At 37.2% G+C, this 222258-nt stretch overlaps 29 protein-coding genes, 2 long non-coding RNA genes and 2 pseudogenes across 43 annotated transcripts; 16 read left to right on the top strand and 17 right to left on the bottom strand.

The window, feature by feature from the left end:
- Positions 1-7748: 7748 nt before the first annotated feature.
- Positions 7749-9438, bottom strand: LOC110768894 (triosephosphate isomerase, cytosolic-like). Its single transcript, XM_088255142.1, has 5 exons — positions 9397-9438; positions 9224-9299; positions 9016-9048; positions 7888-7974; positions 7749-7795 (listed from the first exon to the last, which is right to left on the bottom strand). The coding sequence occupies exons 1-5, from the start codon at positions 9433-9435 to the stop codon at positions 7749-7751; spliced, it is 282 nt and encodes a 93-aa protein (XP_088111268.1). The 5' UTR covers positions 9436-9438.
- Positions 9439-10463: 1025 nt separating this feature from the next.
- Positions 10464-13008, bottom strand: LOC110769092 (uncharacterized). Its single transcript, XM_088254000.1, has 3 exons — positions 12873-13008; positions 10921-11303; positions 10464-10790 (listed from the first exon to the last, which is right to left on the bottom strand). The coding sequence occupies exons 1-3, from the start codon at positions 12919-12921 to the stop codon at positions 10698-10700; spliced, it is 525 nt and encodes a 174-aa protein (XP_088110126.1). The 5' UTR covers positions 12922-13008; the 3' UTR covers positions 10464-10697.
- Positions 13009-19293: 6285 nt separating this feature from the next.
- On the top strand, positions 19294-22799 carry LOC110768780 (methyl-CpG-binding domain-containing protein 5-like). Its single transcript, XM_021972636.2, has 3 exons — positions 19294-19724; positions 21868-21987; positions 22086-22799. The coding sequence occupies exons 1-3, from the start codon at positions 19335-19337 to the stop codon at positions 22305-22307; spliced, it is 732 nt and encodes a 243-aa protein (XP_021828328.1). The 5' UTR covers positions 19294-19334; the 3' UTR covers positions 22308-22799.
- Positions 22800-25006: 2207 nt separating this feature from the next.
- LOC110768762 (Pentatricopeptide repeat (PPR-like) superfamily protein) lies at positions 25007-28004 on the bottom strand. The gene is made up of 2 exons (XM_021972614.2): positions 26084-28004; positions 25007-25304 (listed from the first exon to the last, which is right to left on the bottom strand). Exon 1 carries the CDS (start codon positions 27978-27980, stop codon positions 26277-26279), a length of 1704 nt encoding a protein of 567 aa, XP_021828306.1. The 5' UTR covers positions 27981-28004; the 3' UTR covers positions 25007-25304; positions 26084-26276.
- Positions 28005-29181: 1177 nt separating this feature from the next.
- On the top strand, positions 29182-31600 carry LOC110768773 (glucan endo-1,3-beta-glucosidase). The gene is made up of 3 exons (XM_021972625.2): positions 29182-30408; positions 30653-31034; positions 31144-31600. The coding sequence occupies exons 1-3, from the start codon at positions 29347-29349 to the stop codon at positions 31278-31280; spliced, it is 1581 nt and encodes a 526-aa protein (XP_021828317.2). The 5' UTR covers positions 29182-29346; the 3' UTR covers positions 31281-31600.
- An 11129-nt stretch (positions 31601-42729) lies between these two features.
- CXIP4 (CAX interacting protein 4) lies at positions 42730-44584 on the top strand. The gene is made up of 2 exons (XM_021972776.2): positions 42730-42887; positions 43308-44584. Exon 2 carries the CDS (start codon positions 43330-43332, stop codon positions 44299-44301), a length of 972 nt encoding a protein of 323 aa, XP_021828468.1. The 5' UTR covers positions 42730-42887; positions 43308-43329; the 3' UTR covers positions 44302-44584.
- A 539-nt stretch (positions 44585-45123) lies between these two features.
- Positions 45124-47165, bottom strand: TIM9 (Tim10/DDP family zinc finger protein). The gene is made up of 2 exons (XM_021972786.2): positions 46919-47165; positions 45124-45597 (listed from the first exon to the last, which is right to left on the bottom strand). Exons 1-2 carry the CDS (start codon positions 47011-47013, stop codon positions 45411-45413), a joined length of 282 nt encoding a protein of 93 aa, XP_021828478.2. The 5' UTR covers positions 47014-47165; the 3' UTR covers positions 45124-45410.
- Positions 47166-50820: 3655 nt separating this feature from the next.
- Positions 50821-52822, top strand: LOC110768922 (uncharacterized). The gene is made up of 2 exons (XM_021972798.2): positions 50821-51466; positions 52014-52822. The coding sequence occupies exons 1-2, from the start codon at positions 50944-50946 to the stop codon at positions 52646-52648; spliced, it is 1158 nt and encodes a 385-aa protein (XP_021828490.2). The 5' UTR covers positions 50821-50943; the 3' UTR covers positions 52649-52822.
- Positions 52823-53511: 689 nt separating this feature from the next.
- OEP16-1 (outer plastid envelope protein 16-1) lies at positions 53512-55703 on the top strand. Its single transcript, XM_021972810.2, has 6 exons — positions 53512-53735; positions 53892-53943; positions 54206-54237; positions 54521-54554; positions 54697-54764; positions 55381-55703. The coding sequence occupies exons 1-6, from the start codon at positions 53622-53624 to the stop codon at positions 55519-55521; spliced, it is 441 nt and encodes a 146-aa protein (XP_021828502.1). The 5' UTR covers positions 53512-53621; the 3' UTR covers positions 55522-55703.
- A 672-nt stretch (positions 55704-56375) lies between these two features.
- Positions 56376-58901, bottom strand: LOC110768706 (Tetratricopeptide repeat (TPR)-like superfamily protein). The gene is made up of 2 exons (XM_021972552.2): positions 58281-58901; positions 56376-57797 (listed from the first exon to the last, which is right to left on the bottom strand). The coding sequence occupies exons 1-2, from the start codon at positions 58614-58616 to the stop codon at positions 56547-56549; spliced, it is 1587 nt and encodes a 528-aa protein (XP_021828244.2). The 5' UTR covers positions 58617-58901; the 3' UTR covers positions 56376-56546.
- A 517-nt stretch (positions 58902-59418) lies between these two features.
- On the bottom strand, positions 59419-60192 carry LOC110768849 (metallothionein-like protein 2). Its single transcript, XM_021972716.2, has 3 exons — positions 60031-60192; positions 59835-59912; positions 59419-59752 (listed from the first exon to the last, which is right to left on the bottom strand). The coding sequence occupies exons 1-3, from the start codon at positions 60090-60092 to the stop codon at positions 59659-59661; spliced, it is 234 nt and encodes a 77-aa protein (XP_021828408.1). The 5' UTR covers positions 60093-60192; the 3' UTR covers positions 59419-59658.
- Positions 60193-61583: 1391 nt separating this feature from the next.
- On the bottom strand, positions 61584-62444 carry LOC110768859 (metallothionein-like protein 1). Its single transcript, XM_021972726.2, has 3 exons — positions 62284-62444; positions 62072-62155; positions 61584-61915 (listed from the first exon to the last, which is right to left on the bottom strand). The coding sequence occupies exons 1-3, from the start codon at positions 62328-62330 to the stop codon at positions 61822-61824; spliced, it is 225 nt and encodes a 74-aa protein (XP_021828418.1). The 5' UTR covers positions 62331-62444; the 3' UTR covers positions 61584-61821.
- A 3308-nt stretch (positions 62445-65752) lies between these two features.
- Positions 65753-68882, bottom strand: LOC110768870 (GTP-binding protein Obg/CgtA). Of its 2 annotated transcripts, none has more exons than XM_021972737.2 (6): positions 68726-68882; positions 67882-68091; positions 67652-67760; positions 67393-67475; positions 67241-67303; positions 65753-67115 (listed from the first exon to the last, which is right to left on the bottom strand). In XM_021972737.2, exons 2-6 carry the CDS (start codon positions 68011-68013, stop codon positions 66048-66050), a joined length of 1455 nt encoding a protein of 484 aa, XP_021828429.1. In that variant the 5' UTR covers positions 68014-68091; positions 68726-68882; the 3' UTR covers positions 65753-66047. The 2 variants fall into 2 exon arrangements, with proteins under 2 accessions (XP_021828429.1, XP_021828439.1); XM_021972747.2 differs by having other exon boundaries at positions 67882-68051; positions 68726-68865.
- Positions 68883-69074: 192 nt separating this feature from the next.
- Positions 69075-73576, bottom strand: LOC110768884 (protein TRM32). Its single transcript, XM_088255487.1, has 5 exons — positions 73308-73576; positions 72534-72779; positions 71842-71930; positions 70089-71673; positions 69075-69929 (listed from the first exon to the last, which is right to left on the bottom strand). The coding sequence occupies exons 2-5, from the start codon at positions 72685-72687 to the stop codon at positions 69283-69285; spliced, it is 2475 nt and encodes an 824-aa protein (XP_088111613.1). The 5' UTR covers positions 72688-72779; positions 73308-73576; the 3' UTR covers positions 69075-69282.
- A 5208-nt stretch (positions 73577-78784) lies between these two features.
- SOS5 (Fasciclin-like arabinogalactan family protein) lies at positions 78785-81440 on the top strand. Of its 3 annotated transcripts, none has more exons than XM_021973030.2 (2): positions 78785-80143; positions 81045-81440. In XM_021973030.2, exons 1-2 carry the CDS (start codon positions 78884-78886, stop codon positions 81060-81062), a joined length of 1278 nt encoding a protein of 425 aa, XP_021828722.2. In that variant the 5' UTR covers positions 78785-78883; the 3' UTR covers positions 81063-81440. The 3 variants fall into 3 exon arrangements, with proteins under 3 accessions (XP_021828722.2, XP_021828732.2, XP_088111784.1); XM_021973040.2 differs by having other exon boundaries at positions 78786-80143; positions 81040-81440; XM_088255658.1 differs by lacking the exon at positions 81045-81440 and having other exon boundaries at positions 78788-80360.
- Positions 81441-87888: 6448 nt separating this feature from the next.
- LOC110768997 (putative protein phosphatase 2C 4) lies at positions 87889-91275 on the top strand. Of its 2 annotated transcripts, XM_021972894.2 has the most exons (4): positions 87892-89788; positions 89871-89984; positions 90506-90770; positions 90873-91275. In XM_021972894.2, the coding sequence occupies exons 1-4, from the start codon at positions 88082-88084 to the stop codon at positions 90992-90994; spliced, it is 2208 nt and encodes a 735-aa protein (XP_021828586.1). In that variant the 5' UTR covers positions 87892-88081; the 3' UTR covers positions 90995-91275. The 2 variants fall into 2 exon arrangements, with proteins under 2 accessions (XP_021828593.1, XP_021828586.1); XM_021972901.2 differs by lacking the exons at positions 90506-90770; positions 90873-91275 and adding an exon at positions 90200-90496 and having other exon boundaries at positions 87889-89788.
- Positions 91276-97606: 6331 nt separating this feature from the next.
- Positions 97607-99292, top strand: LOC110768842 (ENTH/VHS family protein). The gene is made up of 4 exons (XM_021972705.2): positions 97607-97856; positions 98015-98137; positions 98233-98394; positions 98500-99292. Exons 1-4 carry the CDS (start codon positions 97720-97722, stop codon positions 99104-99106), a joined length of 1029 nt encoding a protein of 342 aa, XP_021828397.1. The 5' UTR covers positions 97607-97719; the 3' UTR covers positions 99107-99292.
- A 79-nt stretch (positions 99293-99371) lies between these two features.
- LOC110768832 (U-box domain-containing protein 33) lies at positions 99372-105540 on the bottom strand. Its single transcript, XM_021972697.2, has 7 exons — positions 105037-105540; positions 104466-104584; positions 103992-104101; positions 102673-103147; positions 101053-101604; positions 100165-100887; positions 99372-99694 (listed from the first exon to the last, which is right to left on the bottom strand). The coding sequence occupies exons 1-7, from the start codon at positions 105329-105331 to the stop codon at positions 99512-99514; spliced, it is 2457 nt and encodes an 818-aa protein (XP_021828389.2). The 5' UTR covers positions 105332-105540; the 3' UTR covers positions 99372-99511.
- Positions 105541-107424: 1884 nt separating this feature from the next.
- On the bottom strand, positions 107425-110907 carry LOC110768814 (actin). The gene is made up of 5 exons (XM_021972676.2): positions 110716-110907; positions 109751-109841; positions 109210-109603; positions 108030-108643; positions 107425-107828 (listed from the first exon to the last, which is right to left on the bottom strand). The coding sequence occupies exons 2-5, from the start codon at positions 109808-109810 to the stop codon at positions 107763-107765; spliced, it is 1134 nt and encodes a 377-aa protein (XP_021828368.1). The 5' UTR covers positions 109811-109841; positions 110716-110907; the 3' UTR covers positions 107425-107762.
- A 6660-nt stretch (positions 110908-117567) lies between these two features.
- On the top strand, positions 117568-118815 carry LOC110768716 (uncharacterized). Its single transcript, XM_021972562.2, has one exon. The coding sequence runs from the start codon at positions 117900-117902 to the stop codon at positions 118479-118481; it is 582 nt and encodes a 193-aa protein (XP_021828254.1). The 5' UTR covers positions 117568-117899; the 3' UTR covers positions 118482-118815.
- Positions 118816-123371: 4556 nt separating this feature from the next.
- LOC110768752 (uncharacterized protein At3g17950) lies at positions 123372-125550 on the top strand. The gene is made up of 3 exons (XM_021972602.2): positions 123372-123745; positions 123987-124136; positions 124877-125550. Exons 1-3 carry the CDS (start codon positions 123734-123736, stop codon positions 125348-125350), a joined length of 636 nt encoding a protein of 211 aa, XP_021828294.1. The 5' UTR covers positions 123372-123733; the 3' UTR covers positions 125351-125550.
- Positions 125551-126859: 1309 nt separating this feature from the next.
- LOC110768789 (putative E3 ubiquitin-protein ligase XBAT31) lies at positions 126860-130705 on the bottom strand. Its single transcript, XM_021972646.2, has 8 exons — positions 130320-130705; positions 130085-130144; positions 129889-129960; positions 129674-129795; positions 129435-129575; positions 129244-129351; positions 128612-128870; positions 126860-127776 (listed from the first exon to the last, which is right to left on the bottom strand). The coding sequence occupies exons 1-8, from the start codon at positions 130497-130499 to the stop codon at positions 127381-127383; spliced, it is 1338 nt and encodes a 445-aa protein (XP_021828338.2). The 5' UTR covers positions 130500-130705; the 3' UTR covers positions 126860-127380.
- Positions 130706-137807: 7102 nt separating this feature from the next.
- Positions 137808-140770, bottom strand: LOC110768688 (putative protein S-acyltransferase 3). 3 transcript variants are annotated; one of them, XM_021972533.2, is made up of 12 exons: positions 140709-140770; positions 140328-140422; positions 140175-140241; positions 139984-140080; positions 139811-139843; positions 139437-139533; positions 139171-139254; positions 138992-139032; positions 138785-138850; positions 138617-138676; positions 138357-138408; positions 137808-138267 (listed from the first exon to the last, which is right to left on the bottom strand). In XM_021972533.2, exons 1-12 carry the CDS (start codon positions 140735-140737, stop codon positions 138179-138181), a joined length of 810 nt encoding a protein of 269 aa, XP_021828225.2. In that variant the 5' UTR covers positions 140738-140770; the 3' UTR covers positions 137808-138178. The 3 variants fall into 3 exon arrangements, with proteins under 3 accessions (XP_021828225.2, XP_021828215.2, XP_088110289.1); XM_021972523.2 differs by lacking the exon at positions 140709-140770 and having other exon boundaries at positions 140328-140702; XM_088254163.1 differs by lacking the exon at positions 140709-140770 and having other exon boundaries at positions 138992-139254; positions 140328-140702.
- A 7021-nt stretch (positions 140771-147791) lies between these two features.
- On the top strand, positions 147792-153697 carry LOC110768798 (U-box domain-containing protein 13). 2 transcript variants are annotated; one of them, XM_021972657.2, is made up of 4 exons: positions 147792-148240; positions 150692-150808; positions 151209-151664; positions 152100-153697. In XM_021972657.2, the coding sequence occupies exons 1-4, from the start codon at positions 147971-147973 to the stop codon at positions 153252-153254; spliced, it is 1998 nt and encodes a 665-aa protein (XP_021828349.1). In that variant the 5' UTR covers positions 147792-147970; the 3' UTR covers positions 153255-153697. The 2 variants fall into 2 exon arrangements, with proteins under 2 accessions (XP_021828349.1, XP_021828357.1); XM_021972665.2 differs by having other exon boundaries at positions 148105-148244.
- A 4971-nt stretch (positions 153698-158668) lies between these two features.
- LOC110768741 (dof zinc finger protein DOF3.6-like) lies at positions 158669-160456 on the bottom strand. The gene is made up of 2 exons (XM_021972591.2): positions 160219-160456; positions 158669-160017 (listed from the first exon to the last, which is right to left on the bottom strand). The coding sequence occupies exons 1-2, from the start codon at positions 160267-160269 to the stop codon at positions 158980-158982; spliced, it is 1089 nt and encodes a 362-aa protein (XP_021828283.1). The 5' UTR covers positions 160270-160456; the 3' UTR covers positions 158669-158979.
- An 11904-nt stretch (positions 160457-172360) lies between these two features.
- Positions 172361-176496, bottom strand: LOC110769031 (uncharacterized). 2 transcript variants are annotated; one of them, XR_015836396.1, is made up of 5 exons: positions 176328-176496; positions 176114-176194; positions 174531-174940; positions 173347-174452; positions 172361-172759 (listed from the first exon to the last, which is right to left on the bottom strand). It is a non-coding gene; the product is annotated as an uncharacterized LOC110769031 (long non-coding RNA). The 2 variants fall into 2 exon arrangements; XR_002528521.2 differs by having other exon boundaries at positions 174259-174452.
- Positions 176497-180453: 3957 nt separating this feature from the next.
- On the top strand, positions 180454-183319 carry LOC110769102 (heat shock cognate 70 kDa protein pseudogene; annotated as a pseudogene).
- Positions 183320-191673: 8354 nt separating this feature from the next.
- LOC148294076 (uncharacterized) lies at positions 191674-193053 on the top strand. Its single transcript, XR_015836338.1, has 4 exons — positions 191674-192058; positions 192240-192384; positions 192601-192662; positions 192939-193053. It is a non-coding gene; the product is annotated as an uncharacterized LOC148294076 (long non-coding RNA).
- A 110-nt stretch (positions 193054-193163) lies between these two features.
- On the top strand, positions 193164-195422 carry LOC148294075 (uncharacterized; annotated as a pseudogene). Its single transcript, XR_015836337.1, has 7 exons — positions 193164-193390; positions 193659-193781; positions 193938-194101; positions 194238-194287; positions 194390-194487; positions 194571-194855; positions 194965-195422. The product of XR_015836337.1 is annotated as an uncharacterized LOC148294075 (transcript).
- A 6352-nt stretch (positions 195423-201774) lies between these two features.
- On the top strand, positions 201775-204611 carry LOC110768940 (heat shock cognate 70 kDa protein 2-like). Its single transcript, XM_021972822.2, has 2 exons — positions 201775-202160; positions 202694-204611. Exons 1-2 carry the CDS (start codon positions 201947-201949, stop codon positions 204427-204429), a joined length of 1950 nt encoding a protein of 649 aa, XP_021828514.1. The 5' UTR covers positions 201775-201946; the 3' UTR covers positions 204430-204611.
- A 711-nt stretch (positions 204612-205322) lies between these two features.
- On the bottom strand, positions 205323-207616 carry LOC110768726 (uncharacterized). 2 transcript variants are annotated; one of them, XM_021972571.2, is made up of 3 exons: positions 207459-207616; positions 205808-206003; positions 205323-205658 (listed from the first exon to the last, which is right to left on the bottom strand). In XM_021972571.2, the coding sequence occupies exons 2-3, from the start codon at positions 205976-205978 to the stop codon at positions 205587-205589; spliced, it is 243 nt and encodes an 80-aa protein (XP_021828263.1). In that variant the 5' UTR covers positions 205979-206003; positions 207459-207616; the 3' UTR covers positions 205323-205586. The 2 variants fall into 2 exon arrangements, with proteins under 2 accessions (XP_021828263.1, XP_021828271.1); XM_021972579.2 differs by having other exon boundaries at positions 205808-206013; positions 207459-207559.
- Positions 207617-211309: 3693 nt separating this feature from the next.
- On the bottom strand, positions 211310-213380 carry LOC110768659 (uncharacterized). 3 transcript variants are annotated; one of them, XM_021972502.2, is made up of 3 exons: positions 213224-213380; positions 212064-213031; positions 211310-211853 (listed from the first exon to the last, which is right to left on the bottom strand). In XM_021972502.2, the coding sequence occupies exons 2-3, from the start codon at positions 212946-212948 to the stop codon at positions 211848-211850; spliced, it is 891 nt and encodes a 296-aa protein (XP_021828194.1). In that variant the 5' UTR covers positions 212949-213031; positions 213224-213380; the 3' UTR covers positions 211310-211847. The 3 variants fall into 3 exon arrangements, with proteins under 3 accessions (XP_021828194.1, XP_021828185.1, XP_021828177.1); XM_021972493.2 differs by having other exon boundaries at positions 211312-211847; XM_021972485.2 differs by lacking the exon at positions 211310-211853 and having other exon boundaries at positions 211898-213031.
- Positions 213381-220003: 6623 nt separating this feature from the next.
- LOC110769109 (WUSCHEL-related homeobox 2-like) lies at positions 220004-221332 on the top strand. The gene is made up of 2 exons (XM_021973018.2): positions 220004-220364; positions 220908-221332. Exons 1-2 carry the CDS (start codon positions 220004-220006, stop codon positions 221330-221332), a joined length of 786 nt encoding a protein of 261 aa, XP_021828710.2.
- The last annotated feature ends 926 nt before the right edge of the window (positions 221333-222258 follow it).

Below are 222258 nucleotides of genomic sequence, written 5' to 3'. Positions count from 1 at the left end.
ACTTATATTATATTGTGTTTATTTATTGAAAACTATTAAAGATTTAACAAAAAGGCTCAGTCTTGACTCACGCAGCCATATATAAGGGATAGGGAGATTGAACGACAACCCTACAAGTAACAATATCGGAATCCACCAACAAACTGGAATCCACCAGAGAAATTGAGTAAATGTCAAAAATATTGATTGAAAATAAGATGATAAACTACTAAATACAACACCATGAGTTGCCTTAAATAAAAAATAAAGAAACCCTAAAACAGTAGGAAACCCTAGGTTCTAAAATATTCATAAACTTAGCTAACAAGAAAATAATAAAAATCATAGCTAAAATCATATTAGGAAAATAATATCCTAATAAATAACTTATTCTTCAAAATATAAAATAAAACATTAAATTAAATACAAATCTTGACAGACTAATAATTGCTTCAAACTTCCTCAATCAATTAGAAAATCCCAATAATATGCCTTTCTTCTTTCCTAGCACCATAATTGACATTTAATTGGAATTTTCCTTTATTGCACGGTTTCCTTCCAACTTTGAGCCACTGTATTTTAATTACTTTGGAGTAAAAGGCACATCACCCTCTCTCTGTTGGTCGATGTGAGATGTTACAAAAGGCATAAAAGAAGAGTCATAAAAAGTTTTATCTAACCCAAAAAATGAAAGCTCACCCTCAGAAGGAATATTATGTGGGTCAAAGATGATCTTGAAAATGATGAGAGTAGGGTTTGATTGTCGAGCATCAGACCCTTTAATATTAATATTTTGTATGGCAGCCTATATTTTTTTAATTTTCTTTTGGGTGGCATACTGGCAACAGTATATTATTACATTATATGGCTCAACAATCTAACTTCATCTAAATGATGAAATATGCTAGGTATAGTTGCCCACGAAGGCGCGGGTGACTGTCAACTATTAATATGCAAGTGCAGTTTCTACTACATCAATCGTTGAATGTCATCTGCGTTTCGGCGATGACTATTCCGAGCACTTCTCATAGCTCGGCCGACATTCTTCTTCACTACTGTAGCTGACTTGATAATGTGGATGAACTCCGGCTAATCAAAGAAAAATGAGCATAAAAGAATCAGTGATCGAAGTTGAAGGGAAACCAGACAGGTAACTGAGACAAGACAGAAAGAAAAAAGACCATTTATCACCTTATAGAAGAATGCAAGGCGCATGAAATAACTATTTAACCGAGCTTAGGAAAGGAGACAATGTTATAGCAGTAACTTTCTCTATTGTAAGATTGCTCTATGCATATACCTTTACCATAAATTTCAAATTTAAGCATAAGAGTCACACATCTCTTCTAAAGAGGAAGTCCCAAGTTCGAATTCACTTTCCTAAAAGTCGTAACTATTCAGAAAAAAAAATAACTGCACAAGACCCAGGCTACAGCTTACTCGCAAGGACAAACAAGGATAACTTTCATTGAAACAAGAAACCATATATAAGACATAACAATGCTTCACCCATCCCACACTTACTTCCTGAGTCTGAGCAGGGCTTGCAACCTTCCCAGTTCCAATTGCCCAAACTGATTCATAAGCCAAAACAATGTTCTCCCAGCTTGATACTCTTTCTGAAAGAAAAGAGAGGGTTAGTCAGCTAGTACACATACCAATCAGGAAAAAGCAAAAAAGGAAAATTCAGACAATGTAAATTTTGCAAACTTTAAACCCAGACAGAAGTATAAACTAGAGATCCTAGAACCAAATCATCACAAAAGGAATGCCTGGGCACATCACCAAAAAATAAAAAAACTACGTACTACTAAAACAAAGAACATATGAGAATCTTGCTTTGTCAGTGTCAAACAAGTACCTGCGATTGCTTTTGTTTGTGCTGTTGAGAACACTCAGAAGAAACTATAACACACAAGCTTTAATGAAAAGTCCTTAATTCATTGATAACAAACTGCAGGCTTATAAAGCCTTTTACAAAGAGATAAAATCAAAATAACAGCCCACGTTTGCAACACACTAAGAGGAATTCGTCAAAAACACAAACAACTAGTCCCTAAAGAATAGGACTTATTAACAGACTGATTAACTAAAAGATCGGGATAAAAAATTGTTGAATTTTTCAATGAATGTTTGTATATTCTATCATGAGTTCATTACAGATGTTCAGCAATATATAAGGAGGTTGACTCCTTGATTTACGCCACAACTTGTGGCTTAGGGAATACAAATAACAGCTCCTTGAATTAAGGAGTAGACAACACAATATCAATACCCCACCTGTCCCCTTATTGTCTAGTGTTACCGTAAACCATCCTAATATTCAGGAAATCCTGATAACCACTGGACAACCACTGGACAGCTTCCAATACTCCCCCTCAAGCTGGATCCAGAAGGTTTATGGATCCAAGCTTGGACAGAAGTCATTGAAATTGATGAGAAGCCAAGGGCTTGGTGAAGATGTCGGCCAGTTGGTCAAAGCTTCTTGTATAATGTGTCTGAATCACTTGCGACTGAACTTGTTCTCGAACGTAATGACAGTCAACTTCAATGTGCTTTGTCCTCTCGTGAAACACGGAGTTTGATGCTATATGCATGGCTGCCTGATTGTCACAAAACAAGGACATAGGAAGAGTTGTAGGAACACCTAAATCACACAAAAGACCCTTGAGCCATATTAATTCACACGCAGTTGAAGGCATTGCACGATACTCAGCTTCGGCACTTGATCTGGCGATAACAGTTTGCTTCTTACTCTTCCATGTGACCAAGTTTCCACCGACAAATGTACAGTAGCCAGTGGTGGACTTACGATCGATTGCGTTCCCTGCCCAATCAGCATCGCAATACCCCATGATTTGTGTGTTGTCATTCTTCTTCATGATGATACCACGACCCACTAATCCTTTTAAATAGCGTAAGATCCTTTTAACAAGGGTCAAATGCTCAAATGTCGGAGAGTGCATGAATTGGCTCACAATACTTACAGAATATGTGATGTCGGGTCTGGTGATTGTTAGGTATATCAACTTACCAACCAGTCGCTGATAATAGCTTATATCAGTGAGTGGTGTGCCCTCCAAACTAGGTTTGAGCTTACTGTCAAGAGGGGTAATGGCCGGTTTAGCATCGCTCATGTTAGCTTCCTTGGGCAAATCCAGGACGTATTTCCTTTGGTTAAGAAATAGTCCCCTGTGTGAGGTTGCCATTTCTATACCAAGAAAGTAGTTTAATATCCCAAGGTCTTTAATTGCAAACCTTTGACTGAGAGACTGTTTGAGGTTGAAGATCTCGTCAGCATTATCACCTGTAATTATCAGATCATCTACATAGATCAGCACAAACCAATTTGCCCACAGCTCCTGTGCGAACGAAAAGTGAGGAATCGGCATTGCTGCTTTTGAAACCAACACTAGTGAGAACTGAGCTTAGCTTGGCATACCAAGCTCGTGGGGACTGTTTCAAGCCATAAATGGATTTGTGCAATTTGCACACTAAATCTGGTTCATTGCTTTGAGGATGCCCGGGTGGCAATTTCATATAGACTTCTTCTTTGAGATCACCGTGCAAGAATGCATTCTTCACGTCCATTTGGTACATGGACCACCCTTTGTTTACAGCCACGGACAGTAGAACTCTCACTGTATTCATTTTGGCAACAGGTGCAAAAGTTTCTTTGTAATCCACATCGAATGTTTGAGTGAATCCTCGAGCCACCAATCTTGCTTTATGCCTCTCAATTGATCCATCTGACTTGAATTTGAGTTTATAAATCCATTTGCAACCCACAACTTTCTTGCCTTTTGGAAGTTTGGTGATGCTCCACGTGTTGTGTTGATCTAGAGCTTTAAGTTCTTCTTGCATGGCTTTCTTCCATATCTCTTGGCTGTTGGCCTCATGGAAATTATGAGGCTCACTGTAACTTGATATGGTGCTGAGGAATGTGGCATGGGCTGGTGTCACTCTCTTGTACGACACACAATTGGAGATGGGATGTGTGGGTTTGTAGATGACAAAGTCCTGAAGTCTTGTGGGAGGTTGCCTAACACGCATTGGATTGCGTCGTGGGGCAGGAGGAGTTGCCTCACACTCGTTCACATCTTGTACCATATTGTGAGGATCATCTTGTTCCTCATTTTGAGGTGAAATATCATTGTCTCCAGCCACATTATGTGAGATAGAATTTCTGAAATCAACACCATCTCCATCCGTATTTGATGGATAAAATCCTTCAATTGTGTCAATAATTGGTAAAGGAACTTGATCAAATGGACTCTCCCTCTGAAACTCAGCCCCTGATTTCTCCTTAAAGAAAGCTTCTGTTTCAACAAAGTGAACATCACGAGAAATAACCATTTTCCTTGCTTTAGGATCATAACATTTATATCCTTTTTGTGTTGAAGAATATCCAAGGAAAACACTTCTTGCAGCTCGAGGATCAAATTTATCTCGTTGAGTAGCTTGAACGTGAACAAAACATAAGCACCCAAACACTCGTAGATGAGAAAGATCAATTTTTCGATTCTTGAGAATTTCAAGTGGCGACTTGGAGCCAAGGATACGGCTGGGAAGTCTATTTATCAAGTATGCAGCAGTAAGAACTGCTTGTGACCAGAACCTTTTTGGAACATTCATTTGAAACATGAGAGATCTGGTTTTCTCAAGAAGATCACGATTTTTCCTCTCGGCTACTCCGTTTTGTTGAGGAGTACCAACACAACTCGTCTCATGAATGATGCCTTCACCAGTCAAGAATTCTGACATAGAACTTGTCATAAACTCTGTACCATTGTAAGATCGCAATACCTTAATTTGAGAATTGAATTGATTCACAATCAGTTTATGAAAATCTTTAAAGCACGAAACAACTTCCTTTTTTGATTTCAACAAGTATAACCATGTGGCTCTGGAAAAATCATCAACAAATGTGACAAAATACTTATAACCATCATGTGATTCTACAGGAGCAGGACCCCATAAGTCAGAGTGGATAAGCTCAAATGGTTTATCAACTTTAGACAACGAAGAAGCAAAAGGCTTACGAGTTTGTTTAGAAAACTGACAAACTTCACAGACATTTGAGTCCACAACAAAAGAAGGAAACAAGCATGACAACACCTGATTAGAAGGATGCCCCAGGCGTTGATGCCACAACAAACTATTTTGGGGGGAATTGGCTTGAAAAGCTCTTGAATTATCTAGAGATTGATGCAAGAGATATAGGCCATTGGAATAAACTCCCTCACCAATCGTCTTCTTGGTGATTCGGTCCTGAAAAATCACAGAATGAGGAGAGAAAATTGCATCACAGTTTAAGGAATTAGTTAACTTCCCTACTGATAACAGTTGAACAGGGAAAGAAGGAACATAAAGAGCAGTAGATTTAACTTCTGAGTTGAAGAAATTGATTTCCCCATGTCCAAGGACAGGTACAGAAGTTCCATTTGCCACCGAAACTGATTGACTTTTTTCTGGGATTTGAAGATTAAAAAGACAATTTTTATTGTTTGTCATGTGGTCTGTTGCTCCAGTATCCACAACCCAAATACTCGATAAGCAATTATGAGATAAGGCCGATAGAAAAGCTTGGAAGATATGTGATGCAAGTGCTGCATTTTCCAATTTACCAAACTGTTGAAGCAATTTAGTAAGCTCACCAAACAGGGTAGGAGAATTTAAAGAACCATGATTTGCAGAAGTCTCATTAGAGGTGACTTGATTGGAATTAGAACCTGGTGCAGACGTTTCCTTGATATGTTGACGTTGTCCAGAGTCACAGGTAGCAGAACTTTTCTTTCCTCTGAAATTCATTTTTGTTCTCCTATTGTCAACAAAAAAATTGAGATCTTGCAGAAGCTTTGATCAGTAAGACTCCTGCTCTGATACCATGTTGAATTTTTCAATGAATGTTTGTATATTCTATCATGAGTTCATTACAGATGTTCAGCAATATATAAGGAGGTTGACTTCTTGATTTACGCCACAACTTGTGGCTTAGGGAATACAAATAACAGCTCCTTGAATTAAGGAGTAGACAACACAATATCAATACCCCACTTGTCCCCTTATTGTCTAGTGTTACCGTAAACCATCCTAATATTCAGGAAATCCTGATAACCACTGGACAACCACTGGACAGCTTCCAATAAAAATTCTTTCAGAGTAAGGGAGTCAAGCAGAATAGCGGAGAGCAATTGTAGTGGTTTTGTGCAGCCGGCCATTCCCAAATTTGACGGACATTACGATCATTGGGCGATGTTGATGGAGAACTTTCTCCGTTCCAAGGAATATTGGGATCTCATAGAAAATGGGATTTCGGTGGTCGTGACACAATCTGTCTCTATGGTGGTGGCAACAAAAGCACAACACAAATCGATCGAGGACCAGGCAGAAGCACAAAGCAAATTGATCGAGGGGCAGAAGCTAAAGGACTTAAAGGTAAAGAATTACCTTTTTCAAGCTATAGATCGGAATATCATGGAGACTATACTCAACAGAGACACATCAAAGAGTATTTGGGACTCCATGAAACAGAAATACCAAGGCTCTACCAAGGTGAAGAGGGCACAGTTGCAAGCACTTCGGAGGGACTTTAAGACTCTCCAGATGAAGGAGGGCGAGACTGTTGATAATTTCTTTGCTCGTACTCTCACTATAGCCAACAAAATGAAGGCTCATGGTGAGACAATGAGCCAAACCATCATCAATGAGAAAGTTTTGAGGTCCATGACTTCAAAATTTGATTATGTGGTTTGCTCCATTGAAGAATTCAATGATTTGAACACACTGACCATTGCAGAGCAATTTGCTGGTCCATGAACAAAGAATGAATGGCCATCAAGGAGAGGAGCAGGCTCTCAAGGTCACTCATGAAGACAACACTAGCAGAGGTGTTCAGAGGAAGAGGAAGAGGTCGTGGCAGACAACCTTTCAACAAGGCCACTATCGAGTGCTTTAAGTGTCACAAATTAGGACACTTCAGTATGAGTGTCCCAATTGGGACATGGGAGCCAACTACGCAAAACTAGATGAAGGAGAAGAGATGATATTAATGTCCTATGTAGAGCTTAACCATGCTAAGAGAGAAGAGGTCTGGTTCCTCGATTCAGGATGTAGTAATCATATGAGTGTGGGAAATCCCGTAGAGACAGATTGTGTCACCACCACCGAAATCCCATTTTCTATGAGATCCCAATATTCCTTGGAACGGAGAAAGTTCTCCATCAACATCGCCCAATGATCGTAATGTCCGTCAAATTTGGGAATGGCCGGCTGCACAAAACCACTACTATTGATCTCCACCATTCTGCTTGACTCACAATCAGGCCCCCTGTGATGGAGCTCTTATAAAGCCTTTTACAAAGAGATAAAATCAAAATAATAGCCCACGTTTGCAACACCCTAAAACGTGGTAATAGACTAAGAGGAATTCGTCAAAAACACAAACAACTAGTCCCTAAAGAATAGGACTTATTAACAGACTGATTAACTAAAAGATCGGAAACCTCTAACAGTCTATCATGTGCAGCAACAACAGCCACTGTCGATCCTGATTCTCGTTGCTCAAGTGTCTCCCAACACAAGCAATAACTTTTAAGCCTTGAGAAAGTGCATAAGCAACCTTGTCACCAACAAACTGAGTGGACAAAGAGAACCGCAAGAACGATAATTAATTGTGTAAAGATGTATTCAACCACAGAAAGTGAAGAACTAAAGATAAAATTTGATCACTTGTTACCTCATTGGACTCATTTAGAATAAGTCTTCTTTCAGAATGACCAACAATGACCCATGGAATGCCCAAATTCACCAGCATCTCCGCACGGAGCAAACAAGAAACTGGCCATTTTGTGAACAATTACTCGTTCGCTAAACTTCATCAAGCCTAGCAGTTTAATACAAACATACCTAACCTCTCCGTAAACGCACCACCTTTGCGAACCCAGTTCTGTGCCGCAACATGGAAATCAGACCGCAGTAAAATTTTCACAAAAGTGTTAGTTTTTAGCGGGCGAAGTGTGTTGCTCTGATACCATGTAGGAATTTAGGGGAAACAAAGTGATTTTATTAGATTGGAGGAGAATAGTACATAGGTGAGGTATAGGCTAATTGGCCTTCTTCATAGCTTATTGGCTTATTGGCCATCACACTTCACTTAGATTAGTTTGGGCTATTTGGCCCTTACACTTTGATTGGTGAGCTTATTGGCTCTCAACATGGCTTCCTTTGGGTAGCTCTTGGCTCCCTAATAGTTTGGGAGTTCTATTAGTTGGACTCCACATTTCATTGTGATTGCATGCCTATTTATAGGCATCCTCTTGTTCTAGAAAGTTCTTCCAACTTCAATTGCTTTTTGTTCCACCTCCTTATTCTTTTCTCCACAACTCTAGATTCTTCCACCAACTTGATCTCTTTACTCCATAAGTGTGTGGCTTTCACTAGATAATTCTCCAATAATTTAGGCTCATCTCAAAGCTTCTAGATTTTTCCACACATTTCTTTAGCATAAAGTGAACAAGACTCTTTCATGACTAAGGGTACAAAGCACTGTTAGTTTAAAAGAGAAGAGGGTTGGAAAATAGTTGGTAGTGTTTTAGGATAATAGCTTGACTTAGAAAGGAAAACTTTTTTAAGAGTAACAAAGTAATTTTATTTGATTGAAATAGGAAAGTACAAGACTTAACTGGAGTTGGATACAAGCTTGTTGGCTGGCTGTAGCTTTTCTCACTTGATTGATGCATATGGGCAGCTAATAGCATATATATAGACTAGCTGAACCGACTTAAACTTGGCAAATATCTAGTGAAGTCGGTTATTGCATAGTAACCGACTTCTCAAACTGATTTCCAGCCACTAGTTATACTATAAGTCTAGAATAGTCTAGTTACAATACATTAAATAATTAATAGGATGTTTCAGTGTAGAGCTCAAATTTGTCTTGTTCTTCTTTCACTCAATTGTTCTAGATTTTTCTAGATTATTCAAGACATTTCTATATTATTCTAGTACAAATATGCATTACTTTTTAACAAAAAGCAAGAAACACAAATGGAGGGCTCTCAACAACCTCTGCAATAAAAGGAAAGCACAACAAAATCAAACATTGAAATACTTGCACAACACTATGAGCTTAAAAAACAACAATATATACAACTAAAAAAGCTATCCCTTGTTTAGAAAGTACAATTACTTTATGTGAAGAAATGTAAATGATTACAGGAACAAGTTAAAGTCTAAAACTTACCCACAATATCTTCTGAAGGGACTTCAGCTTCATTCAAAGTGGTGACAATCTTCTTCACCTCTGCAGTTGTTCCATTCTGCAACAAAAGAAAAAAGGAAAAAAAAAACCAAAAATCACTGCTTAATGACAGAATCAAATCCAACAGTAGGAATCATAAAATAACAGAGACATACGCATTTCCAGTAGCCACCGACGAAGAATTTTCTGCCCATCTTCTCTTTAACCGTGATTAACAGCTAAAATTGAAAATCAGGGCTCTTGGTTTTGGTTTTTTTGGACTGACAAATTAATATTTCTTTTTGGTCAATCGACTGACAAGGCTCTTACATTATATATTTGTTGTACGATTGTGACAATCCATTAGTTTTTTATTATAAAAATAATTTTGATGAAGAAAAGAAGGCTGCAGGAGGAGCTTTTTTTGTTATTCTTATCATTAGGCATGCCTATGTGTGTCTATTCCACTTCCCTAGGCCTCTTCACTACCCTAGGCATGTCTCTCTGTGTCTATTCCACTTCCCTTTCTTTGGGTCGAAATTCCACTTCCCTAGACAACCACCAATCATTCTCATTGGACCCAGTCTTCAAGTCACATGAGTTTTTCCTCCTGAAGTGGGGTTCTTTCTTCAAAGGACACAACTCTCAACTCAAAAACAAACCTACCCAACATGCTGCCAAAGCATTCCTTGAAATTTTTCATGTATTTTTCTTAGTCCTTTCAAGTAGTGATATCACCCATCTTTGTTCTTCGAAGATCATGTGCATCATCCAATTTTATCCGCTCATTTAGTATATCACCCAAGTTCTTGTTTCTCTAGCAAGATTCTTGGAGCACCATTTTGACCACCATAACTCTGCAAGAGCCTCCTAATTTATTCGCCGAATTTGTTTTTGTTATGATTAACACCCAGAAGGTCTCGTTCCTGAGGTAGGAGAACCTATGGCCGTGATTTGTTCTTTCTTCAGCCACAATCGCTTTGAAGAAGTCTAGATCTAAGCGCACCACTCACCATCCACATCACCGTATCACTCACTTGCATGACCATCTGTACTCAGTGACTCAGTGTAAAAATTCTAGCAAATAGAAAAATAATTGTGATACTTTGCTCACAAGCACAAAGTATATATTAAGACAGGTGAGAAGCTTTCTTCAGCCGTATTAATAGCCACACACTTTGAATTCATATTAAAAATATTTATTTTTTCTGTGAGAATCACAGAAGTATATTAAGATCACAGGTGGAAAGAAATTGAAAAGCCTTGTTATGTAAGTGAAAGAGAAAATCTAAGATACAAGGGTACAATTTCAACAACAAAATATACAAGGGTACAAGATCAGTCTGAGTAAAAGCTATAAAGGGAGCACCAACAAAAGAAAACAATTACATCCCAACATAAGGAGTTAACTCAGATCAAGAGATGAACACTGCATTAATCTGAAAATAGTCTGTTTCTAAAGGTATACACCCTCTGATTACAAGTTATCATTTTCAACATTACTTCTTCTAATCCAATCGAGAACTTGCTTCTTGGACCGAAACTGGTGTCCTTCCGGGCTTATATACAGCTGCAAGAGAAGTTCAGGCATGAACGATGTTAGTTTTGGTCCATGTATGGAAGCAATTACATATATTGAAGAGTAACACATGTTAATTAATTATAAAATATCACAAGAGTACTAGTACTTGTTTCATTACCGTGTCAATCATATTCTTAGTCCTACCACGTTTGCGTTTTGTGGCAATGAACTTCCACGTAGAAGGCAACCAGTCAGGCCACTCAACCTCGATTGGTCTCGAACCAGAGTTTCTAAATCTTCCCCGATGGCGTTTCAGTCTTGGTTGATCTTGATCTGCCACAACTGGTGGCTGTTGTTGATCAACCACAGTTGGTGGTTGACGTTCGTCAGTCGCAGGTGGTGGTTGATCTTGATAAAAAGCCACCGCCATTAGTTGGTCATCTCGTTCCTCAGGCAATGAATTTAGGTCAAAGCGACCAACTACAATTTGAGCTTCTATTGGCTGCGGTATAGCTTGTTGAGTTGATTGAGCTCGGTTGGGAGATGATACGCCACTGCACACTGGAGTTCAGCAATCACAAACATCATAGTCAGTAAGATTATCATCATCATCATCCTTCATTTTCTTACCAGGGTATGGACTTCAATTTGCTCAAGAAAAAACTTAGAAAAGTGAAGGAAAGTGATAGAAAAGTTTCTAATGTGTGTGTTAGTGAAGGTAGTGCTATACCTTTTATACAAGAAAAATGTAGGTCTATACGTTTTCATTAGCCACATCACGTTAGGTTGGTTCAAAGACTATGGACAATTTACACAATTGGCAGAAAAATATGTGATAAATAATTACCTTAAAAATCAAAATTCTCTTCCATGTATGGCACGTTATACATACAATGTAACAAGTATAACAAGTAATGGAATAATGAAAAAGGAAAAAATGGTTAAGTCTTTTGCTTACTTGTCATATAATCTTGGGTTGTCCAAGTCCTATGGACGGTTTACACTATTGACATGAAAATATGTGGTGTTATGTGATAGATAATTACGTAAAAAAAAGTTTCTATCTTTTTGTGCCTTCTATGTATGGACTGTTATATTCTTTTGCATATAAACTGCTAATGTGTACTAATGTAGATACGGTAAGGCTACAGACAATGTATCAAGTACAACAAATCACATAATATATATATACTTCTTTATAAACAAGTATTGGAAAAATAAAATAAGAGAAAATTATAAAATAATAATTTTTTTTTGGGTATGGTATAAAGAAAAAAAAGAGTACTATTCATTAAGGGCCCGTTTGATAACCAATTCAATTTTAGTTTTTCATTTTCATTTTTTATAGTAGAGTATAGAGGAAAATGAGAGTGAAGATGAGATTGAGAGAGATGATAAAAGGAGAGGATGGGAGGGAGAGTAGTAAAAGTGAAAACAATTTCAAATAGATTTCAGTTTTTAGTTTTTGTTTTCACTTTTGTTACTTCTTCCTCCCTCCTCCCCTCTCATCTTTCCTCTCAATCTCATCTTCACTCTCATTCTCACTATCATTCTTCCTGTTTTTCCTTTATACTATGCACAAAAAATAAAAACTACAAACTAAAATTGAAATGGTTATCAAACGGGTCCTAAAAAAACTACATTTCTTTAATTTCCTTTCAATTTTACTCATTTTAACTTTTGGCACACCCCACTCTCACTATGTATAAGAATTATACAAATCCTCAATTTGAAGTGCCATAAGACAATTTGGGTGTGTCAAACTTACTACCATTTTCAAATTAATTTGTAGGCATGTAGATTATGTCCTAACTCATGGCTGTCCATCCTATCAATTTGTGGGCTTTTGAAAAACATGCACAAGCAAAGAAATCATATGAAATATACCTTGGGCTTAAGAAATGAAAAAAATGTACCCTATGATTTTCTAATAAACAAACACATCAATATATATATTCAATCATTTCCTTAATTAAGACAATATGAAAAGAAAAGATCAAGATGCTTCATCATGATTTACATAGGACAATACATTAAAGAGAAATCTATCGATTAACGATATCGAAGCTCGAAATTAAGTAAGAAATAATTACAAAAATTATCAAAATCTAGGGTTATTGATAATCATACCTCCTTCGTTCATCTTATGGCCTTCAGATGCATTTGATGAGTTCACCATTTTCTCTCTCTCTCTCTCAATGGAAGCAAATACCTAATTGGTAATTAGAAATGCCCTAGAAAACTCTACAGTAATTAGCTTATGGCGAGTTTGCACTCATACTAGCAAATAGCTTAGGTCAGTTTTATAGATACAACCGAGGATTCTAGAAGGTCAATTTGGTAAAAGTAGGGGGTACATGTCATATGGTATTTGGTGTTTTGATAAATCTTATCTGGTGTTTTGTTCTGGACTTTACCTACCACTCTTGGGTCCACCCTTAGCGGTATATAATGATGTGTCATGGAAGCGTTGTGGGCCGTTAACCATGTTGAATCGTTGTGTTCCTCTGGGCATAACCCAAAGATATGACTAGGGTTCATGATCAATTCATGGAGACATGTGAGTATACAACAAAGGATCTATACCTTCAATAAAGGAGGATAATGCTCAGAAGATGTGATTCAGAAGTCTTTTGCCAAAGTAACGAGCTAGATCAATAATAGAGATTGAGATCATGCTTTAATGAATCACATGAGACTGTAGATCACACTAAGAGCTTGACATGAATTACATGCTCCAATAGCATGATCAAGAGCATTGTTTTAGAGAAGGACCGTACTACATGGTAATTTCAACTAAATAGGTTCACAACCCCATTCTATATTGGCTTGGGCAACCGTGACATGTTGCTAGAAATCACTCATGGTTTGTGGAAGCCCTGAAAACAAGATATAATCTAGTTATCATAAAGAGAGAATTAAAAGGGAGTTTTAATTCACAATCGATCAATAAAGAGTTTTGAATCACCAATTACCTTGCCGATTAGAACCTAATGGATCGTACATTGATAAGGATAGATGAAAGGAAATAAATATGATGTGCATATATAGACTTATTAATTTAATAAGGATTGAATTAATTAAGAGAATGCGGGAAAATGGTACTTTTGGGCCTAAATTATAAAATCCAGTTCAAGGCCCATTGGGTTAGTTAAGACATGTGGGCATAGTTGGATGGCCACATAAGCCCAAGAGGCCCAATAGAGACCCCATGCCTGGTTTTACATAGAGGGAATTCGGTCTACTTCTTATGGGTCTATATAAGTGAATTTTTTCTCTTGAGAAAAGTTAGGGTTTTTAAACTAATTTTAAGAGAGGAGATAGAACACCATCAAGCTCCTCCCACCTAGCCAAAATCGGTGACCCTAGGAAGTGAGCACTAGCATCCTCTCCTTCCTAGGTTGCATCATATTCTCCATCTTTCTTGGTGTGGAAAAACTAGAGATCACCTCCATTGGTGATTTGGTGAATAAAGAAGGTCTTCCATAAGGTGATCAATTCAAAGGATGTCAACCTTGAGTATTGCTTCAAGGGTAAAACTTCTACTATCTCTTTATCTTACTCTAGAATGTCTAGGAGAGGAACAATCTAAACCAAGCCTCAAGATACTCCGGGTTAATTATGTTAAAGCTCAAAGATTTCATTTTAAAGCTTTCGTTGCCTAGAGGTTATTTGTAACCTCATCTTTGTGGCTAAATATAACTAGGATTTTAATGTTTCCTTCAACACTTGCAGTGGCGGAGCCAGAAAATTTTCATAGATGGGGCACCTTATATATTGAAATATACTTTTTACTTGATACAAAATTCCTAATTTAAATTTGTTATACTATATTATTTTACATGTAACATTACTATCTACTTTCATCGATACTAGCAAAAAATCAAACGAAATGTTCTTTATTAAAGATACACACTAAGGTTTTAGTAAGACCATTGTCGCAAAGAAAATTTGAGAGCACATGCCCACCCCCTGGGCCTTAGCTCCCTACGTACTTCCTAGCAAGAAGCCTTTTGGGCAAGATAGCATAAGCTTGAGCCGGGGAACAAAACCATGAGGCCCATACCCAAAACAGACAATATCTCACTAGTGAAGAAGGGTCGTGACAAAATGGTACCAAAGCTAGACCCAATAGGAAGTGTGCCAGCAAAAACACTGGACGCTGGTCCCTATGTAGGATGGATCGTAAGACCTGTGAGCCCTGAAAGATGCAAGACGAGAAATGGCAAGATCAGTATGAAATCCCACAACACTTGGGGAGGGAAATGTGAAGTGTCTTATATGTGTGGGTATTTGACTTCCTAGCAAGATAATATAAGCTTGAGCCCATGAACAAAACCATGAGGGCTTAGACCCAAAGTAGACAATATCTTGCTAGTGACGTAGGGTTGTGATAGTTTTGCAATTTAGTGGGTAAAAATCTCATGCCTAATTTCATGTGGTGGTTCCCGTTACACAATGAAACTACTTGTTATGCAATACTTATTTACTAGCCTCTCCGCACGCGCTTCCGCGCTTGTGAGAGGCTTTTTTTAAAAAAATTTAAATTTATTTTAGAATTTAAAAAGATAATGAGTAGTTGTATTTCACAAAAATAGGATTCATTATCTGATTTTTCTTTTAATTTAATTTTATTTTAAATGAAAAAGGGTGAATTTACCATATTATCCTCATTTAATTAATAATTTCAATTCTTAATGTTTGTATTAACCAAGGGAATTTTCTGGTATTTTGAATGTTTTATCATTCTCTGCCTTTTACTATATATATATATATATATATATATATATATATATATATATATAGGGCTACCTGAGCTAGTCTCAGTATCTGATTGACAGGCGCACTCTTTAAATTGACAGGCGCACTCTTCCTCGCTACCTGAGCTAGTCTCAGTATCTGATTCAAACAATTCTTCATTCTCTAGTTGGGCTAGTTCGTCATCACTATCTTGTTCAGAACCAGATGAATTAAGCATTATTTGGCAAAGCTGTTGCTTAAGGTCTTCACTAATGCTTAGGTTACGGATTTTATCCTTCATTTTGCACTCAGATTTATAATGTCCCACTTTTCCACACTTATAGCATGTTGGGACAGCTCATTTCTTTCCTTTACTAGCCTTTTTGCTAGTATCTCCTGTGTATTTCCTTTTTCTGAAAGTTCTATATGGCTTCTTAGGTTCAGACTTATATTTCTCGTATTTTTTAGTCTTACGCCCCCCAAATTTCTTTCCCTTTTTGTATGTTCTATGTGAATATGATTTTATTGGTTCAAAACCAAATTGTTCACAAAAGTCACCTAATTCCTTTTTTCCTAGGGCCTTTTGCTTATCAAGCTGCTTTCTTAATTTCATATCTGTGCAAAGAGCTAATCCTTCTGTGCAGATTTCAGAGGACAATTCCCCATAGGTGTAAGACCCATAAGGAATGACACCACCATTTTTCTCTTTAATTCTATTCCTAACCTTTTCAGCGAATAGAAGTGGCAATCCTGAAAGAAATTTCTCTTTCCAAAAGTCAGCATTACAGTCTTGCCTAGTGAATACCTTGGAGTAAAACACGTCCTTATACCACCTAAAATGGGACAAAGTTGGACACTTAAGGTTCATTAAGAGTTCTCTAGACCTGTCGTGCTGTAATTCTGTAGTTCCTACAAAATGTAGAGTAATTGTGTAAATTAGTGAATTTACTGCATCTTCCTGGTAAATGTTTTCACTTTTGATTAACCCAGTTACTGGATCTTGTACATTTTGCTGACCAATAGCCACCTGGGCATTCAGGATTTGGGCTCTTGCTGGGTCGCTTAGGTGGAAATCCCACCATCCTTTTAATTGACCTACAAAGCCTGCGATGATAGCTTCAGCCACCCTCTTATCTCCATTTCCTTTTATCTTAGAAGCTGTAGCATACATCATCATATGTTTCATTGCATTAATGATCTGATATTCCGTTAGACCATCAATATTCCATTCTACTATGGAGCTTCCATCATACTGAGCGGAATTCCACATTCCATCTTCCTCAAACTGTAAATCTACCGGAGTGGGTCTGGGGTAGTAATTTCTTGTTTTAGCAGTTTGAGTGAATTTCTTTTCATTTGTTATCCTATTAATTTCAGGTTGTTCTTCCTTAAACATCGTTTCAAGATCTTCTATTTCTCCTTCAGTGAGAACCGACACTTGAGGACCTTTTCCTTTGTCTGACAATTTTACTTCTGATAATTTCTTCGCCAGGATGTCAACAAAATTTTCATCTTCTGACAATGTTCTTCCCATCTTAAAGTTTTTATTATCTAAAGGGGGAGGTGGTTTGAAGAACACCTGATTACTCATTTCCTTGATCCTTTTAGTTTCTGAGGGACCGGGGTCGGATTTCTGCTCCTTTGCAGAAACAGACGTTTCAATCCTAGTGACTTGCTTTCCTAGAGACTGCAGAAACAGGTTGGTGTAATTATTCTGCTGAATAACTGCGCCTATATCCTCTTTACTAGCTGTGCGAAAATTATTGGCGCTATCATCAAGGAAAGTGGTTTCTTTGTAGGGAGCAGCTATCATATCTTTCTATTTAATTACCATCTCGGGTGGATGTACGGCTTTTACTGATTTCCCATCTCTGGAAGTGTAAGTCGAGAACGGGCTTCCTATCATTTCTATATGGCTCCTATATTCAGGAATGTCATATTTCTGAGCACACCAATCTAACCACGTAAAGAAGAAACAATTGAATTTCTTTTCTTTCATAAAGGCGGTATGGGCTTTCTAGAGATGATTTTGCCTATGCTCCTGAAAGGCTGTTTCAAACCAGATTCTTTTATTAATATTTTCAATACTCAGATAATTCCTTTTTATCTTTTTGTGTTCTATTTCAAAGGATTTTAACATATTTATTTCAAATTCTACATCCGAGAAGGAAGGCTCGGGTTGAGGTGGATTTATCCTAATTCCTGGGTTTGGAAGGGTTTGTTCAAACCTGTAGGCTGGCCTTTGTATCTGTTCCTGGGTTCTCCTAAGACCTGCCAAGATCATTCTGTCATGGTCTAGATCGTAAGCTATATCAGAGGAGGTGCTCGACCTATGGGGTTCTAGGTTGGATCTAGAGGGTGCTAGATCAATCCTAGAGGTACTCGACCTATGTGGTTCTAGGTTAGATCCAAAGGGTGCTAGATCAATCCTAGTTTTTCTAGCGTTGGAGAATTGTATTTCTACCTCTCCATCAGCGAATTGGGAGATCCGAGTAGGTTCTTGATTTTCAAGGGGCTTCTCTGGGACTACTTCATCCAAAATCCACTTTTCTGGTAGGGTTATATCACTCCACTTTATCATTTTTGGGACTGCTACGTTTGATTTTTCAAGGTTGGTTTGGAACAAGGTAGTTTCACCTTTGCTGTCTAAATCTTTAGCTTTGGGACAGACAGTGTTCATAACCTTATATGAAACCCTATAAATGATCGCTAGATTTTGGGATCCTGGGTCCATATCATAACCCTGAGTTTGAATATTCAATGTTAAAGCTTTTAAGATATTTACGTCGGAAAGTGCAACAGAAAAGTTTGGGAAACAGTTAAAGTATATCGGACCTTCCCCTAAGGTTGACTCAATTATTCCTAATAAGGAATCCGTGAACTTTCTATGTCTTTCATCTCTTACACAAAGCAAGATTGAACTGGGCAATCCTGTTCTGGTAAGTGGTTTCACCGCTACCTGCACCAATCCTATGTGCAAATAGTTATAATTTCTCTCCAGATGCTGGTCGATTTGACTCTGGGTGAATAGCTGAAAACTATCTTTTTTATCAATGACAGATATCGTTTTTTCAACAGTTTTTATTACGTAATCAGATCTGAACTTGAAAGATCCCTTATAGTATATATCAGTGATGGGTACTCTGGGTATATCCCAGTTGCACAACTCCTTTTCTACGTCCCGCATGATTATTTCTTGAGAGTTTTTAACTCGTAGGGTTCTATGGCTAGGACTGTTACTAGAGCTTGCTTCTCCAGAAGAACGGATAGACAAGATTCTCCTAAGGCTTGCCATTTTAAAATTCTGGATTTTATGCTTTCCTTCTGTTCTCCTCCTAATTCAAGGTTGCTAGTCCCTGCCTAGGTCTCTCAACGCCTTAGCTTATCGGGCAACGGCTAATGAGCCTATCTGACAGCTAGACAACTCGATGACTAGTGAGTAAAGGAAACTTGACAGAAAAACCAGAAGATCAAACCAACAACTTAGTTTGAACTTTAAACTTAACAACTCTTCTAGGGACTTTTGGCTCTGATACCAGGTACTGGCCCAGACTCTTAATATATATAGATAAATTTAGGTCAAACTTAACAGAAAAAGCATAAAATAATAAAAAGAAAAAGAAAAGTGTTAGGTGCGAAAGCCTCGGCCCAAATTTGACCGGGAACCGAGGGATTCGGCCCGACTCTCCTTTTTCAGTCCGTTTGAATTCGAAATGATTAAAACTCCCCACGAACTTAGCCCGACTTGATTTGAAACTTGACCCGGCCCAGCATACAATCCGAACTTCTGTCCCATTATACCAACACAGAGCTAACAGTCCAACCGAGTAGGACCTCAGATACAGACACTCGATGTCAGTCCGCGAATCGTCGGGTCAAAATCTGAACCCCACTCGGAGCACGCCCGATCGGCGCCCAAACTATCCTGACTATCTCGCTGGAACCCTAAACTCCGATATACCCCCTGATCCTCTCCTCCGACCGGGCTCCTTCATCGACGCCACCACCAGAACCTCCAATGGTCAAAACGTAAAAGAAGCGCAAAAGCCCCGAAGAGCGCCTGAGCAATCGAAATGTGCGGAGCCAGCTACGTCCGGGTCGGGTATGGAGAATCCAGATGGTGGGGCCGGGCGAGTCAAGCGAAAAGGGTTTGTGGAGCCTCTGGAGAACTGGTTGCCGCAAGGTTGGTCCGTGGAAGAAAGAGTTCGGGCCTCTGGTGCAACAGCTGGGAGTACAGATAGGGTAAGTTTCGGTCTTACAGATTATTGTTAGATTTTCTATGAGCTCAGAAATAGAAATTTCTTATGTTAGTAAGTGTTGGTTTGTTGATGATTAATGCTCCTTTTGGTAACTCTGTGAAAGAAATGAAGGAAGAGAAGGAACCATAAGATTTGATTAGATTCTCTGTTTTAAACCCATTTTTGTCTCCCATTATGAGAAAAAAAAGTATTAAATAACGTATTGGCAAACAAAATAAATAGGATCCACTTATTTATTTTTGAGCTGATATTGTGTAAATAACCAAAACGACTTCAGTTTAGGGTGTAGGGTCTGGTGTTTATGGTTTATATATATTTTGTTTATAGGAGTTGGTATTTAAACTTCATATTAGATAGCTAATTATTTTTGTGTTAAAGATGATATGCTTTTAGCATATTGTTGCAAGGGTTAATAGTTGACGACCTTTCATCCTATTTTGCACACACACTAAAGTGTTTATTCTGAAAATCTGCTCCAGCGTACACAATGTAGTTTGTAGCTGTAAATTAACAGTAAATTGGTGAAGAAAATCTTCATATCCACTATCTTTAAGCTTAGTGTTGTTCTTTCAAGTTCGTCTACAACTCCTAAGAAGTTATAAACATTAGTGTTATCCTATTTTGGGTATCATTTATGTGATGTTTGCACTGCCAAGAATGCTTCTCACACACTTTGGACTCTTTGGTGGTTTGCTTTCCGAAAACCAACTGTTTTTGGACAAATTCTTTGTTTTGGAATTCAACCCAGTTGCATAATGCTATTATGTTTTATCCTAAGGAAACACTTTTCTCTGTTTTTTCAATTTGGTTAGGGGTAAAATAATCACCTACTGGTTCAAGCTACTAATTAGCATTTCTGACACAATCAGAGCTTTCAAAACATTATTTCCGTTCTGTTCACAAGGTCTTCTTTCAATCAGTCCCAGTGACACTGTTTTTAATGGTTGGAAAAAAAAAAAAAATGCTGTATAGAGGGGTCCATGCATTCTGTTGAATAAGAGTGAGTGAAAATGATGCCCTGCACTTGTTATAGCATTTGGAATGAATATTTTGTATAAGGTCAGAATCATGTCTTAGTAATTACTGACATTAAAAGTCTAATAGTTTTTCTTCCGCAAGGTGTTTTGGTGCTATTTTAGTAATTGATAAGTATATCAATACCCACTGCCCAAAAAAGTCACATCCTGTTACTTGTGGCGCTGATATAGGAGGTGGTGTACTACTCCTTGCAAAAACAAATACATATTAATAAAAGTGGGAGGGGGGAAGATCAGTTAACTAGTGTAAAATATATAGAATTTTGCACCAGTTATTAGCATGTGATAGGATCTTGGTTCCCCAATTTAACCTGTAAATATAATTTTCTTATCACGCACATATTGTGTACTAAAATTTTGTTCGATGCAATATCGGCAACCATTCCATGAAGGTTAAAGTTTTAGTATAGATGAACTGTTTGACATACATGGTGGGTACTCTTACAACGGTTGGATCGGGAAAATAAAGTCCAACAAAAAGTTATTAAGTGGTGCAGAACACGTTAATTATGCAAAAGTGTAATTGATCCTGCTTCTAAAGAGTTAACTGATGTATCACAACATTAGGACTCCCCCATTGATTTCCCTAATCTGCATCTTTTTAGGTAAGTATGATTAGAAGGGAGAAAATTCCCAAGTTTGTGTCCCTGTAGTTCAAATTTCGCCAGTCACTAGCTCATGAACAAAAACAAGTGTCCAATGCATGTACAACATCTTTTCAAGAAAACCTTCAAGGTATAGCTACATGTTAGATTTACCAGGAAAGACAAAAGGTAGGGAAACCAAAAAGGAAGAAGACTTATGCCCTGTGGATTAGTTTTCCCTGTGTGCAAGTTTTGTTCCAACAACTAAATGGAATGGTAGAGTTCAACAATTGATTTTATACAAAGAAACTGCACTTATTTTTTGCAAGTGGCATAAGATGCTTGTATTTTTAATTGCTACTTGATCTTTAAATTTTTTTTTTACAGTTCCGTTCTTTGCATCAGTTCAGTTTAAATGAATAAAATCCCAAAAATATAAGAACATTGAAGATTGCTTTTGCAGCAATCAAGTCTGAGCAAGGTTTAAATCCTCTGTTTTGCCCAGTATTACGTTGATCCAGTCTCAGGCCGCCGGTTTCGGTCAAAGGTAGAAGTTCTTTACTTTCTGGAAACTGGAACAATTAAAAAGAAGAAAACAACAGAGAATGCCAGTGGTGACAAAACAGTGAGTAAAAAATGACTTCTTATTTGGCTGACAGTGGTTAAAGGTTTTCTTCTATTTTTCTTACTGATATTTTTTTAAATTTACCTTATTTCTGTCAGTCTGTAGATGGTTCTGGAAGCCATAAACAAAAGAAGTCTAGCACAAAGCCGAAGAGTTCTGCTTTGAACTTTGATTTTGTCAATGTGCCTGAGAACGTTGTATGGGTTCTTACAGACGCTTCTGCAGGGTCCTGGACACCCTTTATTGGTAACAAAGAGGTGCCTGAATCTACTACACAAGAATGGGCTGCTGCATTCACATCTATCACATCCCGAAAATAGTGATCATTCTCATTGAAAATATTTTGAACCCTCTTTCCATATCACGAGGATGCACCACGAAAAATGGTTATTCTTTTTGCCAACAGACTACACTGACCAAAATTACATCATCTTTCTCCATATTTCCTCCCTACTGAACTTTTTGGAATCTTTTGGATCATACGGACTCATATCATATGACAGCGGATCTAGTCTACATTGCTTTTTGGTATGTAGTCATTTTGGGTACAGAGTCATTCAAAACTGTCTTATATTTGCTCTTGATCAAGTTTTTCTTTCTTTCTAAGTAATGTTATTGGCACTCCAAAATAGTCATTAAGCTAGTTGCGCTCGTTTGCAAGTTTATGGAGGTGTAAGCATATTTTGGAGTACATATAACATCTCTACGTTAATTCTCTCTTTACATGTAACTCATGTCTCTGTATACCTGTTCCCTTCAGAATTTTGTGTTTGACAGTTCATTCAATAGGCATATGTGAATTTTATGTTTTAGTGAGCACTCTCTTTCATCCTTGTAAAGAAGTGGGCAACGCTAAAGAACACTATTTTTTTCCCCAAAAAATGAAGGTCCTTGTGAATGCCTTTTTGGGCCGATGCCGTTTAATTTCCGAAGGTGATCTACAACTCAATTCTGTGAGAAATTATGAACTTATGATGTACTCGGTTATATTCGCCTTGTTATTGGCACTCTGAAAAAAGTCATCCGCTAATAAACGTAAGTAAGAATTTGTATATGGACAAGTGTATATGATGGCTTTTTTGATGTCTCAATAACAATCTACTCACCTGCAAAGTTCTCAAATTTCCATAGTAATCAACAAAATATTGATACTTCATTTATGCAAAGCAAAACTATGTCGGACTAGTTGTCATCGAAATATAAAATCATATCTATAATGGGACTATTTGTTAAAATAATAATAGTATTTATTTATTTATTTTTTCCAAAATAGTTGTAGTATTTCCCATTTTTCTTCCACGTGCAGAAGATTTACAAACAAGTTACCCTGAATTTTGAACTCTTCTTGCACCCAAGTTCGATTCCCCATTTTCATAAATTGGATTAATGTAAAATAATTTAGACTATCGCTTATATTTTAAAAAAACAAAAATATCTTAAAATAACTAACTTTTGGGTAAAGAGTTATATTAAATTATATATGTTTTTAATTAAGGACGGGCAAACAACCCCCACCGTTATAAAGGTGATATGTCTTTATCCATACAAACCCTGTCCAATTTTGGTTTTGGAAACTTCTTGCCGACGCTTCTTCTTCTTCTTCGAAATTAGAAACCCTCTTTTATTTAGAAACCCTGTATGAATAGTACGGGGGGACTAGCTAAGCCTCTCCCAATTCCTATTCTAATTTGGTTTTAAAACTTCTTGTAAATATATTGTCGCCGGTAGTAGCTTATAGCCTCCTCAAATTAAAAGAACCTCATTCTTGTTTCTGAAATCTTATACATAATAACCTAGTTGATTAAGCTAAACAAGCTTTTCAATTCTTCTTTCTCTCTCTCGTATAGACATCATGTCTGCTTTTGATTTTCCAATGCAATTTTCTATAGTCTTATCTTATGTTACCCAAAAACTCGATAATTAAAATTTAAATAACTTGACAATTAAATCCTAAAATTTAAAATATGTGGATTAGGCTAGTTGGTCAGGTTAGTGAGCCCGCCCCCTTGCACCCAGGGTTGATTTTCTCTCCCCGTAAATTAGATAAAATAACCTGATTTTGGGTGAAAAGTGAAATTATATGTTTATAATTAATAGCATAGATTATGGACGGGCAAACAACCCCGCCATTGTTTTCGGTTACAGTTAGAAACCTCTACAATTCCAATTCTAATTGGATTTAAAAACTTCTTGTTTCTGAAATTAAAAAAAAAGATTTTCTATTTAAATCACGCACTTCTCTTTGTTCACCCCAATACTTAAATCATTAAGCTGTAAGTTTTATTATTGTGTAAAAAGACAAAAAAGGTCATCCAACTTAATAATTAATCCTAGTACATCTATACACACACCCCCACCACTTTTCATATAAAGTTTTAGAAAAATACAAACTCCTCTACATCATATTGCCAGATTACTCTTCTCTTTTAAAGACATAGAAAATTGACGAGCTTACCTCTTTAAATATGCGTGGGAGTTGATGGAAAGACTTGTTGATTATCAACTCAACAATACCCAAGTGTTGAAATTCCAGTTACAGTTATTGGAGAGAGGTAAAGTTATTCTCTTTCTCTAGAAAGTATTAAATTTCGAGTTTAGGGTTCTATTTGTTTGTGTTTTTTTTGCTGGGAACAAAGAAAATTGTGGGGTTTAAATAGAAAATCTATTTTATTTCTTATTTTTTCAATTTGGGGTGTATTTAAGGGTAGTTTGGGAAGATAGTGGGGTTTTCTTAGAAATTGTGAAATTTTAACTTAGAACATGGGGTGAACTAAGAGAAGTGTGGGGTTTAAATAGAAAATCTCTAAAAGAAACTCTTTCTTGTTTCTGAAAGCTTATACATAATAAGCTAATTAATTAAGCTAAACAAGCTCTTCAATTTTCTCTCTCTCTCTCTCTCTCTCTCTCTCTCTCTCCTCGTATAGACATCATGCCTGCTTTTGATGATGTCTTATCAACCCTTGCCCTCATCATGGGAGGCCCCCTCACACTCACGATCTTCTATTTTTGCAAAGACCGCACGCCCAATGATCATTTTCCGAGTGATGATGCACGGCACGATGATCTCAAAGCAGGTCGACTGCCGTCAAATCTTGGTCGTCAAGCTCGTAATATTGCTGCAGTACAGCTGCCGCGGCAGGCCTCAATCGTCTTCACATATACTGTTACTACTAGTCCTGAGTGTGTTATTTGTTTGGAGGAGTTTAGGGAGGGGCAAGAGTGTCGGTTGCTTGCTATTTGTAACCATTCGTATCACAAGTCCTGCACTGATCAGTGGCTAGCCGTAACGGAAAGCAACTGTCCCCTTTGCCGTGCTCCTGCTCAAAATGTATCTTAATTAGAGGGCTTTCTGTAATTCTCAGTTGATTACTTTTGATGTTACAAACACAGAGCATGTAACTACCAATTTTACTTGTAACTTTAGAAGTAAGTCCCCTCTTGCATTATGTTAGTAGCCAACGAGAAATATGAAATTGCATTCCAAGTATTCAAGTTCTGATTTTCTTGCACAAGGCCTATGGCGTTCATCCAACTACAATTTTTAACTGACATCAATTCCCAAATAGGAAGAATTTTAGCTTCGATTCGTCCTGAATTACAATGTATATTTCTACTACATACACTTGAGCAATAATAAAATGGATAAAAAATGTATTACGACAGAAAAAAATGACGGATATGTATCTTTGAATGTATATTATGCAAAAACAAACTTGAGCAATACAGAGAGGGCAAACAATGTGTATTACTGACATATATTTCCATTAACTTTTATCCTTTTGGAATTACAACTGCCTAGAGAGAGAAACCTATGTTAACTGAGAGAGTGCACCTAAAGCCCAAACTCTGAAGAAAAATGCAAACCCGTAAAAAGAAGGGGTTGTAACAATCCTGGAAAGTTCAACAAATGGGTTCCTTCTATGAAATCAACTTCCTAATAAAACATTGAAAGCAACAAAAAAAAGTTCCATTACGAAAGAATTGAATAGAATGTTGTATAGATATACAGAACCTCATGAACAACAATGTAATTGCCCAGCCAAAAAAAAAAAAAAACAGAATATATAAGAAGACATTTTGAGACTGAGATCCTTACTGGGTGAGGCAAGATATTGGAGTATGAAGCTGTACAGCCGTGAGACTTCTTGTACCTCAAAAGAGCTCTTTAGTCAATACATATGGGTGTTGTCCGGGAAACCAAACAAGGTGTCCGGGTCTTATGAATGAGACATATGATTCCATCTTATGGACAGTTTCAGAAATTGGGATTCTCATTTGCATTCAAACATTCATAACTTCACCAGTGTACTATCACCTTTCGCTTTAGAAAGTATGTTATACAAAGAAACTGATGGTCTTAAATCTGACTCCATCATCTCTTTAAGCAGAAACTCGGCCTCCTCCCACTTGCCATCATTACAAAGCACTCCAATGGTGGAATTGTAGCTAGCCACATTTGGAATCATTCGATTCTTTCTCATTTCTTTGAGCAACCTCAGTGCCCTGTAAGAGCTACCCTCTTTGCAGTAACCATGAATCATCATATTATATATGACATCATTTGGCTCCAAATGAGTGTCACTCATTGATTTGAACAGCTTCGATGCTTCCTTCATATCGCCTTTCATGCATAATCCATGGATTAAGACACCATAGGTGTGAGTATCGGGCACCATACCGGCCTTCTCCATGGAAAAGAACATCTGAAATGCTCTTTCCATGTCACCAGATCGAACTAAGGCATCGATTAAAATTGTATATGTCACTTTAGAAGGAGAAACACCTCTGTCGTTCATCTCTCTCACTAAATCAGCAACTCCTGCAGAATTTTGGGCTCTAGCAAAGGCTTGAATCAAAACATTATAAGTCACCAAAGATGGTGATTGTCCATTTGACTTTAACTGATCAAATAAACTCAAAGCGTTGTCCAACTTTCCTAGGTTACAAAACCCATCAATTAGTGTGTTAAAAGTAACTGTGTTTGGACTAATACCTTCCCTTATCATCTGATTAAAAAACTTCTCAGCTTCCCACATCCTGATTTCCCTGCACAATCCGCAAATTACGGTGTTGTATGCTACAACATTGCAGGCCACTCCTCTCTCACGCATTTCATCAAACAGTTCCAAAGCTCTGCTCATTTTCCCATCATTGCAACACTCATTAATCAAACAATTATAAGTGCAGACATTAGGAACAACCCCATTACTTTTCATCTTCTCATAGAGCTCAAACCCATCTTTTTTATGGCCTTTCTTGAAAAGCCCATCAATCAACGCAGTATATGTATACTGGTTAGCAACCAGACCAAGCTCCTCCATTTTACCAAACATCTTCTTTGCCCTCTCTAAATCACCATTCTTGCAACACCCATCAATCAAAGTAGAGTATATAACAACATTCGGAGACAGACCCATTTCCTCCAATTGAACCAATAGCTCGAAACCTCTATCCAAATCACCAGCCTCGCAGCAACTTTTTATCATTATCCCAAAACTATACACATCCAACTCAACCCTACCCTTAAACTCATTGAAAACCCACCAAGCTTTTCCAAAATCTTTTGACTTAACAAGAAAACCCAACAGATTATTAAAAGTGTTTGATCTGGGAACGAGGCCCTGGTCAACCATCTGCTTCAAAAAGCAAAGGGCTTGCTCTGGCAACTGAGATTGAACATGGGCATTGATGATAGTTTCAAACAGATGACTACAGAGAGGGTTAGAGCTCAAGTGGGGTTGAGTTAAATGGTGGAGGAGAGAAGAGGGAGTGAAGAAACGGGAAGAAAGTCGACCAGAGAGCACTTGAAGAATGAGAGACTGGGCGTGTGTTGGCATGTTGGAGGAGAGAAGGCGGTGGAGAATGAAGGATATGGATTGGTGGGTGTGTTGGAAGCCTTGGAGAATGGAGGAGTTGAAAATTGAGAAGGCTTTTAGTGGCGGGCTCTTCACTATTTTTTGAATGAGGAGCAGAGCTTCGTTCGCTAGAGACATTATTGTCCTGCGTTTTCTAGTTGCCTCGCCTCTCTTCGGAAATAGAATTAGCTGAACATTTTAGGAACTCGGAAGTTAGTTTTGCCCACCCATGATGAAATGGGCCGGGTCAAACTTTTTCGGATCAGCCTAGTTTATATTTTTAACCGCTTGAGTTATAAGGGCACTTCCATCCATTTGACAGACAAAAGGCAAGGAGAGGTAATGGCTGTTACTATTCACGTGAATAATGCATGTCCTTGCAATTTTTCTGTTAGTTTTCCACACGTGAATAATGCATGTCCTCGCAATTTTTCTGTTAGTTTTCCACCCATTGTCATGGCAATCCAATGATAACCACTACTCACATGAGATATGAAGAGAGGAATTTATATAGAGTTTTGGTGTAGGAAGTGAAGAATATGGCTAGGTATTTATTAAAAAAACTTCTAAAATTTTTGGTTTTTTTAAATATATATTTTTTGTTATTTAAATTGACTATTGAAGTCAGCATTAGGTCAGCTTGCCCAGGCAAGTCTTGCCTTTGGGCTATCCCAAGCTGATGGTGGAGCACACTCCTTGCTCGGGCTGGCCTTCACCACTGGACTTCATTTTTGAGAGTTGGAGGGCCTTTTGCCTGTGCTGGCCTACACGGGTGGAAGTGCTCTAAGCCCCTTACGAAACGGGTTGAAACTTAATTCAAAGTTTTAGTGTATAAGCAGAAGAAGAAATGAGAAACAAATACCAAGATTTTTGTCTGTGATGAACATGTGAATTACACAGATTTTTGTTAGCAAACTCAATAGAAAATTCCTAAGATATGCTGTAAATTGATCACGTTTGTAATCTCCCCCATGTGAATTAATCAGGCACTTATGGTGCCATTTGTAGCTGTAAAGGCTTTTTGTGGTATAAACTAACATGTTGTTCATTTACCAAAGATTTAACCTTTAAAATCTTGTACGTTACAATTCATTATTCCCTAATTTAATATTTCCCTTAACAAGAAAAATCCTTTTTTCTTTTTTTGTTAAAATAAGAAAATTATCCAAAAGATCTAATTATAACCTTTTTCTTTTCTTTTGGGGCTAAAATGATAATCACAACCTTTCGTGACTGGAGAGTCTAGAAGCAGCTAAATAGTTAATGGAATACAGATGGACCTTTACCAAAACTGACAAGATCCGCAAACAAAAACCAAAAATACATATGCATTTGTGAATTGACCCCACTACCCCCACGTCTCTCCCTCTTGAGTCTTGACCAGATTGTGGAAAATCGATAAGTGGGCCCCACACACAGACCTTTCTTCCGAGTTTCAACTTTCAACATATGCTCTCTGGTGTTCTCTAGCTCTCGCTCCTTTCAGCTTCTCTACACCAGAGACATGGAGCCGAAATCCTCTGCAACCGCACCGCCCAAGCTCCTCCTCCTCCTCTTCCTCCTCGTCTCCACCTGTCACGTCATGGGAGCTGCCGCTTCCTCCATCGGCGTCAACTACGGCACCATAGCTGATAACCTCCCACCGCCCTCCCAGGTCGCGACCTTCCTCAAGACCAAAACCACCATCGACCGCGTCAAAATCTTCGATGCCAACCCCGACATGCTCCACGCCTTCGCCGACACCAAGATTGCCGTCACCATCACAGTCGGAAACGGTGACGTTCCGGCCCTCGCCAAGCTCTCCGCTGCTCAGGCTTGGGTGTCCGCTAACATTCTGCCGTTCCACCCCCGCACGATCATCAACCGGATCGCCGTCGGCAACGAAATCCTCGCCACGTCGGACAAGGACCTCATCGCGCATCTGCTTCCCGCCATGAAGTCTCTCCACGAGGCTCTCCAGCTGGCTAATATCTCCACCGTCCAGGTCGGGACACCTCACTCTCTGGGCATACTAGCGCCCAACACGGGCCCACCGAGTCAGGGCCGATTCCGAACCGGCTACGACCGAGTCGTCTTCACTCCGATGCTCGAGTTTCACCGCCAGACCAAATCCCCGTTTTTGATCAACCCGTACCCGTTTTTCGGATTCGTACCCGAGACTTTAAACTACGCGCTCTTCAAGCCAAACGCGGGCGTTTTCGACAACGCCACGGGGATGAACTACACCAACATGTTCGACGCGCAGATGGACGCGGTTTTCTCGGCGATGAAGCAGGTCGGGTACGAGGACGTGGACATCGTGGTGGCGGAAACCGGGTGGCCCTCCGCGGGCGACCCGACCCAGCCCGATGTCAATGTGGACAATGCGGCGTCGTATAACGGGAACCTCGTGCGGCACGTTAGCTCGGGAAAAGGCACGCCGTTGATGCCGAACCGGACGTTCGAGACTTACATCTTCGCGCTGTTCAATGAGAATCTGAAACCCACGACTTCGGAGCGGAATTACGGGTTGTTCAAGCCCGACTTGAACCCGGTTTACGACGTGGGCATTTTGCGGAACCAACAGGTAATTCGGTAATTTTAGTAATGTTTTTGGTTTTTTTGCGCGTAAGAATCGAAGAGTTATTCTGATTCTTCATGTGCTGCCAATAGTCTTTTGACACCTGGTGGAGGTCGTATGCTCTGTCTTAACTCAATGGATCACTCGGCTTCCGCGTTTGTGCTTCTGAGCTCTGACAATGCCTACGACAAAAGCTCACCTGTCGTTGCTGTTTATGCATAATGACTGTTCGTTTAATTATTTATTTTAGGCAGCGGGTCCTACATCTGGCGTGGCATCCGGACCCACCTCTGGCGGGGCGGCCGGACCCACATCTGGCGGGGCGGCCGGACCCACATCTGGCGGGGCGTCGGGTCCCGCGTCCGGTGGAGCAACAGCACCGTCATCGTCGGAGAAGAGGTGGTGCGTGCCCAGATCGAACGCTTCTGATGCGGCGCTGCAGGCGAACATAGATTACGTGTGCAGCAGCGGAGTGGACTGCAAGGCGATACAAAAAGGTGGGCCCTGCTTTCAACCCGATACCGTGAGGTCGCACGCAGCTTACGTCATGAACGCTTATTACCAGTCGGTGGGGCCGCAGGATTACAATTGTGACTTCAAACACACTGGATTCGTCACCACCACTGATCCCAGTAAGCTTTCCCTGATTTTTAATTTATTTATCGACATATTGAAACTAGCAAAATTAGTTTTTTTTCTTCCTTTTTTTAATAATAAAAAAGTGGAAAAATTGGGTGGCAGGTTACGATGCGTGCACGTATCCATACAAGTCGGAGAAGTTGGAAAAGTCGGTGGAGGGAGGCTCGATGAAAATGAAAAGTAGCAGAGTGGCGGAGATATTTATGATGGTGGTAGCTTCTTGTATTATGTTCTTTTAGAAAAATTAGAATTAAGATTATCTTTTGTAATTTTAAAAAGAGTTAATTTAATTTCGTCATTAACTTAGGATAGCTACTCTGGCTGCTGCTATTGTAGGGGGGTTTAATTATTGGTTGGGTGTCAAGAAGTGGCCGTGTTTTGGACAGACCTTCATGTAAACGGGGATATAGGCTTTTTCGCTATTTGGGCTAATAGCGGAATGGCATGTCATATTATTAATCGGAATAGCAAAATAGTGTTATTTCTAACTAGGACTCTCGGATGTATTAAATTTGAAGTTAGTACTTATCAACTGCTTATGGAACATTATTATTTATTTTACCGGGGGAAATATTTGGCAATGCCCCCTGAGTTATGGATCGCGTTTTACTTTTTTTTTTTTTTTTGGTCTGAATCATGAGGTGGTCCTGGATGGGCCCCAATTATGGGTGGCACCTTTAAGCCTTAACCACAACCCAGACTAATCCTCATTCACACCGGGTCGGCCCGTAAGGGGTAAAGTGATGGCCAAAATGGTGACTCCGTACGAGAGCAGGGATCGAATCCCTGACCTCTCTTAAGGAATGAGAGTGCCGAACCACTCACACCAACCACCTTGGTTGATCGCGTTTTACTTTACTATCTGAATTTTAACAATTTCGTGAAATATAGGTTCATTTCCATCTGTGCGAGCTGGGACTTGTTTTGATTCACCTTCACCATATCCCATATCTTAAAATCTTCCCTTCAGCATTTTCTACTTAACAAGATTTCCAATGGCCAAAATCGGGGACAATGCTTGGTAGTGATAAAACTTAATGTACATGCTCTCAAAAATTAGTCGTGTGTGTTGCCCGTGATGGAATCAAACAGGAAAATTATGACATAATTGATGCATCGTGGCACAACTGCATGAACTAAAAGTTTAATGTAGACACAAAATCAAATTGAAAGTTCAGAAGAGTAAATTATAACAAAGTCCAAAATTCATGGAGGGTGCTAAAATATTCCCTACCTGATAATCTCACATGAATTATATGCATCAACGTTTTGCGTTTGATTTTTGACGTCAATAGATCCTCTTGTCATCAATTGAAATGTCTCCTAAACCCTATGTTACGAAAGGAAGATGCTTAGCTATAACTTACGATAGAATCTAATTCCTCTTAACTTTCTAAGAGAGTTTTATAGCAATTTCTTTGGAGTAAAGCAATATTATGCTTGTCGTTTTCAGTACATCAATCATACTCTATGGATATGTATGTATGTATAAAGAGGTTGTGGTTTGAATCCTATTGTGACTGCAAATACCACTTCCCAAAGACCAATATCATTCTATGCCCACGAGAACAAACATACTATTACAAACTATATCTAGTGACAAGGGCTATATGTGATGTGAGCAATGTTATGAATTCTCGCATGCATCCAACCACTCTTATCCAAAATTGATCATGAAACTAATATTTGTACATGATTTCTTGTTATATAATATGTCAAATAGTGGCGAGACTCATTTGTTTAAGTGAGATCTACTACTAATAGAGATGTGGTATGAGATAATCAGTATTTAACTCGTTTTTATGATAGTTAAACCATTAAATTAAGGTTTCTTCCTACGCTTTGCCTCGAATCTCAATTTTCTCATTGAATTTGCAACAGGGTCAATGTGCTCTTGCGCTTGCATTCCATTAATTTTGTCAATAAAGTCGTTTAATTGCTGACGTGGTATGAATATTTAGTAATTTTAGTTATAAACAAAATTTTAAAGGAAATCCAAATTAATCTTCGAAATGTACAATATCATAACAAAAAAAGCTTTAAAAAAACACGGTAGTTTTCTACCCATCTTTAACTACACATTATACAGATTCAAGTATGGGTAGCGCGGATATTGATCCCCTTGCAAGACATAAACAGAATCACGACAAAGCGGACAACTAGTAGCCCTACCTAGCCACTTCTCAATGCATCCTCTGTGAAACGTATGCTCACACTTAAGAACCCTGCACTTATCTTCTTCCTCAAACTCCTCCATGCAAATAACACACTCGTCACTGTGAAATCCTACTCTCTTGTCCACTCGATACTTGAAAGGTATACCACGGCAGATTAGCCGTGGCCGCAGCGGCGGTCTTCTGGCTGATCTTCTCGTTCTCGGTGGTGCGGTTAATGGTGTTGTTATTGTTGGTTCCCCAGATTCAATGTCGTGGGTTGGATGCGCTGTTTGATCAGCAGCATTTTCCCTGATGATCCCATATACGATGGCGGCTACTATTAGAATGCATAATAGTATCAGCACGACAGTGCGTACATAACCAAGCTCTGGTGGCGGTGAAGGCGGTAGCGAAAGAGGAAGAGGCGGAGGAGCTGCCGATACCATGGCGGGCGGACTGCGTGTGTGAGGTGAGAGTAAGCCAGTGTGGTTGTTTGTACAAGGATTGCTTGCAATTAATATGTACTTGAGGAAAGCCTAAGTCCTAATGGCATAAGGAAAAGAAGAAAAAAGAAAAGAAAAGAAAAGGAAAGTTTCTAGCTAGTTTAGGATTTTGGCGGTACGAAGTACGCACGGGAGGTTTGGGTGTGAGTAAGTGCAATAGTCTATATGCTTGAGTGGCAAGTTAAACCCCTATACTTAGAGAAAACAAAAAGATTCAAATATTTTACACACACTACAAGAAAGGAAGGCAATAGTCACGTTTTTTAGTCAACAAATTGATTTTGGTGATATCAGGTGGCTGGTCAATGGTTTTGGTGACAGCAAGCAAATAATGGTTTAACTCTCTCACATTTCAATTTAATTTATTGATTACATATAATTTAAATATAATAAATACAAACCACTTTATTGTTCTTTACAGCTAAAAGTAACTTTCCAATTTTCTCCAGTAATTAAACCCAATAAAATATTTATGAAATGTATTTTACTTTCCAATACACATTTAAACTGTATCTTTTCTCTCTCCCTCTGAAATGTCCCACGTATGTTTTCATCTTCCAAGCGTATGATATGACCAGTATGGCCATGGCCCACACTCAACATTTTTTTATTCTTCCTTTTTCTTTCCTTTCCTTCTCTCTTTTCTCTCTTTCCTTAAAAAAAAAAATTTCTTGCGTCTATCCTTCCTCCCTCTCTCTCCCTCCCCCCTCATTTTTTTTTACTTCTTCCTCTTTAATTATTTCCTTTATCTCCTCTCTATTTATATTTTTATCTGCGTTCATCCTCTCTCTCTCTCTCTCTCTCTCTCTCTCTCTTCTTTATTTTTATTTTGTCTTCCTATATTTACTTGAGCAAATTACTTATGTCTTTTCTTTCTTCTTATTGTTAGGTTTTGGATTTGGAAGGGGCTGCATGGATTTTCCTAAGCTTTTATCCGCTCACATCACAACTGAACTTAGATATGAATTTCTAAGACTTTCTTACTCACATGTATCTCATATCTACTTTTTGTTTGGGAAATGATTTATTTTTTGTTTGGTTACTGAGAAAATGAAGAAAAATGTTGAGTTTTAAATTCAATGTTTTGTTGTTATATATTCTTTGCTATTGTCTGATGCAGGAAGACATGAGATGAGACTGGAGAAAGAAATAATATGGATGTACAGACATGTGGCTATTGCTGGATTCGAAGGTTAAGTTATTTTTGTTCTTGATTTTGTTTTTCCTAGCCTTCAATGTATAACAAGCTGAAAATACTGATATCAGTAGCCGGTGAATAAAATCTCTTTAAGGATCTATTAAAGATTCAGTTGTGGGAAGGAAGGATGGAATTGCTCAATACTTGCTCGCAATTAAAGACTTATAATTACCTTTGCAAGGCCTTGCCTTATGTATTTACATAGAAACAGAGCTTGGATTTGGATTCAGGAATGGAAATACTGTTGACTTTGAACAATATGTTGTAAAATTGGCTAATTTAATCTTTTAAATGATTTTTTGGAAAATGAAAGGCAATTAGAAATTGTTATTTTTTTTCAAAGGAATATAATACACAAGCTATACACTCACTTATTATACAAATACAAATATAAATACGAGAATTAATATCTGTCAGTTAAATCAAACAAAATAATAAAATATTATGATTTGACATGATGTTCAGCTTTTAATTGCAGCTATAGAAAGTCAATAATTTGTGTCACCAAACTCTCTCTTTCGTAACAAAGAGCAAAAGTCACGGAGGCATATGTAACACACACTCGAATTGTAATTGCATCGTGACTATTGGCTTTTGTCACTAAAAATCGTGACTAATGGGAACAATAGTCACGAAAAATATAGTAACTACTTCCCTCTTTTTTTTTGTAGTGACAAATCCTCAATTAACTATACATAATAGATATTGACGGTTGTGTGAACCTGATTTTGATCTCCTTGCACAACCCAAACACAATCTCGACAAACTGGACAATGGCTAGCCGTAGCAAGCCAATCATCTATGCATTTTTGGTGAAATGCATGCCTACAATTGCTAAGAAATCTGCAATATTCTCCTTCCTTAAACTCCTCCATGCAAATAACACACTCATCACTGCAAATTCCTATTCTTTTGCCCACTCGATGCATGAAAGGTACACCATAAGAGATTAGCCGCGATGGTCTTCGTGTTCGCCGTAGATTTGTCGTTGTTGGTGCCCCGAATTCGATGTCCAAGAGGGTTAAAGTTTGATCAGCCCTTTGATTAGCATGCAAGTTTCTGATGAGCAGGTATATGTTGATGGCTACTAAAGTCATCAGTAGAATGACATGGTATGATTCTACAATAGCGTGCCCCAAGGAATAGTACCTATCAAGAGGGCTATGTAGCAATGATAGAATTAGGTTTGTCGCCGTTGATACCTGTGAATGTGGTGGAGGAGGAGGAAGAGTGAGAGGCGCCGCGGATAGCATGGCGGAGTGTGTATGTGTGTGAGAGGGAGAGGGAGAGGGAAAAAGTCTAGAAATATACTTATCCAATATCATTCTAGCCCACATATTAAAAACAATTAAAGTACAACCGCTTGTTAAAAAGACACAATTCCTAATATTGCTCACAATATATATATACATCCCATCTCATATATATGTGATGTTGATATATTTTGCGTTTTTTTAAAGGCGGTTGTACTTTAATTGTTTTTTATATGTGGATTGCATCTCAATCCAACAAATTATTTGTATGGTAGATTGCATCTCAGATTGATCAGTGAGACTCCTTAACAAAAGAGCAAAGAATAAATCCTAAACCCAAAAAAAGAGAAATTAAATGAACGCTTCAAATTTGTTTACTAACTCTCAACATACTCTTCAAATTATATAATAAATTGCTCGTATCAATTTTTTTTTTTGGAATATAGCGATATGGGGGAGGGGGAAATCGAACATAAGACCTTGGGTGGGTAAATGCTCTTAAACACTCGAACTACAAGCCCCTTGCATTTGTATCACAGTTATTAGTTAGCCTCTTCACATGCATAGAACATGCCTTTTATAAATCAAATGTGCTAAGCGCAACTTACAAAATTTAACCATGCCCGTATGAACCGCATCAATGAGTAAAATATTGAATATTAAAACATTAATTTGATAGGTAAAGTTTAGGGTTAGGGTTTGGAGGAAAAGAAAACATCTTCAACTTTGCTGAGATTGAGATGCAGAGTGGAATTGAACATAAAACTTTAAGCACAGGGTAGAGGAGAGATAGAAGAAAAATAAAACCCACATTGAGATATAATATTAAGATATAAAGAAAATTCAAAAGTGGACGAATTAGCAAATAACCTTTAATGTAAAGAAAAACTATTTGTATTATTGCCAAAACTCCAGGAAACTAACCAACACAAATGCTTTCAAAAGAACTCAAAAAATTATTGATTTAGTTTTCACACTGTTAGTTATATAGCAGTTACAAAAATGAATAACAACCACCAATGTACTTTCCAAAACGAAAAAAAATAACATTTATGCAATTGTTTCCAAAATGTAGAAAACTACTTAACAATTGCACAAAACCCTTGAAGAAACTGCAAAATAAATACCATATATATATATATATATATATAGTCCCCTTCTATTGAGGGATCCCTCAAATGATTTTATTTGAGGGACACCCTTTAGGGTACCCTAGGAATTTTTTTCCAACAATCCAAACCATATATTTTTTAAGTCTACATTCATAGATCATCCTTGTAAAAAATTAGACAAATTGGAAACCGTTTTGACATCCAATTGTATCATACAAAATCAATGAACTCGGTGCTTCAAGAAAGTATTAAAATTTCAGTAACACAATTGAGTGGTCAAACGATATCGAATTCAAGTGATTTTTTGTAGGGATGATTTTTGAATGATTATCTAAAATGTAGACGGTTTGGATTAGTGAAATACAATGCGGAGTGAGCCCTACAAAGGTGTTCTTCAAATAAGCTAATTTGATTTGAAAGATCTCTCAATTGAAGCTCTCTGTATATATATAGTACTGTGTGCCTTTGAATATTAACTAGCTAGACTTGATTCCCATTTGTGGTAACGCACACTTCGAAACGAAGCACGGCAGAGAGGACAGTGCTTGTTCCTTTGTAGCCATTTATCGATGCATTTCTGGTGATAGGTGTGGTTACATGTCGTCAGCCAACACAGGTCCCCATCCTTAAACTCCTCGAAGCAAATTGCACACTCGTCACTGCTAAATATTTCTGTTCCTTGGCAAGTCTCTGTGTGTGTGAAGACCCTTAAGGCTTGTTGCGGTTTTTGGGATTCAAGATCGCAGGTTTGGTCATTCGTTGGATTATTATTTCTCCCTTTGCACCAGTACAAGAAGAGGACATACATGACGGTTATAGGCAAGATTACTCGAAATATTAGTTGCATTAAGTGTGCTGTCGGTGATGGTGGTTGAGGTGGAGGCGACGGTGGAGGAGGTAGAAGAGTCCGAGCCTCAGCCACGGCTACCATGGTGAGCTACTAGTTGTGTATTAGAGAGCGAGATCCAGTGTTAGGTACCCTGTACTGTTTTTTTATATACAATACTTTTCCATTAGGAGCCTAAATTTTTAAGGGCAATGGTCAATTAAGGACAATCTAAAAATTGACTGGAGGTTTTGGGTGTTTTGGTAGCAAGAATCCACCACTATTGTAAATTGACTGGTTTCCCCTTGCAAAAGTACTTAATGGAAAAACTTCCCGGCGTTAGTATATAGGACGTCGGGGCACGAATTTACTGAAAACACCATGACGATCAAGGTTTGGGTTTACGTAAAGGGAAGGATATTTTGCTAGGCTTTGGAATTGGCTATAGCTTCGTCTTTCTCTTGTTTGGTCTTGTGTTCAAGTGTTTTCATGTGGTCCTCTCTGATCACTTGGCTGTAATGTTTACTGTTTTGAATGATATTCACAATTTCGGCCCAAAAATGAAATAAAATGGCCCCATACATATCTACACACACCACAAATAGAAAAGTTATTCCCCAAAGTTATTGGTGGTAACAATACAATGCACAAACTTACAACAACAAAAAATTCCCAATTAACAAGTAATTTTGAAGAAAGAAACCACAACATTAAAAACATTATTATTATTTTTCTTCTGTCTTTGAAATTTGAATATTGACTAGGCAGTACTGTCGATTTGATTCTCTTGTTCGGTTTGTATGCTTTGAACAGAAGCACGACAAAGAGGACATGGTGGTTTGCTTTCCTTGTTGGTTAGCCACTTATCAACGCACTGTTTGTGAAACGAATGCTTGCACTTAGCAAGCAACCGACACTCTTCCCCATCCTTAAACTCCTCTAAGCAAATTGAACACTGATGAAGATCCTCATCATCAGTATTAAGATTGCTGCTGTTATTGTTGCTGCTTTTGATTCGATACGTGAAGACCATTGAGGTCTGCGGGGGATCCGTTTGTGCTGGGGGATCCGTTTGTGCTTCGGGATCAACAACGTTATCATTGTGCCTATTACAAAATTTGAGGAAACAAAAGGCCGCAAAGAGGCCAAACCATGCTAGCATTAAACCTAAACCAAACATATCAGCAAGCCTAGGATTATCAATAATTGAAGGTGATGAGGGAGGCACAGGAGGGGGAGGCATCACGCAGTCTTCGCTGGTCGAAATAAGAGGAAAACAAGGTTTTGACATGATATCTGTAAGCGTGTGAAGAGAGAGGAGATGAATTAAAGAGCTATTTAGCTTATTATATCTGGCCAATATATATAAGAAGTAGTTTCTAAACCAAATTGGCTTCGGAGATTGAAAGTCCACTTCTTCTTCTACTTCCTAAGAAGAAAGTGTGTGAGCAAGAGAAGTACTTATTTAAACCAAATTTGGCAGGTTTTATATCAAATAAAATACGTATCATCTTTTGTTTCTGCTTCTCAAGTCGGTTTCCAAAACCAACATATATATGTAAACGTCCCATATCCTTAAAACTCCTCGAAACAAATTGCAGACTCTTTTCACTGCTACATGTATATTTTTCTTTTCTTTTAGGGTCCGTTTGATATCCTACTTAGATCCAATTTTATAAACTCAAAAACAAATTTTAAGTCCAAAATTTAAACCTATTTGGTAGGCCCATTTTTAAAAACCCAAACCCAAAACAAAATAAAAAACACCCCCATTATTAAAAACAAAAAAGTGAAATTTTATAGTTCTCTCTCTCTCTCTCCGGTCAATTGGTGGTTCTAGATCGATGTCGTCGTAGCGCCATGACGGCTGTCATTTGCAACTCTGTCAAGGCCATCAAGGTCTCCTTTGTCCACTACCTAACCCAAAATTGATCAATCTCTTTTCATGTTTTGGGTTTCTATTGAAAGCTCACAGATTTTCCTTTTCTTTTGTTAATTTCAATTTGGGAATCTAGGGTTTCTGATTTTAATTTCAATTTTTTTTAGATCTTAAAAATAGTTTGGAGTTCAATGCCAAACAAGTTTTTAGATCTTAAAATCACTATTTGAAAACTCATATTTTTAAAAAGAATTATAATTTTTGAGTTTATTTTTTTTAGTAGGATACCAAACAAGGTCTTAGCAGTTCCTTATATATATATATATATGTGAAGACCCTGGATGTACCTCTATTTCCACTCATTTGCCATGAACCAATCTCATTCTGACACATGTCCTCTTTTTGAAGAGAAAAAAAATAGTATACCATAAAAAAAAATCCAAAAGATTTAGATTCTTTGTGTTAGGAAATAAATCCCAACCTTTATTTTTTGCAAGAATTATATACTTGTTAGAAAACAGAACAAAAGGAATTTCCTGTTAGAAAAACCAAAAAAAATAAAGAGAGAGAGAGAGAGAGAGAGAGAGAGAGGGAAAAGTAAAAGTCTAATCCTGAAAAAAATTTACAATAAAAGCACCTGACATTGAATTGCTACTGGTTTCTATGCCTATATCCAGGATTCTCTTTTATGATTCAATAAAAAAACTGAATGTGGCATTTTAAGGGCTTTATCACATACCAATATATCTTTGTTTCCTGGCAAACGATAACAAACATAGATAACAAAATAAACCATGTATATATTAATCAATGTCTTTTGCCCTGCTTACAGTTGTACACTAGAGACTGTAGCGCGACAAAGGGGACACTGGTTCATCTTGAGTAGCCATTGATCAATGCATTCTTCGTGAAACGCATGTTCACACTCAAGCTGCCGACATTTTTCCCCGTCCTTAAACTCGCCCAAGCAAATTGAACACTCCGAGTCAGTGTTAGTAGCAATTGCTTGGTTCTTTGTATATCGGAAACTTGACGCCTTCTTCTCCGCCGCCGGCGGTGGTGTTTTTGCAGCAGTGGCTTGGTTAGGATTATAGTTAGGAGGAGGGTGAGGCTGTTGTGGATGATTTCTTTGTGCTTCGACATCATCAATTGGAATATTTAGCTCCCGTATTCTTAAATACAAGCAGCGCATAATGAAAGACCAGAAGATGAAACAGGTTAGGAAAGCTGGGAAAAAAAAGGGGTTGTCCGTCAACGAAGGAGGAGGAGGTGCTGCTGGAGAAGGAGGAGGAGGAGGCATGGTTGTTGCTTTTTAGAGTTGAGAAAAATACAAATGATATTTTAAACTATAAGGAGGGAGGTGGGAAAGATATCCGCGTTAGTCAACTTGACTAAGTTCATATGGGCGAGAAAGATGTTTATGAAAGAGGAAGATGGAGACTTGGTATATATATGAGATTGTTGTATACCTTCGTTTGTTCAGGAAGATAATATTTATATTAGTATAGAGGAGTCCTAGTCCTAGACAAGGAATTGTAAACTTAGCCGTTTGTAATTAATGTAAAGAAAGAGAGAAACTACTAAACAAGAAACAAAAAAAGAAAATCTACTAGATACCACAAAATAATTTCACGATACGATGATACAGAAAAAAGAGAAAGCAAGACAGACATTATATTTTGAAGACCACAATACGAGCCCCAGATAGATTTTCTTTCAAGTGGGTCGGGCCTCATGAAATATTCAAGTGTGGCCCAAAAAGCTACTAACTAGATTATTATTATTATTTTTTAAAGGGAAAGCTCCTACTAGAGTCTAGAATTAATAAGAAGGAAAATGCTAGAGGCACCAACTTTGGGCACCAACTTGCTCATCAACTCTCTAATAGAGGTGGAGCCCGCTTAATAAGAAATAAAAACATGAAAAGTTCCTTCTAGAAGGTACAAGTAAAACTAAAATTCCAAAAACTGATATCTAAAAATATGAATTGCAGAAGAAAGAGAATACCAGGTTAGGTTATGACTTGTATATTTTTATTTTCTATATACAATGGGGAGGGAAATCAAAAATGAAACTTTTGTTGCATGAGTTATTCTCAACTACTATAAAACTCATTGTAACAACTTAATTTGTTGCATAGATTAATTGTTTTGGATGCTGAAAAAAGCCTAAAACATAATTTAAATTAGGCAATTATTTGACCATTCTATGGTGTAGTGAGAATCCTTAGTGGGGTATAGCTCAGTTAGTTGAGCTCTCTCACTTCCACTCATGTGGGCAAAGGTTCGAAACCTTTAAACACCCAATGAATATTTGTGTAAACCACCCCCCTCCCCCCTTCCTCCAATCGCTCGTACTAAAAAATAAATATAGTGAGAATCATGGACAAATAGTGCGAGGGTGTGACACGTATACTCTTTTATGTTCACAAGTCTTGGACATTAGTCTCATTTACTTTACCTTATTAATTACTTGATTGTTTGATAGAGTTTGAATTTCCTACCATTTTGTTATCAACCATCCCACCAAGTGAAATATTAGGCTACCACCTCAACATTGTTTGTGAAACGAATGTTTTAATGTTTACAATCATCATCATAAAGTGGTGGTGCTGCTCCTGCAGGAGGAGGAAGAGGAGGCGTGATTGAGAAAACAATAGTTACCTTATTTATATATAGAACCCTAATCACTAATTAATTAAGCAATAGGCCCAATTCCTATCTTATTAGGATAAATATTTGCCTTGTTCGAAACGACATCGTCTCGACCTATAGACGAAAAACGGTTTACCCAATTGAATTATATTTGTTGATAACTTGATATATTGAGTCGGGTTAACTTTCCCCAATCACAAAGTCCTTTCATTGACGCTTTTGCTCTTCGAGAAGCTCCGCTTCGCCTCCGATCAGGGTTTCACAGGTAAAGCTTCAATCTTTCCATGTCGAATTTCGCTCTCTTTCAATTCGTCTCTATCAATTGCAATATATAAAAAAGAACCCTTTATTTTGCATCCCACCGTACGGACAATTTTCGATTTTCTGTTTGAGAAATGCTCAATTTTTTGAAGAGAGTTATTCGGTTGTGCTCTCTTCTCATCGGAGTCCGTTTCTGTTGCATAAATTTCTGCACGCAATTTTGTAATTAGACAATTGAATAGGAGTTCAAAGAAACTCTAGAATTTAAATTTCAAAATTTTCGACTTATTAGGGTTCTTGTTTGATCGCGAATGAACTCGAAGAGTTCTTAACTTTTGATTTCATTTAAATTCAAGTAGTTGTTGCGTTTTTCTTTTTTGTGGGTATAATTTCTGAGAATTCTGATTAGCTTGTTTCTCTCTAGGGTTTGATCTTCGAATTTCAAAATGCCTGCCACAGCAGGAAGGGTTCGCATGCCCGCGAACAATCGGGTGCATAGTAGTGCCGCCCTTCAAACCCATGGTATATGGCAGAGTGCAATTGGGTATGACCCCTATGCACCCAATAAAGAGGACAACAAGACTTCTGCGCAACCCAATTTGTCGAACTCTGAACCAGACGCTGAGAATGCGTATGCGAGCTTCCAGGGCCTCCTTGCGCTTGCCCGTATAACTGGGTCCAATGCTGATGAGGCTCGTGGGGCTTGCAAGAGGTGTGGCCGTGTTGGGCACCTCAACTTTCAATGCAGGAACTTTCTGAGTGTTAAGGAAGACAAGGAGAAAGATCCAGACACGATTCAGGCTGATGTTGCGTCTGAATTGGGTAAGTTGAAGAGGAAGCTGGGTAGGACGAATGGGAAAAACGTGGCTGAGAGTGAAGAGAGTGAGGATGAGGATGAAGACAGTGAGAGTTCAGATTCAGATTATGATTCAGAGATTGAGAAGATCATTGCTCAAAGAAATGGGAAAAAGGCCGGTAGAAAGGATTCTAAAAAGAAGAATGAAGACTCAGATGTTGATGGGTCGGATACGGATTCCGGGGAAAGGAAGAAGAGAGGAAGGTCGAAGAAGAGGAGTAGCAAGAGGAAATACAATGATGATTCAGATGATTCAGATGAAGGTAGGAAGAAAAGAAGGAAGGAAAAGCGGAGGAAGAGGGATGAGTCCTCAGACGAGGATGGTGAGCGCCGGCGGAGGCATAGGAAGAGTAGGAAGGAGAAGAGGAGGAGGAGAAGTCATCGGTATTCGGATGACTCTGAATCTGATTCGTCTGAAGATTCTCATTCTCATAAACACCGCAGTCGGAGGAGCAGAAAGGCAGTCACACCATCTGATTCTGATGATGATTCACGGATCGGTAGGGGCAGGAAGCGATCTGAGAAGAAGAGCCGGAAGCGCCATCATGAGGATGATGAATAAATCGATCTAGGAATGGTCTCAAACTGTGTACCCCAGGAAGCCAGCTTGAATCTATGTAGTTTGCAACAATATGCTATTGCAACCTTTGTATTGGTTCTGTTCATTTGCCTGCACATGATTCTGTAGTATTTGGCTGTTTTGCTTTATGAGATGTAACTATCACTTTGCTCATCGGAAGTTTGAACATTTCTGGTATTAGTTCATTCGATCTTGTGCTGTTTTCTTGTATGAACTATTATTTCATCCTACTCCTTGAATGACATTTACAGAGCATATTGTGCTATATGTTTATAAGATCATATATTTCGCCCTAGATTTGTTTTCTGCAAGCTTTTGAATATATCCCAAGTGTTGCTAATTAGTAAAGTATCAAGGAGTATTGTAATTAGTTTTGTTCTGTTGATTTCCTCGAAGCTTTGGTTAGATTTGGTTGTTTTGCACGAATAAACTTGTTACTAATTATCTACTAAGAAGCTTAATAGCTCTTTTGATTTTCAGTTTCTGATGTCACTTGTGTTGTAGGTTTCTTGCTTGTGGTGATTTCTGGTGTCACGAGTGCTTTGCTGCAATTTTTTATTATTTAGAATTGGTCTTCCACTGGCATTTTTGTTAGCTCTAATGACTAATGCGATGTCAAGTGAATACAAGCAAACATTTTGTGGGTTTTCATCTCCTTGTGCGTATTCTTGTGGATTTTCATAATTACTTCATATTCTTGAGTAGAAGCTTTAGTTTAATGGAATAGACTCATGTTTCACAAGTGGCCAAGTTTTTGTTTGAAGGGCCAAAACTAAGCAAAGCTCATATGCCACTCTGTCACAATAAATATAAGGACAACGCACTTTATTCATCACATTAAGGAAGTCATGGATGGCTACATTGCTTGGATTAGTAACAGTAAAAACTCTTATCTGACAGCAACTTCAGATCCCATGTATCTACAGAATACAATTTGCTGTTTTCCCTTGACAAGTGAAATCCTGAAAAATGGGTACAACCACTATTTGTCCATTTTTTTTTCAAATAAGAAAAAGGGGGAGATTCTCCAAGAAAAAACAAAGAAAGGAAAGGCCAAGATAGCGTGACCGCACCCTCTCGTGATTTGATGACTAATCTTGTGTTGCAGCTCCCTGGTTGAGCTCTGCAAACCTCATGCCAACACGCATTGAATGCTTTAGGAACTTCTCAGCACATCGCCTGACACAGGTTTCCTCTTGCTTCTGCAACGATTTGTGCTTGAAGGTATCAACGCAATCAGTGAAGCATCTCTCGACAAGTGAGTTATACATCCTCAAACTGCAAGGAAATTCATACTGTTAGCAGATTTGTTCCATCCTTCAGAATGGAAATGGCATCAGACAAAGCCTATCAAATTTACCTCCACCAATACATCCTACACAGAACTAGGCAAAGAACTAGTTCAAAGCTATGATAACAGTTCTTTTACATGCAAATAAGCATCCAACTTAGAAGCCAGGTACTAAGAATACCTTAACTTTAGTCTTGGTTACTAATAATAATGACTCTGATGTTCTCTTAAGCACTTTGCCTAAAATACTTTGGGTATATTAACATTGCTTAATGTACATGGTTGGATTAGCATGTCAAAAGGCGAAAACAAGTAAATGTAATACAAAATGGGGCAACACAGTTCTCTTATGGATGATATATTTCTCTCTGAACCTGAACATGACAAAGTCTGCAGGAATCATGAAATTTGTACTAGAAATGTCTACATGAAAAACAAGATTGAAGGTACAAGATCATTCTTCTCCCTAGTAACACAAATGCTTGAAAGAAACAAATTCAGGTGATCAAATAGTATCTCATATATTCTTTATCGTTTTATTTGTTACTTGGGTAAAATTCATATACTCAGGAATAAACAACATTTGCATTAACACATAACTAGTGTAGTTCCCAAAACGTCCAGAAGCAACACAAATGTTGCCATGGTTTTAAGGAGAACTTTTATATGGCTTCACAAAAAAAGAGTTTTCACAAAATTAAACCATGTGACCCAAATAAAAGAGGAATTGTGAAGCAACAAATCTCAGTCAATCAAATGACTTGGATCTTCCATCTTCCATGCTCTTCACAAAATTACTAAATCTTCAGAGGCTTAGCAAAAAAGTTTTTACCCTTTGATTCCGACTTCATCAAAGATACAACGCGATAATAAACAAACATTTGAGTAGCAATTCAACTGGAAATAAAAGCACAATACATTGCGCTACAGAGAACAGATTGAAGCAGACCAAACGATCAAAACATTCCCCACTACAAAATACATTAGAAATGCAAGAACAAATTAAATAATGCAATACCCAAAATTCTATTTTAGAATCACAAGCTTCTATCCTTACATTAACATAACCGTTCTCAAATCAAATAACAGAGACTCAATGCAGCAAAGACCAAAATTCTCTCTTTATTCAAGTGAAACATTACAAATTTACAAACTTGGATGAACATTTCATGCCTGTGCCAAATTTCGAGTTTTTTTTTCTTCATATTATCAAGCAGAAATTCAGAATTTGAGAACCCACAAGACATATGAGGAAATGTAGAAACTCGAAGGGAAAAATTGGGAAATTAATTAGATAAAAATAAAAACCTATCGCGGATCTGGAGCTGATCGATCATAGTGGCCATTCTGAGCTTGTCTTCCTCGGGAAGGGAATCCAGATCTCCTATCATGCTCTTGTCCATACTTAGATTTATCAAATATTTCAGGATTTTTGCTAAATTAGTTACTCTCTCTGGAAAATCACGAAGTTGGGGTTTATGGACCAAGCTCGTGTAACAGATCGCTTCCCCTTTATACCCAGTTAAAACCCTAGATTTCGAGGAGACGAATGTCATCATATGCTCGTAACGGCGCCGTTTGTTAGCTCTGTCTTCTGAGTCGTATTAAGATGATAGTGGCCGTTGGATTTGAGCATGCTATGAAAATTCAGAAATTGGCTTTAGGTGCCTTAACTTTCTTTTTCTTTTTTAAAAGAACTAATATGAAATAATAGTCCTTTTCATTTTTACAAGAAAACAGAATAACTACACTAAGATAATTGGAGGATAATTCGAACTCGGGTGGAAGAGCTCCGGCACACTATTATTGCTAACTGAACCAACCTATAGATTTACCTTTTTTTCTAACTAAGCATTTGTATTTTGTGGGATTTCATTTGCTACTTTGCTTTTTTCCTTTGCCCTTTTCTTTACTAGCTAAATGAAGAAAACAAAAAAGGTCTTTATTTTGTGGGTTTACGTCATAATTGAAAAGTACAACATAATGGCGTTTTATTAATTGGCCAATTTAGTCCCTGTGTTTGTATCTGTTAACAAATTTGATCATTTTTGTCAAAATTATGTTTTTTTTTATAATAAAAAAAGATATTTAAAATTAATTAAAAATCTGTAATTAATTATAAAGATTTAAACTCAAATAATAATAATGCTAAAATGATTAAAACCCACACAACCTCAACCTCCACTCCTCTAATGGCCTCGATTCCTGTAGAGAAAAAAAAAAAAGGTTCTTAGTTGAATTGATGCCTACTATTTTCTTACTGCAATTTTTCTTCTGTCTTCTGTCTTGAATTTTCTCATACTCTTACCCTTCATCTTTATCTCCTCTCCGATCCATCGGCCTGAATGTCGTCGACTTTTGCTGCAGCGAGGATGATCAATTGGCGGTAGAGCCATCAAGGTTACGGTGACCGGCTACGAAGATCTTCGTGATTTGTTAGAGAGGAAGCCGCAAGAGAGAGAGCCTGGTTGTGGTTTCGGTTGGGTTGGAATGGTGGTGAGGGTGGCTATGGGTTTGGGGTTAGAGTGGTGGTGGTGAGGGTGGTTGGGTTTAGGAAGTGGTTGAGGTGTGAGTGTGAAATTGGGGAAGGTGAAATTTAAAAAAAATATAAATTCCATTTTCAAATTGAATTTAAAATTTTATAATCAATTACATTTTTTTAAATTAATTTTAAATATTTTGTATATACATTTTTAAGAGAATGGACCACATTGACTAACATATACAAACACAAGGACCAAATTTGCCAAATTAATAACACAGAGACTAAATTAGGATGAAACACAGGGACCATTTTAACATTTAAGCCTTTATTTTAACCCCCAAAAAAATATTTCCTAGTTTTAACCGAACAAGATGCGGATTGGACTGAATTGATTAGAATATTATTTTGAATTGTAGGCAGTATGAGATTGGAGTAATTCAGTTGTTATGGTTTAGTTTATAAAATTTAGTCTCATGTTTGTATTAGATCATTGCTTCATATAAACTTTATTTTTTTATTTACATCATATTATTTTAAGCTATTGTTCAATTTAATTGTATTAGAAATGGTATTGGTAGCTTGCATATGAAGTTAGTTCTATAGAGCTCTTAACTTATAGGACAATTTGTTAAGAACTAGTCAAGGATTTGGATTTGCACTACAATCCCGTTTTTAAATGAAGGAGCTTTGACCTTTTTTCTTGTGTTCAGAATCTCTTAAGAAGTTGTCTGGTCCTCAATTTGGTGGGGTAACACCAATTGGCCGCCAAAACTCTGGACCTCTTCCTCTTATTCTCCGTGCAACAGGTCTCATTACATCTAGACCCATTTCTTATGGCCTACTAAATGCTTTTGAGGCTCCTCGTAAGAGTACTTCCACCTATTTGCCATGGCAAAGGGTAAGGGGAGGCAAGGGCTATTACTATTCATGTGAATAGTGACAACCCTTGCAAAAGGCTTGTGGTGTTTCCACCCATTGCCATAACAACCATTATTCACATGAGATATGAGGAGAGGAATTTGTATAGAGTTTTGGTGTGGGAAGTGAAAAACATGACTAAGTATTTATTTAAAAAAAATTCTAAAATTTTTAGTATTTTTTAGATTTTTTATAATTTTTTTTGGTTGCTGACGTCAGCAAACCCAAGCTAGAGCAAGGGCTAGTTTTGCCTGAGGGCTAGCCCAAGCTTGTGGAGCCCACCAACAGCCCTGGCAGCATTTGTCCCCTGGAAGCCCTTTTTGGGCCTAGGCCCCCCTTTGCCCTGGGCCGCTGGAATCGCTCTAAGGTATGTGGTGAAAGTACAAGGTTCCTCCATTGTTCACAACCAGGCCATTACTACTCTTAGCCAGGACGACGAGTTTTCGTTTAGGAAGAGCTTCCCAAAGCTAATATTATGGTCTTTGATTCTACTTTTCGTGATGGGGTTCATAGCTGGTGGTTTTATTCTAAGTGCAGTCCACAATGCATATCGTCTCATTATGGTTGTATCCTTTTTGGTGCAGTTGCTACATTATTCACACGGAATACTTGTTAAAAGTATGCCTTGAAAGCCAATTATTAGATGAAATCTTTCATGGAAACTTCAAATAAACCAATTATTTAGGTTTACACAAAAGGGTAATTATGTCAACAGAGGTGACGGTCCATGCATGACCATTGACCTATTTGACAAGTCCATGGATTTACGAGATAAGGAAAGTGATCTTAATGAGGTTAGATGCAAAGGGACCTTTCCCTATAACTCAAACAAAAAATGTTCCCGGTCATAGGATCGTTTAATTGGGCATTGACGAACCACAAAGATCGGTACACACTCTATCTACTTAAACATAAGGGTGACTAGTCTTGAGTCATTCGTGTGAGGATACAGAGATAAGTGCATAGGTGCTTGCAAGGGAGTGAGTTCATTGAATGCGATCAAACTAAGGAAACTTGTATGAAAGTTCTACTTGCATATCAAACAAGATTTCTTCAGTTGCAATGACGCAAGGTTAATTTTTAGACCTGAAGCACCACTGTTGTCTTATGGATAAATAGTCGATCTCTAATTAATCCTTAGACCTGAGACCCATCCCCCCCCCCCCCCCCCCCCCCGGCAAACACGAACCCAAAACCCCAGCCCGCAACTACCCATTTTCTTCTCCCCTATTCCCCATGACCACCACCACAAACCACCCATCTCTCTCTCTCTCTCTCTCTCTCTCTCTCTCTCTCTCTCTCTCTCTCTCTCTCTCTCTCTCTCTCTCTCTCTCTCTCTCTCTCTCTCTCTCTCTCTCTCTCTCTCTCTCTCTCTCTCTCTCTCTCTCTCTCTCTCTCCCTGTGTTTTTAATTACAACAAAAGGGAAAGAGGTGAAATGGGAGGGCCCTTTGTTTATTAAAATGATTTTTTTATTTATTTTATATTTTATATTATTTTAACATATAAAATGTCCAATTTGCTCTCATATTTAACAACAAATTAAATGAATGTTGAGATTTAGATAATAAGGGGGAATTGACAATAAAAATTAGTTTGTGTACTTAATTTTTCAACCAAGAAAAAAAAAGGATTGAGAGTATAAATTAAAAGTAACATACAAGTTTATGGGGTAAATTTACAGTTAACCCAAAAAGAAAGTTTAAGAAGTTGACTGAGTTTAGTGCTCAATTCCCACACATCACAGACCTTTAATTACAGAGCCCACCACATAACACTGTAACAGTAGATCCAATTAATGCCCAAAACTAGGAGATTCAGGCAAAATAAACCCAACAAACCTTCCTAATTCCAATCCTATAATCTCTCTGTCATTTCCATCCAATACCTCTCTCTCAGTCAAAGAAACCTGAGAGCCTCAGCCACCTCCCGATGTCGTGGTACCTTAGCAGAACACCTTCTTCAGCTTCAAATGCCAAACCCAATGATCAATATTCCACCATTACTTTACACAATTCCATCTTCCCAGTTTCTGATTCTGGCCTTTTCAATGATATTTGCATTGTTGAAATCCCAAACAAACCCCTCATTGATCACAAAAAAGACAACAACAAAAGCAACAGCAAACAAGTAGAGACCTTTCCATGTTCATCATGGGAATGGTTTGCCTATCAATGCTCTCCAACCCAATTCCATTCTGTTGTTGTCCCTCGGGCTCTGTCGCCGGTGTTCAGAATCCAAGTTATTGGGGTCCTGCCTGAACATTTCTTGTGTGCCAAGCTGGTGCAGAGTCCTCATCAGCCTCATGCCACCCTGTGTACCTATTCATGCAGTGGAAATTCGCTTCATGATGTGCCTAAAATGAATTGTGAGGATCGGAACCCGTTCGGTGCTGCCTGTGCCCTTCGTGATGGCTGGCTTTATGTTGCAGGAGGCTATAAGGGCAAATCTTCCAGTAAGTACTGCTATAATGTTCATCCAGTTTCCTTCTTTTGTGTATGCCTTGGTCTTGGAAAATATATTAAAATTAGGTTCACACTCAAATATAACCAATTACCCAATTAGGTTTGCTGATTGGGTACTCAAGCAAGCAATTTTCAATTTTAATTTTAGCCCTGGGTCACACTAAGAATAACTAGGTATATCTGCCACATTGATAATGCTTTTGTAGATGACTGTATACTGAGTTTTTTTACATGGATTCAAAGCCAGGATTCAAGTGCTTTTGTAACAGATATTTGCAGAAACTTCAGACACAATTTCATATAAATTGGTAACAATCTCCTAACATGGATGCTGATCAACTACTTATGTTTGAGCCCCTTTGGACCACATTTGATGTGTAGTAAGGAACCACCAGTGAAAATTAGATGACCAAAGACTTGATTTTGATAAACTAGTCTTTGAGGCTAATAAGAATCATAATCATATTTCTCTGATCATACTTAGATTCTCTCCCAACCACACCACTTACCATGTGGAACTTGATGTGTGATATGCAGATATTGATCCTTCATCTTACTTGAATTTGGTTGAACGATTGAACCTGAAGACATGGGAATGGCAATCACTGCAAAACATGCAAGAACCGCGAGCATTTGCAGACGGCTTTACTCACAAGGGCAGGTTTTTCGTGGTCGGTGGTAGCGCAACTCTCAAGCACTCGGCCGAAATCTACAACCCCAGCACCAACTCCTGGGTGTGCTTGAAGTCATTTGTCCCCAAGGAGGCAGATGGGTTCACTGCAGCATCACTCAACGGGCGCTTAATGTTACTTACTTGGTCAGATCAGTTAGGTGTGAAGCTGTGGCTTTGGACTGTATTGGTTAATCCAAATTTGATATGCAGGTGCAGATTGATCAGTTTCTTTCCAAACCAAATAGTTGAGAGGCCAAGACTAAAATCACATGGAGCAAAAATGGTTCAAGTTGGGGGAAAGGAGGTGTGGGTTTTGGTGGGAGAGAGTGATAGATTTTGCCTGCAGGTTGATGGATCAAATGCCTGGCCAGTTTTCCCAGCACCAATGTTTAGGCCTGGTGATGGGCATGAAGCTGTGCAAAAGGGTCATATCTATGCCTTTTCTTTCACGGATGGAGTTAGATTGAGTTGGAGAAAAATCCCTGTTTACTCGATTTGAGTTCTATCAGTTTTTCTGTTATTCATTTTCCCGCTAAGTAGATTGTAGAACAATGACTGTATTGCATATTTTCTGCTAATGCATGCAAAACAGAGTTATGCTACGAAGATACAAACTTTGCTGTCTGTAAGTTAAGCAAAACTGCATAAGTGAGCCCAACTTTCATCTTTGTCATTCTTGTCCTGTGTTTCCTTCTTTATTAAACAGTTCAGTGCAATAAAATCCCCCTACCTCTTTTTGCATTTTAGGATTCAAATCAAACAAGATGGTTCTATTTCTCAATCTTTCTGACTTGCTACTACGAAACCAAGGTGGAAAGAGATTCAGAAAAATCAGTCATTCACAACCGTTGACGAAGGATTCCTCGAAAAGTTAAGGATTGGTAATCCTTTTTTAGCAACATTGTAATCATATCCAATTCTAATAATAATACAAGTTGGGTTACGATCTATATCAATGGAAAATTCTGAATCAAAACATTGAAATGAGCAAGTGATGGACAAGCAATTAAAAGTTCAAACCTTAACCATCTCCATAAGTTAAGATCTCACATGGAGTAACTAATGGACTAAGCACATGAATATTTTTTTTCTTTGGTTTGGGGATTGAGACTTGCAATTATAGCTAGATAACAAAGTTCTAACCAAAGCTTATACCTTTGCCTAAAAATTAAAGAAAAATTGATGGCAAGATTAAAAATTTTGGCTTGCAATCAAGGCAAATGCCATTTCGAATATTGACACATTCACATGCACTTGATCCACAGGCACCGCCTGATACAAATGAGGTTGGATGGAGCTTCCGATGGCATTTCGGTAAAACTGCCCATTACTGAAAAAGATCATAAATACAAAGACCAATCTCTCCCCAAATGTCACCATAGTGTTACAGTCTCACACACATACAAACACAGAGAGAGAGAGAGAGAGATAGAGAGAGTGTGTGAAAGTGGTGAAAGAAGAAGAAGAAGAAGATGCCAAGAAGCAGTTTCTCAGGGATGATATCAGGGCCAAAGGTTGACGTGATAATCGACTTGGGGAACCCCTTGCTCAACCATACCGTCGATGGCTTCTTGAAGATCGGAACCGTACGTGTTTTTTTATGTAATTTTTTATTTATCCTTAACATTTTTGTTTCTTTTCTTAATTAATTTATTTTGCTTCTGGGTTTTGATCTTTGGGATCAATGCTTCAGTTCAGAACTTGAAAGGCGTCGTTTTTTTTTTTTTCCTGGTTTTGTTCAGGTCGCTGCTACAAGAGCTGCTGCAGAGGATGCTTACCATGTGGTCAAGAAAGGTATTTTTTTATTTTCATTATTGCCAGTCCAACTGTTTGGTTCCCGAGAAACACTGAGGAGAATGAAAGAGAGGAAAAGCTTTAATCTTGAGTCTCTTATGAAAAATCACTCTTATTATGTGTCGGTTTCTTGTCTCATTTGGTTAAAGTGTTCATCATTTCCTGTTTTAGTCTGATGGTGTTAATGGTGTAATCGTTGTAGAATAAGATTTTTGTTTTTGTTTTTGTGACATTTACTGATAATTTCAAGTGATGTTTACAGGGAGCATTTCCACTCACGATGCTGAGCACACTGTGAGTTACTAACCAGGACCCTCCCTTGTTTAATCCTCTGGTTTACAATTTTGTTACTTGTATGATCTAAGAGTTGTAACTAGTACCTACTTTAAATTAATTTCAGCGTCATCAGTTTTTTTTCTCAATTGGTTTTATTTAGTTGATCTATTGCTTCTCGGGGGTCTTACTCCTACTGTGCTAATTTGTTAAAAGAGGTGTGTTGTTTATCAGTACACGTCAGAAAAAATCGGGATATTATACAATTTCCTAATCCTACTAATTGGAAATGTTGTTTGTGCAGTTGAAGAAGATGTGTAAAGAAGGTGCATATTGGGGTAAGTAGAGTCATGTCATTGAAAGTTAGATGTATCATGTATGTATGCATGAGATTATGTAAATCTTCTGGGAAAATGTTTCCACTTCCTTACTTTTGAACTTGGTGAACCGCATCAACAATTTCTTCTATTACACTGACAGGAACTGTAGCCGGAGTGTATGTGGGAGCAGAGTATGGTTTAGAAAGGGTCCGTGGCACCAGAGACTGGGTATGTCTGTTCTAGTTCTAGATAGCTAGTTCTACTATACATGGGCTTTTAGGAAAGAGCTAAAGAATGTGGTTCTTGGTTGAAAAGTTAGAACTCTTATGTTCCTCAGATACCTTACTTGATAAATAATTTTCCTACTTATTCATTTTGAGTTTGCGCATGTAGCTTCTGATATATATTTTGTTTCAGATATCTCCACTTACTAATTTATCAAACTCTAACTTCTATGTTCCTCAGATCCTCCCGTTGCCTTGCTTTTCGTAATTGTTCATTTTAAGCATGCACAGGTAGCTTATGAAATTATATTTAGGAGATTGCATGGTATTTTTCTTGTGAAAGAAGCTCACGTTAAATCTTTGCAGTCTTTTTTTCTCCTTTTGATTTTAATCCCATATGCATACCAATTTCAACCACAAATTCATCCCAGGACTAAATTCTAATCATTGAGACATGACCGAAGAACTATCAAAGAGTTCTTGTTTCAGACTTGACTATCAGTTTTTCACAAAGCTTCAATCATGCCATTTCAAGTTCATGTTTATTTAATAAAGAAAATTTTCGGACTTCAACTAATACTGCTGCCTCTGCTCATTCTTTTTCTTTTGATTTCTTGCAGAAGAATGCCATGATCGGGGGTGCTGTGACAGGGGCTCTAGTATCTGCAGCCACCAATAAGGGCAGGGATAAAGTTGTGGTGGATGCAATTACAGGAGGTGCCATTGCAACTGCTGTGGAGTTCATCAACTATCTCACCTGAACATGGAAGTATTAAATATTCTACCCGATCTCTCTGCAGATCCTGAAGAACTATGTAGTAGGTTTCTTGTGTCATTTTTCCCATGAAGTTGTTGCATTGTAAAACGAATGTTCGAGTCTTCTTCAACTAAACTACTGAAGGTTGATACAATGGATTATGAATCCCATCTTCAAATATTATCATTCTTGAGCAATATGTTAGATGCTAACAGATATTGGTGCAGGCTAAAATTATACGTTTATCGTTGTTGGGGGTCAATTCATCCTTTTTTCACTTGATAAAGTGAATTTATAATCTGGATGCGAATCCTTCAAGAACTGTGTATGCAACAGCCTAAACTGGTTGATTGCATATTAATTGATTATTGGCGGTATGAACTTCTATTACAATTTGATGATGTACAAAAGTGGCCAAAAGATTCGTTCAGCAGTCAACATTTATATAATGATGAATACTGAGAGATCAAACCTCCTAGAAGTTGCATAGCTGATGAAAAAACAACATTGAATTTTGGGGCAATCATTTTATTCTCCAGTTGATATGTCGTCAACCATAAGGATCTAGAGAGTAGATGCTTGCCTAAAAGCAATTCTCAAAGTAAACTGCAATCTGTCTCCCGATCCCTATCAGTGTTATCATTTGTCTATCTCTCTCATTATGTGACTAAATATTGTTCTAAGCATGTGACTAAATGTTGTGTGAGAAATAGACACATGCTCACGTGATGTACAGATAGACACATGCTAGTATACTGGTTGCACCTTTGTTGAATTCACTGAAGGAAGGACTGAGCATTGGCAGCACTTACAATGAATTGAGTTGTAAAGGCTAGTCACAAATGGGTCCATTACGCATAAGAAAAGCAACTAATATTACATTACATTTACATTCAACGAGCAACTTATGCATTATCTTCCAATTACAACATTGATAAACATTTTGTGTAAGAGGAATCAACGGTTCAATATTAATTTATTAAATGTATCAGACCACCTTACAAGTTACAACTATATTACAACTCAGAATCAGGTTCGAAACTGCTCCGCAAGTTTCATCAGACTATAGGTTTCGGCGTCTGGCCTTGCACCTCCTAGAATCATCCTCTTCAAAAGATTCGAATCATAAATTTTGGCCTTCACATAAGCCTTAATTAAAGTGTTGTATACAAAAGTATGTCTTGCATACTTGGCTTTCGTAAGTTCTTCAAACAACTTCTCAACGTTCCCTACATCACCATTCTCAGCGAAAGCCTCAATTATTGAAAGAGTGGTCTCCAACCATGGGGTAGAATTCCTGACACCATTGCTCATTGTCGAACTCATCCCCAACTCTAGAGTCTTAATGGCTTCCTCTACCAATCCTGCTTTTAAGCAACCCAAAGCAAGATGGCGAAAGGTTATGGCATTTGGTTTGCACCCATCCGCCTTTATTTCCCTGAAAAGCTTAGATGCTTTATCGATAAGCCCATGCTTGCAATACACAGATATCATAGAATTGAACTGCTCAGTAGTTTTCAACCCTTTTGCTGCCTTCATCTCTAACCAAAGTTCTTCAGCTCGGCTCAGTTGGCTGATTCTACCAAATGCTTCAATTGCCACCACATAACTTTTTGACCGAACATGGGGGAGTTCCTTCACTAAACCCCAAGTTCTCTCTAACTCCTTCTCCTTCCCTAAATAACCATACAACATAATTAGAACATCAAGTGTTGACCAGTTACTACCTGTAACTGACTTCTCTAAGGCCTCAACATACGCTTCAGCTGCGGTATACAACCTTGCCACTGCATGGGCAGTAGCTACGATGCAGTGAGATATTTCATTCGGCTCAACTTTTGCTCGCTTCATATCGGAGTATACCTTCATCAATCCTTCGATATTGTGTTCGTTGGTTTCTATTTTCATGAGAATGTTGAATGTGGAGGCATGTAGAACCACCTTATCAGCCCTCATTTGTGCAAGGATTTTCACAATCAACTTTTTACGCCTTGAAGAGGAATGGAGAATAATGAGTCGATTAAATACCAAGTGTGAAATGGGATGACCCAATTCCCTCATTTTCTTCATACACTCGAGTGGAAGCCTTATTGCACCCTTATCCAAGCAAGCAATCACAAGATTGTTGTAAAGCAGCTCATTTTGAAACTCAAGAGGAACGCGTGTAAAGAGTTCTTTACCTTGAGATATCCCATGAAACTTGGTTGTAAATTCCAACAGATAAGAGTAGTCTAGTTCCTTTGGCCTGTAGGGCCTTTCTCTGATCACCCATTCCATTACCTGTCAAAAGCAATAGCTTTAGCTTTAAAATCCATCAACCCTCCACCAAATTGGTTCAAATTTCAAAAGGGTAGTAAGATTGGTGGTCCTGCTGCAGTATGGCTAGTGGGAATTGAGCTGCTAGTCATCAGAATGTACTTTTGCAGGATCAATATTACCACTAATTTAAAGTTTATCACACATGGAATGGAATCTTAAAAAGCAATACCTCCTTATTTATCCCAGAAAAGAAAAACAGCCAGACCTCCCTTTACCTGAGGCTAATTGCTTTGGCTGTCTACAAGAGCTTGTATAATATTCCCATTGTAATTTGAGAACCCAGAAACAACATAAAACGCAATGCTTAATGTTCTACCAAAAAAATATTCACATTTTTCTTTTCCTCAATTTTCTCAGCAACTAAAAGGCAGGCAACTAAACAAAGACAACCAGTTAAATCTACCTATGATCAAAATGAAAGCAGAGAGAGAGAGAGAGAGAGACCTCAAGAGCGCGTTTATTCAACTTGAGCTTCCTAAGACGGTTAATGGCGTGAAAGATGTCACCTCTATGAATGGGAAAGCCATCACCCATCCAGCCCTGGAAAGCAGACCCAACTGGTTCTCCATTAGGCAGCTTCTCAATCCTATAAGATAAGCAGGACCTGGATTCTTCTCGTTTTGACTCGGAGACCTTCTCGGTAAAATCATTTGGTGTTTGGGTGCAAAGAAAAAATTTGAAGCTAGACGAGATTTTATTGGCAGAAAAATATGGGACATAAACTGTTCGAGGTTTTGCCTGAACGAACCTGCGCTGTATCACAAGGTACAGCGTTTGCATGCTTTACTCGGAAGCAGCAAACACTGAAAGCAATTTGCATCAGGTGGCTGCTAAGTGCTAAAATTCCCAACCCATTTACTTAAGCCCAAAATCTGAAATTCAAGCGAAGGCCCTACCTAGAAGCCCAAATTGACTAACCCAAGTTTATAAATCTCTGATCTGTACAGCAACAGGGAACTTTTAATTTTCTAATTGCACCCTAAAATCAGATAAGGAGCTACATTGATAAGATTTTAGATTTTTCGTTTTGGGTGCTGGTTATACTACAGAAAAATTTGTGTGAAACAGGAATAACATTGTTTTGCAATCACAGACTATTATCACGCGTGACATATTGTAATTGTCTATTTCACACAACTGTTTCTTGGTATGCTAATCAAATTATTAAAATGGTTGCTTCTTCTTGATTCTAAAAATTTTATAAGCAAACCAAAGAGAAGTATGAGCTTATTATAATGGACAAATATTTTATACACCTGTAATTAACCAGTAGTTCACTTCAAATACACAAATAAATGGCTCTTTAACTAATCTATTATATGACAAATATCTTTTGTGTGGTTGAAGACTTTGAATCCAATTCCAGTCGCATCAGAAGAAATTTTTTAAAAAAAGATATGGATCATGACCAATACTTATGCTGGTGTCATGCAGACAGCTGTATAGTTTGTGTCTTATAAATTAATGGCTCAAACCAAAAGTCAATAAGAGCTCTCAGTTCATCTTCAGCACAATTTGATCTCTCATTTCCAACCCCAAGCATGCAATATGATAAATATGCCTCAAAATCAAATCCAGAAGAAAGCAGACCAAGAAACACATATATAATTAAGAAAGATGTAACATACAGATGTAGCCACAACCCACAAAGCAAATCACAAACCCTAGCTAGCTAGCTAGGAGATCATGGATTTGCAGATCAAATGGCAATCTTATTTTACAAAAAGCACTAAAACCCAACTTGGAAATTCAACTTTAACACTCCTTTTCTTATTTATAGAGATCATGGCAGCTTTTTTTCTTGGCCTTGTCTTAGCTTTGATCATTTGTGGCAGCCACATGAGCTGCAGCTGCAGTTTGATCCACACTTGCAGCCATTCTCTGCTCCATAGCTCATCTCAGAACCCTCATAGTACCTGCAATCATATCATGAAATTAAAACAGAGTTCATGTGCATGGAAAATTTGATGAGAGTTCTTTTTTTTTTTAAGAACTTACATCTTCGCAGGTGCAACCCCAGCAATGATGGTCTCAGTAGAAGTGGTCTCTGAGTAACTCAAGTCAGGGTAGGCACAACTACACACATATATACATACGAGAAAAGAATATTAGGCAAAACGAAAGAACAAATTAAATAATTCCTAAATGTTCTAGAGAATGATAACATGCATGGTTAGAGGAATAGAAGAGTTACTTGCAGCCACTGCCGCAACTGCAGCTTGAGCCACAGCTGCAATTACCGTTGCCGCAAGACATTTTTGTTAAAAGATTTGGTGAATGAAAAGGAGAAGGTGGTTTGTTAAAATGCCTGGGAATTGAATTCACTCAAAGTCTGGGATGAGTTTTCTTGTGAGGGCCTTGGCAGCTTTATAGGGAGTTGAAGGTTGAACTGGGGGAGATCCACCGTACACGTGGAGAAATCCTGGACGGCTATATATCTAGTAGAATTAATTAAGTTGTCTGTCCTACAAGGAAAAAAAAGAACCCACCACTCCAATTGAATTGATTGATATCCATCCACCTAGTTTTTTGTGCTATTATTATATACTTACATTTCGTGACGAAAGAATATAAGGGGAGGGGAGACGATCTATCAGGGGTAACGGTTCCTGTGATCGCTTTGCCCAAGTAAAGATGAAAAAACTTGGCTCCTTAAAATTGAGAAGTTATCTCTTAAAATCAATGTAGTTTGGACGCCTGTTAAATTCCTTCACCCCCTTTTTTTTTTATAAGAAGTTTGTCAATTTTGCTAGAATTTGACAACTGTCAAACCCACATAATTTTAGGGGCTTTACTATAAAAATATGAGGGTACGAAATGCCTCCAGATAAGAACAAGTCATACCAGTTATTATGACTATGCCATTCTTCGACAATGACATTAACCACTGGTGCATCTTTTTTATTAAAATGATTGGTCTTTAATGTAATTTTTTATTTACTTGGGTGCACTTAACATAAATATAAATAAAAAAAATTACTAGAAAAAACATAAAATAAAATGAAGCAACGAGACAGTTAACAATTAAAGTTTCTAGGACTTTAAAATCATTTTCTCCGAAACCTTATGAGCACTTGTGTTCTTTTTCTAAATAATATAGTTTCTTTCATAGCTTTATTTACTTGCGTTTGTAATATAATTCTTAAATACTAAACTTTCAACTCTAGAGATATCCTTTTCAAAACTTAAATACAGTACTGCCAATGATGGGATCTTATTTCGTGCCATTCATGTTCGCCACTCAAATTTGTGATCTTATATGCGGAGGAGTTGGTTCTTTTTAATAGTCAAATAGGTTTTTCATTTTTCCTATCCCACTTTATGCTTTAAGTTGATAACAGTCCCATCTTTCCATCAAAGAGTTACCAAAGTGGTTGCTTTTTATTATACATGTAAGACTTATTTAGAAGAACTTATTTAGATGAAGCTAGTAAGTGCAAATTAAATGCCTTAAGTCAACAACTAATCAATGTTATGACAGAGTGTTCATTTTTTTCTGTGGTTAAATTTCTAAGAGAAATACAGTATCAGTCTACTTTTCTAGCTTTTGCTTGATCATATGACGGGTATCTTTTGGGTTTTTCAATTGCATATGTATGAGTGGTTGAATACTTGAAATCCGATTCCAGTCACATCCAGAAAAAATATAAATATATGGATCATCATGACCAGTACTTGTGCTGGTGTCATGCATACTTCCATATAGTGAAAACGCCAAACAAACATGCATCAAAGTCAAATCCAGAAGAACCCAGAACAACAAACACATATACTTAAGAAAGATGTAACATACAAAGGTAGCCACAAAGCAAATCACAAACCCTAGCTAGCTAGCTAGGAGAGATCATGGATTTGCAGATCAATATGGCAATCTTATTATTTTACAATAAGCACTAAAACCCAACTTGCAAATTCAACTTTTACAGTCTTTTCTTATTTATAGAAACCACCATCACAGCAAATTCTTGACCTCGTCTTGCTTTGATCATTTGTTGCAGCTGCAAGAGCTGCAGCTGCAGCTTGAGCCACACTTGCAGTCATTCTCTGCTCCATAGCTCATCTCAGAACCCTCATAGTACCTGCAATTATAATACAAATCAATTTAATTTATTTAAATTAACCTATTTTTAGCAGATATGTCTTGAAATTAAGGACTCGTTTGGGAGTGATTCTAGAGAGGCCAATAATTACTTGCATGGAAAATTTGATGAGAGTTTATTCCTAGAATTACTTACATCTTCACTGGTGCAACCCCAGCAATGATGGTCTGAGTAGAAGTGGTCTCTGAGTATTCAAGGTCAGGGTATCTTTTTCCACATCTACACATATATCATAAGACAAAAGAATATTAGGCAAAAAATATATATAATTAATTCCTAATTAAGAATATTAGGAATTATATTATAGAGAATGATCACATATATGGTTAGGGGAACAGAACAGTTACTTGCAGTCACTGCCGCAGGAGCAGTTTGAGCCGCAGCTGCAAGACATTTTTGTTCAAAAATAGGTGAAGGAGAAGGAGATGATTGTTATACTGCTAGGGAATTGAATTCACTCAAAGTCTGGGATGAGTTTTCTTGTGAGTTCCTTAGCTGTCATTTTATAGAGCAGTTGAAGGTTGAAGTGGTAGACATCCACCGTACACTTGGAGCAATCCTGGACGTCTAGATATCTAGGTAGAATGAATCAAGTTTTAAAGAGATTACTTGCACCGGCCAACGAGGCAGCAACGCAATACTCCAATGGAGATCCATCCACCTTGTCTTTTCTGTGTTGATTTTGGGCTATATAGCTCATGGAACTTGTTTTTTTTTTTTACTAAATTAATACCCTAGCCTAGGCAATTCTTATCAACCCACCCCACTTTTTTTTACTAAATTAATACCCTAGCCTAGGCAATTCTTATCAACCCACCCCACTAGACTGACTTTCCTCTCTCTCTATCTCATCATTAAAATAAAAATGAAGAGGCCTCACCATCTCCGCTCTGTGCTGGAATTATCAACACAATGGAAATCCAAGTCAAGCCTACCTTTTAGACTATGTAGCAAATTGGCAAATCACTATGAACTGAAGTAGCTAATCTAATCCGGTTTACCACCTACAGTTCTTTACTCTTTTCAGAATGCATTTACGTGAGAACATCATATTTCCTGAAACCTTCTTGACAAGGGTGATGTTTATGCAAATCAGTTGTGTTATATATGTAAAAGTCAGAAACTGGAATTTTTGGATTCTCTCTCTCTCTCTCTCTCTCTCTCTCTCTCATGATGGCAAAATAGGAATTGAAATTGACTTTGATGTTCTTGCTTGTATGAATTATTAATTAGGGATTTTGATAAATTGATTAGTTGTTGACACGTTAAATAAAGATGCGATAAAGGCCTAGTTTCTTATTTACAATTGAGGACATTTTCTGGATTTTAATTAAATACTTAATTTTTTAACTATTTAAGTATGTTTTAATCTACATGTACTAGCATTTTGAGGGGTAAGGCTCATTATGTCCACAGTATATTTTTTTGTCATTAATAAAATTCACTAGTACTGTCAAGTTTTCAATAGGTTCGAACTTGAGACCTCTGATATGTAAGTCAATGCTCTTTTTTACTAGGCTAGACCAAATACTCTAAAACTTTAATAGAGCATCAATGTTGAAAATGGAAGTTTGGGATCTTATTTCTTATCATTCATGTGCACCACCCAAATGAATTCCCCCAACTACTTATTTATTTGTGGAAGGGTTCTTCCTTTTCATGGTGAAATGGGTTTTTCATTTTCTTTTCCACTTACCCTTTCCATCAAAAAGGTTCCTTTGCATAAAATTTTGATGAAAGAGTCACATGCGCATCCACCAAGTGGCTGCTTTTTATTATACATGTAGAAACCAATGTTATGAACCAGAGAGCTATGATTATGGTTTTAAAAAAACTTGATTAGATGAAGCTAGTCATGGTTAATTGCTAGATTCAATGGCTTGTCTTTTTATTATTATATACATGAAGCTCTCTGCCTCAAGACAACTAACCTAGGCCTTGTTGCAGTAAACAAGATAAAGATTCACTAAAATATGGGCAAAGCTTCGGACTAATAACTCCATAGAAGTATCAGTCCTGGGATGGACAGATCGACCAAACATACATGAACTGACAAAATGGTCATTTTCTGTGGTAAATTTCTGAGAATATTATGGTATGGTATCAAGTTATCAATCAACTTTGGGCTTATCGAACACCCCATATCACTCTTATTGAATATAATATAAAAAATAATAATAATTGCACTTGTTTTGGATAAATTAAACAATTGTCAGTTTTATTTAAATCAATTTTAATTGACCTAAGTTTTGTTTTGGCCGGCAATTAATGTTCTTGGTAAATGACAGGCGTGAAGTCTGCTGCTTGCTTAGCAGACTTATTAAACGTACACATCAAAGAGATGAAAGAAAATTTGAGATGTTCTTGTCTGGGGTCCCAGAACAATTAGTCTAAAATATTTTCTTATAGACAAACTTTGGTGGCCCCTTTGGAATCCAACCCACTATGATCTCTTAATGTCTAGGAAGGTTGATGCTAAAAGACAGTCTAAAAAGGGGTTTTGGAATGCGATAAAGTTTTTCAAAAACATCACCAATCGAAGTGATAACATTTTTAAGGAATGTTATGATAACTCATTTGTGTGCACATTACCGGTGATTTCTAACTGGAAATGCATGTAGTTTCTATAATGGAGTCCATATATCCATTGACGTAGACCGACATTTTTTTGGTTAACTTACCTTATCCAATTATTGACACAAACTTGTTAATTTCTTTTGGTATGAAAGAGGCCTAAAGATTCAGGAGAAAGAAAGGGTGGAGGACATGATTTCGACTCTAGATATGAAGATCAGTGCTCTCTCTGCACTTTGTGCTATGCCATATCTCTATCCATCCTCACTTTTCTTGTTTGATTTATGTCGTTGTAGTTTAGTTCTCCTCACATGTGTTTTGGAATAGAGACACAGAAAAGAGATGAAAGGAGCCTCTCTCATTATTATCGACCAACCATTTCATATGGTGGGCCTTCAAGGCCTTCTATCCCCTGATTGTGGAGCATTCTTAATTCGTGAATCCAAAAGTGAGATGATATTCTTCAAATCTCTTCATCACTTGTGGCCTACTTTTCTTTTTCTTTTCCCCCCACGTTCTTCTCCAGTTCCCTTCCCTTCCCTTCTTTTTTTATTTTTTATTTTTTATTTTATTTTTTATAAATTTAATAATTAATTTTAAAACAAAAACAAGAAATAAATTCCTCCAAAGTTATTCTAACTTGCTGATATCCTGTGGAGTACTAAAATATTAAACTTGTTGGCAAAGTTATTATCTTCTGAAATCCAAACGCAATTGTTTTATGTCGCTTGTCATCTTCCTTGCATTATTATACCTGACATTGACATGTATAAAATAGATTACATCAATGATCCAATGTCCATATACTGTATTTCAATACTGTGTGTGCTTAGCGTCAAAACTTAGAATTAAAAGTTTATGGTTAATCGTTTTATTAGTCCTTGAACTTAGACCCGATTTGTATTTGAGTCCCACATTTTCCAAAATCGTTCCCTTGGTCCTTTAACTTCACTTTCGTTAAAACAAACGGTCTTGACGTCAATTTTGTTAACTTTTTCTCTTAAATGCAGGGGCAAAATGATATTTTTATATTAAAACAAAAAAAATGAATAAAAAATCATATCTTTAAAATAACAATAAAAGAAAATCAAATAAAAAACCAACCAAAAAAAGAAAAGAAAAATCAAGTTTGGGGGAGCAGGACCAAGGATCTTGCAAATCAAATCACATTAGTGAGCTTGATCTTCATTTCAATCTGGTGATTCAAACATATTTGCTAACATGATGAGTCTGTCTGACCACTAAAAGAAAATCATTTGTTCATATTTTGAAATTTCATTTTTGGGTTACAATACATACATGGGTATACTGAAACTGAAAAGAAATGATTGCCTTACAGAAGTATAATTCTCAACTGAGAGTGTGATGTTCATGTGCAAAATTTAGTATGGATACTGCAAAACAATGTAAATCTACAACTCACGTTGGCTTTGAAATACCTACAATCTGAATTGAAACTCTACAACTCAAACAAATGATCATTGTGCTAAGCCGGCAAAACGATATTCTTTTCTGCAGAGATATCACTAACCTTTAGTCAACCAACCATAATTTTATCTAAATGGAGTCTGTCTGAAATTTCACCATTCACAAGCATCCTAAGACCAGTTTTTAGCTCTGGCACTCCTTCCTCCAAAACAGCACAGACAGGGAATATAGAAACATCTTGCACCCTTCTTTTCAATTCTTCATACACTTCTTCAGCACCGTCTTCATCTATTTTATTTGCTACTATCAAGGATGGCCGATTTGATAAACCCTCTAGATGGTACTCAAGCTCTAAAACTAAATCCCTAAGCTGTTCCCAAGGCGGGGTTCCCTTTCTACCATCCAATGCAGAAGCCAAGTCTACCACATAAGCTATAACTTTTGTTCGTTCTATGTGCCGCAGGAATGCATGTCCAAGTCCGCGATTCTCATGTGCACCCTTGATGAGTCCTGGAACATCCGCAACTGTGAGTGAAAAGTCCTCAAAGTTCAGATTCCCCAAATTGGGTCTAAGAGTTGTGAAGGCATAATGGCCCACTGCAGGCTTAGCCCTCGATATAGCCCCTAATAGAGTGCTTTTACCGGCATTTGGCATTCCCACCAGGCTCACATCAGCAATGCTCTTTAGCTCTAATATAAGAACAGCTTCAGAACCAGGCAAACCAACACGAATGGACGACTCCTCATCATCAAATACTTTCACAGAGGACACATTACCCAAACCACCTTCCCCTCCACGAGCAATAGTTATTCGTTGACCTTGTACAGTCAATTCAGCAACATTCAACTTAAGTTCTTCTTTTTTCTCTGTCTCATCTTCTGTGCAACTCTCAGATGAAGAAGATGAAGATTGAGAATGAATATCAGTTGATCCAACTTGGGTGGTTTTGCCAGCTGATTCCTCAACGGTTCTTTGAGGTTGAGATGATGAGCTGCCAGTATCCTCTTCTGTATTTAGGCTAGTAAGGGCAGAGTGCTGGTCAGATCCAGTTGCATCACCAGTAGGCATACCTGGAATCTCCCATGGATCCAAATCTTCAGAAAAATGGCTTACAACTACAGAAGGAATTTCACCCTTCATAAGATGAATCACAGTGCCAATGGGCACTTGGGCAACCTAACCAAAAAAATAAAAGAGGAAAAAAATTTACAATCAATTCTGCTTTCTGATTTGGATAGGTGGCATACGACAGACTATATGACACAATCATGCAGGTAAGTAGGACTGCTAAACACAGATACCTTATCTGCTCCTCTGGTGCCAATTTTATTCTTTGAGGATCCATGTCCCCCTCTCTGTGCAATCTGGAATGACATAACTAATACTCAATATCAATGGTGGATCATAAAGCTAAACATAGTTCAGAAAGATGGGAAAGATAAGAGGTACATACAAGGTGAGGTTGCAAACCGCTGAAGTCCCAAACTCTTGGGGAACATTCCAAAATCACATCACCACCTCTTCCACCATTCCCACCTACATTAGCTCCCGGGTTAGATGGAAATTTCAGGAATGCCACAGCGAAGAAATGTTCACAATTTCCAAAAAGAAAAATCAGAAAACTGTTGAAGTAGCTTGATTTGAAGTAAATATATAACACGCTGCTCAATCAAAAGTTGATTATAGTCATTGAACTATTATAGAGAACCAACCATCAGGTCTTCCACGGCGATCATGCCGACTACGGCGAGTGCTGGTGCAACCACTGCCACCACCACCCCCTTTAGCATAAAGCCTGAACCTGTCTATCATTCTCCTTTCCTACAAAGAAAGAAAGAAAAATCCCAAATATCCGAAGATACTTTGCTATAGAAAAAGACAATCAAATGAAGAAAACTGGGAAGAATAAGGCCTGATGAGAGAGAGGCAGGAATGTAGCAACCTGTAGAGGGGCAAGCTTCGACTTCTTGTGAGGAGCATCACAGTAGGAAGAACACAAAAAAAGCCATGGAGACTTCGAAGCCTGCCTCAAGGCCTTTATGTGCGAAAGCGATTTTGTAAGGTGCGCCCGCATCTGTTTCCTTTTTCTTACCCCTCAAACTCTTCTTATGCCTTCAATGTAAACCAGCTATCAGCTTGCTATCATGTGATGCTAGAGACACAGAAAACAAAAACGGAATATGATATACCAGTGAGAAAGATGTTTTCTTTCTGAAATTTTTTAGTCCATTGCATAAATTGAGACGGCCTTTCAAATGGACAAATGAACAGCAACACATCTATACAAGAAATTTTGCGCTATTTAATGCATTACTGCCACTAAACTCACCACAATCACCACCAACCTTCAAATTTATCATGGGTTTAATCTAAGAAATTAACCAGAGGTCACCCCTTATGTAAATTACCTTATACACTATATTATCTATGTGAATCACAAATCCCTTTTGCTTAAAACTACCAGCAGCAAGAAACTGTCTACTACCAGAGGAAACAATAAGGCAGGAAACAGTATAGAACGAAGTCCCAGAAATTATCAGTATTGAATAGAGATTAAAAAAAAAAAACTATATGTTGCAATCAAAGTAACAAGGATAGCATCTGAATTAGAACACTGTTTATGATTGAACCCACAACTCCTAAACCCCATGAACACTAGGGGTTAAGAAAAATATTCGAAATACCAAAAGAAACCGAAGCTAGTCAGCGTTGGGGAAAAACAGAACCCACAAAAATGTCCTCATTGAATATTGCAACAATCAAGGAGAATCAGACAGAATACCCACCTTGTTAGGCGTCGCTGTTGGATTAGAGGATGAAGGACGTTGAAGCTTGCAACTTGCGACTTGCGGGAGAGAGAGCGAAGTGAGAGCTTGCAACGAGAACGAGGGAAAGTAAGCGCTGGCAGGCTGGACAAGACCAACAGTGGGTGGGCTGGTGGGCTTATGGGCTGGGAATGATTGATGGGCTCTAAGATTATATTAAGAGACACACTACATGGAAAATTTCAAATTTATATATATATAGCTTCATTAAAAAATATATAAATATTTAAATTTGTTAAGAAATAATATATATATATATATAATTTTAAAATATATTAGAAAAACTTTTGCACATACCATAATAAATTTAGAACAAGCAATGTCCCGTCCCAAGTTTCGGAGAGTGACAAATTTTTACACTAAAAACCTTTTGCATTCACTTAATTTGAATGCACAGATGACATTCAAGTACAATGATATCAAACAAAATCTAAGGTAACTATATATGAGATATTAATAAACTACATACAAAATTTTCTATGTACAAGGCTTAAGCTTGTGATATGGCCTAAACAATATCAAATACAAATAGCTTCATCTAATAGTTCATCAAATATCAAATCCTCAAGTTCAAGTGCCACACACTCAGTGTCCCATTTCAGGTTCATCCAACGATCACCCTTTGCCAAATCTCGAGCCACGACATCATCCAACAACTGGTCCATCTCCGGCCTCAAGCTCAGGTATGAGCTAACTCTTGTCCATACATCATCAAGAAGATGGTGCCCTTTAGGCGTTGGACGGATGCAGCCACTCATGGACAAGGCCCTTGGGAAGTAGGTGTATGATCTCTCATACACCTCAAGGAGTGTCTCATTAACTAATTCAAACAGAAGCTGGTGATCCCGGTTGACATAATCCTCATCTTTGTCGACATCAAGTTCATGCTGAAAGCAAGCCTCCAGGTCCTTGAACAATGCAGGATCTAAAGGCTGGTCCTGTGAGTGCCATGTCCCAAGGTCCTCATGACCTATGAAGCCTGACAGCTCAAGAACATATTTCACATAATTGAATTCAGAATCGGGATCATCCACTTTGTTGAATACAAATCTCGCGGAGTGATTGTCCACACTCTTGTGTTCAATTTCAGTGTTTACAATGTTGCAGGAGGCTGCTAAACAATCTGACTCGTTCACATGGGAGCTCCTAGGATTTATCTCTGACCCTGATACAATTTTGCCAAACCAATTAGATCAAATTATACATAGCACGAAAACGATGCATTAGCACTTGATCATTGATAGAGATACTTTAGTTGTTTAACATAATGAAACATAGAATACTTCGAACTCTGAGGTTGAAAACTGTGCAGAATGTTGCTTACCTTCTGAGGTTGAAAACTCTGCATGGCTAGTTATATAGTCTGAAAGATTAGGTTCAAGAATAGAACTTTCAATTGGTTGTGCTAGCTCACTTTCTGGATTCATTCTTAAACCAATCTCTTGTTTCTGGTGAGTTCTGATTTCTCCCATTGCTGGCTCAACTAAATGCTCATCAAGGTCCTCTGTGTCAACAATATTACCACTGTTTTCACTTCTTTCTACCATTTTATTCTGAAACTCTGTCTCTGTAATAGCATCTAGTTGTTCAGACTTATCTGTATCTACAGGAAAGCTCACTGACTTGGGATCAACATGACCATAATTTTCCTTATTCGTATTGTGGTCCACAGCATTTTTAACTGGCATCCCTAAACGAAAAGCATCTTTCGGTGCCCCATTTAAGGTGGAACAAAAATAGTCAAGATCAGGCAATGAGAGATTCCTTCTAGTGAATTTCTGAGCATTGCCAGTTGAAGGAACTTTTTCTTCACTTTTCAACTTTAAGCTCCTAGAGCGATCCCACTTGCTTTGATCACTGCTGTAACTAGACTCAAACAACTGAGTATATCTATTCAGTGACTCATCTAAAGAGGACGTTCTTCTTACACGGCGAATTCTTGGCTTCCCAAGATTATCATCAAAACCATCCACCTTGTTTCTCTGTTGTCCCATGGCTATATACGGAGTTTCAGACAATTCTTTCTCATCACATCCAGAAGGGTCTTTCCGGAAGAGTGCCTTAATGGAAGGGTCAGCATTTTCCTTCTTGCCCTCCTGAATTGCATGCATTAGCTTCTGCGTTATATCTTTGAAACGATTTATGACCAACTGATTCCACCCTTGGTGACTAAATCCCTCAGGCAAACCCAGAGAAGAAAAGCTTGTTTCTTGTTTCATGACACTGCTCCCTACACTGATATCATCAGCCACGTAAGGCATGGACTTCATAGAATAATCCTCTTGACATTCGGATGTCACTAACTTTGGTGTCTGAGTACCAGCAAGCAGTATTTCTCCTTTGGGGAAGGACCAAACTTCATTCTGCTTGTGTTTGAGTGTGCTCTTAGGCCTAATATGTCTAGCTTGAGATGAATCAGCTACAGGAAATGACCTTGATTTTGTTAGTCTGACTTTGTTCTTGGAATTTTGCAGCACAGGAAACTGGTTTGTATTAACATCTGGATCTTGTAGGATTTTTAAGAAAAAATCCTTGTTTGCCTTAAATATCTCCAGAATATCAGCATGGTCATTAAACTGGTCACTGGAAATGTCGTTGTGTGGCTGGTTAGTCTTTGTTGGCTTCTGGTTCGGTGCCAATTCCATGACTTTTTCACATTCTTCTGTAGAAAGTGCCTGTTTCTTGCTGGGACAAGTGCTGCCGCTCTTTCCTGTTTTATCCAAACAATTTTCTGAAGGCTGTACATCATGCACTTCGCTCGTACGCCACAACCATGATTGCACATGGAAGCTTAAAATCCAGCTTTTGTTGCTTTCTTCACGAGGTTTCTCTTTAGCACTTGATGCTTTTATGCGAGATTTACCAGACCTTTTCTTTGCTGAGCTAGTTTCTGTACTGGGATGTTTGACCTAATATAAAACATTAAAGTACTGTCAGCTTATGTTTCATAACAAGTCAGAGAAGCACTTCTGTGTTCTGTCTTGAGGTTATTGATTGATAACCACAAATACATAATGTCAAATCACAACTTGCATTTTTGAATTCTGTATTTAATCAAAAGAATGACATGAACTTACCAGCAAAGGTTCAGCATCAGCAGCTGCAAATTCTTCCCCTTGACCAATGTCACTACTGTTCAAAGTTGCTTTCCTACTTCCATAGTTGCCTGCAAGCAAGATGTATTGTGCTGAGCTCATATAAATCAAATACTGATATGTGAATGTAAACAACCATCTGTGCATTAAGAGAATGATTTGCTAAGTGAAAAGTCTTTGCACCTACTGTATACCATTTGCTACTCTTAATTCAAAATGATGGTTGTAACGATGCCTCTTTTTCGTTCCTTACGAAAAAGTTGAATTATGAAATGGTTAATAATTCATATCTAGATAGACATATAGGTAGAAGCAGTTCTTCTGTTGGAAAAATATATATTGGTTTCAATACTTCCTTCTGTTTTGGCATATAGGCTTAAATAGTTACTTCCTACATGGGGCATCTGATAAGCCGCTTTAGAAGCAAAATAATCTACATAAGTAAGACAACAAAAATGTAGCAATAGCATTGTAGAATTCGCATGGCTTCATCCCAAATCAAACATGCACAGGACCACAAATCAAGCGCTTCACACTTTCTTAAACTTAGAAGCTTTGCATGACATGTCATTACAGAAGATTTTTCACCATGAGTTTTCTGTATCAAGTTATCAAAAACAGGTTCACACATGAACAGAGGAAAGGATGTGCTGTAGTGAATTGAGTTGGCTTACATCTGACTCGTCTCCCTCCGGCACGCTTTCTGTGTGGAAGCATATTTTTGACATTGTTCCAACGATGGTAATCAAGCATATGCATTAGGCTCCACATGCAGCCTGGACGGTTGCTCTCAACACCAGAGTCCTGGCGCTGCAATTGCTTTCCCATTGTTGGCACAGGAGAAAGTCTACAGACCAAAGAAATTTGAGAGCCACTTGAGTCTTAATCTCTCAACTTCTAAGACCAGTCTCTTGAAAATCCTGGAAAAAAACATAGAAGACAGAAGTTGGAACCTCCATGTACTTCAACCTCCAAAGTTGAGTATTTTAACAAGTACTTCAACCTCCAAGCATATAAATTCAGATTAAATTTCCCCAAAAGCCTATCAGAAAAACATATCAAACAGATTCTAAACAAGATGGAACACAGGCTTTTAAACAGTGATTATGATATTTTTCAGAGCCTCTAATTCAAAATTCAAAGGCGGGAGCAAATACCCAATTCCATTTTCATAAAACCAACTCAAAAAGCTTGCAAATTTACCAAAGTTCATAACATCTATACTCGTTTGAGGTCCAAAAGCTCGAACCCAAAACATAAAAAAAGAGAAACAGGGATGAAAGAACTTCCGTTATAAACTTAAGAATCAAGCAGAGACAAAAACAAAGAGAATATTTAAGTGACAAAAGCAAAGGGAATATTTAATGGCTGCTGCACAAACAACGCTAGCAATTAATATATGAATTAAGCAACTAAAAAGTAACAGAAAAACAAACAGAGCTCTGAACCTTGAGAAGCTTGGGAAGCATGCAACAACAGTTTGCAAAACTATGGCCGGCTTTGAATAATGTAAGGGACAGGTGAGAGCTCAAAAACTTCAGAGCTTAGGATGACTTATTGGTAAGTGGCGTATACGATATGAGAAACGAAAAGTAAAGAAGAAGAAGTAGTTGGTCTTCCAGTTAGAGAGAGAGGACCCGGGAAAGAGAAACAGGGGCCTCTTACCCGCCAAGAATATTACAATGAAATGGTCCAAGCTCTCTCTTTCAAGCCTTGGTCCAAGCTAGCTATCTAGATTAGATCAACTTTAAAGTATGAGGATTTAAAAGGGTTTAGCTAAAGTTGATTAGATAGTTTTGGTGGTTAGATTAGATTATTTGATTTAGTTTTATGGTTGATGTTAGTTGAAATGTTGTTCAATTCAATAAAAGGATAACAATATAGTCAACTGATATTCAATCACTTATTTGCATTGTTCCAAGTGCCCTTGTTGTCTCCAATATACTACAACAAGAAGCTGAAAACTCTTTCCTAACACTATTATGGCATTGTTCATGTATTTGGATTCTTTGGTCTTACTTACTAGTACTTTTGATCTCATTTCCAGAAGCATCACATGCATCAATCATGCTGATCTTGATGTTGGGTGACCAAAAATAATTTGATCTTAATGTTGGGGGCCCCGCCTCGTTTTGGCCTCTCGTGTGTATGTACTATTGTTTCCAACTTAGGGTCCGTTTGAGAATGTTTCTGTCGGAAATACTTTTATTCGTGAGCTCTTCTAGCAAAAACTCTTTTATTTAAAGCCTAACAAATTCTTCATTAAAAATCCAAATGTGGCATGAAAAGGCACTTAGAAGTGCTTCATGAAGCACCTAATAGGTTTAAATTTGTCTATCAAACGTTATCATAAGTGTTTTTGGTTATTTGAAAGCGTTTTTAGTTATTTCAAAAGCAGTTTTGAACATGCCCTCAAATACCTAAGTATGGCAGAGGGGTGAAGATAAGACCAATGGGCCCATCAAGTGTGGAGTTTTATCTCAAAAGGATTTACTACAGCTTAAGGAAATATCCGACTTATAGTTTAAGTGGTGTAGAATGATCTACACTTTCTGTAAGGTAGTTCTACTTTCATAATGGCTATGCATTGCTAGTGTTTGCAAAGCAAAGACATAAAGTTATTGAGAATCATATCAAGGGGTAAACAAATCTTTTTTTTTATATATAAAACATCTTCAATACTGTCCTAAAAAAGAAGAAAGGGAGGAGAAATAGATTAGGGTTGAAACTTGAAAGCCTCGACGAGTAAAGTTTTTCACTTGGCCTCAATATGAATAATTAAAGTTCTTTGCAAATGCATGCCACTTGCAATATTTTGACTTGTTCAAACCCATTGTGAAGGTCCACATACTCCAAATTGTGCTTGAATATTTCAATGTTCTGTACAAAATGTTAGGCCGGAAAGGGACTTGGAGCAGCTAGTCAAAGCTCAAAAGGATCTTGCATTGCAGATACCTTGGGATAATCATAACAAGTTTATATTTGGGTTTTCACAAGATTTAAAAGTTGTATAATGTTGTTTTACTATTCTTGCATGAAATAGTAAGTCAGAAACTTAAAAAAATTGCAGCGCAGATATAACGTGTATGATCTGCACTTGTTGTTGGTTTTCTAGAAATTGTGAAAGTTGACTTGGAAACACAAGAAGAACTAGAATTCAATTCAATGCGTGAGATATTTGTTGGATTGGAACTGAATTAGGTCAACAGAAATGCGCCTCCTGACTAACTTTGTCCTTGACTTGATGTATGAAGAAATGTTTGAATTCAATTCAATAACGTATGAATCCTAGAAATTTTGGCAATCTAAATAGTCTAAGCTTTTAAATTTGGAAGTAATTTTCGGTGTGACAGTTCCATTATTATTATGTGGTGTTATTAATTTATTGATGTTGTAACACGTATATTTTATTTATTTATTAAGATTATATTTTAAGTTCACTACATATAAAATTTGTGAATTAGCATCACCAAGAAAGATTTCTCCAAATTTGGAATTTTAGACTATTTGTGATACCAAACAAGCTCATCACTTGGTTGGAGGTTTCCTTCTTTTGCTGGATTGTAGCGATTCAGATGAAAGTGCTTCTGTAGTTCGTCTCAGATATTGCTTTCTAAGCATTCCCTTGTGTTTGCCTTTCGCTTGGAATCTAATACATGGTTGACCCGAAAGAAAAAACCAAGCTCATCACTTTGAAAGTGTCAACGACAAACAAAGACTACCTAGTCAGAGTCTGTGTCCCAAAAAAGCCCAAAAACCTACAAAAGCCTATGTAAGGTTTGGCCCAATTCTCCTAGTGGTTAAGAGGCTTATTAGAATTTACAGGCCTGCCCCAATTTTATTTTATAATTTGATTCATTTTTCAAAATCCTTTATTTTTATTTTTTGCCTTTAGTTTTTTCTTTGGGCAGAGTTTCTATTGGATTATTTATTGGAGTCCTTATTTATTTCTATAGAGGAAGGATTGTGCCCTCTCTCTCTCTCTTGTCTCACAAGCAACTTGAAAATAAGGATTGTGCCAAATTTACTTCACGCATATAGCTTATGGATATCAAATTTTTATCTTAAAATCATGTACACGAAGGGTTACGCCAATTTTCTTTGTAACAAAAAAAAAAAACAAATACAATGCGAGCGATGCATGCAGAAGCTCCCCAATAAATCGATGCCTCAACCCCCACCATCATATTTAATCCTCCCCAAAGGAGCAACTTCTACAGATTTTGCTGCGCCAAATCTTAAAAATCAGGCTGTGGTGGGAAAAATTGGCATCATTTGGCAACGTTATTAGCAGCTGTAAGATTCATATGCAATTTTTTATTTTTTTTTTATTTTCTGTTTTAGACAAACAGATATTTGATATGCAAGTTGTTCTGCTATTCCTGTGAAAGCAATATTTTATGCATAAAGCAACAAAAATAAGCAGAAGCAGAGCTAAGCACAGCCTCTTTTTTTACACTTATTTTGTTTTAATTTGTTCCTGGGTCAGTTCCCCACTTCTCCCGTTTGCTCTAAGCACATATGATTGGAATTTCAAAAAGCACATTGTCCCTCGCTGTACCAACATGATTCTTTTGAAATAAAATTAATATAAAGTTTATTGTTATCTTGATCCATCCATATATGCCCACCTAATACTAATAAATTCGAAATTTATAATTAAACTAGAGGAAAAATGAAAATTTTATATGAACTAAATTCGAGAGCACGATGTAAGAGCAAAGACGGACTTATGCCTAGGCTAGAGTGGGCTCTATCCTAGGGGAAGATTTCTAAAATATTAAATGTAGTTTAATTTTATAAGCTTATTCCGACTCCAATAAATTTTTAGCTCACTGCACCAAATAAATATAGCCCACACATGCGTTGTTTTTCTTTTTTATCGCTAATATAATAAACCAATAATAGCCTAATCTAAGTAAAGTAAATAATAGCTCAGTTTTCTATTTAAAATAAGCTCACTCCTCCTAAAGCATATAGGAAATAATAAACATCAATTCAAACCTATATAAATTTGATTAGAAGCATAACTCACGCTAAGGGTCAACCAACTTGAGCAAACATAAAAAATTTCTTCTAGCCACCCAAAACGCCATATTTAAACCTTAAGAGCCTAGAGGAAATAGCTCTCCTCCTCTTAAAAATTGTACCAACCTATATTCAGTGGGTTCTTCATTCTTGGTAAGTTTTTCGCTTTATATATATTCAATTTCCAATTTTAATTGTTGTTGTTAAGTTTTTATGATATAGGGTTTGGGTGAAAACTTTTGGAGATTGTTGATATATGTTTTATTTTGGCAACTTGAATTATTAATAAGCATATATGATTTTTGGTGTCTAGTATTTCTTGTTAGGATATCATGTCACATGATGATAATAGACCGGCAAAAAGAGGAAAAACTATTTATTCATTCTTCAAAAAAAGTATTTATATTTTATACTTCTTTGTGTGTATATTTGCTTGTAATGTGACTTTGTTTGATTTATAAAATTTTATTTACATATTTGTTTCAAGAGAAAAAAAGGCTATAATATATCTCCTCTAAAAAAAATATATTATTTAGCCTACCCCTATAAAAATCGGCTATGCAACTATATGAAGCTGCAAATGTCCTTAGGTTGCATCGAGATCTTCTCATAAGTATGTGAATGTAAGGTTAAGAACGTTCATTTCATCCATACACCAAAGATCTTGTGTCGGAAATTGTATGAATTAAATACAATTGTCCAAAACTACATAAGGTAAATGACTTTCGAACTATATCAAGTGGAATATCTCCTCACGTTGCATCGAGATAATCTCAAACAAAGTCTAACACTTCCACTTCAGATCGAGCCACAAAACGAGATAAAGAGTCTAAATTTGGACTACTTTCACAAATTTCTCAGTCCTCACATAGCAATTAGTTTAAAAACAATATCCGTGCAGACAAGGGAGGAATTCTGAAAATATGAAGCCCCAAATAGTATGCAACATCACTTTAAAAAGCTTTCCTTTTCCCATGATTATGCTTACAGTTCCAAATGCCAGCATGAAGAGTACCAATAATTGCATGTGTGCAACTTTTTCTTCCTTCTCCCCTTTCTTTTTTATAGACAGACATGGATTCACGAATTTGATCTCTGTAGCAAAATGCTTTTGTGGAGGGTTCATTGCAAAATGCTGAACACCCATCTCAATCAAATGGTTCCATGCCTATATATCTTTTTCAATTTATCCGCTCATAACTTCTAACTTGATAATAAAATATGTTTGTCCGTACAAAATTAGTTCCGTAAGTCTAAGGTGATTCTTTATCCGTTGATCCATATGAGGCTTATAATACATTAACGGTCAAATTGTGCCTAAAATTGTCTGAATTATGCGACTAACAATCACAATGCATTAACAGTCAAATATTATCGCTGATAGCAACAACCAACCATCGCAATGCATGAGCGGTCAAATTTTACCGGCAATAACAAAATTACCAACCATCACAATACATCAACAGTAAAAATTTACCGCGACTACAAAATTCAATAAATTACCCGATTATGAACTTCAGAGCTTCAGTTTTTTTTAAGTCCATGTGTGTGCACTCGAAGCTGACCTCAACTTAAACTCACCGCCCAAATACAGTAAACTCCAGTACAGTTTCCGGACTTCCCATGTTCAACACTTTACTATCCATTGACAGCTAGCACAATTCCACAGCGAGTACCTCCACAAAAGCATCTTCTGCGAGTGGCTAAAACTACTATAACAAGTTTTGTTTTCCTGCTTTTTCCCCCTTTTATACGCAAAAACAATGAGCATTATTCCCCTCCCGCTCCTCCCTGGCCCATCACCAACACACCACACATCATCACCGTCCATTTTCATCATCATTCTCTCCTACTCACTCACACTCACACTCACACACTCTCTCTCTCTCAACTTAAAACCACCAGACACCAGAAACTCAGACACTCTCTCTGCAGTAGAGAGAGAGAGCCATCCCCACCCTCCCCTCCACCCCCACCCTACCCAATCCAAAAGACAATGGCCATAACTTTTCTCATTTCCCATTTTACCCCTACAGCCCTACTCTATTTCCTCCTCCTTTCCTCCTCCATCCATGCCCTCAACATCACCACCCTCCTCTCCCCTTACCCTGACTTCTCTGACTTCACCGACCTCATCTCCTCCTCCATCTCCGGCGACCTCCTCCCCCGCTCCTCCCTCACCCTCCTCGCCGTCCCCAACCCCTTCCTCTCCACTACCTCCGCCCTCACTCGCCGCCTATCCCCCTCCTCACGCGCCGACGTCCTCCGCTACCACGTCCTCCTCGAGTACCTCTCTCCCGCCGCCCTCCTCCTCATCCCCCCCTCCGGCAAGCTCATCACTACCCTCTACCAGACCACAGGCCGCGCCACCAACAACTTCGGCTCCGTCAACCTCACGCGCGACCCCTCCACCGGGGTCGTTTCGATCCGCTCCCCGGCCCCCTTCTCCCCCTCAAACGCCACCGTTTTGTCCCTCGTCACCAACCTCCCCTACAACGTCTCCATCTTCTCCGTCAACTCCCTCCTGGTCCCTTACGGCTTCGACCTCATGGCCTCCGAGACCCGCCCCCCTCTTGGCCTCAACATCACCAAGGCCCTCATCGACGGCCACAATTTCAACGTCGCCGCCTCCATGCTCGCCGCGTCCGGCGTCGTCGAGGAGTTCGAGGCAGACGAGGGCGGCGCCGGCATCACCCTCTTCGTCCCCACGGACACTGCGTTTTCGAATCTCCCATCGAATGTGAGGCTCCAATCACTCGCAGCTGAAAAAAAGGCAGTCGTCCTCAAATTCCATGTCCTCCATTCATACTACCCACTGGGCTCGCTCGAGTCGATCGTGAACCCGGTTCAGCCCACATTGGCTACAGAGGACATGGGAGCCGGCTCGTACACTCTCAACATCAGCAGAATCAATGGGTCGATGGCGATCAACACTGGGATTGTGCAGGCCTCGGTCACCCAGACGGTGTTCGATCAAAAGCCCGTGTCAATTTTTGGGGTTTCTGAAGTTTTGCTGCCCAGAGAGATCTTCGGGAAGAACCCAATTTTAACGCCCAAGCCCGGTACGCCATTTCCCGGTAGCGGCGGAGCTCCGCCTCCGGACATTTCTCCCTCTCCGGAGAGTCTAACTGGGCCTCCATCGCACCTCTCTTCGCCGCCGGGATTTCGCGAAGAAATCAGATCCGAAGCTGCGGCGGCCGTTGGTGGGTTGTGGAGCTTCGGGATTGCATCGTGTTGTATAGGACTGTATTTAATGGTATGAGATTTTTGTTATTTTTGCTTCTTAATTGCTAGATTTTTGGTGGGTTTTTTTTTACTTTTCATACATTGAATTGAATTAGGCTGCAAAAGCAAAGCCATTTTTGTTTTTGTTAATTTTTTATCTCTTGTTGTTCAAATTTATGATGTTAAATTGTGTTTATGCCTCCGAATAATTAATGTATATCAGAAAGAACCAATTTTTGTTTCTTGGATCTGCGGTTTTCGTCCTGTAAAGAAATTCAAAGTCTGATCTGCTTCTGCATAATTGCATTCATCTTTCTACTTTTCTGCTCTAAAACTGACACCAGAGAAAATTGGGTAGCTCTACTCTTTTGCCTTTAACTCATAAACCCATCAAAACGAGAAACACTGGAATACCACTATTTTTCATTAAAAAATTTCTGCATCAAAACCCATATGGGCAAATTTTAATTTTAATTTTCAATAACCCAAACTTCTGAAAAGATGTTTAGATTTATCAGAATAGGAAAAGGAGGAAGGAGGAAGGCAAGGATCAATTAATTTGGGATAAATACTTGTTCAGTTACTGTATTTAATTCTTGTTGCCTTCTGTCATATTCATAAAGTTATAAAGCTCTCATTCATGTTACTTGTTTCCCACAATATCCCCTGTGAACCTTTTAGAACCACAAATTTCCCAGCACTTATATTTGTTTGTCCGAAATAATACGGTCTTTTTTGGGTTTTCCAACAACTAAATTTCCGCATACATGAAATTATTCAAGTTAACTAAAATGGATGTGATCTTCGTCTTCACCATTGTCGAATCGCTCTTCCCACTCTACAACTAAATTTCCACTTTTTATTATTTATTTACATTTTGAAGGCAGAGAATATAGTTTGTATTATTTATTTATATTTTGCTGGCAGGGCAGCTAGCTAACTTTGCTTAATGGCTGCTTGAGAGTCGGGACCAAAATAGAATGTGAAAAGGAGAAAAAAGAGTTATTTACCAAAAAGAAATGTGAGAAAAGAGAAAATTGAAAAATTGTTGGTAGGGTACTGTAATTAGTGAAGAGGAAAGTGCATGACAGAGGGCATGGGGTGGGTCCGCAAATGGACGGTGGTGATGCGACACAAGTTGAAGATATGCTGCTCTACACGCATTTCTATGGCATCGGATGTTGATGGGACTGCCAGATCTAGTGAGGGTTATTTGAGCAGAGGGGGAGGAGATCTACAGTGTGAGTACTCAGATGCCTTTTCGGGGCGCTCCATCTCTATTTGTGGACAAAAAACTTTCTTATAACGAAGATAATATTGTTTTGTTATTCGCAATCAATTACACTGATACATGAAAAAGTTATTCTACGTGTCATTGTGTTATTGGCTGAAAATAGCGCTTTGCTATCCCGTTACATGAGACTTTCTCTCTTATTTGTGGGTCAGTGCAAACTGACGCTGTTAGCTTCTAGATTAGACACACAGATGAGCGGGGGTCCCTTTGAAGAGCTTTCAATTGAAACCCTTAATTGGTAACAAAACTAAGTTTACTAATATCTAGTTTCCCTAAATAGGGATCAACTACTCGCCTTAATTTAATTCTTGATTCGTATAATTTGGCGTGCTAGTAAGTAAATACAGATAAAGTCAGGAATTGAAATCTGAACGAAACTAGTGATGCAGAGAAAGTCAGGAATTGGATTTTAGTGTTGAACTCAAATATTCCAAACTCATGCATTTGAGGCAATGAGTTATGCAGTTTAATTTGGAAGACAGTCCATCAATCTTCAAAATGAATGGTATTGGGCTTGAGCCCATTCCCCATTTGTAAACACATGGTTAGTTGTTAAGGCTTAGGGTTGGGTTCACGGAGGTAATGGAATCATGAACCCATAAGAATGAGTTTTGTTTGGTTGTGAAAAACATAAGGCTTCACTCAAACCCTATCTAAGAGAAAGCGATTAAGAACATGCTCAAAATGTTTGATTAGTAGAAGTGTGGCGTAGCATCTATACGAACACAATTTTATTGAAATTTTTCACAAAGAAATCTTGGAAAGGGATCACTTTGATGCATGTGGCCGAGGATGAAAATAGAGGGGATCAAGCAGGCGCCTGCCATGCATCAAGCTTGGGTGGCTATTAGAGTTTGAGGCGTTAGTTTGAAGTTGACCTACAAATGATGTTTGATTATGTACACATTCTGAAGACTTAGCACAGTAGCCTTGATCTCATATTGCATGTTTCTAATGTGGACTTTGGTTAAAACCGTGTTGAATTAGGTCAGGTTTGACTTGAAAATTGAATGAGAAAAGCTAAAAAAGAAAGTTTGAGCTACAAATTGAGGTAGCTAACCATGTTGGGCTGACAAAAACACACTCCATTCAGCCCATCACAATGTCATCCGCACTATGATCTTTCAAGTCAAAACTACTGCTGCGCCTTCTTGATTATGTTAGATAACTCTTGAGTCTTGTAAATTTGTTATTTATTTTTTAATTGGAAAAATAGTTGATCCCTTGATTGTTCAGATAGATTATATAATTTAAAATGATCTAAAACAAAAAAAAACTATGATCATTCTTCTTTCCATGTGGGAACTGGTTTTGCTGGTGGTTTCGTGAAAAAAAATGTTGATCAATACAATTGATGCAAAGTCCAGCCCGTGATTACTGCCAATGATTAAAACATCCATTCAAATTTATTTATTTTTGCTTATTCTGAAGTCAAAAGTCAATAGTCCTATAATTTGATTAACAATTAGGAAATTATGAATGCAGTGCAAAACTATCTTCCTCTTCATGCCTCGTATGTGAAGGCGTGAAGTTAATTTTGAAGTGCACATAATAAGTCCTTTCGTCATTATCAAATGGTGTGAAAAGAAGAATCATAGATTTCTTATATGAAAATTCCACGATTATTTGGGCAAATAGATTAGTTTAGACGATTGAAAGATATGATTTTTAATTCGAGTCGTTTCATATATAAAATAATAATAATAAAAGAAACAAAATTGTTGATGTCCCCAAGTTTCGAGAGAGAGGGAGAGGAAAACAAAGGAAACAATGGGTTTGGATATCTCAGCCAAACCCTCTTGTCAAAGTTGCCAAATTTAAGGGCAAGATGTGGATGGCATAGAATGGAGACAACAATGTAATTGTACAATTCTGGTGGTTGCTTGCTAGTGGGGAATGGTGCTGCTACTTAACCCTAATGACAATGACAATGACCATGATGCCTATAAATTCCCTTTGGGTCAAACTATCTAGATTGTGTTTGCTCTATGGCTGGCATTTATGTTCATTAAAAATATCTTTTGGAAGACTCAGAAATTTCAATCTGTCCAGCACAATATAATCCCATCCCTCTTTTCCTTGCCAATCAAGTTTTCTTGACTTTGCCACAAAAAAAAAACAGAAAAAGAAAAGAAAAGAATCAACATTCCCTTTGCAGGTTGAGTTTATAATCTCAGGAAGAATTTGTAAGGTTCAAGTTTTTGTCTATGTGCATTTGGAAAATGGAGAACTTTTAAACAAAAGTCAGAAATTACAAGAGTTGTTTTAATCCTCTGTCATTAATTTAATTATCATTTGATTGACTGGTGTGCTGCCTTTTACTTTTACTAGTTTGCGCTCCACATGATAGAAACTTTCAAACAACATTCATGAATCATAATTGTTCTTTTCACCCTTTTTTTTAAAAGCCTCCCTTTTCATTTCTGAAATTAGGTAACCTTTGTGTTGTGTGTCTCAGTTGAAAGGCTCCATGATCAAGCCATATAAACTGTATTTTATTGGCTTCAAACAAAGCCAAATAGTTTGTAATTTATTTTAATAATAGGGTAAAGGAAAAAAAAACAACAGATTAATTGCCAAAGGTGACATGCGCATTATTATTGGAGAAATTATATAATACTACAGTAGTATGATCATGTGGTATATTTTATACACGTGTTATGATATGAGTGGATAACATGATTTATTTTTCCCCTTTTAGTAAATAGTATCAATAAATATTTATTTATATTATAACACGTGTACAAAATGCACCACATAACCATACTACCGTAACATTCTATAATCACTCACATTAATCGCCTCTCTTTAATTACTTAAACAAAGGTTTAGCTGATGTGGATAGCATTAGGAGTTCATTAGTCAACAAACAGATAGTGGCAGCAAACTTACAAAAAGGTTCCAAAGGTAAAGAAGTAAAAGCCCATCAAATTGAACAAAACCAAATCATATAAAAAAGGTGAAAAACCATTAGATGTATCTTCTTTTACCATATATTATATGGCAAATATAATAACCCGTAAAATGATTTAAAGGACCCAAAGCATGATAATTTTTTTATCTTCAAGTTGATGAGTCAATGCATCACCATGATTATCTTTCTTTTCTTAATTTCTTCTAGAGTTGTTTTAAAAAGGCACACTAATTGTGCTCCCTAAAAAAGAAAAGAATTTGGATATGCATGCAAGTCATCATTCAAATATATATGAAGCTGTTCAACTTTAGGTAGCTTCATTACATGAAATTTTATTAGATTTATGTAGCATTTGAAGATTGAGTCTAAGATTGTAAAATCTTTTACAATATATAAACGGATTTTTTATTATCTGATCTCTAGACCCTGTTGGCATATATGAATAGAGTTTTAATTAACAAAATAGTAAGTAAACTAATAGTTTGTTAATTGAATGAAAATTCACTTATTCACACAATAACAAGTCTACTAAAACTAACATTTCCCAACATATGAATGGAGTTTAAATTAACAAAATAGTAAGTAACCCATATTTTAAATCATTGGATAAAATAAGTTATTTTCTTAGAACCTTGAGCTTTTCAGAGTATATAACTACACAAGTAGGTAAAACAAAAACTCCCAAAAAATTGCAACATGCAAATAATTAAGTGTGTGGTATAGTTTAATAAGCAAAATGCACACATAAATTAAGGCCCATTTGATTAAATGTTAGGTAGGATTAGTTTATGATTATAAATTTAATTTTTTTTAAAAAAATTTTAAAAAAACTAAAAAAAAACTGAGGTGGTGATAAAAGAGACAAAAGTTGGGAAAGAGTGGGTGGGTCTAAGGAGTGAAGCAAATGGGTGTGCATAAGCATAGGTGGTGGTGGTGGTGGCTTAGGAAGGTTTCTCCACTTGCAAAATTGGAATGATGGTTGGTTTGAAATCTTGAATGGGATTAGATGTAAGAAAGTGGCAAATTCAGATTTCTATTTGTTTAATGAATAACGATAACAACCTAGGCTGACATCTTAATTATAGTATTTGTTTATGTTCGATAATGGCATATTCTCAATCCACCTTTTATTTTTCAAGTGTCGAATAATGCAATTCATGTAACCTAGAAAACCTGTTACCTTTGTCTTATGATTTTGCCACGTGGCAATATGTTTTGTTACCACATTTCCATATGATGTTGAAAAGAGCTTGGAACAAGCCCTAGGCTTTTTCTTTGGATAAGTATTTTGGGGTAATAATATAGGGCGAAATGATGGCCAAAGGAGCTTATCACAATTTTTTTTCCTTCTTCTCACTTTCCCCCAATTAGGGTTTTTGTCTTTGCCAATATTTCCATGATTAGTTTGAAAAATCGAGAGTTAATGTGACTTTGGTGATATGACTAGCATGATAGAAATAAATGTTTTAATTAAGATGTTACTGTTTTTAAATAGGGACAAAAATGTTTCTCCACCATGGTTTATGATATTCATTCTCAGGTTTTCGGCTAGCTCAGGTCACTAGGAAAGTTTTACCCATGTCTGTCATTTTATTCCTATTGATCTAATAAAATTCTATTGCCTTTTTACAAACAAATAAAAAGATAGATCAACCCCCACCACCACCCCCAAAATGAAGAAATAAAAGAAAAAGTTTGGAAACATCTTTGAGCTTAGGAGATTTAAGTCATGATAAGGTTTAGTTTTGTTAGAAAATACAATGTCATATTTTCTAATTTTCACATTAAGCCCAATGATTAATTTCTTTTACTCTACGTTTAGATGGAGAAAATAAACTTAGAATTTAGACAAAAATATGATTTTTTAAATTGACATATACCAAATCTCTTTTTTGAATTCATAAACGAATATATTTTCAATTTTCAATTTTCATATAGTTGAAATTTGGATGTTATAAATTCTTACTTTTCACTTTAGAAACTTGGTATTTGCAGTTGCTGATAGGAGCAGATTGGTCATAAAAAAATATAATTAATGTTTCCATTGGTTTCCCATGGAAGGGAAAATGAAACTCCAATATGGATGGATGATTTCATTTCCCCGCATTTTTCCATGAGACAGGAAATGTAACAAACATTAGAAAGTAAATAATTTTCCAATCCCAAGCTCATTTTTCTTTCGAAGCAAATGCATTCCAAAATCCATTGTTCTTTACCTGCAATGCCCTCATTATTCAAAGCAGTGGCTCAAATTTGAGCTATGTTATGAAATGAGTCATTGTGGTAACCCTAAGTGGTGTTCAACCCCAAATCATTGGAGTGAGAAAGATCTAGTGTCTTATATGTGCAGATGGCATATTTTTAATAAAACACATTTTGGGCTTGAGGGCCAAAAAACAAATTCGTGCAAGTTTGGGTTCAACTGAACAAGGTGGAGAGCTAGTACCTTTTATATAAAGGCGGAGCAAGTGTTTGGATCATGAGATCAAAAATTTTCCAAAGTGAAGATTATTGGAAATCACCCATCAACTTTGTAAATAGTGATTAATTGGTATATAAGAAATTAGATCGAGACTTTTCATAAAACTTATACTCGTTTGACCATTCGAGTGATTAATTTAGTGAGATGTTGACATATTCGGCGTACATGTATGTATGAATTCATGAATATTGACCTAAATGCTCCTCAGCACTAACCAGTTCATTGAAATCCCCCAACCCCCTATGCTCCAACGACTTCTTAAAGTCTATTTCAACCTTCACAAACTCAAATTATGATACTTAATTACAAGTTGCATTGAAGGTGAACCAAGTAAAATAATTGATTGAGTCTGGTTTTTTTATGATCACCATCTAACCTCCTCTTTCCTTCCATGAATATTTAATAGTCAACAAATAACTTAAAGTCAACAAAAAGACAAGTCCACATTAGTCAAGCCCTTTATAAAATTCTAACAGTACCTTAGTAAATGCTTAGCATAATTACTAATCTGCAACCACCCCACCTCACCAAATTTAATAACTAAATTACTTTCCAAATAAAACCAAAAACTCAAAATCAGAATTCCATTTCAATACAAAGTCAAGCACTCAAAGCCTACCTGCGAGCTGACAAAGCTCATCGCACACGCAATCATCCCGTGCCACGTGTCCCTCATCCCTTGCATCTCATCAATCCCCCTCGCCCCCGATCCAACGGTGCTCGCGGCACGCTTTTCCAGGCCTATTTGTTGGCTTTTGCTCTTTGACATTTCGATGCTACAAAGGAATTTCACCACGTCATGTCAACGCTTCTCATTGGCGCGTGAGGGAACCTCCATTACAAATAAATCACGTCTCTTCTCGTCCCGTGCAGTCCACGCTCCGCAAAGAAGGTAATCATGGCGAAGCGAAAACTAATATCGAAATTCTCACCAAAAAAAAAAAAAAAAACTAATATCGAAATTAAACCCACGAGTTTACTTATTAAACCCCCCCAACCTTAGTCAACGCCCGAAATAAATAAAAAGCACAAAAAAAACATTTTCAATAATTAAAAACAGAAAATAAAAAGTCTTTATTTTTATCTCCCATTTCAAAAAGCTTCTCCCTGAAAGTCAACGCCTCTCCCTCTTCTTCTTCTTCTCAGCTTCATTTCTCTGTCTGGCTTGCTCTCTCTGTCTCTCTATCTCTCTCAATCGGCCATGAGAGTGAAATCAAAAGCTTGATATATTCAATTGAATTTTATTTATTTGTTTGGGTTGGAATTCGATCAATTTATTATGGGGAACGGCTTTGGGAAAGTTAGCGGGTGCTTCACCGGCGGCGAAGAACGACGTCGTCACGGGAGGCACGACCTGGCGGTTGTAGCTTCGGACTCATACGACGAGGGACTCGGGCACTCCTTCTGCTACGTCCGACCCGATCCCACTTGGCTCGCCTCCTCCAAAGTCCACTCTGAAGAAGCAACCACCTTCAGAACCATCTCCGGCGCCTCGGTCAGCGCCAACACCTCCACCCCTCTCTCCACATCTCTAGTCGATCTCTACTCATACAACAGCATCGATCGAGCGGCAGCTTTCGAGAGCTCGACCTCCTTCGCTTCGATTCCTCTGCAACCCATCCCGAGAAATCTGATCAATTCGGGTCCGATTTCAGGTAATATGGGAGCTGGAGTTCCCGGGTCGGGTCCGCTCGAGAGAGGGTTCTTGTCGGGTCCGATTGAGCGCGGGTTCATGTCGGGTCCGCTCGATCGTGGGATCTTCTCGGGTCCAATGGAAAAGGGTTACTCCGAACAGTTCCAGAGGAGCTTCTCAATTGGCGGTCTCGGGTTTAAACCGAGATCCGGGAAGCGGAAGTTGATTCGGGTTTTGCAGAGGGCGATATCGAAGACGATATATCGGGGTCAAAACTCGATTGTTTTGCCTATAAAAAGCCGGGTCGTATCGGTGAAGGAGGATTGGGTTGTTGGTGGACAAGAGAAGCTTCATCATCACAATGAGAACTTGACTGTGAGCAGTGTGAATTTCAGCAGCGAGGGTAGTTTGGAAGACGACGAGTCGTTGGCGAGTCAGAATCTTCAATGGGCTCAGGGGAAAGCAGGGGAGGATCGGGTACACGTCGTCGTTTCGGAGGAGGATGGATGGGTTTTCGTCGGGATTTACGACGGATTCAACGGCCCAGATGCGCCGGATTACTTGTTATCCAACTTGTACTCAGCTGTGAACAAGGAGTTGAAAGGGTTGTTGTGGGATGAGAGGGCTGAATCGGGTACGGTGGCCGCCCCTGCAACCTCCCCTGTTCACTTTGAAGATTCGAATTCGGTTTCGAATATGGAGAGTGATGGTGATTTGGGAAGGAATCCAATGGTAGATGATTGTGCTCAGTGTGTTGAGCAAGAGAATTATCCTTCTGCAAGTGGGGATGGGAATTTAGATTCCAATTCCAGGAGAATGGAAGGGAGGAATTCGAAAACCAAGTACCGGGGCACTGCAAGGAAATGGGAGGATAATCAGAGGAGGTGGAGGTGTGAATGGGATAGAGAGAGAGTGGAGCTTGATAGGAGGTTGAAGGAACAGCTCAGTAAGTTTGTTGGCTCTGATGGGTCATCAGCAGGAGGAGCTACTATCAACCACTCTGATGTTTTGAAGGCTCTGTGTCAAGCTTTGAGAAAAACAGAGGAGGCCTATTTGGAAATTGCTGATAAGATGCTTTTGGAAAATCCTGAATTGGCTCTGATGGGTTCTTGTGTTCTTGTGATGCTGATGAAGGGCGAGGATGTTTATGTGATGAATGTGGGCGATAGTCGGGTGGTTTTGGCTCAAAAGGCGGAACCCGATTATTGGCTAGGGAAGATTAGGCAGGATTTGGAGAGGATTAATGAGGAAACTTTAAATGATCTTGAAGCCTCTGATGGCGAGAGAGCCAATACAATTCCCAATTTGACTGCTGTTCAGCTTACCATGGATCACAGCACCAGTGTAGAAGAGGTGGGATATGATTCCTTTTTGTGTTGTTTTTGGTTGTAGTTTGTGGGCTTTGCCTCATCATTTTGTATGCTGCATTTTCCAGGAAGTTCATAGGATCAGAAATGAACATCCGGAGGATCCTTGTGCTGTGATGAATGACCGTGTCAAGGGTTCATTGAAAGTCACTCGGGCTTTTGGTGCCGGTTTTCTCAAACAGGTACTTAAACATTTTACACTTCTTGTTGTTCTTCAACGTTCTTTTTGGCCTTGTTTGATTTAGAAATCCATTACATCTCCTGTAATTATGGCTGTGTATCAGTAATATAGCATTAAGGCATTACAGCCACAGTGATTCATAACGTCCAATCGCAACGATAACTTACTCCTTCACTTCAAGTCCCATCTTGTTAACATGTAGTATGCTTAATCCAGGAAGGGATCTGACCTGAATGAATATGATGATGGTATTAATGTGTACCTGGTACAATATAGACCTGCTTTTCTTACTTCACGAAAGCATTGGGAAGCACTTACAATAATCGCTGCTAGAGAAAATTAGAGAAAGATTTGAGCTGCTAGATGCAACATATGGAGGGCGGAACATACTGCAGACTGTTACTTATACACATATATACACATCTATTTTCTGTACTTTGAAAGATCACTACGATTAGATTTACAGTGTGTCATCAAAAAATAGTTTGCTTATTTCTTTCTGTCATTTCTCTCTGTGTGCAGCCTAAATGGAACAATGCACTTCTAGAGGCATTTCAAATAGACTATGTAGGGACTTCGCCGTACATCACTTGTTTTCCATCTCTCCACCACCACAGATTAGGCCCAAAAGACAGGTTTTTGGTACTATCCTCCGATGGGTTGTACCAATACTTCACCAACGAAGAAGCTGTTTCTGAAGTTGAACTTTTCATTACTTTGCAACCTGAAGGAGATCCGGCACAGCATCTGGTTGAGGAAGTGCTTTTCCGGGCTGCGAAAAAGGCCGGTAAGATGTAGTGAACAATTGAGAAGAAATTGTTCTTACAATAGAAAAGTTTTATCCATTGCAGGACACTAACACAGTGAACTTGGTTTTCGTGATTCTCAGGTATGGACTTCCATGAGTTGCTCCAAATACCACAAGGGGATCGAAGGCGGTACCATGATGATGTTTCTATCATCGTTATTTCATTAGAAGGAAGAATATGGAGATCATGTGTATATAAGTAGAGAAAATCACAGATAAATATTTTAAAAAAAATTATAGAGACAGCCCGGAAAAAAGTCAGGCATTTTCCTCTTCTTCTTTTTTGTTTATATCCTTAATCACCTTTGTAAAATACCAATTAAGCTTCAGGAAGTGGCTGAGGAACTTGGTTGTCCAGTTTTCTGGGTGGTGAGGACTGTAAAGATGTAAACGCTGGTTCTAGTTGATTATAAACTGTCATAGAAAAAAAAAATTGTAATTTTCTAATAAATGACATTCCTTCCAAAAAGGGTTTTGTTTGGCACTATCTCTACCCATCACTTTCTTTCGTGTAATTCTTGTATCAAAAACTTTATTGGATTGGCAACACTAGTCATATCTCAGCATCTGCATCTTCTACTTTTTGTAAGCAATTGGATAGTTTGCTATCCAAATGTTAATTATATGCCAAATAAGAAAATACTAGGTTTTGGTATTTGTACTCCCTTTTCAGCATAACTAGATATCTTGGTTCCACAGTCAACGGGATCTAGCCCAGTGAAAAAAGACCTTGACTTGCTCTCTGCTCTACGTGTGTGAGAAACTCTGCAAGTGCCCAAAAACCTGGCATTCCTCCTTTAGACTATCCTCCTTTAGACTATCGCATGTATTTTTTTAAGAAGATATCTTTGGTTCCACAAAAAGTGAACCTCTTTATTTGTATTGCACTCATTCTATGGGGCATATGCTCTTTGTGAGCTTTCTGTGGTACGCCTAACCCTTCAATCTTGTGCTTCAGCTTGGAGGAAACTTCACCTTTTCTTATTTTAAAAATCATGAGGAACCTAAAGTTGACTTCTGTAAACCACAGATTAAGTCTAGCTGGTGGAGAGTTTCCCACTCATTTCCTATCTTATTAGTGCAAAGTCAGCAGCAGATTGGAAACAGTCAAGCCTTCTTCAGTTGACCATGTCCTAAAAATCCAACCCATTTCTTTAAAACAATGAAATCCAACTATAAAAAAAGACCCAAGATAGAAGAAACCCTTTTGAGTTTTGACTCTAAATTCTTACATACATATGTCTTTTGGTCATGCCACGCAGCAGAATGAGAGCCCCATGCAGAGCAGGACCTTGGCTTTGGAGCTTTAATTACAAATCATAATTTCTCCTAACTGTTATCTACTTCTGAATTCATACTTAATGCAAATGCAGGTGGGGGATGGTTGGATGAATAAAACTCATGAATGATGTAAACCTGTCTGGCATATTGTTGTCATCAAATTGCAAACTGCAAAGCTTTTGATTTCAATTTTCAGTTACATCCTGCTACAGTTAAGCCATTTCAGCACTATCCCAACCAGTTCCTTCTTTGAGAGGGAAAAAGTACAGAACTTTTGTGCTGCCAATTGAAAGTTTTTCTTTGACCCTCCAGAACAAGAGGAAAGGTTTTGGATTATTGCAATAAATGATGTTTGGTTCCAGTATCGAAAATTAAAAGGAGGTTTTTGCAAAAGTCTCATTAGAGTAGTGGTTTGAAGTAATTACTTATCCGGCAAAGTTTTGAGTTCGAGTCCTAGCATCTTTGTAGTGTGTGTGAATCGCTCATCTCAATAGAAAAAGTCCTTAAAAGAGAAAAAAAAAAAGAGGTCTTTTAAGACTCGCCCAAATTTGTGGTGAGCTGAGCTTCCAATTTCCCTATGAGAAAATGGGCTAGAAACTTCAATCAGCCTAATCAAAGAACATGGGCTTTCTTTACTGTTTTTGGAGCTTTTTGATAGCCGTACATCAGACTTGAGATTGCACATTCTAGGCCCAAAATAATTTCCTAAAGGGTAAATGGCGGAAAACCCCCCTGGACTATTTCGACTGTCGAAATGTCTACCCTAAATTATTTTTTCTGCCAATTTAGCCCTTATAATAAATTTTATTGCCAATTTAACACCTACCGTCAAGTTTCTACACTTCCATCCAATTTTCCATCAATTATAAGGGTAAGTTTGTCATTTTACAAAATACAATATTAATACAAATTTTTTAAAAAAATGTAAACAAACAAAATTCAAAATAGAAAAAAGAAGAAGAAAATTAAACACGGGCATGCTGCAGAACCCCATCCCCTCCACAGCCAAGTAAGGTCCTCCCCCACCACCCCCCCATCTCGCATCCTCACCGAATGGCAAACCCATAACAACCCTAGCATTATGACAAAATAGAGGGTTCTAGGAACTCATTTGGATTTGAGGTTAGGGTTTAAGCTTATTTGTTGTTAGGGTTCTGGGAACTCAATTTTGGCATCGCAGCAACTCATCTCAATAGAATGAAGACTTCTGGGCTTTTTATAATAAAGACAAAATAGAGGGTTCTGGGTCGGCTAAGGAGAGGGCTTTTCGGGGATTCAATAGAAGAAGTTGTTCGAAGTAGCTCTCTTGTTCTTGGCTGCTAGACGAGGAGCTGGGTAGAGAGATAATAGATCCTCCCCCTAGGATGGTAGCTTCTATTCCTTGATTGCCCTGTTAAATAAGGGATTATCTCCTTTACAAGAAACTCACTTTAGCCCCCAACCTTTGAAACTCAAATCACCCAAACCCAAAACCCAGAAAGAGGAAGGAGAAGAAATCCCTAAACCCAAATTGGTTTGCTCAGAAAAAACATAGCAATGTCCATGGCAGTGTTGTAGAGGTGGGTATATCTTCAAGTCCTCCTTCTTCTCCACCTCCGCTACTGCTTTTTCACTGGAAAACATTGCGGATGTGGGATTGCAGAGAGAGGGTCTGGGGGATGGGGTGGGGAAGATGTTGATTGCTAGGGTTTTTTTTTATTTTTTATTTTTTCATTTTTTTAGTTTTTAAAGATTTAATTATTTTTAACGGAAAATTGGATGGAACTACATGGAAACTAACGGCAGGGGCTAAACTGACCATTTAAGATAGTCTGATGATTAAATTGGCTGAAAAAATAATTCAAGGTGGACATTTCGACAGTTGAAATAGTCCAGGGAGTTTTTCGCCATTTACCCTTTCCTAAATACATACCTGACTTTGATTAGAACTTTTGAGAAAAATCATTTTTGATAAAATCATAACTTAATCAACACAATACAAAATTATATGTATTTTATGAATGCAGACTAGCAGCAGCAACAAAGATTTGCAGGCCAAAAACAAAAGACTGCAACAAGAAGATTCTGGGATTGTAGAAAAAACTTTTAGCAGAATAAGAAAATATGTATGAAGGACAAAAGGAACCAGCCATAACAATGATCGTCCCTCCCTTACCAAACAAATAGCAAATGAAAAGATGAGCAAAAGTACAACTTTCTAGCTATATTTGTTTCATGGAACAAGGGGCTAGGAAAAGGAAATTCTTTTTTTTTTCCCAATGAAATGGTTTTTCCCATGTGTGGATGGATGGCACAATAAAGCACAAGTTTCGCAAACCCAGGTGTCCTAGTGGGTTTTGTGTTTTCATTGGAATGAACTTCGTATATATAAGAATGATCAACTTGCATGAGTGCTTCAATGATAAAATGGTGAGTATGGGATCAACGACTTCCTTTAATCCACGTACTTTTTCATTTTGTAGTATTTGTAAAGGTAAGGGAAATAAAAATCAGAATAATTCAAATATTCATGTGTTAAACGGAAAAAAAATCAGGAATCGAAATAATTCCAATACCTATTGTATTTAAGTAAATATATGCAAAACTAATCGAGTTTGCTCGATGCTTGTGATTGTGTTTGTACCCAGTTTTGGTAAATGGACCAAAAATGGTTTACTTTTCAAAAGAATATTTTAAAGGCCCAGGCCCAACAACCTTTGTCTTTTTCCTCAAAACCAAAGGACTCCTTTTACGTAGAGGGTCGTCAGTATAGAAGAAGTTAGTCCAAGGCCCAAGAACAGGAAGCCCAGACTTTTGAGTCACACTAAAGTTAAAAAGATCGGTAACCATTATACATAGACTCACGTGAGGGTCTGAAGGAGGTTATCACTATTAATGACAACTTGACTCTCTTCTCGCCCAGAAAGGAAACGAGCTGTACGAAAGCCACCAAAACCAGAGAAGGACCAAGCTGCCAACAAGATTTTTGAGTACGAAGGACTCAAGTCAGAAGATTATCACAAAGGACCAGCAATTCTTGTCGGAAACGTTTCGTCATCCCTCCTATGAACCAGTTCAGATTAGCGAATCAACAGTTGAATTTAGGCAGCAGCGAAATATCCTTTCTCGGCCTTCATCATTTGAAGCTCTCTCCTTGCCTATAAATAAAAAGCTTCCGCCACAGAAGAATGAGACTCTCTCTCCAAACTAGACGCAACGTCTCGAAAATACTTGAAAACTCAAGATCTTTTCAAACCAACCTGCTTAGTTTTCAGATAGCCAGTTGACAACTCCTGCGTTTATCTTTTGTTGCTCTGCCATCTTCATGGTATGATTTTCTTTTAAAATGATCAATTTGAATTCATGTAATCGTCTAACTGGATAGAGAAATCTCCAGTCCTTCTTTGTTTTGTAATTTATATTTTGGATTAGTCAAATGGATTAGTTAAAAGTGCTCCCATCTTCCTTTTATCATTAAGTTAAAACTAGATGAAGGGATTGCAGAATCTATTTTAACTATTTCATTAATACTTGTCATTTAATCGCTTATATACATTGTTTGTACCATATCTGACCCTCCACTCGTACAACGACACGTGGATCTTATAAACTCGCCCAAGTACCCAAGGCCTCGGACAATCGGCATCGGCCACCGATGGCATTGTCTCAAAGCTGCGAACAGCCATTACGAGCCCAACTCGTCTACAATCGGCATCCCCTACCGATTGTAGAGAATCAACCTCGAAGTACCCGCCCAAAATATCTAAGGACTCGTGTCGACCTCAGAAGGCCCTCCCACGAGTCCCACATCGAAAATGAGCACTAAGAGCATACTAAATGCCCTCTATAAATAGGCCCCTCCACTACAATACAGAGGTAAGACTTTTCAGCTTGACTTTTATACTTCTATATGGTCAACAGTAAGAGCTCTTAAAACAACAAACTTACTTCGGCATCGGAGGGTCTTAGGCTGGTTCCACACCGGTTCCATAGACCTTACGAGTCTCGACTTCTTTCTATTCAGGATCGGCATCCAAGGACAGGAAGAATCGGCATCCAACATTCAATCGATCTCTCGATCGTCCATCTCGCTTGTAAGTTGCACTCATCTCCATCTGTCCAGTTTTTAGTGCCAACATACATATATTATAAATTGTTTCCATATATAAATTTAATTACCCGCTTTTGCACTTTTAAATTCATCATTCGGACCCAAAGGAGGGATCTAGGCTCGAATAGGGCTGTATCTGTCCAAGAGATAGGAAGTTGATTTGGACCTGAATTACACTATGGGGCCCAAATTGACTATTGGCCCACTCTAAGGGTTGCATGAATTTCAAATCAGGTTGCTAAATCTAAATAGGGTATTGCTAACCACGATATTGGTTTTTTCCTTTACTTGATCAGGTATCGCTCATACTTATCAAGCTGACACCCACGAACGAAAGAAAATTGAAGTCCTCTTAGTTGAGGCATAGAAAAGAACTAATCCAGGCTAGTACCCCCCTTAGAGCACAATGGCTTGAGCAGAAGTCCAGAAAAAGAGCGCGAACATCACCAAATCAACTCACTACACTCACCCACACCAGGTCTATTAGATTGGTCTCATTTCCAATATTGGCACGCCTATGCGATCCTACGAATCAGAGTCGAGATGAGTCGAAGGATAGGGGCCTACCTGAGCCTGCTCGATCCTGTCAAGCTGATTCAACTTTCAATTTTGCTCAGAAGTTGAGAGCTCCCTCATCGCGAGCCAAGAAACACTGAACGGGGCATTAGTATTGATCCAGCGACCTCTCCGCTCCTCCGAGCAAGTTGACCCCCCGTCCGAGCAGAAGGAGTGCCTGACGAAAAAAAGGACCAACAGATTGTCTATATGTAACTTTATTCGAATAGGGTAGGGAGCCCGAAGAATGCTTTTCAATTGATGTTACATGTGTCCCTTCCTACAATTAATTAAAGCAAACTTTGATTCTTATTTGTTCACAAGCCAAACAAATGAAAACATTCCCACCATTTCTAAACACTCAAATGAAAATAAGTGGTGTAGACAGTAACTTCAAATGATTCATTTTGAAGGAATAGGTCCACGATTCCAAGAGCCAATTTCTCAGAACTACAAACAAATGGAGAAGCAACTTACATGAATTGAACTCAAAAACACATATATAATTCAAAATTCAAAACTCATTGCGGGCCTCACTTTCACTACACATTCAAACCAAAACACCGCCTGCGGTCCAGTAGTGTAGTAGAGAGAGAGAGAGAGAGAGAGAGAGAGAGAGAGAGAGAGAGATAGCAGAGATGTTGACTTCACAACCTCGATACCTTTTATACAATTCAAAACTCCAACAACGACTAATATATATTTACACAACTTCGCTTTCAAATTGGAATTTTCAATACAAACCATCTGACATATGCGACCCTCACGTCGGTTCCAAAATCACTCAAATTTACTTATTTTTTTGTACTTTAACAAATAAATAAAAAACTTTGAAACCTTCTCCTATCCTGTAGCACTCTTGAAATTAACTTAAACTATTGACATTTGTGTCTCATTCTTCCCTTTGATTACATATGCAAGTCTAGCTTGGTCGAATAATACCAAACTGGTCTAGAAAAATATCTTGTTCTCTTTTTCTCTCTCATTTTGCTCATCTAAGACATGTCTATCCTAAGCAACAACAGTAGCAGCAATGGTGCGCCCTCATTTCATGAGTTCAAGAAACAAGCTTCTTTTTTCTTTAAGGAGAAGATTAAGACTGCAAGATTAGTCCTCACAGATGTTACACCAGCACAACTGTAAGAATACTTAGAAATTAGCATTTCTCTGTTTTCATTTGTTGAGTTTTCATTTATGGGATTTGGTTTGTTGGTCTGGTTTTGGTCATGGAACTTGTTTCTGGCTTTGGATTCTGATGTGATGAACTTTCTGGGTGGTGCTTGATTAATGTCTTAAGATTGACTGAAGAAGCTACAAATGGAAATCCATGGGCACCAGACACAAGGACCTTGGGTTCAATTTCAAAGGCTGCTTTTGAGCTTGATGATTATACAAGAATTGTGGAGATTTTGCATAAAAGGTTTCTGGGTGTTTTTGCTTTCTTTTCTTCTATTTATTACATAAATTTGGTGATTATATGATGATGTTTCTATGTTGTTATAAATTGTGCATCAGATTACTGAAGTTTGAAAGGAAGAACTGGAGGGTCTCTTACAATTCTCTGATTGTAGTAGAGCACTTGTTGACTCATGGACCAGAGAGTGTTGCAGTTGAGTTTGGAGTTGACAAAAATGTAATTGAGCAGATGGGAAGCTTCCAGTACATAGATGAAAAAGGGTTTGTAATTCTGATATAGTTCTTCCTGCAAATGTGTCTTTTGGTGCTATGTGTTTTCTTTTCTCAATGAATATAGTTCTAACAGATCTAAATATTTACATGCAGATTCAATTGGGGCCTTGCTCTTAGGAAAAAGTCAGTGAGAATAGTGAAGCTGCTAGAGAAAGGTCCTCTTCTCAAAGAAGAGAGAGACCGAGCTCGGAAGCTAACGAGAGGGATTCAAGGGTTTGGAAGCTTCTGCCAAAGATCATCTCATTCTCCAGCACAAGGCATTTTAAGAGAATCATCCTTTGAAACATATGGAAGGTCTAATTCTCAATCTCACTTCAGCAACCATGAAAACCAAGAAAATCAGTTTCCAGCCCCCACCGCGGATGAATTTACCAAGAAAGTTGAAGAATCAAAGCAGAGCAATGAAAATGTTGTGATCAATGAGGCTGGCAAGGGAGCAAAGAATTCAAGTTGTTGTGGACGCTTTGGAGATGGTGAGGTGGCTCAGAAACCTGAAACTCAAACAAGTTTTAAATTAAACATGATTCCAAACAGGGAAGAGTTAGATAGATGGAACTGCATGGGGGAGTCTAATCCACTTTTGGGTGGTAAGAGAGATGGGACCAGAGTTGAAAATTCTGCTGAAGATGAACACCCTTTCAATGAAATTAACAATCAAAGTGCAGTTTCATTGATTGCTGCAAGTAATGCACTCATATAAAAAGAAGAAAAGAAATAACTGTCTGCAAATTTCTTCCACTGAATGTGGAATCAGCTACTTGGTTGATATTTTATTGTTCCTACATAATGTGTAGTTTGAAAATTAGGCAATAGCCAAGACTAAATCTTCTACCTTGATTTTCCTCAATTTTGGTGAATTTAAACTTAAACCATGGTTGATGCATAATGATTCTCTCCATTTAACTTTATAAGGCTTTCATAGTTTGGTAGCTTTTCTACAAGATGCCATTTTCCTCAATGCTTCGGATGCCAACCAACTTTCCTATCATTTGATGATATACAATGGTTACAAGAAGCATCTACACGTGAGAATGACAAAGCGACGTAAATACATACATACATACATACATACATACATACATACATGAATGAAATTATTGAGATTTCAAGACTTGCAAAGCCAATCTTGAATAGCATGCCGTAGGGCATGGTTGGGAGTGAGATGCAAGTGACTCAATTTCAAATTGGTCATCGGAGACGTTTCGCGACAATTTTGCAACCATCCACGCAAAGCTTCGCCTTCGTATGTGAAGCCATCAGCTGCCACCTGAGGGTCGTGCATTATTTCCTGAAACCAACCAATAATGTGCGTAAGCCATTGGCCATGAAAGTCGAACTACAAACTGGACAGCAAATTCCAGCTTAAGTTTGAACCCTGTTTACTACATTGCCTCTTGTGTTCAAGTTAAAAGCTTGGAGCTCGTATGGTGCATATTTTGCAATTCATGAGCTCTCACAAATGCGAAACCCTGGTTGAACTAAATTCAGGTCTAGGGCTTCACAGCACCTTCTTGAATTGACGAGAAAAAAACCAATTGAACCCAAGGGGTTATTAGAATTTAGAACATATAGCAACTGAGCTTGGAGAGTCTGATCCCAACCTTTTTTTTTGGGTCAATGTCTGATCCCAACCTTAGGCTTATGAGTTTTAGGGTAACCTAGTGGTTGATCAGCTGATTTAAAAAATTCGGCACTTCATAACTGGTCATTATAATAGTGCTATTCCTCAACTAAGTTATAAACGAGAGTATCACTCACCTGAAGGATCGGGCACAAGAAAAAAGATGGCACTGGTCGCTCTTCGGGGGCATGCAACTGATGCAATTCCCTCACTAAAGCTGGTGTAATCTCTGGTCTTTCGATACTATTCAATTCGCAGCATTGCAGCCCAAGGTCTACCAATCGCCTTGCCACAGTTATAGGCCATTCTCCAGCTGAGGAATCCAGAATTGATGCCAAGTTTCCACATAAAACTGCCTTGCGCACCTCACTTGCTAAGCCAACTGGAGGCCTTCTGGTGACTAACTGAAGAATGATTAGCCCAAAGGAATAAATATCAGACTTGGGAGTCAGGACTCCAATTCTCTGAAGCTCTGGATCTGTGTAAGGAAAAGCACCCTTTGGCTCAGTACCCCGGCGGAAACTTCGACAATAAAGATTGTCTTCAGTTACCAGCCTGCAAATCCCAAAATCACAAATCTTGCAACTAAGTTCTGAATCTAGTAGTATGTTTTGGGGCTTCAAATCACCATGGACAATCTTTTCAGGTTTAGAAGAGTGCAAGAAGCAAAGGGCACTAGAGATTTCAGCAATTATCCGTGTTCGGGTCTTCCATGGCACTGATGAAACGTTGCTTTTCCTGAAAAGATGGTCTTGGAGGCTCCCATTGGATAAGTGCTCGTACACAAGCGACCAGGCTTCTGGACACACACCAAGCAAGGTCACAAGATGAGGATGCTGTAATTTTCCAAGTACTTGTACCTGCAAGCACAAAATAAATATTATTGCAGATCTACAATATTAGATGAGGGGTACAGAATCAAAGAAAGGCAAATATGTGAGCATCATTTGAAGTACCATAGATATTAACCACTCCATCAGTTTGACATAAATTATGAGAGAGAGGGGGAGAGAGAGAGAGAGAACCTCTTGTTGAAACTCTGCTTGTCCTTGCATGTTATGTGGATGCAACTTCCTTATAGCGACAGTTCTGCCCATCATTTCCCCCTTAAAAACACAACCGTATCCTCCCTGCCCAATTTTGAAGCTCTCAGAAAAATTGCATGTTGCAGTTTGTAGATCTGACAATGAGAATTCTGACAACTTTGGCAGTTCTTCAGCAGACCCAATGAGCCCATTGCAGTTTGCAGCTCCAGCCTGTCGATGATTTCTCCACCGCTCAAGCCAGCGTAGGGCTTCCATCTTCTGTCGTTGAATACTCTGTTTTTCTTGCTGAAGAGTTGCAATTGAAGTCTGAATTAGTCTCACTTCCCCAGAAGCTTCATTAAACCTACGATTTGCTTCCTGTGCTCGACTGTCTAGAAGGGCAATATTTGTCATGGTCCTCTTTATCTCTCTACTAACTTCTTCTTTCTCCTGCAAGAGTTTTTGTTGTTCCCCTATCGTAGTTCTCAGGGCATCCTCAGCCTCTGTTCTAAGTTTAACTTCACGGGCATGGGCTAACTCAAATTGCTTGACCTGAATAAAATGGAGCGAAACAATTTGGAGTTCAGGAGTAATTCACAAGATTCAGGAATCAATTATTTCATTTAAATTCATAACCTAGCTGTGAAGATGATCAGATCTGTTGTTATGACCCACCAATACAAAGTCCCCAAAAATACTTCTCCTAGAACTTCCTTAACCAGAATTTTTGACGTTACTAATTTTCTGGTGTCTTTCCAGCAGCCAAGTTTTATATTAGGATCAAGAAGACATAAATGTTGGAAGCCAAACAGAAAATGAAGGTATAAGTAGAATTTACTTTAACTTCTTCTAAAGATGGCCATCTACTGCACCTGCCTAAAAGGATTCACAAAAGCAGTAAAGATAACAGCCATGCTTAGAAAGATATATTTGCATTTGTTATATTTCAGGTGAAAGAACCTTTTTTCCTGTAGAAGGAAAATGAAATTTGAAAGTATTGACAAGTTCCCTTTGTCACATAACAAAAAATTACTTTTAGTGATAGCAATGGGGTGTACGTCGGTTTGAAACCAATACAATTTAGTCAATCCGCATTGGATGATCGATTTTGATAATGGAGAAATACAATAATGAAATATTAAACATTTATCCTTAGGTTTAATCTAATCAAACATATTAATAGACATAAATGTAAAATATAAATGAAAATTGTTTTGATTATATAACATATTAAACATAACTCCATTAAATGACTTAAAATATTTATAACATTTTCAACTATAAATACCTACAAGGGCAAAATAAGCATAAAACTAACTAGATTGGATTGGATTTGATTGGATTCTCAAAAGCAAATCCATCATCCGATCCAATCATGTCGGTTTTGAAAATTACAGATCCAATCCAATCAGCCAAATCATCGAAACCGATTGAAATTGGATTGGATTGGATTGGATTGATCAGTTTGGGCGGATTGGACTGGATCTTGTATACCACTAGATAGCATTCATAGTCAAAAACTTGAAATAGAATTTATCATGTCATACCCTAACTCCTAGGAGCCATAATACTGAAAATGCAAGTCCTAAAACTGAAATAGGAACACCAACTCGCAGTTACCTTGTAGATAGCTTTCATAGCTTCTGATTCTAAATTTCTGCGCTTCAATAGCTCTGCAAATGCCTTGTCCTTTGATGCCTCAGCTTCTAATGTAGCTTCTGCAAGCCTACCATATAAACTCTGTTCCTCAACATTTATATCAGAATCTGAAGACATCCTTCCCTCGGCAGAATTATATCCTGAACCAGAGCTTGTACTTGAACTAATTGAATTATGAATATTGTAGGGTAAGGACGTATTTGTAGAACAAGATAAAGTTGGTGATGCAGCCGATTCTTGGTGAAATTCCTTATTTTCTCGAGGGAGAACTTTGGCAATCTGCAGTTGCCTACATGAAGGCGGAGAACTTTGGCCTTCTGAAGCTTCTCTCGTCCAGACATGTTTCCCTTTGTTGATAAACCATATTTCACAAAACAAGGCAGCATATTTGGCAGCATAATTTGCTTTGCTGGAGTTCTTTTTCACCTTCATGCAACTGTATTAAAATATTAGGAAGACATGCTTTGCAACTATACTAAAATTTCAAAGAAATACATAACGAATAATATATGTCCAAAAATATAACATTTAAGTTTCACGAAGAAGAACAAGAAAACTAGCAACATGTACTTTTCATTGCATTATCTGATAAAGGCAAATTTTCAGAAAACAGAAGTTCACACGTACTTTTTCGTTTTGTTTATCACTTGGTAAATTTACTTAGACAACTGGGGTGGGTTCAACTCCTACTTACTGGAGGAGGAGTATATCCATGGACCCTGAAGGAGTCCCACCCTGAAGATTTGGGGGCACAAGGTGAGTTCTTAAATAGGCCCACAAGACAAAAGTTGCTGATATCTATACTTTCTAAGACAAGAAAAAACAACACATAATAAATTCAAAGTTAATACAATAAAACTTAAACCACTTGAAATGAGGTCACCTATCTGGTGTATAAGTAAACATAGCTTTATTGTTCTGTCAAAGATGATACATGCACGGTTGGGCTGAAGTCAGGACCCTGGCCAAAGGTCAAAATCTGGAGGCCCTAGGGGGCCACCTCATTTGCCTACCCCAAGGGAGGAGGGATGACCAGTGGACCATAGCATAATCAGTTCACAAATACACTTTAACAATGTTTGAGGAAGCTTTTCAGAATTTTTTATTTTTATTGCAGTATGAATAAGCTGGATAAGAAAATTTTGTTGTCTAAGTGATTAGCAATTTAACACAACCACAGATTTAAATCCATTGTGCACTTTTACAATTATGTTAACTTTTGAAAGTAAACCATTCAACTTCCAGTGGAAAATTACCCAAATGATTTATGCACCACTTACTTTTCTGGTACAGCCCCCATAACAAGCTTCCTAACCCCATGTCTGTTGACCAAGTCTACAATTCCTTTCTGAATTTCACCAGCTTCAACCATGGCAATGCTTGCTTTAACCTGTAAAGTAAATGCTTACAGTGATGCTAATATACTTCTTTAGAATAATTGAATTTTACAAGAGATGTGTAAATTTCAAATCAGTAATGAAGCAATTGTCATTTCAAGGAATGTCGGATTTTGCTGCATAGCATTTCACAAAATTTTAACACTAATACTCAACTACGTATTGCATAATGTTCTCAGCCCCGACTCAAAAGGTATTGGGAGAAATAAAGTAATGGAATAAATTAAGGCTTCTTCTGAAAATAAAGAACATCATAATTGCGAGCAACTATGTTTACCAAAATTTTGCATCATACAAACTGCTCAAATTTATAATTATAATGATACTAAATGCTAAACATAAAGAAACCAAGCACACCTTTGCTCTAGAGCAAACCCTCAAATAATTTTGCAAAAGCTTCATTTTCCGTTCCCCTTCCTCCCTTCTGAAAGCAGACACCACTTCGGCATTTGCTTGACTTGCTGGTAGCTTTCCTACTGCACAATGTAATCATGAATGAAACACAATTTCAAACAAATCAAAGTAGAAGAACAGAAGTCTCAGATTGCTTAGCAAACGCCTGGTAAATAAGAACCGAAAAGTGGACCCGGTAGCACAGCATAATTGAATAGAGTTTTCCTAGATTCGTCATTGTCTTAAGAACCCTTTTATTTCTCGGATGCCAAATAGAGCAACAAACAGAAAATAATTGACATTCATCCACAACAAGTGGTTAAAGGGTCAATTTTTTTCCACATTTTAAAATGTTTTCAAACACTTTCTTAATTCAAAGAAAAACCTAAAGACCAATGTATGCATATTCCTCAGAAAATATATAATTAAAATTTCAGTAAGAACTCAATAGAAATCAAAGAAATTTAGAGCCTTCCCACCAAAAAAGAGAATAATTCAGAGCCCTATAAAGAAACACAGAGAGAGAGAGACTTACAGAGAGTCGGAATGAGCTGAGAAGGCTGATGAACATGAAGTATACAAATTTCTTTACAGCCAAAGTGCTTGAAAGTCCAATGAAGCAAGCTCACAGCTTTCTCAACAGACTTGCCAACTGCCACATGTACCTTATCAACGCCGCCACCACTATCTTCTTCTTCAAAAATCTCAGCCAAATGAGAGGTAGTGGGCGGCGGGACAAACCCACGTCGGAAACTCACCGGAGACGAGAACCCAGAAAGGGATTCACCAGCTGAGCCGTGCAATGGATGTGAAGGCTGTATCAGCTCCATGGAAGGGTCAAGCTCAAGCAGCTCCGGTGATGGTGGAGTTAGGCTTTAAGCTATGTGGGTTTGTGTTGAGAGGTAATTGGCATTTGATATTACTGATATTTGGTGGAATAGGTTTGGATTTGTTGGAGCTCTTTCTTCTTTGTTTCGAAAGGAGGCTTGACCTTTTGTGCTGACTTGATTGTGACAGAGGAAATGTTGACGGTGGAGGAAGAAAGAAATTTTCTTTTTTTTTTTTTTTGGTCGAAAGAAAGAAATTTTCTTTTTCCTCTGTTTTCTGGTAAAGATTTTATTTTATTTTTTAAATAAAAATTAGAGAGTTTCTTCATGGTCATGTGGGGGCATCTTTGGATTCTTTTATTGGTATTTTCATTATAAAAAAATTCATTAAACTTGATAATCATATACAAAACAACAAATAGCTATAGTTGCCCAATAAGATCAATGAATGATTATTTTTTTCAATAACCCAACTTTATAAGGAAAATATTTCTTAACCCAATTGTTTTTTCCAGTTTTTTTTCCTGAAAATTTTCTGATAATAAAGAATTTTGAAAAGGAAATTGGACTTTTTTGTTATATAATTTCCAAGAAATGATATATGTGATAGAGTTAAGAAAAAACAAAATAGGTTCTCATCATCTTTCAACCCGAAAAGCTAAAGATGTGGACCGCAGTGCAATTGGCACACATGAAGATGCAACTTGTTGCGTTCAATTGAGCATATGCTCTTATTGGTTAGTCAATTAAGAATTTAGTATTAAAAGGTTGGTCTACAACAAAGACAAAAAAAAGCAAAAAACAAAGCAAACGACTCTTTCCCTACGACAGAGAGTAATTAATTTTCTTTTAATAGTTATTAATCCTTGCTGTCTTTTGCTCACCACTTTAATCATAGGTGTACCCTCATCACCATCCTCAATGCTTGACACGTGTTCATAGACATAACCATAGTTAACTTTTGCTTTGTATTTATGGAATCATTATTATACCTATGGACACGTATCAAGCATTGAGGATGGTGGTGAGGGTACATCTATGGTTAAAGTGGTGAGCAAAAATGCTCCCAACCATTCCCTAATTTTGCAGGCATTTGAGTCATTGGAGCCTTAAATGCAGAGCAATTGTCGATATATACGTTTCATTTCATTTCATTTCTTATCATAAGACTTTAAGCTTTACCTAACTAATAGCCGTACTTGAAATCCTTACATATCTAATATTTAAATTTAACGGCTATTGTCTCAAGTCACCACACCAACAAAGAAATTGTCTCAAGTCACCAAAGTAAAACTAGTGGGGCAGCTTGTGTGGGTATCATTCCAGCGTGAATAACGGCTACTTAGTAGTTAGGAATTTACGGACAAATTATTATAAAGTATTGATGCTCATATTATAACAAGAGAATTAGTTATATCACATGATCGTATTTCAGTATCATATAATAATTACTTAATTATTGATGCTCATATTATAACAAGAGAATTAGTTATATCACATGATCGTATTTCAGTATCATATAATAATTACTTAATTCCACGGACAAGGATAAATGCCATTGATGGATAAACGGGCACAATGAAGGCTCTCTTAAAATGATTATTGGGAGGAACACGTGATATGTTCTATTTGCAGATTTGGTTTGATCATCAACAATGAAGTAACTTCCAACCAACCACTATAACTGTCCAACAACCCAATACCAGGCAGCGACCAACGACCAACCACGAAATCAACTTTTGCCTAAAGCCTTCAAGTCAAGTCTTAAGGAGATGAGCAAACTCTTCGAGGACGATCAATGGCCAAGGTCAAGTCTAAATACTGTTAATACTAACAGACTATTGCTCAAAATAAGAAGCATTGAGATTGAGCTTCAGATTTGGTCTCAACCATTTGTTTGGTAAGCAAGCAAACAGGAACTGAAGAGACCAGGAAAAGAAACTTTTAGATTCGGACGATTCCATAAGAACTCCTAAATCAAACAAGTCCTCGGAAAAAATACTCATTGAAACAGGAACTTCTTAAAACTTAATTGTATGAACTTATTAAACTATACTTCAATTCATCTGGGCAATAACAGAGCCATTACAAATATATAAAATGAAGGAGAAACATTAACTTATTAAATCATCAGAGGCCCTCAAGAATTTAAATGGCAGCATATTAGATTTTGAATCAGCGAGGAGGTGGGAGGACCAAAAAATTTATAAATGGCAGAGGCTTTAGCATTGAACGAATACTTGTTCAACGCTTAATACAAAAAATAACAACTAAACAGTTCAACTCTCTGCCATAACCTCCACATCTCGTAGTTCATTGTTTCAACAACACTGGACACAAAAGTTTTGAGAGAACCAAAGGTAGAGTAAAAACTTGCGAGCTGCAATTGTTGTGCCGTAAAAAACTAGACATCGCACACTCCCATACCAGGGCCTTAAAAGCACTTCCTGTGTACAATTGATGGGCCAGATTCGTCATACTCTGCCTTTGCGATCCACATCTGCATTCCAAAAGTAAACAATAGAGCTCCATTAGCATTACTAATATAATAATTATAAAGACTCAGCTATTCCCCTAAGGAGAAAAGTAAATCAGAGAAACAGAAAACTATGATTTGTTAATAAGGGTTGGTTAACAAAAATATGGTTCACTCAGTGCTCTCCGAATCATTATTGGTGTCATATATACTAAGATAACATACCTGCTGGAAAGTGCTAAGAGATGCAAGGATGGATCCACCAATCCAGACACTGTACTTCCTCTCAGGTGGAGCAACAACCTTGATTTTCATGCTGCTAGGTGCCAAAGCTGTGATTTCTTTGCTCATTCTGTCAGCAATGCCAGGGAACATGGTAGACCCACCACTAAGAACAATGTTTCCATACAAATCTTTCCTAATATCGACATCACACTTCATGATAGAGTTGTATGTGGTCTCGTGAATGCCTGCAGATTCCATTCCAATCATAGACGGCTGGAAAAGTACTTCTGGGCAGCGGAAACGCTCGGCACCAATGGTGATCACCTGCCCATCAGGCAATTCATAGCTTTTCTCAACAGAAGAACTAGTCTTTGACGTTTCAAGCTCCTGCTCATAATCAAGGGCAATATATGCAAGCTTCTCCTTCATATCCCTGACAATTTCACGCTCAGCTGTGGTGGTGAAGGAATAACCACGCTCTGTCAAAATTTTCATAAGGGCATCGGTGAGGTCACGACCTGCTAAGTCAAGACGAAGGATAGCATGCGGGAGAGCATATCCCTCGTAAATGGGGACAGTGTGACTGACACCATCTCCAGAGTCCAGAACAATACCTGCATGGACGTTCGAGGGAGAAAAATTACAAACAAATAATTGAGAGATGGAAGCCAAAGAAACATTGTACACCCTAAATTAGATGTAACATACAAGTAGAGAAAAAGAAGGAGAGGGGGCCATTGTTGTTGGTATGAACATACAGAAATCATTTTAGTCAACTAACACCTGCGATATAAATTTTTTTTTTTTTAAAAAAGAGGTTTTAGAAGGGAATCCCTTGCTGCAGTAAGAATAAATTTCACCTAAACTATACTGAAAACAGAAATTCCTTCAACCCTATTGGTTTAAACTTGGAAGCACAAAACTATCCTCCCTTATAAACTTATAAAAACCATTTCACTTTTTTTTCAATGCTAAACACAGTGGCACATGCTTTATCTTAGGAACACTTCAATACTGATCACAAATCAATTTGCAAACCAAGCTCTTTGAAATGCTAACTAACAGCATCTTAAACACATTGCATGACTTGATTGGTCCATTTAAGTCATTCACCACAGAGAATCAACCGACTCCGAATAAATTCAAATCCATAACATGCTAAATTATTCAAATTGCTCACCAGTTGTACGACCACTGGCGTAGAGGGAAAGAACAGCCTGGATGGCTACATACATGGCAGGAGTGTTGAATGTCTCAAACATAATTTGGGTCATTTTCTCACGATTAGCCTTTGGGTTCAGAGGTGCTTCAGTGAGTAGAACTGGATGTTCTTCTGGAGCCACACGAAGTTCATTGTAGAAAGTATGATGCCAAATCTTCTCCATATCATCCCAGTTGCTCACAATACCATGTTCAATCGGGTATTTCAAAGTCAATATACCACGCTTAGACTGAGCCTCATCCCCAACATATGCATCCTTTTGACCCATGCCAACCATCACACCTGTGTGACGTGGGCGGCCAACAATGCTAGGAAAGACAGCCCTTGGAGCATCATCTCCAGCAAACCCAGCCTACAAGTTGACATTGCAACATAACCATTATATTTTAAGACTGAAACTGCAGATCATGCACATCTTTGCCAGACAAACATTATACAAAAGGTCAACAGAAAAATTTAGTCAGCAATATTTGGAGTTAAAAGTGTCCTGATGCCATACCTTAACCATTCCTGTCCCATTGTCACACACAAGTGGTTGAATATCCTCAGCATCGGCCATTTTTCTAATACCAGCTGTAGAGACGTATCAACTGAAATATAATGGGACAAAATATGAACACTAGATAAATAAAAACACTACAGAGGTAAAAAAATAAATCATGAATTTCATAAACATACACAAATATTAAGTTTTACACCACTTCATTTAATTTAACACACATAATAATACGATAACCGAAATGATCAACTAGTTCGCACACCAATGGTGGTGAATGTACCTTAATAGATTCTTAGTTTCATCACTTATATAGCAAAACAAATCAAATTTTCATAATTACCGGAATAATTCACAATTCTTGTTGGACGAAGCCCGTACAATAATGAAAGGAAAACAAGAACCACACTGAAAATTCCATCCTAACAGCACTCCATTCGAGTGATATTTCAAAAAAACACGACTTATGCGAAAGGCAATAGTCAATCGAGATAAATTCTTGAATCTAAGCAATTTGTGCGCCTCATTCATTTCACAGCTATACAAAATCTCAAAATTACGTTGCTTTGCATTATTAAATTATGAAATGTTTCATCAAGAACCGAATTCTCTATGAAACAAATTAATAATATATAACAAACAAAATCAGATTGTATATGCCAATGCATTATTCAGAATCCAATAGCCACCTCACAAATCCAAAAGAAACGACAAAATAATTCCAACAAATTCAAATTCCCGCAAATTCACGATCACAGATTAACAATGCAGGCGATCCAAAACAACAGGTCGGCCAAAATTCACAAAATTGCGAACGAAAATGAAACTGTCCTCTATCCAAAACCGTCCCAGAGAAAAACTTGAAATCGGCAATGACGACATTAGATTAAAAAGATTGTTACGCTTTGTTTGGTTGCAAGGAAAGCGTTTGATTTTCTCGGAAAATGAATGCAGAAGAGAGATCTGACCTTTGATTTGGCGTCGACGAAGGAACACTCGGATCTCAACAGCGGTGCGCGCCTTAGGGTTCAAAATTTAGACCTCAAACCCCACCTCAAATTCGCTTTTTAAATCCACCACTCTCTCAACGTTCAATGAGGGCCGTCGGATCTGTTGAACGAGATCTCAGTTCGTGGCGACGCGTGCCCTTCTGATCTGGGGCTCTCCCGTAACTACAGGCTGTTTCAAATGCTTTGTCAATCAATCCAGGTGTTAGGAGGGAGAGCTTTACTTTTTCCAAATTCTTAGTTTCCTTTTGGACCATATTTCTTGGGCTTGGTTTTCTGGGCCTTAAAATACATTAACCCAAATCTCAACTTAAACGCATAAGGCTAACCCAGTTATTAACTGGGGAAAATGAAATTTGGTATAGTGGATTTTGGGCTGATAATTTTTGACATGACTTGTGGATAAGGGGGTTGTGGGAGGGGTTCAATCTCACCATCTAATAAGAGAGAAAATACTGGACTTGAACTTTTATAATAATTGAATGGTTGGATTGAACCCCTCACCAAAATCCCCCATATTGTAGAACAGTGGCGGAGCCAGAAATTCTATCAAGAAGGGTCAATTATAAATAGCTTAGGAACTTAGTTTTTATAGGAAAATATATATATAATTCATTATAATGATTAAATTTCAAATTTACAAATTTAATATTTTAGTAAGTATAACCCAAATTCTAGCAACCTAAAAATAATGAAAGAGTATTAAAAGTTTATTTTAGATAGAATGGGAAAATCAAATAAAATCCATGACACACACATATAAATGACATATGAAGACATGAAAACAAATATAGATCATATTCATGTTCATTGTAGACAATTTACATTTGTGAGAAGGGTCAATATAGTAAATATAGCTATAAAACAACTTGGATAACATAGATAAATATAATATTTTCAAAATATTGAGAAGGGTCAAGTGATCCTTGTGGGCCCTTAATTGGCTCCGCCAATGTTGTAGAAGCTCCTACTCGAACCCAAAACGAAAGTAGTTGATTTTGGGTTGATTATTGTTTGACAAGAATACTATGGCATAACGTAGAATTCTATAGTGAGGGCCTTATAAGGCCCTTAAATGAGGCCATATCTCTTAATCATTAGATCAAATTGATTAGTTGTTTAATCAGCTTGGTTAGTTTGATCTAACTGTTAAGAGATAGAGCCTCATCTAAGGGAATAAGACCCTTACTATAGAATAACTCATGGCATAACTCACTAAACACGAACAATAAACATGTCAGAAGATGACCTAAAAACCTTCATACCTAGTGTCAAAAGCAGACCAAGTCATCAATGAACTCTGTAATACCTTGGTGAAGAAAACATCAACAAGTGAATGGCAATGACCACTCAGCATCCACCTGGACATTTCGAAAAATGTCACCCCTATTCTCCATATCCCCATATGATCTACAAGCACCAATTGATAGAAAAGCCCCCCAATCTAGCAAATCCACCTCTTATACAAATAAATCTAAATAGATCTAAAACCTAAAACCCAAAATTGTAAAAGTAAGCATATCATGGGAAATAGGCACCAGATCTATGAAGATTGATCATAAAACCAGCCACCGAACTGGTATAAATCCCAAAAAACTAGGTAAGAGACAAAACCTTGCAAGATTGCAAGGATGGAAAAACCTAGCACCAAAAGGCTAAGGGAAAAAGCTCTCCACATATAGCGGGGGTAGAGGCCTGATTTATTGTTTCAGATAGGGTAGTTCCAGGGAAAAACCCCTAAAACCAAAGGGGTGATTGTGCTATGGTTTTCTTTTAGGCTTCTCGAGGAAAAGAGTCAAGAAGAAGCAAGAGAAATTAGTCTCTATCTAAATTGTTCTTGATCACTAAAACTGCAAGGCCTTTACCACATTTAATTGATATTACATTTGAAGAAAATGATTCATTTTATTCACTTATTAATGTTGATGCCTAAATTTGGTTCAACAGCGGGACGACCTCTTCAAGATCGAGGTCGGGCAATTTGTCCAAACTAGGTCGGCGTGACCAACCAAATCGTCCTCCAGAACTTGCAAACATAATAGCTACACCAGCTCCCCATCCTTACCCCCGTCCTCGCCCCCATCCCCAATAAGAAATTTCAAGGAATCCCCATTAGGGGGTTGTCTCCCAAACGCTCCCCGAATCCTCGATTTTTTTATTAAGAGAAATATTTACCTTACATTATAACACTTCAATTTCACCTTAAACTATCATTTAACTTAGTTAGATTCAATTGAATTATAAAATTCAACTAAACTAATCCAAATCATCTCAATTTAATTTATTTATTTTAACTTCATATTATCCACACCAAAGTCATCTAAATATAAAATTCAACTCAACGATCATGTAACTTTTTGCTTGTTATTATATTATATATAATTATGAAGTAAAAATAAATATATCACTTATCGCCTCAATTGGGGATTTTTAAAATTCAGGGATCCGCGTACTCGCCTCGAATTTTCCCCTGTTAGGGGCGAGGACCCAATGGGGACCCACCCTGGTAAGGGTTTTTGTCATCCCTACCTCAGACTAGGACTCCCTTTAGATAGTTGTCTTGATGATCTCAAAACATCCTAGCTTCTTTAGTCAGCCTTACCCACATTGGGCCCAAACTCATGGACCAACGGACCTACAAGCCCACCTGAGCTACGATAGGAAAATTATATGACGATCAGGCTCAAGCCTAGCTCGACCACTTGATATATCCAGCTCAGCTTGACCACCTTGACTTGAGCTTAGCTCGATCTCGTGTTTTTGCTTAGCTTGGTCTAAAGGTATTTTACCTCACAAACTATTAATGTGTTTGTATGAGATGTGCTAGCTACAACTATATGACTATTTTTTACGGCTTATAAGTGATATGTTCAGCTTAGAAATAAAGGAAACTTACTTTTAAGCTTTTGTTCATAACGTACGTGGGTGAGCCTAAACAAAACAAGATTATCAATAAATTGAGTTAATATTGGGTTAGTTGAGAAGCTTAATTAAATGAATTATATTTGAATCCAATCATATTTGAATCGACTATTTTTGACACAAACACGATCCATTAATTCGAATTGACACCCTAACTAATGGAAGAGGGGGGAACAAGTTGTACAATGTGATTCCTCGTTTGCCTTCTACCTACTAGCAATACTTCCAATGTATATATATGTGGTAGGGTTTGGCTGCAGGCACACCAACTTTTGGCCTCACTATATAATTACCCAGCTTCAAAACTCCCCCATCTTTTTCCCACATCCTAATCTTCCCTGCAGAAAGCTGTGGGCAAGTCATCAAGAGCAAATATCTTTCTTATTTTTTTAGTGTAGGAAACAAAAGCGCGCGAAAAGAAAGGAGGAAAAAAGGGTTGAAAAATAGGAGGGGGTTGAGATGATTGTGAGAGCTGGGACATGATGATCGAAGATGGAAGGGGGAAGCAAAATGATTAGGCATGAGCATGAGAAGCAATTATGTGCCATGAGAGTTTGTGTGTAATGTACTCTATCTTTACTTTTTTATATATATTATATTATATATTTTAGCTTCTTACCCCACGTTATCATAACATGCTAATCCTTTCCATCACCACAATAATCATAGATTAATATATTAGTTAATTAAACAACCTAAACCCGGAAAACAATAAAGAAAAAGCTAATTGTACTTCTGGAACATTTATTTGGGACTATTTTAATTAATAAGTTTTATGCATACATTTATCCTATGTTAATTAATAAACTATTAGTCTGGATTATACATCATATGATTGCATATTCTCAGTGAGAAAATAAACATTTCTGAATATCCTTCCTTCCTCATGAGTCATCAGCAGTTCTTTCTTTTATTTTATTTTTATTAGAATTCAAGAATATTATTATTTATTTTTGAGTTTTTACTATTAAACCTGCATAAATGTTACAAATAAACCTGTGGCGGCAAGGGATTTATATGTTCGGATAGTACTAATAAAAATATAAACGTATTATAACACGAATGAATTGGTAACACAATGTGGCATCGTTAAACTCGACTAACACCAATGTAACACAGATGTGTGATTGCGTGGTGCTATAGTCCTACGCGAAGAAGATGAAATTGTGTGTAACTAATTAAGAATGTAATTAATTGGATACATTGAAGGCAAACTATAGACCTCCAAAACATGAGCCACGAGCCTTGTCCTCAAATTTGGACCCCGTTATATTATGATGTCCAAGATGCGGTGAAACCCAAGCAATCCAATTGGGTCCCCTACTTTGCAGACATTTATATCGTTAATTTGTCGTCTCATGAGAAATGCACACATGGCATATTTCTACTCACTCTAAGTGTTTTTCTCTTCTATTATTATTTTTATAAATAAATAAATAAAACAAAGTTGTTTATAAATTTAACCAAATCGATCAGAAATTGGGTCTTCCAGGGGCCGGCATGGATCCGAAATTCCACCATGGAATGAAGAATCCAAGGCCATAATTCTCCATGCATGATGCCACTCCACAATATGGCCTGCAGTTGGTAAGGGGGACCCATCATGTGCAAGCAACCTCATATAATGCAGCCAAGGCAGCCTTCTCTCTCTCTCTCTCTCTCTCTCTCTCTCTCTCTCTCTCTCTCTCTCTGTGATGAAAAAATAGTCTCCTGCAATGTATGCAGTGGTCACCGCTTGGCCCATGAATCCGAGGAAATTACATGGGGGCTCACAGATTATGTTTTTCTCAATCATTTGGTTTTGGATTAGCGTAGAATTTTAGATTCACTAATTCCTTTCACTTGAAATTAGTAAATAAGAGATCAGAGAGAAGGTTAAAAATCTAACTTTGTTTTTATCAAAGAAGAATAACTTCATTAGCTGAAAGAAACAACAATAAAATATATGATGAAAAAAACGAGTGATCTCATTAAAACTTTGACCTTAAAAATTCACACAAGAAGAAAATTCGGTAAAAAAAAAAGTACCACAACATTCATTTCAGCCTAAACCCTTCAGCCATCCAGCAAATCGAACTACGCCAGAAGATGAGCCACACCTTACCTTATTAAAAAGGCAATGCCTCTTCTGAGTGATTTTTAATAATTTAGTCGTATTTATCCTTTTAAAATTGTAAGAGATTTCAAATTCAAGTTCAGTTTCCCTCGTTGAATTAAAAAAACAAAAACAAAATCATATTGAGAACACGACAAATGCTTGTAATAGATGTTTAAACAACTTTTCAAAAAAAAAAAAATGGAGATGATTTTGGTTAATTTTTTTCAAGAGTAGATGATTTTGGTTTAAAAAGAACATAAAAGGACGTCAAAAGCTGGATTTCTCTCACACAACTTCTTCTACCTACTACGTTCAACCAATCCCCCACCACCCAGAGATATGTTCGCCACAATATATATTATATAACCCACCCCCCATGAGGTTCATACAATTGTTTATATAACCCACCCTGTATATATATATGATATGCAGTACACATTGACAGAGGCTCAAGACACCTCCGATTCCCTTAAGGTACTCCATACAAAAAACATTGTCACAAGCTGCGGTTGTCATAATCCTTCCGTCTCAGGATCCATAATCAAATCCCTAGAAAATAAAGAGGAATTCATGGAATCCCTTATATAACCCAATTCAACACAACCTGGTTTGGACGGAACTATCTCTCACCCGTTGTTTGGTGAATTTATAAGTTATTAAATTGGATAATATGGGAACATAGTGTGTTTTTCGAGTTCCACAAAGAATGGTGAGATTCATAAAGATGAATCAATTCCAATATAATCCAAGCCAAGCCACCATGAGTCCGCACATTAGTTCGGAATTTGGTTCGAGTTGTCACTTGTGAATCGGGAATGAATTCTTCAAAAGAGCAGTCACTAAGAAAACTCGATGCAATCTATAACTTATATAAAAGTTTAATACACACGACGGATGTGAAAGGACTGCCATATATGAAAGGAAAGCAAACAACGCAGTTTCATAGCTCATTATTCTGAATGATTCGCTATTAATTAAGGGCCGCATGCCAGTAAAGGCATTTTTGCCTTTTTCATCACCATCAACTTAATTATACCAAACACATAAATAAATGGCAAAATTCTACACCTAGAGATAGGTAAAAACCAAAAGAAAAATTAAATAAGTTTCAAATATAAATATATAAATGCCAGCAGGGAAAGCTCAAACTGGTTGTTATACCTGTACAACAACACAACGTGCATGGTGTGGAGCTGATTTCGCCATGCATGGTGGTGGAGCAAATAAAACAATGAATAAATTTGCATATGGCCTGAGTGTCAGCCCATTATATACACATTATATAATATATGATATATATATTTATATATAATATATACATATAGACAGAGACATATTAATATGTAGTTATTCTTGCGCCGGACATTTAAATAAGAACCGGCTTCGTATGCGTCCATGGAGAAAAAAAAATATTCTCGGGAAAGTTAGGTTAGAAAAAGAAAACGCAAGAAGAAAAGTTCCTTTTTCTTTCGAAACAAACAGTCACTATCCGACAGAAATTCTTCCAAAATATCGCGAGAAGACGAGAGAGAGGACAAGAACAAATGGAAAACATGCACGTTAAAATGGGATCAGATCATATGGTTTCGCTGTAGTAAACCACGTGAAGAGATGCATCAAAGTTCGTCCAAATCAGAAATAAAGCGATCCCTTTTTTCCTAAACCAGATTTTATTGTGGTTATTTTAACGGCTGACCTCTGTGCTTCCTTGAGGGAAAAAAAAAGTGACCCCACTCTCTCCCTGTTAGAGTAGAGCAACATAAGAGAGAGAGAGAGAGAGAGAGAGAGAGAGAGAGAGAGAGAGAGAGAGAGAGAGAGAGAGATGTTGATGTGTTGAGAGGTGTATATTTGCTGCATTGGATCCTTCGCCGAAGTAGTGTTTTGAAAGCTTCCCAAATTCTCTCTCTCTTTCTCTTTCCTTATTTCTTTCTGTGTATGTTTTCTTGAGGGGGGCTAGAATCCAAAGAAGCTGATAGAAAAGGTGCATGGAGATTTGGAGATAATATTTCTGGTTCATCAATCCCATTTAAAAACCCGTGTTGCCTTGTATTTTTTCCCTTTGTTTTGTTGGTGGTTCTCTTTTTCCAAATCTCATTCATTCTGTCATTGAATTAAAACCCTTTTTATGTACACGTACACCTTCTCCAAGTCAATTCCATTAATCATGGATGGCGAGACAAATATTAGCCCTCCTCCAACTTCTCAAATATTGGTTTCTCAGAAAAATCGTGGCCCTCTGAGCTCCATGGATTTCAATTTCTTGGTTAGGCCCACGTTGGATTTCCATCGCCACGAGTGCCAAACGTCACGTTGCAAAGACAAAGAAGAAGATGGAGGCCAATTACAAAGCTCAGAAGAGAAGCAAGAAGACAACTTCGACATGTTTGTTTCGTCTTTGAAGGTCCAAATTCCATCGGCAGGAGAATTCTGCAGGCTCCTCCAGCAAGACGATAACGTTGATGGCGTTGTGGATGATGAAGGGTTGAAGACTCCTACATCTTTGGATCACAAAATAACAGTGAACCTCCAGTGTCCACCTGCGCCAAGAAAACCCAAGTCACTTCCGCTAAAGAAGCGAAAAGGAGCTGGCCATCCCAGAATTTTACTCCATCTATCGAGCGAGATCGAATCACTGTTTCCTCCAGTGGATGATCTTCTTGCAGATGTTCATGTCGGTGGTAAGATTAAGAAGAAACTTAGAGTGTAGGAGGCTAAAAAATCAAGGCATATGGTGATCAGCTTGATCTCTGAATATGTGGAACCAAATTTACATTTTATACCAATTAATGGAATATTTGGTGATCAATGTTATAGCTGTGTACTCTTCTCCATTTTCATGTGTAGTGTTCAGGTTTCTCAGTTGATCTCATCAAATTCATCTTCTTAATTAATTTCCCTTTTTTTTTTCTTTTTTTGGGACAATGGGAAATTGGCCCAGATCTGAATCAGATTATGTAACTTCTGTAATTTATCAAGGATGAATTTTGCATAGGGTTCCATTCCATTAATAATATATAGGCCCCCAAGTTTTTTACTTTGAATCCAGGTGTTATATAATTGTAGTACTTTGTAATGGAGGTGAAATAATGTGTCTTGACAGAAGCACTGTTCACAAAACTGAAAGGAATTGATAATCTCTCTCTCTCTCTCTCTCTCTCTCTCTCTCTCTCTCTCTCTCTCTCTCTCTCTCTCTCTCTCTCTCTGTGTAGTTTCTATAGAATGGCGATTGGATGGCATTGACTTTCTTAATTTGTTTGGAAATGGAGTGGCCTGCACTGTCTTGTCCAAGAGATGCAAACATCCTTAGCCTGCATTGTTTTTACCAGAGGTGAGCAAACCCATTTGGTATATTCCTCCATTGATGACGTGACAGAAAAATATCCAATAACAGCTAGCAATAATAATCAAATACTCTCTCTCTCTCTCTCTCTCTTCAAGGAGGCCTTGATTGGCCCCTACCTTCTCTTAATGTTGGGGTCTCTTTTGCAGCTCCCACCACAAGTACATCAGCCTTTTACTTGACAACCAATTGAATATGTCCATAAATTATTGCAGCATGCAACCAGAATGCATTCTCCAACTATCAATTCCATCTAACTAATTCTTCCATTTCCCTCCCAAAACCCCAAATTAATGGATAATGGGTTGAATGGTAGGTAGCAAGATAAGCTCTGTTTGTAGTGTGTGTGTGTGTGTGTTTTCAAATTTTTATTATTTCAATATATATAGCACGAGGAATTTTGGTTTGATGCATAATACATGCTTTCTTTTCCTTTATTCTGTTGGTTTTGGAATATTTTAGATATAAGTTCAAGGTAGAAGGTTTATTGAAACTTGAAACCAACTCTAAAATAATCCAACTCTCGCTTGTTGATGAATTTGAGAGATCTACTCAATCCTTGATTCTTCTTGAAAGATGGAAACTCTGCTACTAGTTGAACTAATTTATACATGTTGATGGTTTACTATAAATTAAGGAGAGATGTAAAACTATTTGATCCACAATTAGTAACAAGTTGACCTTAATTACATATTGGACAGAATTGTCGTATTTGAGCTAGAGATGGGTTGAAGATCTTTCTCCCAAATTTTGTGTCTGGTTACAAGGATTAAAAAATGATTAGTCTAATTAATCCATGTTTGCATAAAGAAAACAAAGAAGCAATGCGGTCCACTTGGTGGATTTCGAAGATCAACCTACCTACCCAAGGACATGTTTTACATCCATGATTATAATTAAGCTTGTCATCGGTGTTGTTTTTTACGATAATCATTCCAAGCTCTCACACTTACAATTCTAATGAGAGGTCATTTTAATTATTGTTTTCACTCCTATTTTGGATGATGATAGATTAGGCCGGACATTGGCCCGAAGTATTTTTTGTTAAATCTTTTTTTGGTTTTTTTTGGTTCGTCCGCCTTGTAACCCAAAAAATAAGAAAAAAAATGAAAACCAAATTGTGGTAAACATATTGATGTTTATGTGTACTGACTTCCTGCAGAGAGGTACCCTACTGACACCTCTCTCTCTCTCTCTCTGTGTTTTGTTTTTTCTTTTTGAAATTGAAATTAAGAAGAAATATTCCTGAAATATGAAAAATATCAATTCGTGCAGGTGTTGATGGAGTTAAGGAAGTCAGTTCAGTACGTATGTAATTGGAATTTGGATGTTTTATCTGTTTTTTTGGGAGTTGGAATTATGTGGGAACTTTCCTTGTATGTAAGTAACTCATATATATTTACACACACGCATAAAAAAAATTATTACTTTGTGTCTTCCTGTATAGGGCCAAACCAATTGAAGCTATGAGACTGAGGTGTCTGAATTTCAGTAGGTTAGGATTTGGTGGTACCGTTGCTGCATGCAGGTACAAAAAGCCAGCCATTTCTATCTACTACATCTGCTTAGCTACATGTCAAATTGAATTGTCATGGGCCGACTGGTTTCCTGCAGCAACTTGCAGTGCCCTCTTGCAATATATAAAAGCCACAAACGTGATAAATGCAGTTTTGCTAGCTAGATAATGAGTGAAATTAACTTGCATTCATCCCGTCCTTCTCTATCACTTAATATGTGAGGAGAGAGATAAAGAGAGATAAGGAGAGAACGGTAGGTATAATCCGGGTGTATGCAAGTTTCCATATCTCATCACTCTCTATCATTTTTTTTTATGTCATTGATCACATAATGAGATAGATAAATAAAGACTTGTAGGTATCCGGGTGTATGCAAGTTTTCATATCTCGTCGCTCTCTATCGTTTTCTTGTGTCACGTAATGAGATAGATAAATAGAGACTTATAGGTATCCGTTGTATGCAAGTTTTTGTCTTAGCTAAGATAAGGTGGTCTATAACTGCAGTGATTGATGTAACACAATGATTGAAGAACCCCTCCTATACCCAAAAAGAAAAGAAGTTATTACTTAATAAGGAATAATTTAAAGAAAATATTAAAACAAGATTGTCAACTCGAGCTCTATAAATTTTGTGGTTTTGCCTATAGTTGCCTGCTCATAGACAACTGATCACTTCATTTCGAACGTGCATCTTGCGTTAGGAGTCGTTAATACTATTTAGTCTAATATCCAGAAGATAAGAGCATTTTTCTTGAAATGCGCTCTTGGTTTTAGGAGTCGTTAATTCAGCTGAAGATCCACCATCCAACTGCAAAAAGAAGTGCCAAAAGTTTTCAAGTAAGCCCAAACTAGTTGTCGTTAATGGGCTAAACTTCTGCAGCCACAAGGAAGCAACTTGTCTTATACCAAAACAACCAAGAAAAACTGGGCTTTGGTTGAATAAGATCTCTGGTTTGGGGTTTTAAGGATCAAAGCAAGCATACACCTGCTCTTTCTAAAAGCCCTGTCTCGTCTTTTTCTTTTTCGTCAACAAAGCCCTGTCTCGTCAATCATACTTTACAGGAAAATTCTGGAGCGATTTGCGATTACGGGTCCTTCTGGTGGGGAGATGCTACAATTAGGGGATGTGGGTGGTTGAGGTGGTTGAGTGAGGGGTTCAATCCGTAAACTATATTCTGATTTGCATTTTAGTCAATGAATTCAATTATGTAGTCCTTAAACTCTATTATGAGTGGCATTTTAGTCAATTTCCTTCATTTGTGTCAATTTGAGCATTTATTTGAGGGGTAAAACGGTCAACGTTGGTCTCCTTTTTTTCCTTCATTGGTCTAACTAACTATAGTTTTCCTCCAAATACACAGCTTACCTTCAAAGATCGTTATCATTTGTGCTAGAGACCAAATGACCGAGGGAACTAGCGGACTCAGAAATTTTTTAGCGGAGATGCAATATTGATTAAGTATGAAAAATAGTTTTTCGGAATAATCATTTTCTCAAGATAATTTTTGGCGGCTTTTGTTCTATACACATCAAATAAGAAAACTTGATTTTATGGGATTTTAGTATGAAGTATATATTGACTTAATGAGCCATCATTTTTAGCCTAAATCGTATTTTGCACTAAAACCGAATTTTCATATTTTGATTTGGTGGGAATTTGATTTTCTAATATTTTTATTTGAATCCAAATGGGGGATACTTCTTTGTTTACATTGTAAACTTAAGTAAATGGAGTAATACAAAAATAAATAAAAGTAAAATGACAAAGACATTTACTTAAATGTTGAAGATGGAAATAAGGTAATCTGTACACCAGTTGAGCAAAGGGCAATTTCAAGCATCTACAATGGTTTTTCCAGCGAAAGGAGGTGCAGCTGCACCTCTTTGCGCCTTAGTAGGTCCGCATCTGATCGAGGGGTTTACCTTAGTGGTGAGGTCCCTCCCCCTTTCCCCATTATTCACCCGTTCGAATCCCAGAATAAATGCCCCCCTCCCCAATCCATTGTATCTATCACTAATTCTAAAAATATAAATAAATAAATTTAGAGACAAAAATGCAAATCTAGCTCTATTTCAAAAACATTTGATATAATTGATGTTAAGAGGTTGATAAATGCTCTTGCTGTGGACAGCTGGATCATGGAATAGAATACTAACGCATGGTGAACGTTTTCACCCCCACAAAAGGAGGAGATATGGGAAAAGCAACAGGTCATACTGCGTGGGCCCAGTTAGTAAAAGTTTGGGCTTGGCCCCACGACAAAAGGGGCTTGTGGGCCAAAAGAAATGGAACACTCAATGGCAGTGTGTGACCGTTGTATCCAGCAAAATAAAAGTCTCTCTGTTTTTCCAAATGAATATATGCTCCAGTTGATCTCTACAATCTTGACTAATCATAAGTCAGTATATTTAAAGATTAATGAAGAACACTACAATGGAGAGTTTGTTAATGTTCTTTGTTACAAGAACACTGTTTCACTCCTTACATGTAGGGTTTCATTCCCACTCCTTGGCAACTATGAACGTATACATAAATAATTGATTAAAAATAATAAAGAAATAAAATTATATTCCAATAGCAATACAGAGAGGGAAAATGTAACTGTTTATTGTATTAATCTATTTGTAGGGAAGGGTGTGGGGTATATTTTTATATCATTTTATAGAGCAGCTTCTGAACCTTTCTTGGATTTATGCTTTTGTTTAGTCTTGATTTTCATTTTCTTAGTACAAAATGATTCTGTTTTCTCTTTCTAGTCAACACTCAACAAAACCCAAGAAAAGCAGAGAAACAGTGCTAACAAATGATTACCCGTCTTACTTTGGATCTCCTCCTCCTTGCTATTTACTCTCTCTCTCTCTCTCTCCTTCTAATGTACAGGTGATGTTCTTAATCTCCTGTGCATAGAGATGACCTCTATATAGAGTTACCCAATTACCAATTCACCTCAGTCATCTCTGAGTCACTGCAAGTCCCTTGTGCTTATCTACAATGCCAATTAAGGAAATGACAGTTTCATTTACCTGAGGTGACCTCATTGAACTTCACCAAAGCCAAATCAGTCACAGGAGCAGCACAAGTGCTTTTGGCCCCTGTCAAGCATGGCTCAACAGGTACCGCTTTGTCTTCTATCTCATTCTCCTTGGATTTTTGCCCCTCTGGGTTCAACACTAGCTCTGATTCATTTGTTTTTCTTACTAAATTTCTTTGGCCGGTGGATATGTTTATTATTTGCTATAATGTTTCTGGCTTTGTGGGTCTATTCTTATCACATTGCTCAGTCATGTTGATTTTGTCATTTTTTGTTGGAGGCTTATGCATAATTGATGATTTTCCTGACTGATATGATTGTAGGAGGAAGGCTGGCCTCTGGGTTTGCAGCCAATGCATGTGAGAGTTGGGTTGGCTCAAAACAATGAGTTTTCTGGTTCAGTGTCATTCAACACTTTACTCACTGGTTCTCCAACTTCCTCTACAGATTCCTCTTCAGATCTAGACACAGAGGTCAGTATAAATTACAGTTATTTAAGGTATAAGTTTTCTCATATATACTAGTCTTGTCTTTGATGGTTCATTTGGGATTTTGTAGTGAAACAGGTCATACATATAGGCACAGGATTAATTAGTTTGTGTGTATTTGTATATTATATGTATATTTGGTCTGAAAATGATTGGTATATACTATTTGCAGTACCTTCTGTTTTGTTTCTTTCAGCTTGTTTTCTTCATGGACAAAATATGCTTGAATGAAAGCTGTTTTTTTTTATCATTTCTTTTGGCAGATTTTGAAAAAGAAAAGAATTGAGAATTGATTTTGAAATTGAAATAGAACTGAAAATGCCATTTAATTTGTCTGTTTGTTGTAATGGTAACCCTCCCTAATGACTTGAAATTTAGGCTGTTCCTACACTTTCAGTAGGACTGTTAAGTTAAAATTGACCCCTGAACAGTACTATTAGCATCAGTCAGAATTGGCTCTGAATGAATGGTCTTATTGATGACATAGTGGGCAAGACTATTGCAATTTGTATGGTAGTGTTATCAAATAAAAATAGTACATATGTACAGTTGTTTACTATATGCTGAAAAAAAAGGCCCTCAAATGGTCTGCTCAGCTGCAAACTTAACAATTCTAAGTGTTTGATGTCAGTTTAATCTTGAGAATTAGTGTTAATTTCTTGAACAAATTGGTGAAGGAGGGTGTGCTGATATGTTTACATGTTAATTTCTTTGGTGGGTTGCAGTCCACAGGGTCTTTTTTCCATGACAGGAGCATTACACTTGGGAGCCTTATTGGAATCAATAACATTCTAGAGCTATCAAGAAGATCACTGAGGGGAAGAAAAACTGATCAGGTCTGTAAAGACAGGAAGAGCAACAACACCACCAAGTTCAGATTGTGTTTTTTCTCTTTATGTTCCAGGGACAGTACAGATGGTGAGATTGTGAACAAAAACAACCATCCTCCATCTCTTGGTCACTTCCTTGCAGTGGAGAGAAGAGCAGCCAATGAAAATTATAGAGAAAACCCACCAATTTATGGACCAGATGATGAGGTTGCTTTAGCTGATCATCAGCCTGCTACACAACCCAACTCACTGTTTGTTGATGGTCAAGTTGCTCCTCCTCAATCTAGTCCATGGCTTGGTTCAGATAATGTTGACCAGAGAAAACCAGTTCTGTTTTCATGCATGTGCGGTGGGCAACTCTCCAATTGACCAAAGAATATATTCATGTTTCTCAGTCTGTATTTTTTTTTATTTTGGTGTCTTAATCAGAATTTCATGTTATTGGAAGACATAAAGAGGTCAATTGACAATTCCAGTGCAGCCATTGCCGTTTAAGCAAAATGTATCACATTAAGCAAATTTTCATACCAGTAGCTAGCATTTGGGATAATAAATCTTCTTCTGTGATATGTGTGTTAGTATAAAGATGCAAACGTTCATGATTTGAAGTTCCAAAAGGATGGTGACAAAGATCCACGCCTGCTGGGGCCAAAACTGTGCTGGTATCCCAGGTACCATGCCCTACCTAATTGACTATATGGCTCGAGATTAGGGGAATAAGAAACTTTTTGTGTATACTATTCAATCTTTCCCAAATTTACCACAAAATAGGACCACACTTGTAGAGAGCATCTTCAATACTTTTATGCTAGCGCAAATCGGCTCAAAATTATCATAGGGTTGAAAAAGGGAGCTATATTATTGACACTTCAAAAAGGTTATCATGTCATTTTCTTGTAAAATTATAAAAAGGAGTGCATGATAACATTTTGGAGTGTTAATAACAGTTTCTAAATAAAAAAATTACTCGTTTGTGGATTCAACATTCTCTAATTTTCCAAAAAAAATAGAGACATGTACATGTAGTATGTTTGATATTTTAAGGAAAGTGTTATTTGCGCACCCTTATATCACCTTCGCAATCAGAAGTGCGAAAGTGTGAGAGGATGAAAGGTGTGGAAAAGTGTAAGAGCATGGAAGGCGTACTCACTTTTCCACGACGTATCCGATAACCCTAACAATTTCTCCAACTTTAACCACAATTCAATCAAATGTAATACTCAATTCATTCTACATCAACGTAACCGAGGATTGGTACTTCAAATGTGACACATCCTCCTACGTACACGTAAACTCCAAAGAAGAAATACCTAAAGATAGACTCACTTGTTTCTGGAATCTAAACCATACACTGATGTGCCCTCACACTTGATAAGGGACCCGCGTGGATAAGTGGAAAGAACACTTGAAGCAAAGCAAGTCAATAGCAATGTCTACATCAGATGAGATGAGACCTTTATACCGTCCTTACATGCATAATTTGCGAGCATCATGCAACTGACATAAGGAGAAAAAACCAACCATATGGGCCATACCAATCTAGTACTTGGTTTATGACCAAAATATTTATATCGAAGGAAAAAGGCTGGGCTATCTAACCCCACACGGTTAAGCGGGCCTCTGCTTATCTCTTGGCTTTTCAGACATTCACAGGCCTAACTTCTATTCTTTTGAGTCAACATCTTGTCAGGTAGTGTTTCCCTGTTGACCCACCAAACTGTCCTTGTTGGTGATCAAGCTGACTTGTCCGCATTCATAATTTGATTTTGGAATCATATGACCAGTAAACAGACACAATCACACGAAATCCATCCGCCAAGGACTTTTATTATTTATTTGTAATTTTTGTATCACATCATCCCATTTGTATACACAAACTACAGAATAATAATTTAAAATTTCCAGCAAAAACAATAAATTTAATATTACATTTCTCACAAGGAAGGAGAAGTTGCTTTGATTAGGGTCAAAAGCACAACGTATACTTGACTATTTCCAACGGTCTTTTTGTGACTGCCTTTCTCGGTAGAGCAGCCATTCAAGAATGTTGAATTCTACTTTGAACAAGAAAAAAAATTTCTTCCTCCTTTTTGTCTTTTCTTTTTTCTTTTTCCTTCCCAATTCAGATATCTAACAGACTCAAATCACCAACTAATAAGATCCTTGAATCTAAAGTAAACAAATTTAACACGACCAACATAACTAACCCAACCAATGCCTGCAACTCACTTCTTTGCTTATTTCCCAAAACTACATTCCACATGGATTTTTATCTGTACATACCAAATGGGTCAACCACCAACAGCAGCCTCTTAGATTTTTCTCTCTTTCACTTACATGAAAGAAAATCCTCAAATCACGCACAGATTCTTTTTCTGGTTGCCAAATGCCTCCAAGCATCAAGGCTTGTCAACCCATTCATTCTCAGCAAGAATCCTTCCTGAGCCACGGACACCCATCTTTCCAAAAGAACCCAATGCCGATAAGCCCTTGAAACTGCTGCTGCCCTCACTGAAGTTTCGGGACCTCCTTGCCTTTCTTAGCTTGGAGGAATTGTTATCTCCGGTGTCATGATCAGCATCATCATAAGTTTTAATCCTTGCAACTACCAGACGGGCAATGGTGCTTCGACAGAACGGGCAAACTGGTGGTGTTACACATAATGTTGTTGGGTTAGGCTTCTTATGGCAGCAGAGGGCTAGAGTGCATTGTGCACACATTTGGTGGCCACAATTCTGGACTTCAATTGTACACACCTGCTCAAAGCATATGCAGCATAGATCTAAATCGCTTTCCTGCAATAAAACAATGTCCCAATGAATACTTTGGTCCCATGCATTAAACAATATGATAAATATGACTATACAGTTCACATGACTGCTGAAAACATGTCTCCTTCTGACCTGCTCAATTCTAAAACGTTAAGAAAAATTGACTGAGGCACAGCCTACACTAGTAAAGATGCAATTATGCAGCCACATCAAAATCTAATGCCTTTACTTGGGGACCGGAGCCAAGGAAAGCATACCAAGTAAAGACAAAATAGTGCAGTGTCTAAAGTTAGGATTCAGAGAACTATTATTGAGACTCATGGTCCAAATCACAGGTATGGGAAATAAAGCTCATGAGTTTGAACATTTTCAGTCAGTTCGGATTCAAGGGATCAGAAACAAAAAATTTAAATTTAGCGAGCAAGATAATTTTTCTGCCAAAAAATAAAGAGCAAGGTAATTCAAAAACATTTTATAATTTTCTGTCTGAACTATTCAACCAAGTTCATTGATTCCCTCTTTAGGAAACATTAAAAGGTGAATCCAGCATCATGTCAATTTTGATCAGAAACTAGCCCCACACATGTATGACTCTGTGAGACGGGACACCATCTTTTGAGTAATTATAAATTAGTGATTATTTTGTATTGTCCTAGACAAGTAGGAAAATAAAATATTACACTGGGTCGGTAGATGCAAATCAAATTCTTTTTGATAATAGAGTAGTATTGAGAAAGTTCAGTAAATTATAGACACCTGGATGGGTGGAAATGGGTGAAACCATTATAAGCTCCTACTTTATATAATAGGTTATACATCTAACTTAAATATGAAGAAAGAGAGGAGGGTAGGAAATTACCACAGACAGATTGTCATCCATCCCAACATCAGAATGTGATGGAGATGGAAGAGAATAAGCAGTTCCTTTCAAGATGTTCTTCTCCCTCTCCCTGTTTGCCTCCATTAAGGCCTGTTCTAGCAGAGCTTTTGCCTCCTGATTAAGCTCACTAATAAACTTCAGAGGTGCTGGCCACACAAGAGGCTCAGCTGATGAAGGATTTAGCATTGCTGCACAAGCTCCATGTTTGTGTTTCAAAGCAACTATATATGGTATTCTCCTGCATATACACAAGCATATCTCATATAATAAGCTCAAGTGGAGTTTCTAAAATAAAGTCAAGGGATATGATCATCACTTCAGGTTCTCTTGAACAAAATTAAATAAATATATAAGGCACACCATTCATTCACATGAAAATTGAACAGCTCTACTGGCATCATCAAAAAATTTCAAAACATGCATAATAAGAATTTGTTGCATAAGTGTTAACACAATGGATGATATTTGGATAGGTGAAACAGAATGATTATTACGTGAGACGATATAAACATAGCTTACACAAAAGGGATCCATATATGTTATAAAATTTGTTTTTCAAATATAGAAGGAAACGAAAGTATACTCAAACATAGAAGGAAAATAAATTATACCCGGATGAATCTCTTTGAATACGATCTGCACCCCATGCCAACAATGCACGTATGCAATCCAGAGATCCCCCTCTAGCAGCCAAATGAAGTGGAGTGCTCGCAGGACAGCTGTAAACAAAAATTTATCAATCTACAGAACGAAATCAACGCCTTAGATGAATCAGGATTAAGAAATTTAGTAGAATTCATACCAATATCCACCAGTTGCAGCACAAACAAGAGCTCCGTTGTCTAACAGAATATGTACACATTCAGGCCTGCTTCGACGGGCTGCCAAATGCAATGGTGTTGCTCCCCGGCCATCTCTAATATTCACAAATCGTGAAAATCCCCTGATATTCAGTCCAATATATCATGTTATCAATAAGTATTTAGCCCCATCAATCAAAGAGAAGACGAAATCACTCGGTAGAGTAAAAAGGAGACCAACCAAGAAACAGCAACAGGACTTGAATGAGCAGAAGAAATAATGGCTTGAAGGCAATCAGAATGACCATAGTAAGCAGCATAATGCAAGCAGGTTCGTCCATGAAGGGAATCAAACATTAAGACCTGACAAAATAACCGACATTAATTTCATAGTTCATATTTGGAAAAGAAAATTTGCAAATCTAAAAGAAACAAAAAGTCAGGATATTAACATACATTTGCTCCTGCTTCAAGAAGCTTTTCTACGCACGAGATCTTTCCATGCATTGCAGCCAACATAAGTGGAGTCTGAACCATTTCCAATCAACAAGACAAGAAGACAATTAGAAGAAGCAAAAACAGAACACCAAAGATCAAACATTTCCCAATCAATAAACTTACACATTCATAGCCAAAAAGTAATTAAATTTACCTGCTTGTGACGATTCAACGCATCTGGATTTACAGATCGTTCTAAGAGCATAGAAAGAATCTGCCAATCAGACCCAAAAAAGAAAAATCATCAAAAATCCAACATTCAAAAACAACAACAAGATTCCACAAAACAAAAAACTGAATTCCCTCCAAGAAACAAAAACCCATTTGCCCCAAATCCAAAAAAAAACTTGAAACAATCAATGAAATCCCAATGAAACAAAAGAACCCACCTCGATCTGGCCATTCGCAGCAGCAATATGAAGAGCAGAGTGGCGGTCATAGACAGTCGAGTGGCGCAAGAGAGCTGGTGCTCTCTCTAGCAAAGCTTCCACAGTGTCCAATTCCCCAAACTGCACGGCACGGAAGAGCCCATGTTCATCACTCTGTCTGCAACTCAGCCCCTGACCCATCTCTCCCTCTCTCTCACTGTCTCTCTCTCTCTCTCTCTGTTTCTCTCTCTGTTTCTCTCTCTGACCCAATTAATGAGTCAATGGAAGCCCTTCATTCACCCCTATGTTGAGCCACCTTCAGCAGAAGGCAGAAGGTGGTGGCTTCCATCGCTCTCCGAATAAAAAGGTTTACATTTATGTATTTCCAAGTCTAGAGAGAGAGAAAGAGAGACCATTGAAGTTTGGAGCTGCCCCAAGGCGAGAGTGGGAGCTGACCGAGTCAGTGTTCGGGCAGTCACTGGAACTGACTACGGGCAGCAGTCAGATATTTCTGGGACAGTTAGATTAGATTCCTAAACAGTACAATGGGCCAACCAGCCTTGAACACCCCAAGTTCAATCCGACGGTGGGCCTTCAGAAACAAATAACAGCCGTTGTTTTTTTTGACTTGATGGTCTCTGGCCGTTAGATCGGTATGCTAAGCTGAAATTAGGGATGTAATTTGATGTTAATTTTGTTTTGTTTATTATGAAAGTTGTTTACCGCGTTTGACTGACTATTATGTTTATTTTGGGTACTAGCAAAATTGACACTGTCTAAAATCATCAATGCAAAGACTGCGTCGTTTTCGCCTTCACATAAAAATATGGAGTGGTTTTATTTTTATTTTTCAAAGTCAAATTAAAATATGGAATAAGAGCTTGCATGCATCTTACATGTATGAAATTATTGTTTGTTTAGGATTAAGTGCTTCATGCCTATTAGAAATACGATCCACGATATATTAAATTCAATAATAAAAGAGAAAAGAGAGATTCGAACTTGGGAACTATCGGTTTCGCCCTTTGTTAAAAACTTGTAATCATAAAAGAGGAAAGGGGAGTTGGTAGCTTGTATGTTTTCTTTAATGGAGTTTGAGTTAATATTAGAAAATGGGAGGAGCAAATGCATTGATAAATCTCAATAAACATTTGGTAGAGTAGAACCAAAAAAAATTTGATGGGTGTGACAAGAACGTTCATCCACTCTTTTTTAATACAATCAATGAATCTTTACAATAACATGGGTCCATAGATTAATTTGTGAAGGAAAGTATAGAATAAGGTCTTTTTACTTTTTTATTGCCTTCCTTGGGATCAAGTCCTTTTTTTTAAATCTTTCTGTGCAAGTTCTATATTTAATTGGTTTATTGTAAGCAGAGATAAAACGTTGTCCGGCTCTGCTAAAAAACTTATATATAATGGAGATAGTACTGTTGTTTTGTTATTTTCGGCCAATAACACAATGACCCGTGAAAAATTTACATGAGAGTTTCTCTCCTGACTCTAGGGATTAATCTTTATTTTTGGGAATTAATTATAAAAGAGGTTTTTCTTTTTTCTTTTTTGGGTAAAAAAATGCTAAGCATACTTAATAATTCTCAGCATATGATCGGGCTCTAGCAGAAGCAATCTCCTCGTCCAACAAGCATCTGGTACTTGCTTTTGTTGAAGGATCACATGACTTATGATGTGTCCAAGCCAAAGCAAAGAATAGTCTCAACCGCTTATTTTGAATGGGTCCTTTCTTTTTCTATTCCTGTTTGTAGTGTAGAAGCATTAGTTTGCGTATGGAATTTGCTTCAAATTCACTTAAACAAAGACATTGGCATAATAATCTTGTTTTAGTGGAGCCATCAACATGATGACATTGTGATTTATCACTCAACAAATCGTGTAGTTGAATTTCAATTAGAGTCTTAGTTGTACATTAGGCCAGAATAGTGTGTCCAACTCTTTACACCGAGTTTAAATGTATGAATAAATTAAAGTAATTTAGAATATCACTTTTTTAAATTTAAAAAAAAAAAATCAAATTTGAGTCGAATGTTGCTGTCTATATTTGAAACAAGAAAGAAGTTGTTGCTATTCTTTTCTTATATTTGTAATTTATTTATACAGCTACCAAACACATGCTTGTATCCAATCCAAATATGCTCTTGATATTGGTGTTCATCCGGGTTTCTCTGCAGGAGAGAAACTCTCATGTAACGGGGAAAACACTTTTTGCTATTTCTGGTCAACAACGCAATGATACGTAGGATAACTTTTCAACGTGTCATTGTGTTATTGGTCAGGGATAGAAAAACAGTGTTATCCCCGTTACATGTAAGTTTTTTTGCCCCAGTAGTATACTTTGTACACCCTTTGAAAAAGAATAGTGTACTATGTACGTGTTTGTTTTATTATTTAACGTTGTGTACTTTTATTTTTTAACTTGACCCACTCAAAAAAAAAAAAAAAACACTTTGAATGTACAAGATGATTAGCTAAATGCACTATTAGTGTCTAATAGCACAACTGACACCAATAAATGTGGTTATTAGCTATTTGCTGCTCATGTACAACCAATGTCCGTAAATTTGTAGTGACCGTAAGAAAAAAGCATAATTTCATGTGAATTTACTTCGACAATAGTAATAAAGAAACATAAATAAAGATCAATCACACACATACACACAAAACTTCCTAATTTTTCGATTTCTTTCATGTTTGACTATGTCATGAGTAATAGCAATTCAAACGCTTTAAGGGAAGAGCACTCATCTTATTTAAGTACAAAAAACTTCGATGACTAATTGGAAAACACAATTTATACACAAACCTCGGAGCAACTGTGTCCAGAGTTTCACACCCGAAACCCTACTGTATAGAACATAGGTCAAAAGAACGAGGCTGAAACCCTACTCCCAATCTCAGCATCAAAACGTGGATTAGTTAAACAATTTATTTTGTTTGAGGATTAATTCTTTGAGTTTGAATGGCTACTTCCTCTCCGTTCCCACCCACCAATCATCAAGCAAAGATGTTTATACCCAAAATGAACAGCCAATGAGAACAAGACACGTGGAAGAAATCGAGCCTGGTTGGGGAAGCCTTCGGCACCCTACCTACCGATCGCTCCATTAGGGCAACACCCCCTCCTGGGACACGTGGCATGCTCCCAAGCGACGTCCACAGTCCCACATCGAAATTATCAACAAAGTGCACACCTCCCAAGGTCTATAAAGGAGGCCAACTACCCCAAAATAGAGGTAATCAGAACTTACGGCATACAAGCTTATTGATCTGTCAATTGAACTTTCTAATCCCGAACTTATTTAAGCATCGGAGAGCTTTCGGCCGGTACCACACCAGTGTCCTAGGTCTTACCGAGCGTTTGCTACTTTTGCAGATTGCTCTCTATACCGAGACCACAAGGATACCGAAGGCATAAAATTACTAAGTTGACCCTTAAAAGTCCTGAACCACTTTTTGGCGTCAACAAAAGACATACTGGTTTTTTATTTTGTTGAATGAATTTTCTGTATCGCGCTTCTTACTTTTACTTTTCACAATCTTGTCGGTACCGGAGCTTTATAATTGCCTCAATGAAAACTATATCTCATAGCAAGGACAAGGAGGGCCACACATACTATATTTTGAGGCTTGTATAATTTTTTGGAATGAAGCAAGGCATTTCTGTCAAATTCAAGAGCTACATAATATCTCATATAATAAATATTTGGGTTTATTTGTTTGTCTTTCTGTTGCTCTTTCATTTTCATTTTGATGTTGATTGCTTTTGATGGATCAGAATCTCAGGTTAACATGGACCGTACAAGTGTAGTCTTGCTTGTAGGAGGCAAGATGTCGGTAATCCTATTTTATTAAGCCAATAGAGTAGATAATATTGATCTATCCAAGGTTAGGTTTGAGCATCCTTAATTGGTTTAAATTATTAAAAAATAAAAAAAGATGATTGGGCATCAATGCGCAGTGGGCACAGTTAATTACCAACAATGTCACATGATTAGAGTAGGTTTACTTATAATGTTCTTAATTATGGGGACAGTCTCATGGTAATTGGCAAGGTCTCACAGTTAACCAAAAATCTGAAAAATACTAGATACAAGCTTGTTTTGAGAGCATTCCCTCCTGATTTATTCGACTTTTTCTAATTTGAGAGTCCGGATATGTTCTCAGTATTGTTGAAGTTTATCCATGTTCTAATGGAGTAGTTCAAATCTTAGCTAGTTTTGATCTTTATAATATTGAGGATGACCCTCCCGAAACTTTGTTCATGATGTTGAATTTATTTGAAGATTATAATTTTTCCTATATTTCATTAACAAAATCATTTATTTAAAAAAAAAAAGGCTTTTGAAATGAATTTAAAATGTTTGTTGAAGAAATAAGTGAACTTATAATGACTATATAGATAGAGTGAAATCCATGCATATAACCACTAGCTATATATAATTTGAAGGATTAACTACATTTTACTCCCTTCAGGTTTAAGGTCATTATCGAAATTGGCCATCATCTTTCAATTTAATCAATATGAAACCCAACGTTTAACAGAAAATCGAACAGTGAAGTTGACGGAGTGCGTAATTTGATCAAATGTAAAAACGTTGGGTTTCATATTGATGAAATTAAAACTCCAGAACCCATTTCGATAATGACCCTAACCTATAGGGAGTAAAATGCAATTAATCCTAATTTCAATAGAGACTCCATCTCATAAAAGCAATCCATTTGAAATTGGCTGCCATCACTTTTGGTTATATGCCCCTTATGCTTTTGAGTTTGCTTATTCTCCCAACAATATGAATATACCCCATGCAAAACCAAAAGCAAATTCCCGCATAAGTTAACCAATTGTTGAAAGCAATTCCCTCTATCCCATTTTAGTATGCAAAGTGCTAACACCTAACTCCTTCTTTCCTTCAAAGTTGGATATTTTTAGCCAAAAGCCATCACTAGGATTAAGGATCGAATGGTGCATGCCTAGTGGTGGAGCATCTGTCTACCGATGACCACAAGAAAACAGTCATGCTTTTTTGTCTATCATCCACTTACATATCTAATCAACTTAAATATTAAAATACAATTCGAAATTATCCGATTTTGAAAATAAATATCCCATATTATTGGTCATCACCATTGAAGCTTCCTTCACTTTTGAAAGGGACTTGCCAGGATAATTTATAAGGTCGTAAGGGTACGTGTACATTGGTTGTTATTTATTTGGTAGCCAACTTGGATTAAGATATTTATTTAGCCGCAAATCAGGATTTTTTAAACTTAAATAATTATATTTTTAGATGACATTTCTTTTTTTGGGTGGGTGGAAGAAGGACATTTCGAGAAGTCTCTAATGCTTTCGTCTTTTTTTCCTCACAGGCGGCCCAAAGCCTTCCCACTTGCATTGCACAACAGCAAATCGGATTGCTCCCAAATTTAGTTGCATGGTCAGCCCAATTTAGCAAAAGCTTACGTCTCCCTAGAAATCATGAAGTTTTTGTTTGTTGCTCTTTGGATTTTGCTGGTGTTAAGAGCATGATTAAACGTGTCGACGACAAGCTAATCGTATTGATTAATTAACGTAAGTTTTACGATTGATTCTTCATCAATCAATCAATGACTATGAATCATCCATATACACGTAAACGATTAACGTAAATGACTAATCTTTGAATGCTTGTAATCATAATATTGAATGTCTTTGTCAACATGTTTTCAAAATACCAACTACGTTGTCAAGCTTTCTTTCGGGATTCATTTTTCAAGATAGTTTCTTCAAGCAATAGTTTTCTCACAGGGGTAGACAATGCACTTGATAGTGATCTTTAACTTGTTAGCGTTTAATTCCTCTACTTATTTGGGTATTAGTTAACATATGATTTATTGAATTTGTAATACGCATTTGAGAAGTAATATTCTTTTACCAGACTTACGTTGTCACATATATTTATATTGTCAAATTGTGAATTCAAATTACACTTTGAGACAAAATCGGTATAATCAATGGTCTGACCGAATTATTTATCCACAATTGAAAGATTAGTCCTAAATTATGAAGATAGAATACCAAGAACATTATTTATTATGAAAGAAAAATTCTATTTTCTTGATTTCTTTGTTAGAGAATGGAACAAGTAAGAGTAGTAGGGTCAAATATGATATGCAAGGTGGAAAGCTGATGTGGTTGTAACTTGTACGTGTCATTGATATTTTGGAATTAGATTCCATAAAATATAAAGATTCATTGGTCTAGAATATACCAACCATTAAAATATTTTGTTGGGATCCAATAAATTGTTAAATATAAGTCCCTGAGAAAACCAAGTTGTGTGTTGGAATGGGAAAGAAATATAATGTAGAAGTAGCAATCAGTCCAATTCAGAATGGACACTCTTGCATATCTGGTCAACAATTGAACAGGGGGACTGCTTAGGTTATCAAACAGGTGGAATCGTCTAGATAAGTTGGCTTCCATTTTTTTTTTACATTTTGTTGTATAAGAAATTGATGGTTGACTCTAAACAAAACCCAAATGGTCTTTCTCTGTTTATATTTTTTTATGATAATGAGAGGAAAAATCGGCTATAGAAATTGCTAGTGGTCAAAGTCATTGGAGATCTGTTTGATGATTGAAATATAATAGAAATGTGTGACAAAAAAAAAAATAAACGATGAGATTCGTTGGTGCCTTATGAAATGTAGGAAAAAACAAATGGAAAATTGAGATTATTATGAACGATAATTTACATTGTTTCCTTATGCTAAAGAAATGCAAGCAATTGTATCGCTAATTCTAGAAAATAAATGAGTGTGATCTTTGTAGGCCTCAGGCCGTAGTTTAGTATTTTCTTTTGGGCAAGAACCCGTCTTTTCACCAAAAGAAATAAAAAAAATAAAATCTTCCGGAGCTTTGTCATAGGCCCAGGTCCTCTTTTGTAAAACCATTAAGGAGATCAAATCCCTCCATCTTTGGGCCTCTTTGGCGAAACCATGAAAGATCCCATGTCACAAGAATGATCCTGAAAATTTCTCAATGAAGCCAAGAAATGCTTCAATACAGCCATTTCGTTCATATTAATTAAACCCTAAACCCCTAAACTTTATAAGGATAGTTTCGAATTTCTAGTTTGCTCCAATATCTCAAACTTATTAAGGTTTGTTCTCCATTTATAATAAATCTATCATTCCACAAATGTGTGCCTATCAACTTGATATTCTACAAATATATGAAGCTTATCATCATGCAAATGTGATTATAGAATAAGCAATAGATGTTGCATGATATATCAGTAAAATTTACTTTCTGAAATTCAGACATTTTATTTGCTTGGCTCCATGAGGTGTGAGAACCATGCTATTCACAGTTGGCTAAACTATACTTTTGTTCCGTATGTTTAGGCTTAATTCCACTTCTATCCTTACAATCCTAATTGCAGCAATATAATTAGCTAACGTTTTTGAGGTGGTCTAATTTCACATTTGTCACATTGATCGATGAAAATGATTAAAAGATTAATGAGTTTAACTATTAGACGAATTGTCATCTACAAGGGTTACACGAATTGTCAAGCTATTTACCTTTCATCATATGGTTAACAAATCACAAATGATACACATATATAGGCTGTAAATTTGCATGAACCAAGACATGTATGTCCATGAAGAGGAGCCATTTCAATGTTATGTCAACTACTAGAATGGTCACTAACTCCTAAACAAAATTAGTGCTAGACGAAGTATTTCCGTCAATCAACATGCTTGTCCTGTTGCTCCAAATACTGGAATATACAGGAAGCAATAAGTGGAGAATGGTTTTTGCATGAGTGTTACGCAGACAACTATGCAAGGCTTCTGGGTTAGGCATTGACACTACTATGCTCTTAATGCTAGAAACTCCTCCACATTCTGTAGAATGCCTTTGTCATACGGATTCCTGAACCTTACATTCGCGAATCTTTGCCCTGGATGGGCGAAAAATCAGATATATATCATGCATATAGATTTGTGACAAATATGAATATCCAGAATTTGTGCTGCGACTTGCACTTACCTGGCTGGGGTTGAACAACAAGGAGGAACTCTGGATACTTCTTCCAGTTTATCTAGAAAAGTAAAAACCAAAAAGTAAATATTCAGAAGGGTCTCTATTTCGAACTGGACTAAGGTCAGACATTGTGAATAAGAGCAAGATATATGTTATACTGCCACTTTCTCAAACACACAGACGAACAAACATACAGCCACCACAACCACATCAACCCATTCTTTTTTCTTTTACCATCAGAATCCGTTTATCATTGAGGAACTTACCCACTCATCAGTTCTGATGTTGACGCATACACAATATATATGCCATATCACAAACACCACCTGCTCATACACCAATGGAGATTATTAGAATTCAAAAGAAGCTAGCTAATTACTAATATATCATTTAGAAAGCAGCATAACTCATACATTAGCATTAGTGATACATACCTGCCATACCAGTTGGAGAATTGTGAACAGAATTGTGCTAACAGCTAAATTTTCAGAAAGAGTAGGCTACACAATTGATTTAGAAAAGCTGTGTAAGTTGCAAAGGCATAGATGACTTATGCTGTATGTAATTTTATACTGAAGTGTGACAGAAAGCCACACTCTTGAATTAAAAATTTGTTTAAGTTGCAGGGTTCAATGACCTACCTCCATGCTGGGTCTATCTAAGATCCCGGATTTGGCAGCAACTGAGAAAATAGTATATGGATCAAAAAATGAGTAATAGAATGTAAAACAAAGTAATTTTGGAAAGACATTGAACAGGAAAACACAAGATTTTCTGTAATTTGGGATCAGAATCAGTGACAACAAGAGTGCTAGCTTACAAAGCAATGCGCATACTAAATAAGAAGCTTCGGTAGAGATAAACCCAAACAGAAGAATTAGGAAAAGGAGATGATTGTTTTGGCCTGTACAACAATGGCAACAATAATATCATTAATTACTAGGGAGTAAATACAACCAACATAAAAATCAGTTGTGGGCCAACTTAAAAGGAAATTACATAGGATATAAGTTTTTCTAACTAGCTAGCTTGAACTTTAAATACAACTTACATGGAGAATACTAGTAGACAAAGAATGTCCCTTACCTATACAGTTCCCAAAAGCAGGACAATGGTGGTCGAGCCCCTTTATGTATGCCTTGCAGCTTCTGCAATATCGTACCCTCGTCCCCAAACCAGAACCCTGAGAAAGACAAAGTACATGACCAGCATCCAGATTACAATACGTATGATACCACAACAGTTGTATTCTTTAAAGGAAACTGTTCTATTACAATACAATCAACAGGGCTATATTGTTGACTGTCAATCTTTACCACAGATTCAAATAACAAACAACTTATCATCATGGGTTCAAGTATGACATATTACATATGACAACCTAAGATGTTACACTGTCTGGTAATAAAACATTTCCCATTTTGTAATGCTCAAGAAATGGCGAGAATGAAAACTATTACTTCAGTTGATTCATGACATGGAAGCTCCAACTCCTGCACCAGTAATAAGATTATTAGCTGAGTCTCCCATTTGTTTCGGCATAAAATAGTTCCGCGAAAAGAGAAAATTTTTCCTCAAAACTATGTTTCCGTAAATAAATTTAAAAATGGAACCCCAGTTGAAATTTTCCAACCTCATCATGATTGTCAACTTGAGAAACTGAACTATTCAAAGGTTGGTCTGAAGAGGCAGACCCATTTGTTACAATGCCAGGGTCACTTGTAAGTATACTGCCAATAGCAACCCACTTGTCACTGTTAGAATTTGTCAGTTCAAATTGAGTTGGAGACCAAATTTGCGAAGTGTAGCTTATATTATAACAACCTATAGAGACCAATGACGAGGAACACAACCTCACAGCTGAAAACGGCGTCGTTTAGTAGTGGCACAGCTGCGGCGGGCACATAGATTATTGTTCAATCAAGTTTGTTCAACACCCAAAATCTTCAATTAATTACTGAATTAAATCAAGCTGACCTTGTCTGATAACAGAGACGTAAAAGCCCCAAATAAAGAGAATGTTGAAGAAAACGAAAGCCGGAGCTGAAGCATGGACTTGAAGAAGCCTCCTTCTGCACCATCCACCAAAACCCATAAACAGCAGAAGCAGTAGAACTGAGAGAGCGAGTTGGGTGAGAAAGGAAGAGGCAGAGAAGAAGCGGGGGACCAAAGAGAGGACCAATTGAGTGAGGAAGACGAAGATAAAGGACACTATGCAACGACCAATTGACTTGGACTGAGCCAAGTGCTTTCTTTGATCTTGTGTTTCAACCATGGTTTTTCAAATTCGTTCCGGCGAACCTTATGCTTGGATGTGAAATGGAGTTTGAACAAGGAAAAAAAGAGAAGATAAACAACCTCTCCATGTAGCTGTAACCATGCACCATGATTCATGTCTCCTCCATAGCCAACCAGTGTTAAGATTAAAATTTTGGTTTACGGGGAAAACTTAGGGTTAAAAATCGTATAGCCGCGCGGCTATACTATTTTGACACGTGGCGCCCCACCACTAGTTAGGTTCTAGGCGTGTCCACTTTGTTTTTTAACAAATAGTACGGCCGCGCGGCTATACTTGGTTTTTTTTTTTAAAAAAAGCGTATAGCCGGCCGGCTTTACTGTCGTAGTTTGTTTAGTATTAGCCAAATAGTACAGCCGGGCGGCTATACTTGGATTGTTTGTTAAAACCGTATAACCAAATAGTATAGCCGCGCGGCTATACGCCTTATAAATATAACATAGTTAAAGAGTATCCTACTTTTTTTATTAATAAAAAGAGTATAGCCGAGCGGCTATACCGGTTTGACACATGGCGGCGAATCGCTAGGCGGGTCTTTTTTAAGAAACCAATAGTAAAGCCGCGCGGCTAAACGCAGGATTTTTTTAAAAACAAATATAACCGCGTGGCGTTACTGGGATATTTTTATTTTTTTATTTATTTTTTATAAATAGACGGCTATACTCTTTACATAGATACTTTGATTTTATTTTAAAAAATTGTTTTTCCCCGAATTTTGTTTATTGATAGTTTAAAGTATTATCCATTACTGACTATTACCCGAGTCTCTATTGCCCCTTTTTGAGTTTTTATTTTTCCAAAGTTATTATATGTATAAAGAATTTAGCATTTTCACGTTTAATACTCGTATTGTACACGTACGTATGTATTTTTCATGTTTAATACACTTGATGTTTTATAAAATGTTCGATAATACACTTGATTATGCTTATGATGATAAGGCTTGAGAAAAAAAAATAATTAGAATTTCTTTTTTAGTGAAAAGAGCAAAACCTATAATGAATTTGGCATTGAATGAACAAAAGATGAAGAACAAATAAGGTAGACGAAAAGAGGAATGTGCGACATTATTTTGGATTTTATGATCAGACTATTGTAGAGTTCATTTTCACATTTTATTTAGGGAGCTTCACTATTAGGCTCAATACAGGGGCCCAACTATAGAACGACTCATATAACAAAACCCCTATATGAAATAAACTTTAGAAACACACATAAAATTCATTTACAACATAAAAAACAAGTCTGGAACTTCCTATAAATGAAAAACATGCCATCGCATTTGTTAAAACAAGCCCAATCAAACTCTAAAAAAAAATCTCACTTAACCCCCCCAAAGTTAAAATGGCCCACTTAACCCCCTTGACCGTGGTTTTGTGTTTCACTTAACCCCCCACCGTCAAGTCAATCAAAAACTCCGTTAAAAATGCCGATGTGGCACAAATGTGACCCACAAAATTGTGGAATTGGATGCCACGTAGGTGCCATGTATAAAAAAACAAAAATTAAGATTTTTTTAATTTAAAAAAAAAAAAAAACTTAACTCAACTATTAATAATAAAAGAAAAATAACAATAAAAATACAAAATAACAAAAGAAAAAATTAATAGGAAATTAAAAAAACCAACAATACCGTCTTCTCCATATCCTTCCACCATGGCCAACAGATCTCCTCCCTCACCCCACCCTCTCCCTTCGTACCTAGCCAACCTTATATATATTTTATTCATCTCCCCACCCCAAGACAACCTCTCTCTCTCTCTCTCTCCAGATCCAACGAGCCTGAAACTCCAAATTCGCTGAGGACTCAACCCAAGTGCCATCCCAGATCTATCACAGACTCAACTCAACTACAATACCAGATCCAACCCTTAAGGACCAAGGCCACGCCACCATCTTCATCATTAAGCTTTTTGGCCCCCGTAACCTACAAACCCATCCCTGCCGCAAATGTATGCGTTCTTGTTTACCTTTTCTTTCCTTTCCTTTCCATTTTTTTTTTTTGGCAGTGGGTATGGCTTGTTATAGATGATAGTGATGGAATGGTTGGTTGTTGAGGATGGAAGGATGATGAGGCATGGCTTGTGGTTGGTTTGGGTGGTTATGGATGATGGTGGGTTGGTTGTTGGTTGCAGAGGGAGGAGGAAGGATGATGGGGGCATCTTTGGGGATAGGGAGAAGTGGGTAGATCAATCCGTACCCTGGGTAAGGAGGAGGGGATTGGGATTTTTTTTTTTTTTGGGTTTGTTTAAAATATTATTATTAACCGACAATCTTTAATAGAAATATTATTTAACAGAAAATCTTTCTTTTTATTTTATTTTACACATGGCACCTACGTGGCATCCAATTAAACAAATTTGTGGGTCCCATTTGTGCCATGTCGGCATTTTTAACAGAGTTTTTGACTGACTTGACGGTGGGGGGGTTAAGTGGAACACAAAACCACGGTCAAGAGGGTTAAGTAGGCCATTTTAACTTTGAGGGGGTTAAGTGAGATTTGACCGAAGTTTCAGGGGGTGCTAAGTAAATAAGCCTAAAAAAAAACTCCCCAAAAGTAATACAAAGAAGCCCACCTCTTTACGATTATTAATACACATTCTATGACTGTTAATACACTTTTTATAACTATTAATACACTTTATATGCATGTTAATATATTTTTTTTTTTATGTATGTTAATACACATTTTATGCCTGCTAACACATTTTATTGCTATAGAATAATCAAATTTTACACAAATAATTTAACATTCCAACAACTGCAGAAGCTGCTTGTGACTAGTTCCGAATCGTACTTTGAAGATCTATTGAGCGGAGCTCTTAAGTCTCTGCTTTCTAAAAGCATAGCCACACCAAAGATTTTTTAGCAACATAAAGGTATTTTATTTGATTAATTAAATTTAAAAAATGCACAATTGTTCAGTTTTGAGTTCCTTTTTGGTTTGTTTATAAAGATTAAATGATTTTGAGTTTTTTAATTAGTAAAAATAAGGCGGGATATACTTATCAATCTAATTTATAGTTTACTCCAATATCTCAAACTTATTCAAAGTTTGTTCTCGATTTTTAATGAAACTATCATTAACCATGTCAACTTAATACCTCTGCAAATATATACAAATATATGAAGTTCATTGTCATGTAAATGTGACTACAGAAAAAGCAATGTATGTTGCATGATATGAAAATATAAATTTCCTTATTGGAAAATTGGGTAAGAGCCAGAAAACATACTTTTATCATGGAAATAACGAATTGGATAAATAATCAAAACAGAGGTAGAGCCACAAAAAAAAAACAGAAAACATAAAAAAATTTAGAATGGGCCAAACCATATTTATTTCTGGGCCACCATGTAAATGAGCTATGGGCTAGTTTAAATATTATTTTATTATTATAGAAAATAAGCAAAAAAGACGAGCACTTTTTTTTAAAAGAAATCAAATAGTAGTCACGTGTGCGTGTCTCTGTTTTTTTTCCGATTTTCTACGGCGTCGTTTCTTTTGCCCAATCAAAACAAGCACGGTGAGATAAGGCTCCTACCTCACCTACGTGTGACGCAATAAGTTCCCACAGTTTAAGGAAAGGCCGTTGCGCAAAGCACCAAGCTTCGTTACAGTGATCTGAGCTGTCCTTTACGGCGGGTCACATGCACCTGCATCACCCCCCGCCCTGCCACTGTCTCCTGTGTCCCACACGAGGACCCCACACGTGCGCATCGACGGTGCATATAATAAAATTTTCCTTACATTATTTCTTCTCGGAGATGCACCGAGTATCATGACATCCCAAACCGACGGCTCTGATTCGTCCTCAACTCCGAGACCGGATCCTGCCACGTCGGACAGCGCAAAGGGATCATCATTGCCTACACGTCGACCATGTGCCGCAGTTTTCGCCTTCCTCGTGGGACCTACTACTGTTCTTCCCTCGTGTTGTTTGATCCGACGGCTGGGAACAGTTTTAACCGGGCTTACGAGGCTCTTGAGCCGAGCCGGATGGCAACGGGGCCAGCCAGTCACTGTGGGGCTGCCGCGTGTCTATGTGGTGTGGAGTGAAGCGACGGTCTAGCTTTTCCTACCACCCACCCGGTTCATGTGGCCCCCACGTGTATATGCGATTCTGATATGGCAGGCTGTGTACACACTGGGATAGGGATCGGACGTCTCAAAAATCACGTGAGCTTGCTACGTGTATGGCTGGGATTTATCTACAGAGAATAGTCAAAGGCTTCTAGGTGTAGTAGCCCCAGCAAACCAGTTTTTCCAGTGAGGTCCATTTGGATTTTGTCTGTGATCAATCCTAGTGCAACAAATGGATCATTTTGGTCAGTATGTGATTTTTTTATGTCCACCTTTTGTATCCGAATATATGTTAATATTATTTAATATTCATATCTTTTGAACGTGACATTAAAAAAAAAAGAGTTAGGATGTCGTCAAGTCAATTTGTTGAATTGACAGAATTGTTATTTTTCTTTTTAATTATTGAGTATGGTTGCGTTGTATTGCCTTGATCAATCAACATTTGTGTGGTAAACAGTAATGGTTTGTTTCAGAGTGATTCTAAATAGGTCAGAATTACGTAAAATCACTTAAAATTACTTAAATTGATTTTTTGAAGAAGTGATTCTCCACAAAAGTGATTATTGACGTCTCCAAAATCACTCACAAATGAGCCCCAGATTATATAGTTTCAAATATCAAAGTTTAAATACAAGTGGTGTGGAGTTAATTATTGCTTGATATTTGGTTCTATGTGTACGCAATTATTTAATTTAACTTGAATGAAATCATACAAATGCTACAAAACAAAATGTCTTGTCTCCGTAAACAGTATCACATTTGCTTTTAAATTTCTGAAATTATTTCGTTCACACCTTTGTCACATAAAAGTAACAAGGTTTTATTATGAGAACTGTTACACACACCCTAAAAGAGGAGAAAAATTTGTATATTACGGGTTTATATTACCTAACTAATCACGTTTTCATCTTGAGTAATAAATTTGTATATAGCGAAATGTAATTGATTGGGGATAGCAAATCAATACTATCTCCGTGCCATGCAAATTCTTCTAAAAAATGTATATATCATGCTGCAAGAAGCTTGTGTTCGATTCAATCTTAATATAAATATAAGTTATATATTATGCAAGCATCAATAATTCGATAACCTTTGTTTTTAAATATAATTGACCTCAAATTGTACTAGAGACTTGCATGAAAACTTTTTCTTGAGTATGAATAACGCTTCTCTTGATTAAGGTTGAATGAATCCATGTAATTGGGCGGGTCCAAGGCTCCGCTTATTTTTCATCACAATTCAACTTCCATAGAGAAAATGTCATCATTTTGCTGCACTTTGCACCCGACACAACGAAAGGGGATGACTTCTAGGAAGGTCATCAATGGAAGACTAATAAGGCCCCAAGAAAAAAAGAGAAAGAAACAGAGGGCTTTACCAACTGTCCCGGCGTTGTTTATGATTTGCTAATTTGTATAGATGACACATGTTGTCCTAAAAGTCCTTTGCAGTTCTTGCACTAAAACCACATCTCAAAATATCTTATTTCAGACCGACCTGCCTTTTGAATAAAACAGTGACAAAGAATTACTACTTTAACATTATATTTAATTGATATTCCCCACAATCTCAATCAGAGAGTTGCCATTGTTTTTGGTTGCCAATACAGAACGATGTTGCAGTTCTTATATTTTAATGCAAGTTGGCTTTATTTTATCTTTAAGCATAATTAACTCTTTGTTAATGCTTTAGTTAATTGTGTCATGTCGTTAGGTGAAACTATTTCATGTGCTTGGCACATTGCATCAGATACTTATAATACACCAGTGTTGTAGCAAGCTTTATATTAGTGCTCGACGCAATGTATCAGACACGACAAAACCTCTTATTATATTTTTGTTATTTCTTCAACAGATTTGAACCAAATTACAAGTCTTAATTAACCAAATGTAAAGAAAGTAAAATTTGGAGAGAAAGTGTATCTGTCACAATCCGAATAATCGTATTGCATTTGACAGCTAAGATTGTTATGGAATAATTGTAATTTGGAAAGTGGGATTGTTTACGCGTATGGTTTGAGGCATTATCCAAATATAAATATGAAAAAGTAAAGTATAAGGACTTGTTGGGTATTTGGTGTATGTCCCACATCGGAGGAGCACCTTTTCACATGCCATAATTGGAATGTTTCCAACCATGCAATATATGCATGGCTAGCATTTTTATTTTCTTCTTTTTTGTAGTGTGTGTGCAAGAAATTTGTTGCCTCTCTGGTTTGACCACCCGCATGGTGTTGCCTAATTGGTGCATGCTTCCTAGAAGATGAAATTAACGTTGGCTTGGTCTGGTCTCTCTTCTTCTTTGATTAGTCTTTTGGGCAAAATTGCTCAAGACTCTACTTGGTTTTGTCTTTGGTTGATGTTAACATGTCAAAACACAAAGTTACCAATCAACTAACTAGTTCTTAGTCTAACGATACCTATTTTAAGTTCGAATCTCTCTACGCTGATATAAAAGAAAATCGTTAATCGAGATGGTTTTTAATTTTTGACCTTCACTATTGTTAAACATGGAAACAAAATTCCTAAAACCAAAATCAAACTATATTGGATTAGACTGAACTGTATTATACTATGAGGAGGCAGAAATCTAAATCATAGGATTTGTGTCAAAGAATCCTAGTACAACACAAAAGTAGTTGCATATAGGTGTACCAAACAAGCACTTTGACATGTAACACTATTTGGGTTAATAATTTTTTCCAAGATTAAATTAATTATGTATATAAATTTTTTTTTGGTTTAAATTTAATACCTTATATAACTTTTTTCTTTTGTGAATTTTATATTTTACATTCCTAGTTGAGTTAGAGAAATTTAACGGCGGTATATTTCACCACTTTTTTTCACCGGCGGTAGCTAAAACCTAAACCAAATAAACTGTCCGCCTACCGTAACACCAACCAACCAACCAAACTCCAGCCGAGTCGACCAAGTCCACGGAGCACAGCGCAGCTAAAGTTTAATTCCCAACCCAACAACAACTCAACCCTGGTTAAGAGCCGACTCAGCGACTCAGATTGACTCGTAGCCGCGCCACATTAAAAAACTCTCTCTCCCCGCTTTCCCTCTGCTCTCTCTCCCTCTCTCTCTCTAAAACTCTCTCTCTCACCACGAGAGACGACCCAAGACCCTGCTCTCATTTTGCAGCCCCCTCCCTCCGCCTTAAGCCCAGACTTTGCAGAACCAAAAACCTTCCGAAACGCTGCGTTTCAGCTGAGATCGGCGAAGACGAGCTATGGAGAAAGACAAAGTCGCTCTGGTGCAGACCCTGATCGACCTAGTCAACGAAATAGCTTCGATCTCCGACTACAGGTGCACGGTCAAGAAGCAGTACTGTAATTTGGCGAGGAGGCTGAAGCTGCTGACGCCAATGTTCGAGGAGATTAGGGATAGCAAGGAGGCGGTTCCTGGGGAGACTGTGAAGGCCTTGCTGTCGTTCATGGAGGCTCTGGAATCGGCTAAGGACTTGCTCAGAATCGGAAGCGAAAGCAGCAAGATTTACCTGGTGTGTGCGTATCATTCGATTCTCTTCTTCAGTCGTCCTTGCATTTTTTGTTTGTGTGCGTTTGATTCCTGGTCTCGGTGATTTTGTTGTTTTGATTTTTTATATTTCTGTTTGATTGTTGAGAAAATGCATGAAAGTGAAGGAAAATAGTTTTTTTATATTGAATTTGATACTGCTGTATTTGTTGTTTCCACTGGGTTATTGAGTAAATTGTTTGTTACTCGCTATTGACTGCTGTGGAAGCAATCAAAGTAATAGCATACTAACTTCAGATTAACAAAACAGTTGTGTTAGGCTTTGCTAAATTGGAATTTTAGTTTTAGTTAAAAGTTTCAAGGGTTCCAAATTTTTGCTATAATCGAGATTTATAGTTCTAATTTTTTATCAATTGCTACATTCTCAGCAATCAAATGTTTAAAAAAAAAAAATTGGTTCCAAAAATTGAAGTTCATTGCTCCTTTCCAGTGCTTAGTTTTTCCTCAAATTTAGTGATACTAGTTAAGTTTAATTCGTTTGTTTGGAAATTTTCGCACTGAATTGAATTGTGGCTTCTTTAATATTTAGACGTGGAAGACTTGAGTGAAGTTGTTGGATAATTAAAGTAACGAAATAATTTTATATATGTTCACCTTTTTGAGACTCAGCAGAAAGTTGCCAAACAGATTCCTTAACAAAAAATTCTTAGTCTTTTATTTGGGTGCAGTTACATCTTTGTTTTGGCGAAAGTTTTATTTGATTTTGGGGATTTTTCATATCTCTGATTAGCAGCAAGCCAAAGTAGAATGTCATGCTTAAAAATCTCAATGAAAAGTTTCTCTTTGTATGAATAGAATGTATTTGCATTGGTTTCTAGGGTGTCCCCTTTCATGTCTGGGGTTTGTGATGTTCCTATTATTCTTTCATGGGTCCTTACTGTTCGGTCCTTTTTGTCTCCATCAGTTTTATTAACTGTATCAAGATATAGTACTTGAGCATTGTTGTGTCTCTTGATTTAGGTGGTTGTGAATGGAATTGTCAGTTCAGAATGGAATATCACTGGTTGGTAGTCAGAAGTGGGAATCCATATTTTTGTGTGGAAAATCCTTGGTTGTTTGGTATCATGTACTTGGTAGAAGGTTCCTTCTTGCATTTCTGAGAGTGGTGGTACTATAACTAAGTCAACAAGATTTTGGTTGTTCTTGGTCTTGCTTTTATTTGTGGAGGAACTTTGGTAGTTGATGTTATACCACTTTTGGGGAAGATATTCAAAGTAGTTTGTGGGTGAGAGATGAACATATTGAATTTAGCAGTTCTTGAAAACCACCACTTATGGGCATTATCCTCTGGTTCATGCTAGAATTTTCTGATTATACGTACACCAAAATTTTGATTTCTTTAGCGTGTTCTAGCTGTTAATTTCCTGCATGGTGTTAAGGTTTCTGTATGAATGATGATTCTACCACAGTTTCACGAAAGTGTTACTACTTGATTTTGGGAAGAAAAGAGAAAAACATGCAGCTTCCCTCAGCTGTGTAATGAGCTATCTTCTGGCTTGAAAAAGGCTGCATAAAAACAAGACAGAACAGTGTTTTGATGGTTTTTTTGTGTGCTTCGAGGAACTTAGTACCATATTATAAAATGCCCACTAACTGTTGAAAAGGGCTATTTGTGGAGCTTTGAGAGTGAATATGATTTATTGTCAGGAATAGTACCGCATGCTACGGGGGATAAATATCTAGACATGGTTTATAATAAATTGGAGTTACCATCTCTCTATGTTTCTGAATGTCTTGTCTCAATATCCCTCTTGCTCCCTATCCTGTTTTTTGGTCATTCTTATTCTCCCTGTTACTAAAAATAAAAGAAGAAGCAAAGTGATACACATCGTGATCCTAAGATTTCCTAGCAATGGCTGAAATATAGTGAATATGGGTTCGAGGATTGATATTATTTTATCGATTCAGATGGGAAGGGAATAAGATGGCTAAAAATATCATGTTTTGAAACACAATTTACATAAATTGGCTAAAACAAACTGAGAGTGTTCCCAGACTCTCAGTATAAGTGGTTGAGATTTGAACTTCAATTTCAGAAAAAAATTTGTTAACCATGTCTTAGTTAATAATGTGACCACATTGTATAATTTTGATAGGAATACTGAATTACAGTGCAGATTGATGCGAAACATGCCTGTGTGAATAGACTATTTCATATTATAAACTCTGAGGTGTTTTGTGTCATATGGTCTATTTGTCAATGTTCTTTTGTTTTCCGTACTTTGCATGGGTGGGGTCTGTTGAATGTTCCCTGTTTTTCTTTGTTAAAGGTTTTTTTATAATTAACTCAGCCTTAGATTTTAAATAAACTACTAAGATTGCTTCAAAGTTCAAACTTCTAGTCATATGATACCTTGATTCTCTCTGTCTCTGTCTCTGTCTCTGTCTCTCATGAACCTTTTCACCCTACTTGCAGGTCCTGGAAAGGGAGCAAATTATGAAGAAGTTCCATGAGGTGACATCTCAGCTGGAACAAGCTTTAAGTGGAATTTCCTATGAAAATCTTGACATATCAGATGAAGTTAAGGAACAGGTATATTTTCATCATTGAACAATCCTGTAATTGTTTGGGATTTGATAACCAGGGATCGCAATGTAATAGTTGTTTTTTTGTTTTCTTTTTCTGGATATAGCTTCACATGTTTACTTTGGAATCCTTGTCCTATATAAGCTGACATTATAAAGAGATGCCAGATTCTTCCTTACAGAATTCTTGAAGTATTTTCTTTAAAGTATATTTAAACATCTTTAGATTGCACGTGCACAGACACACACACAGACATTTAACCATACTATGACTTGCAAAACTTATATCTATGTGGTACGACAAGAATTTGAGTAGGTCCCGATTCAGAGCTCCTAAATTTATTTGTTATATTATATTTGAGATTTTTCAGTTTTAAATATATTCTTTAACTGTATCATTCATCCAGGTTGAGCTAGTTCTTACTCAGTTCAGAAGAGCCAATGGAAGGTTTGATTCACCAGATGTTGAGCTCTATGAGGATCTCTTATCCCTTTACAGTAGAAATGATGCAGCAACAGATCCAGCTGTCCTAAAAAGATTGGTTGAAAAGTTAGAATTGACAGGGATAGCTGAACTTACACAAGAGTCACTAGCCTTGCATGAGATGGTTACTTCCAGTGGTGGGGATCCTGGAGAGAGCATCGAGAAGATGTCAATGCTACTGAAAAAAATTAAGGATTTTGTACAAACAGAAAACCCCAACTTGGATGCTCCTGCAACAGAGAAGAATATATTAGCAAGTTGCAGTGGACAAGCATCTACTGACAAAAATCACAAGGTTCCCCCAGTTATTCCAGATGATTTTCGCTGTCCAATATCATTGGAGTTAATGAAGGACCCCGTCATTGTTTCAACTGGGCAGGTATATGCTTGCTCTTTGATACCCACAACTTAATTGCACCATAATTATCCATGTTCCTTTATCCTTATTCCTTCATGTTTCATTGGATGTTATTAGATGGTTTTCTCCATTCCATTTTCTGTCGTATGGCTATCCGATGTCAATAACATGTTTCCACGTTCTTGTAGAAAATTGTTATATTGAAATTTGTTTGCTACATTGTATCCTGCTGTTGGGTCAATGATTCCCCCATTTGAGATCAGCCTGGTTGTCTTCTGTTAGTTCCTTCATATTGTTTGTCAGAACAAAACCAAAACTTTTTTATTACGAGCTTGAAAAGATGTCACAAAGACTGGATACTTGTATTCCTATATATGGTAATTTTTTATGAATACATTTGAAGTCCATGCCCTGGGACACAATCCAATTTAAAAGATCTTGTTTCCACTGCTGCAGACCTATGAACGTTCCTGTATTGAAAAGTGGCTTGAAGCAGGGCATGGGACATGTCCGAAAACGCAACAGAGCCTCTCTAATACCACCCTCACACCGAACTATGCTTTACGTAGCCTCATAGCCCAGTGGTGTGAGGCAAATGGCATTGAACCACCAAAAAGACCCAATGCTCGACTTAATAAAACTGCATCTGCCTGCTCGCCTGCAGAACGTACTAAGATCGAAATTCTCCTCCGCAAGCTGATGTCAGCAAACCCCGAAGACCAAAGGTCTGCTGCGGGTGAAATCCGGCTTCTTGCCAAGCGTAATGCAGATAATCGTGTGGCCATTGCGGAAGCTGGTGCAATCCCCCTGCTTGTTGGCCTTCTTTCAACCCCAGACTCCCGCACCCAGGAGCATGCTGTGACAGCACTTCTCAACCTTTCCATATGTGAGGATAACAAAGGAAGCATCATATCCTGTGGAGCAGTTCCTGGTATTGTTCATGTTCTCAAGAATGGAGGCATGGAAGCTCGGGAAAATGCGGCTGCGACCCTTTTCAGCCTTTCTGTTGTTGATGAAAATAAAGTTAGAATTGGTGCTTCGGGAGCCATTCCACCACTTGTAACATTGCTAAGTGAAGGTACCCAAAGAGGGAAGAAGGATGCCGCTACAGCACTTTTTAACTTGTGCATTTATCAAGGGAACAAGGGGAAGGCAGTAAGGGCTGGTGTTGTTTCGACACTAATGCAACTGCTGACAGAGCCTGGAGGTGGAATGGTGGATGAGGCACTAGCCATTCTAGCAATACTGGCCAGTCATCCTGAAGGGAAATCAGCCATTGGAGCTGCCGAGGCAGTGCCAGTTTTGGTTGAAGTTATTGGTACTGGATCTCCCCGAAACAGAGAAAATGCAGCTGCAGTTTTGGTGCATCTTTGTTCCGGAGACCAACAACATATAGTAGAGGCTCAGGAACTTGGGGTGATGGGTTCATTAATGGAGTTGGCACAAAATGGCACAGATAGAGGCAAGAGAAAGGCTACACAGTTGCTTGAGCGAATAAATAGGTTTGTTGAGCAGCAGACACAGCAGGCTCAGGCACAAGCCGAGGCTCAATCTGAGACTGAGACCCAGCAGTCACAGCCACCCTCCACTACAAATGCTGTTGACAGCTGATAGTTTATTTTTATTTTTATTTGTTCTCTTTTTATTTGCTTGGTTTCTTTTGTTCTTTTCAAGTCAAAAGAAGCGGCTTTGCTTTGGCAGGGGGAGGTGGAAGATCACCTTCCAAGTCTGTAAGTTATTCATTTTATTTGTGTGGGATGAGACTATACTTTCAGGGGTTCTTTATAAAGAGCATCAATGGGTAGGGGGGTTAAAAAGAAAAAACAAAAGGAAAGAAGGGCTGAGATATATATCTGACATTTATGTGAAAATTGTACCATTGTAACATGTACGACTGTAATCATCCTCAGTTTTTAGTGAAGAGATGTTGCCTGTATTGAATCCAAAACATATTGGTCTGAGAGATCAAAGTTACATATATTGAAATTCAAAGCTTCAAACATCCCCAGATATGTACAATTTTCACATCCAATGAGGGAATTTTTTTGTCTTTCTGTTTTTTGTTCTTTTGTTTCTGCTGAAGATATGTTGATTCATTCTCCCCTTTCTTTCTGTATTAGGTAACTTGAAGGGCAGTGCCATGAGGAAATTTTATGGTTTCATTGTCACTCGATGTTACTAATCCATGTGATATGACAGAATATGGAAAACATTTTTATACTTTAGGGTAATACTATGTGACCGTGTTACAATGAAACCGAAAACTTTGTCAGTGCCGTGGCTTAACCTGGATGGACCTTAAAGTCAAAGGTTGGGGATGTTACTTGGATTTTGCTACCAAGTTGTTCCTGCTAATACGCTATAAGAATAAGAATGAGAGTTCCTAATCCGAGCCACATAAAAAAAGGACTGATTCTGTCCCAATCAGACCCATTTAACAAATTTCAATCCGGAACTAATATTTTGGTGGTTCTGAAATCTGAATGGTGCTGTCTAGTCTGAGAGCTTTTTCTGGCTCACGCAAAATGTTGCGTCTGATAGGGCTAATAAGGCTAATACCAGTTCTCATGGTGATCTAGACTGATTTTGCTTAAAAAGTTGTAGCTTTTGGATTTTGATTGGAAAGCCTTTTGCCACTCTTTCTTCAAGGGGTATGTGAAATCAGGCTATGATAGGAGCCAGTAGCATGTGTATAATTTGCACAAAAATAGCTTGGAAGAGAAGGGTGTCTCAAAAACTCATATACAATGAAATCTCAAATAACGAATTCGTGTGAAATCCTTGGTATTTTTTCTTTTATCAGTCGCTACAAAATCAACAATTTCGTAAGCTTGAACTTCTGTTGCTGACATAAAAACATTTCTTTTCATGTCTTCGAAATACAACCCATAAGGGTTTGCCATTGCAAGATATTTTATATATTTTTTTCAATATGAGATATTAGAATCCAACTTATCGTATTCACCAAGGAAGCAAGTCTGTGGATGTATAGCCTAATCTTTTCATTTTCATTTTCACTTTTTTTATTTATTTAATGGAAGCAGCATTAATATCCATTGTTTCAAATGAAATATACTTTCCACAACATGCCCAAATTAAGATAGGAACTGCCATTGGTTGGGCGATTTGGCATCTGTCATATCACATGGTATATGCTTGACAAACATTTGATTGAACATTGCTTGTTTTTTTTTTTTTTATAAAAAAAATTCCCTAAAGAGGATTGGGATTATCAAAAAACGTTGCCTTTCTGACATACTACTTGTCAGCAAAAATATTTTTGCTCACTACCCTGAATTGGTGATGAGTATTATCATAACGTTAATTGTTGTTGGATGTGTTTAATTTTTTAGATTCGTGTGTGACAGGTAGATTAAATCACACTCATTCAATAATAATTAACGTAATGGTAATGATTGTGACATTTGTTGAATACGTTTAATTTTGAAATTCATGTCGCAGGTAAATTAAAACACACTCATTCAACAATAATTAAAGTAGCGATAATGACCGTGAGATGTATATAAGAGAACTTAAACACATAATGAACATGTGAGAAAGTAACTGTCAGTGACATAATCTAACAAGATTTGTAATTCTAAAGAATCATCTCACTGGGATTGATATCGCTGAGTTTATAAAGTAGCACTCCATCATTCACAGATTCTTTGAATTCCAACTTAGAAGAAAAAGAGAAATTCGAAGACCAAACTAACTACCATTTTGATCAAAATCTAACAAAGGATCAGTACAAGATAATACAAGATGATGCATGAAGTAGCTCCATCATAGAAAACCATGCTAAATCATAGGGGGGCGATGATGTGACATGATACTAACATGTCACTTGTACCAATTGAAATTCAGATGAGTGGTTTCAATAAAGTGAAAACTAAATATGCAAAAACCCAAATGATTTGTGACAAAAATAATGCAACATCTATGCTAACTTGCCGCATGTTTTGTATACATATAGTATACCTACGCATATAATGGGTTGTATCATAACATATATGTATCTAAAAAGTAACTTAATATGTATGCATATGATATTATGGTCCCTTAAGACAATATGGGACCACTGAATTTGCTTTTTCAGATTGAATGCATTGAAGCTAATCTTAAATTCATAAAGACCCGAGTTAAAAATTGAAGTTCAGATGCAAATATGTATCTCTTAGCTAGATTGTATATAATCAATCGGAGAAAAGAATGAGAGATCAAGAGATCATGCTAGTAAAGTACTTTGATGAGACATCAGATCACATATATTATGACTCTTAGTTTTAGAAAGATGATGACAATTTAGTTCTTGTGTTTATGAGTTTGGCATTAATATCGTAAGGGTTACCTGTATTTTTCCAAAATATATAGACGAGAGTACGAGTGTTCTTGCTTATGCATATGTCTTGATGTTTAGGCTTCCATCATTTTCTTTCGAGTTACATTATATTTGAAGTGCTAAACTTGCATACCAGAGGTTCGAATCCCCATGGCATCAGTTGTGTGTTTGTGAGAAACTTCATCCCTTGTAGTTTAGACTATCGCTTGTACTTTAAAAAAAAAAAACAAAGAAGATGAAGAAGAAGTGCTCAAATCCTTGATCAATTGTCCAACTCCTCACTACTTGGCTGGGTAACACTTTTCAATACAAACTCTCTATACAAATCTCAAACATTTAACCCTAAATTTCAAAAAACTATAAGGTTGCAAGTAAATATTATCAACCACAAGAGAGTATATATTATAGCAATCCCAACTAATGTGACGTAGCACAAGTAAGACTCAAACTGAATATGCAGGTTGCAAGTCATTATTAACTAAAAATCTGCTGAAAAAGCTATAAGGTTAATGGTCCAGATTCCAGAACGAGTATCAGTGATACTGCACAAAACGCTCAAAAAGAAGGTGAAGAAGCAGAATTGTAAAAAGAAATGCAAAATTAAACGTGGACCCATTTGGAAGAAGAAGAAGATCAGAAGGTGATAAAGAGGAATAAAGTGAAAAAGGAAAAAATAAAACGCAGGCCCATCTCTGCTTCAACAAACATAAACACTTAACACTGAGGACAGAGAAAGAGAGAGCAAAAAGCAGCGAATAGAAAAAACTAACAATCAGAGAGAGAGAGAGAGAGAGAGAGAGAGAGAGAGAGAGCATATATATTTCACGTTTATCAAAGTGTGGGTCAACAAAATGAACATCCATAACATAGAGGGTCTTGGATTTCCGAGCCATATGCTTTGCTTTTGAATAAGGCTTTGAAGCCTTTGATTGCTCTTCCAGCGGTTGTCGTACCTCTCAGTCTCTCAGGCTCATCACCAACAACAGCAACCATTCCTCTTTTATTTCTTTGCTTTCCCTTTTGCCTTCTTTGACGCCCATATGCAGAATGCATGCACATTTTCGACTCACAATAACTGTCTTCACTGTCCACGTCCCATGACCAAACTCATCAAATATCAAATATCAAGAGAGAGAGAGAGAGAGAGAGAGAGAGAGAGAGAGAGAGAGAGTGTGTGTGTGTGTGTGTGTGCTTTAATTTTTTGCTTCTGGCATTCTGGTTTGATTGCTTTATTCGTCCATTGCTTGGCAGCCTTGGTTCTTGCAAAAGCAAATCCTTGATTCCTTCTCTTTTTCATAAGATGACCAGCCCTTTTTGGCGTACAATACTAATATGTAATTATTACATCGATCTCCGAAGAGATCAACAGAGATTATATACACATATATCTTTCTATTCTAACGTGACAAAGTTTTATAATTTTTTTGACCCAATTTGAAAGGATGAGACACTGGGGGACCATGTTTAATTTTTAAAGTAGCAACAGTAAACACTATAAGTAAAGTGTTAATAAAAAAAGACGCATCTGCACTTAAAATCCTGTGTTTCAAGACTTATAAGAAAAAAGCAATGATATATTATAGAGTTCTTTTGACCTATATTGCTAGGGTTTTATCATATATAGCTCATGCATGATGCACCATTCTCTACCAAAAATCTAGAATACTTGTTGCTCACTTGGATTTGGTTGAGATGCTAGATACTTGCATGCATGGTTTTTAGTGGGATTTTTGGCGTTTTCTCACAATTTCCTTTCAAAGTCGTCAACTTTCACTTTCACCCATGTAAAACAAATAAGTACTTCCACTGATCTTATCATTCTTATTATTATTGAAAAATCATTATACATAGTACTGTTTTGTATGTATAATGATGATGCTCTCTCTGATCTCTTTCTCTCTCTTGCCATCTGTCTCTCTGACTTAAAATCTAAATGTAGTAAACATGTTTTCCTCCGGAGGTGAAAACTGAAAACACATTAACACCTCAGTGAATCTCATAAAAACATGAGACAAGAAGCTTTCTTGGAATTCAAATTTGGCCAAATTTAGAGGAATTGGGGAAAACGGGGAAGTGGAGTCAGTGTCGACCCTCTCTCGATCAAGTCTTGATGACACATCACTTTTCCTACATTAACTTGCGAGAGAGAGAGAGAGAGAGAGAGAGGGAGGGAGACACCATTGAAGAGGATGCTGGTGAAGGACTTAATAAAGGCAACTCTTTTCAGAGCAATGGTGGAATGTGGATCAACTTCCTCAACAAAGTACTTTAAAAACAAAATGAGAGAGACAGAGAGAGACTTGCAATTAATGCACCACTGCAGGGACATAATAAATTAAGCTGCAGAATCTCTACATATATAAAGTATAAACTTCAATCTCCTCTTGATTCAAGCATATATATACATATAATTTTGAAAAACATACTCTTCTTTAATTAATTGATATGCAGCTTTTGTCAAGTGGTGTTCCATGAAGATTGTACGAACAAAAACACATACATGGAGCCACATGTTTCAGACACAGATTTTCATAGAATATCACTTACTAATTTCAAGCCAAGGAACCCTATTGTTTTCATAGTAAATCAAACGATAGAAACGGTGCGGATTGAATTTTCTCATTGTGATGCATGCAATTGGTATTATTAATGCATGTGGCTGAAGAAGATATGAGAGATACGATGAAATGAAATTTTTTCAAAAGGAGTACCATTGATGATCAGCTCATAGTGGCAGATACAAACCCATATGGTACATACACACACCATACATTAGTTAATACACGATACGAAGAAGCACAATAAGTACTCAAAACAAGAAAGAAAAAAAGAAAAAAAGAAAAAAAGAAAAAAAGCAAATAAAATACAAATCAGAAAGACTACCATTTCTTAGTTATTGGATCCATATATCCCACCTCTAATCATCATCAAGGATGATAAGGGCTCGTGCATCCATCTTAATTATACACTGGTTTAATTTCTGGCTTGGAAAACTTACAAGAGATGGCTTGTGGAAGAAGAGTTGAGGCCTGATAAATCTGTCCACGAATTCAAATTGCCACCCCAGAACTGATTATTGTTGTTTTCAGAAATATTAGTACCCAAAGAAGGTCTTGTCAAACTAAGCCCACGATTGCCTTCAACTTTCACTGGAGGGGGCAAGTGATCACCGGTATTATTAACCCTAGAATTATTAGCAGCCATAGGATCAGTTGGTGCTTGATGATGATGATCAACTCCTTGATCACCAGTTTGAAATTGGTATAAACCTGTTGAGGGTGATGAATCAAACCCACAACCACCCAAGAATGGAATTTGCTGCAAATTCAAATTGCGCCACTGGTTATCTCCTCCCAATATTCCACCATTTAAATTGTTAATATTATTGCCTCCTATCTGGTGAAATTGGAATCCCATATGATGGTGGTGATCAGTCTGTCCCTGCTGGATCTCATTGAAGTTTAGTCCCATGTTCCCAGCTCCACCATAACGTCCAAGACTTTGGATTGTTGAGGCCAGAAATGGCAGGGATTGATGAGTTGCCTGTGGCAGTTGTGACAAATGAGTATCAATCATATGATGATCAGATGAGTTGGAACCTGTTTGAATATGATCGGTACTTGTGGCTGCTGGAGATTTGGACCTGCTGCTGCTGCTGCTGTTGCTTTTGCTTTTCTTGTTTCGGCGACATCCTCCTCCGACTGGAACATTCCTTAGGGCACCTCCTCGGGTCCAGTAACGCCGACATGTCTTGCAGAAGTGGCGAGGCTGAGAGAGGCTGTAGTTGTTGAAGTAGCAAAACTTGGTGTTGGTGGACTCACACCTCGGACACTTGAGGGCGGTTTCTGGCTGTGGAATCTTTGCCATACGGGCTCGATCGGACATCGAACTGGGTCTGATGGAGCCCGGGCCACCACCACCTGTACTCCCTTGGCCACCGACATGAGTGAGTGGCGGTGGAGGCAGCGGTGGAAGCTCGAGTGGATTTTCGTTTCCAGTAGTAGTACTTCCCAGTTGATGATGATTTGGTTGCTGCAAGATAATAAAAATCCAAAGTAACTATGAGTTAAGCATAAGGAACATATATTTCTGGTATATTCACAAAGAGATATATCACAAAGGAATAGGAATAAATATATCTTTTGAATTTGCTTTTTTTTTTGTTCTTCCCTTTTCTGTTTTGGTGAAGATAGAAGGTGTTGATGGAAAAACTGGAGCTAGAGAAAACCTCACCTGGTGCCAATTGGGAGGATCTAAATAGACTGGAATAGATGAGAAAACCATGGTGTTTGATCTTTATTTCTTTTATAAAGTTTGATGGGTCTTTAGGAAATATGGTGGTGGAGAATCACACCAAGGGAATACCAGAGCCAAGAAAGAAAGAAAGAAAGAAAGAAAGAAAGAAAGAGAAAAGAGAAAGCAAGAGAGGAGGAAAGCAAGGGAGAGGCTTTTGTATATTTTTGCTTTTATTCCCTCATTCTCATCTCTTTTTGTTTTATTATATATTTAGGGTTTTGAGTGGACGAAATTTCTTCGCATTTAAGCTTTCTTTTGAGATGCTGCGGACTGTGATTTAATTAGTGCTAAAAAAAGGCTACTTGCTTCCTGGCTCATGCAAGGAAGAGAGAGAATGAGAGAGACAGAGAGAGATAGAGAACGTGACACAGTAAAGCAAATTACAAATCACTACTATTTGGCCGTCGTGGTGGGATCGCCGCCCTCAAGTGAAGTCATCAAATTAATCCTGATTAGGAGTTGTACGGAATAATTAATATTAATTATGGCATTAATCCTTTTACCAACATGACTAATTTTCCATGGTAACAAAACTAGTTAGTTGTGTTGTGTATATACCGTTGTCCTTAATCAATTGTCAAGTGGTAATCTTTTTTTTTTAATTAGTTGAAACGATCGCTTTTCAATTAGTACTCTTTTTATTGTCACCCTATTTTATCATGCAGCACCATCAAATGTAATTGAATAACTGACTGAGTTTGGTTTGGGAACTATGAGTGCTTCCAAGTAATCGTTTTCTTTGTTTGGTTGAAATAGATAAATATTTTTTGCTTCGGGTGTATAGACTCATAACAAATAATGTAAGAATCACGTAATATAAAGTGCGTTAAAAGACGATCAAATAAGAGAATCATATGAGTTCATAAGTGAGACACACAATTACAAGAAAAATGTTAAAACTCACATGTGAGAAAAAAATGTCACATAAAAAGGAATTTTTTTAAATTAACTGTTATTAAACTCTTAACCAAGAAGGAATGTTGACGATGTACAGTGATTATGAAAAAGAAGTATGGGTGGGACGAAGGGGATGCTAAAAGTGTGAACCACATCCACATCCTAACCTAAGATTATTATATGCTGAAAAAAACAACAACACAAATTAAAGGTGCTAAATGTTTTTTTTCTTCATCTTCTTCTATACTTTCGCACAAAAAATAAGTATAAATTCATATTAATTCCAACATGCTAAATTACTGTGACAGATAAGACTCCTTTTCTAAGTAGTCAATTACGACAGATCATCGATAAAGAAAAAATCTTTAGCGTGCCCCAAATTTTATCCATCTTTATGGCCTTTTAAGCGTCACAAAATCTTCAAGTTGTCTCACAACTTTAATGCCTAACTCATCATATAATTTATGAAAACAAAAGAGAACATCCATCAAAGTGTCTGTATAATTAATTTGTCATTTATATATTAGTTGAGCTAAGTGAGAGCACTAAGAGTTAGCAAGCTAGAGTTTCGATATCTTTCTTTCTTTTGTTACTCTTTTTTTTTTTTTTTTTTTTTTTTTTTTTTTTTCTGTTTAATCACCTTTTTCCAGAAAGAGACCCAGTATGGTTTGCAGGTCGCTAAATATTATAGAATTTCTCTTTTGGGTGTGGGGCTGGCTGCATCACCATGGGGCTAAGGCTAAGGGGGATGCGAGAACGAACCACATAATAAATAAAAGCCAAAGCTTCGTCTATAAGGAATCTTCTTTTACAGATCACAGTAATTAAGTTCATTAATTTTCTTTAGGTAACAAGAAAATGTCACAAGATATTAAACTTTGGATTCCATATGGATCATTCATACATACCTCGCCTCCCTCAGTTAAACATGCATGCATTTTGAGGTTTTGTTTTGTATGGTAGAAAACATATATGATTGTCGTGATCTATAAAAGTCGATGTAAAAGCTTGCACTAGAGAATGGTGTGCACTCTCTTGGCTTGGTTGTTTCTGTTTCTCCTCCCTTTGTTGTTTTTGGCTTCTTGCTTTTCAATGAAGTATTTTTCAAACCATAAAAAAAAAAAAAAACGGAAGAGAAATTATAGAACCTCAATCGACTTTTACCACCTCCTACCATTGAATTATTAAGACAAAACCTACCATGATATAGATACTAACTACATTAGTATTTCTATATATAATCCGGATGGGAAAAGAACTGATATACATCTTTTTTCTATGCGGATGTCCGGACGTCATTGTAAACATGGAGGAAAGTCGGGAAGAGTAGTAGAAAATACATGGCGTCCGCACGATAACAACGTCTGAATGTCTGCATAGGAGAAAATTTATATATAATAATAATAATAATAATAATAATAATAATAAAAAGCATGTTGGTTTTGAGGCCAAAAAGGCAACCCTGTAAAATACTCTTTAATGGATCTTTACTTTGTATTTGGATGAGGAAATTTAAGAGTACTAAGGAATTTCAAGATGGTGGAAATTAATATTATTAAATTTGTGTAGTTTCTTGTTTATTATGTTTAGCTAACCTTCAAAAAAAGCTAGATGATGTTATAGGATACAATACTTTCGCACGAGGAAAGAAAAACCCAAAAGAAGATTACTTAGTGAAATATGATGCGATTAGAAAAGAGGACATATTATCACTAAATTTACATCATGTAGCTATATCTTTAAATCAATATAATGTTGTGTTTTTTTTTATAACTAAATTAAAAATCAAGGGGAAGAAGTGACATTAACCCTTCTCTCTCTCTCTCTCTCTCTCTCTCTCTCTCTCTCTCTCTCTCTCTCTAGATATTAAAGACAATCAAAATGTCTCCAAGATCCATTTTGTTGGAGGAGATTCAAACTTGTGTTGTTAGATTAAAGAAAATGAATGTGCAAACGAAAATATTAGTTATGAGAAGAATGGGTAAATAACTGAATAATTTCTTTTAAAATAAAAAATAATATCATTTATGAAATGGAAAAGCACAAATAGATCATGCAATAGAAGGCTTTAAAATTAAAAAAAAATTACCAATAAACAAGAGACTAAGTGGTTTCATGCATAATAAACTAAGAATTGGTTGCTATTATATACGTAATAGATTTTAGAAATAACATTTCAACTTTAAGTTAGAATTTTGAATACTTAAGTATAAACAATCCACAATTTGTTAGAGAAACAATTCTACAATTTCAACTTGGTTTAACAATAACTGATGATGATCAATACTTTTGTTTGAGCACTTGGTCATGTTTGATGTTTGCCATAACAATAACTGGATGTCTGTCAGGGAACCTCTGAGTTTTGCTCCATAGCCCTTTAAGTTGGCTTTTTTACAGTTCCATGTTCTAGGCGTGGTGTCTTCTTGTTATTTTGGCCTTTGGAAACCTTGACCGAGACCTACTGAAATTATGGTATCAGAGCCTTAGTTTAGCACCTAAATAATATGATTATAATAGTAAAGTACCTTGAGGAAAGAAGTCAATCAACACAACTGATAAAAAAAACCAACGTTTTATAACTTGTTAAAAATTTGTTAATTACCAGAATCACCAGTTAAGAATAGTGAACCCTTTGCATGTTTGGCCCTTGGTGGACACCTATTAGAATTTTTTTTAAAAAGGTTACAAGAATTAAAAAAACAGAAAGTTGGATACCAAGTAGAAATTAGGAATCTAGAAAAATTATTAAAATCACCAAAAGTAAGTAATTATCCAAGAAGAAAATTAGAAGTACATAATAGCATCATTTACAAGTTTGTAAAGAATCCATAGAAGCATTTCAAGAGCATTTAGGCATATTAAAAGAAAAAGGTAGACTTAGATAAATTTCAATTATATGATAGAGTACCTTAATTTAGAAATCAGTAAACAACATAAGAGAAAATTAACTTTAAATAATAATACATTAGTTTGTTATTTTCCAAAAAAAGAACATAATAACATCTATTACACAACAGTAATAATCCCTTCTTTATAAAGAAAGCCATATGGCAACGTGTTTTCATATAGACGTAAAAAAAAGAATCTTTCTTTTTGTGACTTTGTTTAAGACAAAGTAATCACCTGGCCTCCCTCAGTTAAACATGCATGCATTTTGAGGTTTTATTTTGTATATTAGAAATATATATATATATATATATATATATATATATATATATATATATATATATATATATATATATATATGATTGTCGTGATCTATAAAAATGGATGTAAAAGCTTGCACTAGAAAATGGTGTGCACTCTCTTGGCTTGGTTGTTTCTGTTTCTCCTCCCTTTGTTGTTTCTGGCTTCTTGCTTTTCAATGAAGTATTTTTTGACCCAAAAAAAAAAGATGAAGAGAAATTATAGAACCTCAAATCGACTTTTACCTACTCCTACCATTGAATTATTAAGACAAAACCTACCATGATATAGATACTAACTACATTAGTATTTCTACATATATAGTAAAAAGCATGTTCCTTTTGAGGCCAAAAAGGCGACTAATTAAGTAAAATAGTCTTTAATAAATTTTTATTTTGTGTTTAGATGAGGAAATCTAATAGTACTAAGGAATTTCAAGATGGTAAAAATTAATGTTATTAAATTTGTGAAGTTTCTTGTTTATTATATATGTTTAGCTAACCTAAAAAAGATGGGAAAAAAAAAATGCTAGATGATGTTATAGGATACAATATTATACTTTAGCACGAGGAAAGAAAAACCTAAAATAAGATTACTTAGTGAAATATGATGCTATTAAGAAAGAGGACATATTATCACCTAAATTTACATCATGTATGCTATATCTTTAAATCAATATGATGTTGTTTTTTGAAAAACTAAATTAAAAATCAAGGGGAAGACAATGAAAATGTCTCCAAGATCCATTTTCTTGGAGGAGATTCAAACTTGTGTTGTTAGAGCATCCGCAATGGTTGTTCAATAGTTCAAAGTAATATTTCAATAAATTGAACTATTTTTGAATCTGTTGAATTGAATTGAATTGAATTATAGTTTTTTTATATGAAAAAAGATTTAGGAGGAGGGGAGGCTACAGTTCAATAACTTCATATCAATAGTTATATTTTCTTACATATTTTTTCACATATCCAAATAAAATAAAATGGATAAATTGTACCATTGAAATATTCTAAAAGAGATCTTTAAAAAGAGACCAATTTTGAATATATTTGGAAGAATTTTTTTTTTAATTTCATGCCAAACTTGTATATTTGGAATCATGCAATAGAAGGCTTTTAAAATTAAAATAAAAGTTTCATGCATAATAAACTAAGAAAAGGCTGATATAATGTAATAGATTTTAGAAAATAACATTTCAATTTGAAGTTAGAAATTTGAATAAATAATTCCATTCCACAATTTTTTTAGACAAACAATTCTACAATTTCAACATGGTTTAACTTGATACTTTACTAATATGGGATTTTAAATCCCTTTCTAACCCCAAATATCTCTTCAAACCCCTCGTTGGAATCCATCCGAAAGTAGAGAGTACAAATTTTACATTTTAATTAGTATTCTAACTAATGTTACAATATCGCTTGTACTAAAATAAAAACTAACATTACGATATTATTTATTTTATTTTAATGAGATAACATACTCTAATCAATAGATATCACTGAAAAACAAATGAGAACTTCTTCTTCTTCTTCTTTTTTTCATGGAAAAACAATGCTAATGGTAACGGCATGAGAAAAATCCAACGCGGATATCAGAAAAAAGTTAAGTTAAACGTTAAAAAGCATAGAAAAATTTGTAGATGACTTCTCAAACTGCGGCCCCATCGGCTCTTAATAATGAATGAACAAAAGTTGGATCCTGAAATTAAGAAAGTATGGGCTGGTGGCGCCCCCATAGTCCAATGATGTAGCAACACATCAACGTCAATCTTTTTCATCAGATGCCTATGGTCGGGGGGATATGAACTCAACTCAACTCAACTCAACTCAACTATCCCGAGTTTTATACAAACTTATTTTTATTGAGTTACATAATAATCAGGTCATGTGATGTGTTATATGACCAAGGGTGTATACATCCCGGGATAAATAAGTTTCTTTCTGATGCAGAGACTCCTACTCGTGCCACGTCATCAATTAAGAGATCTCAACTATAATATGTAGGAGAAATTTTTTTTTATATCGGTACGAAGTATATACGACGCAAATTGAGCAGCGAAAGTAGAGTTTAGCTCCTAATAGTAACACTTGTGAATATTTTATATCTTGTTTGAAATTTCCTTGCCTTTTGTTATCAAGAAAATCAGTCAAAACTCAAAAGAACATGAGAAATCATGCTTGTCCAACATCCAATTTAAGTTGAAATTTGCTGACGTTTATCGAATATTTTTCATATAAAGGCGTCGCAACTCATAAAGATGTGCAATAAACTACTATTTTTCTTTTGTCTTGTACAATTACAATACACCACGTGGAAGCGTCATGCATTCAATTATGTTCATCTCCAACAACATAGATGACCATGAAAATATTATAGCATTCTCAAGTTCCAACAATAGATTTACTTTTCTAAAATTACCAACAATATATATATGATTGAGGAATTTCTGAAATAAATTATTTGAGAGATACCTTTTAAGGTACTTTATAAAAAAAATTTCAATAATCCAAACCGTCTATTTTTCAAGTCTTCATTCATAGATCATCCTTGAAAAAAATCAGAAAAATTGAAAATCATTAAAGTATCTAATTGCTAACAACAAAACAGATGAACATGATACTTCAAGAAAAGACTAAAATAATAATGATCTAATTGAGTAGTCAAATGGTTTCGGATTCAAGTTATTTTTTGCATATATCATCTTTGAGGGAATTTTTTTTTTGGGTCAAATCAATAATATTGTATTCTAACACTCCTAGTCTTATTTTCTATTGATTTTTTATTTTAATTAGCCAGTGTAATGAAAGAGACCTTTGCCTGACCTATTGTTGGGCTCTAAATAAACCAGCTGTGGCTGAAGTGTTTTAGAATAATAGAGAGGATAGATTTCCCTTAATAATGGTGGTTTCAGTTTAGTTTATCTTATTTAATAGTTGATTATTTGAACTTTAAATGAAGGCCAGAATTTATGCATGGGTGGAGCTGCTGGCTCATAATCTTTTTGTTTGGGCATTATTATTTTTATCTTAAGAATATTGCATGCATATATCTCATCGTGCTTCCTGCTGCTGTTTTTATCTTGAATGAACGTGCGGAAGATTCTACTTGTTTGTTTATAAATAAATCGATCCCAATCGGAAAAGACTGATCTTTGGTTGGTTTAGTGGTGTTGGAATCTAATTCTCCATCCAATTTTAGCAGAGTACGGCCTTTTGCTCCATTTTTTCATGCCAAAAGCTAACTCTCTTCATGTGGGGAGATATGTTTAGTTGGAAAGGAAGCAAATTGCAGCTTTAACATATTATAACTTGTCCATCTGATCCATCCCCTCTCTCTCTCTCTCTCTCTCTCTCTCTCTCTCTCTCTCTCTCTCTCTCTCATACACTCCCACAGGGGACTCTTTGCGCGTAGACAGATAATGTTCTTGCCCCACAAACCCTATGCACTTTTTGGGTTTGATATGTAAATGATAAAATGGTTTATTGGTTGGACCTAAATTGCTCGCTTTTTTGGTACAAACCTGCATGAATCAAGCATTATGAGGGGGGGTCAACTACATCAAAAGCAAGGTTCTCCATCCAATTTCAAATGGAGAGATGGTACGTACCATTTTTACTTTTTATGTCAAAGCTAGGTTGCAATACAAGTGGATGTGATGCGTTAATATAGGAGGTGATTGGCTCTAGTCTTTTTAGCATCAATCTATAGTATATGGTACATTTTATCAATACTCAGTCAACTTAAATTACTAAATGCAAAGGCAGATGCTGATTTTTTTTATAGGGTTAGGCCTAGTTTGGGATTGCTGTCACTTTTAAAAAAAGTTGCTTCTGCTGTGCTTTGAAAATAATTAGCTGTAAAGTAAAGCAGCTCCATGTTTGGTAAACAATATTTTTAAAGTGCTGTTAGTACAAAAAGCAGTGTAAAAGCGTTTGGTAAATTTTAATATAAAATTGTTGTAACTGTGAATAATGACTAAAATAGACATGATGTTAAAAGTGTTATGTATTAATCATGTGGTGGTAGTTGTAGTGATGGAGTGGAGGTGGTGGTGGTGATGAAGGTGGAGTTGGTGGTGGTGGGGATGGCGGTTGTGGAGGTGGTGGTGGTGGTGGTGGCAGTGGCAGCATGGTGGTAGTTGTAGTGATGGAGTGGAGGTGGTGATGGTGGTAATGAAGGTGGAGTTGGTGGTGGAGGGGATGGTGGTTGTGGAGGTGGTGGTGGAGGAGGAGGAGGTGGTGGTGGAGGTGATGGATGAGGTGGTGGTGGCGGAGGATGAGGAGGAGGATGTGGTGGTGGTGGTGATGTTGGTTGTGGAGGTGGTGGTGGATTTGGAGGTTTTGGAGGAGGTGGTGGTTGTGGTGGTGGTGGTTGTGGAGGTGGAGGTGGAGGTGGAGGTGGAGGTGAAGGAGGAGGTGGTGGTGGAGGTGGTGGTTGTGGTGGTGGTGGTGGTGGAGGATGAGGAGGAAGAGGATGTGGTGGTGGTGGTTGTGGAGGTAGTGAATGTGGTGGTGCAAGTGGTGGAGTTGGATGTGAAAGTGGGGGTGGTGTCATTTTTTTAAATGAATGATGGTATTTTGGGAATTTAAAAAATTCATTAAATGTTCATATCTGCTTCTTTTGAAAGCAGCTTTGAAAAGCAACCCAGAGTCTGCTTTTAAAAGCTGCTGTCAAAAGGCCATTGCTTTTAAAATAATCGGGATATTTTCTTTTTACCAAACACCTTAAACTGCTTAACTTTAAAGTGAAGCAGGTTTTTGGCCAAAAAAAGCAATCCCAAACGGGGGCTTAGTGGTATAAACCAAATTTAGGTAAAGTAAAAAATAGTCTAACTCTCTATTTAAAATAAGCCCAGTTCTCAATGTAGAAATAAGCCCATTCTTGAAGCATATAGGAAATAGTAAACATGCAATCCATAACCCTATATAAATTTGATTAGAAGCAAACATCAGAAATTTTCTTCTAGCCACCCAAAACGCCATATTTGAACCTTTAGAGCCTAGAAGAAATAACTCTCCCCCTCTAAAAAATTGTACCAACCTATCTTCAATGGGTTCTTCAATCTTTGGTAAGTTTTTCTCTTTTTTTTTATTTATATATATTCAATTTCCAATTTTAATTGTTGTTAAGTTTTTATGATTTAGGGTTTGGGTGAAAACTTTTGGGGATTGTTATATATGTTTTATTTTTGCAACTTGAATTATTAATTAGCATATATGATTTTTGGTGTCTAGTATTTCTTGTTAGGATATCATGTCACATGATGATAATAGACCGGCAAAGAGAGAAAAAACTATTTATTCATTCTTCAAAGGAAGTGGTAACAATAACAAGGATACACCTTCTGCATCTAATGTTGATACTTCAATTCCTGAGGAACTTACTCAACTCGGATCTAAGTAGTTGAACAATGTGTTTGATTTGATATTTATTTATATTTTGTACTTCTTTGTGTTATATTTGCTTGTAATGTGGCATTGTTTGATTTATCAAATTTTATTTACATTTTTGTTTCAAAAGAAAAAAGGCTTATAATATATCTCCTGTAAAAAAAAAATTAAAATTTAGCCTACCCTATAAAAATTCCTAGGTCCACCATTGACTAAATGCAAGCCGAACATAATTACCCTCGGATAAGCATGGTTGTCCCCAGTGGCGGACCTATTAAGGCGCAAGGAGGTGCAACTGCACCTCCCCTCGCCGGAAAAACCATTATAGGTGCTTCAAATTGCCCATTTGCTCAACTGGTGTATATATTACTTTATTTCCATTTTCAACATTTAAGTAAATGTCTTTGTCCTTTTACTTTCATTTATTTTTATGTTACTCCATTTACTTAAGTTTACAATGTAAATATATAAGGAAGTACCCCCCATTTGGATTCAAATAAAAATACTAGAAAATCAAATTCCCACCAAATCAAAATATGAAAAATCGGTTTGAATGCAAAATATGATTTAGGCTAAAAATGATGGTTCATTAAGTCAATATAAAATCAAGTTTTTTTCATTTGATGTGTAAGGAATAAAAGCCGCCAAATATTATCTTGAGAAAATGATTATTACCCACATGTCGCTAGATCGTAACTAAGTTTTGATACCTTGTTAGATATGCATCATGCACTGCAGATTGTACTCGGATATTGTTGTGTTACAATTCTATATGAAACTAACTAGCACAACCAAAACGCACAGCTTCGACTCATCTAATCAGTGTGGGAGAGAACAAATCTGCTACCAAAGTTAAAAGAAGTTCTCTCTCTCTCTCTCTCTCTCTCTCTCTCTCTCTCTCTCTCTCATGCTTTAATCTGATCAATCTCATGCTTTAATCTGATCAAGAGAATGACTAGAAAACCTACCACAGCTTCACAACACACGAGGGGAAAAATTAGAATCTATCTATTTGTGCATGCCGACAAAATATATTATTATTTCAAACGAGGTTTATTTAGTGTAGGAGGGGGCAAAGCCACATCGCTGTCATATATATTAGGGTCCGAAAGACATAACTGGTACCTGTATCTGCATGAGCACAGAAATCAATATAAAAAAAGAAAAGAATTGTGGAAAATAAAAGTTTCTTTTCAGTTTTTTATTTATTTATAGAATTTTAAAAAAGGGTAATGATTTCCCCAGTGGATAGTTCTTGTGTTCCATAAAAATAGAACTCATTATCTTATTTTGCTTTTATAAATTTTTTTAATATAAAAAAGTGTGAATTTACCATATTATCTTTATTTAATTAATAATTTCAATTTTTAATGTTTGCATTAATAAATGAAATTTTCTGATATTTTGAATGTTTCACCATTCTTTGTCTTTTACTTTATATATATATATAGATTAACGGTTCTCTCCCAACTAACTTTATATATTTCAATATTTGTGTATGTGCTTTAAGCTATATTTAAAATCATTTCAAATTTTCAGGTTTGGCATTACGATTTTATATATATGTAGCTTCACCTTTCAAACTTTATTATAAATGAATTAAGCTGATAATTTGGTAGAAATCAACTCACTTTCAATAATGAGAGAAATTAATTCGCTTTAGTTTGGAATTTTGACTTTATACATGATATGAGTGTTGATCATGTTTCCCGCGTTGGTAACGGGGCGAAGTTTGCTTCTTTTATTTTTATCTTTTATAGGTCATTGTTTAGTTTGCTATGAGAAACCTCTTGACCTTATACGTAATGTCCTCTTTCAAGATTGTACTAGTTGTGATTCTTTTATCGTTTTTATTATATAAAAAAATGTTAAAACTGACGGCCATTCAATCTTTGACTCGAGTGTAGTGATAAATGCTCTTACTATTAGAGAGTTATTAAAAAAATGGGTATGTTCCATAACTTTTTTTAATAGATTTGTTGCAGTAGAAAAAAGTGGGTGAATGAGTCATTTTATAGTGAGGGCCTTATAAATGGCTCTTAGGTTAGGCGCTATTTCTTAATCGTTAAGGTTAATCAATTTGATTCAATGACTAACCAATTGATTTAACGGTTAATAGATAAGGCCTCACTTAAGAGTCATATATATAGAATTCTTGGTGGGAGAATACCCCTCAGGTGGCAAACCAATAAAGGCCCAATTGACCATTTCAAGACTGCTTTCCGGCTAACAAAGGCCAGAGAAGCTAGTCATGTCCTCTTATGCAATAGAGTATACAATCCAGGCCCACAAAACCATGTGGCTCTCGCAATCCATGGTTTGGTTATGTTTGGTTTTCTTGTTTTTGGTCAGCATGTTTGATTATCTTTTTGAATGGTTACTTATTTATTATTATCTTTTTTTTTTTCTATTTCATATGATCATATTGGTTTGGCTATCTGACCGAGTTTTGATTTGGTAGGAGATTCACTGATCGAGTTTTAACAAATTCCAAAGGGAAAAAGGAAAAAAGAATGGACGGTAATTCGAACTTTAACATGGACATAGTAATAAATGCTCGTAGCACTAGAGAGCTATAAAAAAATTATTGAAACAAAAGTAAATTCCAAAAATTCCTGAATATTATTTGTTGCAGTAGTCTGGTCAGCTAACAAACTAAACTAATAAACGCGGATTACTATTCTAAAACTTCAAATTATAAATGAGATCAAATTGAAAAGCTCGATTGACCATGTCAATTTCCTTGTAACAAAATTTCAAGGAGGAGCAGCGTCGTTTGCATGCACTTGAAAAGCAGCATCTAGTTGATGCAGGAACATCACAAATTGACCTTCCTTTGGAAATTCAATGGCGGGATCCTCCACCCTTTGAATCTTGTATCCCAAGAAAGCTTGGCACGCAACGCATTTCACATCTGTCGCCAGTATGCTAAAGGAAGGATCACGGTATTCCCTCTCCACCTCAGCCAAGTTTACACATTTAAGGAATATTCCATGTCTCTCCTGCGAAAGAAAGAAGAAGAAAAAAAGAAGGTAACATGTTATAAAAACAAATTTCAATGATTTTGCTGTTTTACTCTTCCAACTATGACCCTAATCAAGGTTAACCCTCACGAACCAAAAACTTGAACTAATTAAAACAGCCGATTTAGCCATGGCTATTTTAATTAGTTTCGAGGTGCTACATTGGCTGATTTTTAAGTTCGGGGGTTAAATTCGATTAGGTGATAGTTCAGGATATAAAACGGCTGAAAAACCCATCGTAATTTTAAAGAAAAGCAACAAAAAGGATTGAGGAAACTGCATGAAACCAAAACCAAGACTCTGAAGTTACAGAGAAGCACTGAACAACAAGAAGTAAGAGCTTAGGAGCTGGTGATTGAACAATGAAAGAAGATGAAGAAAATAAGAAGAAGCAACGGCTGAAAAGATTGTTCATTGTGGGAACAGATGGGGAAGGTCTTTGGCCATGGATAGCCATTAAATTTACAAAAGCAGAGAAAATTCAGAAATACAATTTCCTTACTCCACCAGATTCAGAATGCTTGCAGAACAAGATCGTTATCGCTAAAATTATGAATTTAAATTACCTTCATAGTCACCCTAATGCAATCATTCGCTACGGCGATAACAGTACTGCAGTTCTTGCACTGTAGAATCTCCATTGACATGAGTAATCAGCGAGAAAATTAATCAGAGAGAAAATTAAGTGAAGATGTGCTTGGGATGGAGGGATGTGCTTTATAAGGGACTCCATGAAGTAGGAAACTTAGAAAGAAAAAATTAGGATGGAAATTGGGAAACTTGGAGGTTCGAAAAATTATAATTGGAAAGTGGGAATCTTAAGCCTCTTCATGCTTTACAATTAGGAAACTTGATAAAAAAACTTAGCATGCAAAGTGGGAAACCTGGAGGCTCTTTTCCCTCTCGTAATCTGAATATCAGATCAGACCCATTGGAATTGGATGTGATCATGTGAGGATTGCAAGAGAATTATTGGGCTTTTCATGTACCGTACGGTTCTCCCTTTGTTTAAAGCTTTTTATTGGGCTAAGCTCTTTTGTATTTTGGGGTTGGTGTGTTCCTTTTTCTCCCAGTTTAAAGCTTTCCAGATTTTAGTTTCACACCGTGACTTATTCAAACCCAGAAAAGTACATAAATAACATTTAATAATAAATAAATAAAAATTTACAACCAGCTACCAAATTTTTCCGTAACTTTCTTAATCAATTATTTTGTAATAACATTATCAAAAACGCAAAGAAGTTGATAGATGTGGACCTTTAAACCGTATAATTAGTACTAACCGGTTTGGATTGATCTTAACAAATTGGTCATATAGGAGAGATCTAGAGCGGTCATCCACAATTTTTATTTCTTTTTAAAAAAGGAGCGCATTTACTTCTCAAACACTCTACTATGTAATAATTTAAAAGTGACTTCACATAAACGAAAAACAAGGTGATTTAGAATAAAACAATCTAGAAATTAAAGACAATTACCAGACTCCATGTAGGCATCCAGCTTCTGCATGTCAAGGAAAAACTGGCCCTCCTTTGGTAATATAATGCTACGATCCCGCAGTTTTTCAATCTTGTATCCCAGAAACAGTTTGCAAACAACACAGTTGGCCTCCAGTGCCCCTGAAATAGCATCATCAGGATATGCAGGTTGACTCTTCACTTCCAAAGTAAGCCTGCATGGAGATTGAAAAACTAAAAAACTTAAGAAAGAGTAAAACAGTGAATTGATCAAATAGTTTTCTGAAGCTTACACTTTTTGAAATAAGCCGTGGTGTCAGTCGATCAGAGAGGTCCAAATACGGTCTGATGCCAATGCAATGCTTGTACCGCATGAGTGACAGCAGTAGGAGCTTACGCTCGGGGCACTCGAGTCATTTGACTGCACTTGAGACCCATCTGTACGAACTACTATGGATGAACCAAAGTCATTTGAATACACTCCAAGAGCAGCCTCAGTCTCCAGTTGGTGCATGTGCATCAGGAAATGACCTTCCTTCGGAAATTCAATTGCGGGATCCTCCATTCTTTCAATTCGATATCCTAAGCGAGATTGACAGGAAGCACATTTCACCACTACCGCCAGTATGCTAAAGGACGGAGGAAGGTATTCCCTCCCTACCTTAGAGAAGTTAACACATTTTAAAAATATTCCATGTCTCTCCTGCAAAAGAAAAGAACAAGTAAAAGGTTATAGAAACAGATTTCAGTGATTTTATATTATTCTACTTTTAAAAGTAAAATAACAAAAAGGAGAAAACTCCATGAAACCACAACCAAGACTCTGAAATTACAAAGAAGCACTGAAGAACAAGAAGTAAGAGCTTAGGAGGTGATGATTGAACAATGAAGAAAAAGAAGAAACGAAGAAAGAAACAAAGACAAGAAGAAGAAACAACGGCCGGAAAGATTGTTCATTGTGGGAATAGGGACCATGAATAGCCATTACATTTACAATAGCAGAGATTCAGAAATACTCTCAGCAGAGAAGGTCTTTGGCCATAACCATTACATTTACAATAGCATGTAAAGATTTAGAAATACTATCAGCAGAGAAGGTCTTTGGCCATGGATAACGATTACATTTACAATAGCATAGAAAGATTCGGAAGTACTATCAGCAGAAAAGGTCTTTGGCAATGGTTAACCATTACATTTAAAATATCACATAAAAATTCAGAAATACTATCAGCAGAGAAGGTCTTTGGCAACGAATAGTCATTACATTTACAATTGCATAGCAAGATTCAGAAATACTATCAATAGATTCAGCTAGTTTTCTTTATTTTATCGGTTTCCAAGTAAACTTTGGTTCTTCAAGAGTTTGAAAACATAAAAACTTCCACAGAAGCAAAATAATATAAACAAATTGATCACTTGGGCTGGTGCAATGTTAAGAGAATTAGCCATTGTTAATTTCCTATTTCATTACATTTGTTTCAGCCATTGATAATGACTTGTCACATTGTAAAACTGTGATGAGGAGGGTCATAAATATTATCAGCAGAGAAAGATTCATAAATACATCATAAAAACAGATTATTCTACTTTTAAAAGCAAACCAACAAAAAGGATTGAGAAAACTCCACGAAATCACAACTAAGACTCTGAAATTACAAAGAAGCACTGAACAACAAGAAGTAAGAGCTTAGGAGGTGATGATTGAACAATGAAGAAGAAGAAGAAAGAAACAGAGAAGAAGAAGAAGCAACGGTGGGAACGATTCGTTCATTGTGGGAACAGATGGGGAAGGTTTTTGTCCATGGAAAGTCATTACATTTACAATAGCAGAGAAAGATTCAGATATACTATAGTCAAGATTATGAAGTGAAATTACCTTCTGAGTCACAGCAATAAAATCCTCCGCCAGGGCAATGACAGTGCTGCAGTTCTTGCACTTTAGAATCTCCATTGCCATCTGAAATCAAATCAGAGAGAAATTTGATTCAAGATTTCCTTGGGAGGGAGGGAGGGAGGTGATTTACAATAGGCGGGCAACCAACTGCTATGTTATCAGTCAAATGAGAGTGAAGGCTATTGACCCTACTCACCCTTCTTCATACCCATGAAGTCCCCATAATCTCCATTGAAGCTCTGCTTGAGTATGCTGCAATCGGGCAAGGTGTTTGACAAAAGTCCTATGAGAGAACAGGGAGGGGCGAAGTTGTGTGGGGAGCTGAGCTTCAGAGATTCATTTACCGTGCGCTCCTCTGTTGAAGAATTTTATTGGGCAGCTGAGCTTTTTAGGCCATGAATATATTGTACTTATTCAAACTAAAAAAGGTACATAAATAAATGTATAAAAAAAAGTACGTAAATGAAAAAAAAATTTACAACCAGCATACTAACTTTTTCCCTTTCTTAATAAATTTTGTAATAACATCATCACAAACGCAAAGAGATTACTAGATGTGGACTTTTAAATCGACTAATTACTAAAATCGGTCTGAATCAACCATTTTGGATTGATCTTAACCATAAATTGGTTATATAGGAGAGTTTTAGAGTGGTCGTTCACATTTAGATATACTTTCTCAAAGATCACCCTAGAAAAAGTTAGACATGTCGAAAATTATAAGCACAATCCATACCTTTCCCCCTTTTTGTAATTTTTCTTAATAACTTTTAAAAAAATATATAAAATAGAACAAGTTAGAACAAAAAGGGCGGTTTCATCCTAGTGAAATTATGAACTTGAGCCCGTGCTCATTTTAAATTAATAATAGAGTGAAAATGAAAATGTGATGATTCTTTCATGCAAGTGATAATGGGTATGGGGAGGGGGACGGGATCCGCTGTCCCCATTTTCCATGTCCCTTCATATCCCTTGCATAATTTTTTGACACATGTCCAACAACTTAACCCTAACATAACGCTATTAACTTGGATAAAATTTTAAAAATAAAAACTTAATATTGAAATGAAAAAACAAAACAAACAAAAAAACCTAGCAGCTGCTAATCTCAACAGCCAACCCAACTCCTGACAACCACCCATATCCATCTGACCAACGGCATTTGCCTCTCCTCCTCATCGCCGGCCAACCTTATCCCCTTCGCACCCAACCCTTCCACCTTCTCTCTAGTCTGAAAAATTCACCACTTTTTCCTTTGATATTTTGAGTGAAATTGGAGAAATTGGATTTGATGACATAATTTTCACCGTTGATCTCAAGAAAAGGGAGGTATTATATAATTATGTATGAGAGATAAAAACTTTCTAAACTCTTAAACCGGAATTCATGGCCACGTGAAGGAGGGATGCCAGGTATCACTTTTCTTCAAAGAGTGATGGTTTTGTGAAGGTTCCAATGGGGAAGATCAACCCACAAATTGCTTTCATAAGGATTGCAATATCCTGGCATTTTCCCCAAGCCTTCCAAGATGTGAGACCTGTGAGGTTGCCATAGATAGGAGATTGAGAGAGACTCAGGTGAGAGGGCTGGTCTGCAGTGAGGAGGACAAGGGGTTGTGGCGGGTGCTCAAACTGGTGGCTGTTTGGTTATATTTATTCTTTTAATGTTTGGTGTTGCTTCGATTCAGCTGCACCAAAATGGATTCAGCTGCATCCTCAACTTGTGATACTCGCAAGTGCACGAGCCGTTTGGTAATATAGCATATGTAAGTGCGAGGTCGATCCCACGAGGATTGGTGATTGAATGATCCAATTCATTTCCCCTACACAAAACAGAAATGAAAAAGAAAATAAATAAAACAAGAAAAAAAAGGAAATAACTCAAGCAAATAAGTTCCCAAGTTCAATTAGATTAACGAATTGATTATAGCTAAAGTATGATTAAGCCATGGTGTTTGGTCATAACCTTGTGTTCCTAATTCCCTAATTTGATCATTTGTTGTCTAACCTAAAATTAAGCATTAGGAACCCATTAAGCATAGAAGAACAATTTAAACAACCAAGCATGTATCTAATCCCTGTTGTCGAATGTCCATACATACTCTTCCTATTCATAGTTCAATTCGAATTAAAGCATGGTGTCTACTCTTAATTCAAACCAAGATAGCTAACATGCAAGCCTAAATGGTGATCAATCATTCAAACTAGCATATTAACTTATAAGCATAATGAATAAGAACAAAAACCATAATTGAAACTTGGAAACTAATTAAACTTGAATACTTAAGAAAGAATGTACATTACAAATAAAAGTAAAGTGGAACTAAGAAAACTTGAAGGAAAATTTAGTAAAATCATTTTGTTACAACAATTGACAACTTGAAAGGAAACTAAGAGAATTTGAGGGAGAGAAGGGAAGGGAGCTCTAGAGAAGTGTTTGAGAGCTCCCCCCCTTGGGGTGTTTTATGAAGCTTGAAGACTTCTCTATTTATAGGGCTAAGAGGGAGGAACATCATGATGAAATCCAACACCACCATTCCTCTTTTAATACAATCCATAACTCACACTTCATCTTGTCTATGTTAGTGTGGTTGGAATCAATTCCATCCCATACTTCTTTTGTTGCACCTCAAGCTTTCTTCACATGGGTGTTCAAAGGTGTTCAATTGTTGCTGCCTTTTGCTGCCAACCCATGTGGGTTTTCTTTTGGTTGCTGGAAATAAAAGATTCTTCTGAACTAGGCTTGGTGTAGGAAGGCCTGAAATTTCAATATGTATCCAATGGGGCTCAAATTTGGATATGTCATAATAGACACCCATTGGAACAACCTTTATGAAGAATGTATTCCCATCTGAGCAGTACAAGTGTACATTTTGGGCCTTGCAAGTTGACTGCCGAAAATAGACTGGAATTGACTTCATTGCAGTCAGCTTGTGGGCTTGTTTTGGGCTTGATCTTCCCTCCTCCTAAATCTGGAAAAATCTGGATCTTGAAGCTCTTTGAATTATCTTTCCAAGCATATGCAGCCCAGCTCAAGGAAAAATTGGAAAGCTCTTCAAATGTGATATTTGGCCCAGTAACGCAGTTGCTGCCGAATTTGACCTTAAGTTGCCAAAACTTGTATAACTTTCTTTAGAAGACTCGGAATCATGAACCGTAAAATTCTCCATAAACTAGACTTCCGCATCTTTCCAATGATGTGTGGCTCGTTATTTGGTTCTTCTTGAGCAAGTACAGTCCAATTCATGAAGTTGACTGATCTGCAGACACCGATGAGCCAACTTGTCTCCAAAATGCATTTAATGAGTCTCAAGCTTATTACACTGAAACAAACACAAAACTTATTAAAAGCACAAGTTTAACTCAAAAACATAACCAAATCATAAGTTAGAAAGATACAAAATAACATGTAATTATGCACCGATCATTTGGTTATATTTATTCTTTTAATGTTTAGTTTTTATTTTTCTAATTTATTCAAGTTAATAGTGTTATGTTAGGGTTAAGTTGTTGGACACGTGTCAAAAAATTATGCAAGGAACACGAAGGGACATGGAAAATGGGGACAACGGATCCTGTCCCATGGTGAGGGGGATCAGGTGGGTAACAAATTATCCTAACATATCCGTTACAACTTTGATTTGCGCAAATCAAGGCTTAAAACCCTAAGGGCAAAATAGTTAATTTATGCTAAAATTTGGAAAATTAAAAGAAAATTCGGAACGGGTTGTTACAAATGCTAAGTATGAAGTGAAATCAAACTTTGGATACAAAATGTACGAGAAAAAAAAAATTTAGGTAGTAAATGATGAAATTCAGTGAGTGGTAAAGTGAAATTTACTCATAAGCTTTTAATAAATTGAGGCAAGTAAGGGAAGTATAAAAAAAAAAATTAAAAAAAAAAAAACCTAGAATTCCCGAGTGCTCATGGGTTCAAATATCCATGGTATTCGTACAAAAACTTAGAAATTAAAATAAAAAACATCTCATCCCACGTTTGGAAGAAACTTCTCCCGCAGAACAACCATTTTTATTTTATTTTTCAACTTGCCTACGGTATCTCACTATGCTAACAATTGTTCCAGAGTTTTGTAATTTTACTAACAAAATCGGTGACAGAAAATCTAGGTTCTAGTTGATCATGTTTGAAGTCTCCTTTTTCAAATATGTTTGAAGTCTTTTAGGTCATCACAAACACACCCTCAAACACGTTTTGTATACAAACCAGAACTCCTAAACCCATCCGTCAGAATCTCTCAGTCTCTCTATATGATCGACTAACCTATCTCATTTTCTGGCATATAATTTTTTGTTTTTCAATTAATGGCTTCAAAAGGTGAAGGACCAGTGATTGGTATTGACCTTGGAACCGCGTACTCATGCGTTGGAGTTTGGCAAGACGGCCATGTTGAGATTATAGCCAATGATCAGGGCAACAGGATGACGCCGTCCTACGTGGCTTTTACAGACGCAGACTGTTTGATCGGCGATGCTGCCAAGAACCAGGTCACCATCAACCCCATCAACACTGTTTTCGGTGAGTTCTCACACCCTATAACGTATACTTAGGAAATTATTATTGACGCTCCAAAAAAATCGTTATGAGAGAAATTGCACTCTATGATGAAGAAATTGATGAACATTTCAGAATGTCAATAACTATGACAGTTGAAATTAATAAGATTAGTATATTCATTTATCATTGATTCTATTGTTGATTGCATCTCTAACCAGTGTGTGTGATTCGAGAAAATATATAATTTAAAGTTCTAACGATTGTGGGAGTGCTTAATTAATTACTTTTTGTTAATCTAGTTTATACATATATCATATATGCTTTGGTATGTATATATTATATCCAACCAAATTTATTTCTAATGTGCTTTCATTAATTAGGGTTGAGCTAGATGCAAAGCGTTTGATTGGTAGGAGATTCACTGATGCCTCTGTTCAAAGTGACATGAAGTTATGGCCTTTCAAGGTCATTCCTTGTGCCGGGCGAAACAAGCCAATGGTTGTGGTGAACTACAAGGGTGAAGAGAAGCAGTTTGGTGCTGAGGAGATATCAGCTATGGTTCTCACAAAGATGCGGCAAACAGCAGAGGCTTACCTTGGCTCAACTGTAAAGAATGCTGTTATCACCGTCCCGGCATACTTCAGTGACTCTCAACGCCAGGCCACAAAGGCTGCCGGTGTGATTGCCGGTATGAATGTTATGCGTATCATTAACGAGCCAACTGCCGCCGCCATTGCCTACGGTCTTAACCAGAAAGCCTCAAGTGCTGCCGGTGACAAGATCAACGCCCTCATCTTTGATCTCGGTGGTGGTACTTTTGATGTTTCCCTTGTCACAATTGAAGAGGGTACTTTTGAGGTCAAAGCTACTTCTGGAGACACCCACCTGAAGGAAGTTGAGGTTCCACCCCAAAACCAATTGGCAATGGGGGGTGTTTGTGCAAATAATCTCACGGGAGAATATTCGCTTCTAGATCCTCGAACCTTCGATCTTCCTTCTCTCTCCTTCTCGATTCCTGTAAAACAGATTGGAGTAAATAGACCACACCTGAGGGGTGTTGGCCAAAGGCCCTCCGATGCCTAAGTTAGTTCAAGTGTTTGTAGGAAAACAATAGCTAAGCGAAGGGTACGGAGTTTGTATGGTGTGAACCGGGTGGCCGGAGCCGTGTGGAGAAAATATGGAGAGTGGAGAGTGGAGAGTGGAGAGGGGGAGAGAGCTTCGGGTATTTTCTCGGGTTCTGGAGCTAGGTTTAGAAGTAGGGTTTCTGAAGTCGGGTTTCTGACGTCAGTTTAGATGTACCTTGAATGATGACTGAAGTCATCTATTTATAGGAGCCTCGGGGCTAGGGTTTCGTAGAGATTGAGTCGGACTCGATTACATCTCTTTATTATGATAATATTTGCTCCCACAGGGGGAGTAGCCCAACTCCTTATAAACCCAGGCTAGGTCCCTTAACATTTCAATGTGGGACAAACACTCTCAACACGCCCCCGCACGTGTGGCGAACTTTCAAGCCCAACACGTGAACAACACATATTGGGTGACGTGGGAACACGTGTGGCCGTTGGGCCCAACACGTGAAGCCTTGCTCTGATACCATGAAGGAAGTTGAGGTTCCACCCCAAAACCAATTGGCAATGGGGGGAGTAGCCCAACTCCTTATAAACCCAGGCTAGGTCCCTTAACATTTCAATGTGGGACAAACACTCTCAACACCACCTAGGAGGTGAAGATTTTGACAACAGAATGATGAGCCATTTTGTGGAGGAGTTGAAGATCAAACACAAAAAGGACTTGAGCAATGACCCCAGAGCATTGAGGAGATTGAGGACATGTTGTGAGAGAGCAAAGAGGACTCTTTCTTGCACAACTACTCAAACCACCACAATTGAGATTGACTCTCTATTTGAGGGCATTGACTTTTGCTCCACAATAACCAGAGAAAAATTTGAGGAGCTCAACATGGACCTCTTCACAAAGTGCATGGACATTGTGGACAAGTGTTTGATGGATGCTAAAGTGGAGGACAAGAGCACTGTCCATGATGTTGTTCTTGTTGGAGGTTCTACTAGAATTCCCAAGGTACAACAGCTATTGCAGGATTTGTTTGATGGCAAGGAGCTTTGCAAGAGCATCAATCCTGATGAAGCAGTTGCGTATGGAGCCACGGTACAAGCTGCCATTTTGGGCGATCAGAACCGCCTGGACTTAGTCTTGCATGATGTTGCCCCAATTTCCCTTGGATTTTATAGTATCCAAGGAGTTATGGATGTCTTTATTCCGAGAAACACTAGAATTCCCACCAAGAAGGAACTGATTGTGTCAACCTTCATGGATAACCAACCTTGCGTGTATACTCAGGTATTTGAGGGTGAAAATCCAAGGCCCGCAAGAAACAACGTGTTGGGTAAATTTGGGATCTCAGGCATCCCTCCTGCTCCCCAGCGGGTGCCTCAGGTCACCATCAGCTATGATATCGACGCCGACGGAATTTTCAATGTCCATGCGTTTGCTGAGGACAAAACCACTGGGCGGAAGAACATACTCACAATCAACAATTATGAGAGATTATCCCAGGAGGAAATTGAGAATATTGCTGCGGATAAGGAGTATAATAAATTATATGAGGCTAGCGGTTATGCAACGTACGATCGTTTATTACTCTCTATTTAGCTAAGTTTTGGTCGAATAGAAATAGTTAATATGTTTTTTTAGTTAATTAATCTTGAAGTGGCTAGCTGCTACAAAATTATTCTCTATTTATTTAGCTATAGTCCGGTTATGATTTTTTTTCTTCTCTTGAGTGCTATCACAAAACCCCTTGCAAAATTTGGTCATTTATGGTTTCTTAGCTAGATTGAGTATTAGAGAATTATTCTAATTTCTGACTTCATCTGCGTTTACTAATACATAATAAGTAATTTCAAAATATGCGAGAAACCAGAACACCCAATGACACTTTGTAGTTTGCGTAAGAAACCACTCTCCCCCTTGTAGTCTTGTATTTAAAAAAAAGTAATTGACAAAGGGAGTTTTTCGAATAAGGATTTTTGTTAAAAATTACTTAGAGAGTTCTCACCAATCAATTAGATGTGTTAGTGGTTTAAATAATATTAAGAAAATATACCACATATGCAAATCTAATTGCTAAGATTAGAAGTCCTTAACCTATCCTTTAACTTAAAATCTATAATGGAGCCAAATCATTGAGGGATACGTGAATTCCAAATCTATAGAATAACCTCCTCCATATTTTTCAGAGAAAGAACTGGTTCCCCTTTTACACTGTCAAACACGTTCGAATGGAAGAATGAATTCATAAGGCACTCAGTTGCACAAAATAATTTTAAGAAAATATACCACATCATACAATTTGTTTGCTTCCCATTTGTTTAATTTGGTTTGTTAAACAAAATATTCAAAAGCAATCAGTTGCAGAATCTCATTCGAATGGAAGAATGAATTCATAAGGCCCAAAACAATCTGGCAGGTCCAATTAACAAAACAAATCTGCAAAGTCCATGAACGTCCCAACCACATGGTGTACCTGGAATATATACAAATTTTTCTAGCTAAAGACCCTTAAATCTTCTTAATTGAAGTAGCAACCAACTAGCCAACTACCCATAAATTCACAATAAAATTTGGACTCTAATTTCTCTCATATTATAAGAAGAAAACCATACCCAAACAACTTGTCTGAATTTTTTTTTTCTGCATTTTTTACGAACAATGCATGCATGAAGGTGCAACATTAAAAGTCCATGATACGTTGCCATGCCATAAGGTAGAAACAAATCTCGTTAGTCGCAATATATCTTTGCCCCGAGATAATAAAATGCAGAGCAGGGCCAAATGCCAATTCTGAAACTAAGAGAATCCAGTAACTTTTTTTTTTAAGCATGGGTGACACATGGATTGCATGTGAATGAGATAGAAGAAGAATACAGCAACAGCTTTTATATTTTTGATGGTCAAATTCAAGAAATTATCTGTTGGCTCCGCATAAATTTAATGGCTCAAATGTTGGGTCCATGTTATTAAAACTATTGAATCAGATGACCTCTGTTTTCTTTTCTTTTCCTTTTTCTGGGCTCTTCAAATGGCTTGCTACTCAATCACTTCGGTGCTGGAGCGAGAAACACCTCCTTTGCTTTTTAGAACTCCATGAAATTAAATTAGACCCAAGATACAAGCAGTAGCCACCCGTGGAGCGACGATCATCAGGATCACCGATTCATCGGCATAGTCCGCATGAGAATAAGCCATTAAAGACAGGGAAACAGGTTTATAGAGATGAGATCTGATAAACAGCACAGAAAATAGATCAGTGCTTCATGTAGCTCTTCATGCTCCAAGGGGTGCTGTCTTGTCTACTATTTAGTGTGAGTTTCCTTGTGAAAGTGATTAAGCTTTCTTTGGAATAAACTTTGGGTAGTGTTCTCTGGTTTGATTACATTTTGCAGATCCAGAGGCTATTGAAACAGCAAGGGGAAGGCAACAGCATTTGTAAGTACTTACGTATCAATTTTTAAGTGATTATTTTCCAGTTCTCTATATCAATGAATTAAGAGCCGGTAAGATGCTAATGGTATGAATCCATGTCTTTAGGCTTTTGAAGTGATTTCCCACTACTGCTGTCAAACATTGTGGATTAGCTTTCTACTAGCTCCTTCACTTTAGGACCTACCTGATTGAAACAATGAGATTTTCTGTGTTCATGAGTTTATTTCAGTGGCATAGTTCTTGAAGGAGGGATGCATTCATCTGTTAAAGACATGTAGAGAAGTATTTTGTATTTGATACAGCACATAGGATTTTTGGACATGGCACGCTTTTGCTTATGCTTTCAAATTTTCTTTGTGTTTTTATTTTTGAAAGCAATCTGTATTCTGTGTGTTTGGTTGTAGTTGTGGTGGTTGAAGAAACATACTATGTTAGATGCATTCTCGGTGTATACTGCTTAAATATATTATTTAAGGCGTATAGCCGAGCGGCTATACCTTTTAAATATATTATTTAAGGAGTATAGCCGCGCGGCTATAAAAAAAAGCGAGCCGCCTGATTTCTTATTAGTTGTAGATCAGATCATGTATTGGGTTATCTTTAATTTCTCTTAGAGATTCAATCCCACTCGAGCCTAAACTTATAACTAATCATCCCGATCAATCGTCTCCACTCTTTTCTTCTTTGTCGCCTATAATTTTTGGTTTGACCAGAATGAAATTGTGAAAGAGAGATTGGTGAGTTTTGGCTCAAAAATGACTGTTGAAATGTGGTCAAGATCATCATAGAGAGAGACCAAGTGCACAAGAAAGAATAGTTGAAACTTAAAAGAAATAAAGGCTACAAATTTTCCAAGAAACTTCTGAATTTATTTTGTTGAGGATCCATAACATTATTGATTTTAGATTTATAAAATTTGCTGCTGCAAATGCCTAAACCACATAGCATACATTATCTAGAGATGAGTTATTATTATGTTTAGGCCTATATTATCTAGAGATCACAAGCCAAGGACGATGCCCTCGGATTCCACAGGCTCGCAGCTCTCCAACTTGCTACCAAGTCAACCAATGGCAAAAATACCCTATTTATCTTCATCTTCTAGATGCTCAAGGACATGGAGCTCGCCATTGGAGAGCCCCAACAAACTGGGCTGCTTTTTGTGGATGCGCCGCCATAACAAGTGGATACACCAAAATGGCATCACCATCATTTGTGTAGACCATCCTTGATATCTGCATTGCCAGAGACAAAGCTAATGAGAAGCTACCGAAACATTTTAAGGGCAAAATCTGAAACTTAAATATTAAATGTTCTCATGCTTAGGCATTCTCCAACTCATTCGGGGCTAAACTTAAATTTTCATCCTCCAAAATACAATTATTCATGTATTGCCTGACTCAAAATTTGACCGATATTAAATTGTTAAAGAATGATTTAACTCTATATTTTTTTTTGTGGTTAATTTTTGTTTATAATTCCGTGATTTATTTTTCTGAACATTTTGACATAAGTATAATTGAAATTGTAGAAAAATAAATTTTGCCTATTTCAGAACACATTCACATTTGTTTCATATATGATTTATAAAAAGAATTAATAATTAATATGTGCAACCAGCCCATTTGAAAACAGCCATTGGATTGCTACATGTACTTTGTTGTGGGCTTGACAGGTGGCGCATACTCTCACACACACACACACACAAAAAGATCACAAAAAGATCACGAGGAAAAAAAAACTTTGATGATTGATGAAGATCTACCAACTAACACAAAAGAATCTGTTTGGGTTCGGATCTGTGCATGCTGGAGTACCTGCTTGAAATAAATATTTAAAGGTTTATAAGCTGTAAATAATATATTAAAATTATACTATTTAAATAGTAAATTTAATAAGTATAGCCGGCGGCTACACCCTATAAAAAAATATAATTAATTAAAAATGAATACAGCCGCCCGACTATACTATTCATCTATATATATAAAGCAAAAGACAGAGAATGGTGAAATATTCAAAATACCAGAAAATGCCATTGGTTACTTCAAACAATAAGAATTGAAATTATTAATTAAATGAGGATAATATGGTAAATTCACATTTTTTCATATTAAAAAAAATTAAAATTAAAAACAAAATCAAATAATGGATCCTATTTTTATGGAAAATAACTACTCATTTTTTCTTTTCTTAATTCTAAAAACTAAAAACTGAAAACCAATTGGCACACGCGTGAGCGTGTGGCAAGGGGCTAGTGAAAAATAAAATAAAAAAAATAACCCGCCTAGGTGGCTGATTTTTCGAAAACCTGAAGGGTGTGTTTTTTTATTTTATTTTAATAAATAGATTTCTTTTTTCCTAGCGGGTCTAGCATCTCTGCAAATACTCAAAAATGGAGATCATCCCTCCTGTTGGTGATATGAGAAATTGCCCCGCTTCACTAATGCCGGTTACGAGAAGTTAATCCTATAGACCAAAGAAATACTGTTTTGAGGTTTAGCAAGATTTAATTTTGAGTCTGGTTATTTCTGCTAAATCCTTTGATTGGCTCTTCAATGCAATTGGTCGTATGGCATACAGTTCATATTCAAATTACATAGGTATTTTATACAAGTATATACATTTGGAATTATACGAACTTGTCTACAGATCAAATACTTGAAGCCGATTTTGGGATCCTTTTGGATAAAGAAATATACAAACTGAAATTTGGTGCAACCTTAATGGAGACTTGAGAATAAACTTTGAGTTAAAACTGTAGGGACTAATGTGTTATGATGATGAACCGAAATCAGTAATGGAATTTTAATACTGACCTGATCTGTAAAGAGCCAAATGTATGTAATAACTTAGGAATGCTGCAGCCATTTGACAACCAAAACAAATAAGCTAATGTTTTGTTTGATGCATCCATGGACATTGTCTTTTGCTGATTTCATTTACTTTTTGCCTTGCTTTGCATTTGATATTTACATCTGATATGCAAGTTAATCACATGATGTATGCATTTTGCAGCTTCAGCAGTAGGACCTTTCTACAAGGAGATCCGTTTCTTGGAATTTTCAGGACTCTTGATCTTTTATCCCTCTGTTGGTTACATTGATGGTTCGTTTTCTCTATGCAAAGGAGAATTTGCAAGGCATACAAAAACACCACAGCACAATGATGTGCCATGCTCAGTTTTGTTTTGGCGAGGATGGTAGAGTGCCCATGTGAAAAGTTCGACACAACAGGTTCCTTATGCAACAACACATATAAAAGCTAATCAGGAGATGATTGCAGGTCAAAGCCAAAAAGGTGGCAGGCCTCTCATCTCTGTTTTACATTTGTGATGTCGCAACTATCGGACGGTCATTCATAAGGGAAAACCTCCTAGAGATAGTGTGACCACTCTTGAAGAATATTTAGCTTGCAGAATTTTCAAAAAGAACCTTATCTTTCTTGAAATCAATTGTAAAATATGCGGGCTAAAATCATGGTGAATCATTGAGTGGCCTAATCCCTTTTTGGGTGCCTTTTGTTTTTAATCCCAGAGTGAAGAATTAAAAAGCCAAATTGTTCCTCAAAGAGGCCTTGGCATGCCTTGACCTTGGGATGGGGTAGCCTCCATTCCCCCTAAACACATGCTAGTTCTTTCACTTCATATACTGCAAGGTGAGTCTTGTTTATGGCAAGGAGGTGCAGCTCCTTCTGGTGAATTTGGATGTAAGTATCTGACAATGATCTCAACTCCTTCCCATCTGGAATATGCAACAATTTGCTTCTCTGTTTTTCCCACACAAAAATCTGCAGGGCCAAAACGAGGTCGTTAAATAACAGAAGTCACATTAGAGTAGAAGCCATGTCTAAAAGTAATATTGTAGTTTCCAATATGCATCAACACCAGAAGAAACTAGTACATTCAGAGTGTTCGAGTAGGCAAGGCTAGTGACTTTTTTGGAGTGACCCTCAAGCTTCCTTGGAAACTGCAAAATATATAAATCAAGGCAATGACAAACTTTTCGGGTTTGCTTCATCACAACATCGAGCATGATTTGTTTTTTTAACAAGAACAAACAAACTACCTCGTCTGAGTGGAGATTGTATATTACAATGGTGGAATTGTCCATGCCAATAGCAACTAAACCGTCATCTCGGGCGTGAAAAGCAAGACATGTTGCCGCAAGTGGCGGTGGCGATGGCATGACTTTCTTCATCGTCTGCATTTTTACGCAACATATTTTTATGAGTACGATAAGTTAGATCATGAGAAATTTGCAAACAGAACCAAAAAAGCATATTGACAAACAAGATTTGGGAAGTTTTGGTTGGGAATAGAAAATTTCAAGAATACTATTTGTGTTGGGTTTACCTTAAATGCTGTCATGTCAAAAATGGAGATCATCCCTCCTCTGAAAGATAGAGTACCTTCAGACAAAATTGCAAATATGAAACTTAAGAGATTTTCTATTTAAACCCTGCACTTCTCTTTGTTCACCCCAATACTTAAATCATTAAGCTGTAAGTTTTATTATTATGTAAAAAGACAAAAAAGGTCATCCAACTTAATAATTAACCCTAGTACATCTATACACACGGATTTGGATCCTCTGCTCTGATTTTCTCTGCCATGATCTGCTATACTTTTGTTATCCATACGACACCTCATTAAAATTTAATCTAATGGATTTACAAATTGACACATCATCCTAAAACAAAAACCCAATTTACTCCTAATTAAAAAAGGAAAAAAAAACCCTAACACCCAACTAACGGGATGGTTAACGTCCAAAGTTGTTTTTTTGCTCCTTGCTTTAGTGTCCTCTTCTCTTTTTTGAGTTCTTCCTTACGATCTAGTTTTTTTTTTTCCCTCTTAATGTCTATGCCCCAAAATCAATTTTATGGAGTATAATTGGCCGGATCCAATCATCACCAGACAAAAGCTTTGAGTTTGTTTGATTGATAGGAAGTAATCTGTATTTTGTGTACGTACTATACGTGCCCAGGTCGATGCAGCAGTTCTCCAGTACCAGAACCAGAGACTTCTTCCGCAAATAGACAAATAGAAGCATGATTTGCAAGATCTTGAAGCGAAAATTAAGGAACTAAAGGATAAGCAAGGTTCTTATGATGAAATGCTAATCACAGTGAATCAAATATGGAATCATGTTTGGTTGGGTTTCCTTCCTTTTCATGGTCTCAATTGTGTCCACCAGGATGACATGTAATTTTTTTTTCTGATGGTGATTTCTTTATTTTCTGATGATTAAATTTTTCTTGGACTATGTGCTGGAGGAAGCCAAAATGCTTTACAAATTTTAGATGGCACTGATTATTCCCGAGGGTTTTCTTTTTAGGCCTGTAAATTCAAAAATCCATCCAGTCCTTCACTATGAGCCATCGGTAATTACAATCAAACAAACTCAAAGCTTTTGTCTGGTGATGATTGGATCCGGCCAATTATACTCCATAAAATTGATTTTGAGCAGAGACATGAAGAGGGAAAAAAGAAACCATAACATAAGGAAGAACCCGAGAAAGAGAAGAGGACACTGAAGCAAGAAGGAGAAAAAAAAAACAACTTTGGACGTTAACCATCCCGTTAGTTGGGTGTTAGGTTTTTTTTCCTTTTTTAATTAGGAGTAAATTGGGTTTTTGTTTTAGGATGATGTGTCAATTTGTAAATCCATTATATTAAATTTTAATGAGGTGTCGTATGGATAACAGAAATATAGCAGATCATGGCAGAGAAAATCAGAGCAGAGGATCCGTATCCTATACACACACCCCACACCCCACACCCCACACACCCCACCACTCTTCATATTAAGTTTTAGAAAAATACAAACTCCTCTACATCCTATTGTCAGATTACTCTTCTCTTTTAAAGACGTAGAAAATTGACGAGCCTACCTTTTTAAATATGCGTGGGAGTTTATGGAAAGGCTTGTTGATTATCAACTCAACAATACCCAAGTGTTGGAATTCCAGTTACAGTTCTTGGAGAGAGGTAAAGCTATTCTCTTTCTCTAGAAAGTTTTAAATTTCGAGTTTGGGGTTCTATTTGTTTGTGTTTTTTTTTCTGGGAACAAAGAAAATTGTGAGGTTTAAATAGAAAATCTCTTTTATTTCTTATTTTTTCAGTTTGGGGTGTATTTAAGGGTAGTTTGGGAAGATAGTGGGGTTTTATTAGAAATTGTGAAAATTTAAATTAAAAGATGGGGTGAACTAAGAGAAGTGTGGGGTTTAAATATAAAATCTCAAACTTAAATATAGTATAGCCGTGCGGCTATACTATTTATTATAAAATATAAAAAAAGGAACCGCCCGCCCATTTTTCGAAAACTTGAACGGCGTTTTGTTTTTTTCAGATTTTTTTTCCCTGGCGGGTTTATTGCAATTATGAAACTTAAATATAGTATAGCCGCGCGGCTATACTATTTATTTTATTTTATTTATTAAAATTTATATAATTTTAAAAAAAAAAGAAAAAAAAGAAAAAAAAGAAAAAAAAGAAAAAAAAGAAAAAAAGGGGAACCGCGTAGCCCGCCTAGGCGGCCGATTTTTCAATTTTGCCGTTACGTTCCTGGCTGAAAGAATTGGAACGTATGGGGTAAAGCCTCAATCATCGTGTCGTGAGGGCTTATTGTATTGATTTATAGAGTATTACAGATAGTCCTATACCAAGTATGATAAGAATACAATGTAATCAGAAAATCAAGAGGAATCCCACATGGGATAAGAATACCTGTGCGGACGAATAGTCGTCGGGAGAGGTTTAAAAAATCGGCCTGGGCGGGTCAGGACGGCGCTAGGAGGGTCTGGGCTGCGCTAGGCGGGTCTAGGCCGGTCTAGGCGGCGGTAGGCGGGTCTAGGCGGCGCTAGGCAGGTCTGGGTGCCAGGGTGGGTATGTCGCATTTTTTCCAGGTACGTGTGCCATTTTCTTCGTTGAAGCCGATATTCGAGCAAGAACTGTATCAGATGCACCACCTTTTGACCCCAGCAATATTGTGTCATTGCAGAAGCATTTCTGCAGCCACTTTCTTTTAGTCTATTCTTTCACTTCATTTTCTTCTATGTTTATTGATGGGATTCAAAATTATGGCAGCTCATGTTTAGCAAGTTTAAACTTCCTTGGAAATGGGGTCTGCAGATTTTTGTTCCTTCTCTTCTACCCTCTATAAATTAAATTGGCTTTGCTTCTGCTGAGCCACAGGCTGTTTCTGGGTTCTGCAGATTGTCCTTCTTTGACTGTAAGTTGCTATCTGATATCTTTATTACAGTTTGTTTTGATGATGAGTTACTTAAGTTCAGTATGTTGAAAGAATGGGGTTGATTTGTTGTGTTTTTCTCATCATATGATTGATTTACTCATCTGGGTTCTTATTGTTATATACTGATTGTGTCAAAGTTTCGTCCTTTTAAGTTGTCTTGTTGTATCACCTTAATAGTTTTGTTGCATAATTCAGGATTCGAAGAATTAATGGGTGATGTCTATATTGAAAATGAAATATCTGAAATGCCTCTCGCAGTGAGTACATTTCTCAACTTTACGATTGTGCGTTATTGCAAATTATCTCTACTTTTTCTGTATGTTTGTTGTATCTCTTCTCTATTGTAACTTTCTTATTCTTGATCAAGATTAGTTAAGAAATTATAATTAGCTTATCGATTTTTTTAATTTCTTTTTTATGTTATCCCACAGGAATAAGGTTATGGGGGTTTGAAGTTTCAATTTGGCATCTTTAGTTTTGTCAGTTTGATTCAGTCCTTGTGCTTAAAGATCTAATATAGGTCCTTGTATCAGGCCTATAATGACTGTGTGGAACACAAGTCTTCTTTTTGATAGTCTGGGATTCTACTCATCAATGGATGACATTTTCACCCGTCTATTGACACTGGCTAGTTATATAAGTCATCGATTAATTCAATTTATTGGTGAGTTCATTCTACGATGCTTACATGTATGCACACTCATGCATCTTCTTATAATGTTATGGATGGATTTGGAAATGATGTTATTGCAGAGGATCTTGCAGTCAGAGATGCTGATAGATACTCAGATGATTTGCTGGTCATTTCTGCTGGACAGCATATAAGATCATTGATGTAAATCATTTTCTGAAGGTTGTTCATCATCTTCAAAACCCTGTAACCCTGAAACCTGTGAAAGAAGAGCCTCAGAGCCTACGGAAGATACAGGATCTGAAATTGTAGAAACCAACTTCAATTAACAGATGTCCCCTTCATTTTTAAAGGGTAATACCGTTTTGTGCCATTAGCTTTCTTCAATATCAATCTTTGAAGACTTGAGTATGCACTAAAAAACTGAGGTCAGGCAATTAATCTAGTTTTCATGAGAAAACATCATGAGCCCATCTACTTTTTAAGTGAACTGAATGATTAATTGTAATATTTAATCTTTTTCACCTCCTTCCCTTTCTAATTACAAGTGTTTATCAGAAGTATGACTTACTGTAACTGTTTTGCATTTCTCAAATCTCAAGCTAGTCATCTTCATTGTTAGATTGGTGATGTGGCTTCATCTTGATGTATGTTGACACGGTTTACAATTTGCTTGGAGATTGGCAATTTCTTGTTGGAGAAGTTCTGTCGTGTACGTTAGATGTGCTCATCTTCGAATTTGCAGGTAAAAGAAGTATATTTCAATTATGCAAACTGATGGACTCGTATTCCATAGAGTCTATGAATAGTTTCTTTTAGTTTTAGTTCAGATTGGATTCTGTTTTACTCGGTGCAAATAATTCATTGCTTTTAATTACAAGTGGTTGTTTGATTCTTTTAGGTTCACATAGTTGAGCTTCATTTTTGCATTTGTCAGCCTTGCATCTTGAGTACAGAAAAATTGCAAGGTTCATCTGACGATAATGGATGGTTGCCGCGCACTCCTGGCATGCCTGGTGTGGAGGATGGTACAGCAAGATTCTTGGAATTGCTTGCAGGAATAAGGTACCAAGCTAATATAATAGCTCCACTGCACTAGATGGTTGGACCTGTTAAGGAACTGTGTTCAATTTTGTTATCATATCTGTTTAGTCTATTCTTGTATATTCCTATTGCTTGTATGTCATGCTATATACTTCAGGAATGGGGAGCACACATTGCCTAGCTCATTTGTCTATCTGCTTATTCCAGGTAAAGAAAATTTATTTTTCCCTTTGGACTTTGTTCTTCTCCCCCGTTCAATCGACATTTAGCGTTGTGGCACCTATAGTTACGGGAACTTTGATTTTCCAGGCCTCTTTAGCAATCACAGCCCCTTATACTTTGTTGGAACAAAGAAATTCTTTTCGAAGATGGGTCTAGCTTGCCATATTGCAAAAATTCACAGTGAGGTAATGAGTCATTACTCTGTGATCATTGCTGACTGAGTTTTGTGAAATTTGTCTTCCCTTTTCATATGTTTTCTTGGATGAAGGCATCTGTTGAGCACAATGCATCGGAACTCAAGCAATACATCGAGGAGCTTTACTGGGGATCCGGTAAGCATGTGATGCCGCTGGGGCACAGCAAGGGCGGCGTTGATGCTGCAGCTGCATTGTCAATCTGCTGTTGTGATTTGAAAGACAAAGTTGCTGGTTTAGCACTGGTACAGAGCCCCTATGGTGGCACTCCCTTGGCTTCTGATATTCTTCGTGAAGGCCAGATTGCAGACAAAGAAACCCGCATGATCATGGAACTTTTGATATGCAAGCTAATTAAGGTAATAGCACCAATGCCTGAGCTTGTTGAAAGTCCTTTGTGTATGTACTAAACAAGTGGAGAATTATAAGTTGTGTTTGGAAACATCTCAATTCATAATTGCATTGTAGGGTGACATTCGGACACTGGAGGATCTTACTTATGAGAAGCGAAAGGAGTTCATCATGAAGCACAAGCTACCATATGAGCAAATTCCTCTGGTTTCCTTCCACTCTGAGGTAAGCATAGCCCCTGATATGTTTGCCACAATGACACATATAGCACATGCCAAACTTCCCTGGCTGCCCCTACCAAATTTTTTAACTCAAGAAGAGTCAGATGAAATCGTTCAAGCAGGACGCCAGCTGCCTGTAGTGATTCCTTTATCTGCTGCAATGGCTGTGACTGCACTTCATCTACAACTCAGGTACGGGGAGAAGAGTGACGGATTGGTGACGTGCCGTGACGCTCAAGTTCCAGGTTCGGTTGTGGTCACGCCGGACAGGAAGCTTTGACCATGCCTGGATGGTTTATTCCACAAGGAAAAAGAATCCTAGTGATGCTGATGCCTCAGAAATGTGTGAGGCCATTTTAACTCTGCTTGTAGAGCTTGGAAAGTTAAAAGTAAGAGGGAAAAAGCTAGGAAATTAATCCATCCATCATACAATTTGTTTGCTTCCCATTTATAGAAAATAAAAATTAAAACTTGAATGGCGTTTTTTTTTTTTTTTTTGGATTTCTTTTTTCCTAGCAAGTCTGGCATCTTTGCAAATACATCAAGCTAGGGTTTTAGGGACTATATTGAAAACATCAAATCATGTTGAGGGGAAAATCTGAGGGAGAAGAAATTTTTTGAAGAATTAAACTTAGTTTACCTAGACTGCAAAATGGTTTTTTTTTTTTTTTTCATTGCTCATAACTTGGACTCCAGTTCTTCAGTCAACTGCATCTAGAACATTGGTTTTGATCATTATTTCATCCCTTTCAATCATATTTCAATGCATTCAGATGCTGAGAACTGTTCAACGAGCATAAAGATCAAATTTCTCCGATATGAGCAATCGAGTCAGTGCGAAACTGTGAGGGACAGCAACGTAAGTTATGCATCTGCGGCAGCAAAGGTAGATGCTTGAAGATGTATTCTCCTTTGAGACATCCAGCAATTTAATTCTCGTCAAATTGACCGTAATGTGTAACTCAAGTAAATTTGCATTTCATGAACCCTCATAGGGTTCCTCTGCTTGTAGATTGACATTAATAATGGATGCCCTCTGATTTCTTATTAGTTGCAGATCAGATCATGTATTGGGTCATCTTTAATTTCTCTTAGAGATTCAATCCCACTCGAGCCTAAACTTATAACTAATGATCCCGATCAATCGTCTCCACTCTTTTCTTCTTCGTCGTCTATAATTTTTGGCTTGACCAGAATGAAATTGTGAAAGAGAGATTGGTGAGTTTTGGCTCAAAAATGACTGTTGAAATGTGGTCAAGATCATCATAGAGAGAGACCAAGTGCGCAAGAAAGAATAGTTGAAACTTAAAAGAAATAATGGCTGTAAATGTTCCAAGAAACTTCTGAATTTATTTTGTTGAGGATCCATAACATTATTGATTTTAGATTTATAAAATTTGCTGCCGAAAATGCCTAAACTACATAGCATACATTATCTAGAGATGAGTTATTATTATGTTTAGGCCTATCTTTTCTAGAGATCACAAGCCAAGGACGATGCCCTCGGATTCCAGAGGCTCGCAACTCTCCAACTTGCTACCAAGTCAACCAACGGCAAAAATACCCTATTCATCTTCATCTTCTAGATGCTCAAGGACATGGAGCTCGCCATTGGAGAGCCCCACAACAAACTGGGCTGCATTTCGTGGATGCGCCGCCATAACAAGTGGATACACCGAAATGGCATCACCAGCATTTGTGTAGACCAGCCTTGATATTTGCATTGCCAAAGACAAAGCTAATGAGTAGCTACCGAAACATTTTAAGGGCAAAATCTGAAACTTAAATATTAGATGTTCCCATGCTTAGGCATTCTCCAACCCATTCGGGGCTAAACTTAAAGTTTCACCCTCCAAAATACAATTATTCATGTATTGCCTGACTCAAAATTTGACCCCACATCCATATTAAATTGTTAAAGAATGGTTTAACTCTATATTTTTTTTTGTGGTTAATTTTTGTTTATAATTCCGTGATTTATTTTCCTGAACATTTTGACATAAACATAATTGAAATTTTAGAAAAATAAATTTTGCCTATTTCTGAGCACATTCACATTTGTTTCATATATGACTTACAAAAAGAATTAATAATTAATATGTGCAACCAGCCCAGTTGAAAACAGCCATTGGATTGCTACATGTACTTTGTTGTGGGCTTGTCAGGTGGCGCATACACACACAAAAAAAATCACAAGAAAAAAGAACTTTGATGATTGATTAAGATTAACCAACTAACACAAAAGAATCTGCTTGGGTTCGGATATGTGCATGCTGGAGTATCTGCTTGAAATAGGGTTAATCGTTTTATTAGTCCCTGAATTTAGACCCGATTTGCATTTGAGTACTTCAATTTCCAAAATGGTTCCCGTAGTCTTTTAACTTCAGTCTCGTTAGGACAAATAGTCCAGCCGTCAATTTTGTTAACTTTTCTGCTAAATGCATGGGCAAAAATGGTATTTTAATATCAAAATTGATTAAAATATGAATAAAAAATTTTAAAAACTAAAAAATTAAAATTAAACTCTCTCTCCCCCACCTTTGTCCCGATTTCTACTCCCCCAAAACTTGATTTTTTTTTTGTTGGTTTTTTATTTGATTTTCTTTTATTGTTATTTTAAAGATATGATTTTTTATTCATTTTTTTTTGTTTTAATATAAAAATACCATTTTGCCCTTGTATTTCACAGAAAAAGTTAACAAAATTGACGACATGACCATTTGTCCTAGGAAAGTGAAGTTAAGGGACCACGGGAACCATTTTGGAAATTGCGGTACTCAAATGCAAATCGGATCTAAGTTCATGGACTAATAAACGATTAACCCGCTTGAAATAATATATTTTAAGGGCTATAAGCTGTGAATAATATATCAAAAGAGTATAGCCGCGCGGTTATACTATTTAAATAGTAAATTTAATGAGTATAGCCAGCGGCTACACTTTATAAATAATATAATCAATTAAAAATGAATACAGCCGCCCTTGTTTTCGAAAACCTGAATGGCGTTTTTTTTTTTTTTAGATTTCTTTTTTCCTGGCGGGTCTGGCCTCTCTGCAACCTTTTGGCCGCCACAGAGCCATCATCGTACGCATGAGCGCCTCACCATTAAACGGCTTTTGGGTGAGCAACTTCCCAACGAGCAAGAAGTTTGTCGTTTGCAACGAGTGCATAGAACCCCGCTCAACAACCAACTCTCATTGCTCATCCTCCGTAAGAGCAAACTTTGTAGCAAACTCCGATGCAAACTCTTCCATCTGACACAGTCCAGCACCTTTCCACACCAAGGTAGAGAACTTCCACAGACTTTGAGTAACCATACGCTCTCTGCCCGCCCACCGGGGAAAGAAGGGTTTAAAACAAAAACTGTCGACGGCGCCAACAAGCCGACTAAAACTAGCGTATTCTAGAGAAAACCTAGAAACTTAGACTTTTGTCAAACTGATTATTCATCCCTTTCCTTAATTTGAGGTTTGCTACCCAACCTTTGTAGTTGGGAGACCTACTAACCCAAGGTTAATGGGCGTGCTTTGTGCGAGTTCACCCACTCGGGGTCAAAGGTGAACATCTCACACCATGCCTCACCTAAGAAGGTTTCAATCAAGCAACCAATCACCTTAATACCTTGCTTAGTTACAAGCCCATGCTACTAGACTCGGCATCCCTTTCCTTAATTTCTCTCCTCTACTACTACAACATTTATATATATGATATGAGCAGAATAAATTCCCCTTTTTATGAGAAAGGGTGCATTGGCAAGGAATGAAAGCTACCGCAATGCCCTGAGAGGAAGGTGGATTGGAATGAAAACCTTGAGAAAAAGAGGCATATATACAATGACATATCCCACTACTATTGTGTGTCGCTCCATGGAATCGATATATATTCACTTGATGCACAATATTTGTGTTTGAGAGGAGAGAGAGAAAGAGAAAAAAATGGGATAGAGGTTAAAGAGAGTAAGGCAAGTTTAACATAAATAGGATGAAGTTACCATAATGTTCTTAGATGCGGTCAATCAATCATTAAAATTGCTTGCCAACATGTCTAACCTAGTAGAAAAAAGCATTGACTTGCAGCCTTAATTATTGGTAACCAAAAAAAAAAAAAAAGTAAAATATTCATAATCTTATTATTTGTAAGTTAAGGCCATCTCAAATTCTCAGATTTGGTTCCAAAACTATTGAGTCCTAAATCTTATTATATTTAGACACGAATTTCGAATTTCGGTCTTAGCATATTGGAGATGTTATCACGTCCTTAATTTTATGTCCCAGCCAACTCCCTCCTACTTTTATGTGCACATCTGTTACACATACCAGTGTTTCTAGGATATAGACATGCACATAAAAGTATTATTAGGGGAAGTGATTTGAAGACACGACCTCAGGCATCCCTCCTGCTCCCCAGCGAGTGCCTCAGGTCACCATCTGCTACAATATTGACGCCGACGGATTTTTCAATGTCCATGCAGTTGTTGAGGACAAAACCACTGGGCGGAAGAATATACTCACAATCAACAATTATGAGAGATTATCCCAGGAGGAAATTGAAAATATTGCTGCGGATAAGGAGCATAATAAAATATATGAGGCTAGCGGTTATGAAAAGCTCGATCGTTTTTTTTTGGGTGAAGAAACGGGGCTAACGCCCAACAAAGAAATTAAACAATGGCTTGAGGCCTACAGAGGCCAAGTAAAACTTTACTAAGTAAAGACCTAATATTATCAAGAGGATCATGGAAGGTTGATAGACCCAACTCAAGACATGAACCCAATTCAGCTAATCTATCCGCCACCATATTGCACTCACGATATACATGATGAATAGAACAAACCCAATTTTTGTTTATATAGTCTTATCATCCCCACAACATAGCAGCAAGAGGATGAAGGTCTTCCACATTTTTGTTTAGCAGGTGTACCGCGAACGCTGAGTTAGACTCAAGCACAACTGCACTGCAACCTATATCCCAAGCAATTTTCAGTCCAAGATAGATGCCCCATAACTCAGCTTCCAAGACTTGTCCTACACCAAGATTAATAGCAAAGCCTCTCATCCACTACCCAGAACTATCTCTTAGTACACCCCCAGCAGCAATGCATCCATCCTCACCTTTTCTGCACCTGTCGGTATTGATTTTAATCACTCCTTCATTCGGATATTGCCAAGAGAGCGCAGCAAGGAAGCGGGTGGGTTTCCTAGTTTTTTCAATATTGGCATGTGTCCAATCTGCAGCAGCCATAAGGATGACGTGTCTGGGGTTGTTAGGAAACACAAACCCATGATCAAAAAAAATTTTGTTCCTCCATTTCCAAAGAAACCAGCACGTGAAAGCAAACATGGTTGACCACTCCACTCCATAAGCCAAAATTGTGTAGTTGTGTAAATTTTTTGCAACCCAAGTATGAAGATCAATAGCCTGCAGCAAACTCAGATTCATAGGCATAAGGGACTGATGCCAAACTGAAATTGCCATTGGGCAATTCCGTACAATATGAGCCACATTCTCTATTGGGGCACCACAAATATCGCAATTGGCAATCAAGGTCATCTTCCTTTTAAGTCTTTGATCATTTGTTAAGAGTTTATCTTGGTGCAGCAACCAAAGGAAATATTTAATTTTGGGGGGAGCCTTAATGTTCCATATAAAAGCCCAGCAAACATCCATACTTGAAAACTCCCGACAATGCCATATATGCTGATTTAACACTAAAAGAGTCATTGGTAGTATGCTTCCAAATAGGAGTATCTGGTGTAGAATAGATCGTTTATTACTCTCTATTTAGCTATCTCGATCGTTTATTACTCTCTCTTTAGCTAAGTTTTGGTAGAATAGATATAGTTAATATGTTTTTTTAGTTAATTAATCTTGAAGTGGCTAGCTGCTACAAAATTATTCTCTATTTATTTAGCTATAGTCCGGTTATGATTTTTTTTTTTTCTTTTCTTGAGTTCTATCACAAACCCCTTGCAAAATTTGGTGATATATGGTTTCTTAGCTAGAATGAGTATTAGAGAATATTATTCTAATTTAAGACTTCATGTGCGTTTTCTAACACATAATAAGTCATTTCAAAATATGTGAGAAACACTACAAAAAAAAGTGGCAACGGTCACCATTATTTGGCAACATTTTTTGACTGTTGTGGGGCTTTAGTCACCAAAAAATGTATTTAAAAAAATGACTAAAAGCCTTTTCAGTCATAAAAAAAGTCAAAAAAAAAGTGACTAATGCATTTTGTCACAGCTACAAATGTCACCAAATAATGGTGATTGTTGCCACTTTTTTTACTAGTGAAACCACAACACTCTCAATGACACTTTGGTAATGTGTGTGAGAAACCCCTCTACCCCTCGTAGTCTTGTATTTTTTTTATAAAAAAAAAAAAATTAATTGAAAAAGGGAGTTTTTCCAATAAGGATTTCTGTTAAAAATTACTTAGGGAGTTCTAATTAATCTCAGCAATCCATTAGATATGTTAGTGGTTTAAATAATTTTAAGAAAATATACCACATATGCAATCTAATTGCTAAGATTAGAAGAAGTCCTTAACTTAAAATCTTTAATGGAGCCAAATCATTGAGGGATACGTGAATTCCAAATCTATAGAATAACCTCCTCCATATTTTTCAGAGAAAGAACTGGTTCCCCTTTTACACTGTCAAACACGTTCTCTATAAAATATGGAAACGGTTGGAGGAAGAAGCTTCTGGAAACTCGGTCTATGAAATCCCACACAAACTCGGTCTAGAAGCTTCTGGAAACTCCGTCTATATATATAACTACCTCCTCACTTCACCTCCCTAACCAATTCACCTCATACCACGCACTCACATTCACACAAACAAAACAAGCACCAGTTTCAAGCTTTCTTCAATGGCTGCCAAAGGCGAGGGCCCCGCCATCGGTATCGATCTCGGAACCACCTACTCCTGCGTCGGCGTATGGCAACACGATCGCGTTGAGATCATAGCCAATGACCAGGGCAACAGAACGACGCCGTCCTATGTCGGGTTTACGGACACTGAGCGTTTGATCGGCGATTCCGCCAAGAACCAGGTAGCCATGAACCCCATCAACACTGTCTTCGGTGAGTTTTCGTGTTTTTCAATCAATCTCTCTAAATCTAAAAGCAACGTCGTTTCTGCGTGGTTTCGTTTCTTTTGATTCTACGTGTATGCATATGCATGTGTCTTTGCAGATCACGTGTTTGATTTGGTTTTGTTCGATGTGGCTTAACATGATTTATTTGTATGAATCCTTATAAATATTTGGTGTTTTGATTAGTTTTTTTTTTCTCTGATAGAAAGATTTAAGTTATTGTTAAATAAGCCATTGTGATTTGGTTTGATTTAATTAATAAGCCAATATCAAATAACTAATTTATCATTGGTTGTATTGTTGATCACATACGGATGTGTATACGAGATCTAGTAATTTATTAATGGTGGGGTTCCTCTCCTCCCTTTACTACTGTTGAGATTGTATCGATGATGTTTGTCATCTTTATGCTTGAATTAAGTTTTTTCCCTTGCAATGTTTTAGTTATAAATAAAATTTAGTTTTTTTAATGGTTTTGATATGCGGCTCTAATCTCTTAAACTTTTGTTTGCACTGTGTTAGATGCGAAGCGTTTGATCGGCAGGAGATTCAGTGATGCCTCTATCCAGAGTGACATGAAGTTATGGCCTTTCAAGGTCATTCCTGGCGCCGGGGACAAGCCAACCATTGTGGTGAACTACAAGGGCGAAGAGAAGCAGTTTGCTGCTGAGGAGATATCGTCTATGGTTCTCACGAAGATGCGTGAAATCGCTGAAGCTTACCTTGGTTCGGCCGTGAAGAACGCTGTTGTCACTGTCCCGGCATACTTCAATGACTCTCAACGCCAGGCCACGAAGGACGCCGGTGTGATTGCAGGCATGAACGTTATGCGTATCATTAATGAGCCAACCGCAGCTGCCATTGCATATGGTCTTGACAAGAAAGCCACAAGTGTTGGTGAGAAGAATGTCCTCATCTTTGACCTTGGTGGTGGCACTTTCGATGTTTCTCTTCTGACGATCGAAGAGGGCATTTTTGAGGTGAAGTCTACTGCCGGAGATACCCACCTTGGGGGTGAAGATTTTGATAACAGAATGGTGAACCATTTTGTACAGGAGTTCAAGAGGAAGAACAAAAAGGACATTAGCAATAACCCCAGGGCACTGCGGAGATTAAGAACATCTTGTGAGAGAGCAAAGAGGACTCTTTCCTCTACTGCTCAAACCACCATTGAGATTGATTCTCTGTTTGAGGGTATTGATTTTTACTCCACAATAACCAGAGCAAGATTTGAGGAGCTCAACATGGATCTCTTTAGAAAGTGTATGGAGCCTGTGGAGAAGTGTTTGAGGGATGCTAAAATGGACAAGAGCACTGTCCATGATGTTGTTCTTGTTGGAGGTTCTACTAGAATTCCCAAGGTACAGCAGCTATTGCAGGACTTCTTTAACGGTAAGGAGCTCTGCAAGAGCATCAACCCTGATGAAGCAGTTGCCTATGGCGCCGCCGTGCAAGCTGCTATTTTGAGTGGTGAGGGCAATGAGAAGGTGCAGGACTTGCTCTTGTTGGATGTCACTCCACTTTCCCTCGGATTGGAGACCGCTGGTGGAGTTATGACTGTTCTTATTCCGAGAAACACTACCATTCCCACCAAGAAGGAACAAGTTTTCTCGACTTACTCGGATAACCAACCCGGTGTGTTGATTCAGGTCTATGAGGGTGAAAGAACAAGAACCAGAGACAACAACTTGTTGGGTAAGTTTGAGCTCTCAGGCATCCCTCCTGCTCCTAGGGGTGTGCCTCAGATCACTGTTTGTTTTGATATCGATGCCAATGGAATTTTGAATGTCGCTGCTGAGGACAAAACCACGGGGCAGAAGAACAAGATCACAATCACCAATGACAAAGGCAGGTTGTCCAAGGAGGAAATCGAGAATATGGTCCAGGAGGCAGAGAAGTACAAATCAGAGGATGAGGATCATAAGAAGAAAGTGGAGGCTAAGAATGCATTAGAAAACTATGCATACAACATGAGGAACACAGTGAGAGATGAAAAGATCGGTTCGAAGCTCAACCCAGCGGACAAGAAGAAAATTGAGGATTCTGTTGAAGATGCCATTCAGTGGCTTGATGGGAACCAGCTCGCTGAATGTGATGAGTTTGAGGATAAGATGAAGGAGCTTGAAAACCTCTGCAACCCCATCATTGCCAAGATGTATCAGGGTGCTGGTGCCGAGACAGGTGGGGGAGGCGTAGATGATGATGCTCCTCCTCCTGCTGCAAGCGGCGCAGGACCTAAGATCGAGGAAGTTGACTAAGATAAATTTCTTTCATTCCATGAGTTTCTCTTTTTGGTTTAGGGTAGTCATAGTATGTAGCTGGAATATGTTTGAGAATTTAGTTTTGATTTGTGCTAGAGATTATGAATTTCAGTTTTTATCATTTTCCTTCCTAAGCTCTTGACCTATGATTTAATAATCGATTCGAGCAACCTGAATTTCTTGTTGCTACCAAATGTTATGTTCTTTATTTTCAAATTCTAGGTGCCTGAGGAAAGTAGGGTCATGCTGAGGACTAAATAAATAGTTTGTGGCTGATCCCGGTTGGCTCAACCAAACTAATGATTTAATGCTAATATGTTCCAAACCACGAGCATAATATGTTCCAACTCCGGCCACTGAGCGGGTTGGGTGAGTTCATTTCTTAGTTTCCAATTTTTCTATCCAGCATTTTTATATTTGCAATCTTGATGTCTGGTACAATTCAGAAGTTTTGTGTTTTGAGATAATGCATAAACAATGTTCATGGTAGTCAACCTTTTCATGCATGAAGGAAAATATTGGAGAAGAAGCCTCTTGAAAATATTGGGAATGAAACGCTTATAACCTTTATATTATCCTCTTATGTCTCTTTATGTATACATTATCTTTCAACCTTTCTCACACCCTCTCATCCTTCAACCCCCTCCATTACCAATTCTCTCTTTTTATTACTGATAACTACACTTAGATACAAAGGGAACACCAAACCATAGCACGAACACAACCGACGTATGTTGAAATGGCTCGACTTTCACAGTGGCGGTTGTGTTACTATGATCATCAGAATGCACCCACATGAGAAGAATGTTGAGCCAATTCAGATGCATGTTGGAATCATATATTGTGGTTTACTGAAGTTTCTAGTAGTAGTAACACGTCAGACTATAAAATAAATTAAAAACTTAAGCCTTCATTCTACTCAAGGAAAGACTCAGGTTTACATATTACTGGAAAACTTCCTTATATCAAATTAACTGCAACATAAATGTTCAAAATAATGTCGAGAATTTTCCATAACTATTGAATCAAACAGGGAAACTATATGTGAACATTCTCTAGGTGTTACAATAGAACAGCTTCCATACTAAGCCTGTGTCACTGATGATTCCAAAAATCATACCTCAATTTAACCTTTGTCTCTACAAAAACCCAAACTACTTCCTTCCCCTGCTTAACCTCTGCAAGTGGTAATTGATGCTTCCCATTGACTTTCTGTTTTTGTTTCTCTGTAGCAAAGGAGTCAGACACATTAGGGCACAGTCATTGAAAAAAGTTAGTCAATTGAAATAAGGGGTAGACTTTAAGTATTAAGAATGACATATGGAAAAGAAACTATGAAGATGCAGAATCCAGAGACAGAACAATGAAAATCTACCTGAGCATCCATGCAAGTACCCAAAAGTTCCTTCTGCCTTGCACACTTGTCATCATTGTTATGGTTAAGAGCCAAGCAGTTGAGAAATGCTAGCATATCCTTCATGCAAGGTTTGTGAAGAGCGCCAAATTTCTTTGGATTAAGATATACAGTGCCAGCTTTCCGACCCATTCTTTGATTCAAACAATACCTATCCCTGCAAGAAACTGTTAGGCTCACTCAACTCTTGAAAGAAGGGTTGGAATAATCCAGTAGCAAATACGATGGAACACATCATGAGGAAAGCTACAATAAAGAGAACACTGCAAACACTACTAATTTTGTGACTTATCCTTTATGTCTGTTATACGATAAAAAGTCCAAAACAGGAGTTTGGGATCTAAGGAATTTTTTAGAATCTAAAGCTTAGAAATAAACTGATACCAGAATTCTAAGGCACACAATAAAGAATTCAGATTCAATTCAATTGTGTGGCACCAAAAGATTTTTACTCATTTTAATCGTGTGGCACAAAAAAATTCTTCCTTCATCTTCCAGATTTATTATCCCTACAAAACTCTCACAATCAAATCTATTATAGAGTTACCAGAGCTCCTTATTTGACAATGAATATAGAATAATATTGTTTACCCGTGTAAAACCAAATAATTAATTAACCTACAAAAATACAAACTTTAGAATATTGACAAGTAATATCAGTAAGGGATCTCATACAGCCATCATTAAAGCATAGTTTTACAGATGTAATTTGTATACTTATCCAAATGTAAAAAGCACATTCATCATAGCTTTAGCCTACTCACTTGACCTTGCAAGGGATTGGAAAAAGATAAAATAAATGAAAATAGCGACGACCCAATGTGTATATAAGGTACAAGCCCTGACAGAACTTGTATTTCAATGGGCAAAATGCACTATCATATGCCGCTGCATTACCATCATTGTAAAATTCTTTCAAACTCCAGTGTGTCTCATACATAGAATACAATACTTAATTTGAACATAATGGTTTGAAGCGTTCACATTAAAAAAAACATGCGAGCTCACAGAGCAGAAGTTACAGAGCTTGAAAGGTCAAGTGAGTAGGTCAAGTGAAAACCAAGAAGATGGATTCTCTTAAACTATCAGAACAAGTTCAATTAAATGTTACAAAGCTTGAAAATCAAAACATAGCACAAACAAATATTCTTACTGTTATCACCAAGCACAAATATTGATAGAGGATTCAGAGCAATAATGAACAAAAACCCAATTGCAGTGTAAACGTGCAAAAACAGATTATCCAAGCTGCAGTGTAAATCAGCAAGCATACTTTAACCCATTTGCAGCCCAAATCAGCAAGCAAAAATTAACCCAGTTGCAGTGTCAATGAGCCGGTGTAAAAAAGAACGAACAATAAACGCAAATGCTAATTAACTTCGATCAAATTCAAAAAATTCCATTTTTTCCCAAATTTGATGACCAATGAACGCCCTTTGAATCGTAACCGAATAAAAAAATCAAAACCCATTTATTCAGTACTTCTTCTTTGACAAATGAAATCAAACCCAATTCTGGTTTCGACCAATAAAAAAAACCCAATTCTGGCAATACAGAAATGAAAGCATGATAAATAGAGAACAAGAAATGGAGGAAGCGCGGAGAAAATTACCGAATCGGTGGCTTCAACCAGAAAGAGATAGAGCTAAAGACGGACAGTGCCACTCTAGGGCTTGCTGTTACTTCGAAATTTTCTATAATTTTATGTCGGTGATTTTGCAGAAATTGCCAAGTTCTTCGCAAACAGGAGTCAGGACTGAACGCGAATGATTGGGCCGTGCATAATTACAAGCCCATGGTTATGGACTGACTCAAACTGAGTAGGCCCGATTCAACTCGGGCTTGGGTAATTGGCTCCTTTGTCTAGCCTTTTTCAAATAGGCATAGAAATTTAAAAATAAAATTAGACGAAAATTAAATGGATACTGTTTATACCCAAAATAAACAGCCAATAAGAACAGGACACGTGGAAGAAATCGAGCCTGGTCAGGGAAGCCTTCGGCACCATGCCTACCGATCACTCCATTAGGGCAACACCCTCTCCTGTGACACGTGGCACGCTCACAATCGACGTCCACAGTCCCACATCGAAATTATCAACAAAGTGCACACCTACCAAGGCCTATAAAGGAGGCCAACTACCCCAAAATAGAGGTAATCAGAACAATCGGCATACTGCCTAATTGATCTGTCAGTTAATCTTACTAACTCTGAACTTAGTTAAGCATCAGAGAGCCTTCGGCCGGTACCACACCGGTGCCCTAGGTTTTACCGAGCGTTTGTCTCATATTGCATATCACACTTCCTACCGAGGCCATCAGGATACCGAAGGCATAAAATCACTAAGTTGACCCCCAAAAGTCCTGAACCACTTTTTGGCGTCAACAGATACAAACAAAATGCATCCTAATTAATAACAAACTGGTTGGATGATATTAAGGTATCCCATGCAACTTGGAATTTTTATTTTGACCAAGAGATGGGCATGAAATTAAATTGAATGCCATATGCAAAAAAGAAAGAATCTGACCCCATAATACTATAATATCATTTAGGCAAAATCAATTGTAACCAAGTCATATCCCATGTACGAGAATAGAATGTATGATTTTTATTGAACTTGAAGGAAAATCCCAGTGCAAAAGTAAGCAAAACCAAAAACAACCTTACTACCATTGTATCCTCGTCCAAGTTAAAACTTAAAAGTCAATGAGGTGAAACATTTTAATTTGGTATTTACCACACACAAAAAACATTTGCTTTTGGAATAGCATATTTACAATTAATTATCCGTTCAAGACTTAATACAGCAAGTATCTTAGAGGAAAGAAGTTAATTGTTATATTATATTATTTATTTATTTTAATTAAAAATAAATTTATCACTTATATCGGCCCGAGTTCGGGGATAGGGATAACAATACCATCCCCGGCCCATATCCAATAGGGGATTGTTAAAATTTGCCCGTACCCGCTCCTAAATTTCCCCGAAATCTCCCCTCCGTTAGGACCAGGGACCCAATGAAAACCCTACCATTGGGAATTTCTACCATACCTAAGTGGAAGAATATCAAAATCCAGTACAAATTTGTCAAACTAGATATCTTCTACTCCCATGACTGCTATTAAAATTATTTAAATTCCCATTCAACACTCAATCGAGTTGATGGATGTGTGCCTACCTAAACGATAATTAAGTTGGTGGATATGGACCCTTTTTAATCCAAAAGTTCCAACACCACTCCACTAATTTGGCACCATTATATTTCTTGAAACATGGGTGATTGCCAATTCCCCATAATTCGAATTGCTTTATCTAAATGGCGTCGAATTGCTTTATCTAAATGGCATCACATGATTAGAATTCAATAACATAAGCAACTATTTCATCAAATATAAGGGTTTGATCTTTGAAAAAATTGGAAATAAATTACATCATCTAACTCAAAATCAATTAACAATGGTTGAAGATGCTCAAAATGTTATAGACGTTTATTATTATACGCAATACTTTATATTCTTGACGTGAGATTCAAGAACGGACTGTATCAATATCTAACATGGGCTATATAGTCCATGTGAGTTTTTTTTCTTCTTCTTGTAGTTAGTATATAGGTTTTAAGGTTTTAAGAAAGGTTTTCTTCTTCTTGTAGTTAGTATATAGGTCCAACCCAAAGTTTTAACAGTCCACCCATAAGGTAAATCGAGTCCACCGCATTTTAAAATCCCGTGTTTATGAGATTCTCTTAACAATTTGATCATTAGACTAGATTTCTTTTTTCTTTTTCTTTTTCTTTTTCTAATATAAGCGACAGTCTAAATTATAAGGGGATGAGGTTTTCACACAAACTACTACGGTGTCATGGGGGTTCGAACATGAGCCAGTAGTGTTATGTGAGACTAGATTTCTTTTTTCTTTTTCTTTTTCTAATATAAGACTAGATTTCTTTGTTGTACGATGGACTAGCATCGTTGAAGTTATCGGCAAATTTCGGATTCATCTTGACATGTAAGGGTTTACACATTATCTCTTACAATATTGGCTCATGTGAGTAGTACATGACCACTAATTTTTATGAGATGAATTGTGTAGACACACATTCCATGTAAGTTTTTATGTTATGTCTTGTTCCATGTGACATTAATCTCATTCTTGGTCATGACTTGCCTCAAGAAACCCTAAATTAAAATATGGTTGCGTGCGAGCATCAAAGAAAAAGGACAACGAAAAAACCAAACTTTTTTGCAGATACCAAAATTTACGGATAAAAGCAAATTGGGTAAGCTTCTTCATCCTTGTCATCGCTGGTGGGTTTCACATCCAGAACAAAACCACAAAACCTTTATAATTCTTTTCATTTATGTATGTAAAACCAACTGCTTTTAAATATTCATGGAACAAGTCTGCTTTTGTTTGTCTCCTTTACCACCCACGAGGATGATGACAGCCAACCCTCGGATAGGCCTACAGATTCTGGCCATGTTCAAAATTGGGCTGGGCCCCACCTTTGCAATTCTTCAGATTAAATTAGAAAAGATAATGTTGTATTGGGCTTCTGTTCATCATCCAAAATTGCACGACAGTTTTGGGAGAAACAGAAACTGAGAAAACGACAAGAAATTGAATTTTTTTTTTTTGGGTTGAAGTAAGTGGGCTCCACCATCCACAGGGTTTAAATCAAATGGCCCCTACAAATCGACAACAAGCTTGGAATTTTTTGGACCACTGCTACCATTCCACATGGAATGGAAACGAACTACGTTTTTGTTTTCAAGTTGTAATGATTTTGCTAATTCAAACCACAAGTTGGAGGATTTTGTTATCTTTTGTCGAGTTTACAAGTTTACAAGGATTCAAAATTTGAAATTCTATTATTTAGAGAGAGTGGAGAGTTGAAACTTGAAGCTGCTGAACCAACTTTTGGGCAAAGTCGCGTGATAACAATGACATTACTTCTTGTTTAGGTAAAAAGCCTAGACCTCTCACAACGACTACAAGCACTTGCTTTGAAACGGTATCACTTTTTGTTGAGTACTAAGTCTTCCTCTAAAGGCAAACAATCATGACACCTACCCTTTTAAGCTTTAAATTTCTCGCTTGAAGATTTAGTAAAGTGACTATCCCTCCACTTCATAAGATAGGTACTCTACTTCCCAAGTCCAAAAATCGGGCGGTGAAAGGATGGGATGATTGTGATAAGAGAGCGTATACAAGCAACCCTGACCTAGAACTTTTGTTTACGAGAACATGTCAAGTTTACTCTTAGAACTAGTTTTGTTCCATTCAGAAGTGTACCCTTTGAAGATGAAATTGTATTGAGCGAGGACCAAGGACTACTTCTATCATAGGAATTTTTCTACATTCTTTTAATGGAAAGGGCGGTAATTGACAATAGTGGGTACTCCATTATCCAATTGTTTCCTTTAAGACCAATTCAAATAGCAGATTACCCATTAAAAAACAAGGGGAAATAAACAAAACCCACAAAGCAGATTAGCTGTGGACCATTTTGGGTTGAACCCATTCGTTGTACAAAATTTCAACATATGCAGCACCCGCTTTTGCCTAATAGACCTAGAATGAATTTGACTGCACCTAAGAACATGATCAAGTTCACATTAACCTCTTAGCTGGATGCTAATAACAAAGATTCTATCTAGAATCCTTTTTCTGGCATTTATGACACAATTGGTAATTATGCAAATATTTTGTATTTATACTTCTAATTGTAGAATTAACCTAAGTAAGAAGAATGAAAAGCCATGTTAAAAAAAGAACGAGAGTAAAACCTCATGATAATGGATGATTACTGGCTTAAGAAACCTGAGGATATTTGAGGAAGGGACAAGAATGATTACCCCACAAGTTCCCCCACTTGAACTAACCAACACCTTAATCACTCCGTAGAATTTGTCAGTCCTGTCTGGAATTGTCAATGAAGCTCAGACAAAAATGTTGCAGTCCATTCATGGTTACCTTACTTTCCCCAAAAGCCCAAGAGCTAAAACTTGAAAATAAGGATGGCAATAAATTATTAACAAGAAGAAGAAATAAAAAAATAAAAAAACCTTTCAACCCTTAAGATTAATACAGAATTAATCCTCTTGAAAAACTAATTAACAAAGATCTCTATGTAATTAATGAAGATCTAAATGCACAAAGGCTTTTCTTGTCAAGTGGATTTGAACATTGTAGGAGAAGAAGCCAGTGGAAGTACCTTGGAAGAGCTTGGAGGATTTTGTGGTAGATTTTGGTGATGATGCTCTCTCTGGTTTTCCTTGTTCTTACCAACAACCAGTTTTATAAAAGACCCATCTTTCTCTTCTGTTGCCATTGTTGAATTGGGTGTAGATTTAACCCCAAAATCCTGAGCAGACCCACAATTTTTAGCTGCCCTTTTCTCAGCTTCTTCCATAAGTCTTCTGAACAATTTCTCCTCTGCATCCCTTAAAAACTTGAACTTTGGAGGGGGAGAAGATCTCAACCTGCTCAGCTCAGCTTCTGTTGATGATTCAAAGAGAGGGTTGAATCCATGGTGTTTGTAAGAGTCCAAAGAGCTCAAAGGTGAAGACTTTAATGATGGGGAGGGCAAAGGGGAAAGGTATGGGGTGTCTACAGACAAAATAAGATCACTCAAGCTTCTTGTTCTTGACCCTTTTCTACTTCTATCACCTCTAGATTTCCCATCCTCAGATTCCAAATCCTCCTTTGTCTCTTCGTTGATTGTGAAGAGAAATCTAGGTGGGCCAGCAAGATTATGCAGCCTCATGAGCTCTGATATTTCCACATTCTCTTCTCCATTGAGCTTGAGCAGTAAATCCTTGCTAGACCCCAGTTCTAAATCTGATTCACTACTGCTATGATTGGCATCTGGTTCTCTGACATTCTCCTGAGAGTTACTGTTGGTCTGCAAACAAGAAGGTTTTTTCCAGCAACTAAATTGAAAGAGCTCCTTTGCATGGTTGCTGTAATCTTCTTCAATCTCTCTGTTGGTGATTCTCTTCTTCCACCATAGCAAGTAGTAAAGCTCTGCAACAAGTGCCAAGAGGAGGCACCCGAAAACTATGCTCAAACCAATACCTAATCCACTGAAAGATGTCATCTTTGCCTTGAATTTCACATCCCCACAACAACTAAACCTGGACTGATCATAGCCTCACAGCTCTAGAATCTCTCAGTTTTCCACTATAAATAAATCCCACAATAAAAAAAATAAGTACCAACTCTACAAGAAAATTTAGAACCCAACAAAAGTGCTTCTTTTTCTTTTCTTACTGAATTTCACACACCATAATAAATCTGCATAGAAGTTGCCTCAAACACACGCTACGAGAAAATTCGGCGCAAAGAAAAAGAAAAAGAAAATAAAAAACTTACCTTTAAAGTCCAAGATTTCAACTACCCAGAAGGGCCACAACCACAACTTGTGTAGAAGTAGAACCAATGAAGAGTAAAAGCTCAGGTTATAAAATATATATTTGTTTCGAGCACAAGTCAAAATAAAATTTGGCTAAGCATCAGCGAGCCTAAAGAGGCTTTTTCCTTTTTTTTTTTTTTTTTTTTTGTGCTCTGCTTTGCTAAGGAGGTAAAGAGGCGCTTAAATTAGTTATATTTTTTTTTTCTTTATTTTTTATGATTGGAGTATGTGTGTGTGGGGATGGCTGGAAAGCAACCCACATGGGATTGCAAAAGCGTGTGCTCCATTTTAATCATTAAGTAAAAATAAAAAAAGGAAAGAAAAGGTTTGGAGTGGAGTGTGTGTTTATCTTTCGTGTGAATGTCTTTGTAATGTTGGATGTAACATTAGAAAGAATGAAACTTTCTAAACATATTATGTGACAGTTCATAAGCAAATTAACTAGGATCTTTGACAAATAAGGATATGTACTTGAGAAGAGAAAAACTTGTGTGAGATTGTTCCTTTTATGTTATATCGTTAAGTGTGTTAAGGGTCATTTATGTGTTTACTTCATTTATGGCATGTTTACTAATCCATAATTGGATTATGAGGAATTGAAGTGAGGAGGAGTTGGATCAAGGAGAATTAGATTCCGAATTCCTATTAAGTTGTTTACTAAACCATATGGATTGAGGGGAGTTAGATTTCAAATTCTTATTGAAGTTGTTTACTAAATCATATGGAATTGAGGTAGAAGTAGTACTAATTACTAAAATGTCCTCGTTGTTGGGTTAAAGTAATTAGCAAATTTGGAATTTTAAAATTTGTATGAGGATATAATGGGTAAAAAAGATGAATTCTTGATGGGTTAGTTCTCTAGGAATTGGAATACCACTTCTCACCCAAGAATTGAATTCCTCCAAAATTAGGAATTCAATTCCTAATTTTGTGTGGGCCCCACTTACTTTTTAATTGCTTGATGTGAAGTAAACACAGGAATCCTTCATAGGTGGAATTCAATTCATGATAAGAATTCCAATTCTTGATTAGTAAACACATCATAGTTGAATTTAATTCATGATGTTTTCTAATTAATCTACCAGACGATTCATGAAAATGTAAATTCGTTTTCTTGTTTTTATTTTCTAAAAAAATTCTAAAAAAAATTATCCAAAAACGTTACCGGGCCTTATGTTGTTTGGTCTTTTCAAAGAATCACATTAAAGAATGGCTAGTGGAGTGCATGACCCAAGCTGGGCATCCACGTAACCCAGCGTGACTTGATGACACTGCCAAACAACACACTCGTCGTCACCCATGGTATCTAGCTGGGCTTCTTTTCCTGCTGACGTTCAAGCTTCTGTCGTTAGGCCACGCGATGTAAAATGCTCAGCTAATTATATTTGTTTTTGCACTTAGTATCATCAAATAATGGTGACTGTTGCAATTTATTTTATAGTGTTGGTTGGTTTTTGGAGTGAAATGGGGGGCAAATGATATTGTTGAAGATTAATTGTTGAGCTAAATGTGTCTCGTCCTCACTCGGTCACTCTTTTTGGAGGTGATATTCCTTAACATGCTTAGGTATCTTTCCTGGTAAACAAACATAAATTAAAACAGAATCTTCTGCAAAAAGTTATTTCATTCAATAACACTAACCCTAATGAGGAAAAGTTATCATATATTACAAGTTTAACTAAACCACAATTTTAGGTATGTTTTCTTGTTCAACATACGCGATATGTTATGTTCTCAAAACAAAGAATTAAACGATTAATTAAGTGTTGAATTAGCTCTTAATATAATGATATTTCTCTTTTTAATAATTGAAGAAATTCTAACATAACTCCATTGTTATTGTTTAGTTTTTGAACTCGTCTGGGTGAGAAGCTTGGTTCTAGCCTTGGTTTTGAGGTCTAGCTACTTCTACCCAACTTTTGTGACTTGCTTTACAATATGCTTATTCTGGGTTTCTTTAATAAGATTAGAATTTGACAACAACAAAAATCCCATTGAAGAAAGAAAAAAAAAACCATTGATTTTATTGTATATGTAGTCAAGATCGACATCCTGTCTTTTATGATTCACTATAGATTTTATTGTATATAAGATTGACATTCTGTCTTTTATGATTCACCATTGATTTTATTGTATATTTAGTCAAGATCGACATTCTGTCTTTTATGATTCAGTAACAAGTATGTGTTTTATTTTTGGTCAAAAGTAACATCTGTTGTGCGGTTAGCAAACTGCCACCTCCAATTGGCGAGCTACCTGGTGCCTTAATGACAGGGGTTCAAAACCCATTGAAAGCACTTTATGGCCAGGAGCAAACCGAACCCCCCACTCTTCAGGTGTGAGGACAACTCGTAGAATTTACTCAAAAAAGAAAGTAACACCTGTTTGTACATTTGAGTTGAGAACTTGAGCTAGTAAACAAACAGGCTGGTTCAAAGTAGAAAAAGTATCGAAGCTGTCGGGAGGTCAAAATTTGGGCTGGTGGATGGAACTGAAAATTTGGCTGAGGCCCATGACAGTTGGACTTGTCCAGGCACGTGTCCTAGAGTTATAGTGGAACCATATATTTGGGTCATTGATGCTCGCTGAGAGGTCAAATCAAAACTGTTCGTGATTTGCCCGATCATCATCTAAAAAACTTGCCTACCATGTCGAGCCAATCTGAAGATGCCTAGTTGAGTTCTAACTCCATAGGGCCCTCATTGTATGTTCTCATTAATGGATAAAGTCGTTCTTGGCATATCACAACAAATTTACGTGGATTATATATACCAACAAACTTGTAAGATTCTTTTAACAGTCAAATTCTCATAACCTTAATCCCTTCTTTTTTTTAGGTGAGATCCAAGGGTATTCATCGCCGACAGCAATGACTAATCCCTTTCGCCGCGGGAGCTCTCCCAATGAAGGTAAATGGCTGGTCATGAAATGCGCTCCATTGGATCGACCTTAATCCCTTCTTTTATTTTGATTAAGAATTCACTTATCCGAAGCTTATCAAACCTAAAACCTGGAGAGTGCCTAGAATGGCCAGATTGGTTCAACCAACCATCCATATTGATAAAAAGAATCGTTGAATCAACACCGATTAGAGATGAGCTCTCATTGAGTAAGTCGGTTCATTGAAAGCTACAGTTTGATATATTTGATATGTGAAGAAGCACAATAAAAATAGATAAGTCATTAAATTATTGCCGTTTTAAAGTAAGAGTGATAAATTACGAAGAAAAAAAACAAAGACTCAAATCACGCCGGTCAATTTTTCTATAGAAAGCCCAACCCTAGTGACTGCAAATAATATCTGCTATTGAGGCAATGTTATTTACACTTTGTCGGCACAGACCACAAGTACAAGTGAAGAATGCGAATAGGACTCTCCATTTTCATAAAGTATATATGTAATGTATGTTGGGGTTGGCAACAGAGTAGAAGAGGGTGATTATATATACTGGGACAATTTCCGCAAATCCATTTTGTATTCGAAATAGAATTCAATGGGATCCATGTGTGGACCTGACTCTGCTCTGCCCTCAACACAATAGAAGAGAAGAGAAGAGAAGAGAAGAGAAGAGAAGAGAGGCCTTGCAATGGCATCAAATGCTAAGGGACCACAAACTGAGAGGAACCTTTCTTAATATCCACAGTGGTTTCTGCAATCATTTGATTGGCTTCAAAAGTCACAATTTGGAACCTGATAACACAAATGGTGGGTGTATAAAAAGATGATGTGCTTAGCACTTTTACGTGCTTTCAATCGACAAAAAAAATGTTTATTTACCCATACAATGCCTTTCACCTAATCTTTTTTGAGAAATAGCTGATTGGAGTTGATTGCAAGCTTAAGGAAACTACAAATCATTACCAGAACTACAGTATGTATGAAAGTGAAACCTTGAAAAATTAAATGTGAGTGTCATTTGTCCCTTTTTAATTTATTTTTTAAAATTTTCCTTTTGTGGGGTATCGGATTTCGAATCAAGTTCGGGCTTTCTACTAACAATTAGGCCCAAAGAAAGAGATTTTTTTTTTGGGTCGAATGGTGATAATTCAATAAAACCGAAAACCTCGCCGAAACGGAGAGGTCGCATAATTACAAAACAAAGTAACCCATTAAAGAAGCACAAAAAAACAACTAATCTGTGATATCGTCAAGTTTCAAATCACACTGATCAGGTAAAACATTAAAAAATATTTTGCAATCCAAACTCATGATCATTTACCTATGCTTTTCCCCCCTTACTTTCTCGAGATCAGGTCCATTCAAATGCAGAAACAATTGGGTAAAAAAAGGTTTCATTATTGTTGGTCCAAAATTTCCTAAAACACCTCCGGCCAAATAGACCAGGTTAAAAGGACCATTGTCGCATGCAGACTCTGATGTAGTGGGAAAGTAACCTATAAGCTAAGCTAAAACCCTAGAGAAGATAAGGAAAGAGATAGAGAGAGAGAGAGTCTGTGAGAGCAGCATCGAATTTGGTGCTATAGTGAAAAATATACACAGCAGCATGCAGAATGATTGATAGGTTGAACTGTGGAGGGTGATGAATGGTGGCGGCAGCATCGATCGGCTATCACCACCGTATTACACGCAAAGTTAACGTTAACAAATAAATTACTACAACAATATTATTATATATTATATCTAATTAATTAATTAAGTTTTGAACAATTCATTGCCTAAAATATGTAGCATGATAGTCAGCGAAAAACCCTTTTATCACGCATGCATTATAATTAGCTAGCTCTACTCTATTTTGTGCAGTAGGTAACTTTGTGTGTGTGTGTGTGTTTCTTGGGCATTTATCTCGCATGAACATGGTGTTTTCTCTTCTCCCATTTTGTTTAGTAGCGATTAATTAACCTATAGTGCTTGTTACCAAGGGAGAAGATTATGTGATTAAGAGAAGATTAGTGGGTTTGGAAATTAAAGTTGATGACTTCCAGTGCATTCTTACGTAAATCCAACAATGATAAGATGGGTTAGAAATCATCAGAATCAATAAACATTAAACAACGAAAAGAATTGATTAAAATGTGGGCTAATAAATGATAGATTAATGATAATGAATATACAGTTGTATACGTTTGCATGCTTGAGTGACTCACAACCATTGATTGGTATGAGTCTCACACATATCGAAGGTGTGTTGGCTTGAGTCTCAAATCGTCTAGTTAAAACATAATATGTGTTATAATTCTAACTTTGTAAGACATGATATGTTTTAACTGAACAATACCTATAACGTAATCTTTATCTGTAATACTGGAGTTTTAATCATATAAAGCAATATTCTGAAACTAAAGATATGTAATTTTTTGTCCTTTTTCAAAATGTTCCCTTGATGTTGTGAAAATATATATTTACTTGGGATGATGGGAATGCATAACCTTTTCATTAATTGCTATCTTAATCATAGGGACTACCATTTTTATAGGGATATGATTTTCCCACTCCCCTTTTCTCCACTTACACTCCCTTTTGTTTTTTTAATACTTTTTAATCACTTTGTTCATTCTCTTTCCCTTTCTACCCTTACCCTATATTAATTTCTTTTTACTTCACTTTTATATTAGTTCTTTTTCTTTATACTTAATTTTCCAGCTTGCACTTCATTTTCAGAATTTTTATTTCCTTTAATTGAGTAAGAAATTAAGTTTTATTTTCCATTTAATACTGAAAATGGAGTGTGAGTTAGAAAGTTAAGTATAAAGAAAAGGAAATAATATAAAAGTGAAGTAAAAAATAAATTAATGTAGGGTAAGGATAGAATAGGAAAGACAAAGAACAAAATTTATTAAAAAGTATTAAAAAGAAAAAGGGAGTGTAAGTGGAGAAAATGGGAGTGGGGAAATCAGCTCCCTTTTTATATTCTTTTGCAGCGTACATATATTGCTGAAAGACTGAAACCAAAATTCGTTTAGGCAAATAGCCATGCATGCAAATCAGTAAAACCTCTGAACCAGTGTGATATAATTAGTAATGGCGTCGATTTTGCAAAGTTGGCAACAGCCTATTGGGCACCAAAAATCCGTATAAAAAAAAAAAAAGGGCACCAAAAACCACCACCTCTCGAGCCATAAAAACACCCAACCCCAACTCCCACCACACACCAAAACACACCCAGCCGAGCCAGCCATAACCCTAAGCGATTCAACTTCATCTCATCTCTGCACCTATCTGCTCCCACTTCAATTCCCAAAGCCCTAGCCCTTAGACCTTACAACCCAACCGGCTGTCTTTTTGACCCCCCAATTACTTTTATACCCTCCCTTTCCCTCAATGGCGTACCCCCTACTCTCTCTCTTTCATTCCCGAGATTAGCAACATTAAGGAACAACAAAAATCCACCTTCATTCCTAGAACCTAGCAAAAAAGGATCATGGGCAAAATCGTCATTTTACTCATCACACGACGTTTTCGAACAAACACAACAAAAAAGGCCAAGCCCCGTCATTACTTATTGCTCTCAAATCAGCCGCTACCCTACCCAGCCATGTTTTCAGAGATACTCAGCACCAAAAACAATACGCATGTCAATCCCTCTTTCTTTCTCTCTCTCTCTCTTCGTTGTCGTTTTTGTTTGACTGTCTGTGTCCCTCTATAAAACCAATACAAAACCCCCATGCAAAAAGTAATAACCCGATTGTCGTCTCTCTAATCTCTCTCACTTTTTCTTTCTCTCTTTTGCTCTCTCTTTAAAGTCATAAACCCCTAAACCCTGGAAAAAACAAAGATCAAAATGGACGGTTATGATGAGCAGCACGTGCAGGGTGATTCGGCACGTGCCTCTGGGGATGGTGCTGCTCCGGGGAGCACAAGTCGGTGGAACCCAACAAAGGAGCAGATCAATATGCTTGAGAATTTTTACAGGCAAGGCATAAGGACGCCGAGCGCTGAGCAAATACAGCAGTTGACAAGTAGGCTGAGGGCTTATGGCCACATCGAGGGCAAAAATGTGTTTTATTGGTTTCAAAATCACAAGGCAAGGCAGAGGCAGAAGCAGAAGCAAGAGAGCATGGCTTATCTTAATCACTTTTTTCATAGGGCAGCTCAGCCTATGTTTCCTCCTCCTTCTCTTAATCATCATCCTTGCCCAAATGGTAATTAATTAATTAGCTTTATATGTATATATTTTGGACAAATTATTCTTGGATTTATTTTTGAGAAATTCTTTCATTCATCCTCTTAGGATATAATAATCTCATTCTTAATAATTTATATGGTGATAAGTAATTTTTTTTCCCATTTGGTTTTTACACACATTTTGTGTATCTAATTATATATATATATATATATATATATATATATATATTATATGATTGTCTTCATACTGTCTCTTCATGGAAATGTGCTCGGTATGCGTGCATATACAGCATATTTTACTCGACATATATTCATGCACGGAAACACTTATAGCTTTTTGATCATGTTCTTTTCCAATTGTTGTTTCTTTGTCAATTCGATCTAGCAGATGTATAAGAATTTTTCAGGCAAAAAAGTTGTGTGATTAGCTTTCTCAGATAGAGTCTTCTGGATAGCTTTTAAAAAGTTGTTTATTTTAAATTATCTTTTGGTGGTGGAGCAAAGAAAAAAAACATAAAGTTGCAAATTTATGGTATATAATTTGGTGTTTTTAATGTCAGTGATCTGCAGCCCATATTACATACCAGTTCAGAATGAATTAGGGTTCTATCAACCATCTCCATATCCCAATAAGGTGCCTTTTCCTGGTGGAGCCAAGAGGAAACCAAGGACTGAGAAATCCGTTAAGCCAAGAACCACCCGCACTGGTGGCTCTGGATATGAACCTATGCCCCACGGATATAGTACTAGCGGAGGCGGCTACATGATCGACGATGTCGCGAACGAATCGACCGGCAGATGTGATCAAGAAACACTGCCACTCTTTCCTTTGCAACCCACTGGCATTTTACAAGGGAGAGAATATCAAAACCCTTCATGTGGTTCTGGTACTGCTAATTATGCTGACAATTCCACTGCTGCTCTAATTGGCTCTAATTCTGAGATTGTTGGTGACCAACCTTTCTATGACTTTTTCTCTGGATAGAACAAGGGCTATGTGTTTAGAGATTGATTGAATTGCAGGATTGCTAACGATCATTTTGACTTCTTGTTTTTTTAACTGGGCTGTAATTGTTTGTAGTCGGGGTTTTAGTGATAATTATTAATGGACGTGTGCTTTATCTTTCCTCTACTTTGTGATCACATGAACATATTTATTTTTGATATAATCGAGAGTTTAAACTACTCTTTATAGGAAATGGAAATCAAATTCGGGTACAAGAAAAGGAGCACACCCTTAACCGGGCCTCTACATGAAGAACATACTTGTAAGATAAGCTAATAAACATAAATCTGATGTAATTAAGAGTTTTTCAAAAGAAAAGAAAAAAGGAAATGCAATAGTACTTTTAAGTTTTTTTACACCAAAAATATGGGTAGAGTGGGAATCAAACCTAAAAATTAGATGTCGAAGTAAATACTTTTAATCACTTAGGCTACAAGCACCTTGCCAAGTTGTGGTGGAGATATTGATATTATTCAAGTTGTAATAAGTAGTACTTGGTAGTAGGGGTGGGCATCGAGATCAGAAAACCAGAACACCGAGCCACATCGGATGAAAAAAAGGGGGAAAAATATATTGACTAAAAAGTCAACAAATCTGCACCAAACTGAACCGGACCGGTTCAAATCGATGCGAGTTTAACACCTGACAACATCGCACTAGACTGGTTTGGATTGGCTGTGTTTTTTTATTTTTTTAAATTTATTTAAGTCCAATGCTAAATTTCTAATCTCATAACTAATATTTCCCCGAGGCCAACTTCAAAGCACCTTTCTTTTTTAGGTCCAATCATCTCTCTTTACATGAAATTAGATCGTTTGTGAATTTTTAAGCCCAAATAATAAAATTTTAGTTGGAATTTATTTATTTTTTAAAAATTTGGTCCGAAACCGAAAAAATTGAAAACT

The sequence above is a fragment of the Prunus avium genome, chromosome 6 (genome assembly GCF_965620075.1).
Source record: "Prunus avium chromosome 6, drPruAviu1.hap1.1, whole genome shotgun sequence".
Taxonomy (NCBI): domain Eukaryota; kingdom Viridiplantae; phylum Streptophyta; class Magnoliopsida; order Rosales; family Rosaceae; genus Prunus; species Prunus avium.
This window is presented reverse-complemented; position numbering and strand designations above follow the sequence as displayed.

Coding starts and splice junctions, on each gene's coding strand:
- LOC110768894 (XM_088255142.1), bottom strand. CDS start 9,435: ATGGGCAGAAAATTCTTCGTCGGTGGCTACTGGAAATGC. Junction 9,049..9,223: donor CCCTTCAGAAGATATTGTGG/GTAAGTTTTAGA, acceptor CTTTTATTGCAG/AGGTTGTTGAGAGCCCTCCA. Junction 7,975..9,015: donor CCCTCCATTTGTGTTTCTTG/CTTTTTGTTAAA, acceptor TAAAAACTAACA/CTTTTGTGAAAATTTTACTG.
- LOC110769092 (XM_088254000.1), bottom strand. CDS start 12,921: ATGGTGAACTCATCAAATGCATCTGAAGGCCATAAGATGAACGAAGGA. Junction 11,304..12,872: donor CCATAAGATGAACGAAGGAG/GTATGATTATCA, acceptor GCTGAACTCCAG/TGTGCAGTGGCGTATCATCT. Junction 10,791..10,920: donor CTAAGAATATGATTGACACG/GTAATGAAACAA, acceptor CTTCTCTTGCAG/CTGTATATAAGCCCGGAAGG.
- LOC110768780 (XM_021972636.2), top strand. CDS start 19,335: ATGTCAGTCCGCGAATCGTCGGGTCAAAATCTGAACCCCACTCGGAGC. Junction 19,725..21,867: donor CAGCTGGGAGTACAGATAGG/GTAAGTTTCGGT, acceptor TGTTTTGCCCAG/TATTACGTTGATCCAGTCTC. Junction 21,988..22,085: donor ATGCCAGTGGTGACAAAACA/GTGAGTAAAAAA, acceptor TATTTCTGTCAG/TCTGTAGATGGTTCTGGAAG.
- LOC110768762 (XM_021972614.2), bottom strand. CDS start 27,980: ATGTCTCTAGCGAACGAAGCTCTGCTCCTCATTCAAAAAATAGTGAAG.
- LOC110768773 (XM_021972625.2), top strand. CDS start 29,347: ATGGAGCCGAAATCCTCTGCAACCGCACCGCCCAAGCTCCTCCTCCTC. Junction 30,409..30,652: donor GCATTTTGCGGAACCAACAG/GTAATTCGGTAA, acceptor TATTTATTTTAG/GCAGCGGGTCCTACATCTGG. Junction 31,035..31,143: donor CGTCACCACCACTGATCCCA/GTAAGCTTTCCC, acceptor ATTGGGTGGCAG/GTTACGATGCGTGCACGTAT.
- CXIP4 (XM_021972776.2), top strand. CDS start 43,330: ATGCCTGCCACAGCAGGAAGGGTTCGCATGCCCGCGAACAATCGGGTG.
- TIM9 (XM_021972786.2), bottom strand. CDS start 47,013: ATGGACAAGAGCATGATAGGAGATCTGGATTCCCTTCCCGAGGAAGAC. Junction 45,598..46,918: donor CAGCTCCAGATCCGCGATAG/GTTTTTATTTTT, acceptor ATTTCCTTGCAG/TTTGAGGATGTATAACTCAC.
- LOC110768922 (XM_021972798.2), top strand. CDS start 50,944: ATGTCGTGGTACCTTAGCAGAACACCTTCTTCAGCTTCAAATGCCAAA. Junction 51,467..52,013: donor CTATAAGGGCAAATCTTCCA/GTAAGTACTGCT, acceptor TGTGATATGCAG/ATATTGATCCTTCATCTTAC.
- OEP16-1 (XM_021972810.2), top strand. CDS start 53,622: ATGCCAAGAAGCAGTTTCTCAGGGATGATATCAGGGCCAAAGGTTGAC. Junction 53,944..54,205: donor TTACCATGTGGTCAAGAAAG/GTATTTTTTTAT, acceptor TGATGTTTACAG/GGAGCATTTCCACTCACGAT. Junction 54,555..54,696: donor TAAAGAAGGTGCATATTGGG/GTAAGTAGAGTC, acceptor TTACACTGACAG/GAACTGTAGCCGGAGTGTAT.
- LOC110768706 (XM_021972552.2), bottom strand. CDS start 58,616: ATGCAAACGCTGTACCTTGTGATACAGCGCAGGTTCGTTCAGGCAAAA. Junction 57,798..58,280: donor TGAATAAACGCGCTCTTGAG/GTCTCTCTCTCT, acceptor TGCTTTTGACAG/GTAATGGAATGGGTGATCAG.
- LOC110768849 (XM_021972716.2), bottom strand. CDS start 60,092: ATGTCTTGCGGCAACGGTAATTGCAGCTGTGGCTCAAGCTGCAGTTGC. Junction 59,913..60,030: donor AGTTGCGGCAGTGGCTGCAA/GTAACTCTTCTA, acceptor ATATGTGTGTAG/TTGTGCCTACCCTGACTTGA. Junction 59,753..59,834: donor GGGGTTGCACCTGCGAAGAT/GTAAGTTCTTAA, acceptor ATATGATTGCAG/GTACTATGAGGGTTCTGAGA.
- LOC110768859 (XM_021972726.2), bottom strand. CDS start 62,330: ATGTCTTGCAGCTGCGGCTCAAACTGCTCCTGCGGCAGTGACTGCAA. Junction 62,156..62,283: donor TCCTGCGGCAGTGACTGCAA/GTAACTGTTCTG, acceptor ATATATGTGTAG/ATGTGGAAAAAGATACCCTG. Junction 61,916..62,071: donor GGGGTTGCACCAGTGAAGAT/GTAAGTAATTCT, acceptor TTATAATTGCAG/GTACTATGAGGGTTCTGAGA.
- LOC110768870 (XM_021972737.2), bottom strand. CDS start 68,013: ATGCGGGCGCACCTTACAAAATCGCTTTCGCACATAAAGGCCTTGAGG. Junction 67,761..67,881: donor CGAAGCTTGCCCCTCTACAG/GTTGCTACATTC, acceptor CTTTCTTTGTAG/GAAAGGAGAATGATAGACAG. Junction 67,116..67,240: donor GCACCAGAGGAGCAGATAAG/GTATCTGTGTTT, acceptor TTTTTTGGTTAG/GTTGCCCAAGTGCCCATTGG.
- LOC110768884 (XM_088255487.1), bottom strand. CDS start 72,687: ATGGGAAAGCAATTGCAGCGCCAGGACTCTGGTGTTGAGAGCAACCGT. Junction 71,931..72,533: donor CGGAGGGAGACGAGTCAGAT/GTAAGCCAACTC, acceptor TCTTGCTTGCAG/GCAACTATGGAAGTAGGAAA. Junction 71,674..71,841: donor CTGATGCTGAACCTTTGCTG/GTAAGTTCATGT, acceptor GTTTTATATTAG/GTCAAACATCCCAGTACAGA.
- SOS5 (XM_021973030.2), top strand. CDS start 78,884: ATGGCCATAACTTTTCTCATTTCCCATTTTACCCCTACAGCCCTACTC.
- LOC110768997 (XM_021972894.2), top strand. CDS start 88,082: ATGGGGAACGGCTTTGGGAAAGTTAGCGGGTGCTTCACCGGCGGCGAA. Junction 89,789..89,870: donor ACAGCACCAGTGTAGAAGAG/GTGGGATATGAT, acceptor TGCATTTTCCAG/GAAGTTCATAGGATCAGAAA. Junction 89,985..90,505: donor GTGCCGGTTTTCTCAAACAG/GTACTTAAACAT, acceptor CTCTGTGTGCAG/CCTAAATGGAACAATGCACT.
- LOC110768842 (XM_021972705.2), top strand. CDS start 97,720: ATGTCTATCCTAAGCAACAACAGTAGCAGCAATGGTGCGCCCTCATTT. Junction 97,857..98,014: donor GATGTTACACCAGCACAACT/GTAAGAATACTT, acceptor TAATGTCTTAAG/ATTGACTGAAGAAGCTACAA. Junction 98,395..98,499: donor CAGTACATAGATGAAAAAGG/GTTTGTAATTCT, acceptor ATTTACATGCAG/ATTCAATTGGGGCCTTGCTC.
- LOC110768832 (XM_021972697.2), bottom strand. CDS start 105,331: ATGGAGCTGATACAGCCTTCACATCCATTGCACGGCTCAGCTGGTGAA. Junction 104,585..105,036: donor TCAGCTCATTCCGACTCTCT/GTAAGTCTCTCT, acceptor TACATTGTGCAG/TAGGAAAGCTACCAGCAAGT. Junction 100,888..101,052: donor AAGCAGAGTTTCAACAAGAG/GTTCTCTCTCTC, acceptor TTGTGCTTGCAG/GTACAAGTACTTGGAAAATT.
- LOC110768814 (XM_021972676.2), bottom strand. CDS start 109,810: ATGGCCGATGCTGAGGATATTCAACCACTTGTGTGTGACAATGGGACA. Junction 109,604..109,750: donor ATGGGACAGGAATGGTTAAG/GTATGGCATCAG, acceptor GTCAACTTGTAG/GCTGGGTTTGCTGGAGATGA. Junction 108,644..109,209: donor CGCCAGTGGTCGTACAACTG/GTGAGCAATTTG, acceptor ACGTCCATGCAG/GTATTGTTCTGGACTCTGGA.
- LOC110768716 (XM_021972562.2), top strand. CDS start 117,900: ATGTACACGTACACCTTCTCCAAGTCAATTCCATTAATCATGGATGGC.
- LOC110768752 (XM_021972602.2), top strand. Junction 124,137..124,876: donor CTTCAGATCTAGACACAGAG/GTCAGTATAAAT, acceptor GGTGGGTTGCAG/TCCACAGGGTCTTTTTTCCA.
- LOC110768789 (XM_021972646.2), bottom strand. CDS start 130,499: ATGGGTCAGGGGCTGAGTTGCAGACAGAGTGATGAACATGGGCTCTTC. Junction 129,961..130,084: donor CGTTGAATCGTCACAAGCAG/GTAAATTTAATT, acceptor GAAATGGTTCAG/ACTCCACTTATGTTGGCTGC. Junction 127,777..128,611: donor TGGATGACAATCTGTCTGTG/GTAATTTCCTAC, acceptor GTTTTATTGCAG/GAAAGCGATTTAGATCTATG.
- LOC110768688 (XM_088254163.1), bottom strand. CDS start 140,625: ATGGTTGAAACACAAGATCAAAGAAAGCACTTGGCTCAGTCCAAGTCA. Junction 139,255..139,436: donor TGCTTTTGGGAACTGTATAG/GTAAGGGACATT, acceptor ATTGTTGTACAG/GCCAAAACAATCATCTCCTT. Junction 138,677..138,784: donor TTCTCCAACTGGTATGGCAG/GTATGTATCACT, acceptor GTGTATGAGCAG/GTGGTGTTTGTGATATGGCA.
- LOC110768798 (XM_021972657.2), top strand. CDS start 147,971: ATGGAGAAAGACAAAGTCGCTCTGGTGCAGACCCTGATCGACCTAGTC. Junction 148,241..150,691: donor AAAGCAGCAAGATTTACCTG/GTGTGTGCGTAT, acceptor CCCTACTTGCAG/GTCCTGGAAAGGGAGCAAAT. Junction 151,665..152,099: donor TCATTGTTTCAACTGGGCAG/GTATATGCTTGC, acceptor CCACTGCTGCAG/ACCTATGAACGTTCCTGTAT.
- LOC110768741 (XM_021972591.2), bottom strand. CDS start 160,269: ATGGTTTTCTCATCTATTCCAGTCTATTTAGATCCTCCCAATTGGCAC. Junction 160,018..160,218: donor ATCCTCCCAATTGGCACCAG/GTGAGGTTTTCT, acceptor ATTATCTTGCAG/CAACCAAATCATCATCAACT.
- LOC110768940 (XM_021972822.2), top strand. CDS start 201,947: ATGGCTGCCAAAGGCGAGGGCCCCGCCATCGGTATCGATCTCGGAACC. Junction 202,161..202,693: donor CCCCATCAACACTGTCTTCG/GTGAGTTTTCGT, acceptor GCACTGTGTTAG/ATGCGAAGCGTTTGATCGGC.
- LOC110768726 (XM_021972571.2), bottom strand. CDS start 205,978: ATGGGTCGGAAAGCTGGCACTGTATATCTTAATCCAAAGAAATTTGGC. Junction 205,659..205,807: donor GTACTTGCATGGATGCTCAG/GTAGATTTTCAT, acceptor CCTTTGCTACAG/AGAAACAAAAACAGAAAGTC.
- LOC110768659 (XM_021972485.2), bottom strand. CDS start 212,948: ATGACATCTTTCAGTGGATTAGGTATTGGTTTGAGCATAGTTTTCGGG.
- LOC110769109 (XM_021973018.2), top strand. CDS start 220,004: ATGGACGGTTATGATGAGCAGCACGTGCAGGGTGATTCGGCACGTGCC. Junction 220,365..220,907: donor TCATCATCCTTGCCCAAATG/GTAATTAATTAA, acceptor TTTTAATGTCAG/TGATCTGCAGCCCATATTAC.